The 263,487-nt window shown below is 42.2% G+C and overlaps 3 protein-coding genes, 1 long non-coding RNA gene, 2 other non-coding genes and 1 pseudogene across 14 annotated transcripts; 5 read left to right on the top strand and 2 right to left on the bottom strand.

Annotated features, from left to right (window-relative positions):
- Nucleotides 1–19,055: 19,055 nt before the first annotated feature.
- Nucleotides 19,056–24,590, top strand: RBMX (RNA binding motif protein X-linked). The gene is made up of 9 exons (XM_041741447.1): nucleotides 19,056–19,207; nucleotides 20,282–20,409; nucleotides 20,617–20,723; nucleotides 21,269–21,440; nucleotides 21,955–22,107; nucleotides 22,447–22,561; nucleotides 22,648–22,773; nucleotides 22,866–22,948; nucleotides 23,576–24,590. Exons 2-9 carry the CDS (start codon nucleotides 20,301–20,303, stop codon nucleotides 23,884–23,886), a joined length of 1,176 nt encoding a protein of 391 aa, XP_041597381.1. The 5' UTR covers nucleotides 19,056–19,207; nucleotides 20,282–20,300; the 3' UTR covers nucleotides 23,887–24,590.
- LOC121483712 lies at nucleotides 20,458–20,529 on the top strand. Its single transcript, XR_005985822.1, has one exon. It is a non-coding gene; the product is annotated as a small nucleolar RNA SNORD61 (small nucleolar RNA).
- A 43,643-nt stretch (nucleotides 24,591–68,233) lies between the features above and the next one.
- ARHGEF6 (Rac/Cdc42 guanine nucleotide exchange factor 6) lies at nucleotides 68,234–169,583 on the top strand. 8 transcript variants are annotated; one of them, XM_041741011.1, is made up of 22 exons: nucleotides 68,235–68,764; nucleotides 69,971–70,054; nucleotides 98,184–98,268; nucleotides 100,617–100,738; nucleotides 102,052–102,253; nucleotides 114,145–114,215; nucleotides 128,286–128,380; nucleotides 131,270–131,365; nucleotides 132,829–132,951; nucleotides 147,102–147,240; nucleotides 149,867–149,926; nucleotides 151,799–151,945; nucleotides 154,964–155,050; nucleotides 155,861–155,939; nucleotides 156,769–156,914; nucleotides 157,974–158,111; nucleotides 159,687–159,707; nucleotides 160,811–160,904; nucleotides 161,957–162,046; nucleotides 163,892–163,991; nucleotides 165,621–165,675; nucleotides 166,765–169,583. In XM_041741011.1, exons 1-22 carry the CDS (start codon nucleotides 68,600–68,602, stop codon nucleotides 166,903–166,905), a joined length of 2,340 nt encoding a protein of 779 aa, XP_041596945.1. In that variant the 5' UTR covers nucleotides 68,235–68,599; the 3' UTR covers nucleotides 166,906–169,583. The 8 variants fall into 8 exon arrangements, with proteins under 8 accessions (XP_041596947.1, XP_041596945.1, XP_041596949.1 ...); XM_041741012.1 differs by having other exon boundaries at nucleotides 68,238–68,764; nucleotides 157,986–158,111; XM_041741013.1 differs by lacking the exon at nucleotides 159,687–159,707 and having other exon boundaries at nucleotides 68,234–68,764.
- A 7,893-nt stretch (nucleotides 169,584–177,476) lies between these two features.
- CD40LG (CD40 ligand) lies at nucleotides 177,477–189,584 on the bottom strand. Its single transcript, XM_041741517.1, has 5 exons — nucleotides 189,401–189,584; nucleotides 187,111–187,242; nucleotides 183,627–183,681; nucleotides 181,675–181,737; nucleotides 177,477–178,623 (listed from the first exon to the last, which is right to left on the bottom strand). The coding sequence occupies exons 1-5, from the start codon at nucleotides 189,554–189,556 to the stop codon at nucleotides 178,247–178,249; spliced, it is 783 nt and encodes a 260-aa protein (XP_041597451.1). The 5' UTR covers nucleotides 189,557–189,584; the 3' UTR covers nucleotides 177,477–178,246.
- A 5,721-nt stretch (nucleotides 189,585–195,305) lies between these two features.
- LOC121483215 lies at nucleotides 195,306–198,777 on the bottom strand. 2 transcript variants are annotated; one of them, XR_005985702.1, is made up of 3 exons: nucleotides 198,653–198,777; nucleotides 196,922–197,124; nucleotides 195,306–195,666 (listed from the first exon to the last, which is right to left on the bottom strand). It is a non-coding gene; the product is annotated as an uncharacterized LOC121483215 (long non-coding RNA). The 2 variants fall into 2 exon arrangements; XR_005985701.1 differs by having other exon boundaries at nucleotides 196,922–197,217; nucleotides 198,653–198,769.
- Nucleotides 198,778–199,894: 1,117 nt separating this feature from the next.
- Nucleotides 199,895–200,255, top strand: LOC121482816 (annotated as a pseudogene).
- A 35,771-nt stretch (nucleotides 200,256–236,026) lies between these two features.
- Nucleotides 236,027–236,133, top strand: LOC121483626. The gene has a single exon (XR_005985757.1). It is a non-coding gene; the product is annotated as a U6 spliceosomal RNA (small nuclear RNA).
- The last annotated feature ends 27,354 nt before the right edge of the window (nucleotides 236,134–263,487 follow it).

The following is a 263,487-nucleotide window of genomic DNA, read 5'->3' as shown; positions in this document are numbered from 1 at the left end:
CTTTTAAGCACCAGATATGTGTCCGGATCTCCCCAGAGTTCTCAAAACAAACTTTAGGAACCTTTTGACTAGAGCATTAACCTAGTGTTAACCATGGACATAATGAAATATTTAGGAGTTAAAACTGATAGGATTTGATGATTGATGGATTATATCAGGGATTAGAGGGAGAGGGAAGTGTCATGCTGATTCATAGGCTGCTGACTTGCACAAGTGACTGTATGGTGGAGCCATTCACTGAGGCATGGCATTGGAAGAGCACCAGGTTTTGGGGTAACAGAGAGAGATCAGGAGGGTTCTTTTTGTAACTGTTATATTCTGAGGAGACCCTGAGAGATACAAATGGAGATTTTTTTTTAATTTAAATTCAATTTAGTTAACATAGTGTATGATTAGTTTCAGAGGTAAAATTTAGTGATTCATCAGTTGCATATAACACCCGGTGCTCATTACATCAAGTGCCCTCCTTAATATCCATTCACCCAGTTACCCCACCTCCCCTCTAGCAATTCCCAGTCTGTTCTCTATAGTTGAATCTCTTATGGTTTGCCTTCCTCTCTGTTTTTATCTCATTTTATTTTTCCTTCCCTTCCCCTATGTTCATCTGTTTTGTTTCTTAAATTTCACATCTGAGTGAAATCCTATGGTATTTGTCTTTCTCTGACTGACTTATTTCGCTTAGCATAATACCCTCTAGCTCCATCACATCTTTGCAAATGACAAGATTTCACAAAAGGAGACTTCAAGCATGCATATATAGCTCTGGAATGGAAATTTCCAGCCACAAATTTGGAAATTGATGGCTTATGGATGATAGAAAGAAATCACATAATAGGAGAGTAGAGAATGAGAGCAGAAGAGGATCTAGAGCCAGTCTTTGAAAAATATCAACAATTTGTGATCTAGTAGAAAGTGATAAGCTGCAGAGTTGCTAGAGAAGGAGCAGACAGAGAGGTAGGTGGAAACCAGAACTGTGGATGTTAAATATAAAAGGGCTTGGAAGCCAAGGAAAGAGAGTGTTTCAAGGAGAAAGTGGTCAAGAACAAAAAAGGCCAAATAAAATAGCAGGCAACATCTTATCTTTTTGATTTGGTGACACAGATATGAGAGAGAGCTATCTGAGGGAAAATTACCAGGACATAAGCCAGATTGGAGCAGATTGAGCATTGAGTAACAGGTGATGAAATGAAGGTAGTTGCTAGAGACAACTCTTTCTTTAATTTGATTAACTTTTAATTGCATAAGTGATACAGAAATATATTTCTCCTGTATCAAAATTAGAACATTACAGAGAAGACTAAAATCCTCTGACCACTACCACCAATCCTGGTATTCCCCACCTTCCAGAGGCAATCATTGTTAATTGTTTGGTCTGGCCTTTCTATGTATTAACATGTTATTGTTATCTGTAGTATAATTTTACATATGTACAAGCATATACATACACGCATATACTTATGCATATTTTACATGTACCTATATTACATATAGTATAACACGATGTATAGAATGGTGTACTTCAGTGTTTCTTTAAAAAGATTTTTATTTCTTTATTCATGAGAGACACAGAGAGGCAGAGACCTAGGCAGGGAGAGAAGCAGGCTCCATGCAGGGAGCCCCATGCCGGACTCGATCCCCGGACTCCAGAATCACACCCCCGGCCAAAGGCAGGTGCTCAACCGCAGAGCCACCCAGGCATCCCAACTTCAATGTTTTAACAGATGTGCTACCGATATCACATACTACAAGTATATCATTATTTATTCAGCATTCCTCTGTTGATAGTCATTTAAGTTGTTTCCACCTTTTTCCCCAGTCACTAACAATTCTGCACAAAAAAACTCCATATATGCAATGGCCTGGGGAGAGAAGGCAACAAGGAGGATATGTTCATTTAAATTTTCATAGAGGGGCGCCTGGGTGGCTCAGTGCAACCTTGAGCATCTGCCTTCCGCTCAGGACATGATCCCCGGGTCCTGGGATTGAGTCCTGCATCAAGCTCCCCATAGGGAGCCTGCTTCTACTTTTTTTTTTAAGATTTATTTTTATTTATTTATGATAGACAGAGAGAGAGAGAGAGAGAGAGGCAGAGACACAGGAGGAGGGAGAAGCAGGCTCCATGCCAGGAGCCGGATGCGGGACTGGATCCCAGGACTCCAGGACCACGACCCCTCCCCCCCGCCCCCCCCCCCGGCTCCCCCCCCCCCCCCCCCCCCGCCAAAGGCAGGCGCAAAACCGCTGAGCCACCCAGGGGTTCCCGGGAGCCTGCTTCTCCCTCTGCCTGTGTCTATGCCTTTCTCTGTGCCTCTCATGAATAAATAAATAATTTTTTAAAATAAATTTTCATAGACACTGCTTGCCCTTTCAATATTTTCATAGATACTACCAAACTCCCTCCCCAAATGACTGTACCAAGTTTTCTTCCCACCAGCAATGGGAGTCTCACACGGCTACTGATGACCCACTGTCCCAGCCGCTCAATTCTTTCAAGATGTTTGGCTGTGGAGAGGAGGAAAATTATCAAGTGGTAGCCAGAACAGAATGAAAGACTGAGTGGAGGGGGGGGGGTCTTTTCTTTTTTTTTAAAAGCGACCTCTATGCTCAATGTGGGGCTTGAACTCACAACTCTGAGATCAAGAGTAAACATTCTCCACTAACTGAGCCAGCCACACACCCCAGAGGGGGGTTTCTATATGAGAAAGGCTGGTGCATGTTTTAATGTGCACATTAAAAGGTCCAGTTGAGGAATGGATGAATGTACACAAGAAAAGAAGAAGAATTAATGACATAAAATCCCCAAGAAAGCAGGGGAGGACATTGTCCAAAACACAGGCAGAAGAACTGGCCTTATTAAATGAGAAGAGCCACTATTCTTTCATTACATTGGTTCCCCAACTTGGTTGTGCAGCAGAGTTCCCTGGAGAGCTTGTCAAAACGCTGATTGCTGCCCCTTCCTCCACCAGTTTGGGATTCTGCAAGTCTGGAGGTGGAGTCTGCAAATTTGCATTTCTAACAAGTTCCCAGCCATTGTCAATGGGGCTATTGGGGGTGGAGGCTAACTACTCCGTGGGAGCTTCTATCCTATTTAGCAGGAGGGAGGGAAGGTAGGATGGGTCGAGATGTAGAGATATGCATGATTGGTAACCAAAAGATGAGGGGTTTCTCATTTACTGCCTTCTAGTTTGTCTACAAAAGAAGAATTGAGGTCAGATATTGGGGCACCTGGGTGGCTCAGTTGGCTGAGCCATCAGCTCTCAGTCATGATCTCAGGGTCATGGGATCAATCCCTGCATGCGGCTGCATGCTGGGTTGGGAGTCAGCATGAAATTCTTTCCCTATGCCCCTCCCCCCACTCGTTAGCAAACACATGCATACTCTCTCTCTCAAATAAATAAATCTTCAAAAAATCAACAAAAAATTGTTGAGGTCAAATAATGTTTTGTTTTTAAAAAATATTTTATATATTAATTTGAGAGAGAGAACATATGCGGGTGGGGGCAGAGAGAGAGGGAGAAGCAGGCAGGCCCCCCTGCCAAACAAAGAGCCTGGGACCACCACCAGAGCAAAAGACAGACACCTAACCAATTGAGCCATCCAGGCACCCCGAGGTCAAATATTGTTCAGGTTGGGACAGGAGGGAAGTAGTGCTGGGTTAGGAGGTTAGATAAGAGTGAAGAATGTTCTAAAAAATGATCAGTAGGTAGGATAGTTAATTGGCTAAAGATATGTAGTAAAATTACTGGGCAATACTGAAGTATCACTTGAGGTCTGTAATCAGGAATTTTATAACAGACCGGATTGTGTCACTTTTCCCGGTAGATATGGGGAAAGTAAATTATTGGTTTCACCCAAGATGGGTTTTGCAACCTTAGTGTCTCAAAAAGAAATCCAGTATCTCATGCTAGAAACATGGCATCACCATGGATTCCTTCCTCCCAAAGCCAATCATCACAATGTCAATAGTTAACACTTAATATAATGCTTACCATTCCCTAGGAAATGTTATAAATATATTGTATATATTAAATTCATTTTAAAAAAATAAATAAATAAATTCATTTAATCCTGACACTTCTTATAAGTGCATTTTTTTTAACAGATTTTATTTATTTATTCATGAGAGACACAGAGAGAAAGGCAGAGACACAGGCAGAGGGAGAATCAGGCCCTATGCAGGGAGCCTGATGTGGGACTCGATTCCGGGTCTCCAGGATCACGCCCTAGGCTGAAGGCGGCGCTAAATCGCTGAGCCACCCAGGCTGCCCTATATTCATTTTGTAAATGAAGACACCGAGAGGTACAGAGAAATTAGTAATTGGTACAAATTCACACAGTTTGGACACGGCAAAGCCTGGCTTCAAACCAGGCGTTTTAGCATCAGGGTCTAGTACTTAGGTAGGCTATTCTGCATTGTTTCAGCTTCCTAACCATCTTTCTGATCTATCCACGTTTCTCTATCTCCTCAACCACTACCCCAGCGTACACTGTGTCCTATGCCGCTCTGAATACTGCCTTAAACTCCCAAGTGGTTTTCCAGCCTGTGTGCTCGCCCCTTTATAATTCATTCTCTCCTCAGCTGCTAGAGTGATCTTTCAAAACTACAAATCAGCTCAAGTTTTTCTTCTGGACTGAAGTCCTCTGGTGGCTTCCTATTGTACTTAACATAAACCCCCCCAAATCTTAGGCATGACTTGCAAGGTCCTGGATGATCTGACACTTTCCCAATCTTCCAAGTACATCACTTGTCATCATTTTCCTTAACCTCTATTTTCCAAAGGGGCTTCATTTAAGTTCTTCAAACACATCAAATTCTTTTCCTCCATAGGGCCTTTGCACATGCTGTTGCTATCTAGAATGTTCTTCCAACAGTTCTTCCGATGGGTGATTATTTCTCACCGTTAAGAACACTCAGCTTCCATGTCATTTCCTCAGAGAGATCTCCCCTGGCTATAGTAAGTAGGTTTCCTCCCCTTGCACACATGTACTTTTCAAAAAATTCACTCTCACTACAACTGTTTTCTTCATAGTGGTTTTCACTATTTTGTCTATTTTATCTCTCTCATTCTCTCTCTCTCTCTCTCTCTCTCTCTCTTTCACACACACACACACACACACACACACATACACACTGCAACTAAAATATAAGTTTCATGAGGGCAGGGACAAAGTCCATTTTATTCACCACTGTATACTGTAGGGAAGCAAAATGTGCCACTCCAAAATGTGTCTCTCTGGCATATGGGTTACTTTAGGCTGATGATTTTTATTTTTTAAGTAAAAAAGTATGCCTGACATGGGGCTTGAACTCACGACCCTAAGATCAAGAGTCGCATGGTCTACTGACTGAGCCAGCCAGGTGCTGATTATTAAAAAACAAAAACAGAAGACTCAGGGTGCCTAGTGGCTCAGTCACTTAAGCATCTGCCTTCAGCTCAGGTTATGATCTCAGGGTCCTAGAATGGAGCCCCATGTCAGGCTTCCTGCTCAGCAGAGAGTCTGCTTCTCCTTCTCCCTCTGTCCATCCTCCCTCCTTGTTCTCCCTCTCTCATATCAAATGAATAAACAAAATCTTTTTTAAAAAATAATTTTTATTTTTATGTTTTTATTTTATTTTTTTAAAAGATTCTACCCATTTATTCATGAAAGACACAGAGAGAGAGAGGTAGAGACACAGGCAGAGGGAGAAGCAGGCTCCTGCAGGGAACCCAACATGGCACTCGATCCCAGGACTCCAGAATCATGCCCTAGGCTGAAGGCAAGCACTAAACCACTGAGCCACCCAGGGATCCTAAATAATTTTTAAAAACCAGAGGACTTAGGAAGTTTTTTTCTATTGGCCCCTTAACTGCTTAAAAGAATCTAAATAGGGGGATCCCTGGGTGGCTCAGTGGTTTAGCGCCTGCCTTTGGCCCAGGGCGTGATCCTGGGGTCCTGGGATCGAGTCCGGCGTCGGGCTCCTGGCATTAAGCCTGCTTCTCCCTCCTCCTGTGTCTCTGCCTCTCTCTCTCTGTCTATCATAAATAAATAAATAAATCTTTAAAAAAAAGAATCTAAATAGAGGACCTGCTCCAGGAAGGGAGCTATCACCATAGGTGACTAGAGTAGAACTCAGAACTAGGTGGAGACAGAGAGGAACTTAGTGAAGCCTGTTAGAATTCTGTGCCCCATCATTTCTGTACAGCCTGGTAAACACTTGTTTACCAAACATTTGCTCTTTTTCATCTCCTTGTGAACTGCCTGCCTTCCCTTTGAAATCCCAGACTCCTATAGCCTTCTCCTTAGTCTAGAATGACATACCTACTTCCCTTTTCCTGTCTTTGGAATCTCTCTCTCTCTCTCTCTTTTTTTCTTTTAGTGGATTCCTTGTAGGGACATAATTAAATTAGATTTTCTCCTGTTAATATGTCTCGTGTCAATTTAATTCTTAAACCATCCAGAAAAACCTTGAAGAACAGAGATTTTTCCTCCCCAACAATGCAAGTCCCAATCTTGGTGACTAATGCATAGTAGGTATCTGATAAATATTCAGCCAGGGAATGAAGTAATGAACCTGAGGCAGCCAAGTGGTAATGTGTGACAGGAAGTTGGATGTGCAGGTTGAGGAGCTCAAGTGAGAGATCTGGCATGGAAATATAAATACAGAGTCATAAGGATATTTATTGTAGTGGACACTCTGGTAATGGATACCATTGCCTAAGGAGAGAGGACAGAATGAAAAGGTGAGAGGATCGTGCAATAAAAGGGAAAAAAACTCTAATATTTAAAGACCTACTGGAAAAGAATGAGCCTGTCAAAGACATTTGAGAATGAATGAATGCCCTTATACTCAGATAAATCAGTCTTTTTATTCATGCCACCCGGATTTTGTGTCAGAAAGTCCTTTTGCTTCAACCTTCAAAGTATATCCAGAACATAACAACTTCTCACCACCTCCACTGCTGTCACCTCCATCCCAGGCATTATCACAATAGTCTTCTCACTGGTCCCTGTTCTCACTCTTGTTCCCTACAGTGTATTCTGGACAGAGTGACCAATGTGATACTGTTATGAGGCAAGACAGGTAAGTCACTCCTCTGCTCAAGCCTGTTGATTTCAGTCCAAGTAGAAGGTGAGGGAGCAGGGACACCTGGATAGCTCAGCGGTTGAGCGTCTGTCTTCAGCTTACAGCATGATCCTGATGTACTGGGATTGAGTTCCACACAGCTTCCTGCATGGAGCCTGCTTCTCTCTCTTCCTATGTCTCTGCTCTCTCTCTCTTTCTCTCTCTCTCTCTCTCATGAATTAATAAATAAAATCATTAAAAAAAAGAAAGAAAAAGAAGGCGAAGGAGCAGAATTTGCCACCTCAAAATAGGCCTCTTTGGCAAAAGGGTTATTTTAAGATGATTATTTTTTAAGAACTGCAAAGTCAAGAGAAGTTCTAAAAACCCAAGTAGGAGATGCCTGGGTGGCTCAGAGGTTGAGCATCTGCCTTTGGCTCAGGGCGTGATTCTAGGATCCAGGATCAAGTTCCGCATCGGGCTCCCTGTAAGTTCCGCATCGGGAGAAGCCTGCTTCTCCCTCTGCCTGTGTCTCTGACTCTCTCTCTCTCTCTCTCTGTCTCTCACGAATAAACAAATAAATCTTTAAAATAAAAAAATAAAATAAAAACCCAAGTAGAAGTTGCCTTTTTGTGAGACACATTAACATTTATTTTTACTTATTTTAAAAATCTTTTGTTTACTTATTGTAGAGATAGAGAGAGCAGGGGTGGGATGGGGGGAGGAGCAGAGGGAGAGGGACAAGCAGACTCCAGACTGAGCACAGAGCCCGATGTGAGGCTCCATCTCAGGATCCTTAAGATCATGACCTGAACCCAAATCATGAGTCAGACAGTTAACGGGCTGAGCCACCCAGGGGCCCAGACATATTAACATTTATAAGGGAATCTCCATTTGTTAGGGTGTCTCCCACTGCGTACCAGGAAGAAAAGGATGTCTCTAAATTGCTAGAAATTCTTATTAATGGAGAAGGTAATGACTTAAATCTGCATAAGAACCTTACCCTTGGGGCACCTGGGTGGCTCAGTGGTTGGTTGAGTCTCTGCCTTTGGCTCAGGTCATAATCCCAGGGTCCTGGGATCAAGTCTGTGCTTATCTAGGGGCCAGGGGTGGGGGACATTTTCTGAATTTCTTGGGTCCCACATTCCCCCCTTTTTCAGAGGAACCCAATGCAGGACCCAATCATGGGTCCTGAAAGTTCAGTGATTGGTATTGCTGCCTTCAGAAGGAGGAGGAGGAGGAGGAGGGGGCCAGCTAGGGAGGACAACAAGGTAATTAGCCAGGGGGAATGATTGAACCAGGATCCGAACCACCCCTGTTGCTGCTCTTGCTCTCGTTTTTGCCTGGCCAGTCCTTCCCTGACCTTTGCAGTGGGAAGCTTGGGTGGCCAGTGAAGCAATACCTGTTCCTGTGCCAGCCAAACCAATTCCTAGTAGGGTGGTGATGGTGACAACAGAGATGGGATTTCACCCGTGGGTACCCGGGTCCATCCATTGAGATGATTCTAGGGAGTAGTTGAACCAGCACACAGAAGCCCCCAGTTCTGTTTATAACCTTTCCATGAGCGCAGGGATTTAATCCCTCAGAACAGGCCCACCAACTGTTTTGGGGCGGTAGATGATACCCAGTACTGTTTACAGGCTGTGTAACGCACAGAATCTGGTAACCCGGTCCCTGACAAAAGCCACTAGTAGTGGCGTGGAGGAGTGCCTATGCAGAGCCTCTGGCCTGACACAGATTGTCCTTGTTGGGCTGACTCTTCCATTCTGGAACAAAGTCCTTGAGCATGGCGTGTGGATCAGCTAGCCGGATGTGGGTGTAGTGGACCTAGGGAGTTATTCTGTCGACCTTGAGAGCGGTGGGCATAGTCAGGATCACAATGTAGGGTCCTTTCCAGCGAAGTTGGAGCATCTGCTGTTGGTGTCTCCACATGTACACCCAACTGCATGGTTGATATCGATGGGGGTCCGGGAGCAGCCCAGTCTCGTAGAGGGCCCTCAGCTTAGGCCATACCTGCTCATGGGCTCTTTGTAACATTTGGAGGGAGAAAATAAGTTGTTGGTCATTGAACTCAGCAAGCACCTCGGGTTTCAGGGTAGGAATGATAGGTGGGGGTATACCAAACATGATTTTGTAGGGAGTCAGTCCCATCTTATATGGTGAATTCCTCACCCTATATAGGGCAAAGGGGAGGAAAGTCACCCCGTCCCTGCCAGTCTCCAAGGCTAATTTAGTTAAGGTCTCTTTTAATGTCCTATTCAACCTTTCTACTTGACCTGAGCTCTGGGGTCTGTAAGCACAATGTAATTTCCAATCTGCCCCCCCACCCCCAGTATTTGTGCTATTCCCTGTGTTACCTTAGAAATGAACCCTGGTCCATTGTCAGATACGATCCTGGAAGAAAATCCATACCTTGGCAGAATGTCCTCCAGCAGCTTTTTGGTCACAATTTGCGCTGTTTTGTGCTTGGTGGGGAACACCTCTGTACTCCGATACATTTTGGATAGGACTCGCCGTCCTAGTTCCTCTGGCAGGATGATGCTGGAGTCTGCAGCTCTCCACCAGCCACGCAAGCATTGGGTCATAGGCAAGCGTTTGATCCAGTGTAAGTCAGCATCAGTATAGCTGGGGGTGTCCAGCAGGGTCGGTGCCCCCAGATCGGGTAGTGTGGTTGTTAAGATCTGGGTCATTGAAAGGGCTGCCTCCTTTGCTTTTGAATTGGCTAGCCAGTTTCCCCTAGCTACTAGTGTATCTGCTTTTTGGTGTCCCAGACAATGGATGATAGCTAGTGCCTTGGGCAGCCAGAGGGCCCTCAGGAGTTCAAGGATCTCTTGTTTTGTTTTTAATAGTCTTTCCTTCTGCTGTCAGAAGCCCTTTCTGTAAAGGGCTCCGTGGATGTGAGCGGTGGCAAAGGCGTACCTGCTGTCGGTGTAAATGTTTATTCATTTACCTTCTCCCATGGTTAGCACCTTGGCCAGTGCGATCAGTTCTGCCCATTGAGCCAATGTTCCGGCTGCCAATGGCTCTGCCCAGATGGTCTCCGTTTCCATGGTTACGGCTGCCCCCACGTATCTGATTCCTTCTTGGACAAAACTGCTGCCATCCATATACCAGGTGGCATCCACGTTCGGCAGTGGCTGGTCCTGGAGATCAGCTCTGATTCCATGCACCTGTGCCAAAATTTCTTGACAGTCATGCAGAGCGGGGTCTCAGACTGGGTTAGGGAGTAGCGTTGCCGGATTCAGGGTTGTCGGTGGCTTGAATAAAATTCTGGTGGGGTTTAGCAGTAGGCTCTGATAATGGGTCAGATGAGCATTGCTGATCCAGCGGTCTGGGGGCTGTTTGAGTACCCCTTCAATAGCATGTGGGGTGGTAACATACAGTTCTTGCCCCATGGTCAGCTTGTCTGCGTCCTTGACCATAGTGGCCACCACAGCAATAATTTTTAAGCATGGGGGCCACCCAGCAGCCACCATGTCCAGCTTTTTGGAAAGATAGGCTATGGGTCTCTTCCACTCTGAGAGTTACCCTGGGCTCAGGGAGGGGTGCCAAACTCCGACTCCCCTAGTTGTCCAGGTCCTCCATTTTCAAGATCTTGGTAGGGGCCTTAGGTCTTTTGTTAGGGCAGTCTTTCACCCAGTGGCCCTCTTCTTTGCAATAAGCACATCGGTTTTTGTTCAGTTTAGGGCGCTCCCAATGGGGACCAGGGCCATCCTCCTTACCTGTCCCTGAAGCCAGCCTCTTGAGGTGCCTCTGTTTTTCCTGTGGGTCATCCATGGTTGTGGCCAGCAGGATCTTGGCCAGGTTTCGGGTCTGCTGGTCGCTTAGTTTAGTTTGTTGTTCTTCTGGACTTTCTCTATTATAAAGTCTTTCTGCTACTATTACTAAGTCCTGCAAGCTCTTCTCTCCTAGTCTCTCTACTCTTTGCAATTTTCTTTTGATGTCTGGAGCAGCCTGGTTAACAAAAGCCATGATAATTGCAGCCTTTGTTTCTGGGGCTTCTGGGTTCATAGGGGTGTACTGACTAAAAGCCTCTATGACTCTCTCTAAGAAGGCTGCTGGACTCTTATCCTTACCTTCTCACATCATATACCTTGGCCAGATTGGTAGGCTTGTGTGCGGTAGCCTTGAAACCTGCCATTAGAGTCTAGCGGTAGACCCGGAGTCTCTCCTTACCTTCAGCGGAGTTGTAGTCCCAGGTAGGGTGGGATAAGGGGAAGGCAGCGTTTCTGAGGTCTGGGTTTTGAGTCGGCTGTCTGTCCTCTCCCAGGACAGACTTCCGGGCTTCCACCTGAATTCGTTCTCTCTCTTCGGTGGTGAAGAGAACCTGCAAGAGCTGTTGGCAGTCATCTCAAGTAGGCTGGTGGGTAAAGAGAACAGTATCTAAAAAGCCTGATTAGATCTTTTGGGTTATCAGAGAACTTTGCATTATGGGTTCTCCAATTATATAAATCACTGGTGGAGAACGGCCAATATAACATTGGTTGTTCTCTGTTCTCCACGGGAGGCCCCATGGCGGAAGGGGAAGGGCAGTGGAGTCAGCTGGCCCCACATTTGGAGGTGGGGCCACCCAGTGGCTCTGTTGGTGTGTCTCTGCCAGTGGCCAGCGCACAGGAACTCCCTCATCAGGGAGGGGTGGAGCCCCTTCTGCAGCCCCTGGTGCCTCCAATGGAGGGCGGAAGGGGGATGGGGTGCCTGGAGGGCAGCGAGGGAATCAGGTCCTCTGGAGAGGAATCCTGCAAGACCAGATAAAGGGGCGTTTTGGTCTTAGAGTCAGTCTCCTTCTCGGCCTTGCCTTTTGCCGGGCTAGAATCTTGGTAGGTCCTGCTTTGGGGGGTAAAAATGGTTTTAGCCAAGGAGGGGGATTCTCGATCATGTCCTGCCAGACCAGGATGTAGGGCACCTGGTCAGGGTGGCTGTCCGGTTTATTCCTGAAGATCACAGCCTTAACCTGTAGGTGGAAAGTTCCTTCTCGGGGCCATCCCACATCAAAGGTTGGCCATTCTGACATGCAGTAAGTTTGAAATTTCCCTCTCCGTATGTCTGTGTTCAGATTATGACCTCTTTCCCTAATGTCCGAGAAGTGGGAGAGCATAAGAGACAGGGGGGTGGTTTGTGTCTGTCCCCTTATGTCCCCAGTCCACACCAAGGCACAGACAGTTATGACGATTAACAAGGACACAGTAACACAGACAAACGTTCCAATGCGGCCACGGAGACAAAACAGAAAGTAAACTGAAGGGCTGTCTGTCCGTAATGGCAGTCAGCCCTCCTCACAGATGAGGACTTCGTCCTCCTGGCGGGGGCAAGGGATGTCTCCCAAGACCCCTGGTCGACAGCTTGCCAGCGCGTCCACCTAAGCCAATGTTGACCTAAAACAGTTTGGAATTCCTACAGGTAGAAATACAGCATGGAACTCTCAGAAAATATGTGCGCAAAAGGTAGAAAAAGTTGAGTGCACTCACCAGGCATGGGACCCTCCGGGTGGGGTCCTGGGGGTCTTTCAGATCCCCGACGAGCCCCCAAATGTTGTGCCCAAGATTGCGAATCCGAGAAACCACCAAGGAGCCAACACCAATGCAAGCACATGAGGGTTTATTAGCAAGCTCGAGCTTGGGTCCAAGTATACCCGTCACAGCGGAGCAGGGACTTGGACCCCGAGGTGGGTTATAGCTGGGTTTTTAGGGGCTGGTCTAGGGGATTTCCAGTAAGGGTGGGGGAGATTCTCAAGCTCTTAGTTCCTCATTCCAATATAGGACGCGCTCTGCGGTTTTTCTTGGAACTGACTTGGGCTACAGGCCTCAGGGCGTGCTTATCTAGGGGCCCGGGGTGGGGGACATTATCTGAATTTCTTGGGTCCCACAAAAACAACATGGCTGGTAGGCTTCCATCTTTCTAGCATACTTTCCCTCAGATATCCACACGGTTTACTCCCTTCTTTATCTTTGCTTCAAATATTACTTTAATGGAGCCCATTGTGATCCACCGTTTCAACGTTGCACCCTTTCATTCCATACTCCAGACCTTCCTTCCTCACTCTATTTCTTACGTAGCATTTTTCAACTTCAAACACACTGATGGATTGATTGATTTAGATTGTTTACTGTCTTTCCCTGTAACTGAAATGTTAGCTCCAGATCGGCAGGCACTCTTACTTAGCCTTTTGTTCAGTGATGCTGTCCTAGCACCTAAGACAGTGCTGGCACAGAATAGACACTGTGTTTGAATGAGTATTTGCGAAGCGTATAAATGAATAGACGGATGGTCTTTCTGACCAGATGATAAAAGCACCTACCCATTTTTCTTCTACTACTTCTATGGTTCTACCTTTTACACTTAAATCTTTGAGCTAGGGGCACAAGGGTGGCTCAGTGGTTGAGCATTTGCCTTTGGCTCAGGTCATGATCTTGGGGTACTGGGATGGAGTCCTGCATCCGGCTCCCCACAGGTAGCCTGTTTCTTACTCTGCCTGTGTTTTTGCCTCTTTCTGTGTGTCTCTCATGGATAAATAATTTTTTTTAAAAAAACCTTTAAGCTGGAATTTATTCCGGAGCAAAAAATATGGTGGGAATTCAGATTTCCCCCCCTTCAAATGGGTAAGTGCCTCAATACAATTTATTGCAAAAGCCATCGTTTTCCATCCCATCATTTGAAATGTTTCCTCAGACATACTTCAGTTCCTTTTAATCGAGTATTAAATTTGGTTAAAACTCATTATCTCCGGCGCCGAGGGGGCCGCATCCCCACAATGGGCTGCCTGGACCCCAGCGGAGAGGATGTAAGGAAGACATGGAGGAGATTTGATGTCCCAACACCCAAGTAATCTAACTCAGATGATGACCTCCCTGAAGACTATCCAGTGGTCAAAAACATGCTCCACAGACTGGCAGTGGATTTGACCCTGGACCCGGGCACTGCACACCGCCCCCTACTTGTCTCCGCGGACCACCGCAGTGTCCAACTAGCCCCCCCCCACCCCCGCGCCGCCCCCCCAATGGTCCTGCGCGCTTTGATCAGCTCCCGGCCCGTACTGGGCACACAGGGATTTGGGGCTGGCGGGCACTGCTGGGAGGTGGAGACCGCGGATGCCGCCTGCGGCCCAGACTCCTCTGGGGAGGACAAGAGGACAAGGATGAAGCCAAGGGCTCTGCACCCGCCACGCCTATGCCACGCCACCCCACCACCCCACCACCCCACCACGGGGAGGCTTCCTCCTGTGCCAGGGATCCTCCCTCCCTCCCAGGAGCACATCCACCTGTCCCCTCCCTTCTTCCCACCTGATCCCTACCCAGCACACCAGCCCTGGCCACCAGGTAGACAGGATGGGTCCTCGCACAGATGCACAAAATAATAACCCAACATCACAAAACGTGTTAATATGGGCCCATTTATACATATGTGGAAAGATGTGAAGCTATATACAAGTATATACAAGTATGAGTGTCCAGAGGACACTGGAGCCAGGCCAGAAGCCAGAGCCGGGCCCATCTGGAGAGGTAGCACCATTTGTTCCTTACTGTGAGCTGGGGTCCAGGCAGCCCATTGTGGGGATGTGGCCCCCTCGGCGCCGGAGATAATGAGTTTTAACCAAATTTAATACTCGATTAAAAGGAACTGAAGTAAAAGTCCCGCATTGGGCTCCCTACATGGAACCTGCTTCTCTCTCTGCCCACACGTGTGCAGAGGGAGCCCTAACAAGGTCCCAAAGGGGAACAGGCTATGAGCTTAGGAAGCAGTCACCATGGAGTAGGGCTGGCCTGTCCCCTCCTAGAGGTGGAGGAAAGGAGAGGAGGAGGCGAGGTGGGGGCCCACAGGTGGCCATGGCGGTCTCTCTGCCTATGTCTCTCTCTCTCTGTGACTACCATAAATAAATAAAGCTACAGAATAGACCTTGACTGGGAGCGGGGCACGTAGCCTTCTCTGATTTTTAATAAAGATTATTTATTTATTCTTGAGAGATAGAAGGAGAGACAGAGCCAAAGACACAGGCAGAGACAGAGACACAGGCAGAGGGAGAAGCAGGCTCCATGCACCGGGAGCCCGATGTGGGATTCGATCCCGGGTCTCCAGGATCGCGCCCTGGGCCAAAGGCAGGCGCCAAACCGCTGCGCCGCCCAGGGATCCCCCAATTGAGTTATTTCTTAATCATTCAATTGCTTGAAGATTTTAAAACTATGGAGTGCTTTTTAAAAAAAGATTTTATCTATTTATTCATGAGACACAGAGAGAGAGAGAGAGAGAGAGAGAGAGGCAAAGACACAGGCAGAGAGAGAAGCAGGCTCCATGCAGGGAGCCCAACGTGGGACTCGATCCTGGGACTCCAGGACCATGCCCTGGGTAGAAGGCAGGCACCAAATCGCTGAGCCATCCAGGGATCCCTATGGAGGGCTTTTTGTTGTTGGTTGTTGTAGTAAAAAAAAAAAATGTGAGCCCTTCACGGGGAGGTTGAAATTTAAGACAAGACCATAGTATTCATTAAATACTTGTTACGCACCCATCTCATACTAGGTGCCATGGAGAATAAAAAGAGCCTGCAGGGATCCCTGGGTGGCGCAGCGGTTTGGCGCCTGCCTTTGGCCCAGGGCGCGATCCTGGAGACCCGGGATCGAATCCCACGTCAGGCTCCCGGTGCATGGAGCCTGCTTCTCCCTCTGCCTGTGTCTCTGCCTCTCTCTCTCTCTCTGTGACTATCATAAATAAATAAAAATTAAAAAAAAAAAAAAAAAAAAAAAAAAAAAAAGCCTGCAAGTCATTCAGCCAACATTTATTTGGCACTGATCATATTCAAGGATACCTAATGGTGAAGTAATATTGCTTGACTGTCTATCAGTCCATCATTGAGATGGCATCTGGAGAGAAACAACCAGACCAAGGGAAAAATAATAGTACAGAGAACATTCAACTATATTTAATGATAATCCAAAGGAGGAAGTAGAAATAAAGAAACAAAGGGAAAAATCTAGAGGATCCATGAGGGGAAGGGGTGGGTTTCAGAGATTATTTTTGGGCCTTGTGAGACCTGCTTCTCTGAGGACTGTCCCTTGGCCAGATTTGCTCACACTCAGCTGGCCCATCTCTCCTCGCCAGAATTACATCAGTAATACCTTGCTTCCTGCTCCTCCCTCCCCTAATATAGTCTCCAGGTAGCAGCCACAGTGATCTCTTTAAGATGAAATCTGATTATCTCCTTCCTCCTCTTAAAAAGGCTCCCCTTTTCATTGCTACCTGGATCTAGTCAGTAGGCCCTGCATCTCCCTCTCCAGTTTCTTCTTTTGTCCTCTCCGTCCTAAGATGCACTACAGCCATATCGATGCCCTCCTGCCATTCTCTCAACTAACCCTCCCACTGTTCCCACTCTGGCTTCTTGCCCTTGGAAGTCCTGTCTCTACCCCCATACTCCTGGGCACTAATTGCAACGACCAGACTGATATGGTCCACATAGATGCACATTTCCCTCTTTGAAACCCAGGGAGAAAGGCACATTTATTGTAGAGTTGGCCCCGTTCTGCCCTAGACTGGCGGAGGCCTGGCTGAGAATTAGAGCCTAGGGGAAGGTCCTAAGGTCCACTGGATTTGAGACAGAGATTGCCTGTCAATCCAGGGGGAGGGATTTCTCCTGACTCCTCCTGGGGGTGCAGACTGCTTGCTGAGCCTGGCATTTAAGTGTTTTTTGCCAGACTAGCCAATTCCCAACTATCGCCACAGACAGCAATTTACATAACTCATCCTGAAGACAAATGGACAGGACTTTTGCTTTATTTGTCATTATTTGACTAGGAAATAAAGGAACAAATATTCTTGCCCTACTGAGTACTATTCCCTTCAGTAATGTCAATAATTCAGAGCTGGTTCCAAAAACTCCTTGGGGTTTTTTACCCGTGACCTGAACATTTTTTTTTAATTTTTTATTTATTTATGATAGTCACAGAGAGAGAGAAGCAGAGACACAGGCAGAGGGAGAAGCAGGCTCCATGCACCGGGAGCCCGATGTGGGATTCAATCCTGGGTCTCCAGGATCGCGCCCTGAGCCAAAGGCAGGCGCCAAACCGCTGCACCACCCAGAGAGCCCTGACCTGAACATTATTAACTACCACCTGCCTGATATACACGGTAATACACCATGGGCAGAGTAATTATAACTGTGAAGAAGAAAAGTAACAGTTGTCAAAAGATCCTACTCCCGCCAAGATAAACTGGTAACATTTTAGTAGATTTCTTTCTGGTTGCTTCTCTCACTCTACCTGTTTTATAGTTAATAATGTGTGATCTTGGGGCGTCTTTGTGGCTCAATTGGCTGGGCATCTGCCTTCAGCTTAGGTCATAATCCCAGTGTCCTGGGATCCAGCTCCACCTGGGGTTCTCTGCTCAGCTGGGAACCTGCTTCTCCCTCTCCTTCTGCCCCTCCCCCCTGCTCGTGCACGCGCCCAGGCTCTCTCAAATAAATAAATAAATAAAATCTTTAAAAAAATAATGTGTGATCTTAAGCTTTCTTTCCCCAGTGTTCTCTTTTCTGGTGGTTTCATTGTTGCATTATCATTTGTAAGCGACAATTTAGCCCTGATCTCTAAGCATCAAATTTCTCCAGTCCCCATCCCAAACTTGCTCCACTGCAAACATTTTGGTAAGTAGCCACCACACCATTTATGCCAGATGCTTACTTAGTCATCCATACTGACTTCTGATGCCTTAATTCCATCCCAGCCCTTTCCCATCTGATCCATTAGCAAATTCTGTCTACACTATCTGCCACATACGCCTAACAATTGTTCCTTCCTCCCTATCTCCACTGCCACCACCGCAATTCAAGTCCCTCTCCTCTCCAGGTCTGTTGGCACAGCCCCAGGGGTACCCCTGCTTTCACACTTAACCCTTTGCAGTCTTTTAATGGGTTCGAAGATTCTATCTACCTCCTTGGCTCCCTCTCTTTATTCTCCTGAAATTCCTGTCACCCTGGATCTCTTTCTGTCTCTTGATATGTGCACACTCTTTTCTCCACTTTCTGCTTAATGCTCTCTCTCTCCTTGAAAAGCTTTCCCATGGCTAGTTTTTCTCCATTCAGATCTGATGTGACGTCTAAAATCAAACTAAGTCTCCCATACATTGTCCACCCAAGCACCTAGTTTACTTCCTCTGTAGCACTAATTACAACACATATTGTTTTGTTATTTGTATTAAAATATTTTCGTAAGTTTTTAAATTAGAAAAATTTTAAATTTTTGTAATCCCTCCAACACGAGTAGATTGGCACAGATAAAATACACAATGCCCAGTTAAATCTGAATTAAACGAGAACTTTTTTTGTATATCATTTTGGGGCATAGAGTGAAACAATTTATCTGAAATTCAAACGTAACCGGGCGTTCTATATTTTATTTGCCAAATTTGGTAGTTTTACCTTCGAAGTGCGTGCCTTGTCCTTGTCTCACTTGTTCTGCGTTGCATCCTTACAGCCAAGCCCAGATCCTGCCTTTGATTTGTAGGTGTTCAGTAATTGTTCTATATGAAGTAACTATCTGTACTCCCCCCCCCCAAGTCATATTCACTCACCAGAATTTTCCCCATTCAGTAAAAATTCTTGTTGAGGATATTTGGGAAGATGTATTTTATTATCGAAACTTCTTTGTTTCCCCTTTATGCAAAATTAGCATAGTTAGGACTCTGTACCTTCATCACATTGTTTTGAGCATTAAATGAGTTCATGAGTGTAAAGTTCAGCACCGTGTCTGGCCCCCTAGACTGTGCAATAAATTTCAGTTCGGTATTAAATGCAGCCCGTGAACCATTCTAGCGGAAAGCAAAAACGCGGGTTTGTGGAGCACGGGTGGGGGCTGGGGAATCGGTTAGAAACGGGCGCCGGCCAGAACGCGGAGGGCCTGGGGAAAGGGGAGGAGCAAGGAGTGAGTGACAGAGAGGACGGCCAATGGGAGGCTGGGAACCGCTCCCCCTCCCTTTGCGTTTCAAATTCTAAGCTCGGTTTCCATCCGGGTCCTTCAGCCTCGTTCCCGGGCAGTATAAAGTTTGCTGTCTCCTTTGTTCGCCCTCGTTGCGCAGTAGTGCTAGCGGCTTCCCTCTTCCGCTCTCAGAGCCGGAGGCTCTCACTCGTGCTGAGCTGCTGCGAAGCCCCTGCCGGCGAGCTCATAGGAGCTTGGAACGGTCGTCACCCCTCCGGTACGTGTTACTCTTTCCTTCACCCGTTTCTCGTACCTTCTTGCCACGTTACAACTTGGGATTATCTCCCTGGAGATGGGGGTGGCGGGCGCCATTTTAAGAGCCTAAAGGTGCCGACCTATTTCGTTAAAGCCGAGCATGTCCGGGAAAAACAGACGTGGGAGCGCCGTTCCGTTCGGTGCCTCTCGAGAAAGTTTGGCTGTCCGCCTGCGGGGTTGGTGCCGGAGGTCGGGGCTGGAACAGGGCGAGGGCAGACCGCCGCGGTACCTGCATTGGGATGGCGCTGGCGCTACGGATGGGCACGTGCGCTTTTACGCGGGTCCTTGTTCATTGGCGGCCTGGAAAGGAAGCCCTTTGAATTTTCCCAGCCACTGCTGATGGCAAAAGTTACTCCCCTGACCGGTGTGGGTTTTTCTGGGTTCAATCCAAGTGTCGCCATTTTGTGTTTTCCACGCGGTTTTTAATGACGGGTTTTAATTGGATTCTGCTGCAGTCATGGAGTGTTGAGTGATACGATGCGCGCTTCCACCTTCCGTTATTATGAAACGAGACTGAGACCTTTTTTTTTTTTTTTCTTTTCTTTTAAACCTTTTCGGCGGGGCAGGGGCTGGTAAAGAAAAGGAGGTATAACTTGGCGCAAACTTTAAATTTCTCTTACTAGGGAATCCTATTGAGAAAAGGCAAAGGTCTTGGAAGAGGACTTGCCTCTGGTCTGTGACCTTGAATGAGGCGATACACTTTTTAAAAACCATTAGGGTAATTGGAATGTGATAATTGAATCTTTAAAAGGAAACACACCTAGGATTAAACTAAAATGGCTTTTTCAAATGCTGAGTGGCTGTTGCTTTATTAAAATTGCCGAGGTGGATTAAGGATGAAGGCATTAGCCAAGTTGGCCCTTTTTAACTAGTTTAGTGTAAACTGCTGTATCCGTAAACTACTTAAATTGGTTTCCTGCTGAGGCTTAGAAAACGAATGATGATTTTAGTAAAACAAGAAAGATGTACCAGTAAATAGGTGTGTCCTGTGAACTTGAACTTTTTATAGGGAGGTAATACTATTCTTTTTCAACAGACTCTCACCAGGGGGAAAAATGGTTGAAGCAGATCGCCCAGGAAAGCTTTTCATTGGTGGCCTCAATACGGAAACAAATGAAAAAGCCCTTGAAGCAGTATTTGGCAAATATGGACGAATAGTGGAAGGTGAGTTATCTGAAACTATATAGGGAGCTGTTAGAATTAAAAATGTAAGCTGTGATGTATTTAATTGCGTTGATTGTCTGAAATGATACATTATTTTGTCCTCTAAGAAGTTCTGAGCTTACGTTTTGTAGGTGCACTTGTCTTACCTAATTCGAACTACAGTAACACCTAGTTTAAAAAAAAAAAACCTGTTTTTTTTTTTTTTAGTTCTATTGATGAAAGATCGTGAAACCAACAAATCAAGAGGATTTGCTTTTGTCACCTTTGAGAGCCCAGCAGACGCTAAGGATGCAGCCAGAGACATGAATGGAAAGGTGAGATTGCACTATGAAAGTTTCTTAATGAATTAACTTAATACTGTTATTGAAGTTTGGTCTAGGGTAGGTCTTGAGTTGTGTTTGAATGTATGCCTTTCCAGAACCCTCTAATTTTCGCCTTTTGTAGTTTCAAATTTTGGGAAGTTGTGGATTATACTCTTTTAAGTGTTTTCAAATCAGAAAATTATCTGATTGTTATCTGGAATCCATAAAATGAGTTGACAACTTGGCTTTTCGTCGGTTATCACATTTGGTAACAAGTTGACTGTCTGGCTGTTTAAACTTTATTGACCAGCAGTGTGATAGTCACCTTATGTTGGGGTTCAACTGACCAGTATTGTTCTAAGATACTTGCCCCCCCCCAAAAAAAAACTTTCAATGGAAAAGTGACCATATATTTTTATCACTTTTTTCAGATTAGTTGATGAGCTAAATTTACCTAAAAACTTGAATTTGGAGGGCACATTGGTGGCACAATGCATAGTGAATATATCTGCGAGATTTCTTTAAATACTAATGCAATTAACCAATTTTATGTTTAGTCCTTAGATGGAAAAGCCATCAAGGTAGAACAAGCCACAAAACCATCATTTGAAAGTGGTAGACGTGGACCACCTCCACCTCCAAGAAGCAGAGGCCCTCCAAGAGGTCTTAGAGGCGGAAGAGGAGGAAGTGGAGGAACCAGGGGACCTCCTTCACGTGGAGGGCACATGGGTAATGACTTGGGTCTACTTCAGGCTTGTAGAATTTATGAATTGCAAACCACACCGATCTGCATTGGTTATGTCCTGGTACAAATTCTCCAGCTTTTGATATTGAGCACACCTACTCCTTTATCATTTACCTAAGTCAAATTAGTGTTTAAAAAAAATGGACCAGAGCCTGGCTGACAACTTAATCACAGGTCATGAGTTTGAGTCCCACACTGGGATTACTTAAATATTAAAAACTAAAACCATAGAAAACCAACTTATATGGGTAGTTTGTGAAAGAAGTTTGCAGAAAACTTCTCAGAACACATATTTTAAGTGTATAAGAATTAAACCATTTTTTTGAAGGAGCTTAGACTACTCTTAGTTTTGTTAGTCTATATAGACTCCCTTGGACAAGTGCAAATTAAAGCAAGATTTCCCAACTAAACAAAATGGTCATTGATACAGCAAAGGAAACTTTTATGACTTTCATTGATGTGAGAATTAACATGTTTTTCTTTTCTTTTTCAATGCAGATGATGGTGGCTATTCCATGAATTTTAACATGAGTTCTTCCAGGGGACCACTTCCAGTAAAAAGAGGACCACCACCACGAAGTGGTGGTCCTCCTCCTAAAAGATCTGCCCCTTCAGGACCAGTTCGCAGCAGCAGTGGAATGGGAGGAAGAGGTAAGTGCTAGATTTATTGAATAATATGTTCTACCACCATAACAGAAAAGATTGATTAGTGAATTTTAAAAAATGATGCTTTAAAATTAAAAACCTAATTAAATATTAAGTATAAAAATGTTAATGAAACGGACTCATGGACTTGAGGTGTGATTTAGGTACATAAAGTTACAAGCACTGAAAAGAATTGAGTTGTGAATAGGAAATTTTAAAGAAACTTCCTGATTTAGTTGTGCTGTCCTATTTGAATCTTTGCCCTCAGTGCCTGAATGTAAATTCATATTTTAGCTTTCCATTTTTGGATATATTTTTTAAATGGTTAATTTTTTTTACCTTAAGCTCCTGTGTCACGTGGAAGAGATAGTTATGGAGGCCCACCTCGAAGGGAACCCCTGCCCTCTCGTAGAGATGTGTATTTGTCCCCAAGAGATGATGGATATTCTACTAAAGACAGGTAACAGACAAGTGTAGTAGTAGATAATTGAGGTTGAAAGGAGAACTTGTCAAAAGCGTGAACCAAGTTATTTTTTGTTTTTGTAGCTATTCAAGCAGAGATTACCCAAGTTCTCGTGATACAAGAGATTATGCACCACCACCAAGAGATTATACTTACCGTGATTATGGTCATTCCAGTTCACGTGATGACTACCCATCAAGAGGCTATAGGTAAAGTAATAATTGTTGCCTGCCACAGCTGGCTGTAAAAGATAAAATTGCTCTGAAAATTGCCCTGTGACTTAACAAGTTTTTCTCTTTAGTGATAGAGATGGCTATGGTCGTGATCGTGACTATTCAGATCATCCAAGTGGAGGTTCCTACAGAGATTCATATGAGAGTTATGGTAAGATACTGATTGAGGGTCTTTGAATATCACCAGCTTGAGTTTTTAGGTTCATGAGCCACTTTATTAGGCTGTGTGGTGCTTGCTTTTTAAGGGATATTTGCTTGCTTTTAAGGGGTAACGTTATCAGCTGGGCTTTTCCTAGTTTCGTGAGGGGCTTTTGTTTTTTTCTAAGTTTTTTTTTTGAGGCTGTTTGCTTGCTTTGGAGGGGATTTTGCTTGCTTAAATTGGCAGCCTTATGTGTTTTCCCCCAACAGTGAAAATACAATTTAAAAATTTTATTAACAAGATCAAATGTTTACCATTGCAATATGAAGGAAAGTCTACAGTTCAAAATTGCAACTTATCACTGGAAAGTGTCTGAGTGTCTACTATAAAATAACAAGCTGTCTGGAATATCCTCTTGAAATACACACCGTCTTCAATCTTTTCAAACAAACATTAAAACCCATCCAATTTCCGTATCTCAGCAGATGAGCAAATCCCTGTTAATGGCCAGCAATGGCAGAGTTTAAAACCTCCCAGTTAAAGTAAACGTTTAATACAAGAATTCTGTAAATTCAGATTTAAATGTTGTATATATACAATTTATAGTGTTGCCATATTACCTGACCATTGACCCTGCAGGTAACTCACGTAGTGCTCCACCTACACGAGGGCCCCCGCCATCTTATGGTGGAAGCAGTCGCTATGATGATTACAGCAGCTCACGTGACGGATATGGTGGAAGTCGAGACAGTTACTCAAGCAGCCGAAGTGATCTCTACTCAAGTGGTCGTGATCGGGTTGGCAGACAAGAAAGAGGGCTTCCCCCTTCTATGGAAAGGGGGTACCCTCCTCCACGTGATTCCTACAGCAGTTCAAGCCGCGGAGCACCAAGAGGTGGTGGCCGTGGAGGAAGCCGATCTGATAGAGGGGGAGGCAGAAGCAGATATTAAAAACAAAACAAAACTTTGGACCAAAATCCCCGTTCAAAGAAAACAAACAAAAAAGTGGAACCTTTTCTGTCATAACTACCCAAGGACTACTAAAAGGAAAAATTGTGTTATCTTTTTTAAATTTCTTGTTAAGTTCCCCTTCCATAATTTTTATGTTCTTGTGAGGGAAAAAAGTAAAACCTGTTTAATCTTATTTGACTTTATGACATTGCTTTCAATAAGCAAATGTTAAATGTGTTAAGACTTGACTTGTGTACTAGTGTTGTAATTTTTCAAGTTAAAAGTGTCCCTAAAGGCCACTTCCTATATCTGATTTTTCCCAGTAAATGAGGCAAAGCAATTCTAAGACCTTCCACAAACATCTAGCCTTCTAAAATGGAGAGGTGAATCCTTCTGCCTATACAAACAAGCTAGCTATTAGAGGGTGGTCGGGGTATGCTACTCTTAGGATTTCAGAGTGTCTTCAAACTGAAATCTCAATGTTCTCAGTAATGAAAAACCTGAGATCAGATGCTTATGTAAGGAAAGTGCTATTCACCCAGTAAATCCAAAAAAAGCAAATGGATAATGCTGGCCATATTTTGCCTTTCTGACATTTCCTTGGGAATCTACAAGAACCTCCCCTATCCCCTCCCCCAATAAGACCATTTAAGTGTGTGTTAAGCAACTACAGAATACTAAATAAAAAGTTTGGCCAAAACCAACCATGAAGCTGCAAACGGTGCTTGCTCTTACTGTTTCAAATTTTTGCAACTCTGTAGTGTCTCACTTTTAAGGAACAGCTTGATTGCAAAGGAGAAAATAGATAAGCAATGAAGTTATCTCCAACTTCTCAAAGGCTTATGACTTCTAAAAAGTGAATCTATCAGCATTCCACATCAGATTTAAAGCATCAAATGCCTGTGAAACAGCAAAGATGGTAAGCAAAGCAAACTAGTTTTTCCGTCTAAGTCGAGATTGAACACTTACCTTCCTCATAGTACAGTGAGACATACTGTACCTCATGGCAATGGAAATGCTTTCTAGATTAAAAAAAACTTTGGAAAAGCAAAGTGTTCGATAGCATATTAGAAGTCCTCCAAATTCAACACATGGATTTTTTTTTTTAAAGCATGTATGACACTTAAAGGCCTTAATAATAACAGCTGTTGTTTACCAATAGCGATCTGGGGCTTGGGAGGGGGTGTCTTTTTTTTTTTTTTAAGTATTTTTGATGAAGACCTTTAAACATGCTTCATATGTTTTAACATTTTTCAAAATAGCCTTTTAGTCAATTTAGGAAATGGCTTAAGTTTGGGGTCCCACTCTGCCCCTGTAAGCCATTGCAAACTTGACATTTAGTTGGATGCCTGACTTGTTTTTAGTTCTATGAAACTACACTGTATGGAGAAAATCTATTGCAAGTGGTCTTTAAAAAGCAAAACCTGAGGCAGCATGACCCAGGTCCAGCCATGAAGTTGAAAAAGATGCTCTTGAATATAGTAAACTTGAAGACCTCCAACTAAAATCCTTACACTGCACTTATTCCTTCAAATAAGTTTTGTCCGTTCAACTTATGGATTTAACATGGCAGTGCACCATTGGAACAGAATGAGAATCCATAAGCCATGCGACTTAAACCATTTTAAGCCATTCCAGTCCATCCCAAGCCAGTGAATCTTCCACCACTTTGAGAATTAGTAGAACATGAAATAACGTTAAGCTGCAAGTCTGAACTTGCCTTTTCTTTCTGGAAAAGAGCAGTTGTAGGCAAGTTTTGAAGAATTTCCTTTAAGGGAGATAACTAGTTACCTATTTAATTTTTACAGGTTGAGGATTTTGGTCATTATGGTTGGAGTGCTGATTTATTCACACTAGATAAAGCTGGCAGCAAGAGAAATCAAATGCTAAGGTAAGTTTCAAAAGCGGTGGCCTTTATAGGTGTAAGTAATAATAGCTTTAATAGCTTTTCCATTTTGCATATCTGATACTTGTAAATTTCTCTGAAGGGGTATAGTCTTGTGGATTAGGATAAAATTAGGTGCTCTAATGTGTAACACTTGGTGGTTAACTTATCCATTAGAATGTAGGGCAAGGTTATCTTAAACAGGTATGTTTCTATTAGCGGCTCAGTCAGAATATTAGCATTTTTTTCTATATTAAGGTGTACTTTCCAACTGAGTTATTTATCCTGTAACTGGAAGTTTGTACCTCTTAATCCCCTTTATTAGCTATTTTTGAATGTATAAAGCTTGTTTAATACAGTCCCCATAAGCAGAGATTGATTGGAGCTGTACAGTTTGTTTTGGTATGTGAACAAACTGCACTTGCATGAGGTTTCAACTTCGTGCATTTTATAAGAGGATACCCTTCTTATTAACGGTGCCTCTTCAGCCGCAGTACAAATTGACTAATGGGATAACAGATGCCACTGTTCTCAATTCCCACTTGGAGTAACGTCGTTGGCATGATGTAGTTACTCAGTATTACCCAAAGTGATGCAGGAATTGTAATGAGTGTTTTTGGTTGCATTTTAGAGCTTGTAATTTAAAGCGAATGTTTTGTTGCCGGTTAAAGCAACAAAAAAGTATATATTTAAAGAATGGGTGGGGAGGGGGAGTGATTTCCAGTATAAAACAATGTCTTGTGACCTGATCACATGCTTTTCATTTTACAGAGTTGTTGAAGCAGAAGAATGCTGATTGTCGATAAGGCACAACAGTTGCATAAGCAGTACTCATCAGAATTGGTTTGGTGCAGGCAATAGATTTTTGCCTTCGAGGGTTCCTGTGGATCTAAGGAGGGAAGGCATCAGTATTGGTTAGCACTTAACTAGGGAGTGGTAGTTACTTCAAAAAAGTAATTGACCAGATAAAGGGGAGCAGTTAAGGAAATTGGTAAGTGGAGGTAGTAAGTTCTTGTGATTCTTTATGTGGATTTTACAGCTTTGGCTTTCATTTTGTTAAAGTCCTAGGGGACAACTCTGCAATTCCTAATTATCACTGACTGTCAGAAAGTTGAAGTAGAAAAATGAAAGGCATGAGTGGTAACTCTTTATCCAGTAAACGGATTTTTCAGCAAGTGGAATATTTGTAGTTTACCCAGAAGTGGGGTTCAGTCATAAAAGAAGGGGAGGAGTAGTGTCTGGAACCTAAAGTAACTGGAAACATAGCTAAAATGACTGGAAACAAAATTGGGCCACTTGGCTTTTAAGTATTGTTTTATAAGCCTGCTATAACCCCACCACCTGTCTTGGAAGCAAACCAGTCATGTTGAAGACCGAGTTGAGTATATATAAAAAGCTAATGTTCTCAGAGGAACTGGATTTGAGTTGTTGCGTTAGAACGAAGTACGAAAACTTCTGAGATTTTTGTTTTCATAGTAAAATCCGTGCTTATCATGTTTAATCTTGGCAATTGTAGGAAATAGTCCAAAAACTGTAATAACCCTCATTGGACAGGCTCTTGTAATTGCAGATCATGATGAGGGTATTGACCAAATTTAAGTAGCTATTGCACTTACATAGCTGTCTTCCTCAATCCTCCAATAATGTAAACTAATTGGGATTGTGCTTCTGATGACTTTGGCTTTGGAGATTTTTAGATATCTTGAAAATAGTGTAGAACATAGAAATTAATCATAGTAAACATAAAATACTAAATTCGAATTAAGCATACCTAAACGACTATTCAGCTATTTGGCAAAGTTTACTGACCTAGCAGACTTACTCTCCCATTGGAAAAAGAAAGAATCCGTCTTCATTCTTCTGGCTTTATACTGGTTGTAAGACAGAATGATAAAATGTTTTGTTTAACTGGTAGTTGATTATAGAACGTAGATATTATAGATCACTTTTCTCTTTTTGGAATGTTTTGTATTTGAAACTTAATAAAACTTAACCTGCATTTTTTTGTGACCCCTGGGTTCTTTTTCTTTTTAGTTTTTGTAATAAGGACTTCAGACTTTTCAGTATGGTCTCCATATGTCCTCCTCCCCAAACTCTACTTCTCATGCAGTGAGGGCACTTTTGAGCAGTTGCCATAGAACAGTCATCGAGGTGGCCTGTTTTGTGACTAGGCCCCCTTTATTAGGGGAGAGAGCTTCAGGTGTAGATCTTGAGGTGATTGCCTTTAAGATCTTTATCCCTGCATAGGTGAATGGGAGCAAGGACCTCAAAGAACTAGAAATTGAAAGACCAAAGATGTACTCTGGTGCTTCTGCTTAACTCTTGGGGAAAAAAACAGTCCATTTTAGCTCAGTTTGGTAGGAAATCCCAATTTGGGCCTTTAGCAATTCTGTTTAAACCCAGCACCATATGATTAATTAATGTACTTTGTGTTGACAACTCTGCTTTTATTGACTGTTCTATGTACATCTGACTCCTGGTGTACTTGTTAAAACTAAAAATGTAGTGACTTGTCCTTTTTTCAAAGGAAGACACCCCATGGATTGGAGTGCAGGGCCTCAAAACAGTGGAGGCTCTGTTTCTGGGGGGTTTGAAGCGTGACTGAGTTTCATAGAATTGGAAGATGTGCAGAAAGGTGTATATTGTTGGCTATAAGGTCTTATTTTCCTAGGGTATGGGAGGTAAAGCTGAATTGGATTGTTTGGTGTATTAGGTTTGCTCTAAGTGCATCTAAACATCTGACAGGTTTAGATTAGTGACATGGGCCCAGATCGCTGGAGCAACCTCCATTTTTATGGGTCCTTGTTAGATGCATTAAATTCATCTGCACCTAAAACTTGTATTTGGCTTATTAAAAGCCAGTTGAAGAGAAGTCCTCACGTGGGAAAGTAAGGTCTGTTGAGCATTAGGATGAGAATAAAGCCCTGAGTATCGTCCTGTAAATAAACTTCTTAGCTCTGTACCAATTATTCTAGGAAAACCTGTGCTTCCCTAAAAACCTGCATCAATAATAAGCTCAATATTTACAGGTTTTGAAGATTAATGTGTTAATAAACCTTTGAAGTGTTCAAATAGGCATACCATGAAATTTGGCAAAACACAGAACATTGCTATCACCTAACCAGTTACCCTGTGACTCTTCCTAGACCGTTCTTGCCCTCCTTTCTCAAAGATTTAGACTAGTTTTGCCTAAATGCAATCAAAAGTGAAGCCTTGTATAAGGCTTTTTATTTTATCAGCAAAATGCTTCTGAGATTTTGCTGTGTGTGTATCTGTAGTTCCTTATTGCCAAGTGTCAGCTTGGTGCAGTTTACCTTTTGATGGAGACCTAGGCCTTTTCCAGTTGGCTATTGTTAAAGTTGCTAATTGAATGTTCTTATACACAAGTCTGTATACATATCAGATGAAAACACTTAGTGGAATTGCTGGATGTACAGGATCCTATGATAGATGCTTAGTTTCTTAGGGAGTTGCCTTTCCAAAGTTGTACCATTTTACTCCATGCCCATATCAGTATGTGGTACTTTTAAATGTAGCCATTCTGGTGGGTACGTTGTATCTCCTTGTGGTTTAAATTTGTGTCTCTGATAGGTGAGAAGCATTTGTATTTTAAAAAGATAAAACTTATTTTCAACGTAACGCATATAGATCTTGTTTGAGGAGTTAGGAAAGAGTTGTATAACCTATTCAAGAGGCATAATATTTCCCTCCAAAAAGTGCCTGCGTGCCCCTTACTAGTGTCTCTTCTCCCAGGCCCAGAGAAACATTGACCACAGGTTTCTGTTGTTGCAGGGTAGATTTGCATATTTTAGGACTTTATGAATTCAGTCTCACACCAACATACTTTTTGTGTTTAGCTACTGTCCGCATGATTTTGAGATTTAGCCATGTAGTTGTATTAGTTTCTTTTTGGTGCAGAGAATTCCAGTGTGTAGCTTACAGTATATATAGTTTATCTGTTCTGATAGCCACCTAGGCTTCTACTTTTGGGCTATTATGAATGTTAGGAATATTATACAAGTTTTGGGCATATAGTTCCATTTCTTTTGGATAAAATTTGGAGTAAAATTGATGAGGTACCTGAGTGGACTCTAATTTTTAAAGTGCTGAATAGTGTTACAAGAGTACCATTTTTATGCCCTCTTAGCAGGCAATTTATGGGTTTTCTGGTTGCTTTCCAACATTGGCTGCTGTTCTGTTTCATTTTACCCATTTTTGGTGGGTGGGTGGGGTGGTATCACATTGAGATTTTAATTTGTATTTCCCTGGTGACTAATGTTAAGCACTTTTTTAAAAATGAACTTCATTTTGGGGTGATTTTAAATTTATAGAAAAGCACAGATAGCATAGAGTTCCTATATATCTACACCTAGTTCACTCGAATTTTAATGTCTTACATAATTATGGTGTATTTGTCAAAACTAAGATTATCATTGGTATGTGTTTTATGAGTCTGGTAGTTATAACTTTGTTAGGTCTATAATCATTTGAATTTTTTTTGGTAAGAGTTGGAATTTTTTAAAAATAAGGATCTGTTCTAGTCTGTTGAAAAGATTGCTCTTCGTTGAATTACTATCTCCATGTCTTTGTAGGAACCAGGTATACCTACGTCCATTACTTTTTTTTTTTAATGTGTCTGATCTTGGTTATTGTAGCTCCATATTATGTTGTCTAAAAATACTAATTTTTAAAAGTTATTTTTTGTAGAGTTATTTTTTATTTAAAGATTTTATTTGTGAGAGAGACAGGCACAGGGAGGAGAAGCAAGCTCCATGCAAGGAGCCTAATGCGGAACCCGATCTTGGAACTCCAGAATCATGCCCTGAGCCAAAGGCATTACGCTCAACCCCTGAGGCGCCCACACCTCCCTCTGTGAAATGTTTTTACCTCAAAGTTATTGTTGATGAGTTTTTGTTTTACTTCAGACTCCATCTTCTATGTTTAGAGACTTTTTTAAGTGGAAATTGTGAGTTTATGCTCATGATTTTAAGAGTAGGAGATGAGCTCTGAGGGTTTTTCAACTCTGAAAAAGTTGGGGCTGTTTGGGGAACCCCTGGTGCCAGTGACTATGTTTTTCCTCTTGGGATAGTCCCATTTCCTCAAGGAAATCTTGGCCACATTCCTATCTTGAGGGTCTAGGGTGTATTTATTGGTTCAAGATGTCAGGCTGGGGTGTGTGTGTGTGTTTTGGGAGCTGATGGACCCGTGTGCTCTTACTACACGTATGCTGTCAACCCCAGTGGCTTCAGTGCTACCATCATGTAATCCACTTCCAGCTGGCTTGGCCTCGCTGTTTTTTTAAGAGTTTTATTTATTTATTCATGAGAGACAGAAGCAGAGACAGGCAGAGAGAGAGAGGGAGGCTCTATGCAGGGAGCCTGATGGGGGGGGGAGGGACTCAATCAGGACTCTAGGATCATGCCCTGGGCCGAAGGTAGATGCTGAGCCACCCAGGCATCCCAGCACCGCTGTTCTTAACATGGTAATGAGGTGAAGGATCTTTTCAGAGTAATGTTGGGGGAGGGGAAAGGAGACAAATTTCTTATCTAGCCTTTCATGGTGCTGTTCCTCTTCCATTTTAGTTTTAGATCGCTGTCTCCTGACCTCCATCTCTGCTCTAGACTCCCCTTCTCCAGTCTTTAGGTATTCTTCAGTTATATCTAGACTACCTTGAGTTTGAATTCAAGCTCCAGCATTACCAGTTGTGTAACCCTAGGCAGTTTACTTAACCTCACTTAACCTCTCCATATTCTCTCACCTGTCAAATGGGGAGAAGAGGATCTATTTCTTAGCATAGGATATCTCAGAACATGAGGATTAAATTGAGTTAATAGTGCCTGACACATGGTGAATGCTGTACAAGTAGTAGATTTCATCATCTGTCATCTTCAGGGCTGGAATTGGGGGAAGGAGCCCAATACCTTATGTTAGAATCTTGGGGAAGAATTAGAAATCCCTATTATAAGCCAAGGTTCTTTTTTTTTTTCCTGAGTCATAGTCCTTAGTTTTTTGGTACATTATGATTAATCTATACAGTGCCCTTCTCGTTTCACTTTCACATTTTATTCCCACTCCCATTTACCCCTCTCCAGTGGCAACCATTCTAGTGTATTTTATGTATATTGATGTTTTATATGCATGTATTTTTAATTTACTGAAATGCTGTGGTATTATGTTAAATGTCTTTGTTGTGACTTCTCATCAGCATCTTTTGAAGACTACAAGTATATAGGCCATTGTTTCTAAGTATAGTATTTAATGGTCAGCATTCCCGTATTTTGTCTATCCACTTCAGTTTGGTGTGGAAGCGATTTCTTTGTGGGTTGTAGTGTATACCTGGCCGGCTGCCTGGAGCATGCTGAGATTCGTCCCTAGTTATAGAACTCTCATGGCAGTCGGAGGTGGTTGTGCTGGATATTGAGGAGAATGGCATCCCCTTTCAAGGAGTGTGCCCCACATGAGGTTATCATAGGGTTTTTAAGCAGAGGAAGGCCTATTTGTAGACCTTGCAGGGTAGTCTGCATCAACTGGTATGGGAGGAGATTCAGAATGACTTGGACATTAAAGATTGTCAGTTTTATCTGGGTCCACAGAGGAGGTTCCACAGGGTCTCATTCCTTACCAATCCGTGCACTTTAATGTGAGCCTGAATTTGACTGTAATTCAGCACCCTGTACAGTGATTTTCAGGAATATCGGCTCTGTGACTACAAGACATAGGTTTTTTTTTTAAAGGTTTTATTCATTTATTCATGAGAGACCCAGAGAATCAGAGGGAGAAAGTCTCCCTGCAAGGAGCCCATTGTGGGACTTGATTGCAGACCCCAGGATCATGCCCTGAGCCAAAGGCTGACCCTCAACTGCTGAGCCACCCAGGCATCCCTACAAGACCTAAGTTTTTTTTTTTTTTTTGCCATGGAAGTTCTTTGATTCTCAGACTATGACTGGGAGCTGTCAGTTAATGGACTTGAGCTTGTAATTTTTTTCTTTGCAAGCATTCAGGTGAACTAAAAAAAAAAAAATCCACCCAACACCACAGTCTTTATGGTCATCTTACTAGTATAAGGGTTAAGTGTAGTAGGTATTTGGGCTCGTGAAGCATGCGTTTAAGTTAGCACTTCTTGATTCATTGTGATGCTCCTACATGCCATGGATTACTACCATTTGCAAGGAACTCAAGCACAAAGGCATGAACAAACTAATCCTCAAATTCTGTTTTTGTGGGGTCTATCTCCAGTTGTTACTCCAGGGTCTATTTCTAGGTCAATCTGGTGTTTGGGTCCAGTCAGAAGAGAAACCACCGTCATCAAACAGGGAAGGTTCGATAACAAAGTTTTAACATGGGTGGGGGAAATGAGGGATTACCGAGAGAACTCTGAAGAATAAAAGAATACCAGATATAATAGAATGACCGAAATCACTAAGGCAGAGATGGAGTACTCAGGAAGACACCCCTCCCCCCTACCAAGGACAGTGATAGACACACACCCCCCACCCCCCGCCACCGCCCCAGGGCTGAAACCTAGACCTGGTTGGAGAGCCACGGTTAGAGAAGTCACTGGTCCCCCTTCCCAACCTGCAGAATTTACTAGAACTATATTCTGGGGTACATGGAGAAGGTTGTTCTTTGGGAGGGTGGTCTCAGGTACTGGGCTAGAAAACAGCAGGAGGCCTTCTGGGGAAGATGCAGCACATTGCACCCTGTAGGAGCCAGGCACTAGACAGCCTCAGCACAGTAAGGGCCCAAGGCTGCAGGAGCCAGACCTGGAGGAGTTGCCCATGCCAGAGAAGCAGTCTGTAAAAAGCCTGCAAACGAGCCTACCTGAACCAGGAAGCAAAACCCTTTTGCTTCCTGTAGTGTTTAATGCCTTTTACTGACAAAACCTAATGTATTATGATACATTAAGAAATCTTTTGGTTTTCATCCCCAGCTCTTGAAACCCGCTCTGGAGTGATAAAGGTTAAAGGCATATCTTTTGGATTTTGTCCTCAGTTCCTGAAATAGCTCTAGGTTGATAAGGGTGAAAAGAACGCCTTTCCTTTATTCCTAATAAACCCCTTTCAGCCACACCCAAGTTTGATATTAAAATTTTGGAAAGTCTCTAAGGATGGGAGCTGATTGCCAGAGGAACTGACCATGTGATTAGAAAGGATTAAAATTCAGCCCCACCTCCTTGACCTTAGGGGAGGGAGGAGAAGGGATGATGAGCCAAGCACCAGTGGCCAGAAGTTTAGTCAGTCATACCTAAATAGTAAAACCTTCACGAAAAAATGCAATGGGGAGGGGATTTGGAGAACCTCTTGGTTGTTGAACACATAGTTGCTGGGGTGGGGGTGTGCCCTGCCAGAGGGGGCACGGATACCCCATACCCCGTGGCCCTTTCCCATACCTTGCCCTAGGCAGCTCTTCAGTTTGGCTGTTCCTAAGTTCTATCCTTTATAATAAATGGTTCATCACGAATAGTTTTTTTCCCTGAATTCTGTGAGCTGCTCTGGATAATTTCCAAACCCAAGGAGGGAGTAGCAGGAACCTGATTGGTGTATAGGAGGCCCAGATTTAGGATTGGCATCCTAAGTGGGGCAGCTGTGTGGGACTGAGCCCTTGTAGATGCTAACTCCAGATGGAATTGAATTGCCAGCCACCCAGCTGTTGCCAGAGAATGGATCAATGTGGGGGGAAAAAAACCCACATTTGGTGGCCTGAGATATTGAAAGTGGTACAGAGGAAACAAGTTTTCCTTTTACATACTGTTAACACACCAACTGGCAAAGGGAAAATATTTAAGGGGTTCAGATTTATTTTCCTTTTTTAAAAGGTTAATTTATTTGAGAGACCAAGAAAGAGTGGGGGATAGAGGGAGAATCCTGAAGCTGATGACCCGCTGAGCATGGAGCCCAACATAGGGCTTGATCTCACAACCCCAAGATCATGGCCTGATCCAAAATGGAGTCAGATTTAACCAACTGAGCCACACCCAGGCTCCCTAGATTCATTTTTTTTAAAGATTTATTTATTCATGAGAGACCCAGAGCTAAAGGCAGAGGGAGAAGGAGGCTCCTTGCAGGGAGCCCAATGTGGGACTGGATCCAGCATCCTGGGATCATGCCCTGGCAGATGCTCAACTGCTAAGCCACCCAGGCGTCCCCCCAGATTCATTTTCATAGAGCAAGCAAAAGGTGAATTTGGAGATGAGAGGCAATAAATCGGTAATTGGTATGAAGGGTAATGTTGGCCTCATAAAATGAATTAGAAAATGTTTCCTCTTTTCCAAAAGGGTGTGTTTAGGATTGGTATTGTCTTTAAATGTCTGATAGAAGTCACTAAAATCTGGGACTGGAATTCTCTGTGAAAAGATTTTGTATTGCAAATTTATTTTAAAATTTTAAAAATTATGTTTTAGTTGACACACAGTGTTTCAGGTGTTCAACTTAGTGATTGGACAAGTTTATACATTATACTGTCTTTCCCACAAGCATAGCTCTTGCTATTACAATGTCATTGACTATGTTCCCCATGCTGTGCCTTTTAATCCTGTGACATTCATTCCATACTGCAAGGCTGTCCCTCCCACGCCCCTTCACCCAATTTGCTCAGCCTCCCATCCTTCCTTCTGGCAACCATCAGTTTGTTTTCTGTATTTAAATCTGATTCTGCTTTTTGTTAATTTGGGGTTTTTTTGGTGGTGGTTTTAATTTCCTGAGTAGATCTAGGTCTCTTCAGGTTTTCTACTTTTTGTGTCTCTGGTAAGCAGGATTCTAGCGTGGCTCCCCAGATTTCTCTCCCTAATCCCCAGTTCTGTGAATGCGATACAGTCATGATTGTGTTCTGTTACAGGGTAAAAAAGAGAGAGGGGCAAGGGGCATCAGGCTGGCTCAGTCACATGCTCTTCTCTTTAGAAGATCTCTTCTCTCTTGATCTTGGGGTTGCGAATTCAAACCCCACCATTGGGTGTGGAGATTACTAAAATAAAGGTAAAAAGGATTTTGCATTTATAATTAAGGTTACTAATCTGTTGACTTTGAGTTAATCAAAAGGGAGATTACCTGGGTAGGTTCACTATAATCGCATGAGCTCTTTAAAAGCAAAGATTGAGAAAAAAAAAAAAAAGATTGTCTCTGGTAGCAAAAGAGGAAATCAGAGGTTAGAGCATGAGAAGGATTTCACGTGTTCTTTTTTGCAAGTGGAAGGGTGGCTGCACGTCAGGAATAAAGGTAGCCTCTAGAAGCTGAGACAGCCCCAGGCTGATAGCCAACAATGAAAAGGAACTCCATTCTGCCATCAGTCCAAATGATCTTGAAAGCAGATTCTTCACCAGAAGCTCTGGAGACTAGCCTGGCCCAGCCAACACCTTGATTTTAGTTTTTCATGTTATCCAAAGCAAAGAATGTAGTAGAGCCTGCTTAGACTTTTGACCCACTATTTGCCCCAGATACTCATTTGACTCCTTCATCTCAGGTCTGCTCAAATCTTGCCCATCCCCTCAATGAGGGTTACCCTGACTATCTTGCATCTGTCCATTCCATCTTCCCCCCCATTCCCAGCATGCCTGAACTTCATTACCCTGCTCTAGGTTTTTAAAAAATAGTTTAAATTCAATTTGCCAATATATAGTATAACACCCAGTTACCCCATCCTCCACCTTAGCCTTGCTCTAGTTTTTCCCCTATAAAAAAGATTTTATTTATTCATGAGAGACACACACAAAGAGGAAGAGACACAGGCAGAGGGAGGAGCAGGCTCCATGCAGGGAGCCCGATGTGGGACTCTATCCCGGGACTCCAGGATCACACCCGGGCTGCCTGCTTATTACTTTCTTACATACCATATAGTTTATCTGTTTATTATGCCCATTGTTTATTTTATCTTCCTTTATTAGAACTATCTTTATAAGATCAGGGAACTTTGCCTGTTTTATTAATGTATCCCAAAAGCCTGAGTGAGTGCCTGGGACAGTAGGAGTTGAACAAATTTGTGTTGAATGAATGAATACACTTTTCTCATATTTATTCTTCCAGAAATGTGTCTGCCTAACACACTTTATTTTGCATATATCTCCAAATTTATTGCTTCATGGCCACCCCAAAGAAAGATACCTCAGAGTTTCATGAATAATTTACTCCACTCCCAAGTGCAAAATCCCTGGGAATTTCATATTCTAATATATGGACTAAAGATGTTGAATTTATCTCCAAACATTCTTTTTTTTAAAGATTTTATTTATTTGATAGCTCAAGCAGTGGGAGCAGCAGGCAGTGGGAGAGGGAGAAGCAGGCTCTTGGCTGAGCAGGGAGGCCGATGCGGGGCTCAATCCCACAACCCAGGGATCATGGGCTGAGTCAAGGCAGATGCTTAACCAACTGAACCACCCAGGTGTCCCTGAAGTTTTCCTTTTTAAGTAATCTCTACACCCAGTGTGGAGCTCAAATGCACAATCTGGAGATCCAGAGTCACATGCTCCATCGACTGCCAGCCCGACACCCCTATCTCCAAATATTCTATATAAAATAGTGGGAGGAAACGGGAATATGATAGGCTAAGGGACAAAAATCGAATGGAATCTACAACACTTGCTTTGCAAACTGGTCATGAGACCATGTTGGTATTTATTCCCTTTTTTTCCCAATAAAAGTTAGAGGGATTTTTAATTTCCAAGTCTTTGAGAAAGCAAAGTTAATGCAATCCAAAGTGGATGATCTGGGACACCTGGGTGTTCAGTGCTCAAGTCCTGGGATCAAGTCCCACATCGGGCTCCCTGCATGGAGCCTACTTCTCCCTCTGCCTATGTCTTTGCCTCTTTCTGTGTGTGTGTCTCATGAAAAATAAAATCTTTAAAGAAATTGGAAGATCTAATTAATAAATTAACAAGCCAAAGTAATTTTGTTATAAATTAACCCATTTATTATAGGCTAGCAGTGTTTCAAATGGACCTTCTACTGGTCTTTAACTCCTTCAGTCTTCTGATGACAGGCTTTTGTGACAGCAGAAGTAGTGTTGCAAGTCCAGATGGCACTGGCTGTAGTTTTTATGCAGGAGCCACAATGCCAGATCCCCATAGCTCATCTTTTCATCTTGGTTTTGCCACAGAAGGAGCAAATGTACTTGGTGTGCTGGCTTATTTCGGTCTTCACCATTTTTCTGAGGGAGGCACCACAACAGGTCCCATATTTACCCATGATTCTGATCTTGGTGCATTTAGCCACATTGTTGCAAACTAGGACTCCCATTTTATTTTTACTTTTTAATTAGAAAAAAAAGTGACAGCCAGAGAGTACAAGCAGGGGAATGGTAGAGGGAGGAGCAGGCTCCCTGCTGAGCAAGGAGCCTGATGCAGGGCTAGATCCCAGGATCCCGGGATCATGACCTGAGCTGAAGGCAGATGCTTGACCCACTGAGCCATCCGGGCACCCCAGATCGCCATTTTATATTCCCTTTAGATCTCCATTTTATATTCCCTTTACCTCAGTTAATAGTGGTATTTACTTGGTGGTATGACCTAAACCTTTATTTCTGAGCACTAAGCCCTTAGTGATTCTACCTGTGGGTTGTAATTTTTAACTTTTTAAAACATTAAACAGAATAGTAAACCAAGCAACTTGCATGGAGTAATTGGTATGAAACCTACTTTCCCACCATAAACAATTTGTAAAACTGGACCAACTAACGAAAACAACCAGGAGGATCCATTTCCGTGCTCATTTGGGTTGTTGACAGATTTCATTTCCTTATAGGTTATAGAATTAACGTCCATGTTATTTGTAGGCTGTAAACTGGGGGATGTTCCCAGCTTCTAGAGGCCACCAATCTTTTAAATTTCTATCCCCTTTTCTACATATGTCAAAGTCAGAAATGGCAGACTCAGTCCTTGTAACGTTGTATCTCTGGCCTTTCTGCTCCCATCTTCTATTTTTAAGGACTCATGTAGTTCAGTTGGGCCTATTTGGATGATCTAGAATGATCTCCCTATTTTATGTAAACTGTTTGGAACCTCAATTCCCCCTACAACCTTAACTCTTTTTTTCCATGTAACATAACATTCACAGGGTCTGAGGATCAAGAAGTGGACGGACATCTTTGGGGAGGGGGCATTGTTCAGCCTCCCACACCGAGTATGTTCTCTGACTATAATGGAACCAAACTAGAGATCAGTAACAGAAATAAAACTATAGCACTGTTAGTAATCCATGGGCCAAAGAGAAAATCAAAGAAATTTTTAAGATACAGAGAATTGAATGAAAATGAAAATGCAACATACCAAAATATGTGGGATTCATCTAAGGCAGTGCTGGAAAGGAAATGTTTTTTATATAGTAGCTTCATTGAGGTATAATTTACCCTTTTAAAGTGTGCAATTCAGTGGTTTTTAGTATATTCACATAGTTGAGCAACCATCACCACTAATTTATTTTCATCACCCCGAAAACAAACCCCGTTAACTATTTGTAGTTACTTACCATCCCCTCTATTCCTCTCTGCCCATAGGCCCTAGAAATAACTAATCTACTTTCTGTTTCCATGGATTTGCCTATTCTTCTTGCATGTAGATGAAACCTTATAATATGTGGCTTTTTGTGACAGGCTTTTTTCACTTAACATGTTTTCAAGGTTCATCCGTGTTGCAGCATCTACCAGTGCTTCATTCCTTTTATTAATTATCTATTGTTTAGACATAACACATTTTGTTTACCCATTCAACAACTGCTGGACAGTGAATAGTTTACACTTTTATTGGTTATTGTGAATAATGCTGCTGTGAATATTCATGTGCAGATTTTTGTGTGAACGTTTTTAATTCTCCTGGGTATATACACCCACGGTCATATAGTAACTCATTTGTACCATTTTGAGTTAATACAAAATTCTTTTCCAAAGTGACTACACTGTTCTACAGTCCCATGGAATAAAAATTTTAAAACTAGAAGAAAGTTCTCAAATCAATAGCACAAGTTTCCTTGATTAAGCAACTAGAAAACAAAAAAGCAAAATGAGACCAAAGGAAGTAGAGGAAGGAAATAAAAATAAGAACACGAATAGGGCAGCCCTGGTGGCCCAGGGGTTTAGCGCCGCCTTCAGCCCAGGGTGTGATCCTGGTGTCCCGGGATCCAGTCCTGCGTTGGGCTCCCTGCATGGAGCCTGCTTCTCCCTCAGCCTTCTCCCTCAGGCTCCCACAGAGCCTGTGTCTCTGTCTCTGTGTCTCTCATGAATAAATAAATAAATAAAATATTTAAAAAACCCAAATCACTGAAATTGAGGAGTGTCTGGGTGCTTAGTTGGGTGTCTGACTCTTTTATTTTTTTTAAGATTCATTTATTCACGAGAGACCCCCCACACACACACACACAGGCAGAGACACGGGCAGAGGGAGAAGCAGGCTTACAGGGAGCTCGATGTGGGACTCGATCCCGGACTCCAAGGTCATGCCCTTAGCCACAGGCAGACACTCAACCACTGAGCCACCCAGGTGTCCTGAGTGTCTGACTCTTGATTTCAGCTTAGGTCATGATCTCAGGGATTCATCGAACTCTGCTGGGCGTGGAGCCTGCTTGAGATTCTCTCTCTCACAGTCTCTCTTCCCCTCCCCCATCTGCTCGCTCTCTAAAAATAAAATTACTGAAATCGAAAACAGGAAAACAATAGAGAAATCAGTGAAACAAGAAGTGATCCATGTAAAATAATAAAATTGATAAACATCTAGCAAGTTTGTCAAAGATAAAAAGACATAAATCAAAAGGGATATAACTAGATCGTATAGACATTGAAATGATAAAAGGGAGTATCAGGAACAACTTGTCACTCATAAATCTGAAAACTTAAGGTAAAAGTACCAATTCTCCAAATCACAAGGTACTTGAGATTGTTAATTTTACGTGTCAACTTGACTGGGCTATGGGATGCCCAGATAAATAATCAGACATCTGTGGGAGTGTTTGTGAGTGTTAATGGAGCTGCTTTGCTTGCACATGCAGACAGCTGGCAATGCCTATGGATCTACATTCACTGTGACACAATCTTGTTCCTACTCACCTGCAGGCCATGGACAGTCTTTACCTGGTGACTGACCGATGTGGGAGTATGAAGCCTTGGTTCCTTTGGCTCAAGTAGAGACAAACTGAGGCAAAAATTACACTCGAGTCCGCCTGGTGGATCATGCTGAAGCAATCCTCCACAGGGATGTTAACAGACATTAGACATTTGTGTAGCTTCTTCCCCCTTTCCTGCTCTGCTTTCTCCAGTCTCTTACCAGGTTCTCCTGGGAACACTTCTTTGAAGTTCATTGCACATACATGGGGGCGCCTGGGGGCACTCAGTTTATTTAGCGTCTCACTTCAGCTCAAGTCATGATGTCAGGGTTGTGAGATCCAGCCCCACATTGGGCTCCCTGCCCACTGGGGAGTTTGCTTAAGATTCTCTCTCCCTCTCCCTCTGCCCCTTTTCCCCGTGTTCATTCTTTCTAAAATAAAAAAATAAATTTCTAAAAAAATAATTGCATGCACATGAGTTTTCATCTCAGCATCTGCTTTTGGGGAACCCACCCTGAGACAAGGGGAGTTACTTACTCCTTATTCCCCAGTTTTCAGGTAGAGGGACATTTATTAAAGTAAAACTCCAGGCTTCTCGGTGTCCTTCACTTACTTTCCTCCATGAGAGGAGGAGTGACATGCTGAATTGTGAGTTTGGGACTAGGAATTTGGCATATGTTGATAGAGCAGATGTTCTGTGAACCTGTAGATAGTGGTGCTGGCTGACCCCTTCCTTGTGGGCACTTAAGGCAATACCATACTTGGCACATGTGTCAGTCTCTGTCAGGATGAACCACTGACCTTTCCAAAGGGAAGGGTTCAAATATAATTAACACCAAGTCAATGGTTGCTAACACCAAGTCCATGGTTGCTATCATCAAGGAATGGTGCCATATTGGGGATTTCGCGTTGGTCTCTCTTGCTGGAAGGTCAGATATTTGGCCATTACAATATATGGATCAGCCTTGGTAAGAGGAAGACCGTGCTATTTGGCCCATGCGTAGCCTCCATCTCTGGCACTGTGGCTGAGATCAACTGGCCAGGTCATCCTGTCTCCTTGGTCATTTAGTGCTTCTGCTCTCTGGTGGATGTTAATGTGAAAACACAGAAACCTTCATGTTGTGCCTATTGTCCTAAGTCCACCCACATAACATCTTCCTTAGACCTCCTTGACCCCAATCTTTTCATCTTTCCAAGCCCCTGACCAGCCAACCTCAAACCATTCACTGTACTCATAAACCAATATATATTATGACCCCAGGACACTTCTACACAAAGTGGATGATCAGGTGTACCACCAAAAGCTCAGCCCATGGCTTTTCTAGAACTCCTCGAGTGTGGGTTTCAAGCTGCCCATTTTCAGCTTGAACCCAAACAGCCTACCCAACCATGAACCAAGTTTGAACTCTTTCCTTTTACATCAGATGGTCATGAGGGATACTCCATGTTCCCTATGCCCATAGGTACGAGTTGAAGGAAAGGTACCAGTGCAATGGTGGGTGACTCACGTGTCTGGACTACCTGTTCCTGCAGCTTACTTGTGCCCCCCTGGGCCTGCTTGAACCTAATCCTGCTGCATGTATCACTTTATCTCACAATGGATTGCTGCTGGGCCTGTCCAAACTTATGACTGGGTAGATCTAACAGAACCCAGCTCATGATAAGCAGTTCTGGGAACATGATGTCTCTTGATGTCCCAAGGTCAGTGCTCAATCTCTACCAGGTCCCATAGCATGTCAGGAGCTCCTTTTCAAATGATACATAGTTCTCTGCTTCCAGATGGCCTGGCCTTGCTCCAGAGCCCTAAGGATCTGCACTGCACTGCTCCTTTTTGGCTTGGTCAGCACTTTTTAAAAAAAGATTGATTTATTTTAGAGAGAGAGTGAGCAGGGGGAGGGGCAGAGAGGGAGAGGGAATCCCAAGCAGATTCTGTGCTGAACATGGAGCCAGACTTGGGGCTTGATCCCATGACACTGAGCTAAGATCATGACCCAAGCTGAAACCAAGAGTCGGTCGCCCAACCAACTATGCCACCCAGGTGTCCCACACACTTTCTTAAACCTCAGGTACATTTTGGTGCACCTGGCTGGCTCAGTTGGAAGAGCATGTGACTTTTGAGTTCAAGCTCCACGTTGAGTGTGGAGCTTACAAAAAACAAAAACGGGGATCCCTGGGTGGCGCAGCGGTTTGGCGCCTGTCTTTGGCCCAGGGCGCGATCCTGGAGAGTCGGGATCGAATCCCACATCAGGCTCCCGGTGCATGGAGCCTGCTTGTCCCTCTGCCTGTGTCTCTGCATCTCTCTCTCTCTCTGTGTGACTATCATAGATAAATAAAAATTAAAAAAAAAAGACTTCCCTTTTAAAAACAAAAACAAAAACAAAAAACAAAAAACAAAAAAAACAAAAAACAGGGACGCCTGGGTGGCTCAGTGGCTGAGCATCTGCCTTCGGCCCAGGGCATGATCCTGGGGTCCCGGGATCGAGTCCCATGTTGGGCTCCCTGCATGGAGCCTGCTTCTCCCTCTGCCTATGTCTCTCTCTCTCTCTCTCTCTCTCTCTGTGTGTGTGTGTTTCTCGTGAATAAATAAATAAAATCTTAAAAAAAAAAACAAGCAAGCTAGAACAAAAAAAAAAAAAAAAAAAAAACCCTCACAGATACTACTTCTGGATCATCTGACCCAAGTGGCAGATTTGCATTTACTACAGTTTGAACTTGCTACAGAGCCCTTTCTTGCTCTGGGCTTCATTCAAAACTAGTGGCCTTGTAGATCATCCAATAAATGGACCAGTGTGGTATTCCCAAGAATAGAACAAGTTGCTTCCAGACCTGAAGAAGTCCGCTTTTTTACTCTTTCTTGGAGGAGGTTCAAAGTTCAAAATCAGGGCAGCCCGGTTGGCTCAGCGGTTTAGCGCCGACTTCAGCCCAGGGCCTGATCCTGGAGACCCAGGATTGAGTCCCGCGTTGGGCTCCCTGCATGGAACCTGCTTCTCCCTCTGTCTCTCTGTCTCTGTCTCTCTCTCTCTCTCACACATGAATAAATAAAGTCTTAAAAAAAGTTCAAAATCACTTTGGAGCAAATGTCTCAGCCTTCCCTAGACACTAGATCTCTAAGAACTTCGCTCATGTGGCTTATCATTGCATCTTTGTAAGGTTTATCTCTGCCTCTCTAGAGTGCATATGTCTTAAGGCATCCAAAGAACTTTTGCTTTTCACTCACCAGATCTAATGAACATACCATCAATATGATGGACCAATACAATGTTCTATGAAATATCTAGATAGTGTAGGTATCTTGGTGCTATATTATGAGAGAGGACAGGAGAAATAACATAGGCCTGGGATATAACTGTGAGTCTATATTGGTGTCTGTTCCATGATAATGGAAACTTTTCGATTTTTCTTCCAGTTGGGCATGAAAGAGTAAATCTTCCCAAATCCATAGCCACCTACCACCTGGCAGAGGCTATGTTAATCTGCTCTAGTAAAGGTACTGCATCCAGCTCAGTAAATATAATTGGGACTATTATTGGGCAGGTGCCAGACTGGATAAATGGGGATATGATGGGGGACCATGACTCTTGCATCATTTAATGTTTTGAGAGTGACACTACTTTTTTTGTCATCACCACCACCACTGCCCAGGGATGCGTTGTTGTTTTTTATTTACTGTCTTGATCATTGGAGGATTTTTGTGGGGGAGGAGGGCTTCAGGGGCTTCTAGGGCCTTTCCTATTACAGTAGCTCTTACTCTGTACATCAAGAACTGATATAAGGATTCTGATAACTGCTAATATATTCATTCCAACTCTTCATCTGGGAGCTATGTAGTTGACTGCTGGACCCATTATGAAATCTGAGTTTATATTCCTTATTATTCGCCTGAACCCCCAAAAAGCCCTCTCTAACAGGGTAGTGCAATAGTACTGTGGGCTTGGTATCAATGAATACTTAACTTCCTGGTTGCCATACACCTCAAAAGTTCTGTGTATTCCCCTTTCCCTGGCTATCTGAATAAAAAGCTAGACAGGTTTTGGAGAAAGGCTTGGGGAAGTCATTACCAATATATCTGTCATGTTGTAGGGTGCTTCCTCATGGCAACCTGGCCTGGCATCTCACTTCCTCCTTCCCTCCTTCCCTTCCTCCCTTCCTCCCTTCCTCCCTCTATTCCTCCCTCCCTCCGTCTTTCCCTCCCTTCCCCCTTCCTCCTTCCCTTCCTCCTTTCCTCCCTTCCTTTCTTCTTCTTTCTGTTCCAGTAGCAGAAGAATCCAAAATCTTGTCTGTTTTTGCTTATGAGAGAGTCTGGTATTTATGACAAAGAATTCCTCAAGGGTTTTGAAACTCCCCTGCTGTTTTTCTAATCATTTACAGAAAAAGTTAGAGAAATTTGTTCCACTAGAGGGATCTATAATTTTCAAAATGTAGATGGTTGGCTGGCAGCCTCAGAAACCAAAGAGCAATGTAAAACTGATTGATGCTTGGGCTTTGTCATACTTTTTTGCTTTATGAGGGCATAAGGCCTCACTAGACAAATTGCAGTATTGCTCATCCAAGGTAGAAGATTTAGTGTATTTTTTGTCAGCTGTTGGCCACAGAATGTGACAATCTAGGAGTCAACCCATTTTGCAGATAAAACAGCCTACTAAAATAAACTCAGACAATTTTGAGGCCAGTACAATACTGTAGACAGTGGATTCCAGTTTTTGCAGAGTAGATAAAATCTCTGATGAAACAATTGCATGATAATCCTCCAGACCTTCTGGTTTGTTTTCTAGAATCTGAAGAGGCTTTTGAACAACTGAAATTGATAATACCCTCTCTCCCAGCATCAAAGAGTCCAAAAATTGAAAACTCTGACCTGATTTATATGTTCTTGTCAAAATGCAGGTGTAATAATATTTACCAATGAGTAATGTGCTGTGCCTAAAAGTGGCCTGCATGAGGCCTCCTATGTTGTGATGACTTATGAGACAGCTTTGGAAGCTCACATTTTGCCTGGAGTTAAACCTACGCAGACAGATGGGTTAATATCAGTTGCTACAGCTTTAATTCTTAGTTCTGGACTTAAAATCAACAAATAAAATCTACCACTAATTAATCTGTATTGATGAATCTGATATCCCATTTGGTGCCGGTCATGCAACAGCACAACTTAGAAAAAAAGTAGAGGACTTTTCCTTTATTAGGCTAAAAAAAAATCTCATGGAATAAAACTATCTCTGGAAAAAAAATATCTCCTGGAAAACTGATAGCTGATTTGTTAGGGGCTTTACAATTGAATGTGCAAATCCTAATAGTTCATTTTGCTGACTGCAGCTGCAAAAGTGCTATAGAAACATGGCAAATTCCAAGTTTAGAAGCTCTGTTCTTCCTACAATAAGAAACTTTTGTTAAGTCACAAAATGTGAGAAATAAATAATGTTTTTCAGAAAAAGGAAATGGGCAAATGCATTGAAAGAGAAGCTGAATTTGACCGGGCTATGGGAATTACCTGACAATACTTTTTATGCCCCAGTGAGTGTGGTGTCATCAACAAAACTATCTGAATAAAAGGCCATTTTAAAGGCACTTGACTCTTACTATGTCTACCAAAAAGATGAAATTATTTAAAATCTATTAAAGAGATGTGCTATTTATCTGTAGAATTCTTTACAGACAACTCCCAAGGTAAGCACAGGAGGATCTCCCTAACCAATTTTACCAGGAGCCTAGTGGCAGTTGGATTTCATAGAACTAATGTTTGCAGAAAGTAAGAGATGTTGTCTCATTATGATATGTATGATGTTTAGATGGCCTGAAATTTATCCCATTTCAAAAGCTGATGTACAGACAGTGGCAAAGGCTCACCTCATGCACATAATTCCCACTTTTGGGATATTGGAGCATATGGACTAAGACAGAGGAAGTCATCTTATTTCTTTCTACTGTTGTCCAGGAATTATGCCAATGTTGGCAGGTTCCTGTAAGCCTCAGTCCTCTGGATATGCAGAGCAAATGAATCAAACTCTTTGGAAGGCTCAGCAATCTACCAGGTTAAAATGGCCTAGAACCTAATTAAAAATTAAAGAGACCTCTGTGAGCAAGCAAGGACTCTCTCCCTTTGAACTTAGTTTGGCAGGTCTATGAATTTGGGTCTGAGGCCAGGTCCTGTGCCTGACTTAACTGAAGCTTTTCATAATCATGTTCAATACTTAAAAGGGCTCCTCTCTTTCTTAGAAACCTCAAGACTTGAGGTCATAGAACCTGGAAGGGCCTGCCTGAAGATGTCTTATTTCTATCAATCAGGAAACTTTATCTTTGTAAAGGTATTCTAAAAGAAAGATGGGCTGTCACCTAGCTGAAAGGTACACTTTCAAGTGCTGCTGATCACCCATATGGCTTTCAAAGTAAAGGAGAAATGTAGCTGTCTTCATGCTTTTCTTTTTTTTTTTTCTTTTTTTTTTAAATATATTTTTTTTAATTTTTATTTATTTATGATAGTCAGAGAGAGAGAGAGAGAGAGGCAGAGACACAGGCAGATGGAGAAGCAGGCTCCATGCACCAGGAGCCCGACGTGGGACTCGATCCCGGGTCTCCAGGATCACGCCCCGGGCCAAAGGCAGGCGCCAAACCGCTGCGCCACCCAGGGATCCCTCTTCATGCTTTTCTAACAAGAAGTCAGCAACACAGAAGGCTGCATTGTGGTTCCCACAAAGGACCTTTCTAGAGTAAGGGATATTGATACTGAACTCAACTGAAAAGGGATAGTCTAGAAAATTGATTAGTATTCTCAGAGGCTAAATAGGTCTCCTACTCATGGCAGTGGTTATTCCACTCACTTTAGGAATCACACTTAATAAGAAGACAGGAATCGTTACACTACTTTTTCTTTCTGCACTCCCAAGTAATGATTCGCTCTACATCATGCTCTTGGTATGGCCATGATCTGGATTTACAAATCCAACATTAAAAAAAAAAACAAAACAAAAAAACAAATCCAACATTTTTTTAAAAGATTGTATTTATTTATTCATGAGAGACAGACACACACACACAGAGGCAGAGACATAGGCAGAGGGAGAAGCAGGCTCCATGCAGGGAGCCCAATGTGGGACTCGATCCCAGGACTCCAGGATCATGCCCTGAGCAGAAGGCAGATGCCAAACCACTGAGCCACCCAGGAATCCCCAAATCCAACATTCTGATTATTGGCGTGGTACAAGTGGCACCATCTTTATTAGTAATTTTTTATTATAACAAAGTAAAAGTGATTAGTATGCATCTATGTACTCAAGCTCTAAATTTAACACAGAAATGTTTTGTTAACTGGTTGATTGGAAAGTTGATATAGAAAATAGAAAAGCAAAACATTTAATTAATAGACAAACAGAAAGCTGGCATCTAGAGGTAGAAATTGCAGAAGTCAGATATGATATCACTAGATGAACATTGGGAGGGAAGTTCTCTCCAGTCCCAGTATAGATGGATAAACAAAGATGAATGCCTGTTATGTATAGATTCAGTTGACTGTTATAATAATACAAGTACTGACTTAGACCAATGTGAAAAATGATCCATAGGATTAGTGTGTCCTCAAGACTTAAGACATCAGAGACATGTACAGTAAACACTAGAAGTTCCATCCATGCTCTTGAACTGGTGCCTCATAATAAGACTTCAAGAGGTGCCTGGGTGGCTCATTTGGTTAAGCATCCGATTCTTGGTTTCTGCTCAGGTCATGATCTCATGGGTTGTGGGATCCAGCCCCACATTGGACTCCATGCTCAGTGGGGGAAAGGCTGCTTGAAGATTCGCTCTCTCTGTCCCTCCCCCCATTTCTCTAAAATAAATAAAGTAAATAAATCTTTAAAAAATAATAAGACTGATAGTAGATGATGGACATGGGAATCTTTGCATTTCATATTTGAAAAAGATTATTTGGAAAGATGGAACATTTACCAAAGGGCCTAAATTATCATGTAAGTGTGATGTTGCATATGTAATTGATGTACCTCAGGAGAAATTTATTGGTCTTAAAAGGAAAACTCTTTCTCTTTTAAAGATTTTATTTATTTATTTGAGAGAGAGAGAGAGTGAGTGACCATGAGTGGAGGTCGGGAGGGAGAGGGGGAGAGAGAAAAGCAGGAGCAGGGAGCCTGAGGCAGATCTCCATCCCAGGACCCTGGGATCATGACCTGAGCTGAAGGTGCATGCTAAACCAACTGAGCCACACAGGTGCTCCAAAAAGGAAAAATCTTAATTAAAATTTTAAATGATCAGGCTCCTGAGTTAAGCAACCTCTTAGTCTTGGATTGGGAAAGATTTCATAAGGAACTACAAAATAATAGTAGTTAATCATTTGAAAGCACAAGCAGGGGCACCTGGGGGGCTCAGTGGTTGAGTGTCTGCCTTTGGCTTAGGTTGTGATCCTGGGGTCCTGGGATTGAATGACACATCAGGCTCCCCGCAGGGAGTCTGCTTCTCCCTCTGCATGTCTCTGCCTCTCTCTGTGTCTCTCATGAATAAATAAATAAAATCTTAAAAAATGTGAAAGCACAAGCAATAAAAGCATCATAATAGTTTATAAAATTAACGTATGACAAAAAAGTTTTTTTGTTGTTGCCGATCAAGAATCTGATTTAACCGTTTACCATAGTATGAGATACTCATTTTTTAAAAGATATTTAATTTAATTATTTATGAGAGACACAGAGAGAGAGAGAGAGAAAAGAAGAAGGAGGAGGAGGAGGCGGCTCCATTCGGGGAGCTCGATGTGGGACTTGATCTCCGGACTCCGGACTCACACCCTGGGCCGAAGGCAGGTACTAAACCGCTGAGCCACCCAGGGATCCCAGTATGAGATATTCAAAGTATTCTCTTAAGGTGGATAATATCCTGACTTTCCAAAAATTTAGTAATTCCGTTATTCTATCACACTTTAAATGATTGCTTTGCTTTGTATTTTTCTGTGCATATGCTTGATTTCAATGGCTACAACCAGAGAATGGCTTCCCCAGAGAAAGGAAAAAAACTAATGGAGATGATTAAAAAACTTTTAATGTGATTATAGTAAACACAGGGAGGATATTATAGGGACAAATACACATTTTGTAAAAAAAAGGGCTTAAATTTTCCCTGTTGAAAATAAAGTATGAGATTTCACTCCCCTCTCTTTTCTCAAAGCATTTACTTTAGAAACTTGTAATTTTAAGCATTTCTCATCTCTTTGAAATGTATGTAAATCCTTTTGAAGACTACGTAGACCTTTTGTCAGCTTTGTGACTCAGGAGTGTCTTTCTCAAGGAACTGGGAATATCTCTTTGATGTGAACAGTTAGAGATAACACCCCTGGGACTCCTGGGTGGCTCAGTCAGTTAAGCATCTGACTCTTGGTTTCTGCTCAGGTCATGATCTCAGGGTTGTGAGACTGAACCCCGAGAGGAGACATGCAGCTCTGTGCTCAGCAGGGAGTCAGCTTCTCTCCTTCTCCTTCTGCCCCTACCTCCCCTGCTTATGTGTGCACATGCACACACTCTCTCTCAAGTAAATAAATACATATTTTGAAAATATTTAGAGAGATAGCTATGTCCTAGCTTCTGTGGGTGGGTAGAAGCCTAACTTTAGTGGGCACCTTGCTCCAAGTTACAAAACCACTTCCTGTCATAAAGATATGACAAGTTGGCTTTTTGTTTATTGGTTTTTGTGTTTTTCTTTTTTTTTATTAGAGATGGGGGAGGGGAAGAGGGAGAGAGAGAATCTTAAGCAGATTCTAGGCCCAGCGCAGAGCCCTACATGGGGCTCCACCCCACAATCCTGAGATCATGACCTGAGCTACAATCAAGGGTCGGATGCTTAACTGACTGAGCTACTCAGGCACCCCTGATTCCTTTTTAAGGATTTTATTTATTTATTCATGAGAGATACATAGAGAGAGAGGCAGAGACATAGGCAGAGGGAGAAGCAGGCTCCCTGTGGGGAGCCCAGTGCGGCGCTTGATCCCGGAACCCTGGGATCACGTCCTGAGCAAAAGGCAGACACTCAACCACTGAGCCACCCAGGCATCCCATTTTTTGTTTTTTAAAAAATTTTTAAGTAATTTTTACACCCAGCATGGGCTCAGATTCACAACCCCAAGATCAAGAGTCACATGTTCCACCAACTAAGACAGCCAGGTACCCCTGAAAAGTTCATTTCTTATCTTGATAAAGCCATTTAGCTAACACAGATATTCATACCAATTACAAAGTAAAGTTAGGATTAGCTGTGTGTGTGACAAATGGTGCTGTCAGGCACTCTTCCTTAAGAAGTAGTCCATCATTAATCTTGAGAACATGTATGTAATAGGTTGTATCTGCTTGGCTATATAAAATGGGGATATTTCTTTTCTGTCTTTGCAGTCTTTTAGTAGATTACCTATGATGCACATCACATTCTGGTTTAATGTTTGTTCAATAATAAAAATGTTCTCTTTCTCTACTACCATTACGGGAAAGATTTCTGGGTTTGGAGAATACTTCACTTTTGTTTTTTTTAATTGTATTTCTTCAGCTTAAGCAAAATAATGACCCCTCCCCAAGATGTCCATGTCCTAATCTCTGGGACTTGTGAATTTTTACCTTACATGGCAAAAGGGATTTTGCAGATATTATTAAGGAATATGGGGAAATGATCCTTGATTGTCTAGGTGGTTCCAATCTAGCCACATAAGTTCTCAAAAATGGAAGAAGAGGGCAGAAGAGTGGGTTAGAGATATGATATGAGGACTCAACTTGCTGTTGCTAGCTTTGATGATGGAGAAAGAGAGCTGAAAGCCAGGGAATGCAGGTGTCTTAGTTTGTTCAGGCTGCTATAATAAAATACCCCAGATTGGGTAGTAATTTATTTCTCACAACAGAAATTTATTTCTCACAGTTCTGGAGGCTGCAAAGTCCAAGATCAAGATGCCAGCATGGTTGGGTGAAGGCCCTCCTTCTGGTTCATCACCAGTGCCTTCACACTATGTCCTCACTTGGTGGAAGGGATTATTAGAGAGCTCTCCGAGGCCTCTTTTATTTTCATTTTTTCAAGTAATCTCTATACCCAACATGGGGCTTGAAGTCACAACCCCAAGATCAATATTTGCATGCTCCACCAACTGAGCCAGCCAGGCACCCCTCTCTGGGGTCTCTTTTATAAGACACTTGTTACATTCATGAGGGCTCCACCCTCATGATCTCTTCACTTCCCGAAGGACCCACCTCCTACTACCATCATGTTTGAGGGTTAGGATTTCAATAGGTGAACCATTGGGGAGGGGGCAGGCACAAACATTCAGACCATAGCAGCAGGTGGCCTCTAAGGGCTGGAAAAGACCAAAAAATGGATGCTCTCTTACAGTCTCTAGAAAGGAGCATAGTTCTTTTTTAAAAAAAAACTTTATTTATTCATGAAAGACACACACACACAGAGGCAGAGACACAGGCAGAGGGAGAAGCAGGCTCCATGCAGGGAGCCCGATGTGGGACTCGATCCCAGGACTCCAGGGTCACACCCTGGGCTGAAGGCAGGCACTTAACCACTGAGCCACCCAGGGATCCCAGAAAGGAGCATAGTTCTACTGACACCTTGATTTTTAGCCCACTGAGACCTATGTTGGACTTCTGACCTATAGAGCTAGAAGATAGTCTGTAAAATTGTAGCTATTTTGGTACTGCCATAACAAAAAGTTACAAAGCAAGGGAGTCCCCAGCAGCTAGAGCAGGTCTAAGGAGAAGGCTGCAGATGTAAGCTGTTAGCTGTAGCTCTCCTCACAACTGGATGATAGGATGTGCTGGCCAGGAGATGGGAAAACAGCTTTGGCTATGCCAGTGAGTCTGCCTGATTCTGGGATGCAGTATAAAGGAACCCTGTATTTATGGTTTGGATTTCTTTTTTGGGGGAGAGGTCCTTTTTGGGAATACCTTATCCCAAGGGCACAAACATATCCTCTTACATTTTCTTCTGTTTTTATTTCAGTTTTATACATATAAGGATTTAATCCATCTCTTCTGAATCTTATTTTTGTTTGTGGTATGAGTTGCTGATCTACCTCTTTTCTCAATGGATAGCCAGTTGTCTCAACATCATTTATGGAGGAGGCAATCTTTCCCTATTCATCTAAAATACCATGGCTATCATATACCAAATTCCCACATGGGCAGGAATTAGCTTCTGGGTGGCCCTCAATTTTTTCCTACTGATTTGTTTTCACCTAATCTTGAGTCAGTACCACACTTATTTACTTATTGTAGCCTTAGAGTATGTCTTGGTATCATGTGGGTAACATCCCTTCTTTTTAAAAATAAAAATAATCTCAGCTATTTGAGGGTGGTGAGATGGGTTGAATTTATCTCCTCCTTCTTTTTAAAATACACAACAAATTTATTGAGATCTAATTCATATACCACACATTTAACCCGTGTTAAGTGTACAATTCATGGTTTTTAGTATATTCACAGATATGTGCCACAATCAGGTGGAAATGACAAGTAAGCAGTTGAATATATGAGTCTGAAGTTTAAGGGAGAGGTGTAAAGTAGTAAAGTTGAAATGAATCCAGTCTATTGTTTTTCTCTGGTCACATTCAGCTAGAATAAAGTTGAATTTAGCCAGAGTTGGGATTTTGGCAGATTATGGCAGAGGGAGAGTGGCAGAAGAAAGGTGAGGGAATTTGCAAGGAAATTATTCTAACAATGGACCATGGGATCTAGGCTGGTTAACAAGGAGAGTGGTAGGACTCCTGGGTGACCGAATTAGTTAAACATCCCACTCTTGGTTTCAGCTCAGGTGATGATCTCATGGTTTGTGGGATCGAGCCCCTCAGCAAGCCTTGTGGTGGGCTCCTCACTCAGCAGGGAATATACTTGAAAGATTCTCTCCCTCTGCCCCTCTGCCCACTCATGCTCTCTCTCTTTCAAAATAAATAAATCTTAAAAAAGAAAACAAGGAGAGTGGTGACATGAGGGCAGTGGTGGACCATAAAGAGGTGTTGGGTTAAGTGGATAACAAGATGGTTGGGGGGATGCCTGGGTGGCTCAGCGGTTGGGCGTCTGCCTTCGGCTCAGGGTGTAATCCTGGGGTCTCAGGATCGAGTTCCACATCAGGCTCCCTGCATGGAGCCTGCTTCTCCCTCTGCCTATGTCTCTGCCTCTCTCTCTCTCTCTCTCTCTCATGAATAAATAAATAAAATCTTAAAAAAAAAAAAGAATCTTAAAAAAAACAAGATGGTTGGGATGGGGTACGAAATGAATGATCTGGAAAGCTATAAGATTTGTTTAGAGTGCTGAATATTTGATCTTGAGATTTCAGAGGTAGTGCAGTTTTGGTAATGATATGTATTCGAATATGCTTATGAGAGTGGGTGGGGAGAGTGAAAACCAAGATCATTGGAAATGAAAAGTCAAGGCAATCAGAAGCCAGTGTTGGACTGATCATCCATATACATATGGAAGTTACCAAGAACTGTGGCAGTCGTAGTGGTGGAAAGACAGCAAAGCAAGCCGGATGCTAAAGACTATTATGTTAAATGAAAAAAAAAGAATAAGAAAGAGAACAAGATTTATGGCATGATATCACTCATATAAAGCACACTACAAACTTTATGAGAGAACATGGATATTTAATGAGATTTATCACACACATTGGAATGGGTGTCTGTGAGGAGAGTTTGTGAATGAAGGAAAAATATGAGGAGAGTCCTCATGTAGGATTACATGCGTGGTAAAGTGAGGAGTATGATTAACTGTACATTCTGCATCTGAAGATGAAGAAATATCTAATGAGTGTTTAGTGATAATAGCTGTGGTATAGTATTCAATTTTTTTAAAAGGTTTATTTATTTATTTATTTATTTATTTATTTGTTTATTTTAGACATAGGGAGAGAGAGAGAGAGAGAGGCAGAGACACAGGAGGAGGGAGAAGCAGGCTCCATGCCGAGAGCCCAATGTGGGACTCGATCCCGGGACTCCAGGATCACACCCTGGGCCAAAGGCAGGCGCTAAACTTCACTGAGCCACCCAGGGATCCCCCAGTATTCAATTTTTTAAAAAAGATTTTATTTGAGGTAGAGAGCCTGCACATGTGCATAAGTGGAGGGGTGGGACAGAGGGGCAGAGGGAGAGGAAGAAACAGGTTCTCCACTGAGCAGGGAGCCTGACATGGGGCTCAATCCCAGGACGCTGGGATCATGACCTGAGTGGAAGGCAGATGCTTAACTCGATGAACCACCCTGGTGCAGCATAGTCTTCAATTTTATGCATATTTAAGCATTTATTTTTAAAAAGGAGGGTCATATCATATATGCTATTTTGTATTTTGCTTTTTGTGTTTTTTTTTCAAGTAATCTCTATACCCAGTGTGGGGCTCAAACTCAACCTCAAGATCAAGAGTCAGATATTCTACTGACTGAGCTAGCCAGGCACCCCTGGACCATATACTTTTGCTAAAAGTTTTTCCACATTCATCTCTGAAAATCTTCTGCCCATTATATATGAAAGTCCCATCATATATGATGTCAATTCTTTGTGACCAGACTGCATCATCACCTACTACTTTACAGTATGGGATGGGGAGACCATACTGACCATCCAATTTGGTGATTTTCATAAGACAGTCTTCTAGGCCTCTGAGTTTTCTTTTTTTAAAAACAAAAGTTCTCACTAGTTATTGCTGAAACAACCTACTAGTGAGTGCAGAAGCATAGAAACAAAGAGAATAATCATTTCCCCAATAAAACATGTCCAGCTGTCCAGATAGTACTGATGTTTCCAGCTTGATACAGTAAGACACTAGTGACCTTGATGCAGCATAGATATGTGGACCATCTCATGTGCAACTCCTTATAGACCCAGCTGGGTTCTTGTCCAATGTCTCCCTTTTGAGTTGTACCTGATTTTTTTGTTTACCAGTTTTATCCAAATCCAATGGGGAATAGAACGATTCTGCTTTTGTTTCTTGGCCAGGAATTGCTTGATCTCAAAAGTCTTGCAAGGAAACATGGCAAGGAACATAGTCAACCACACACACCATGATGGTGGAGAAAGGGAGAGAGAGCAGAGTTTTCCTTCCTTGACAGATTTCCCAATATTGGCTGCCAAGTGGGTTCTGGTAAAATCTAAGTAGAAACAGCTGAAAGATGTGACTCCCAAAGTACCACAGGATGCCAGATTGTCAGCAAAATATCTCCAAAACTTTGTGCTTGTGCATTCATCTTAAGAGTACCTGCTGAAATTTGACCTTAAAGGCAAAGTTAATGACTCAATTGGGGATCAATATGATGAGTTTTCTCAAGTTGTTCCTCCAGAAGGAGAAAAAACACTTCTTGGAGAAGCAGACTATATAATACTATGTGTCTTTGTATTGTTTGTCAACGTCAAGCTTTTCCCGTGTGTATTTTACCTCTGGTGTTGTGAGACCCCTGGGCACCTCTCATTTCAAGAATGTTATATAAAGGAAATAATACAGTATGTAACTTTTTAGGATTGGCTTCTTTTTCACTCAGAATATTTTCCTTGAGATCCATCCAGGTTGTCATGTGTATCAATAATTTGTCCTTTTCATTGCTGAGTAGGATTCTGTGATCTGGATATACCATAGTTTATCCACTTGTTGGAGGAAGAACCTTTGAGTTGTTTTAGTTTGGGGCTGCTACAAATAAAGTTTTTAAGAAGGTTCATGTATAGGTTTTTATTTTTTTTTCTGTGATAAATGCCCAAGCGTGTAATTGCTGAGTTGTATGGCAAGTACAAACTACTGCAAACTACTTTCCAGAGTGGTTGCAACATTTTACCTTCCCGCCAACCAATTATGAGTGATCCAGTATCTCTGCATCCTCAGCACCATTTGGTGTTGTCAGTGTTTTTTATTCCAGTTCTTCTGATATGTGTGTAGTGATATCTTACTATGGTTTTTTTTTAATTTTTTTTATTTATTTACGATAGTCACAGAGAGAGAGAGAGAGAGGCAGAGACATAGGCAGAGGGAGAAGCAGGCTCCATGCACCGGGAGCCCAACGTGGGATTCGATCCTGGGTCTCCAGGATCGCGCCCTGGGCCAAAGACAGGCGCCAAACCGCTGTGCCACCCAGGGATCCCAGTTTTTTTTTTTTTTCTTACTATGGTTTTTAATTTGCATTTCCCTAGTGGCTAATGATATTGATCATCTTTTCATGTGTTTATTTACCATCTACCTATTCTAGATCATGAAATATCTGTTCATGTCTTTTGCCCATTTTCTGTTGGATTCCGTTTTTTTTAACTGTTGAGTTTTTAAAAATATTTTATTTATTTATTCATGAGAGACACACATGAGAGAGAGAGAGAGAGAGAGGCAAAGAGGGAGAAACAGGCTCCATGCAGGGAGCCCGACGTGGGACTCAATCCCGGGCCTCCAGGATCACCTCCTGGGCGGAAGGCAGCGCTAAAACAATGAGCCACCCAGGCTGCCCCTTAACTATGGAGTTTCGAGAGTTTTAAAATGTACTTTAGATAGTAGGCCTTCGTCAGATATGTGGTTTGCGATGTTTTCGTCCTGTTTATAGCCTGTTTTTTCACCCTCTTCAAATGGGTTTTCACAGAAGAAATGTTTTTATTTTGATGAGGCTAGATTAATTCATTTTCCCCCCCAAAGATTTATCTATTTATTCATGAGAGACACAGACTGAGAGAGAGAGGCAGAGACAAGCAGAGAGAGAAGCAGGCTCCTCACAGGGAGCCAGATGCGGGACTTGATCCTGGATCCTGGGATCAGGACCTGAACTGAAGGCAGGCACCCAACCCCTGAACCACCCAGGTGTCCCTAATTATTTTTTTGTTGTTGTTCGTAATAAAATTACGGATTGTAATTTTATTTATTTTTAAAGATTTAATTTATTTATCTGAGAGAGAGAAAGAGCATGAGTGGGGGGCAGGGTGAGAGGGAGGAGAAGCAGACTTCCCACTGATCAGGGAGCCTGAGGCAGCGTTGACCCTGGGATCCTGACCTGAGTTGAAGGCAGATGCTTTTTTTTTTTTTTTTAATTTTTATTATTTTTTTTGCTTTAAAAAAATATTTTATTTATTCCTGAGAGACACAGAAAGAGAGAGAGAGAGAGAGGCAGAGACACAGGCAGAGGGAGAAGCAGACTCCATGCAGGAAGGCCGACATGGGACTCGATCCTGGGTCTCCAGGATCACACCCTGGGCTGAAGGCAACGCTAAACTGCTAAGCCACTGGGCTGCCCCGAAGGCAGATGCTTAACTAACTGAGCCACCTAGATTCCCCAGATTTTGATTTTATTGTCATCAACATATATCTTCTGAACTTGCCATAATTTCCCTAGGATAAGTTTCTAAAGTGACTTTGAGGTAGGATTTTAAGCATATAAAAGGTATATATATTAAAGGGAAAGATTGGTATATTTCATTACCTATAAAATTTTAAGCTTTTGTATAGTAGTTGTTAAGAAATATATAAAAGGCAAGTAACAACTAGGAAAAAAATTTTTTTTTTAAAGATTTTATTTATTTTTCATGAGAGACACACAAAGAGAGAGGCAGAGACATAGGCAGAGGGAGAAGCAGGCTCCATGCAGGGAGCCCAATGTGGGACTCGATCCTAGGACTCCAGGATCACACCCTGGGCTGAGGGCAGACACTTAACCACCGAGCCACCCAGGCATCCCCTCTAGGAAAAAAAATTAAAACATATATACCAAAAGGTCAATATCTTGAATTATCTAAAGAGCCCTTATAACAACAATGAATTGTATTAGGTCTCACTTGTTGCATGATATAGAAGAATAATTAAAAGTAGATTAAGCCAATTTCTGCTTCTGCCCATGAAAGATTATGTAGTATAGACTTTTTCCCCTAATGTAAACAACTAGAAAACTTTATAAAATATATGGAACAACTCTTTCCAGACATTGAGACAACAAGCAGTGCAGGATGTTGATCCCCAAGAGAAGGGAAACAAATGGAGAACCTTACGGTCACTCAGATTTTTTTTGCCTCAAAACAGATTCAGTATTACAGTCTCAAGGAAGGGCAACTTGATTGGATGCTGCTTTGAAAAAAAATCTCTAAAACACATTTTTAGGGATGATTGAAAAGTCTTGACACGGACTGAGAATTAGATGGTATTAGTGAATTATTGTTAATTTTCTTGGTTGTGATATAGATTTTTGGTTATGTTGAAAAGGTCCTTAATTTTAGGAGAGGCATGCTGAAGTATTTTGGGTGAAGTGATAAGATGTGTGAGTTACACACAGTTTATTTATTTCATTTTTTAAAAAGTAATCTCTACACCCAACATGAAGTTTGAACTCATGGCTCTGAGACTGAGTCAGATGTTCCACTGACTGAGCCACCTCATTTTATTTTTAAAAATACAGCCACTGTACGAATGTAGGCAAGTGAAATATGGCAGAATGTTACTAATTATTTAATCTGGATGATGGGTATGAAGGAGATCATCATACTATTCTTTCAATTTTTTTAGTATGTTACAAATATTTCCTAATAAACTGTGTGTGTGTGTGTGTGTGTGTGTGTGGACTGTTGTTTTATTTCCCCTTCCTTTTTCCTGATGGCTGGAATGCAGACATGATGGCTGGTGTGATCCTGGAGTTCCAGGGTCGAGTCACATTTCGGGCTTTCTGCATGGAGCCTGCTTCTCCCACTGCCTGTGTCTCTGCCTCTCTGTGTCTCTCCATGAATAAATAAATAAAATCTTAAAAAAAAAAACAACTTTGCTGAGACATAATTCAGATGTCATACAACTTACCTACTTAAAATGTACAGTTCAGTAACTTCTAGTATATTCAGATTTGTGCAACCATCACCAAATCATTTTTAGAACATTTTCTTCACTTCCCTCTAAAAGAAATCTTCATAGCCATCAGCAGTCACTCCCAGTTTCCCCTCAACCCCCACCCCAGTCCTGGGCAACTGCCGTTCTACTACTGTGTCTGTATGGATTTGCCTGTTCTGAACATGTCATATAAATAGAATCATATAATATATGATCTTTTGTATCTGGCTTCTTTCAGTTAGTATGTTTTCAAGGTTTGTCCATGATATGGCATGTATCAGGACTTCATTCATGTTTACGACTGAGTAATATTTGACTGTAACATTTTATCTATCCATTCATCAAGTGATAAACATTGTATTGTTTGAACTTTTTGGCTGTTATGACTAATACTGATATTAATATTTGTATACAAGTTTTCACGTATACATATGTTTTTATTCCTCTTGGAGAGGAATTTCTGGGCAATATTGTGACTCTTAACATTTTGAGGCACTGTAAAACTGTTTTCTTATAGCAACTACACTATTTGACATTCACACCAACAATGTATGAGGGTTACAGTTTCTCCACATCCTTACCAACATTAGTTATTATCTTTTTGTTTTTTTTTAGTTAAAAAAATTTTAGTGACTTCTAAACCCAGTGTGGGGCTTGATTTATGACCCTGAGATCAGGAATCTCATGCTCTTGGGGTACCTGGGTGGGTCAGTTGGTTAGGTGTCTGATTCTTGGTTTTAGCACAGGTCAAGATCTGGTGGTCATGAGACTGAGCCCTCTGTCAGGCTCTGTGCTCATCATGGAATATGCTTCAGATTCTCTCTCCTTCCCTCTCTGCTTTTCCCCCTAGTTGTGCTCCTACTCTCTCTCTAAAATAAATAGATAAATAAAATCTGGAAAAAAAGGAATTGTATGCTCTTCTGACTGAGCCAGCCAGGTGCCCCGATATCTGTCTTTTTGATTATGGCCATCCTAGTGGGTGTAAAGTGGAATCTCATTGTGGTTTTGATTTGCATTTGCCTGAACACCAATAATGTTGAGGATCTTTTTTTGAGCTTATTAGCTATTTGTATATCTTTTTTGAAATTTTGTTTGTTTGTTATTTATTTATTTGAGAGAGAGAGAGAAAGAGAAAGAAATACTGAGTAGGGAGAGGGGGAGGAAGAAGCAGACTCCCTGCTGAGCAGATTTGACATGGGGCTCCATCCTAGGACCCTGGGATCATGACCTGAGTTGAAAGCGAACACTTAACTGACTGAGTCACACAGGTGCCCCTGTATATCTTTTTTTGGAGAATTGTCTATTCATAATTTGTCCATTTTTAGTTATTCATCCTTTTGTTATTGAATTATAAGAGTTCTTTATATATTCTGGATACAAGTCCCTAATTGGACATATGACTTGCGAATATTTTCTCTCATTCTGGAGTTGTCTTTTCACTTTCTTGATGATGTCCTTTGAAGAACAAAGTATTTGATTTTGATGAAGACCAATTTGTTTCTATTCTTTCGTTGCTTGTGGCTTCAGTCTGATATTTAAGAAACCATTATTGCCTAGTCCAAGTTCACACAAACAGTCATTTTGAACTATGAGGTGGGAAGCTAAAGATGGTGAAGTAACAGGAGAGTGGAATCCCGGGTCTCTAATGACTGTGAAGCTTCATGGTAGCCTTGGGCTGCCAAATTCTGGACTTATTTTACATGAGAGTGAGATAAAATATTTTACTTTTAAAGATCAAGAACTGCTATTTCCTAAAATGCACCACATTTTACACCATGATGAAAAACAAAAGTACAGGGATCCCTGGGTGGCTCAGCGGTTTGGTGTCTGCCTTTGGCCCAGGGCGTGATCCTGGAGTCCCGGGATCGAGTCCCACATCAGGCTCCCTGCTTGGAGCCTGCTTCTCACTCTGCCTGTGGCTCTGCCTCTCTCTCTGTGTCTCCCATGAATAAATAAATAAATAAAAATCTTTAAAAAAAAAGTACAAGGGGATATTCATGAATGTATATAGCTAACATTGGTTTAGTATCCATCGTGTATTATAGACTTTTACAAATCAATAGCAAAAAGACAACCCAGTGGAAAAGTAGACAATGGAAATGAGCAAGTATTTCACAGAAGAGGAAATATGCATGGACAATCGATATATGAAAACATGCTTTAGGGGCACCTGGGTAGCTCAGTTAATTAAGCATCTGACTCTTGATTTCAGCTCAGATCATAATCTCAGGGTTGTATAATGGAGTGCTGGTTGGGCTCTATGCGGGGCGTAGAGCCTGCTTAAGATTCTTCTCTCCCTTTAACCCCCCCCACCCTCTCTCTTTCCCTCTTTAAATTTTTTTTCAATGTTTTAACCTTATTAGGAATCATAGAAAAGTAAATTCTACACCCACGAAAATAAAAATTAAAAGTCTGAAATATGTAATAGCTATGATATGGAGCAATGGGAAAGTAGAACCTGATTGCAAGAATGTAAAATTGTATAATCATTTTGGAAAACAATGCTTTGAAGATCACTGCAAGATTAAGGGATAGTTGTCATGAGGGAAACTGAACAAGCAGGCAGCCTGGGTGGCTCAGTGGTTTAGTGCCACCTTCAGCCCAGGGCCTGATCCTGGAGACCTGGGATTGAGTCCCATGTCGGGCTCCCTGCATGCTCAGGGGGAAGTCTGCTTCTCCTTCTCCCTCTGCCTCCTCCTCTCTGTCTCTCTCTCTCTTAAATAAAGAAATAAAATCTTTAAAAAAAAAGAATGAAGAGTGAAACTTGAGCCAAAATAGGTAACATTTAAAAAATAAAAAGAGGGCAGCCCCGGTGGCGCAGCGGTTTGGCGCCTGCCTTTGGCCCAGGGCGCGATCCTGGAGACCCGGAATCGAATCCCACGTCGGGCTCCCGGTGCATGGAGCCTGCTTCTCCCTCTGCCTGTGTCTCTGCCTCTCTCTGTGACTTTCATGAATAAATAAATAAATAAAATCTTAAAAAAAGAGAAACTGAACAAACAAGCTGGAAAGATGGTAGGTTGTGGTTACAAAATGTAATGATTGAATTCATGATTAGGAAGCAGAGAAATTTGTGTAATGACAGTACATGTTGTGACCTTTCAAGCGATTGGCTAAAGTGAAGGAGTGTTCATTGAAGATAACGAGGCATGTCACTCTGGGTCCAATCAGGACAGAGAAACCACAGAGGAATTTGAAGAGGAAAAGTTTAACATAATTATTAACAGTAACAGGGGAATGGAGTAATAAGGGATTGACTAGTAAGAAGTAAAGAGAATTCTTTTTTCTTTTTTGAGAATTCTGAGTATAGGACTAGCAGATAAAATATATAATAGCAGACAATATGAAATAATACATACTACTCACTCCCCTAGAACTGTGAGAACCTCCCCTCTCCACCTGCAGCTGAGATCCAGGCCTTATTATAGAAGTTGCCATGGGGCTGAGTCAGTGGAAGTAGCTGGATATGTGTCCTCTAGAACTTGCTGAAAATGTGCCCCTGTAGGGTGCTTGTTTCCATTCATGGGGGAGGTGGTTCACCAGAGACACTTTGGTATAGAACGTCCCCCACAAAGGTGGTGCCACGGGAAGCTGCTACCCACTGTGAACTAGAGGAAGCCAGTGTTGCAGAAGGAGAGCACTAAGAAAGCTAGGAGCTCATCAGGAGCCTGCGGAGTGAGCACACAGGAAACAGGAAGTAAAACCCCTTCTTCCTGCAATATCTCTCTACCACCAGCTACCGATAAAACTTCGTATCAACTTCATATGGTGCCAGCTGGCAAAATAAATATGATTTAAAAGCCCAGGTCTGTTTTCACAGAGCAAGCATGAAGAGGAGTTTAAGGTAATCCATCAAACACAAAAAGGAAAAGCAAGGAACTAAGCAGTCTTGACCTGGATGTTGGCAGAAATTGGTGTGGAGTCAGGGTGCTTTGGTGGCTCAGTCCTTTAGCCACTGGCTCAGGTCAAGATCCCAGGTGGAGCCCTATATCCAGCTCCCTGCTCAGTGGGGAGCCTGCTTCTCCCTTTCCCTCTGCCCTTCCTCCTTCTCCTGCTCATGCGCTTTCCCTCTCTTTCTCTCTCTCAAATAAAATCTTAAAGAAATTGGGATGGAGTGGAAGGTTATAACCAACTTGTTTCTCGCAATGTGACTTTGCTCTACCTGCACTGGAATCAAGTGGGATATTTAATAATATAGGTTCTTTTGCTTCATTGAAGATCTTCTGAAGTAAGCTTAGCACTGGGGACTAGGGCTCCCAATGCTTCTTTTGAAGTGTCCCAGTAGATTTAAAATTTAAAAATCAATTATGGACGTTCCAAATATGTAAAGGAAAATGGTATATATAAACAGTTACCAGTGTACCCAGCAACTAGTTTTAGCAAATGTTAACATTGACCTTACTTCCTGCAGATCTTTTTTTTTTAAGTTTAATTGAAGTAATCCCTATACCCAATGTGGGGCTCAAACTCACAGCCCCTGTGGGGAGCCCAGTGTGGGACTCATCCCAGGACCCTGGGATCACGACCTGAGCCAAAGGCAGATGCTCAACCGCTGAGATACCCAGGCATCCCACATATTTTTATTTTTTTATTTTTTAAAAGATTTTATTTATTTATTCATAGAGATGCAGAGAGAGAGAGAGAGAGAGAGAGAGAGGCAGAGGGAGAAGCAGGCTCCATGCAAAGAGCCTGACGTGGGACTCAATCCAGGGTCTCCAGATCATGCCCTGGGCTGCAGGTGGCACTAAACCGCTGCACCACCGGGGCTGCCCTCTTTTTATTTTTATTTTTATATTTTTTCTTTATTTATTTATGATAGTCACACAGAGAGAGAGAGAGAGGCAGAGACACAGGCAGAGGGAGAAGCAGGCTCCATGCACCGGGAGCCCGACGTGGGATTCGATCCCGGGTCTCCAGGATCGCGCCCTGGGCCAAAGGCAGGCGCCAAACCGCTGCGCCACCGGGGCTGCCCTCTTTTTATTTTTAATAAAATGTTACCTATTTTGGCTTAAGTTTCACTCTTCATTCTTTTTTTTAAAGATTTTATTTCTTTATTTAAGAGAGAGAGAGACAGAGAGGAGGAGGCAGAGGGAGAAGGAGAAGCAGACTTCCCCCTGAACAGAGAGCCCGATGCAGGGCTCAATCCCAGGACCCTGAGATCATGACCTGAGCTGAAGACAGACACTTCACCCATGGAGCCCCCCAGGCGCTCCTCCACTTTTCATTCTTTTCTCCACCTTCCCTCACAAGAGATGATTATTTTTGTACATTGTTGTTTATAAGTCATGGCTTTAGGTTACGGAGAGCCTTTGAGAGTTTTTGAGCAGGAGTATTACACTATCAAAGAGGTTTTTCTGGAAGATCAACCAGACCATGCTCTGCCAGAGAATCCATTAGGATGAGAGGATGCAGGTGGGAAAGCCAGTGAGTGGGGAGGCTGGTTCAGTGGCTCAGGGTGCATAGTGCTAAGCTCTGCAGTTGAGTGAGAAACCTGTTCTCTGTTTACTCCTGTTGTTATGTGAAGCCTGTTGCTCTTTGTATCACCATGACCTCTAGTCTCCCAGTGGCCTATCCTATTCCCCCAGTTCCTCAGCTCCTTTCTCTCCTCACTTGCTTCCCTAGTCAACCTGCACTCCATGGTTAGTGATTCAGCCACATGCTTGCTACAGTCCTGGAATTCCTTGCTCTCCTGACATTTGACCATACTGACCCCAACTTCCAATCTTCATACTAATAGAAGTGCTTTGAGGCAGTGGCCTGGCTTTTCTCATTTAACTTTAGTGGCTATAGTAATGTGCTATAGCCATTGTCTAAAATGAGGCAGATTTTCATCTGGGTGACCTCAGTGGGCTGAAGCCTGTTTTGGGCAAGGCTGGGATCCTGAAATGACCTAGGCTTTATTCTGGATCAGGAAATGTAAGTGATACCTCAATAATACTATCAGATTTGTCTGTAAAATACAGTTTTAAAAAAATATTTGAGATAGAGAGAGCATGAGCAGGGGTGAGAGGGAGAAGCAGGCTTCTCACTGAGCAGGGAGCCTGGTGTGAGGCTCGATCCCAGGAGCCTGGGATCATGACCTGAGCTGAAGGCAGACGCTCAACTGACTGAGCCACCCAGATGCCCCTGTAAAGTACAGTTTTGATGAGCAATTGTGAAAATTGTCAAAATGACATTAAAAAATGTATTCAAGTAGGTCTGAATTGGGACTTTAATTTATCAACAAGTGGATTTTATATTTCTTCCTATGACACAGCTTTGGCCAGGGTCAAAAGTCAATGAAAACTTTTTTTTTAAAGATTTTATTTATTTATTCATAGAGACACACACACACACACAGAGAGGCAGAGACACAGGCAGAGGGAGAAGCAGGCACCATACAGAGAGCCTGACGTGGGACTTGATCGTGGGTCTCCAGGATCATGCCCTGGGCTGTAGGCGGCGCTCAACTGCTGCACCACCGGGGCTGCCCTGATTGAGTATATTTATTTTGCTTCTAAGTATAATTATATCAAATCAAACAGTTGGAGGTCAAATCCTTGTTATAGAACTATTGATAGAAAAAACAACATGAATGAATCTCAAAATTATGATGCTGAGTGAAAAAAAAAAAACAAACAGAGAAAAGGAAGTACCACACTGTATGCTTCCATTTATATAGGATTTTAGAAAATGTGAACTAATCTGCAGGGGCCGAAAGCAGATTGGAAGGGAAGGTAGGGAAGAAGGGACATCTTTGGGGGCGATGGAACGTTTTACTTGCATTGTGTATGATTGTATTGCAGGTGTATATGTGAAAATTAATTAAATTGGACATCTTAAATAGGTGCAACTTATTATGCATCAATTATATCTCAGTAAAAGAAATCAGCAAGGAAAAATTTTTGTTTTAATACATAAGAGTTTATTTGTTCATTCATGCATTCCTTCAGCATTTTTTTGATCCTTCAGCATTTTTAATTTTATTTATTTTTAAAGATTCTATTTATTTATTCATGAGAGACACAGAGAGAGAGAGGCAGAGAAACCGGCAGAGGGAGAAGCAGGCTCCATGCAGGGAGCCCGACGTGGGACTCGATCCCGGGACTCTAGGATCACGCCCTGGGCCGAAGGCAGGCGTTAAACTGCTGAGCCACCCAGGGATCCCTCTTTCAGCATTTTTTAAAAAAGATTTTATTTATTTGAGAGAGCAGGAGCAGGGAGAGGGGAGATGGAGAAGGGGGAGGGATGGAGGGAGAAAGAGAAGCAGACTCCTGACTGAGGAGGGAGCCTGACCCTAGGCTCTATCTCAGGACCCCAGGATCATGACCTGAGCCAAAGGCAGACAACCAATTGAGCTGCTCAGGTACCCCTCATTCAGCATTGTATAATATCTACTATGTACCTGGTCCTGCTGGGAACAGTGTTAAATAAGACAAACAAGACGTCTACTCTAGGGAGTTACATTCTGGTGGAGGAGACATATCAACAAGTAAATAGTAACGTGATAAGTGTTAGGAACATGGCAAGAAGAGGAAGCTTTGAAAACATTTAGCAGGATTATCTAAGCTGATTATTTGGTAGTAGATGTCTAAAGCTGTGTTGAGAAGGATTCGGAAGCTTAGCAGGATCCCCTACTTGAGGACTGATGGGGAGGAGCATGCATTTGCCAGTTTAAGGCTATGCTGTTCTCATTGGTCTTCTTACAAGTTTCCCAATAGTATGACTATTTCAACTGGTTGTGAAAAGATCTCTTGTTTTAGACCAGGTTTGTTTTTTTTTTTTTTTTTTCAGAGCAGCATTTTTAAAAAAGGATTTTATTTATTTATTTGAGAAAGAGAGAGAAAGCGAGAGTACAAGTGGGGGGTGGGGGGGGAGAAGAATGGAGAAGCAGACTCCCCACTGAGCAGGGAGCCAGACGTGGGGCTCAATTCCAGGACCCTGGTATCATGACCCCAGCTGAAGGCAAATGCTTAACCAACTGAGCCACCCAGGCGCCCCTAGAGCACCATTTTTAACGCAAAGTGTTTCTTGTTGGGGAAGCATCAACTTTCCAGACTGTAGTATAGACAGAGGACAAGTGCTCTTTTGTTCTCAAAAGTTCTGTTTTCAAGTGTTTTGTACCCGCTCATAGGACTGTGTCAGAGCCTTTGCTAGGGGTACTGCAGCTGGATTGTGTAGTGGAACCAGGTCCAGAAAAAGAATTGCTAAAGAATGCAAGTAAACAGGATGTCAGATGTTATCCTTAGCCTATTTCCCTAAACATAGCTTTTTGGCTGCAAAGTAAAATGCCATTCTTCTAGCTTCTGCTTATACACAGTGATGGCTGACAGCAGGCACCGTCTTCATTTGCTTGGCACGTTATCACCATGCAATTCAACGTGTTTTACAAGGGATGATCATGACACACCATCTCTGTGAGACAGTATGAGGACATCCGGCCATTTCTTGGAAGAATTTTCTCAGCCTACCTTCTCCATGAGCCTCAGATCTATGTGACCTAAGAGCCAGTTGGCATCTTCCTCCTGACAGCAGCCAGATTTTCACTGGGGCTAGACTATTTATTGACAGTGTTTCCTCAGACTGGCCCATGAGTGTCTCATTGCCAAAGTCCCCTGTGTTTTCCAAGAGCACTTGCTTCATTCTCTCTCCTCCCTCCCCAGCATCCTCCTCACTTCCTTCCCTTACAGCTTCTTGCACTGTTGGGTTTCTTTTTTTTTGGGGGGGGGGCTGTGTTTATGTGTGTTTCTTCTTTTTTTTTTTTTTTAACCCTGATAAGTTAGCTTTGCAGGTTTGGAAAAAGAAATCCAGCATTATCCAAGGATTTTTATTCTTTCTATTTCTACATCTTTTAAGTGTGATCTCTGTGGCTTTAAGATCCTGTAATTGGAGTGGGGTCGCGTTATCTAAGAAAGTCGTTGAAACGCTTTGCTCTGCAAGCCCCAGAAGAGAACTTATAAAAACGGAAGGCAGTAGCAGATGCAATTACGGATGTGGCTTAGTCCTTGCAGCTGCCCTGGGGAGCTGTGCAGAGCATACAGTCCTCAGCGATGAATCCAGAAGAGCGAATCGTGACATGGCTTATATCCTTGGGAGTTTTAGATTCCCCCAAAAAGACCATCTGTGATCCAGAGGAGTTCTTGAAGTCCTCGCTGAAAAATGGGGTAGTGCTGTGCAAACTGATCAACAGACTTAGGCCTGGCTCTCTAGAAAAGGTAAGGGAAATGGGCATTCTCTTTAGGATTGCTTACCACCAGAGAGCAGCAATAATGTAACCCTTGAGATGTTCTGTTGCCTGGATCATGGGACTCTGCCACTTGAATCTCTTCCTAGGAGTTTGGCATTCTGTCTTGTTTTTGTAGTTTGAAAAGCTCAGAAAATGAAAGGTTATCCGTTAGCACTTGGCCCCCAAATATAGTAAAATCATGATACAATGTTGGTGCCAGGGGACAAGGAGAAAATACTCGTATCGTTTGCTCTGTCATAGAGATATGTGTTATACCTCTCTGTGTACCAAGGGCATATTTTGAAGTTGGGGTATATATGAATTGGTGTAATAATGGGATGATTTATAATAGATATTGATGGTGTTTATTGACAGTTTGACTAAAATCAATGTTGATTTGCTTCTCAAAGAAATAAAATATCCTTTGAAACAGAGACAACCAGAAGAAATAATCCAAAATGTCAGAAAAGGTTTGTTAAAACAATAGAAACCAGATATATGTTTTGTATGCAACATGTGTTCAAAGTGAAACTAAACTTACTCTCTTTTAAAAAGCCAAAAGTTTTAATGTTGGAAATCCATGATCACAAGGATAGATAATTTCTAAAGTAGGCACTTTAAGTTTAAAAGTTGAATCCTACAGCTACTTTCTTAAGGTTAGCAGGGGATGTGACTATGGGCATAACGTGAGTGCTTTTGCCTTCTTGAACTGGTTGGTGTTTTTATTGAGCAAATTGGTTTACTTATAATTTCTCTGAAACTTGAAAAACAGTGCTGAAGTGGTAGTGCAACATGCAGAACTGTAACCAAATGTAACAAACAGTAAATGGGAGGATAGAGTGTTAATAAATTATCATGGGGAGGAGGGAGCAAGAAAATAACTTAAAAGCAAGAACCAAGGTCAAAACACAGCTTGGATCTAATTTGCTGTCTCCGCACTTTGGCTGAAGGCTAAAAAATAGTTTGTCAGTAGAGATAGGTGGTTTGGGACTGGAAGTTTGGTGACATTTGAAACAGACCGACCGTTTAGACTTTTACATCACTTCCTCCAGTGGTTATTTCTCTTCCTGGATTGACAGCAATGTGGCCCCTGCCTTAAAAAGCTTACCTATCTAGTTATCAGAAAATGAGGACTATGGTGTATGCTTGGCATGCGATAACAGGGTTCAAGTGACATTTGGCTATGTTTTTCTAGTACTGTTTGGAGCCCCAAACCGAAGCTGACTGCCTCAACAACATCAGTGACTTCCTGAAAGGATGTACAGCCCTTCAAGTGGAGGTAAGCCCACCCGGGGTGCCTTGCCTTGCTAGTGAAAATGATGTTGTACTAAAAGTACTGGGTTGTTTCTGACTGTTACACAGGGGTAGCATTTTATGGAGATCATGGTTAAGATTGGTGGTCTCCAGTGATGGCTGGTTAGTTTGTCTTTTCCAGAAACCAGTTCCAAAACAAAATGAAACAAAACAAAATCAAAACTCAGAATATGCTATCTTTTAATACAGCATCCGTGCCCTGAAAGCAGGCTTCCAGTGACAAAGGTTGTGTAGTGTGCCTCCCTCCTGGGAGGAACCAAAAGCAGGCCATTGGCTGCTCTAGGGGGTCACAGTAATCCCCGCCCCCCGAGTTGGAAAGAGATGAAAGTATACTGTCACTTTTTTCCTATTAACACTTTAGAACAGAGGCCATGAAAAGCCAAGAGAGCCTGGCTCTGTGGTAGAAATTGTATATTAACTTACATTGCATTATTTTATATCATATAGATCCTTACAGTATGTTTGGGGGTATTGCTGCAAAGGAGGTGATACTTTTGTCTGAGTATCCAATTATGTAACTTCTTTGTTCCTCAGTGTGTGTGTGTGTGTGTGTGTGTGTGTGTGTATCATCTTTATTTGCAGAAGGAAAATCATGGAAACAACATCCATAACTAGCAATGGGAGAATAGTCAAATAAATTATAGTACATTCAAATGATGCTGAAGTCTTATACATTCATTTAAAAAAGATTGTAGGTTTTTTTTTTTTTAAGATTGTAGGTTTTTAAAATGGAAGTATAGTTATATTGATATTAATATTAGTTGATATTAATATTAACTAATATTATATTAGTTTTAGATGTACAATGTGTGATTCAACATTCTATACATTACACAGTGCCCACCATAGTAAGTGTAGCTACCATTTGTCACCATACAATGTTACTTCAATATTATTCTTTAAAGATTTATTTATTTATTTAGAGAATGTGTGGGGGAGGGGCAGGGGAGAGAGAGAATCCTGAAGCAGACTCTCCTCCAAGCGTGGAGCCCACTGGGGGCTCTGTGTGGGTGGGGTTGGACATGAGGCTTGATGCCAGGACTTGGAGATCATGACCTGAGCCGAAATCAAGGGTCAGCCACCTAACCAACTGAGCCATCCAGGCGACCCTACAATATTATTGACTGTATTCCCTCTGTTTTATTTGTCATCCCCATGACTTACTTATTGTAACATTGGAGGTTTGTGCCTATTAGTCACCTTCATCTATTTCATCCATCCTCTCAGTCCCCTTCTTTCTGGCAACCACCAGTGTGTTCTGTTTCTATGAGTCTGTTTCTATTTTGTTTTGTTTTGTTTTTTAGATTCTACACATGAGTGAAATGGTATGGTAATGGCCTTTCTTTGTCTGACTTACTTCACTTAGCATAATACCCCCTGGGTCCATCCATGTTGTCACAAATGGCAAGATTTCATTCATTTTTTTATATGATTGAGTGCATGTATACCATATTTGTGTCTATTCATCTCTGAATGGATGCTTGGGTGGCTTCCATATCTTAGCTATTGCAAATAATGCTTTAATCACCATACGGGTGCATATTATTTTAAGGATTTTATTTATTTATTCATGAGACACACACACACACAGAGAGAGAGAGAGAGAGAGAGAGAGAGAGAGAGGAGAGAGAGAGAGAGAGAAGCAGAGACACAGGCAGAGGGAGAAGCAGGCTCCATGCAGGGAGCCCGATGCGGGACTCGATCCCGGGACTCCAGGATCATGCCCCCAGCCGAAGGCAGGCTCTAAACCCCTGGGCCACCCAGGCGGCCCTACATATTTTTTTTAATTCATGTTTTTGTTTTCTTTGGCTATTTGCCTCAGTGTTTTGATCTGTAAAATGGACACAATAATAGCTACCTCATGGGGTTGTTTTAAGGTCAAATGAGATACTACATAATAATTTAGAGGAAGGAGCTTCAACCTGAAAAAATTCTATGAGATAATGTATGTACCGTGCTCAGCTAAGAACCAGGGGCATAAGAAGTGTAGACCTGTTTTAGCAGTATAATTTGTGAAAAAGTATTGGTAGTGGGTTGATGATGGACTCCAATGCTAGGTTGCTTGGGTTCAAAGCTCAGTTCTCTCTCATTACTAGCCTTGTGACCTTGGGCATGTTCTTTGACTGCCTCAGTCTCCCCACCTATAAAATGAGAATAATAGCAGCACCTATCTTATAGGACCAGTATGTCAATTAATTCATGTCCCCAGAAGAGTGCCTGGCAGATAGTAAGTATTCTCCAAGTATTAGCTATTATTAGTAGTAGTAATACAAGTCGCTTTGCCCCAGATTAATTTGGCTTGCTTCAGAATTTTTCCTAAAGTTAGCCACAGCATTAGGCTATAGTTGTCTCAGAGTATTTTATTCTAGGTGTCCCTATTGCCCATAGTTAGCTGTGTGCCTGCAAGGGCACATGTGTGTGTGTATTATGGCTTTTGAGGTAGGTGTAGCCCGAGACTTCTCTATATAATATATCTTATAGAATAATGTCTACTGTGGTACAGATCATGGTATTTTCTTCTTTATTTGACAAATAAAAAACATGGTGAGATTGCCAGTGATTTCTGCACTGATAGCTGCCAGAAGATATCCTGAACTTCTTTGCAGTTCTAAGAATACTAGGTGATATAGAAACAACTTCTGGGTCTGGCATTGTGGGATAATGAGTCGTTTCACAAAAGTGGATTTTTCTGATAACTAATAACTAATGCTTACTCCTTTAAGTACCAATGCTTAAAATATTTTCACCCACTTTGGGGCACCTGGGTGGCTCAGTCGGGTAAGTGTCTGCCTTTGGCTCAGGTAATGATCTCAGTGTTCTGGGATTGAGTCCTGAGTCAGGCTTCCTGCTCAGCAGAGAGCCTGCTTCTTCCTCTCCTTCTTAAAAAAAAAAATTCATCCACTTTGGATAAAAATCTTTCTGAAAAGTATATGCTAATTTTCATTCTTTTTTTAAAAAAATATTTTTATTTATTTCTTTGAAAGAAAGCACAATCAGGGGCAGAGGCAGAGGGAGAGGGAAAAGCAGACTCCCTGCAGAACAGGGTGCCCGACTTGGGGCTTGAACCCAGGAGCCTGGGATCATGACCTGAGCCAAAGGCAGACTCCAAACCAACTAAGTCACCCAGGTGCCCCTAATTTTCGTTTCTTAAATGAAAGGCATTGGGCATACTTTTGTCTCTCTTTCATCATTAAGGCTGGCCTGAACATTGTATGGGTATTGGAATAAGGCATATCTGGCACCACAGCTAAGCACATAACTTTCTCTAGTTTGACAGACTTGAGCTAGAGTCTTGGCTTGGTGGGTTACTGACTGTGGACTCTGGGAAAAGTTACTTGGCCCCTCTATTTTCCAGTTTCTTCATCTGCATAATGGAGACAATAATATATACTGCATAGGATTGTTTTAGGGATCAAATGAGATAGTGCTGAGCTGGGGGGCACCTTGTAGCCAGGAATACTGACCATCCAGTCTCATGTTCCCAGGTAGCTAGGCCACAGACCAAGACACGAATATTTACAAAGTTTTTCAAATTCATTTTTTAAATTGAATATATTTGACATATGATGTGGAAGTTTAAGGTGTATACCATGTTACTTTCTATATTTATATGTTGTAATATGATTGCTGTTGCAGTGATATTTATCACATCACATAATACTAGTACAGTATTGTTGTCTATATTCATATTATGCCATGGCATTAGATCACTGTTGCTTACTTAGTACTCATTGCAAGTTTGTGACCTTGAACAATATCAATGTTTATCTCTCCATCTCCGCATCCCGTGGTAATCACCATTTCACTCTGCTTTTTCTCAAGTCTGACTTTTTAAATATTTTATTTATTTATTTGAGACAGACAGAGATAAAGAGAGCAAGAGCACAAGTTGGGTGAGGGATAGAAGGAGAGGGAGAGAGAGAATCCCAAGCAGACTCCCCACTGAGCATGGAGCTCGAGACTCTGAGATCATGACCTGAACCAAAACCAATAGTCAGATGTTTGTGCCACCCCGGTGCCCCCAGAACACACTATTATTTGTCTAAAGAAAGAGTGCCAGCTTGAAAAGGGTCAGTTGGGAAATGTAGAAAAATGAAGCCAGAGATGGGGCAGGCAGCATAGTGACACCTTGAGTACTGGCTATGGGGCACAGTGGTTCCATTAAAGAGCTGCTGCCTTTTGAACCTCTGGGTGGCCTGTGGGCCTCTCCAAGGGACTTTCATCTTTGTGTTTTCATATGACTGTAGTGTCCTAGGGTCCCTAGAAGATCACTTAGCTAGTAACTGGTCGAGGGGGTCTGCTGAGACATCTAAGAAACAAAGCACTCTCTAAAGCACCTCCCCAACTTTGATAATATCTTTTGAAACACACAAGTTTCTTAAATTTGATGAAGTCAAACTGATCTATTTTTGTTGTTGTTGCTTATCTTTTGGGTATCATGTGTAAAAAATCATTGTCTAATGCAAAGTCATGAAGATTTATACTTATGTTTTCTTGTGAGAGTGTTATAGTTTTAGCTCTTACAGTTAGGTCTTTGATTAATTTTGACTTAATTTTTGTATATGGTGTGAGGTAGGATTTCAGGTTCATTTTCTCTTTTTAAAGGATTTTATTTATTTATTTGAGAGAGAGAGAGAGAGAGAGATAACAAGTGGGAGGAAAGGCAGAAGGACAAACAGACTCTCTGCTGAGCAGGGAGCCTGACTCAGGGCTTCATTTCAAGACCCTGAGATCATGACCTGAGCCAAAGTCAGATGCTTAACCAACTGAGCCACCAGGCAACACCCCCCAATTCATTCTCGTAAACATTATTTGTTGAAAAGACTATTCCTTCCCCCAATCAATTAATGTAGCTGTGTAGTAAGTTTTCAAATCAGAAAGCATGAGTCTTCCAAATTTGTTCTTCATTTTCAAAATCATTTTGGCTCAACTGGATCCTTTGTGTACCCATATGGATTTTAGGATCAGCCTGTCCATTTCCACAAAAAACAAAAAACAAAAAACAAAAAAAACCCCCAACCCAGCTGGCATTTTGATAGGGATCGTGTTCAGTTGGTAGATGGCTTAGGGGAATATTTCCATCCTAACAATATTAAGTCTTCTGATCCATGAACACAGGATGTCTTTCTACTTATTTGGGTCTTTTAAAATTTCATTCAACAGGGTACCTAGGTGGCTCAGTCCGTTTAGTGTCTGCCTTCGGCTCAGGTCATAATCCCAGGGTCCTGGGATGGAGCCCCGAGTTAGGCTCCCTGCTCAGTGGAAAGCCTGCTTCTCCCTCTCCCTTTATCCTTCCCCTTGCCTGTGCTTTCTCTCTCTCAAATAAATAAATAAATTGTTTTAAAAAATTTCATTCAACAGTGTTTTGTAGTTTCTGGTGTGTACATCTTATACTTCCTTGATTCAGTCTATTCCAAAGAATTTTATTCCTTTTGATACTATTGTAAATGGAATTGTTTTCTTAATTTCATGTTTGGATTGTTCACTGCAAGTGTATAGAAATATAGCTGATGTTTGCATATTAGTCTTGTGTCCTTCAAGTTTGCTGAACTTATTCACTAATTCTAATAGTTTTTTTTTTTAAATCTTTGTGGTTTTCTTGTACAAGATCATGTCATCTGTGCATATAGTTTTACGTCTTCCTTTCCAATCTAGATGCCTTTTATTTCATTTTCTTGCCTACTTTGCCTGGTTGAAACCTTCAGTACAATGTTGAATAGAAGAGATTAAAGTGGACATCCTAGTGTTGTTCTTAATCTTAGGGGAAAGTTTTTAGTCTTAAGTAGGATGTTAGCTGTGAATTTTTCATAGATAGCCTTTATCAAATTGAAGGAATTCCCTTCTATTCCTAGCTTTTTGAGTTTTTCTATCATGAAAGGAGGCTGGATTTTGTCAAATGCTTTCTCTGTATCTGTTAAGAGAACCATTGGGTTTTTTTGTCTATATCTTGATATGTTGCATTACTTTGATTTTCATATGTTAGCTCAATCTTGCATTGCTGGGGATAAATCCCAGCGGGTCTTACTGTAGTATGAGATGTGTACCTAGAGATAGATTTGTGTACATCTGTGATTATTCTTGAGGCATTTTTCTTCATGGAAATGGAATTTCTGTGTCAAAATTTGATAGATATTCTCAAATCCTCTACAAAAATGCTATATGAAGCTATACTCCCACCAGTAGAGTAGGAAGTGCCTTCTTCCTCATGTCCCTGGCAGCACTGGATATTATGTATCTTTCAGGTTTGCTAAAAGGTTGGGTGAAAATTGGTATTTTGTTTACTGCTGTAATTTGATGTTCATGATTCCAGAGAATTTGGACATCTGCTGACCCCTTTATGGTCCATTTGTATTTCCTCTTCTGTGAAACAACTCTCTTTTTTATTTATTTACAGAATGGAGAAGGCAGGGAGGACACTCAGGCCTCAAGAGAAAATCTTCTAGAACACATGGAAAACCCTTCATGTCTAGGTAGAGTGTCACTAATTTGACCAGGAAGTCCTCTGACAACACTAGCAATGGTAGCAATGGTAGTTTTGTTTTCGTTCTGCCTTTCAACTTGGAAGGAGGAGGGGCAGACACATTTCTTCTGATCAATTGAGAGTGGCTTGGATGAGATACCTCTTTGACTACACTGTTCTGGCTGCAGCCTTCATGCTCTCCCCCTGGCCTCATGACCAGCTGTTACTCCTGTTTTGTCCCGTGCCACCTTTACCACAAACCCACGGCCAGGGATACCTATCTCCTGTTCTACTCCTGGACCAAGCCTACTTTTATAAAAAGATGTTTTGTTCATGAAGGATTTGATTGAATGTATATGAGGCTCAATTAGTGCTTCCCTCTCTCTCTCTTTTTCCTTCCCTCCCTTCTTTCTTCTTTCTCTCCTTTTCTTTCCAGTACCAGCTGGTCTCAGTATGGCTTTTCTTTGCCCCCACCCCCTCACTGCCTCCTGTCTCCCTGAGTCACTCCATCTGCCTTGTCACTGGAACAGTACGAGTGCCATCCCCAAAGTGGGGCCTGTGGGATGGACAATTTGCCATTTCCCAGGGAATGCTCTGCAGGGAAGCAGTTTTGGAAGGAAGGCAGATCTACTAATGACCAAAAGTCAAGACTAAATGTTCCATAAGAGACCCCCAGCTCTAGGAGAACAGAAGTGTCTTGGAGGAGTGAGGCATGAGGTCAGGAAACTAACCAGTACCTGTCATGGGTATCAGACCCTCCTTCAAAGCCAAGTCTGCCACCTGTATTAAGTCAGAGACCCCCTTCCCTGGGCCTGGGTTGACTCATCTGTGAAAGAGGAGACTAGAATAGGGATTGGTAATATCTAACTTTTGGGCACTCTGTTTTTAACTGGCCCAATTCCATGAGTTTCTGCTGGGCAGAGCTTTGTATATTTAGCTGCTCAATTTGTGCTAGTGGGAAGACTAACAAGGATTTCGGTAAGTTTTTTTTTGTTGTGTTTTTTGGTTTTTTTTTGTTGTTGTTGTTTTTCCTGCTGAGCAAATCTGACACTCTTAACAGAATTTCTGTGAGTTACATTAGCTGACACCCAGGGCTCTGGCCATCCTAATCTTTTACCAACTGCACTGTATTTCTGTAAAAAGCAGACTTCAAGTAAGGCGGTAAATATCGAGAACCTTTTTATGCTTATAAAAGGCTCACTTGACTTGGGTCCTGTTGTGAGAACCCAGGAAGGGCATCCAGGATAGTTAGGGAAGGGACGGATGTGGAGGGCCACCGGAGAGCGCTACCTTTCTCACTGTCTCGGCGGCTCAGCACAGAGCTGGGGGGTTCCAAGTTGCGTCGGGGAGTGGCAGGCGGAAGCGGGCCGCTGGGAAGGGCTAGTCCGTGAGGCCGGGATTCCCGCCTGAGGGTCTGGCAGTGGCCCGCGGCAGGCCAGGCGCCAGCGGCCCGGGGCTCGGCTGGAGCCGGCGACAGCAGCATGCGCAGTGTGGCCGCCGCCGCTCCACTACGGTTTCTGCCGCTGCCACGGCTACCCGGACGGCGGCGGCGGTGGCGGCTGCTGCTCTGCCCTGCCGCTGTCACTTCCAGTTCCTACTTCGGCGATCCAGGTCCGGGTCACCGCTTCCCCGCCGCTGGCCCGGTCCCTCCAGGCCGCCCTCCCTGCCGGGCTCTGGCTCCGGGCCGGAGAAGCCAGAGCGCGCTGCAGAGCGGGGTCCGGGGCAGCCGCTCCCGCCCGCCGCCGCCGCCCCGCGCGCCCTGGCCCGGCTCGCCGCCAGCGCACCCGGCGGGCGGGTCTCCCGCACCCGGCTCGGCGCCGCGCTTCTCCGCCTGCCGAGCCGCACGGCCCCGGCAGCAAGAACTTGAGGGCAAGAATCTGGCTTCCCTTTAGATTAAAAACAAACAAACAAACAACAGAAAGGCATAAAGAAAATCCTCAGGCTGGAGAGGTGGCGGGCGCGGCACAGAGTTTGGAGACGGGCGCCCCCTCCTCGCCCGCGTTCAGGAGCAAAGTTGCAGCCGCCCCTCCCCGCCCGGGCGAGCCGAGCCCAGCTCTCCAGTTTCGCTCGGGTGGCGGCCGCGTTCAGGGCAGGGTCCCAGCTCCGGCTGGGGTGCACAGTTCCCGCAGCCTTGGCACGGGCTCGCCCGCCCGCTCGCCGGCCCCGTGACTCGCCAGGGCGAGCCGCTTCCAGGAGGCGGCGGCGGCGGCGGCGGCGGCGCGGCCGGAGCCAGCGAGCAGCGGGAGGAGCAGCGGGCAGCGGCCGAGCCAGGTGACCTGCCTGGGGGCGAGGGGTCAGGGGAAGGGGAGAGCGCGAGTGTCCGGGTGGTGCCGAAGGACCTGGCTTGCAGAGGAGCCGCCCTTCCTCCCCCTGCCGTGGCTTGCAGCCCCAGCCGTGGGGTCAGTGTTCGGCCAGGGCCTGGCGGTGCCCTGGGATCCCGGGGGCCGGGGGGGGGGGGGGCGGGGGCCTAGGGCGCGGAGCGAGGACGCGGCAAACTTAGGGGCGAGTTGTCTGGCTCTGTCCGCTGGCTTTGCAGCGGACAGGATTCCTTCTTTCCCCTGGAACCAGAGCGGGAGTCAACAGTACAATTTTCGATACTAATTTGATGCCTCCCCCCAGCCTCCTCGGTCCCTGGCATCCGCGCATTTGGGGATATTTTCGGCGTCGAGTACACAGGTCTGTCGCAGGAATGGTTTGTAGCTGGGGGAAGACCTGTACTCAGGAAGGTGTACCAAAGTGCCGGTAGTTAATTTAGAGTTTTCATTTTTCAGTCATTTAGGAACCCAACAGGTATTTGAGCTATTTTGTTTCTTAGCTCTAGAGTGCAGAGCCCTTAAGTTTATCTGTCTCTTCAAAAATTTTATTTTTATTTTTGGTTTGTTATTGTCTTGGGTTATAGGGGTGACTCACATGTTTTTTTTTCTTTTCTTAATGTGTAGTGGGAATAAAAATGGAATAAGAGAATATATTTATCTATGCAACTACTTATGTTTTTGTGAATAAAAGCTCCACATAACCCCCCCGCCAAGTCACAGAATAGGATAAATTTAAGTTGATGTTTTATAAAGTATTAACGATTTTAACAGCAAGATACTAAGGTCCAGACTGCTTTTCTAACTTATTTTTGTCTGGAAAGCCCACAATTTGTCCTTGAACTTCCTATCTTAATTTTGACATTGACCATGGTAAGAGGAGCTCGGATGACATCATTTGCTCCAGCCACAGTTCTGGTATTCTGTGACTGAGAGCACCTCTCTCAAAAACATTAAGGCCTGGGCCTGCCCTTGTACTTCAGCTAAGGCATTTCCAAGGATTTCTCTTAAGCAAAGTATTATGCTACATGCCAGGCAATGCTGCAGTCCCGTCTTACATAAGTGAGCTTCAGGCTGTGTGCTTGGAGCGGTTAGTATCAGAGAGTTCTCAGTCTCTGGGGGTGGTGGTGGTTGGTGATTGGAGTTTGGAACAAAGTAAATTTGCAGCTTGTATTGTCCTCTTGCATTTCTTGGCTGCTTAATTTTTTAGAATGCCATCTACATGACTTATTTGAAACTCACTATGCCCTTGTAAAGCATGCAGGAGAGGTAGCATTACTTTCGTTCAGCAGGGAAACTGAAAAGTTAGCTCACCAAAGTCATACAGTTTACCAGTCCAACCTGGATCTTCTCCTCTCAGCTCAGGATTTTGTTTTGTTTGTTTTTACTAAAATGTGGCATTTTATACAAAAGCATTTCATTTGGCACATATAATGGATGGTATGTCTTCCAAGCTACTAATTTTTTCTGTTCTTTTTGCCAACTCACATCTTGGCCTTGTCTTTGCTCGCACAGGGCTGGCACTGTTTTTAAGGATGAGGCCAGGAGTAAAGCTTTCTAGAGGAGGGTCTGTGGTTTCCATTTACGTGTGGTCTGTGTCCTCTCCATTCATATTCAGGGATAGCATGTGCTGAAGACAGTGAGGAAACTACAGCCCAGAAATGTCCGATATTCATTTGACATCATTAGTCCAAGTATAATATTACTTCAGTCTTTACAAAGAGACTCATTGAGGAGGAGAAATTGGAGAGCATGAGTTTTGTGCCTTTATAACGATCTGCTCATCACTGTACTTAAGAACTTAGATGCAAAGGAGGAAAAGGAGTGGAGTACCTAGCACTTCTCAAGCACCTACTATGTTCTAGGTACTGTGCTAGGTACTGTGTACTATGTTAAGTATATATTACCTTGTTTAATCCTCCCAACAATTGTTGTATCCATTGTGCAGTGGAGGAAACTGAGGTTTGGGGATGATCCAGACAAATGCCCCACATTGTCAGTGCAAATCAGAACGTCATTGCTGATGAGCCTTACTCCAGAACTCATTCCATTTGCCATGTGGCAGACTGTCCCCCAAAAGGAGCTATTAATAAATACAGGAACACCAAGCCCCTTGGTGTTTAGATATGGCTGTACATCATAGTTACCTACGGTGCTTCTAAAAAATACAAATGTTGGGGTGTTCCCCCCCCCCCCAGTTGAGCTTAATTGGTCTGTAGTGAGGCCCAGGCCTGAGTATTTCTTTTTCTTTTTCTTTTTCTTTTTCTTTTTCTTCTTTCTTCTTTCTTTCTTTCTTTCTTTCTTTCTTTCTTTCTTTCTTTCTTTCCTTCCTTCCTTTCCTCCTCCTCCTCCCCCTCCTCCTCCTCCTCCTCCTCCTCCTTCTTCTTCTTCTTCTTCTTCTTCTTCTTTTCTTCTTCTTCTCCTGATTTTTAGAGAAGAAGAGGGGTGGACAGAGGGAGAGGGAGAGAAGCTTTTTTTAAAGATTTATTTATTTATTTTAGAGAGAGAGAGAGCATGAGGTGTGGGCAGAGGAAAAGGGAGAGAGAATATGAAGCTGACTCCCTGCTGAGCATGCAGCCCAACATGGGGCTTGACCTCACAACCCAGATATCATGACCTGAGCTGAAATCAAGAGTCAGATGCTTAACCAACTGAGCCATACAGGCACTTTGGTATTTTTTTTAATGTTTAAATAAGCTTCATATTGAAATATAACATGAATTCAGGAAATCGCACAAATCCTAAGTATTTATAAATTGAACACATCCATATAATCAGCACACCAATTAAGAAACATAACATTATCAGCACCCGGAAGCCACCCTCATCCCCTGTCCCAGTCACACCCCTCATCATTGGGTACCACTGCCCTGACTTCTAAGACAATAGATTCATTTTTTTTTCTGTTTTGGTATATTATATGAGTGGAATCATGCAGTATGTACTCATTTGTATAAGGTTTGTTTCACTCAGGGTAACATTTGTACAAGTCACCCATGTTGTGGATACTAAAGGTTCATTCTTTTTATTGCTGGTAGATCCTATCATGTGGATGTACCATCTTTTGTTTATCCATTCACCTGTTGATGGACATCTGGGTTGTTTCCAGTTTTTGGTTGCTATGAACAGTGCTGCTGTGCGTGTCTCATGCATGTCTTCTGGTGGACATTTCTGTTGGGTTTGTACATGGTAACGGAACTGCTGGGACTCAGGGTATGTTCAGCCTGAGTAGGTACCGCCTGACAGTTTCTCAAAGTCACTATGCAATTATTTTGATTTGAAAGGTCCCCCAAGTGCTTCTAATGTGCAGCCAGATTTGAGAACCATTTCCATGTTTTTTTTTAAAAAAGATTTTATTTATTTATTCATGAAAGACACACAGGGAGTGGCAGAGACATAGGTAGAGGGAGAAGGGAGCCTGATGTGGGACTCAGTCCCAGAACCCTAGGATCACGACCTGAGCCAAAGGCAGATGCTCAACCACTGAGCCGCCCAGTGCCCCTCATTTCCATGGTTTATCTAGAGTTCAGTGACCTAGCAACCTCCAATGTCTGCCACTTAGCTGAGAACTGTAAAGAAAGAGATACCAAACTTCCTCCACAGCCTTAGATCTAGAAAGTCTCTGCTGAATTGGGCAACTATTGGCCTCATTCCCATAATCCTTTGTGTCAGGATATCTAATGCTGGCAGGCCACTCTCATTATAGGAACCTGAGTTTGATCATTCTTATAATCCCAGCACTCAATATAACACATGCACAAAGCAGGTACTCAGTAAATGTTTATTAAATGAATGACTGGTAGGATGAATGAATGGTGAGGAAAGATCTGGGCTGCAGAAGAGACATACCGCCCCCATCTTTGCACTAAGGCTTCTGCACTTTATTCCTGGGAGACTGCCTCAGGATCTCACTTGGAGCCTAATGACTTTTACTTATCTAAGCATGTTGGAATTATGGGTAATCTGGTTGCTCATCCCAAAACGAATTAGAAATAGAAAATTAGATTAGATGAGATAAGGTATGTGGAAGCACTTTGTAAATTAGAGAACAGCATCTAGATAGAAGGTCATGATAAAGGGAAAAGGGGGGCTGCCAGGGACTAGACGTGCCAGCAGTGGTAGAAAGAGTGCATATCCACGTATAACGCAGAAGAAATGAAACCAACAGCACACTAGGAAAGGAGACGGGAAAACTCTAAAAAGCAGACCTCCAAATATATAACCATCTGGGGCCTTTTGGTGTGGAATCAGGCCAACTCAGCACATGCTCTGTGGTCTAGTGGCTCAAATTTGTGACTTTTTCTACCTTGGTCTGGGTTTGAATCCTGGTCAGGGAAACCTGTGTTCCTGAACACAGAAGTCGCATAGCAGTGCGGTGGCTAAGAGCCTGAGCTTTGGACTTGAATGGACCTGGATTGGCCACTTACTGGGTGTATGCCAACTTCCTTGGTAGTAGTGGGAGGTAATACTAGGTATGTGCCACTTTATTATTCCGAGGTATACACTACCTCTTAGCCATAAATGAGAGAAGGCAGAGAAAGCACTTGGTACAGTGCCTGGCACTGAGTAGACTCAATGAAAGCTCATTCCTACCTGGAATTTTCATATATCCCAGTAGACTAATGTTCATGAATTATAACATTGCATTATCTAAAATAAAAGTTCACTTAAAGTCTTTGGTTACATCAAGCAAACTCTAAAGTGAGTTATGCTGTACAGAGAGATCTTCTTTTGAAATCTTAACATTAAAAACAGCTTGGGGGTGTCTGGGTGGCTTAGTCAGTTAGACATCTGACTCTTGATCTCAGGGTGGTGAGTTCAGTCCCTGCCTTGGGTTCCATGCTGAGTATGGGGCTTGCTTACACAAACAAAAAACTTGGGTACAGGCAGGGGTAAGCTGCGGCCTCTGTGGGATGATGGTTTCCCACCAGGTTTCTGAACTTATACACCAGTCACTTTGAGAATTTAAACAGGGAGGAACCTTGAAACAGGAAAACAAAATCAGCCATCTTGTTCCTTAGTTCTGTGCTTTATTGGACAGAGACTGCTTGTTTTTGGAAAAAAACATTTTTTTAAAAGTAAAGTTGAAGGTAAGATGCCCACATACTTTCTCATGCTTACCACCCCTCTTCTGAAGGCAAACACAAGTTGAGTGTTTCTGGAAACTTTGGATGAATTGTGGTAGTGGCCTTGGCCTCTGTTGCATTTGCCAGCACGCATCAGGCCTTTCAACATTATTAACGTCTTTCAGTCACTAATTGAAGTGCTTTTTTCCTTTTTTTTTGTACTTGAGATTCTCAGTGTGTCACATCATAGAAAATAATTTGAATTTAGCTTAGAGTGTGTTGAAATGTGTTTAAAATTATTTGTATGTCCTATTTAATTTGTTTACACACTTTATTTGAAGGGCTACGTAAAGACAGTTTAAATTTCAGTGATATCGTGGTTCAGTGATATCCATGGAACAGAGACTGGAATCTTCCACTATAATTTCTGTCAATTTATGTCTAAGCTTAAGAGTTACATGAATCAGTTATAAAAGTTCATGTTAAGCTCTCCGGCTGGCTGTCTTACTGTTGTTCTCAGTGCTTACCCAGGCCAGTTTTTAACTGCTGAAAACAATTTGTAGATGGTTTCCTTTGTAAGAACTGAGGACTAGAGATGTGTGGGTCTCCAGGTTTAAGGAGGACCTGGGGAAGACAAAGCAGGCAAATTCTTCAGAGACTATGAATTATTCAGTTGTTAACCACAGTAACTTCTTTAGCTACCATTTTGTGTGCTAATAATAGAAACAGTTTGGACGGATTCCTCTTGGAATTGAAAAATCAGGAATGCTTTTTTCTCTTTTTTACTCTATGCATAAACTAGAAGGTGATAAAAGAATATTTCTGCTTTCTTACATTGACTACCTGGATGAAGTAGTTTAATTTTTGTGTCTTTTCGTTATTTTCAAATTTTTGTGTCTTTTAAAACAAACATATTTGTTGTATAATGGCAACAATGAAATTTAGAAAGATACCCCCGAGCAAGATGCTTGTTTTAGTTAAATTTAACTGTTCAACAAATGGTTTTCTAGTTTTGGTGATGACTGACAAAAACCATTTCCCCTTGCCCCCAGGAAATACGTAATGAATCTGTCAAATTGGGCATAGTTGAGGGGGATAATCAAAATCAATTGTCTCTATTAAAAAAAGAAACATGGTATGTAATACCTAAAAAGGAAACATGTCATTTCTGAATCGGGTTGAATGTATATTGATAGTACCAAAAGGAATACATTTTGTTGGAAAATTTGATCAACTGAATCTTCCTGATGGGAGATACACAAGTTATCTTGTTTTAAATCTCATTCACTCTAATTCGGTTTTAATGTTGATTCTGATTCAGGCTGTTTCGGGGGGCACCAGAGGAAAATATAGCTCTTTACTAGAACTACAGAATCTTGGCCAGCTATCCCCTACTTCAGCCCCATTCTAATCTGGTCATATGTTATCATTGAGGCAGCCCCCAAGGATCAATCTGAGAAGTGAAGACATTGCTGGCACAGCAAAAGGTATGCCGAACCACTGGCAATGACTCTGGGGTTAGTACCAAAAGGCAGTGTAAGGTCTGGCCTCTGGACTGCCAATGAAGAAGTGTGAGGGCACTTGTCAGTGTTTTAGGGACTTTACTTACCAACTTTGTAGAGGGAATATATGTCCACCCAGTCCAGAAGCTGCTCCATAACTGCATTTCAACAGTGACATTGCCACTTCCTCTGCTGTCGTCTGGAGGATTTAGGACACCAGACATCTCTCTGATTAGCTCTAGCTTTTGTTGTATATTGGCAGACTGGACCCTATGACACAGAGGAGTGTATGGGTGCAGAGAAGTGGCTGATTTGAAAGAGCTTAGAGCCACTCATCATTTGTACTTGACTTCTGGCAGAAGATTTACCTTCCTAATTAAGTTCTGCTTAGACAAATAGAGTAAAATCCCAGCTTTATACTTTCTTGGGGACTTGAATATTATTACAGAGATCAGACATATCAGCTGAGGGATTGAAGTAGGCAAAAGGTAAAAGAAAGGATTAAATTAAGGTGAGATCGAAGTTTGCAGTTTGCAAAGCAGTGAGTGACACTGTTATTAAGGGCTTGTCTCGCTCTAGACAATAGCAGGCAGGATTCTCTATCCTTGGAAGCATGGACATTATTTTAAGAGGCATCTTTAAGGTGTCAAGCTCTTCACATCTGTATGAAGCAGACCTGAGCACTAAGGAACATTCTAACTTATAATTTGTCTGTTCTTCATGGCAAACTGGGGCTATTTACCAATACTTTGTGAGAAACATATGCAAACCAAGAAAATGCATTATTTTTGAAACAAAAGGAATTTAACCACTTCTTTGGGGGCATATATGTTGTGATAGTGTCACTAAGCATTTGTGCTGTAGCACAACCAGTTTTCCTGAAGACGTGCTGGTGTTTTATGAATGTGTTATGAATTGGGGAAAATCTTGATTTGGGATTGAAAAATTACCTTCTAGAAAAGACAACAGAGTGGAAAACAATGGTTTAGTGGCTGGTGAGACTGTAAGTGACTCCTTTATTTGACAGATTTTACATACTATCCTTTTTATGTCTCATCTTACAACAAATTTCTCTCTTAGTCCCTGACATATACCAGGTGCTCAGTAAATATTTGTTAAATGGAGAATGAATGGATGATATCTTTTTTGAGAGACAGAGAGATAGCACAAGTGGAAGGTGGAGGGGAGAGAGAGAATCTCGAGCAGGCTCCATGCTCAGTGCAGAGCCTGACATGAGCCTCAACCCCACGACTGTGAGATTGTGACCTGAGCTGAAACCAAGACTCAGATGCTTAACCAACTGAGCCACCCAGGTGCCCCTGGATGAATTTGTAAAAATGTATTTTAGATAGCTTGTTATCTGAGTCTATATGTAGATTTTCAAGAGTTGACTTTCATTCATAGAAATGACTCTTTAGTGAATGAAAATCAGGATAAAAAGAAAGCTGAGTTTTTCCTAATACAGTATTTACTCTGTTTCTTTGTGTCAAGCTAGAGTACCTGTTACTGGTTTTTCAAGAAGAAAAAGAAAAAATAAAGAAAAAAATAATGGTTTGCAAGTTAAGTCCCATAATGTCACATGGAAGACCTTCTCTGCTTTTCCAGTCCTCAGCTCACTTCTTATTTCTTATGTTACCCAAACTCTCTTGATTTCACTGGGTTTTCAAGGTGTGACACTTTCACATTAGGACTCTGTAACTGTGATTCTCCCAAGTGATCCTAGGCAGTACCTTTGCTTCCTTTTGGTGAGATAAATATTTAGTCAGCATTCTTCATGACTCTCAATCAGAGCCATCCAAAAGAAGAATCTGTTTTACCAAGAGATGAAAAAAGAGATGAGCTCTGATTTATCAAATTCTACCAAAAAAAAAAAAAAAAAACCCAAAAACCCAAACCAAAACAAAACAAAAAAAACAAAACCCAACCTTTTCTCTGTCTTTCCTTCTGAGGAAGGCATGCCAGAAGGACTAGTGTTTCTGGTGGAAGAAATACCTGTTTAACTTTTAGGTGAAAAGGAAAGAATAATAGTCTGCAAGTACTAGTTTGCCATCTGTACGGTGGGTGCTGTACCTGTGGCATTATGGGAAGAGGCAGCAGGTGTACGAGAAATCATGGACTTGAACAACGTGGATTGTGTTGTATGGCAAGGTATCCAAGCTAGTGGGTCCAGGGTCTAGAGCATAACACAGAGTTCAGAAGAAGCCCATTGTATACTGAGGTGTAGTGTTTGGGACAGACCCTATGGAGGGGGAATGATGTCGTCTGGGCCCCAAAGGACAGCTGGGATTCAGATGGTTGAGGGAACCGTTTCATGAGAAGTGTGTGTATCAAAGAGAGGCACAGTGAAGAAAGTGAAGGATTGTGGGGCATACGAGTTGATGATGGTGAGAAATGATGGGCTTGAGAAGAAATCTGAATGCCAGCTTAAAGATTGGGGATTTGATTTTGTAGGCACTTACAGGCTGAGTTCCATTAGGCTGAGAGACCTAATGGATGTTCATGGAAAGCACCGTTCCTGACATGTCTGATAGGTGAGCTCCCAATACCACCTCACCACATTTGGATTGTATCCTATGTCTAAATCTTTGAGATCACATGGAGAAAAATTAATTAATTGATTGATGTCAGGCATTGATGGGCATCTCTGAAAATGGCATACTTTTGAAAAGGTGACTCACACATAGACATAAGCAAGGAGTGCCAAAAGTCTTTGCCAAATATATTGTTGAGGGTGATCTCTAAATAAAGGAAATGGTTGTAACTTTGGCACAAGATCCTTCCTACCCAGATTAGCTGGTGTAAGAAGGACTTTGGGCATGTGGGTTGTAGGCTTTTAATTTGCCTGTCACCCCTTCTTGCTTCTCGTGAGCTCCTTTGGCATATTTTGCCATGTCCCACTGTGTTCTGTCTATGACTCAGAGCCTGTTTTGGAGTAAGGGATGAACAGATGAGTTTGGCTTATAGTGTTTGTCCTTTAAGCTATTTACAATGAAAAATATAGCCAACTCCAGCAAAGCAGTGAAATCTCACAGTTCTTTCCTGCTCTCTTTCTCTGTACTGTGTAAGTCATGGTGCTTTGTGAGGGGAATGAAAGGCACCTATACTATCCAAGACAGGCCAGCAATTGCAGACTTGGCCCGAACTGTCACATAACTCAATGAAATCCACAACCTTGGAGCTTGAAGTACCTTTAGTCGTCTCACAGTTGCAAGGCTTAATTTTGATGACTTGTATGGTTGTAATATTATTTTAGCTAATAGTTGTTTCCTGGAAAGTCACGTGGAAATTGATTGTTTCTCCCTTAATCATAATTTCTTTTGAACTTTACTGTAATTCTGGCAATGCTTTTTCTTCAATTATGATTAATCATCTGTTGGCAAGAGCTTCTAAACTTTCATCAATTCATCAAATATTTATTAAGTGCCTGCTGTGTGACAGGCACTCTTCTAGACACTGAGGATCCAGAAGTGAAAAAGTTTTTTAAAAAATTGGCTTCATGGGGCTTGCATTTGAGGTATAATTTGTGTTTAAGTCTTTCTGCCAGTACATCCTGTTGATCAGCCAATGAATAATTATTTATTGAGTCTCACATATGTTGAACAGTGGGCTGGGTCTGTGGGGGCAATTTGGACTTCTAAGAGTCTGCCTTCTAATTGGAAATCCAGAGCTAATCTTAATACCCACCGAATAAATAGAGAATATTACAGTAGTAGGTGGTTGAGGGCTTAAGTGTGCAGCCTCTATACAGACTGGAAGGCTCCTCCTTCCCTAATCTTTGTGTGGGGTTCATTTAACATCAGTCTCTCTGGTGCATGGAATCTGTAGTGAAGCCCTTGATTCTGCTAGACTCCCAGGCTCCAACCATAGCAGACTCCTGGGAAAGCTGCGGCTGCAGGAGCCCTCTTTTCACATGAGAGTCTCCTCCTTAACTGTCTGGCCCGTTAAACAGGCATGATTTGTCAACTGTTACAATTTCTGAGGATATTCTCATCATCTTCGTATGTATCACTTGATTGTCTCATCATGGACAGTTCTAAAATAAATAGCACTTGGAGTAGTTGTTCATCCTTTATTTATCTGGGGTAGTTGTTCATCCTTTATTTGAAAGGACAAGGAGAAAGTATAACAGATGTGGACATTAATTTGGGACCACATGACCAGGCATTCTTCAATGTAAAATGGATTCTTTTCCAAAAATTCATTTGTGAGTTACTGTTAGGAACACAGAAAACATTTTGCCCCCTAGAAACCAGGTTCTGTGTGCTGATTAAGTTTTCTGGCTGGCCCAAAACAGCCTGCTTAATAAGTATGGCTGAACTATAGAATTCACACACTAAGTGGCAGATGTGACACTATGTCTCTGGGAAAATGTGTTCCACATTCCAATTTGGAACGCTAGGAAATGAGTCCCCTTCTCTGAAGGGATGGGGGTGAGGAGCTTGGGGAGGACACCCCCAGGTCTGGAACCCAGATGCTCTAGCAGCTGAGGAATTACCCGTCCACCCCACCCCTCAAAACTGGCAGCCAATGCAGGTCCTGCAGAGGTTCTAGCGACAGGAGTGCAGGAGGAGGGGGCAGGCCACAGTGGCGTCTTGCTGAGAAGCAGCTGGTTCTAGGTGCCCAGCTTTCTGTCCTGGGCTTGGCAAGCCCTGTTGACAAGAGGGATTTCATCTTTTCATTCTCTTCATGCCCACTTTCTTCTTGGTGAAATTATCCAAAGCCAGTTATTCTGTCTCTTTCTCTTTTTAATCCTGTGACCGTCCTGGCCAAGATACCTATATCATTCCTTGTGTCATTTAGCTCTTTCCTGAACACTTAATACTCAATTGAAGAGAATTCCCTGGGGCACCTGGGTGGCTCAGTGATTGAGCATCTATCTGCCTTTGGCTCAGGTCGTGATCCTGGGGTCTTGGGATCGAGTCCTGCATCAGGTTCCCCGCAGGAAGCCTGCTTCTCCCTCTGCCTATGTCTCTGCCTTTCTGTGTCTCACATGAATAAATAAATAAAATCTTTAAAAAAATAAAAGAATTCCCTATTGTGGAGAATGTGGTTTTTTCCCCTACAGGAGTGTTAACAAGGAAGAATAGAGGCCATAAGGTGTCAATGATTCTGAAATGGCCATCAGGAAGTGGATTTGGTGATGTTCCACTGAGGTGTGAGTCATGTGGCGTTACATGCAGATCTTCACTTCTGTCATAGGAGATTTGTGGAGCTGAACTTCCTGGCTCTGGATTCTATAAGGTCCAGGCAATCTAGAAGTCCACATTAGTTATGTAAAATGATGCTATATAAATCCACAGAGACAAAAGAACATAAATGGTTAAAGGTGTCCACAATCACAGGCCAAGTGCCACTAGGCAGTGGTAGCAAGATAGAGCAAGAATTTATAAAAAGGTCATTATTTATTTTGTATTTTTTTTAGAGAGGGAAAACGGGGGAAGGGCCGAGGGGGGAGAGAATCTTCAGCAGGCTCCACACCCAGGGCAGAGCCTGACCTGGGCCGAAATCAAAAGTTACGTGCTTAACTGACTGAGCCACCCAGGTGCCCCAATAGGTCACTTTAAAAATGACATTTTGAAAAAGTCCACTAACAAACAGGTAGTAATTACATTAGCTTGTGATACCCCAGACTCCTTTTGCTTTGATTGTGTACTATCCAACAGATTTCTAACTTTCTAATTTGGCTTACCATGCAGATTTCTCTCTTGTGAGAGAGTGATATGCTGGCCATAAAATGGGAGTATCCAATCTCCTTAATGGTCTATTTCTTTTAGCGGAAATTAGCAAATTGGCCTTTTGGTTGATGCATTGGCCTTTTGTGAACTTCGTTAGTGTGAGTCCATTCTCAAGAGCCATGAGAATCAAATACTAGATTCTGGACCTTGGGGACACAGCCCAGGTGATGCATTTGAGAGCCCCTATTCAGACGATGTGCCAGTGAGCCTTTCACTGTGCTGGTCTGGGTCAAAGACATCTCTCACTTTCCAGATGGGAAACAGAGCTGCAAAAAAAGTAGTGTGACTTTCCTATGGTCCCCACAACTGCTCAGCAGTGACAAATCTGGGGTTGGAATCAAGGTCTTCAGACCCTCACACCAGTGCTCTTTCCAAATACTGATGTTTTTGCAGCCACACACCCAGGTCAGATCTCATTCCCTGAGTTGCTGAATGGAGATAGAGGAAGGAAACAAGAGAGGAGTGGAGAGCTGGATTTGCTCTCTTAAGTTTGCCCCATATCAAATAGGAAGTAATTATTTAAAACCAGGCACAAGATAATGTGGTTTATGTATACAATGGAATATTACTCAGCCATTAGAAACGACAAATACCCACCATTTGCTTCAATGTGGATGGAACTGGAGGGTATTATGCTGAGTGAAGTAAGTCAATCGGAGAAGGACAAACAGTGTATGTTCTCATTCATTTGGGGAATATAAATAATAGTGAAAGGGAATATAAGGGAAGGGAGAAGAAATGTGTGGGAAGTATCAGAAAGGGAGACAGAACATAAAGACTCCTAACTCTGGGAAACGAACTAGGGGTGGTGGAAGGGGAGGAGGGCGGGGGGTGGGGGTGAGTGGGTGACGGGCACTGAGGGGGACACTTGACGGGATGAGCACTGGGTGTTATTCTGTATGTTGGTAAATTGAGCACCAATAAAAAATTAATTTATTAAAAAAAATCTATGCCATGAGGAAAAATTAAAAAAAAAAATAAAACCAGGCACAGTAAAAATGCCATCTACTGTATTCTAGTAAGTGGTGTGCCAGTGGCTAATTGAGTGCAGTTTCTGAGCTAAGAGCATTATTTGTTGCTGATGTTATGATTGCTTCTAGTAGGAGCTATGTGAAAGCATCCCTGGTTGTGTTCACAGAGCCAGGAGCAATGCTACCCAGTGAAATATGACTAAGCAGCTTAGATTTGCTTGCTCTATTGCACTATGTAATGACATTTCCTCCAAAGTTCAGGGGTTAACAGAGGCAGCATGCTCAGCTGTGAGAATCGGAGAATGTGATTCAAGATGGCCTAAGTTAATTTAAGATTTTATTCAATAGGAACAGGGGAGAGATGGAATGTTCTTAAAATATTTGGAATTTTTTTTTATGGGCCTGAAACAGAGCTATGTCCATGTGGTTCTACTGAATCCCTTGCTTTTCAGCTGATTATGTTTTAACAGATGAGTGACAGAGCCTATTGTGATCACCCCAAACCCTAAATTAGCTTTAACTGGAAGTCGATTGAATGGTACTGAAGCCCCATGACACTAGAGACATCACCGTATTCTGATCGTGTATACGGTGTGGCTTCTTCTCCTAACAAGGATGTGGCCAGGGGTGTCACTGGTTATCTCAGGTGGTTAGAGCAAGGTGCCAGGGAATGGTTCAGCTTGGTCCTGTAACCATGGGCTGGACCCCCACCCAACCGACACTTCACACATATGGATGGCAGCTCACAAGGTGGAACTAGATGAACAAATAAGAGTAGCTCAGCACAGCCCACTTCCGGCAAACATTAGCAGATGCTTACTGGGTCAGGACTTGAAATGAAAAGGCCAGTGCTGGAATCAGCCATGGCCTCTGTGGAGACAGGTTTGTCATATGAGAGATTTTCTCTTTGCCACGATTAGTTGAATTAGTCATTTTAGAGGTTGTAACAAACTTGCTGCCGATGGTACAGATGTGGCTCATATTGACAGCAGCAAGGGATTTCTTTTTGTGTACAAATCCGCAGATTTCTTTTTCTTCTTTTTAATGCCTCATGACAGTAGAAGGTATTCAGACAGGACTAAAATGCCCCTCAGAGCACTTTCTTGTGTATCTGCATTGGTTCCAGCACTCTCTTGCCTTGTGAGTTAACTACTTGGAGTGCAGTTTGCTCATCTATAAAATGGGGGAAATAATTGTACCTACATTACAAGCTTGCTAGGAGAAACACGTGCAATGAATAGAGACAAATGTATGTATCTCCCAGCATGGTGTCAGTGCATAGCAAGGTCTCAGTAAGTCAGTACACTATACCTACAAGATTAGTGAGGAAATGGAGCAGGGGCTTTGGAGATTTTCTTCTCATGTGTTTCCTTATGTTTGTCTGCTTAAGGAAAATGTCATAAAACAGCATACGTATTGCAACTGAAAACTACTCCTAAGGGTCTATTTGTAAAGCCATGAAAATATTAACTGTTGTGTGGATTATACTGCCAGATCCTCAACAGTTTAGAATTAACACCTGGTGTTGAGTGGATGGAAAAGAAGTTTTGTTGTCATTGTGGATATCCAAAATGTTAAAATGTGAGGAAACATTTAAAGATCAAATGTTGGGCAGCCCAGGTGGCTCAGTGGTTTAGCGCCACCTTCAGCCAAGGGCCTGATCCTGGAGACCCGGGATCGAGCCCCACATCGGGATCCCTGCATGGAGCCCACTTCTCCCTCTGCCTGTGTCTCGGCCTCTCTCTCTCTGTGTCTCTCATGAATAAATAAATAAAATCTTTTTAAAAAAATAAAGATCAAATGTTTTGTGGGCGCCTGGGTGGTGGAGTTGGTTAGGTGTCTGATTCTTGGTTTCGGCTGAGGTCTTGATCTCGGGGTTGTGAGATCAAGCCCCGCATTGGGCTCTGCACTCAGCAGGGAGTCTGCTGGAGATTCTCTCTCCCTCTGCCTCTGCCCCTCCCCACAACCCCCCATCCCCGTGAGCAAGCTCTTTCTCTCAAATAAATAAAATCCTTAAAAAAAATTCAATGTCTTGTCTGAACTCAGCTATTGATGTAGTATTGGACCTTATGTAAATTCACCTTATGTTAATTGACCAGAAGTATCAGTGATAACATCAATAGTCAATTAACATATTTAGTATGTTCTATGTATTATATACTATGTTCTTACAATAAAGTAAACTAGAGAAAAGATGTTATTACAAACTCATAAGAAGAGAAAATACATGTATGGTTCTGTACTGTATGTATCAAAAAAAATCCACGTGCGAGTAGACCTGCACACTTCAAACCCATGTTTATCGGGTCAATAGCGCTTTAAAAAAATCTTTCTTTTTTTTAAGATTTTATTTTTTTTATTCATGAGACACACACAGAGAGAGGCAGAGACATAGGCAGAGGGAGAAAGAAGCAAGCTCCCTGCAGGGAGCCTGATGTGGAACTCGATCCTAGAACCCCAGGATCATGACCTGAGCTAAAGGCAGACACTCAACCCCTGAGCTACCCAGGTGCCCCTCCCCACAAAAAATCCTTTAAGTTTAATCTTTGTCTTTCCTGTCACTTACCCAGAGTAGAGTAAATGTTTGTTGTTGTTTTTATCCTTTAACCTCACCTCATCCCACTGCAGGAGTAGAACCTTGAAAGCATCTAGGAGTCCTCTGAGAAGCAATCTTTCTTTCTTGTCCACATCACAGTTGTGGTAAATGGAGGGAGGGGATCTTGTTCATCTGACCTTGGCAGATCCAACTGGAACTAACCAGCTAATTTCTGGACCCAAATGGTACAGAGAAAGTGCAGCTAATCTGTGGCTCAGCTTCATGCCATACTAAACAGGCTAGTGAGGCTCGCACAGAGTAGCAGAAGATGAGTAGCATCATGGCTTCATGTTGGAAAAACACAGGCAGCGTAAATATGCAAATCTGCATTTCTTTTAACAAGCCTCTGTGCTTTGCAGACAGAAGAGGGGAATTGGTTCTCCATTTTGTATATAGAAATGGTTGGGATTAGTTGGAGGCAAATGGCCTGTACTGCAACCGACTTCTTGTTCTCTCCGTACCCCCCTCCGCATTGGGCAATTCTCCTGCCTTTTCCCAGCGGGGCACCAGTGCCTTTAGGTTTTCTGCGTCATCATCTCTAAACTTGGTCTCATGCCTCTCCTTTCCATGAGGGTCTAAAAGACTGCTAACAGCTGAAAGTGTTGTGCTCCCTCCAAATGTTTCCATTTTAGTAGGGGACCAGTCTCAGCACATGGAGGAAAAGTCCCCGGGGTGGAATTTTTACTAGCATTCATTTTGGGGTATGGAAGGGTGTGGTGCAGTGGAGAGTGTTCCTGGTTATATTTAATCTTTCAACTGCTCTGACTTTGTAATTCTTAGGCTTTGCTTTCTGTACTCCTCCCTAGAGACATCTTCTAGCTCTTCCTGTGGAGTTCTTAGTGCTACAAAATGAGAAAAACAGTATCCATGGGTAAACTCTAGTGTATTGGCCTTTTCTAAAAAGGAAACTGTATAGTCCAGGCAACTTCCCTCGCGCAGATGCAGTGACTCTTGCTGATGCAAGTTTCATTTTCTGATTAGGTTATTTGTCCTAATTTCAGCCAAGTACCCATATAAGTGAATCATGGCACTATTGCCACATATAGGCAGTCAGTTACCCTGGATAAGGAGCAACAGAAAAAGGGGGAGGTTTTTATCACAGTTTTTGCTCTCATGCCTTATTCTGCTAATATTGTCTTCTGCTTATCTCACACTCTTCCCGTTTCCACTACACCTACCGAAGACACACATCCACATGCACACACCTTTTCATGCTCCTGTTAGGAATAATGGGCTAAAAACAAGTGAATTTCTTGCTTTGTTACCATTTTGGCATACATGTCATTAACACTTTCCCACTGATGTGCTCTAAGGGAGGTTAAGTGAATCTGGAATCCTCTGGGATACTAGATACTCTCTCCAGGGTCTGCTGCATCTTGTTCAGCCAGACTTTGGCAGACTAAAACAGAATGCCTATCCATTTAATCCTGGACAACTTTGAATCTAATATTGTGGCATTCAGAAACATATTTGGGATGTAATATCATTTGACTCTTTAGTAATATTGAGATTACCTCTTTACTAAAAGTAGATTAGTGTGTAATTTTTATTCTTTCAAAGATCTATTTATTAATTTTAGAGTGAGAGAGCATGCACACGTTCACACGTGTGAGTCGGGGGAAGGGCAGAGGAAGAGAGAAAATCCTGAAGCAGAGTGCCTGAGGAGCACAGAGCCTGGGGCAGGACTTGAACCCAGGACTCTGAGACTGTGACCTAAGCCAAAATTAAGAGATGACAGCTTAAAAAAAAAAAAAGAGAGAGATGACAGCTTAACCAACTGAACCACCCAGGTGCCTCTAACATGTCGTTTTTAGATGTGACCGGGCTCTTCAGTCATATTGTTTGAATGCAAAACATTCATTGATCAAATGAGTAGTACAGTCATGAATCCCAGAATAGGCAGACTTCTGTCGGCTCATATTTGCTTATATTATCTATATTGACACCTCTTCCCAGTGTGAAAAAAATGGCCACTATATATTTTCATTCTAGAGACAGAGTTTAGGTCTTAAAGAATATGTACACAAAGAAGACAGAATTTTGTCTTGACGTGGCTTCCAGAAAACATGCAGATTAGCAAATGACATGGATGGCTCTGAATAATAGGCCCATTACCAATCATGTCCCACATGAAAAGGTATGTTTTATTCCTTTTTTTTTTTTTTTTTTTTTTTTTTTTGGTATGTTTTATTCCTATCGCTGCATCTGGGAAAAGAATATTCAAACTTCTATAATTCCTGGAATGAAATGTTTTTAGAAGGTACATTTCCAGGATCCCTGGGTATCTCAGCAGCTGAGCGTCTGCCTTCGGCTCAGGGCATGATCCCAGAGACCTGGGATGGAGTCCCACATTGGGCTCCCTGCGTGGAGCCTGCTTCTCCCTCTACCTGTGTCTCTGCCTCTCCCTGTGTGTGTTTGTGTGTGTGTGTGTGTGTGTGTGTGTGTGTGTGATAAATAGATGGATAAGGTTTTTTAATAAAAGAAGGTGCATTTTCATCCAGAACCTGGGCATCTGGTTTCCTATAGATAAATATATCTACATCCTTGGCTGGCAAATTAATAGATTGTACCTATGATTCAAAATACTTCTAGTTTCAAATACACATGTATGAGACTAGAAGAATTCTCCATACATTTTAATGCATTGAATACACTGATAGAACAATTAATCTGTACTTAAAACAACAGCTGACTGGTGTTTTCACTAGGGACAGTGGCATATCAGAATGAAGACAAAGTGAAATATAGTATTTATTTCATGTTTTATTGCTGACAGTTGAATAGTATTAGGAAGGCCAGAGGTCACATCTGGAAAAGTCACCTGAGGCCAGGAAGAGCCAGCACAGTTTCAGATTCATGAAGACAAACCAAGAGGGGCAAGGTCAAGCAGAAGAGACCAGGAACAGAGGCTGGGAGCAAAACGCAGGCCTGGAGAACTCTGGGTGGCATGGATTTAGGATCCCAGGCTGTTGGGACCCAGTGGGTGGTAGCAGGGAGGATGAGGAGCACAGGAAAGGCAGTGTGGGTAGTGGCTGTACTGAATCCAGTGATTGAACTATGCCCTTGGCAATGTGTCAGAAAGGCTCCACCACCTTCTTCACGGGCTGTAAGGACTTTATGTAGGTGATGGGCATGAACTGTAACCCATACATTAGGGTTTCCTGGAACTGGGCTGCGTATTGACATGCCTAGGTTTGCTGGGGACCCTGCTTCTCAGCTTGGCTCTCATTTCCCATCACTGCTTCACTCTGACTCACTGATGGCCTGCCACATGTAATTAGGTGGCTCAGCTGCTGCTTTCACTTCTCCCAAAGGTATACATACAGAGATTTGGGTCTTGGCTTTTACATTTTTTTCTCCTGAGAGCCAGAGGAAGTGGCCTTTTGATAGTATAAAGGTTTGCTGAGTTGAATACTTACAGTGTCTGACAGTTTCAATTTCCTTTCTCATAGGTATTTGATCCTGATGACCTTTATTCAGGGGCCAACTTCTCCAAGGTCCTCAGTACTCTTTTAGCTGTCAACAAGGCAACAGAAGGTAAGCAGGGTTTGTGATTTATGAGTCGTACATGACATGTTAGGATCCACAGGCTTCTCATTCCCCTGGGAGCCAACTGTGGCCAGGATTGTTCGATTGGTGCAGATTTCTCCTCTCCTCGAAAATAAATCGCAGTGGGTGTCAACATGCTTTCATTGTTCATAGCTTAGGATTTAAACATGCCTATCACAGATGTTCCTGTAATGCCCCCCATATAATGGCAAGAGCCAAGAAACCATTTCGTTCAAAGCTACGGAATAAGCAACAGAGTGTAACAAGACAGAAAATGAAAAGGAAGAAACCAGTTCTCTTTTTCATGAACTTTACAGAAGATAGCTGTTACTTCCCTGTCCCCACTAGAGCATGTTTTTCTCAGAGATTTTTGTGTGTATCTGTCCATGTAAAGGAAGCCATCAGTAACCTGGCCCTGGAAATGGAATCTCAGGTTCATAGGGACTGGAAAAAAATTTTTTTATTTGAACGTTTAATAGCTACCACATTGGACATATTGAATGTAAAGCCTAGTAAATGTGAAGAAAATGCTGATACCTTGGAGTATAGCTTCACTCCTGTGAGACAGCACCTTACCTACAGCTGGGTGGGAATAACCAGAGTTAAAATGCTTGAAGCCCTCACCATGAGTCTAAGCAATTCTTTTTTTTCTTAAAGATTTTATTTATTCATGAGAGACCCACACAGACATGCAGAGACATAGGCAGAGGGAGAAGCAGGCTCCCTGTGGGGAGCTCGATGCGGAACTCGATCCCAGGACCCTGGGATCATGACCTGAGCCAAAGGCAGATGCTCAACCACTGAGCCACCCAGACATCCTGGGTCTAAGCAATTCTAAGAGCCACCGTTGGTCTCATCTTTGAAACAACTCTGGGGGTAGGTATTATTATTAGGTCCATATTTCGGATAAGAGAAGTGAGGCCCACAGTTGCCCAGTTAGAAAGTAAGTGGCAGAACTGGGATTCAAACCTACATCGGACTGACCCTGGGACCCTTATGGCCGAGCATGGGTCTTGATGTTCACACTGTTGGGAGAGTCCATAGGCTGTGTGCTCAGCACTGCCAGGTGCTACAAAGGAAGTGTCAGCTATGGTCCCCACCCTTGAGAAAATGACTGTCTATTTAGGGACACTCAACTTACCCACATGAAACAATTAGCGAACAAGAGCAGACAATATAGTCAAGTGCCAAATAGAATGGAGCATCTAGGAAGCTATCAAGTAATTATAGTTTTAGTCAAAAGAACTGTATATAATAGCAATAAATGTAAAAATACTTCTCTAGAGTTGTTCTTTTGCTATTTGGGAAAAAAATGCTTTTGAGCTATTGCAAGGCGTATAGCAGAAAGTACAGCTAATTCAAGTAACTATATTTAACACACATGACAACTACCCAGTGCTGGGCAGGGAGGATCGTATAATTCTAACATTATGCCATACAAATTATACGTTCCTTTGCCAAACTCTGCTAGCAAGTTTTACAGTCTCTTCCCTTGCCACAGATATTTATAAAATACAAGGAGGTGAAAGTTAAAATCCACAGCATCAAGGAAATTACTTGGATACTGAGCTTGTCGCCTAGGGAATGTTTGGGCTTTAGACTTTTGCAGTTTATGTCTTTTAAAAATAAATGGAGAGGAAAAGAACCCTCATTTGAATTTGTCAAAGAGCCAGCTCCTCTCTTTAGCACACTGTCAGCGTACAGAAAACATCCAGCTCAGCGCTGGTCTGATCAAATTTCACAAGGTTTCAAGGAAGAGAAGATTCTTGAGTTTGATTTTTTAAAAGAAGAATACTGGTATCAAGATTGCGTCTTTCCCAGATATCTCGGATTATCCTTCTCCACCCCCCCCCCACCCTGAGGCTCTGGGGTAGAGTTTACATTACATCCGCCACACATACTGCTGCCTATGAGGAAGACAAGAACCACCCAGTTAAGGGCCAAAACACAAAGAGAGAAGTTTGAAATATTTCAAAGTAATAAGAGCCACAAACAGCTGTTTGGTACCCAATATAGTTCTGCCTTGGATAACAGGGCGTACTGTTGCAACTGGTTTAAGAGAGGAGAGTTGTAGGGAAATGGGTTAAGAGAAAATGTGGCTCTGTCGCTGTTTTTCATTCTACTGGACAGCAATGGCCAGTAAGGTTACGCAGAAGGAAGTTGGCCACCAAGATGGAGGGAGGGGGAATGAAATACCCTTGGCATGTTCCTAATGGTAACAGTGAGGAGGACGGCCAGGGTGCCTTCGATAATGTCCCATGAAAGATGACGTTATGTTGTAGCAGTGTTTCTGACAGGAGTGGTTCCTTTTATCTTGCCTTTTCCTCTTTTCACAGATCAGCTATCAGAAAGACCATGTGGACGTTCTTCTCTTACTGCAGCTAATAGTTCTCAGACAAACCCACAGGGAGGAGTTGCTAGCACAGCTCCAGGCCTGCAAAGGCAGTCAAAGACAGTGGTAAGTATAGAACTCAATTCCCCTTGCCTGTTTTAAACTCTGTAAAATGAGATCCCTATCCTGGTTTCATCTGCATATGTGGTGAGATAGCCGGGTCTGTGTGTTTGGGGCGTCACCCACAAAACGACTTTGAAACCCAGCTCCAGTTCGGGCTGGCCCACTGGCACCCATCAAAGGTATGTGAGCCAGAGGGTCAGAGTGTTGGGGTTGAAGCCCCAGAGATGTTTTCCTTCCATGAACTGAGTGAGTTGGTTCACAGAGAATGCTATGCAACTGGAAGTCCTTATAACTACTTCCTAATGGCAGTTTGCTGTTGTTTCCTCTACCCCTGGTTTATTAGGAGAACTAAGTTGTGCCTGGCACAAAATAGGCAATTAATATATATTACTTGCTCTCATCATTGTTATTGTCATTTTATTTTTCTCTTTGCATTCCTAGTGAGCCTGTGGGGAGTTTGCGCACTGGCATAGCCCAGTTATCTTTGCTTTTGGTCTTAATGGGAGCTTCTATTTGGGAGGAACCACCTATCTTTTGCTCTTTAGAAACCTTTATTCCTTGTCAGAAGCCACCCACTCCCTTTAAGCCATCAGGAGCTCTTACTTCCAAAGCACTTTAACTACTTCCAAAGTGCTTAACCTTTCGGGATCATGATGCCTTTGAGGAGCTGATGAACTCTATGGTCCCACAGCCCTGGGACCCTCACAGATTGTGTGCAAAATCTCCTGTGTGTGAATTTATGCATGTGTGTCTTGGGTAAAGATCCGTTGTGCTCATTAGCTTCTCTAAGGGACCCATGAGAGGTTAACAACTCCCGATTTAGGTAACTATGGGGTATTTGATGTTTGCATATGACTAAAGCACAGCCAATTTAAGATATTCTTAGCAATTGGGAGGTGGGAGGCTGATTTTATGGGTAGATTAGTACCTAATCTTGGCCGTATAATTATGTAAGACCGTGTCTGCTTGTGGTAGAGGCAGGGTGGAATAGTTTATCACTCTACTCTGTTTCGCAGTTCATTTAAATAAGTATCTTTAGGTAATTGGCGAGGGAGAGGGAAATGAAAGCTATGGCCTCCTTCAAAATATACATTCTCACAAATGCAAAAGGTCGTGCGTGCTTCCGAGTGTCTTATTAGCCTCCCCTCAGCCCCAGTCCCACTCCTCAGCTAAAAACTCAGGACTCAAGATTGAGGTAGACCTGGGGTTTCATCCTTGGTCACTCTACCTTCTTTGCCTCAGTTCATTTAATTCCTGACCCTGCCTCATGTAGATGAGTGCTTAATCTGGTGTGGTTTTTTTTTTTTTCCTCTTAGGAGATGACGGAAAATGGGAGCCATCAGTTGATAGTGAAGGCAAGATTCAACTTTAAGCAGACGAACGAAGACGAATTGTCCGTTTGTAAAGGGGACATCATTTATGTCACCAGAGTTGAAGAAGGAGGCTGGTGGGAAGGCACATTAAATGGCAGAACAGGCTGGTTCCCCAGTAATTATGTCCGAGAAATTAAATCCAGTGGTAAGTGGGTCTTTTAACAGCCTTCTTGAAAGTGACTCTTGTACTTTCTTGTATTTCTACTACAAATCTTGTACTTTTTAAAAAAGATTTTATTTATTTATTCATGACAGACACACACACACACACACACACACACACACACACACACACAGAGAGGCAGAGACACAGGCAGAGGGAGAAGCAGGCTCCATGCAGGGAGCCCGATGTGGTACTCGATCCCGGGACTCTAGGATCACGCCCTGAGCCCAAGACAGGTGCTCAACTGCTGAGCCACCCAGGTATCCCAAATCTTGTACTTTTAATTGGTTCCCAGAAACTATTTGTTTCTGTATCTGTATGCCCACAGTAAGAGTAGGAGAGAAATGTGGGGGTGGGGGGGGCGCATGGAAATCTGTGAGTAGATATTTTGAAACACAGTTGTATTTAGATTATATCAAGGCAGCAGAAACCCCAAAAAGCAAAAGAATTCAAAGCTCAGACAACTAACTGTTCCACCTTAACTATATCCTCTTCTGTCTACTAATTGTAGCTCATGTAATATAGTACATAGTCTTGCCTGCTGCTCCAAGGCTCACCATGGCAGAATACAATAATAAGAGAGGCCATGTGCTAACTTCCTTTTTTTAACCCTACGCTCCTTAAGCAGACCTATGTCTAAATGCTTCAGAGATGTGTTTGAGAAATAATAATTGTCGGACCGCAAGAAGCTGTCTGGCCGCTTTGTTCTGAATAAGATTGTCCTTAACTCATTGCATACTACTAACTACTTGTCCTCTTTCATAATAATATCCAGAGAATAAAATCTAGTAATTCTTCATTAGTCTTTCTAGAACTTTCTTAGGTAACTTCCTTGCCTTTTATTATTATTATTTTTAAAGGTTTTACTTATTTATTCATGAGAGACACACAGAGAGAGAGGCAGAGATGTAGGCAGAGGGAGAGGCAGGCCTCATGCAAGGAGCCCGATGTGGGACTCGATCCTGGATCCTAGGATCACGCCCTGGGCCAAAGGCAGATACTCAACCACTGAGCTACCCAGGTGTCCCACCTTTTATTATTTAAGAAAGTAGATCCTGCCTCTCTATTACCAAAGACCCCTGATACGTAAAAATATGTCACAATCTGGATAAAATAGCGTTCAGTTATTTACATTATTATCCTTCCCCAAATTATTTACCCAAGTGCTCCTTTGAGTGGTTATCTCCTCAGTGCAGTTTTTCTTTTGTAGATGCCTTTATTGCTTTCTTAATGCCTCAAAATTAATACTATTAACTAATATAATTATAGGCTCACTGTAAATAAATTAAAACATTACAGAGATGTATAATGTAAATAATACGAATTCCTCTCTCCTTTGTACCCTCCCCCAGATAGCCACCAACCATTGGGAGCTTTTCCCTAAAACATTTAATAGAAAGTTTAGTTTGCACACTTTCTCTGTTGTGTGTTGGTTTAAGGGCAGGGAATGCATCTTTTTTAATGGAATAAATGTTTACTAACAGATTTACAATTATATATGTATGTGTGGACTTCTTAGCATTTTTTTTAAGATTTTATTTTTAAGTATCTCTACACCCAGTGTGGGGCTTAAATTCACAACCTTGAGATCAAGAGTCACACACTCAACCAACTGAGCTGCTCAGGTGCCCCTTAGCATTTTTCTTTACTGGGAATCAAGATGTTTCTTTTGAGTCCTGAAATATTTTCACAGGCCTTGATTTGAATTTCCTTGGTTTTGATGATCCTCACAGCTGATTTTTACCCCTTGCTACATCTTTCAGTTGCTTTGATCTGGTTATCAGGGTAACTTTCCAGATTCACTCTAGCTTTGTTCCTTGATTCAGTGTCTTCATCTGCAAAATTAAAAGCCCCAGCACTTGCTGCCTTGCCTGGGAATCCCAAGCATTGTTGAGAGGGCACAGGGAGTGGACACACAGCATGCCCTCATTATTGTGTCCCTTACTGAGATGCCTTGTAGCCCAGGCTGGCTGCTGTACTAGGGACTGCCCTGGGCTGTTGTCCTGGGCTTTGGACTCTTTTCTTCAGGTTTCTTCTATACTCTCTTTGGCTTGCAACTCAGTGAAGGACTCACATGGCAAGGTCTGGCTCTGATTTGAGCACTTAGGTAATCCTTAGAAGCATTTCGCCCATCTGTCAAAGATAGATCTGTACAGTGGGGCCCAGGAAGTCTGCTAGTTAAATGAAATGTAATTTAAACTCAGTAGCCAGAGTGATTTTTTTCTAAATGGAACTTGAGTAATGGTTCCCCATCCCAAAAAGAGTAAAAGCCAAGGTCATCTAAGTAGTCTACAAGATCCTCCAGGATTTGGCTTCCCATTGGTCCTCTGACATCCTCTCTGACCTTTTTCCCCCTCACTCCTTCCACTTCAGCCACACAGGCCTCCTGGTTGCCTGTGCCAGACGGGCACCTGCCTCACTTGCTGACCCTCTGCTTGGGACACTGTCCCCAGATATCTGCATGACTGGTCCTCTCACCTCCTCAAGTCTTTGCTTACTTGTCTGCTTTGCAGTAGTGCCTTTCTTGATCACCTGAGAAAACAGCCTTATCCCCATTGCCTCTGTCCCCCTTCCCTGCTCTATTGTTTGGTTTACCACTTCTCCCCATCTAATATAATATACGTGTGCTTATTTATTTCATTTACTGTCTGTATCATACCATTAGAGTGTAAGTGCCATGAGGGCAGAGATGTTTTTGTTTTGTTTAGACTTAGTAAATATCTGTAAGATGAATGAATACTGTGGGGCAGGTCATTACATTCTGTTCAACCCATTCACTAAGCATCAGTTAGATACTGGGTAGTGGTAGAGCTATAATAGTCTGTCCTCACGGACCCAGCCTCTAAGGATGTTACAGTCTAGTGTCAAGATAGGAGTGTATGTAACCAACTGTAACAAGATAGCACAAGGTAAGTAACACAGACAGAGCTCTAAGTCTAGATAAGATGCTGTTGGAGCAGTAAAGAAATGATTCTATTAACAATAACCTCAGCGGGGGGAGAGCACTTAAATTGGGTCTTGGAGGATGAAAAGAAGCTTCTGCAGGTAGAAGATTAGAGGGCGTGCTCGCTTCGGCAGCACATATACTACAAGGTTAGAGGGCATTAGTAAGTTAAAGAATGGAACTTGGAGGGCAAGGCACTGACAGGTGGTAGGGTGATTTGGGTTGGGGGGAAGGCAAGTAAAGAGAAGTGGGGCCTTGCCTGGAGCTGCATGAAGAAGGGTGTCAGTGAGAAGCAAGGGATATAGCATGTGGTTTGGAAAGCTCTTTCTAGTGGTAGTATAGAGGCTGGATGACAGAGAAATGGTGGGGATAACTGACGAGGATGTGGGGAAGCCAGTAGAGACTCTTGCTAAGATCTAGGCAGACCAGATAGTGATAGTGGAGTGAAAGAAGAAGTGGGTGGATGTGGTGGAGACTGTCAACATACAATCAAGAAAATTCGCTGACAATTTGTTATGAGCACAAGGAAAGAGGTGAAGATAACTCCAAGTCTAGGGGTTTAGCTTGAGGGTGAGCTCTTTAAGGGCATGTAGTATCATGTACCTAGCCAGACAGCAAAGGGTAATTTTTTGTCACAACTGGGCCATCAGGCTCTGTCCTGGACTCTGGTGAGGCACAGAAATATAGACATGTTCATAGTCTAGTGGGGGGGGGGCAGATCTCTTACCATGTAGCATGAGAAGTTCAGTGATAGAGTTTTTTTTTAAGATTTATTTTTATTTATTTATGATAGACAGAGAGAGAGAGAGAGAGAGAGAGACAGGCAGAGGGAGAAGCAGGCTCCACACCAGGAGCCCAACGCGGGACTCGATCCCGGGTCTCCAGGATCATGCCCTGGTCCAAAGGCAGGCGCCAAACCGCTGAGCCACCCAGGGATCCTCCAGTGATAGAGTTAAATGCAGGGTGCTATGAAGAGTGGCGAACAGAAGAGGGATGCCTGACTTACTGGACATGCAGGTCAAGGGGGATTTATTCGTCCTTGTCAACTTTCTGTCTCCATAGGACCTCATACAGTGCTTTAGGCACAGGAAATATAGGAATTGATACGCACTGAACTCCATTAATAGAGAAGATGGGATGAGGAGGGTATTTGTGAGTGCGTGTGTTGGGTGGATGGTCAGGACCGAAGATGAGGAGTTGCTTTGGACATGTCGAGTGGAGGTGCCAGAGAGTCATAGTTGTGAAGATCTGCAGCAGGTAGTTATCCTTCCAGATTTGGAGTCTGAGGGAGAGCTAAAAACTGGCGATGAAACTGAGAACTGACAGTATAAGGTGAGAGGCAAGAAAGTATAAACTGCATAGCCGGTCAACAGCGGAAAGAGTGCGCTGTGGGTGGAGAGGTTGTCAGAGGCTCTGTGGAGGAGGTAGGGCTTGAGCCAAGCCCTCAAAGACGGGTAGTCTGTGGATAGGCCCAGATGAGAGGGGAGGGTGATCCAAGTTGTAGCAATGCATGGGGCAGGACAAAAGCCACAGAGATCTGTGGTAGGATTGAGTCGAAGGGAGCCTGGGGGATGGTGGAGGAGATCAGTTTGATGGAATGAGCTGTTGTTGGGAAGGAGGTGTTGAGCCTTTGTTGACCTGAATTCTTTCCCATCCCAACTTGTGCTGCCTTCACAGAGTAGGGAGTAGGCCAAAACCCTTTGAGGAGGCTGCTGAGGGACATTTTAAGTTCTATGCTCTGCTGTTTTGTCTGGTTTAGAAAATGCTTGTCAATTTTTAATGTCTGTCCGTGAAATTCATACTGATATATAAGCTTAGGAAAGGTTTGTCTTTAAGGAGTTAAAAAAAATGACTCAAAGGGGCCCCTGGGTGGCTCAGTCGGTTGGGAGTCTGCCTTTGGCTCAGGTTGTGATCTCAGGGTCCTGGGATCAAGTCCCATATCAGGCTCCCTGCTCAGCAGGGAGTCTGCTTCTCCCTCTCCCTCTGTGCTCTCTCTCTCTCAAATACATAAAATCTTTAAAAAAGTGATCCATAGATGAAATGCATCTCTCATAGAAATGAAATTGGCCACTCAGTTTTAAATCCCATGGCTATACAACCTCTTGGGTCATCTATAGAAGTTAAATCAGGCATCAAACTAAAGGCCTCCTGTCATCTCTTTCTGCTTACTCTTGGGTCACATATGTAACACTGAGGTCACTCAAGTAGTCTGTAATTCTGACAAATTCATTCAAGGTAGCCTGGATACTGTTCATTCAGGCCAACATTACCCATTCTTTTGTATTGTCTTAAAAACAAAACAAGCAACCCTAGCCGGTGCAAACCCTCGCCCTGCAGATTGCTGTGCCGTGGGAGTACTGTGCACAGTTTTCTTCCCTTGAGCCTGTCATCCACAAGAGTACTTTGTGCTCTGGTAAATGCCCTAGGGGAGTGGCATTTTAAGTTTTAGATTCCACTGTAGCTTTTGTCGAGAAGATAATTATGGCCAAAGCCCTGGGGGCAGCTTCTTCCCTCTGTTCAGGCGGAGGCTGGTTTCAGAGGACTTGTGGAACTACCAATCTACTTCTGTAGAAAGTTAAGAAATAGAATATTTGAGGGGTGCCTGGGTGGCTCAAATGGTGAAGCATCTGCCTTGGGTTCAGGTCATGATCTTCAGGTCCTGGGATTGAGCCCCATGTTGGGCTCAGCAGGGAGCCTGCTTCTACCTCTCCCTCTGCCTCTGCCCATGCTGGTGCTCTCTCTCTCTCCCTCTTCCTCTCTTGAATAAATAAATAAATAAATTTGAAAAAATAAATAGAATATTTGAGTATCTGTCACACACACACAGACGTGCACTCGCACCCTCAAACTCCTTTCAACATGAGCTTGAAGCTGAAGGTAGAATAGGTTTTCATGAGTATGATGATAAAAGCCTCTCACCAAGGATGATGGAATCTGGAAAGTGGTGACATTAAGAAGCCATTGTTCTCAGTCCTGCTTTCTTGTTACATAAGAAAAACCCTAATTTGAACAAAAATATTTTTCAAAGATTTTATTTCATGAAAAATGTATGTATGAGGGGTGCCTGGGTGGCTCAATGGTTGAGCGTCTGCCTTTGATTCAGGTCGTTATCCCAGGGTCCTGGGATGGAGTCCCTCATTGGGCTCCCCGCAGGGAGCCTGCTTCTCCTTCTGCCTATGTCTTTTCCTCTCTCTCTGTCTCTCATGAATAAATAAATAAAATCTTAAAAAAGAAAAACACATGTATGAATAAATTAGTCATTATATAAGCTACAGAAGCTACATTAAGGGCATTTGCCCCTCTGTTTGAATCAGATACGTTACAAATAAGAAAATTAGCCATTGTTACAATTTTCAGTCCTTTACTTAAAAATCACTGGTGACCTATAAATTAACGTGTTATTTATACATTAGAGAAATTTCTGCCAATACATCAGGAACATGGTCAATTATGTCTCTTTTTCATTTTTGTCTTTGTTCCTTAGAAAAAAGCTAAGGGTTCTATCAGGACTTGGCGTTAAAATTTTCCTGGCAAAATTTCCATGCCAAGGAAGTATTGAAGCAAGTATGATCAGAACAGATATTTTAAGCAAATTCTGTTTTCTGCCACCAGTTCAGTTAAAGGGTCATTAAATCCTTCTTCTAAAACTTATTAGCAAGAAAATATAGATATCACATGAGGAGATTAGGTAGCATTCTAATTAAATTTGTATTAAGGCAGATTAAGAAATGGCTCATCCTACTGATTGTAAACCAAAACTAGGATTGAGCTTTATATTTAGATTTCCTTTTGTAGTCCCCTGGGTATGTCACATAGATGTTTCCTTTTTTTTTTTTTTTTTTTGGCTTGAGATTTTGTATTCTGCATTTTGGGGCCTCCTTACCCCCACTACATAGATGTTTCCTATCCAAAGAAACTAGTTGTCACTGGATTTCTTTTTGTCCAGTCACCACCACAGGCAATAGGACTCTGTACAGTGGCAAGGGAGGGGAAGGAACCGGAGGTTAATTGGAAAGGGATCAGGGCACCTGGGTGGCTCAGTGGTTGAGCATCTCCCTTCAGCTCAGGGTGTGATCCCAGGGTCCTGGGATTGAGTCCCTCCTCAGGCACCCCACAGGGAGCCTGCTTCTCCCTCTGCCTATGTCTCTGCCTCTCTCTCTCTGTCTCTTATAAATAAAATCTTTTTTAAAAATTGGAAAGGATATTTACATCAGGATTAGGAGGGCTTCTGAGGGCTGCATCTGTGTGATACTGCTATTGTTTGAGTTCTGTTATGCCAGATAACCCATCTGAATTCTTCATGACACTGATTGATGTCAGTGATTGAATTGAATTGAGTAAGAGTGATGAGAGAGGCCACCTTGCCTTGTTCCTGATCTCAGGGGGCGTTGGCTCAGCCTCCCATCTCGCACCATTTATGTAAATGCTAGCTGTGGGGTTTTGGTAGATGCTCTTTATTCAGTTGAAGGAGTTCCACTTCATTCCTGTTTGGGGGGTTGGTGGGGGTGGGAGTTTTTTACCCCTTGAATGAATGTTGAGTTTTGTCAAGTGCTTTTTCTGCACTGATTGATATTATCTTGTGATGTTTCTTTTTAGACTATTAATGTTGTGGGTCACATTGATTGATTTTTGAATATTTAACCAACCTTGCATCCCTGGGATGAATTCCATGGTCTATGGTGCTTTAAAAATATTGCTGAACTTTATTTGCTAATATTTTGTTAAAATTTTGTGCATCTATATTCATGAGGGCTGTTGGTCTGCAGTTTTCTTTTTTAAGACTCTGTTTGTCTGGCTTCAGGGCTGGGGTAATAGTGACTTCATAAAATGAGTTTGACGGCTATCCTTCCTTTCATTTTCTCTAAGGGACTATAAAGAATTGGTATTGCCTCTTCCTGAAATATTTGATAGCATTCTCCAGCAAATATAGGCCTGGAGATTTCTTTTTCACGAGTTTTAAATTTAGAAATTCAATTTCCCTAATAGTTATAAGGCTACTCAAATGGTCCGTTTCCTACTGGGTAAGTTGTGGTAGTTCTTGTTTTCGGGAGAGAGTTGGTTCATTTCACATCTAATTATCAAACTTATATGTGTAGAGTTGTACAGAGTATTGCTTTATCATCTTTTTTTTATAATAAATTTATTTTTTATTGGTGTTCAATTTACCAACATACAGAATAACACCCAGTGCTCATCCCGTCAAGTGCCCCCCTCAGTGCCCGTCACCCATTCACCCCCACCCCCCGCCCTCCTCCCCTTCCACCACCCCTAGTTAGTTTCCCAGAGTTAGGAGTCTTTATGTTCTTTCTCCCTTTCTGATATTTCCTCTTTTTGCTATCTCCAGGGGCTGTTATGATATCCCCTGTTTGGCTCCTGATATTGGTAATTCGTGTCTTCTCTCTTTTTTTTCTGTCAATCTCGCTAGAGGTTTGATAATTTTATTGATCTTACCAAAATGCCATCTGTTTCTTTGCATCACCTTCAGCCACCCAGGAATCTCCAGATCAGCTACTTCCTTTTTTTCAATTCTTGTCTCTCCATTCTACATTGCATAGTTAACATTTTGTTTCATTTGCAATTACCCATTCCAGTGGCCTTTCCTGCTCTCTTCTGTTTCTTGGCAGGCTCTCCATTACTGTTTACCCTCCTTTTCAGCCTGGCTTTTGAAAGGTGACCACATCTTACTGGTATCTCTAGAAAGTTTAATTTTTACCAAGACTGGCTTGTATTTTCATTGCACAAAGCAACTGTGAGTTCTAAGTAGAACCATTAAGGGTACATTGTAGAAAACTTGCCTAATCAAAAATGAAAAGAATTGGGTAACTGTCAACTTAGAAGATATGTGAGTGTACAACACCATGATATACTGGAAAGTATACCACACTTGGCTGTACAGTACTTGGTTCAAGTCCTGGCTCTGCCACTTACAATCTCAAGTATAGGCAAGGTTGCTGTATATTGTTCAGTTTTGCCCAATAAGTAAGGCCTTGTGAAGTCACCAGGTAGATCCAGGAGGATCTTGAAATAGCGCAAAGCTCCCCAAAACTGGCTATGCCCCACTTGTCATCACTTGCAAGTGGCAGAATTGGCCCAGGTTGCTGCCTTTTGGCCTTATTTTCACTCTACCCAGCATGGTCCAGCCAGATGATTCACTGTCACAGGAACAGTCCTCCCTTGAACATTGCCATTTCTGTAGCTGTGCTTCTGGAATCTTCTCTACCTAGAAAATTCTCTACGGTTTTCTCTCTCAGTTTGAATTCTTACCACTCTCCAGGACTAGATCAAGTGCTCCTTGCCCAGCTAAGTCTTCTCTGACCATCCCAGCTCAAACTGATGGTCCCTCTGAACTCCAGTAGGAATCACTACCAGTGCCATCAACTGAACCCTTCAGTAGCTTTATCTCTGGACATCATAAGGGTTAGGAATGCAGGCTCTTCTCAAGGCACATCTGGGCTTCAATCTTGGCTTTGCCATTTCCTAGATACATGCCCTTAGACAACTGGCTTCATCTCCCTGAAACTTAGTGACCTCTTCTGCAAAATGAGATCACCTCTGCCTGACAGGGCTGTTGTGAGGATCAAATAAAATGTCTTAAAAGCTATTAAGTTCCAAATAAACATAAAGGATATTTTTAATGTAATAATAATTAAAAGTCAAGGTTAGATGACAAAATATTCATAAAATAATGTTATGATAGGAGAATTAGAAGCATACCTGGCTGGCTCAGTTGATAGAACATGTGACTCGATCTTGGGATTTTAACATTGAGCCTCTCATTGGGGATAGAGACTACACAAAAACATTAAAAAAAAAAAACATTGTTAGGAGAATTGCAAAACTATAAGTAAAGTAAGAAAGATCCCTGTGTGCATGTGTGTGTGTGTGTGTCTCTTCACAAATACATATGTAAAAAGAGTGGGAAGACATGCTTTATAGAGACGCCTGGGTGGCTCAGCGGTTGAACATCTGCCTTTGGCTCAGGGCGTGATCCCAGGTCTGGGGATTGAGTCTTGCATCGGGCTCCCTGCAGAGGAGCCTGCTTCTCCCTCTGGCTATGTCCCTGCCTCTCTCTCTGTCTTTCATGAATAAATAAATAAAACATTTTTTTAAAAAGGAAGATATGCTTCATAATGTGACTCTGATGATGGTTAGTTCTGAGTGATGGCTAATCATTGGTTTTTATTTTCTTTTCTATAATTTTCATTTTTAGGATAAGAATGTAATATGTTTAGAACTAGAAAACATTTTTAAAAAATATTTTATTTATTTATTCATGATAGGGAGAGAGAGAGAGAGAGAGAGAGAGAGAGAGAGAGAGAGAGGTAGTGACACAGGCAGAGGGAGAAGCAGGCTCCATGCAGGGAGCCCGATGTGGGACTTGATCCCAGGACTCCAGGATCGCGCCCTGGGCCAAAGGCAGGAGCCAAACCACTGAGCCACCCAGGGATCCCTAGAAAACATTTTTTAAAAAAGATTTTTATTTATTTATTCATGAGAGACACACACAGAGAGAGAGAGAGGCACAGACACAGGCAGAGGAAGAAGTAGGCCACATGCAGGGAACCCAATGTGGGACTTGATCCTGGGTCTCCAGGATCACACCCTGGGCTGAAGGCAGGCGCTAAACCGCTGAGCCACCCGGGCTGCCCATAAAACATTTTTTAAAAAGAAAAATCAAGCGTGATGTTATGTTACATTTAGTTATTCATATATACTCTACCATACTTCAGAACAAGTTTAAAGTACCATATAATATAGTAAAGTAAAAATGGAATATAAAACAAAATGAAGCAAAGGAGAAAATGAGAGTAGGAAAGATAGTATTAGTGATGCTGTTAAACATTTATCATCACCATCTTGTATTTATCTTATGTGTTTTTCTTTTTTTTTTTTAAAGAAAGAATGTGGGGCAGCCTGGGTGGCCCAGTGGTTTAGCTCCGCCTTCAGCTCAGGGAGTGATCCTGGAGACCCAGGATCCAGTCCTGCATTGGGCTCCCTGCATGGAGCCTGCTTCTCCTTCTGCCTGTGTCTCTGCCTCTTTCTCTGTCTCTGTGTCTCTCATGAATAAATAAATAAAATCTTTTAAAAAAAGAAAGAATGTGTTAGTCTATCTCTTTTTTTTATTTTTTATTTATTTTTATTTTTTTTTAGTCTATCTCTTAATTGTGAGTTTAATAGCTAAGATTAACTTTGTAAAAGAAAGCATTTTATCACTCAATGTCATGATGTTAAAATGATACATAAAGAAGAATTTTCTGCCAGTTTTTTTTTAAGATTTTATTTATTTATTCATGAGAGTCACAGAGAGAGAGAGAGAGAGAGAGAGAGAGAGAGAGGCAGAGACACAGGCAGAGGGAAAAGCAGGCTCCATGCAGGAAGCCCAATGCAGGACTCAATCCCGAGACTCTGGGATCACGCCCTGAGCCAAAAGTAGACGTTCAACCACTGAGCCACCCAAGTGTCCCTTTCTGCTAGTTTTTAATGTGTTAGAGATTCTGATTATTTTATTTTTGGCACAGTAGAGAGCCCCAAGAAAGGATGGTTGCTATTATCTATATTATACTTGTATAGTAACTTATGAGTTACAAATATATATATATTTGGTTAGTGTTGGCTTTACTTATCTGTTTTGATTAAGTTGAGTGGAGAGACAAGACTGGAGTAAAGAAACAAGCCTGAATGGAGTGAAGTTCTTACCCTGGGCCTGCCATTCATTAGCTAGGCCTTACCTCCTTAGAAATTGAGGGGGCCTGGACAAGAAGATCTATCTAGAGTTTAGCAAAATTATAGTTTCATTTATTGAGGAATGTACATTTCCATTGATCATTCTATTTAACAATATCTACTGTATGTGAGTTGACCTGTGTAATAAAATGTTCCTCTTAGATTTCTATGACATTAACATAATTTACATGTCTTTCATTCACAGAGAGACCTCTCTCCCCCAAGGCTGTCAAAGGATTTGAAACAACTCCACTTACCAAGAACTATTATACTGTGGTGAGTGTTCAGATCATAACCAAAAAGTTTCTTGACTGTATGGAAACTTTTCAGTGGCTGAGCCACTGATGTGTCGAGTAACACTTATGGGAGACTGGGTAAAGTATTGCAAAGGTCTCATGTCAGCTGCGCTACAGTAAAGCTCTTCTGCTTGTAGGCCTCTTACAGATGTCTAGAAGTTTTAGATTCACCATACTGAAAAATTCAAAGATGGTACAGTGATTCTGAGCAAGGCCTATTGAACAGTGCCAAAAGAGAAATTGGTCCATAGGTAGGCATCATGGGGAAATTCAGCAGTAGATATAGCTTTACCAAATATTTAGAAGGTGAATTCCCAGGTTCCTCTAAGCAGTAAGTTTTAAGTGATTGCATACTGTGATTTTATTTTAGAATAAATCAATCCATTATGATGTCCTCTGAAATATGATCAACTTTGTGTTCGAGGAGAGCCTGAAGGGAAGACTGCCCTTTGGCAAAAAGCAAGGAATTAAATGGCTCTGGCTTGAACACAGATATGTCAAAATCTATTAGCTATAAATAGGGCATGTGCAATATTCAAAATAAGTTCTCATTTGAAAAAAATCATATTATTCTCCTCAATCTTCTCTCTGCTTTCTTTCATATCTACTTTCCAGACTTAGCCCAGTCACTAATGAAAAGGTCAAGTCATCATAACCTCTAAGTTTTCCTGTCTGATAGCTTTGTCATCATCCTCCACCTCAGCTGAAATAGTGTCACTTTTCCCCCAATATTGGATATGCATTTGGACTGCATACTGCTTTCATTTTGTGCATGGATAGTTTTTAAACATCTCTATACATTGCGTTTCAGAAAACAGATTTGCACTCTTCAGTGAATCTGCTCCATAATGATGACGTGGGCGGGCGATAGTTGGCATGAAAACTCAGGAAGTAGCTTCATAGGTGACATGGAAAATAATCATAGGGGACAATTTTGTCACTATTTTTCTTCTTACATTTACACTATTTTCCTCTTACATTGGGTTAAAATCTATTACCCAACAGAGCTGGGCTCCCTTCTCCCTTCCTCGTGATCATTTCTTTTAGCCTCCAAGTGACCCCAGTGATTTAATTTTTTAAGACATTATCTATCTATCTATCTATCTATCTATCTATCTATCTATCTATCTATCTATCTATCTATCTATTTGAGAGAGAGAGAGAGAGCATGCACAGGCCTGGGGAGGGGTAGAGGTGGTGGGAGAGGGTGAGGGAGAGAATCTCAAGCAGATTCTGCACTGAGTGCAGGGCCCAACAGGGACTCCATCTCACAACCCTAAGATTATGGCCTGAGCCCAAACCAAGAGTGTGACACTTAGCTGAGCCACCCAGGCACCCTACCTCAGTGATTTAATTTTTTAAAAAGATTTATTCATTATTTTAGAGAGAGAGAGCATGCACACACACACCCATTTGCACAAGTGGGGGGAGGGGCAGAGGGAGAGAGAGAAGTAAACTTCCCAGTAAGCATAGAGCCCGACCCAGGGCTTGATCCCATGACCCTGAGATCATGACTTAGGCCAAAATCAAGAATCGGACCCTTAAACGATGGAGCTACCCAGGTGCCCCTCCACAAGTGACTTAATTTTTAAAGAAAAGATGCAGTCAAATGAGGGATGAAAATGCTACCATAGCTTCTTTTCCCTGTGGATTTGGAGTATACCATCGAGCTGCTTTGGAGTTGTCTCTGCTTCTGTGGATTCTATCAATTTATTTATTTATTTTAGTTTTTATTTAAATTCCAGTGAGTTAACATATGGTGTGCTATTAGTTTCAGGTGTACAATTTAGTGATTCAACACTTCTGTACATCAGCTGGTGCTCATCACAAGTGCCCTCCTTAATCCCCATCATCTGTTTCACCCATCCTCTCCCCGCCCCGCCCCGGGAAGCCTCAGTTTGTTCTCTGTGGTCAAGTCTGTTTCTTGGCTTGCCTCTCTCTCTCTCTTTTTTTACTTTCCTCATTTGTTTTATTTCTTCAATTTCACGTATGAGTGAAATCAGATGGTACTTGTCTTTCTCTGACTGACGTATTTAACTTAGCATAATTACTCTCCAGCTCCGTCCATGATGTTGCAAATGGCAAGATTTCATTCTTTTTTTGTGGCTAATATTCCTGTGTGTGTGTGTGTGTGTGTGTGTGTGTGTGTATCTCAAAAAGTTAAAAATAGAACTACTTTATGATCCAGCAACCACACTACTGGGTATTTACCCAAAGAATACAAAAAACACTAATTCAAAGGGATACATGCACCCCTATTTTTATAGCAGCATTATTTACAATAGCCAGGGTATGGAAGCAGCCCAAGTGTGCACTGATGGATGAATGGATAAAGAAAAGGTGGTATATACATAAATGATTCTGCTGATTTAAAATGTTGTTGGGATTATCCAAGGCACATTAACCTCTGTGATTCTTATGGGCCTATGTAAACCGTATATATACTTATACACAAATTCTGGATGTCCTGCAATTTATATCTCCCAGTTCCTATTGGAGTTCGTGTGCATTACTTCTAGTTCCCTGCTGCTATATAAACAGTTCTGCAGTGAAGATCTTATCATAGGACGTTGGCAAAGTATATGAAGATCTATAGAGTAGATTCCTAGAAATTAAATTTTCCAAAGGCCTGAGAACCAGGAGAGCCAATGGTGTAAGTTCTAGTCTGAGGGTAGGAGAAGACTGATGTTTCAGCTCAAGAAGTCAGGCAGAGAGAATGATTCCCCTTCCCTCTCCCTTTTTGTTCTATTCAGGCCCTCAACAGATTGGGTGATGCCCACTCACATTGGGGGTGGGCAGTCTGCTTTAATCACTACCAATTCAAGGGCTCATGTTACCTGAAAATGACCCTACAGACACACCCAGAAATAACGTTTAAGCCAGGTACCTTGTGACCCAGTGAGGTTGATATGTAAAATGACATGTAAAATTAACCATCACATCCTAAAAACATGGGAAGGAGACCTCTTGGATTTGCAAGTCTGTAGATATTGTGTCCCCCTTTTCAAGTTTCCAAGGGATCATCTTCTGATTCCTGCCCTACTCAGGCTTTGATGCAATTTGGGTAGCACATCTGATTTGAAATGTAACTCGATGTTATGTGCTAGGAAGTATTTATTTTATTTTATTTTTTTTTGGAAGTATTTAAAAATAAAGAACAACAGCAACAATTGGAACAAGAAAGGAAAATGGTAATGTGAGAGGAGGGTTGTTAATGAGCTTGACTGTGGTGATCATTTCGCAAGGTGTACTTCTATCAAAATATCAAGTTATATACCTCCAATATATATACTTCTTATTGGTCAGTTGTACCTCAGTAAAACTGAAAAAATAAAGAACAGAAAAAGGAATCCAAGTGGCTTTGTTATCAGGCTTAATTTGCGTTGTGGCACTTAGCTCTTAGCACCCATGGCCTCACTGGGAAGGCGGGGCAGACGTGATAGTGTAAGGCATGTGGCAGAGATGTCACATTATAAAAGTGTCCTAAGATGGGTTCCTTACACTGTGCTTGAGGTCTTGTGCATCAGAAGCCCCCGGGGAGCTTGTTAAACGTACAGGTTATGGGCCCCACACCTGACTTACTCTTCCTGAGAATCTCTGGCCGCAGAGCTCAGGAAACCTGCAGCCCCTTCCTCACCCCTACCACCCCCCACAGGCGATTCTGAAGCTCACTAAACTGAAGTTGGAGAACCCAGCAAGGGAAAGGTTCAGTGGAAGACGAGACTCAGTCATGTCCAGACCTAGATAAGCAGAGAACAGCTGAAAGGGAATTGGGGCAGCGGGACTATACAGGCACATCCGACCAGGCAGGAATGTGCACGCCTGCAGTCCCTCCCCTCAGGTCACAGAGTGGATAGGACTCTCTTCTTCACCCATCAAAATGCCCCTGGGAAGCTGCAGTGCTTTATTCACTGCAACCAGTGTGGCACACGGGAAGAATGCTGTCCTTTGTGCTGCCATATGCAGTGATCCGAACATTCAATTCTGCATGCTAGCATCCATCTGCAGAGGGAGAGATGGTGTCTCCCTACATCCAAACAGGAAAACTCAATCTGTAATGGCCAGCATTATTTATTTTTTTCTCTAGTTTTCTTCTACTTCACGGTTACTTGTGGCAGATGCCTAAAGGGTATGTCTTAAAGAGCCTACACTCAGTAGGAAAGGTGGGGAGTGTGTGGCATGTGACATCACAAAAATCCCAGGAAACCTCCTGTAATATCTGCCCTTACTGCCTGCTTTCTGCTTACTCTATTTATTCTCTTACTCATCTATCTGCCCACTTTCTCCCACCCTGAATTTTCTCTATCTTTCTAGTGCTTTTCAACTCCTTACCCCCCTCTTTTTAATACTTTATTTTATAGAGCAGTTTGGGGTTTGCAGCAAAATTGAGCGGAAGGTACAGAGAGTTCTCATATACCCCCCACAGCCACGCACATGCACAGCCTCACCCACCACCAGCATCTCCCACCAGAGTAGTGTATTTTTGACAACTGAAGAATCTATACTTTCACATCATGATCATCCAAAGTCCATAGTTTACATTAGGGCTCACTCTTGGTCTTGTATATTCTTTGGGTTCGGGCAAATGTATAATGGCATGTATCATCCATCATTATATTATCATACAGAGTATTTTCACTGTCCTAAAAATCCACTGTGCACCTTCCCTTTTTAATTTTTTTAAAGATTTTTTAAAAGATTTTATTTATTTATTCATAGAGACACACAGAGAGAGAGAGAGAGAGAGAGAGAGAGAGAGAGAGGCAGAGACACAGGCAGAGGGAGAAGCAGGCTCCATGCAGAGAGCCTGACGTGGGACTCGATCCAGGGTCTCCAGGATCACGCCCTGGGCTACAGGCGGCGCTAAACCGCTGCGCCACCAGGGCTGCCCTAGAGATTTTACTTATTCATGAGAGACACAGAGAGAGAGGCAGAGACATAGGCAGAGGGAGAAGGAGGCTCCCCACAGGGAGCCCGATGCGGGACTCAATCCTAGGACCCTGGGATCATGACCTGAGCTAAAGGCAAATGCTCAACCACTGAGCCACCCAGGTACCCGCACCTTCCCTTTTTTAATATACCGACCTAAACTACTTTATCCATCCATCCATTTATTCCTTCTCCGTATCCCTGTACTTTTTTTTTCTTACCTACCCATTTCCTGTCTTACTCATCCATATACAGTTGACCTTTGAACAACTCGGAGGTTAGGGTCGCTGACCCCCTGCATAGTAAAAAAATCCATGTATAACCTTCGACTCCCCAAGAACTTTACTGAGACCCTGCTATTTACTGGAAGCTTCACTGATAACATGAAGAGTCGATGAATACATATTTTGCATGTCATATGTGTCATATGCTGCATTCATACAATAAGGTAAGATGGAGAAAAGGAAATGTTATTAAGAAAATCATAAGGAAGAAAAAATACATTTACAGTCCTGTACTGCACTTATTGAAAAGAATTCACGTATAAGTGGACCTGTGCAGTTCAAACCTGTGTTGTTCAGAGGTCAGCTGTTTATCTTCCATCTGAAGGCTGGAGGTCGAGGTGGTGACATCATTTGCATAGTCTGTCAATAGGGAGATAGTGCTGCTTGTTGCATGAAAGCCAGGGACCTGGAGGTGTGAAATCAGTCACTGCATTTGAATGTAAGCATATAAGTCAAATATTACATAAATACAGGAATAGGTCGCCTTTTTAGGTCCCACAGGACTTTATCAACATGAACTCATTCTTACGGGCATCATAATTATCTCAGAATTCCTATACTATGACGTCTTTGCTTTAAGGTTTCCTGAGGCCATTATAATCTTCTGTGATCATTGGACCTTTCTCTATTTTCAGCCTTTGTGTTTATGCATTTTCACCTCTTAAAATAATTCCTTCATACTCTATGACTCTTTCCCTTTGGAAGAAAGAGTTATAAAAATGAACTCACTCTAAAGCCTTCCCAGGAAATGTGGGAAATACATTTTATTGGAGAATCAATAGCCCAGGATAGAGGTACAAAAGGCCTCCACCTCTTTTTCTATGGCTTCTCCCCATCTGTCTTATTCTGAATTTAGTCAAAGGTTAATGGAGCAAAAGGATACTCAGTTACCCTTGTGGAGACAGTCAGGGAGGCAAAGGCAATGTCTGGATGCAGTCTATTTTAGCAGTTTGAATGGGTTTCATTTCGATCAAACTGTACTGCTCTGAAGTTGGTTGGCTTGCCAAACCCCTTGCCATCTGAGGCCTTCTGTTTGGGAACACATAGCCTTCTCTGTCTGCTTCCCTTTTTATCCTTTTACAGTAGATGCCCTGTGGCCTGCAAAATAAAGAACCAGTATCAGAAGTTCATCAGTTGGTCTTTTGAGATTGAGGAAAGCAATGAAAGTCCAGATGAATTTGGGAAAGAATCCCAAGCATCCACCCAGAAGAGTGTTTCTACTAATCAGACCACAGCAAGGGCAGAACTATCTAATACGTTACCGTTCAATTTTTTTTGCATTATTTAATGAAGGATTCATTGACCACCTTTGTCAATTCAGTTTTGTAAAGTCAGCATTCAGCCACCCTCAAAACTTACAGCGATATGAGTTAAAAAGATTTTTGGTGTAGCTCTCGAGGAGTCATTGAGAAGCAGCAGGAGGTGTCTCCTTGCCTTTGTTACCTTTGTGTTCTGTGTGTCCCAAGCTAGTGGTTCCAACAGGAATGGAACTCCTACAAAGTGTCCTGCCTCACCTCACAAATATACCTACTGGAGCAGGACAGTTAGCACCTTTCTTGCAAAATCTTAGTGATTTCTTCTTCTTTTCTTCTCTCTCTCTCTCTCTCTCTCTCTTTCAAAATCTTAGTGATATCTTTAAAAGAAGCCCCAGATGATAGCATTTGAAAGGAAGTTGAAATAATAAAGCTGTTTCAGTGGTGAGAGGGAGGACAGATTAAAGCAGCATTGTTTTAAAAATCACATTGTATAATGTAAATATGACTGACTTTTCTAATTTAAAAATTCCCTTCAGGCAATGAATGACTGGATCTAGTTTGATTTTTTATTTATTTTTTCTTGTTTTCAGCAGACATTGCAATTTGGGTAGGGTGGCAGTTATAGGCAACAGCGCTTAAGAGGAAGGTGAGGATGTGGGATGGCTCATTTCCAGACGCAGTCTTTTTAGAGAAATGTGAACAAAAGGAGATGATGAGATGACTTCATTCCTTCCTGAACATGAGCAGGAAGGCTTGCTACCATCCTTTTTCCCCTCCCTCAATACAAATTCTATAGAAAAATAAATATTGTTAATAAAGCAGTATGCATATATATGTTTTACCTCTTCCTTAATAAAAGATGATACTGCTGAATTCTGGTGCAGTTCTCTCCATTTCTAAGAATATAAAATGAATATTAGTGCTGAGCATGCATATAGGTGAGGAGCTGGGGTACTGCATGCTTTGAACAGTGGCCCAGCTGGGCAGAGAGCTCTATGATGGACAAATTTGAGTTTGGAAGGACACTCTCTTGGATAAGGACTTGGAGTCCAAGAGGAAAATCAGAAAGAATTTCTATTAGCAGATGCAAAATGTGTGCTTTGACTTTTTAAAATGGCTTCATTGACATATAATTTACATACCACAAAACTCACCATTTTAAGCTGTATAATTTACTGATTTTTAATAAGTTAATAGTTATGTGACAATCACCAGTCTGATTTTACAATATTTTCATCACCTCATCACCCCAGTTATAAACCCTGTACCCATAGCAGCAATGTCCACAATGGCTGAGCTATGGAAAGAGCCCAGGTGTCCATCGACAGATGAGTGGGCAAAGAAGGCATGGTATATATACACAATGGAATATTGCTCAGCCATCAAAAAGAATGAAATAAATATTGCCATTTGCAATGACATGGGTAGAACTAGAGGGCATTATGCTAAGTAAAGTAAGTCAGTCAGAGAAAGACAAATACCAAATGATTTCATTCGTATGTGGGACTTAAGAAACAAAACCAATGAACAATGGAGAAGATGGGGAAAGTAAAATAAGACAAAATCAGTGAGGGAGACAAACTAAGAAATTCTTAACTCTAAGAAAAAAAAGAAATTCTTAACTCTAAGAAAAAAAAGAAATTCTTAACTCTAGGAAACATACTGAGGGTTGACAGAGGGAAGGGGGGGATGGGGTAACTGGGTGATGGGCATTAAGGAGGGCACTTGATGGAATGAGCACTGGGTGTTTTTTTAAGATTTTATTTTATTTATTTATTCATGAAAGACACACACACACACAGAGGCAGAGACATAAGCAAAGGGAGAAGCAGGCTGCCTGTAGGGAGCCCAATACAGGACTCAATCCCGGGACCCTGGGAACACAACCTGAGTCAGAGGTAGACACTCAACCACTTAGCCACCCAGGTGCCCCTGAGCACTGGGTGTTATATACAACTGATGAATCCCTAAATTCTACCTCTGAAGTTATAATACAGTATATGTTAACTAAATTGAATTTAAGTGAAAAATTTTTAAAAAGAAACCCTGTACCTATTAGCAATCACTTCCTCCAGACCTTGAGAAGCACTAATCTACTTTCTGTCTCTATGGATTTTGTCTATTCTGGACATGTATAAACTGAATCATACAATATTTGTTCCTTTGTGTCTGGCTTCTTTCACTTAGCATATTATTTTCATGGTTCGTTCATGTTGTAGAATTTACTAGTACTTCTTTCTTTTTATGGCTAATATTCCATTGTATAGATACACTAGGTTATGTTTATCTATTCATCAGTTTATGGACCTTTGGATTGTATCCACTTTTTGGTTGTTACTAATATAGCTCTGTGAATGGGGCACCTGGGTGGCTCAGTTGAGCACCTGCCTTTGTCTTGAGTCATGATCCTGGGATCCTGGGATCAAGCACTGAGTCCGGCTCCCTACTTAGTGGGGAATCTGCTTCTCCCTCTCTCTCTGCCCCTCTTCCCTGCTTGTGTTTTCTCTCTCACTCTCAAATAAATAAATCCTAAAAATATAATGCTCTATGAAGATTCACTTGCAGATTTTTGTGTGGACATTTGTTTTCATTTCTCTAGGAATTGAACTGCTGGGTCATATCGTAAAACTGTGGCTATTCAAATCCTTAGCCAACTTTCAAGTAATTATTTTTACTATTCAGTTGTTAGAGTTTTTTATATATTCTGGATACTAGACCCTTTTCAGATATATGACTTGTAAATATTTCTCCCATCCTGTGGCTTGTCTTTCACTTTCCTGATAATGTCCTCTGACACACAAAAGTTTTTAATTTTTATGAATTCCAATTTATGTACTTTTTCTCTTGTTGCTTGTGATTTGGTGTCAAATCCAAAGTCATGAAGATTTCCTCCTCAATTCTCTTCTAAAAGTTTGATAGTTTTAAGTCTTGAGTCCATTTTAAGTTAATTTTTGTATATATTATAAAGTTGAGGTGCACATTCTTTTGCATATAGCCATCCAGTGGTCCGTGCACCATGTGTTGAAAAGACTGTTCTTTCTCTACTGAATGGTCTTGGCACATTTGTCAAAAATCAGTTTATAGGTTTATTTTTGGACTCTCAATTCTACTCCACTGATCTATATATCTATCCTATACCAGTACTAAACTATCTTGTTATTGTATCTTTGTAGTATGTTTTGGAATTGGGAAGTGTAGCTTCTACTCTCTTCTTTTCCAATATTTTGAGAATTTGTGAAGGATTTATATGAATTCTTTCAACTTTTGGTAGAATCAACCAGAAAAGCCATCTCATCCTAGGCTTTAATTTATGGGAATTGTTTTGAATGCTTATTCAATGTCTTTATTTGTTATAGCTGTTGAGACTTTCTATTCCTTTTGTGAGTCAGTTTTGGTAGTTTGTATCTTTCTAGAATTTTCTTTTTACTTTTTTCAGTGGTTGACCTAGAGTTTGCAATGTATATTTAGAACTAGTCCAAAGATAGTAGTATACTACTTCACAGGTAGTGTGAGTACCTTATAATAACAGAGTATTTCTAATTCCTCCCTCCCATCCCTCGTATCTTTGCTGTCATTCATTTCAATTATACATAAGCATACTGGGTGTTATAGTATATGTTGGCAAATTGAATTTAAATTTAAAGATAATAAATACAAAATTTTAAAATCATATACGCTTATCTATATGCAAGCATATAAGCATATATCTGTTACATCAATTAATAATACAAAAATTTAGAGTTTTTATTTTATCTTTACTTATTTCTTCTCTCATTCTTTCCTTATGTAGATCTGGGTCTCTGAACTATAGCATTTTCCTCCTCTCTGAAGAACCTTTTTTGAAACATTTCTTCCAAGGCAGGTCTGTTGGAAACAAATTCCCTCAATCTTTGTATGGCTGAGAAAGCCTTTATTTTTTCTTGAGTTTTAAAAGAAAATTTCACAGGGTACAGAATTCTAGGTTGGTGGGATGTTTTTTTCTCAACACTTTAAATATTTCTCTCCACTGCCCTCTTCTTATATGGTTTCTGAGAATACGTTGGATATAATTCTTATCTTAGCCCCTCTATAGGTAAGCTGGATTTTTATTTCCCTCTGGCTTCTTTTAGGATTTTTTTCTTTATCTTTGCCTTTTCTGTACTTTGAATATGATTATGCGTAGGTGGGTTTGTCTTTGGCATTCATCCTGCCAATTTTCTCTGAGCTTCCTGGAACTGTCATTTAGTGTTTGACATTAATTTGGAAAAATTCTATCATTGTTGTTTCAAGTATTCTGTCCTTTTCTCCCCTTCTTCCTCTTTTGGCATTCTGATTAAACATATGTTATCCCACAGTTTGTAGGTATTCTGTTTCTTTTTTTTTTTTGTCTTTTTTTTCTGTTTGCTTTTCAGTTTCAAAATTTTCTATCGACATATCCACAAGCTCAGAGATTCTTTTCTTGGTGGTCCAGTGTACTAATGAGCCCATCAAAGGCATTCTTCATTTCTGTTAGTGTTTTGGATCACTACCATTTCATTTTCATCCTAAGTATTTCTATCTTTCTGCTTACAATACCCATTTGTTCTTGTATGTTGTCTACTTTCTTTTTTTACATTTTTTTATTTATTTATGATAGTCACAGAGAGAGAGAGAGGCAGAGACACAGGCGGAGGGAGAAGCAGGCTCCATGCACCGGGAGCCTGATGTGGGATTCGATCCCGGGTCTCCAGGATCGCGCCCTGGGCCAAAGGCAGGCGCCAAACCGCTGCACCACCCAGGGATCCCCTGTTGTCTACTTTCATTAGAGCTCTTAGCATATTACTCATAGTCATTCTAAAATCCTAGTCTCATGATTCCAACATTCCTGCCATTCCTGACTGTGGTTCCAGTGTTTTCTCTGTTTCTTCAAACTATGTTTTTTGCCTTTTAGTATGCCTTATAACTTTTTGTTGGAAGCCAAATGTGACATACTGTGTAAAAGGAATTGCAGTAGTAGGATGGTGAGGTGTGGGGGCTGGGGAGGTTTTCTGAAGTCCAATGATCAAGTCTAAGTCTTTCGGTATGCTTATGTCTCTAGATTGTAAACTTCACCAGTGCTTCCCAGGTTGTTTTACTCTTTTAGGGGGGGACAGGAAGGCTGGAGGGAGCTGGGGTAGGTATTTCCCTTCTTCTTGTGAGGTTTGGCTCTGGTAAAGACCTAAAAAGTTAGACCCTGGTCAAATAGTTTCTCTCTTGAGGGCAGACCTTGTCAGGGTGGACAGAATGCTCTGGTGTATTTCCAAAATGGCCACCTTTCCTTTCCCACTTCTGAAGCAGGAGGGAGATTTTCTTCCTATCTTTACTGTGACAGCCTGGTAGAGCCACTGGACATATAACAAAAGGTGAGTGTGCTGCTCTGTGACTGGGCTCCCTGGAGGTCTGAACTCTCAGACTTGTCCACCCTGTGCCCCCAGCAGTTCAGTTACAGCTCAAGTTGTCCTGCCCTGCTCCTGATTTCCACATAGGCCTCTGCTCATGGATTTCTGTGCCAGCAAGTTTTGATTTTGTGTATCTTCCTGTTTGTCTCTCCAGTTTGGGAGAGACATTTTCCCCTGTGGCCTCAATTCCTTGACAGATATAAGAAAATTTAAGTGGGTTTTTTTCCCCAGTTAGTTTAGCTATTTACTTATGGTTATGATGGGGTAATGACGTCTACACTGCTTAAATGCTGGACCAGAAACCAGAAGTCCTCTTTCTTCTTTTTCCATATGGACATTTACAGCTATATATTTGTCTGCTTTAACTGCATCCTGTGAGGTTTTTTATGTTGTGTTTTCTTTTTTGTTCATCTCAAGATAGTTGCCAATTTCCTTTGTGGTGCTTCAGCTTTCTATGGGGGGGGAGTCATTTCTATTCAGTCACTGGATTAATTTCAGAGAGTGTCAGTGCCTCCAGGCCCTGGGGTTTATTTACATCTACACCTTTTGAGAGTAGTTTCTGAGGAATAGGGGAACTGAAAGGAGACATGAGTGACTGGAGAGGGGGGAGTATGACTTAAGCTCTCGCTTTTGAAGCCATGCTGTGGCTTGTGGCCTCTACCCCAGAGATTCTCAACCAGGCCATATCGTCCTTCAGGTGGCATTTGGCAACATCTGGACATGTGTTCGGTTGCCATACTGGATGGAGGAGTGGCGTGCAACTGGCATCTAGTGAGTAGAGGCTGGGGATGCTGCTCAACACCCCCATAATGCACAGGGCAGCCCCTCACAGCAGAGTTGTCTGGTCCGAAATGTCAGTAGTGCTGCCACGGAGAAACCTTTTTGTAACACCTTACATTGGCAAGACTGTATCCTGCTCACTAAGCACCCACCTGTGTAGTGTCTCAGTCCCTCTTCACAATGGTCCCTGAGGTAGGTGAAATGTCACAATCTGAGGTGAGGCGAGTGAAACCTTAAAACTGTAGCAACCTGTCAGTTGGTAGCAGAGCCTCGATGACCACCTGCCAGTCTGGTTGTTACCCCAAAGCCCATAGTTATCTGGGTCTCCACTGGCTCTGTCCACTCCATCTTTCAAAAGCAGATCAACATGCATTGTCCTGTGAGTAGATGTCTGGAGCACTGGTTGCCTGAGGGGCCTCTCCTAGCTAAGAATGTTTCACATGGTCTTGTGATCCTCTGCAAACACAGTGGAGACTCCCTGCAGGCCATGTGGTATTTGGCATGGAGTGGGCATACAGTACATTTCTGTTGAGTAAATTAGGAGTAGCTTGGTGAGCTCTAGGAGCTTGTAATGTAGGTAATGTAGGTTGTAGGTATCTCCAGAAGAGGCTGGAAAATGAGACAGGCCCCTAGGACTGACAGGGCAAGAGAAATCACAGACTGTACATGGGTTGTTTTGCCTCAAGGATTTTAATTTGGTTATTATTCATATAAAACCAATTATTATCATTTGGTTATAATTCATTATTCCCCTTGTTAAATTCCTCACACTTCAGCTTCCTCTTCTTACTGAATTGTTCATACTAGTACTTTTTACCTTTCTTAAAAGACCAGTTTTAACTCTACTTAAAAATTCACTGTGGCTTCAGATTTTGTCCCCTAAAGATCTTACTGGAACATGTAAAAATTCACTGTGGCTTCAAATTTTGTCCCCTAAAGATCTTACTGGAACATGACTTGCTGGGCCACCCAGGCATCCCTTTTGTGGTATTTTGACATCAGTTATCATGAAATTATCCTGACATTGAATCCATATGTCTTCAGGTAACTGGTCTCTATATTCGCATCCATAAAATGGGATATGGTCCTTTGTTAGTTAATTGAGGCCTTTCCCGAGGATAAATGATTTAGAGCATGTGAAAGCATTCTCAACAGTGCTGTGTAAATGGCCAGGTCCCTCCAGTTATGAGTAACTGTGAAAAATTGTATTCATATGAATTATGCAGTATAACCAGTTGTCATGCAATTATTAAGGTAGTTTGCTAGAATGAAACAAAATGCATTCAGATTTTGTGCTTCTTACAGTGCTAGCCTAGTAATTTGATGAAAAGATCTCAAGCTATATCTTACCTTCGACTGTCCTGAGAAATACAAGAGCTTGACCTTGACCTTTGTTTCTCCATAGGTGTTACAGAACATTTTGGACACTGAAAAGGATTATGCTAAAGAACTTCAGTCTCTACTTGTCACTTATTTAAGACCCCTGCAGTCCAATAACAAGTAAGATTTACATTTTAAACCCCTTGCTAAATAAAGCAAGATAATGTCAGCATCCAGAGTTATTGCTCTTATGTCACTGAATAATTGATTTTGCCCTTTAGAAGAATTTCCACAGATCACAGGTTGCCAAGAACACGGTCAGGGCAACGGAAATTACACAAGATGTTGCTGTTGGAGAGCTTGGCTTTCTTTCTCTTTTGCCTGTGGAAGGAATGAGCACATCCGCATTTCTGTCTGTCGCAGTTTTTATCTTGTATGTTTTAAAAGTGATATGTGCAGTTTTACCTTGCACACACGGATCCTGCTAGTGTTTTTATGCAGAAAACATATAAACTGGAAAGTTTTGTGCTCCCCCTGACCTTTGCTTGCCGGGGCAGAAACTCTTCCCCATGGTCTGAGAAGGGAAAGCATGTGGCATTTTGTGAATGTTTGTTAAGGGCACCTCGAGGTCGTATTTCATTCAGACCAAAGAGAATGATAGAACTGTTAAAATGTTTGTGTGTTTGTTTTATTTTTTTAAATATTATTTATTTATTTATTCATAGAGACACACAGAGAGAGGCGGAGACACAGGCAGAGGGAGAAGCAGGCTCCATGCGGGGAGCCCGATGTGGGACTCGATCCCAGGTCTCTGGGATCACGCCCTGGGCTGAAACTGCTGAGCCACCCAGGCTGCCCTGTGTGTTTGTTTTAAATAAAATACTCAAACCTTATTCTGGTCTTAGAAATGTCTGGAGCTTGAATTGAAAACTTCATTTTCACAAAAGAAAAACATTGACCATTTTTTTTGTGCTTGTAGGCGTGGCCTATTTAACAAATAGTGGCTAACTGCATTTGTTTGTGTTTTTATTTTAATTGATTACACTTTACTAGAGATTATGATCTATAAGTCAAATAGAAAATTGAGCCACAGGCCCTTAAACTGCAGGACAAAAGCCTCCTCCTTCCCCTCAGTAAGAGTTTACTTTCGCTGGACAGCTGCCTCAGCTATTGGACTTCAGGCTTAAATAAATTTAACATATTTTGTGATTTTTTTCCTCCCTTTTTTTTTTTTCCAAATCATGTTTGCTAAGGCATAAGGTCTTGCTAAATTTCCCAGTTGGTTATTTTCCATGGCACTATGGGAATCTTAACTTCGGTATGAAAGGATTTTGTATTCCTGTGTTTTGTAAGCATTGAAACATGATCAACAACAAAGTGTCTTTTGTTATTATTATGTAAAACATGAAGTTAATCCTGTGAATCATACTTCTTAGAGCTGAATGGAAGGAACCTCAATGAATCATTGAGTCTAGTGCCCTGGAAGAAATGACTATCCCCATTGAACAAATAAGGAAACTGAAGTCCAGAGGCTTATTGCTGTACCCATCACACAGCCAGTAAGTGGCCAGACTCGACCAGCTGCACCTCCTGCCGCTGATTGAAATGTGCCTTCCATTTTGTAGAGGTGACAGACAGGGGCAGGAAACCGAGGTGATGACCCTGAGAGGGGAAATGGGAAGGTTTCAAATGAAGGAGGCAAGAAGCCTGACTCAGAACTGTGCTGTTGCCATGTAAATTCAGAATACACTTGGGGTCTGTTTCTACCAGCTGTCTTTCTAGACAGAGTGACTCGAGCAAACCAGACTGTTTACTGTCTGATCCTGAAGGGACCAAGAAAGCCCCAGTCAGGTTCAGTTCGACTCCCCAGTCACCTTCTTGGGGCCATGAGAGAAGGAAGTCAGGGAAGCTGGCTGGCTGAATGTTTCACTTTTGATACCCATACTAGGGGTTTTCCAGCTTGTGGTTCAGAAGGGCATGATGGCAGAGGAACTGGGCACTTCTTATACTTGAGGGGTTACTGGTAAGGCTTGTGTGGGGCTTCCTTTTCTTTGTCAGCAAAAATACTCTCTTGGAAACACTCCCCTATTATATGAAGAATAAAGAATGTGTGGCTGACACTGGCCTTCTAAATCTTCAGAAAAGTTTTCTCCCAAAAAGTGTTTAAGAACATGGGCTCTGGAGTTAGAATGTTGTGGTTTAAGTTCTGGCTTCACCCTTCATTAGCTTCGTGGCTGGGTGATTTGCTTTAACCTCTGTGTGCCTGGGTTTCCTTACATGTAAGATGGAGACAATAGCAGGCACCTCATGAGGTTGTTGTCAGGTTAAAATGAGTTATTATTTGTGAAACACCTGGAGAAGTGTTAAGTGCTGTGTGAGTGTTGTTGGTGCATGTAATCACCTACCATTTGGTGGGGGAAAATGGAGAAAATTCATAGTACAGAGGCTCTGGATAAAATTGTTCAGTTGGCCTTTATTTGCTCTATTCCATTCCACAAACAAACAAGCAAGAAAACAAGCAAATAAATCAGTACTATTTTCTTCTCCTCTACTTCCTCTCATGAAGATTTCCTTTTATTGATTTATGAGCATTAAATTGGGAGAAAGTGGATTTTGCAATTTTTCCCAGTGCAATCTATGAGAATATATAATATCTTTCAATTAATCTCCCAGCTCCTCTAGAAGAGAATACTCAAAATTTTTTACATTTATTCCCCAGCCATGATGTATTTTGCCTATTTAGATACTTAAATATTACACACTTGTTATTTGTTCACTCATTGCATTGTGAAACACCTAAATGTCTTTTATAAACACTTTTATAAGCACCGAGCCACGATCATTATTCTTATTATAGAAAAAATAAATCAAGGAATGACACTTTTAAAAGTTGTTTAAGACCACAGAGTTGTTGTAAATTAAAAAGTGAAAGTTAAAATCTAGAGATTGCCCTTCCCTCATCCCATTTGCCAATTTTTAGCAAATAATCATCTCACTAGACTAGAGGTAGGTAACTGGAATCATCCTGAAGTTCTATTCACTGAAACCATGTGTGTTTTTTTTTTTCAGTCTGAGTACTGTGGAGTTTACATCTTTATTGGGGAACTTTGAGGAAGTATGCTCATTTCAACAGACACTCTGCCAAGCCTTGGAAGAATGTTCAAAGTAAGTGTTGGGTGTTGCCATTAGGGTAGTCAGCAATACCATTTCTTTGGTGTCTTTTGTTTACCCTTTACCTGTTGTCTTAGATAGGGGTACTTTATATTTACTCATTTGTTACAACGTTGATAAATTGTCCTGTATAGAGAAAAACCCACTAGGTGGTGGTATTTACAGAGCCAAACCACTAATGCATTGTATATCAGGGCTCTACATGCAGTACGTTTTTTCTGATTTTATTTAAAAATTGTTTTGGTTTACTGCTCCTGATCAGTGTAAGAGGCAAATAAGGTCTCAACTGACCATGGATGATGCCTTTGACATTGATTAGATATTTTCTTTTGTATACTGCAAATTACTTGGAAAAATTAGTCAGATGATTCATTCAGTTGCATAAGCTGCTTTTTCTCTTTAAATCACTCCTGCTATCTTGTCTATTATATTAATAGTTGAAATACACAAAAAAGTGGGGAAAGGAAAGTATATCTATGTGACCCACAATACATATTTGATGGCTAGCTCAATAATTGAGGTGTTCAACTTCATATACAGAATGGACTGTAAAGATCATCAGGCAATATATTTTTGTAGCAAGATTAATTTTCCAAGCACTGTATCTCGGAGAAGTTTCATTGTCTACAGGGAAATTGGGGTGATTGCCTGTTTCTTGAGCTTTCTGGGACACAGGTGGTCATCCAGGAAGGAAGATGGTAAGAGCCTATACCAAAGAGACCTGAGAAGCCATCCTAAATACTGATACGATCCAGCTTATTGATGTGGAAAGATAAGTCGCTAAGTGAGAGGAACCAGTTACAAACTAGATTTGTAATCTTTGTTTTCCATTTTATAGAGAAACATGTAGAAGGAAGACAAAGGAACATGCCAAAATTGTTCTAATAGCTGTCTGTGAACGTGGAATGCTGAATAATTTTTTTCTTGCACTTTTCTGATTTGTCTACAAATGAAGACAGGTGGCTTGTAACTTAAAATAATTAGTCTTGAGGCCATCCTGCCTAGCGACCACCGAGCCACGAAGACTGCATAATATTCCTTTGTGATGTGTCATTTTTAGATTTGATTACTTTTGTCTGTCCTTTAACTTCATATAAATTAGCCAAGAGTATTTTTTGTGTGCCTGGCTAAAATTTTGAATATTATAATTTGAACAAATATCTTAAAAAAAAACCCCTACCTAGTAATTTCAAGTAAGCATCTAGCCCCTATTTATTGGTTCTGTGTTTGGCGGCTCAAGTTTAAAGTGGTGGTCAATTATCCCTTCAAAAAACAAAAAATAAGGTGGTGGTCAAGAACTTACATTCCATGGAGAAAGTGGTTAGAACATATTTTCTCTTTTAACTTTCGCAAAATAATTCAAAAGGTTCACATGTAGCCAGGCTTGATTGGTAATCTTCTTCCTTTGTCCCTTGTTTCATATTTTACATTCTGTGTTTCATCTGTCTTACTTACAGGTTTCCAGAAAACCAACACAAAGTAGGAGGTTGTCTGCTGAACCTCATGCCTCATTTTAAATCTATGTATCTGGCTTACTGTGCAAATCACCCCTCAGCTGTCAATGTACTCACACAGCACAGGTAAATTGTTAACTGTTTGCCCAAATAAGCCATTCTGCAGTGAGATCCTTTCCTAGAACCACTTCCTTTAGAAATCCAAGGTGTCCAGTTGAACTTTTGATTATCCCCCTTCACAATTGCAGGAGTTAATCTGTCATTACATGGATTGTTAGTCTGTCTCTTTGGTCTGTCAGATCATTTCCTGAGCATTTGCTATGTGCAGAGACCCATACTAGCTGAGGGGGGATACAGTAGCAAACAAGGAAGAGGAAGTCCCTTCCCTCCTGGAGCATAGAATCTCAAGGGAAATACAGACATGAAATGAAATGTCATAAACATGTGGCATTACAAAAGGGTAATTAAAAGGGTGCTGTGAGACTTTGCAGTGTGGTACCAGCTTAGTGTGGGATGAGGGAAGATCAGGGAAAGATTTCCTGAAGCAAAACTCCATTTAGATCCAGTGTTTTAGCCTTTCCTCATCCCAGTGAATGATTGATCTGAATTGCTGACAGAAGGCTAAAGGGCCTGGGTTCATTCCTTTTTTCTCTTTCCCGTTCTCTGGTGGGGGAAGTTTCAAACAGTGCTATGGCTCAAAGGCAGATACTCATTACTCTGGAAGGGCAGAAGGAAACCAGCAGTGTGAACTATCTGGCAGGCGTTTTAAGCAACGGGCTGTGATAATAATTGTACATGAATATAAATTGTTCACAATTCATGGGGAACAACGAAATGGTATCTCCTTTAAGAGTCCTTGCGAGGGACCCAGATAAGCTCATATCTCTCTTACCCTTCCTCACCATCTCCTTTCCCAGCCCTGAAGCATTCACTGATGCATTCATCTGGACCAGAACCCTGGATGATAGGTTTAAAGATACAGTTTGGACTTTGAAATCATGTGCTAGAAATCTAGTGTGGGGGTCGGGAGGAGGAAGACAATAGCAAGAACACCACACAGAGTCTCTTAGTACTTGACCCTGAAATGAGACTCAGAATGGATATGGATTCCTCAGGACTGGAAACCGGAAAGAATATTCTTCTCTTAATCTGGCTCAGACTTGAACCCCCAGAGCCAGACTGGAACACTAGTTGACACGAACCCTCAGAAGTGGTAGAAATTTGGGTTTTATCCTGGTTGGTTAGGACTTTTATTGAATTTAGAGAGCCAATAAGTAAGGATTCTTAAGGTAGAATTCAGTGGGTCCTGCTTGGAGATCAATTTTCTTCTCCTGATCAAAGTCATAAGTTCTTGTAGAATAGCAAATATGGAAGTTGGAGTTTAAAGACAGAGAGGCCATGATTCTGAGTTATTTAGGCAAGTGGCTGAACTCCTTATAGCTAATACTAGCTAATAATAGCACTGACAGTGCACCAGGCACATAAGAGCCTATGAGGGAATTACTATTACTACCTTCACTGCTTTACAGATAAGACAGTGGAAGGTCAAGTAATCTGCCAGAGAGCTCACAGCTCTTAAGTAGTTGAGCCAGAATTAGCATCCAGGTCTATCACACTTCTAAAAAAATATTTTTATTAAGATATATATGTATTCCCTACAAAGTATAATTTAAATGGAAATTTAAAGAATTACAATAAAATGAACACTCGTATACACACCACCCAGCTTAAAAAATAAAACATTACCAAAAAAGAGAGAATGAAAGCGTTACCATTTCCTTTTTTATCTACCAGCCTTATTGAATTCTAATTCACATACCATGCAATTCACCCATTTGAAGCATACAGTTGAATTATTTTTAGCATATTCAGAGTTGTGCAACCATCACCACAATCAATTGAACAACATTTTCATCACTCCCCAAACAATCCCATGCTCGTTAGCAGGCACCCTCCATTGCCATTCCAAGGCAACCCCTAAAGTACTTTACGTCACTCTGGATTTGCTAATTTTAGACATTTCATTTAAGTGGAGTCACACACTACAAGGCCTTTTATGTTTAGCTTTCTTTACTCGTCATGTTTTCAAGCTTCATCGTGTTGTAGTACTTATTTGTACCTCATTTTTTAAAAGAGATTTTATTTATTTATTAATGAGAAAGAGAAAGAAGCAGACACACAGGCAGAGGGAGAAGCAGACTCCTGGCAGGGAGCCCGACATGGGACTTGATCCCGGGTCTCCAGGATCACACCCTGGACTGAAGGCAGGCACTAAACCGCTGAGCCACCCAGGGATCCCCCAGTACCTCATTTTTAAAATCCCCACAGAAGATTCCATTATTTAGATACCTCATTTTTTAAAACAGATTTTATTTATTTATTAATGAGAGAGAGAGAAGCAGAGGCACGGGCAGAGGGAGAAGCAGGCTCCCTGCTGGGAACCTGATGTGGAACTTGCTCCCAGGACCCCAGGATTATACCCTGAGCCAAAGGCAGATACTCATCCACTAAGCTACCCAGGTGTCTCTATTTATTTTACAGAGAGAGTAAGAGAGAGTGCGTGAACACGCGCACGCGCGCACACACACACGTGAGCTGGGGAGAGGGGCAGAGGGGGAGGGAGAAAAATCCTCAGGCAGACTCCCCACTGAGTACAGAGCCCCACATGGAGCTTGATCCCACAACCCTGAGATCATGAACCAAAATCAAGAGTTGGGTGCTCAACTGACTCAGTCACCCAGGCGTCCCAGAAATGCACCATTTAAAAGTGTATAATTAAGTGGTTGTTAATATATTCACCAGGTTGGGCAACCATCACCACCATTTGGTTTCAAAACATTTTCATCTCCCCCAAAAGAAACCTAATAGCCAGTAGTGGTCACTTTCCTTCTTTCCAATGGCTAATGATGTTGAACATGGTTGCACATGCTTGTTGGCTATTATAAGATCTTCTTTGAAAATATGTTTGTTTAAATCCTTTGCCTGTTGTTTAGTTGGGCTATCTTTTCATTGTGGAGTTGTAACACTTCTTTATATATTCCTCATATCAGATACATGATTTGCAAAAATTTTCTCCCAGTTTGTATGTTGTCTTTTCACTTTCTTGATGGTACCCTATGAAGCACAAAAGTTTTAATTTTAAGTTTAATTTTGATGACATCCATCATTTCTATTTTCCTACTGTTGCTTGTGCTTTTGATGCTTTAGCTAAAAAACTATTGCCTAATCCAGGTCATGAGAATTTATGCCTATTTAAGAATTTTATAGTGTTATCTCTTACATTTAGCTCTTTAATCCATTTTTGAGTTAATTTCTGCATATGGTATGAGGGAGGGGTCCAACTTCATTCTTTTGTGTGTGTAAGTCTAATGTCCCAGCACCCTTTGTTGATTTCTATTCCTATAAATTTGTTACATTGTTTTATGTCTCAGAATTGGATTATCTTGGTGAATGCTCCACTTGAGCTTCAGAACAATGTATATTTTTCTGTGGTTAGATGAAATATTCTATAAATGTAAATGAGATTACTAGGTTGACGGCACTGTCTACTTCAGCTATGTCTTTACTAATTTTCTATCTGCTGGATCTGTTGATTACTGATAGAGGAATGTTGAGGTTTCTAACCACAATAGTGGATTTATCTGTTTCTCCTTTCAGTTCTATTAATGTTTGCCTCATGTATTTTGTTGTACCGTTGTTAGGTGTATTCACATTAAGGATTGTTTTGTCTTGTTGGGGAATTGGCCCTTTTATCTTTATGTAATGCTCCCTCTTTATCCCTTATAATTTTCCTTGTTCTGATGTAGCTTTTTCTGAAATTAATGTAGCTAACCCAGCACATTTTTGACATATATTTTTCATCCTTTCCCTTTTATTCTATTTATATCTCATAGACAATATACAGTTGTGTCTTGTTTTTTAATCCACTCTGACAGCCTTTGTCTTTTAATTGGCATATTGAAACCATTTACATTTAAAGTGATTATTGATATAGTTGGATTCATGTTTACCATGTTTATAACAGTTTTCTTTTTTTAAATATTTTATTTATTCATGAGAGACACACAGAGAGAGGCAGAGACATAGGCAGAGGGAGAAGCAGGCTCCTCGCAGGACTCAATCCCAGGACCCCGGGATCCTGGGACCTGAGTCAAAGTCAGATGCTCAACCACTGAGCCACCCAGGTGTCCCTATAACTGTTTGCTATTTATTGTACTTGTTCTGTTTCTTTACTACCCCACTTTTACTGACTTCTCTGGTTTTAGTTAAATGTTTTATGTGATTTCATTTTATCTTCTCTCCTAGCATATTATACTTCTGAAAAAACGTTAGTGGTTTCCCTAGAGTTTATAATAGCCATTTATAACTAACAGCACTTTCATATAACACTTTGTTTTTTTTTTTTTTTTTTTTTTTTTTTTTTTTTTTTCATATAACACTTTGAATTCATAGGTAGTATTCTCAATTCCCCCTCATCTCTTACAACATTGTTCTCATTCACTTCATTTATCCATAAGGTAAAATCACCTGATATATTGTCACTATTATTACTTTGAACAGTTATCTATTAGATCCATTAAGAATCAGAAAAGGGGGGGATCACTGGGTGGCTCAGCGGTTTGGCGCCTGCCTTTGGCCCGGGGCGTGATCCTGGAGTCCTGGGATCGAGTTCTGCATCGGGCTCCCGGCATGGAGCCTGCTTCTCCCTCTGCCTGTGTCTCTGCCTCTCTCTCTGTGTCTATCATGAATGAATGAATGAATGAATGAATAAATAAAATCTTTAAAAAAAAAGAATCAGAAAAAGGTTTTCTTTCACTTGCATGTATTATTCTCTGGCACTCTTCCCTTTTTATGTAGGTCTAAGTTTATTTCTCTCTGAAGAGCTTCTTTTAACAATCTTTGCGAAGGTGGTCTACTGGTGATAATTTCTCTCAGTTTTTGTTTGCCTGAGGAAGTATTTTTCCTCCACATTTTTTTTAAAGTAGGCTCCACTCCCAGTGTGAAGCCCAATGCAAGGCTTGAACCTATGATTCTGAGATCAAGACCCGAGCAGAGATTGAGTCAGACTCAGAACTGACTGAGCCTCCCAGGTGCTCCTCTCCTCCACTTAAAAAAATTCTTTTCCCTTTTATTTTTATTGTGGCAGAAAATATATATAGCATGAGATATACCCTCAACAGATTTCTAAGTGTAAGAACAATATGCGAGGAGATTTTTCTATAATCTTTGCCTTGAGAACTTGAGTGGACTCTTGGATGCAAAGGGATCCTGAGACTAGGCCCCTGGGACTTTTTAACTGTTCAGCTAGTCCATACGTAGACTCTTAAAATTCATCAAAATTAGCATTTGAGTGTTTCTACCAGTTACTGGCTCCCATGGCTTCTCCTTCAGGGAAGCAGATCTCTGTTTTAATTCTCTGTATTTTCCTGCCTTTCCAGATTTGGGGCGGAGGGGTTTCCCTGTCATCTCATTTCCCAGTGGATCTAAGGAAAGTCATTGATTTTCAATTAGTCCAATGGTTTTTTCCTTGGGAGAATAGTAAGGATGCCTTCCAAACTCTATATGTCAGAGCTGAAACCAGAAGTCCTTCAATGATTTTTTTGAATTCTGTTTTTGGTGGTTGCTCTGAGACTTTCCATATATATCTTAACTTATCAGAATCCCCTTTATATTCACACTAAATTAATTCTAGTGTGATAAACTAATGTTACTCCTCGTATACCCTGTCTCTTCTCATTTGGGGCTACTGTTATACATATTATATCTATATGCTATAAACCCAGAAATACATTGTTGTAAATATTTTATGTAATGCTATGTGTATTAATGAAACAGAGAGGGAAAGGAGAACAAGGATATATTTAGAGCATCTGTTATATTAACATTCACTTTTAGTATGTGTTTATCTTAATTTCTTCCTGTGGATTTGAGTTACTATCTGGTATCATATACTTACTCCAATAGTGCTTTCCTCCCACCCACTGCCACTGTGCTGTGCTTGTAAAATATATTACATTTCAATATGTTACAGGCCCAATGATATTATGATATATTGCTTTACACAATCATTTTTATACTAGTTAAGAGAAAAAGGAGAAATATATAAATATGTCTTTCACAATTGCATGACTACCTTTGCTGGTGCTCTTTTTACATGTAGATTTGAATTTACATCTGGATTTACTTAATTTTCTCATGTAACTTTAATATTTTCTTGTAAGCTGGGTCTTCCAGCAAGTAATTCTTTGGTTTTGTTTATTGGGGAATGTTTCCATTCCACCTAAATTTTGGAAAAATAGTTTGGATGGATATAGAATTCTTGGTGCTCAGTTTCATTTCTTTACCTTGGGTATATGTCATTTCACTGCCTCTGGGCCCATATTAATTCTGATGAGAGATTAGTGGTTAATCTTATTCGGGTTCCCTAGCCTATAATCAGTTTTCTCTTTCTATTTTTAAGATTTTCTCTTTTTTTTTGTCTCTCAGCATTTTTACTACAATTTGTATATGGATCTCTTTGCACCTGTCCTACTTGGAATTCATTGAGTTTCTTGGCTACATAGATCAACATTTTCCTCAAGTTTGGGAAGTTTTCAGTCATTACATCTTCAAATATTTTTTTCTGCTCCATTCTCTCTTTTCTCCTTTGGGACTGTCATGATTCATATGTTGTTGTGCTCAAAGATGCCCCACATTTCTCTGAGGCTGGTTCACTTTTCTTTATTCGTTTCTCCCTGCCCCACCCCTGTTTTCTCAGATTACATTATCTCTCTGAATCTATCATTAAAGTTACTGATTCTTTCTTCTGTCAGTTCACATCTACCACTTAGCATCTCCAGTGAATTTTAAAATCTCAGATATTGTATTTTTTAACCCCAGAATTTCTATTTGGTTCTTTTTAAAAAAACAATTTCTGTCTCTTCACTGATACTTTCTGGTGAGACATTGTCATTATAGCTTCCTTTAGTTCTTTAAGCATGGTTTCCTTCTTTTGTTGTTGTTTATTTTTTTATTGGAGTTCGATTTGCCAACATATAGTATAACACCCAGTGCTCATCCCATCAAGTGCCCCCCTCAGTGCCCGTCACCCAGTCACCCCATCCCCCCACCCACCTCCCCTTCCACTACCCCTTATTCATTTCCCAGATTTAGGACGCTCTCGTGTTCTGTCACCCTCTCTATTTCCCACTCATTTTCTCTTCTTTCCCCTTTAATCAGCATGGTTTCCTTTTGTTCTTAGAGCACATTTATAATGGCTTTGAAGTCTTGTAACTCACACAGACAATTTTTATTATCTCTTTTTATCTCCTGTGTATGGGTCACACATTCCTGTTTCTTTGCATGTTGTTGTTGTAAACTAGACACTATGCAATTTTAGGGTTAGAAACTCTGGATACTGATTCCTTTCTCTCCTCTTGGGTGTGTGTTGTTGTTATTGTTTGCTTATTTGTTTGTTTAGTTACTTGATAGTCTCTCTTAGTGACGCCTGTTTCACCCACAGTGTGCACCTCTGACGTCATCCTTCAGAGGGCATAGCCCTGGTCATGCACACAGTCACCCTGAAAGGATGGTGGTTTTAGCAGGGTTCTCTTTGACCATCTCTCCCTGATTTTCCTGTTAAGCTGTCTCCCCAATTCTGCATCAGATCCAGCTGTTAGGCTCCACTAATTTCCAGTGGATTGCTCTCATGGTTTTGACAATCCCCTGTGGGACATAAATGATCTGTCATCCAATCCAATGAAGTTCAGGCAGGGGTAGTTTTTGAGACAAATCTTTGAAGTGTGTTCTGACCCTTCTTAGCTGTGTCTTTCCTTGGTACTTTCTAGTGACCTAACTGGCCTATGGTTTACATTCTTGCTCTTAATTAAGAAGAGCTGCCAGCATCCTCTTCTTTTCCTCATCACCAAAATCTTCATTGTTTTTGCAAGAACCTTTAAGGTTTGGATTTCCTCACACTTTTTCTTTTTTCCTTTTTTTTAAAAAGTAGGCTCTACACCCAACATGGGGCTCTAGCTCATGACGCTGAGATCAAGAGTCACATGGTCTACCAACTGAACCAGCCAGGCACCCCTCCCCACATTTTTTTTTCTTTTTCCTTTTTTAAAAATTTAAATTCAATTAGCTAACATCTGGTACATCATTTATTTCAGATGTAGTTTTCAGTGATTCATCAGTTGCATATAACACCCAGTGCTCATCATATCACATGCCCTCCTTCATGCCCATCACCCAGTTACCCCATTCCCTCACCCCTCACACTTTTTTTCAACTAAAACCAGTTCCTCTGGGGAGAGCCTCAGAACTCTCTGTTCCTGTAGGCTGCCTTCCTCCCTGGGAAAAATCTTTGTGCCACTGTTTTGGGCACTGGGTAGGGCACTAGCCTCTGGTCTTCTCTGCTTGCCTCTCCCAGCACAGAATCTCTGCCCAGCAAGTGAGTAGGGGTGAAGGTGTTGGGTCCAGTGTTTTCAGCCTGCCACTGCAGGGATAGAGCCTTCTTCCTATGTCTGTGTGTGTGGCTGAATAGAGAAGGAAGCCTCCACCTCTTAGCCATGCTGGCTAGGAATTGGCTTCTTCAGCTTAAAGTTTAAGCAGATGAGAGATGCTAGTGAGGTATTGTGTCCTTGGATTGGGAGCTGAGGGGAGAGGGAGGGAGACCTGAAGTCTTGGCCACACTTGCAAGAGGTAGAGCCTCCATCAAGCTGAGCGGGGAGGGAAGGAGAGAGGAAGATAGCAGGTTCATGGTCAAATGCCAGGTACTCTCCTTGTTCTGAGGATTGGAATGTTTTCTTGAATAAATGTTCTTTCACTTATCATTATGCCATTAGAACAATTTCTGGAGACCTGAAATGGTTGCTTTATAGTTTCCACCAACCTGCAGGTTTGTGTGGGGATTAAATAAGATAATGTCTACAACGTACCCAGTATTTAGCACAAGGCAGTTGTCACCACTCCTTATTTCTACTTTATTCATTTGCTACCAGCCATTAGTTACTTTTTAGAAGAAAGTTGTATGCGGCATTTCCAGCATACAAAAAACAGAAATAAAATAAAGTCCACCCAGGTAGCCACCATTCAGCTTAACAAACAAATTCTAGCTGCAGTCATAGTCCTATATGTACTCTCTCCTATTTCCTGTTCCTCCCTCCGATGCCACAGGGAGCCACAGTCCTGAATTTGGTTTTATCATTTCCAGAAATGTTTTCATACTTTACTATCTATCTTCAATTAAGAAAAAAATACCCAGAAGCATTTTTCCTGTGGTGGATAAACATCTTGTGTGTTTAAGAAAGACAAATTAAGAAAGACAAATTTCTTAATACCAATAAAAAGAGATCCCCCTCATATTAGAATATGAGCACATTTTCTTTTCCTTTTAACCTGAGAAAGTCAATTCCAGAAAGAAATGGTGTACCTCCAGGAGCCGACTTCTCTAGTGTTCAGAGAAGTTTCGGTTGTAACTCTGTGTGCTAGAATGTTATGACTGCATTTACCCACATTAGGATTTTAATTTTGTAAATAACAGTAGAGATTCCTTCAACCATTATGATTTAAAGTTTGTTACAGGGATGCCTGAGTGGCTCAGTGGTTGAGCGCCTGCCTTTGGCTCAGGGTGTGATCCGGATTCCTGGGGTCGAGTCCCACATCGGGCTCCTTGCATGGAGCCTGCTTCTCCCTCTGCCTGTGTCTCTGCCTCTCTCTGTCTCTCATGAATAAATAAACAAAATCTTAAAAAAAAAAGTTTGTTAGAGAGTTAATTTAAAGGTTCTCAACTTTGGGGGGATTATCATATCCTATTTACTTCATTTTGGTTAGTGGTGTTTTTTGAGAATTTTATAATATACCTTGAAATGATGGAAGACTCATTGGAGTCCCATAGAACTGAATTTTTATATTACCTTTTATTTGTATATAAGGGGTGAAAATTAAATTGAAATCCTTGGAGGTTTCCCCAGATGTGTTTCTAATATAATCTCAGCTCTTTTACATGTATCTTGTGGACAATTTATGCTGAAGACTAGAGACAAGGTATAGGTGAATGAAATTTCAGTCTAAAATCCTGTTTTATTGTTTTTTTTTTAAAGCAAGATTTATTTATTTATTTGAGAGAGAGAGAGAGAGAGAGAGATGGGATAGGGGCAGAGAGAGAGGGAGAGAGAGAGAGAACCCCAAGCAGACTCCCCGCTGATCATGGAACCCTGATGTGGGGCTCGATCTCATGACCCTGAGCTGAAACCAAGAGTCGGTGTTTAACTGGCTGTGCCACACAGGCACCCCTAAAATCCTGTTTTAGATGAAAGTGTCAGCCGAAATAAGGATATTGGTGGATTTCTGTTCTTTCCCTACCGAAATCTGTGGATGCTTAGACACTGGAGAACCACTGGAGCCTAAACAGGCCAGTCAGTTGAACTTCTTCCTTTCGGCCTGCAGATGGCAGCATCATACCAGAAATATACCTGACATTTGGCAAAGACCTACAGCTTTGAAATTCATTACATGTTGGCACCTTGTTAAGAATGCAGTGATGTATCATCTGAATATGGATATAGAAGCAGACCCCAACTTTGATGTGTCCCCATATTTACATATATTTGAATGGCTGCCCCAGTCTTTTGTTATCCCCTGGTTGAGGTCTTTTGGGATTTCCCCTCTCTTTCCCTTTCAGGCTTATTACTGTAGCTCTTGTTTCTTCCTGGGAATAAGTGCTCCCTTACAAAAATACCCACTTCTCTCCCGTGCTTTGGTGTGTCTCCCATCCTTTTCACAAGGGAAGGGACTCAGATTGAAAGAGAGAGCAAGGTGGGCAGCCCCGGTGGCTCAGCGGTTTAGTGGTTTAGCCGTCTTCAGTTCAGGGCATGATCCTGGAGACACCGGATCTAGTCCTACCTCGGGCTCCATGTCACCACTGTGCCTGGTCCCTCTTGTTGTCATATTGTTTACCCTGTTGTCAGCAATGAAAACTTGGAGGAAAAACCCAAAGTTGTGTTGTGTATTCGTTCCGGGGACAAGGAGCCTAGGGAACATTCTGAGACTGGGTTCGGTTCTGTCTGTGTCTTTGAGGAGCCGGGGGAGGGAGCGCACGTGGGACAGATCACAAACAAAAAGTGGCGGGGAAGAAAAAGAAGCAGACAGCCTTGGCTCTGGGACTGGATGAATGAATAAAGGGATAATAGGGATCCACCTAACCCATTTGAGTGGCATCCCTGGGATTTCCCACTGGCCAGAGGTCCAGGCCTTCAGCTCCTCAGGCCTCACTTCCCCCTTTCCAGGCCACAGTGATTTCCATGAAAGCAGGGCAGGGGGAGGAAGGAAGTGTGTGTGTGTGGGGGAATATCTGATCCTTTTCCAGCTATTTTAGGTAGACTTCTCATCCTCAAAGTAGAAATCTATGCAAATATTCCACAGAAACACTCTTACATGATATGGTTAACCTCTGTAGAAGTATTAGAAGTTAGGATCATTTTCTGGAGCTTTCTAGCCTAACCCAAAACATCCCAGAACCCCATCCACCATGTATTCTGTGAGATAAAGGTATATTGAGTCTAAAACAGCATTCATACATTGAGAACTGCTTCTCTTGTATCACATCATGTGTACAGAACATGTGAAGCTTGAAAAACAAGTCTTAACCCACTGACATTTCCAACAGGCTATATAAAATTAAAAACCGCATTTTAAAGACAGCTTGTTCTTTGATATAACAATAGATATTTGAATCTTACATTTTTGTATAATGACCTTAATTTGTGGATTACGTTTATTTGGCCAAGTAAAATGTGTCTTGTAGGATCTAGTTATTGTACTGGGCAGTGGCTTTATTAAGACAGTTTTGTTCATTTGTTGCACTAGTAAAAATGCTCATTTCTTCCCAATAGCCGATGATCTCATGTTAAGTGGAAAAAATTTTAAAGACCCTCTTTTATGATATTTAGCAAGCCTAAAAGTTAGAATGTGGCATGGAAAGTAATAACAAAATACACGTTAGCATTTGCTTTTAATTGTTGTAAGCCTTGTATCAATTAGTGTAGAACACTGAGGACAGGGGGCATTTATTTAGTCATGGAGAGAAAAAAAAATAAGACTTGTTTACCTAATTGAAAAGAAATTAGGAAAGTGATTTTCTCTAAATTACATTTCTATTCAAATGCACTCTCCAAATTCAAGTTATTTTCCTAATTATATTTTATATGCAATGAATTTTTAAACCTCTTTGTGCACTTTATGCTCTTGGTTGGAAATTTAACATCAATTGAGTTTCCATTAAGCTGGAAATCACAGCTTAATGGTAGTTTTTAGAGATGTGATTTTAGCAAGGTATTTGTCTTGGCATAGTAATAATAGTAATATAAATGCATTTATAGGCTACTTTAAAGTTTACAAAATACTTTTCTACACAAAGGCATGTGGTGTCATGGAAAGACTTGAGGCTTTGACTTCAGACCTGGGCGTGAACCCCAACTTAGCCATTTACTTCCAATTACTCTTCCTGAGTCTCAGGCTTCTCATCTGTAAAATGAGGATAACACCTGGGTTGAAGTGCCACTGTGCATATTAAATAGGAATGAATGTTTGTGAAGATCTTAGCATGAAACAAGTCACCTTCTGAACCCCAGTAGTGAATCTTCAGAATTTAGTAGGAAGTAGATATAATCCCTGTCTTACAAATGAGTCAGCTGAGTCCAGGTAACTGATCCAGAGGCACCAGCCCTAATTCATGACTCCAGGTCCAGAGTTCTTCCCTCCTCCCAGGGGCTTCTGGGGCAAGACGGCAAACATAGATACAATACTCAGCATGGATTGTCAGGTGTGGCCACTCAGATACCATCCAGCTTCCATCAAAGCAGTGATTCCTAGTCCATTTTCCATCTGACATACATGTGACCCTGCATGGCTCCAGGTTGCTGGGGTGTTAGCTGAAACCCCATCCCTTTCTCTCCCACTCACAAAAGTCCAAGAAAAGAGTGTGTCTATTAATAGGATAACCTACAATCCATCCCATCCCCACCCCACCACCCAGTATTTTACTGCCAATAGCAAGTTTCTCTGAAAACGTTTCACCACTGATTGCAACATGCCATGGTTAGGAACTGCCTGCCTGAGCTGTCTTCTAGGGAGAATAAGTCATTTTGAAGTAGATAGTTCATGATCGAGAGTGATGAGAAAGATTGGTGGGACCAGTGGGAGGTAAAAAGTGTGGGCTTGAGTTTGTAGGCAATCAGAGGTTCTTGAGTAGAAAGCAACAGGATTAGAGTGGTAGTCTGCAGGCCAGCTTGGAAGCCAAAAAGGCTGGAAGCCAGGAGACCAGTTGGACTCTTGGAGTGAACCAGATGGTATGAGGTAAAGGTCTGAACCGCGGCAGTGGCAGCGGGAATGGAAAGGCATCAACTTGAGACTGATTGGCTATGCACAAGCAAGCAAGGAGGCAGAGGGGGCCCAGTCAGAAGCAGAAGTTTCAGAATATGCTGTCAGGTAGGCAGTGGGTGTCCTTCTTTAATTTTATTTTGCACAAATGAATATTAAAATGATCTTGCAGCCCCAGGACTCAGGATCACGTTGCTAGAAAGGAGACAATTAGGACGGTGCAAAAAAGCAGAAAAGAAAAGCCCAAGCTTATAGGGCATGGTTCATAACATATTAGTGGTCTTTTTCTTTTAACCCAATTGCTGCCTTATGGAACTGTCTGTGTAGCCTGCTGTGCTGGTTTCAGATCCTAGGCTAAGTGACTTTGTGGCTAGTCATAGGAACATGCAGCTATCTGAATTTTGAACTTGATTCTGAACATTACAAGTGGGTGCCCGATGATAGGGAGTATGCGGTGAGTTGCTACGCTTGGCATTTTATCAGTCAATAACCAGAAAGTTTGAAATGACTCAAGTTGTATGTGGAGGCTGTCTGATAGACTGTATGTTCCATGTTGGTGGGGGCAGTCTCCTTAATTGAGGGCAGGGATTTTTATTTCATCCACTGCTGTGTCCCCTGCAGAGAACAGAGCCCATTTATTTGTAGATGTCAATCAATGATTGTTGTATGCACAGATGAAGCAGGGGATCACAGTGACTCTGGTTTGCCACAGTAGCCCCAGTGCTGGGCACAAGGCTGATTGCATAGCAAGAGCTGAATAAAGGTTTATCAAATGGAACTGACATGAGTTGGACAGCATTTGGTTTAGCAAAACTGATTTATGTCTGGTTTTATATTGTGGAAAATACAGGAAAATAATGTTGGGTTTTTACTTGGAACATTAAGCAGTAACAAAACCATGTTCATTCTTTTGCTAGTGATGATCTGGAACAATTCATGGAAAGTCAAGGTGCGTCCAGCCCAGGGATCCTCATTCTAACAACCAGCCTCAGCAAACCATTCATGCGACTGGAAAAGTATGTCACTCTCTTGCAAGAGTTGGAACGGCATATGGAGGTAAGAAGGCAGTGTGTGGGCCTCTGCTCTAGAGGAAGCAGCCAGTCTCCCTTCAGACTAACCCTGCTGAGGAATTCAGGAAAAGCCTTGGTTTCACATTTTACTTGATCCAGTCTTCCCTCTTCCTGGGCTTCTAGTGTCCCTCTTTATGCAGCAAAATAGAAAGGGGGCATTCTTTTTTCCCCCCTCTTAAGATTGTTTTATTTTTACTTAATTTATTTTTCCCATTTTTATTGACAAATAAAAACCATATATGTTTAGGTTGTACAATGTGATTTTTTTAAGTGTACCATGTGATGGTTTAATATCTGTAGATATTGTGAAATGATTCCCACAAGCTAGTTAATTCACACCTCCATCACCTCACACAGTTACAAGTAATTTTTTTATAACACTTACAATATACTCTCAGTGAATTGCAAGTATACAATACAGTGCTAGAAACTATAACCACCATGCCGTACAGTAGATCCCCGGAATTCATTCATCTTGCAACCACGAGGTCCCTCCTTTACTACAAAATATTCGTGATCATTTGTCCTCCCAGCCTCAAACCCGGTGCTTCTCTCAAGTTGACTTAGGTTCTCCTCCTCTGTCGATGGTGGTTCAGTCAAAATTGGCCAAGATTTTCTGTTGTTCTGGTATATGAACCAGCCTGATTGTGGGATACAAACAAAGCAAAGCATCGGAAAATACAAACACCATTTTCACTTATAGACAGGGATAAATACCTTGAGATCACTGCGATCATTCAGCTTTCTGACTCTGGGTTACACTGGAACATTCTGGAATCTCCTTAAAGACTCATAAACAGGATAACCAATATTAGTTGATCTATGTACCCATAGACCTACATCAAAGCCCCCTCACATTTGTGTTTATAAACTTAGAGTTGATTGGCAATCGCTGCAGCATAGCTATAATCTTTCCTAAATATTAAGATTGGCAACGATGCCTGACCATTGAATACTGTTTCAGCAAGAGGCCAGATCCTTTTATTAAAAACCAATCAACAGGGATTGCTTCTAGAGTCATCCTTGCGCCATCGAGCATGGGTGTTTGAGGTGTGGGTGGGAGAGGAGGGCCCTCTGAGGGAGGCTGCGTTTACCCTAGTTGCTCTTCCTGTGTCTGGGGAAAGGTTTTGAGGTTTTAAAGGGTTTGATTATCTTTAAAGAAAAAGGTTGCACACCGCCGTTCTCATCAGCATTTGTAAGGATTGAAAGCGTGTACTCTGAGCAAAACCACATTCTCAGGTTGTTTGGCCTGCCGGAAAGCTGGAGGCAGCAGGGAGCTAGTGAGCAAAGCCTGCTGGGATGAAATTTCAGTTAGGCCTTGGGAAGGTGTTGACCTCTGGATGCCTTCCCAAAAGCTAAACCAGTTTGCTGAACCATTTGAGGTTTGCCCCTCCTTGCTTATTGCAGAAATCCAGAAACCAGCGGCCTCAGTTTCTATTCCTGCTCAATGCAGGAGTGGTAACATATACTCAGTTTGAGGAGAAGAATCCCCAGCCGCCCCCGCTGTCTGGATCCCCTCCGATGGGCTTCTGTGTGTTGGAGCCTGTCTGCACTCCTGCCTCCGTTGGTTGTTGCTCACCTGCCTTAGGCTGCCTTCCGTTTCCCACCATCAGATAACCCACACCATCAGCACTAGTTAGCCATCCAGTGAGCCACTTTCTCCAGCTTTCTGATCAAATAGCATGGCCGCTGGCTAAGGGGAGCCTGGAATCAAATTAGCTATTGGTTAATTTGGCAAAGGATACATTTGACCATAAAAGAATAGAAACCTTCTTCACAGAAGCAATAATGTTCTTGGCTTGGGGCAGAACCCTGGTCTGTCCAGCTGTGTGTTTTCTTACCTATGGCTGGTGGAGCTTCCGTTAGGCCAGCTGAATCCCAAAGGTTAGGTAGACATATATTCCCATGGTGGGTATACAGCCTCCCCAAGAATCTCCCCTCTCCCTTCATGAGTCGTCATGGAGATATGCATTCCTTAGAGCCGTTCTGGAACCTGTCCGCTTTTCGGGGTTGTAAGTAGCACAGAACTGCAGACCATACATGTGGCTTACAAAGAAGCACATGGTATGAAACTTGGAATTTTGTTCCCATCTGCCCCATTGAGCCTCCTGGAGGAAAATTAAGGCATTTTAAGAAGTAAGATGGGATTGATTTTTCTGTAACCACGGTTCCCTACCTCTTGTCACTTATTAACAACGTGGCCTGATGATGCCCCCTCCTGACTGCTGATTATTTATTATCTAGAGACTCAGTAACCACACCTAGCATGTTGTTGCCAAATCCATGATGCGCTACCTACCGCCTGTCTGCGTTTCTTGGTCACCTGATCTTGGGAGGCGCTGAGACGCCAAATGCTCAGGTGCTGTCTTATTTTGTGATCTTTAAATTAGCATACAGTGAAATTGACTTTTTTCTTTTGACGTATAGTGCTGTGGCTTTCAGCACGTTTGTGGATTCATGTGACCACTGCCACGATGGAGATACAAGACAGGTCCATCATCCCCTCAGATTTCCTCTGAGTCCTTGCGGCTGCCACACCCTCCCCCCTCAACCCCTGGCAATGGCTGATCTGTTCTCCTTTAATATTATTTTGCAATGTATTCCTTTAATAGGATACGCATCCGGATCATCAGGATATTCTGAAAGCAATCATAGCATTCAAAACTCTCATGGTAGGTGATGCTCTCCAATTATAATTCTGTTTTGTATGCTTTGTTCCTAAAAGAGTGACATGTGTGTAACGTTTCTTTCCTTATGCAAAGGTCTTTAGAGTGGAAACAATAAGCTTTAGTGACAGTACCGCAGTGATTGTCTCATTTAATTTTGTCTTCCAAAAAATCATGCTCACCTATGAAAGGTTGCCAGGCTGAGGGTATAAAGCACTCACATCTGAAGTTTCTGCCACATTAAGCATTGCTGTGTAGGTGGGGGGTTTCCTTTTGTCTCTTTGTCTTTCCCCCCGTGTCGTTCACCTTATGTCTGTGCAACTTGTCGTTCACTGATTGGCATCGATAATGGATTCATCTATATATGCCAAAAGGTGTGAGTTTGTTCTTTGCATATGAAAAAGAAATCCTTCATCAAATCTAAAAGGAGAAAACCTACTCAAATACAGTTGCTTTATACAGATTGCTATCAAAGCTATCTGTAATCTTGTATCTTGAGCATGATGGTTAATGTCTTCTGGAACCCACTGATGGCACTTGGTAGCATTTTAGGAGAAAAGATAGTGTTACTTTGAGTGATTGATTAAGTTCAAATTCACTTTTAAAAAATATTTATTTATTTATTTGAGAGAGAGGAGCACAAGGGGAGAGGGAGAGAGAATCTCAAGCAGACTCCACGCTGAGCATGGAGCTGGGCGCAGGGATTTCTCACAACCCCGAGATCACAACCCAAGCTGAAACCAAGAGTCAGACACTTAAGTGACCGTGCCACCCAGGAACCCCAAGTTTAGCTTCATTTTAGACATTTTTGTGGCATTCCAAGTGATTGGGTTCCATGGTCAGTTACTGATCCTTGCTATAACGTTGTGAGGCAGCATTCACCATCACCTCATTTTTATTGTTGTTAAAAGATCAGTACCTGGTGTGTCCACAGGAAACAGCAAATTGAAGAGCAGAGTAAGGTATTAGGTTAAAATTGCTGTTGTCATAGGTCAAAAACGGTTGAATATTGGCAATTTTCTATGGCTCAACCTAACAGAACAGCTCACCGAAATATGGCATTTATTACTACTTGTGTCCCTTGATTTGTCCTATGTAAATTGAATATAGAATTCTTTTTTATAAAAATAATATTTCTTTCTGACCATTGTACATGTTGTGAAGCTTGCTTTGATGGCCATAGTATGTTTATTCCCAGTGTAGATGCTTCAAAAATGTGTGTACAGTGAACTGCTGTCTTTAAGTTTACATGTAGCTGAAAGGGGCAGCAGAGATTTTATAGAAAACACACCCCAAAAAACTATGACATTTATTTGGAAACAGTAGCATAGCTAACCATATGTTCATTTTCATATTCAGCTTGGAATGAGTACTGTTAAATCACTCTAAGAAATAACTTCACACTTTCTGAAGCAGTGATATTTATATATAGCGTATTCATATGCCACATATTGTTTCCTGGCTTGTATTTTCAGTTTGTATTAGTAAAATTCAGTTGTATCTCTTTTTCACGGTTCTCTTAGGAATGAAAATTAATTTCGTATTTTTTTTCCATATCGATCTACTACTAGTGCCTAAAGTATAGGGCCATGCCACAGTGAATCAAATTGATCTTATAACGAAACAAATACAGGGCCCCTTCTACCGCTTTATCTTGTTGTTTTGGCAAAAGTGGCCCTTCTTCACAAAACCTTTGGCTAGAGATTTAAGATAGTGGATCTCTTTATGTGTCAGGAGCACATCTGGTGATGGGATTCGTGATGAGGAATAGGGACTCCGTGGCAATCTGAAAGTGCAAAGCCCCATCTCACTTTGGTCTTGTTTTGGGTCTGTGTAACAAGAATTCCTATTCTATTATGTTCTGCTTTGGTTCTATAGGGCCAGTGCCAAGATCTAAGAAAGAGAAAACAGCTGGAGTTGCAGATACTTTCAGAACCTATTCAGGCATGGGAAGGAGAGAATATTAAAACCTTGGGAAACGTGCTGTTTATGTCACAAGTAATGATGCAATACGGAACGTCTGAGGTAAGATGTTTCAAATCTCAACGCCATTGCTTCCATCTTTCCTGTTTCTCTTCTTTGACTTGTCCTTTCGTCAAGGTCAAGTGCTTGAACATTCAAAGAAACTGAGCACCTCTTCTTTGCCCGGCACTCTGCTAGGTGCTGTGGGAGATAGGAGAGAATACGTGATAATCCCGGCCTTCGAGGAATGCCTTACAAAACAGATGGAAACTCAAGCTGCAACTAGCAAACAAACCCAAATAGTCAGCGTAGGTTGTGTGGTCTCCACAGTGGATTCCACGGAAAGCCTTATGGAGGTAGGACCTGAGGAGGAGGGCCAGGAAGAGAGATGGCAAGGATTTTGTAAGTTAGAGGCTGTTCTTACCTCTGGAAAGAACAGGAGCGTGGCCTTTTGAGATGGAGAGAAACATCAGGTTTTGAGAACCCTGGGCATCAGGCAAGAGCTGTTCAGATCCACAAGGTAGGCAGCAGAGTCATAGAGAAACACGACGACAGGGGTGATAACAATATTCACTCTGCCAACCATGTGTGTCAGTAAACTGGGGGGATGGGGCTAGGCACAGAAGGGACCAGCTGGGTTGCACAGTGAGAAGCACCCCCCACGAAGGTGGTAGGGGAGAAAATGAAAGTGCAGGGGCAAATGAGCCCCGTTTAGGAGGGCAGGTTGAGAGGAAGCAGTGACCTGGGGGCCAGAGGAGACGATGGATGTTCTCTTAGACCTGTTAACTTGCCTGTAACCATAGGTCTCCAGGTGGAAAGGTCTTGTAGGCAGCTGTTAAAACAGTAGAGAAATGTGAGTGGGAGTGAGAGGCAGAGATTCAGATGTCCCTGACAGATGTGCCCTCCTAGGAAGTAAATATCCGGAGAGAAGCACGGAGGGCTGAAGATGGATTATGTCTTTTAGGAAGGGGGCAGAGTAGGGGAGGAAGGTTGCTTATGTCACCTGGTATGATTTATCGAGTGTTAGAACTGCCTTCCCTGTCCCAAAACATCTTCCTATAGTCCCTGACAGGTCTCTGTCAGAGATTCATTACTTAGGATTAATAAGCAATCTCATTTAAGATGCAGATACCCTGGGGAGGGTTAATGCGGTGGCCAGTCTAACTATTAGTCTTTCACACCTTTGGGATAAACCTCTGGGGTGAAGGGAGGAGGAGCCAGGGCCTGAAAGAGCTGACAAAGAGAATTGGGGAAGTGTGTTGTCATGGAAACTCCAGGAGGGGCTGTGGAAAGTGGTCAGCCTGCTGAGTGCCACTGAAGGTTCGAAGGTTCGGAGGTCAAGGAGTCTGGAGACCCAGAAGAAACCATTGGATTTCGCTAGAAGGCAGTTATTGATGACTTCGGGAGAGCAGTGGGGCTGCAGTTAGGGAGGAATCAATGGGGAGAAAAATGAAGACAGCAAGTAATTTGGCAATATAGTGTCAAGGACCAGGAGGTACTGGCAGACCTGGGAGATGTTGGACGTTGGGTTCCAGACACCTGCCATAAAGCAAACAGTGCAGTGAAGCGAGTCAAATGAAGTTTTTGGTCTCTCGGTGCATATAAAAGTAGTCTTTATGCTATACCATAGTTTATTAAGCGTACAATAGTGTTATGTCTAAAAACAGTTACGGACCTTAATCAAAAATACTTTATTGCTAAAAAATGCTAACCAGCATCACGGCTTTCAGTGAGTCATAATCACTGATCACCATAACAAAAACAGTAATAGTGAAAAAGCTTGAAATGCGGCAAGAATTACCAAAACATGACAGAGACATGAAGTGAGCAAATACTGTTGGAAAAATGGCGCCTGCAGACTCACTCCACACCGGGGCCCTATGATCACTCAATGCGTAAAAACCCCCGTGAAACCCGATACGGGGCGGCGCAGTAAGGTGAGGCAGGCCCGTGTTACACAGAAGGAGCCACGGGATCCATGAAGGCCTGTTAGGACAGAAGCTGGCCATATGTTAACAAGCAGAAGAGAAGAAATTAGGTAAGTGGGCGAGGCTGCTGGAAGGACAGGGAAGAGACAGAGTGTCTGCAGAAGGAAGCCAAGCAAGAGAAAGACGTGAGAGGGTGCAAAGAACTTGCTAGAAGAGTGAGCCTCAAAGGATTGATTGCCTTTCTCAAGTGCAAGGAAGGAGATGGAGATAGGCATAAGGATCATTGTAGCTAACATGGCTGGATGTGTCAGCCAAACAGAAGTTTTTGCACCTACTAATCACACATCTGTGTAAGGAGTTCAGAGAAGCCCTCTTGTGTGAAATTTCCTTTAGTGCCATTTTCAAAAACTATTTACTTCTTCGTGTTATGTGGGAACAATAGCTACCTTGTTCTAAAATTTTAGTGATTGGGCAACCTGGGTGGCTCAGTGCTTTAGCGCTGCCTTCAGTCCAGGGCATGATCCTGGGGACCCAGGATCGAGTCTCATGTCAGGCTCCCTGCATGGAGCCTGCTTCTCCCTCCACCTGTGTCTCTGTCTCTCTCTCTCTGTCTCTCATGAATAAATAAATAACATCTTTAAAAATTAAAAATAAATTAAAAATAAAATTTTAGTGATTAAGTGATCTTATAATTAAGATAAAAATTAATTTTATGAATAGGATTTTAATATACATGCTAGAGCATAGTAAACTTCCTATTGCCCCAAAGACCCTTCTGCTTTGCTCCTTTTCAAAGGAAAAATCATTTTCATTTTGTAAACCCGGAGACTTGTGCCTTGCCATTAACTGTGTGATGTCTCAGGTGTGCATACCTGGGGAACCAGCATGGTTAATTTGTATCTAACTTATGTATATGAAGAAAAGGGATAAACCAGGGGTTTGTACTCATATCAAAGCAAAATTCAACCAGTTTTGTGCTTTTAGGTTGGGTATCTGTTTTAAACGGTCACTTTTTGTGCTCTGTTGCCTTATACAAGCTCTGTGTTATACAACAGTGACTCCAGAAATTCTTTTTTTTTTTTTTTCAGAAATTCTTAACAAATAAAATGTCCAATTTCTGTTCTCCACTTAACATTTTTTCATTTCACTTTAGGAGAAAGAGGAGCGGTACCTCATGCTGTTTTCAAGTGTCTTGATAATGTTATCTGCAAGTCCTCGGATGAGTGGCTTTATCTATCAGGTTAGTAGATTTCATATAAAGCAAATAGCAGGATCCAGAATGAAAACAGGTTTCCATCCAGATGCAATATTTCCACTCTGGCATTAAAAGCTCCAGCCAGAAAAGACAGAATGTTCTGACCCTTTGTTGTAATTAAACAGCTTATAAGAGCAGATGTTCCTTAGATCAGAAACCTTTATATCGCTGTAATGAGTTTATATTGAATATCCACTGCTCTGGTTATGAGCTAGGTTATGGATGTTCAAATAGAATTCTGAGTCTACAACCAGATAAATTAGCAGCCATATTTCACAGGCTCATATCATATCATTATTGCTGAGAAACTATAAAGCTGGGGCCTGCTCCTGTGACTGCAGTCATATCACATGATTTGGGGTTCTGAGGTGCAAGTCATGAAACTCCTTAGGAAATTAAACTTCCTCTGTCTGCTCCCAAAATATGGAAGGCTAGTGAGTTACTGTCATCTGTTATAACTGGCCTAGTGATTACTAATTTTCATAAAATTGGAATTTTTTTGAATATTTACTTTGTTTACTGATTCTCCCCCAAATGTGTTAGAAAAAAGTAAGCTGTTTGTAAATCCCCACCGTATGGTTTAGGGCGTGTTAGCAAAACACAACCCACATTTCCCCCTTGCTTTTTTGTCTAATTAAAATTGAAAGCAGGAAAACATATTATCTATTGACAGGCCAGAGAGATATGTCTGGCCATAATTCAGCAGTGATTCCTGAGAGGGTCAGAAAAATCTGATAGACATAAGCAGGGATGCATATAACCACAGAATTAATGGAAATGTTCTTTTTCCAATAGGGAAAAATACCAGTGGCGGGAATGGTGGTGACCAGATTAGATGAAATTGAAGGGAATGACAATACATTTGAAATCACAGGTAGGTAATTTTATTTTTTTCAAGTAGCTACTTGAAATTCTTTTTGGAGCAAAGTGGGATTTAAATAAATAAATGCTATTATTTTCTGCCCTAAGTCTATGAGCAACAAGCTTTACCTGGGCACGGCAAGGTTTGTTCTCTTTCCCGGGTTAATTAGCATCCAGTGAAAGAACAAAGTCTCTCAGTCATTCAAAAGCCTCAGCTTTGCCATTAGTTTCAATCTTTTCTTGCACAGGAGCCACTTGTTAGAACTAAAAAATAACAAAACAGGCTGATGTAAATGAACAAATTGAGCAAAATACCAGGCCTGACCTTTGTGGCCTGTGGTCCCTTTTGCCAGGCCTGTGTAATTTCCATGTGGCAGTTTTCCTTTTCTTACTGACATGGCACAGTGGCTAGTACTGGGACTATGGCCCCAGGCCTCCCCCCTTCTTCCCCAGTAGGGAGCCCGGCTTGGATGTTGGCCTTGTTTCAACTTGAATATTGGGTAAAGCAGGACAGCATTCTCATTGTAGGCTGTGATCTAGATGGGCTCTGTGCTTACACTTTTGCACTGTGAGTTTGTTTAAAGTGAAGTTTTAGACTACTTTCCTCAGATTCTGTAAGCAGTAGAAGTCAAGGACAGTTTTAAAAATCAGACACAGATATTTCTTTCCTTGCTTCATTACCTGTTCCTGACATAGAAGTTTCCATAGGGTCACCCCATAGGTGTGACCCCTCCTGATAACAGGCACCCAACTCTTAGTTGCGTCAGGTCTGTTTATGAATGAGGTGCGTTCAAGCTTCTCCTTGCCTCTTATTTCCAAATGCTCACCATCGGGCGATGCAGGTAACATGGTCGACAGAATTGTGATCCACTGCAACAATAGCCAGGACTTCCAGGAGTGGCTGGAGCAGCTGTGCAGACTCATCAGGGGCCCTGCCTCTTGCAGTTCTTTATCCAAAACATCATCGTCATCTTGCAGCACTCATTCTGTAAGTAGTCCACTTGTGCGGCTTGGGGACTGATGAGTCTCTCATCAGACCTGCCTGCAGAGAACTTTCAAGAAGCAGTTAGCATGCCCTCAGTCTTTGGGTCTTCTATATTTGTAGGTTTTGAAGTACAGTAAAACCTCATTAATTCTGATTTCTTGCTGTGGAGGGAGGCCCATCCAAATTAATAAAACATTTTACCAAGGGATGTGCACTTTTGTTTGACAATTCTAAGCAACTCCCCCTGACTGCCAGCAAAGTTTTTCTCATCACGAGTCCTGCTAAGACATTTCAGTGATAAACAAGATTCATGTGAATTGTCAACCATTAGTCTCATGTGAATTGTGTGCTGAGTCAAAACACAGAGTTTACCTTCGTAAATCCTTAAGTGCCCTCATGGAATCTCATTTATGCTACTGCATTCACTAGGTCAGCTTTAAGGGTAAACTCTCAGCGTTGCCTTCTTCCAGGTTATCATGAATCTGGAATTCCTAGATTCGGAATCGTTGAGATTTTACTGTATGTGCTGAGTGAGAGCGCAGATTGTTGTGTTGTCTGTTAACACTCAAATGGGCAATGCCAAAACCCCAGTCTTAAGTACTGTGCATTGTGGTGGGAAGAACAAGGGCTTTGGCATCAGATCTGAGTTCAAATCTTGGCTTGTTCAATTGCCAGCTAGCTGCTTTGCTTTGCTAAGGTTCGTCTTAAGTCATTCTGCCAAAATAACCTATTTCGGCACCTAGTAGAGTGCCCGACGCATGACTGAACGCAGTCAATGTTGACTCAGCTTTCCTGCTTCCTAAAGGAAAGCCACCCCTGACTTGAGTGACATTCCCAAAGAGAGAGGGAAGACAGGATCATAGGATGTTGAGTCAATTTTGTGCTGTTCCTTAGAGACCCCATAATCTGAACTGGAAAGTGCCAGTTCCCAAACTGGAGAATTTTGTTTTCCCACCTCTCCTTTTCTATGGCTGGCTTTGCTGATCCAATGACACTGTCGCTGTTCTCTCGCCGTGTGGCACAAGGTCGGGTTCAGACGGCAGATTGCCAACATCTCATCAGACATTTTCCCAGTCTTTTAGCTCTACTGGACAGCCCCGAGGACCCCTGGAACCTCCTCAGATTATAAAACCGTGGAGTTTAAGTTGTCTACGACCCGCACCTCCACTTAGACCATCAGCAGCACTAGGTTATAAAGAGGTAATTTTGCTACATGTGGTATAAAATGCTTCTGACAAGCTAATTTCATAGCTCGTTACAAAGAGTTCTGTGGGAATGTGCTAGAACTTATGCTAGGTGATACATGTCAATCAATTATGAATTGTTAGACTCAGGGGTTTTGTTTGTTGCTTAATTTCCCTTTTTCCCATGGTCCCCGCACAAATATTTAGCAAACATCCACAGAGTTTCTGTGCACTGCCTGAGTTCCCTGGCCCCCTCCTGAAGTGCCTCTGGCTCACCTGATTGTATACTTTGGTAATAATGTCCACACATCTCAAACAAGAGCCACTTCATTTGACTTGAATTTCCGGCCAAGAAGACCCAATTCTGCATTTTGGACCATTTTGATCTATTAAGCCAAACCAGGAAAGTCTTATGGGACCAAGCCGTGAGTCTGAATTTTGAGGGTCTAGACTTTTTGCTGCAGTTGAGAAGGGAAAAGAATTTAATGAAAAGAACATCTTTTCCACAGAGGCTTCTAAGCGACAACCCTAGAAGACATAGGATAAATTTGGGTAGTGGGGAGACTTTGAGGTTCTTTCTATTTTTTCCTGAAAGTCGCAGTCAGGAAATGTCAGTCACTAGCTTCTAGGACTGTATGGACAGTTACTTTTTCCATCCAGTGTTTTTTGGGTTGGTTTTTTTTCCCCTAAGCTGTTTCTCATCATTTCAGCTTTCAGTAAAGAGCCTCATTTATTTGGAACTGTTCTTTACCCAGATCTTACCAAGTGAAAGTTTAAGTCCATGACGGTTATGAGGTACATCTTAGAATTAGAGGTAAAGACAGCATATCAAACGTGTGCTTTGACATGTGATACAGATTTAGCTCCATTTCAAGTTGATCTTGATTTCAAACACCATGCTGCTGTTTCCATTAATTGTTGCCTTCGACTCCACATGCAGTAAAAAATAGAACAAACTTTGGGCACTGGAGGATTTTTTTGATCATTTCAAAAAAAATGATACGGGCACAACAGGAGAAATAATGCTTGAGCTGAATCCTTATCATGTACCTCTGTTCAGAATTGGGCCAGGAAACAGTCCCACAGGTTTGCTTTGGAAATCGACCAGTGATACCCGCAAGCATCCAGTTTTCTTCTCTGATTACGTAAAGCAGGAGTGCCACTGCATAGTTATCTGGGTCCCCTTTTTAACGATGGATATTTTAGAATTGTCAGTTACTAAGTTCAAATGAAGGTGAGCCTTGAAGGGTAAAGTTTACTTAATCCTTCACAGAACTAATCCATTAAAACTAAGGCATGATCATGTTGTTTCTGCTGGGAGAAGAGAGTTATTAATATATTCTTACTGCATAGTGTGTATTTCGGTTATTTTCAGTATTTGTTATTCTGCATAGAACTGTATTTCTTGGGCTTTTGCATGATGCTATTGCATCTGAGACTAATGTGGGAAACATAATGATATTCCTTCTGTGTAATTGAAGATAACACTAACATTTCAAATGTTGTTTTAGAATTATTGATAAATGGATTTGATCATTATAACCATCGACCTCTCATGCTCATCTTCTCTTTCTTTACATATTCACTTTAGAGGATGTCTTATATCTTGAAGGTAAGGGTAGAACAATATCTTTGGCTTATGGTGACATCATAATGCTGTGCTGTAACCTTTGATGAATGAAGCTTTCCTTTATGCTTGTTGTGTCCCTTGTTCTAATTGGTGGCTAGAGTATGAAGATGCAATTCTGACATGTAAGTATTTGCTTCAAAAAATCAGGCTCTTATGAAACACATGTGAAAATGTAGTCTTAGATGCCTTAAAAATGCCTGTTTTCCTTGTGTTCTTTTAAATTGCTCCTTTTCCTGTTATTTTTGTCCCTCGTGAGTTTTCCATGTCTGTCTGTTCTCAAGCCTAAGTGGGTCACTGTGGTTAAGTGGAAGAAATTAAATTCTTTGTTCCATATATTTTAAGGTACTAGTTATTATCCATACATCACTTATATACACATGGGAGATTGGGATAAGAATGGTCACTAGGGTCTAAGATTCTAATCTGTTTACTTGGGTACCTGTTCACGGGCTCTGGTTATTCATACAGCAAAAGCAAATTCAAGAATCCATGGCTCTTTTATCTACTAATTTAAAATACACTTTATATATGTATTTTTAAGCTTGGAGCTACACCCATTACTCCTAACCCCAAGTTATTTATTCAGAGATCCCTCATTTTGCTCTTCTCTCTGACTTCAGGGAAATTATTTAGTCCCTCTGCCTTAATTTTTCCATCTGAAAAATGGAAATTAATATTCTTTCCGGGACTGTTGCTAAGGAAAATGTATTTAAACCGCTTTGAAACTCTTTGAAAAGCAGCATATACTACAATTGTTGTTTAATTCCCTTAACACTGTATCAGTGAAGACCATCAACTAAGTTAGGAATTTTTTCATTTTTTATTTCCCTAGGATCGACACCCACTACTTTCTTTGCAGATGGCACCCATCCCTATGGCAATTGAAGAGACAATGTCATTGCCTCTGTTTTATGTGATCTTTTAGAATTTACTGGAGCCATTTTTATTGTGTACATTATTACATTTTGATGCATTCTTGAGACTGTTAAAGTAAGGGAGAGTCACGCAGTTTAAGTTCGTTTGCTCTTTTTAATTTGTTTTTTTGGGGATAATTCTAATTCATAAAGAAACCTCTATCCTTACAGGAGTCTAGTAAAAGCCCCAAAACAATGAAGAAGTTTCTTCATAAAAGAAAGACGGAAAGAAAGCCATCTGAGGAGGAATATGTGATTCGGAAAAGTATGTGTCTTGCACTTTTTTGACAGTTGGTTATGGATGAGCTATCAGAAGAATTTTGTTGAAAGCAGATGATTAGAGCCATTTGTCCCCCGTTATCACCTGTTACCCAAAGAAAAATGCCATTCTAGGGCTGGTCACTTCTAAGCTTCTTGAATGAGCTGCCTGCTTCTGCACTTCATGTGATCTGAGGCAGACACCATTGTATGATCTTGGCATAGAATATTTTACCCCACCTGGGTGAGAACCACTAAAGGGCCTCATTTGCTACAGATTCATTTCTTTCCCTCAGTTTCTCATACACAAGATGTTTTCCCTACTGAGATAGACGAAACAGACCTGAAGGCTGAAATCCTTCTGGACGTTTAACGCTCAGTGACATTTCCAGTTAGCTAAGCAGTCACCCTGCTGCCATGTAGAAATGGCTTGATTCTGAGGCAGGCTACAGAGTCCTTTGGCCAGTCCATATGTCCGTATTTGCCTCTACGACTGGGACCAAGGTACTCTGGGAGACACATGAAGGAGTGAGTGGTACATCCCAAAAGGGTCGCAGAATTGTGTGTCTCAGGCAAAAGTAATCTGTAGAAGTCTTTACTGGACTCCAGCTTCTGCATCGCCCAGCCCACCCCTGGGTGCATGCATCATCCCTCGAGCGGGGTTCCGCCTCCCAGTCATTTCAAGAAAGAGTTGGAGGGGAAGGGAGAATCAATGACTGCTGGCTGATTGGGAAAAACCGGGTGAGGTCTATGGGGGAAAGCTTCCTAGAGAAGGGATGCCTTGCAATTTGGAGGGGAGGCAGGCTGTGGTGTATGTTGGGTGAGAACTGAGGCTAGCGCCAAGCCTGGTGCTGTCATCGTGGCCCCTAGGAGTCTAGTAAAAGCCTCCAAATGATGTAGAAGTTTCTTCAGAAAAGAAAAATTGAAAGAAAGCTGCCGCTGCTGGCAAAGGCTTTCCGGTCAGGGAAACCAGTCCCCAGCAACTGAGTACATGGCATCATTTTGAGGGTCCAGAGGTGGATCTCTATCTGCAAAGTCATTATTAATTAAATCCAATAGGTACGGCTGCTCTGGAAGAGGATGCTCAGATCCTTAAAGTGATTGAAGCCTACTGCACCAGCGCGAATTTTCAACAAGGCCATGGCTCAAGTAGGTTCCCCCCCAAACCACTTTCTCTAATGAATGTTGTTTCTTTTTGACTGCTCAGCACCTCTTTGAAAAAGAGCAAAGCAACCCAGATGGGTTGCAGGGTGTGGAAAGCAGGTGACCTGGTGCAGAACTGCATCTTTCCGATAAGGTGCTTTTAGCTGCCAGGCGGTTTGTTTACCCACTCTTTCTTTTCACTCAGAGAGAAAGAGAGACGCAAGAGTAAAAAAGTTGGAGGTGATAGAAATGAAAAAAAGAAGTCTTTTTTTTTTTTTTTTAAAGTCCTTCTCCTTTGAAGTATACAGATACCTTTGCCAGCACTAGTTAGGAATTAAAGAGCCCAGAAGAGTTCCTGTGTCTGTGAACTGATGGTAATCTCTTCTCATAGGCAGATTTGGAAAGGAAGTTACAATACTATCTTTGATCAGCTGCATTTTTAAGTGAACAGTGCTCCACCCAGCTTGAGTTTCAAAGTTGCTCTGAAAATCTGGAAATGTAGCTGCTTAGCAGGGGCTGTTTGGAATGTCTGCAGTTTTCAGGGAGTGATCAGGAAGGGTGTTCCCCACTCACTCCAACACCTTTCAGGCTACAGAACTGAAAGCGAGATGAGGTTTTCTGATTGATCCTTGAGCTTCTCAAAAAACTGGGTCGCATCAGTCCTGTCTTGTCTTGCATGATTATAGACATTCAGGAGACCTCTGTGAGGTGTTTGCATCCACACAAGAAGTGAGTTCTCCATAATGCTCCATTTTGGACAGCTGCTGTCCCATCACTCGAGTTGGAGGTGGGGATCACTTGGGTGCCTCCAAAGGAACTTGTCCCTAACTAAGGCTGGCATGAGGAAAACATTTGATGTCAAACTTGACACATTTGGCCGTGAAGAGAGGTCTGTCACACCCTCTGCTTCACAGATAGATCCTGGTGGTGGCTTTGGACATGCCCAGCTCTGTGAACAAGTTTCAAGGAGGCAGGAAAGGACAGCGAGAGCAGTTTGGGGCATGAAAGCTAGGAAAGAGAGGGGGACAGGGAGACACCAGAAGAAGCCTCTCTCGTACAAAACGTGACCTCATCTGCTCCCCGACCCTGCTCTCTTCACATTCACGGCATCCGCAGATCTGTAGGAGGCACAGGCAGGTGTTCTGGCCTAAAGAGCCACGTTTCCGCCCCTCCTACCTAGCCTGTCCCCGACACGTGGCAGGTTGTCTAGCATCGTGGCGACCTTCCATCCTCTGTCCCTCTTCAGCTGGAAGTCCTGTTTCCTAGGACCTCACTGCTGTTATTTCCTGCTGCATTTAACCAGTGAGTCAGCCAGTCTGCTAATTATTAAGCACCTACAGAGTACTGGGCCCAGGAAGGCAAAGCCACTGCCACCTGAGCAAAGATGAGACAGGGAGCGCACACAACTTGAAGGCTCAGGGAGACTGAAGATTAAGGCCTTGAGCTCCAGGAGGAAGGATCCAGAAGTGAGGGGGAGGTTAGAGGTGCAGGAGAGCTGTTTGGTCCAGTCCCTTGTCTGTTCTGTCACCTCTTCCATCCCCAGAGCCTGGAGACTGTCTGAGCAGAGCCATGAGGATGTCCACACCTTTGTGCTGGTGTGACGATCCCCAAACCCCTCTCCACCCTTGACCCAAATGAACTTGACTGATAAAGTGCCTCCACCATGGCCAAAATCCAATTGATGTAGTTGTCTGTTTTCTCATGTCAGCAAATGTTGGATGGCTGCTCTCTGGGTGCAAAGCAGCAACATGCCATCAGCAGAGACCCCTCAGTGACGTTAGTAGAAGGGACCAACACCTGTGGTCTCTGCTAACTCTCCTCTCTTGTCCCTCTTGCAACCCTTGTTTGTAGGTGCTCGCAAAGATTCACTTCCACAAGTCTTACTCCCTGAGGAAGAGAAACTCATCATTGAAGAAACCAGGAGCAATGGCCAGACTATCATTGAAGAAAAGTGAGTAGAGTGGGCTACCTTTTCTGATTTGTCTGGGGACTGGAAATAAGGTTCCAGAAAGACAATGCGTCTCTTGCAAAGCCCACGCTGAAGGACAGTCCCTCCTTCTCCAAGAATATAGTTGGGCTGCAGGAGGGCTGCCCCCACAATCAGGGGAAGGCGGCAAGGGAGGCAGAGGGCCTGGAATTCTGTGTGTGGTGGCTGCCCCTGGGGCTAGCTCCCCCATACAGTAAAGTGCTTCAGGGTATGCAAGAATCGCACTCTAGATGGGTCTAGATGGTGCTTGGGAAGGCCACAGCACCAATTTCCTTGCCCAGAGGGATGCTTCTCACATTTACTGAATCAAACACTGGACTTTCACATACTTGGCCTATTTAGCATCCTACAGAAACCCAGTGAATTAAGCATTACTTTCATCAATTCTATTGAAGTTGAGGTTCAGGGAAATGATGTTCCTGGTCTACCTTTGCACACTAATGAGGGTGACCTAATGGGGAAAAATCAGGTTAAGTACCTATGGGCTCATAAAATAAACACAAAGTAGCCAAATAATTCATTTGTTTAAACTTGAGTCATTTCTGAAGTCAGGCCTAAATTTGCATAGTACAGCATATTTCAAAGTGCTTGACATCGTCAATGTATTTTTCCATCTGGTATACGAAGTGATGTGGCAAAATGGTAAAGTGCTTGGGCTCAAGAGAACAGTCCTGGTTCAAGCCCAAATTCAGCATCGTGTTAGCCGTGTGACCTGGGGCCAGCCTCTTTACCGTTCTGTGCCTCCATTTCCCCATCTGTAAATAAGTATGATAGTAATACTTTAAGGTTTGTTGTGAAGTTAAATGGAATAATAAGTATAAAGGCTGGCACATAGTAATCACTCAATAAATGATAACAGTTGTAATAAGGATTGTTATTATAGAGAGCTATATTAATCCCCACAACAACTTTGTGAAGTTTGTGGGGAATGTGGTATTATCCCCATTTTGTATGCGAAGAAAGTAAGGCAAGGAGAGGAGAAAGAACCTGGTTACCCAAGGCTGGAGGATGGTAAGTGGTAGGGTCAGACCTGGAACCCAGATCTCTAGAATTCTTGTCCAGGGAGAGAGCCATCTGGGAACTAACTGTTCCATGACTCAGGCAGGGCATTTTATCCTCTTTTGGAACAGATGAGACCTTCCAGAAAGAATGCCCCTGACTTTGTGTCATATAGGGTCACGTAGGGTCACAGAGGTGAGAGCAGCAATGCCATAGCACAGGATAAGCAGGGCCTCATGACACCCCTCATTATATGTTATGTGATGTTCACTCCTGCTCTTAAGAAAGTCAAAAACTTGCGATGAGCTCTAGTCTCTATTTTTGTAAATCCCCCAAGCTGGGAAGTAAGTGGCCAAGGAGGAGGGCACTATAGTAAAGGTGTAATGACATGGCATTTGAATGAGCATGTGGGCTGGTGGTGGTTTGCCCATAAAAATAGAGACCACAGGGGCCATTCGTAGCAGTATCTCTCCCAACCAGCTAGAAAGGCCACTGTTTTTCAGGATCTGTATTTCTTGAAAGCGGCTTTTATGGTTAAGTTTTATGTGACAGTGTTTCAGTGCCAGCTATGAATCTCTGAACTTCATGTTCTAGGAGTCTGGTTGATACTGTGTATGCCTTGAAGGATGAGGTCAAAGAACTGAAACAGGTAATGAAATATATAACTGATTTTCTTGGGTCATATAATAGGAACAAGGTGGTGAGGTGGGGATTTTTCTTATTTCTACAGGGTGAGTTCTGTTGATTTTGCCATGTAGTGTTGGGTTTAAATTTCTTAGGCTTGCTCCTATACCTATTTAGCAGTTTACAATAAGTTCCCAATACTTAGTTAAACTTTCATGTTCTCTGACATTTGTAAACAGAATTTTAGAAAAGATAAGTCATCCACGAGTGTGTAAGTATAAAGAGAACCATAAATCTTGATTTGCGGGCTCCTCTGAAGATGTGATCCAGTGCTCCATGGTGCACACTATTCCTGGTGTTTGGGGACTGGCTGCACCTGGTGACGGGGTAAAGGATGGACTGGAGGGGGAGAACAGAGGCTAGAAGACCTCTTGGGAGGTTATTTATCACAAAACTTAGGGTGAGACACAATGGAGTTCTGAACTGAGGCAGTGCCATTGAGGCTGCAGAGAAGGAAAACAAATGTAAAGGAAGGCACATCGTAGAGTTAGAGCCTATGAAAAATTGATGCCGTGATGTTGGGATTGAGAGGGAGAGCCAGAGATTGAAGATGAGGCTTCTTACATGGATATCTACTTGGATAGGGCAGTGCCCTTCACGAACTCAGGAACCACAGGAGGAAAAGAAGTTTGGGGTGACAGAGGAGAGACTGAATTCACTCTAGGATATGAGTCTGAAGTGCTTGTAAATATCAACTCGACACTAGGGACTGTGGACCTGGTGTTCATGAGATGAGATGAGGTCAAGTGTCAGAGGGATTAGGGAGGCCCCTGAGTTGAGCTGAAGAAGAGACACTAGGTGAAAAGAGAGCTGAGTTGGAAGAGGGCCCGGGCCAATACTGTACAGGACGCTTAGACTGCAAGCAAGAAGACTGCAAAGGCTCGGCCAGAGAAAGGTAGGAGAATCAGGGGGCTGCTTTGTCCTAAAAGCTGAAGGAGAGGAGTCTGAGGAAGGAAAGTGTAGTCAGTGGTGAAAGCTGCGAAGAGGAGGAACAGGAGGAGCCCTGGGAAGGGGCCACGTAGTTTGGGAATTAATGAGTCTTTTCTCATCATAGGAAAATAAAAGAATGAAGCAATGCCTGGAAGAAGAATTGAAATCAAGAAGGGACCTAGAAAAGCTGGTCCGGAGGCTGTTGAAGCAAACTGATGAGTGTATTCGGGCTGAATCCAGTAGCAAGACCTCCATTCTTCCATAACTATCACTGTGCAGCTGGGCAGACGTGCCTTCGGGGCATCTCGAAATGTCCAGCTGAATGATTTGTTTGCTCACTTCCTTGGCTTTTATTTTGTATCTGAGTCAGTCCTCTCTCCCCCCTTCCATTCCCCCGCTCTCGCTCTTGCTTTCTTTCTCTGTCTCTGTTTGCTTTCTGTTTGCTTGAGTGTTTGTTGTTGTTTGGTTATTGGTTGGTTGTTTTCTTTCTGACAGGGGTAAAAGTGAAAGTGGTGGTGGAAGTCTCTCCAGAGTCTTTTCCATTCAATAAGAAAAGGAAAACTAGTATAGGCAAATGACTTAAATGGTCTTCAGATGGCCTTCAATTCATAGTGCCTCTTCAACCAGCCATTTCCCCGCCCCGCCCCGCCCCGCCCCATCACTCTTTTGGGCTGGATGCCATGTCAAAGTGGCTTGCCATGGCTTAGTAAATGTGAACTTGACTTTTTCTCTCATGCTTTCTTGAATCTGGAAGCCCCTCTGTACCCAATTTAAGGAAGACAAAGCTCCTTGAGCTATGACTAGGGTAGGGTGATTGGAAGACTAGCACATTTGCCCAGTGACCCAGCCACCCTCCCTGGACTATCATGTGCCACCCCTCAATGCACACTTTTTTAAAAAAATTACTGCCCTGTGCTGTCTATAAGGCCAAGAAAACAGTAGCACCCTTATTCCTTTTGTGTGCGTTTACATTTTAACTCTATGGGGCAGAAGCTCCGGTCATCCATGCCAATACCAGATCCATTAGCAAATTGCACTAGACAATCTTCCCCTTCAGCAGCAGAGTTGATCATCTCTCCCCAGTGCATGATAGATTCCCCTCCAACCTTCTGCCTCGTATGTAAGTTTTATATTTCCCCAGTGCTTTTAGCCAACCATATGAAGCGATGTGTAAACTAGTATGTGTGTGCTTCGCTTCCTTTTTGAAAATATAGACTGTGAGCAGTTGCTTCACCTACACTGCATATTCAACTTGTGACTTCTCATCCTTCAAAACAATCTGCATTGAGGAGCTATCATGCCCTAGTAGACTGCTTTAATTCACTTTATTGCTCTACCAGGTATGCAGTGAGAAGCTGTAATATTCCTCAGCCTTGAAGCATTATTTGCAGAAATGTTCTCTTGGTCCAGTTTGTATATCCAGAAAGAATGGACACCTCTAGTGGTTGTGTGCTGGTTGCTAGTGAAGCTCAGGATTTGGAACTGGTTTACTAAAGTGGCTCATTAAATCCAACGATCACCTTTGTAAGTGTCTCAACAATTAAAACTGTGGTAAACCAGGTTTAGAAGGAGGGTCACAGAAGAGCAGAACTCATGCAAATTCAGCACAACTGAAAGTTAGCACAGTGCGACCCACCCCTCTCTCTCCCCAAGACAGGTGCAACTGGGCAGGTGGGGAAGATCACTGGAAAGAGAGGCAGAGGGCCAATGGTCTGGTCAAGGTAGTCTTCCAGATACATTTGGCGGGTGCCTATAAATGTGGGTTTTGCAAATGTTATTAAGAAAGCACACTTGAAGCTCGAATCCCCCAGCTTGCTAAGCTCTTTTTCTTTCTCATACTGGGGGGGTGGGCGTCTCAAGTTCCCATAGCTACACGGTACAGGGCTGTTGACTACTTGCTGCACAGCAGAAATGACACCATCCACAGGAAAGGGACTCTACCTGCAGTCCGCCATCAGCCAACCACATGCAGCCATCTTTGGAAGCTGAAGAGTGAAGATTTCTAGAAATGGCCGTCATTCTGTTTTTAAGCCCAGAAGCTTAGCTGTGCCATCCTTCACCTAAAAATTAACAACAACCACAAAGATCTGAGCATCTGCCCCATCTGTGGTTAATCAATGGCTTACAGTAAATGCGCACACTATATCCATAGGGAACATTTTTGTGATTATAAAATACTTTAGTAGATAAGGTACAAGATTGCTTATAATACTGAAAGGTCTTTATTTTAAAGTAAAGTGTACATATGCATGTTTTTGGAACTTGACCTTCTGAGGAGAGGCCCTCGGTACTCTGGGTAGTGAAGCTTGTGCAGAGTGTGGTGTCTGCGCTCACACAGTAAGCAGTAATATAAAGGAAATGAAGCCATGTTAACCCGAGAGCAGTGTCTTCATAGTTGTGTTGTTTACATACTCTATAAGTGGGTTCCTCTTACTCTGTAATTAAACTGCTGCCCTTAGAGGCTTTTAAGTTCCTCTTCCATCATGTTTCTTCTTACACAAGCTCAAATTTTCTAACTTGTTTTTATTTTGAAGACTTTTAAAATGGACGTTTTCAATAAATAAGAATAACAGTGCTTTATAAACTAAGTCCTGTGTTTTCTTTTCTTTTTCTTTCTTTTTCTTCCTTTTTTTCCTCTAACCAGTGTGCAGAAGGATTTTTCATGCTATGGCGGCTTCCCCCCCCATTTACTTATTAGGCGTCCGCTCTCCAGCTGTCTTCCACCTGTTTCAGTCTGGGCAGGTGAGATCTGCTCCCTGCTTTACAGAGATAATACGGGCCTTCCTTAACTTCTCCACCCCTCTCCTTCCATCCTCAACCTATGAACTGTACACTATTTTCCATCCTGTATCAGGATTTTGTCAACCACTTGAAGCCTACATTTTGACTGCAGTTGGAATGCTGGTGTCAGCAGTCAAAATAAAAATATTTGCTCCACCTCGAGACAGGTGTGCTGTAGGTATCTGTTGCTACTCAGCTTCCCTTCCTACCCCTTTTGTGTTTCTCCCTGGAAGCCTAAAAAACAAAACAAAAGACCTATCTCAGACTCCGTTGCAGTAGGGTTCTCTATACAATGTGGGTTCTGACGTATTTTCAGTTCTGCCAATGAGATGCCTTTGCATGATGTTTGGAAGGTTTACATGAGGCAGAGGCCATCTTCCTGGGGCTTGGCAGCTGGTGGGCAGTTCCACAGATGTGTTTGTGGCTTCTGAACTGTAGCTTCCAGTGTGTCCACTCATGGCTTTGTGCTTGGGAGATTGTTGTGACAGTGGTGGGGGTGGAACAGGAGTAGAAGCTTCCTGGACCAAATTTGGATCACAACTACAGTACGATGACCTTGAAGCCATTAGTCCAACAGAAGCCCCTGACTTCCACTCCTGTAGCCAATGATTTTTTAGGCACCAAGTATTACCTTTCTGCTTAGGATGCCTTTGGAGGCTATGTCTCCTACTCTGAAGCAGTAGATCCAATATCACACCTCCCATGTTCTGGGCTCTATCCTAAGTGTTTTATATGGTTGAGCTCACAAAACATTTGCACCCACTGTATGAAGTACTGGTTATCCCCATCTTAAAAAGGAACAGAGGCACAGGTGTTGAACAAGATGCTAGTATGTGTGGAGCTGGGATTCGAAACCTTGGTCCGTCTGCCTCTGGGATCCATGCTCTTTCTACCATGCTTTCACTTCTATACTTGGAGCCTACTAAATAGGCTTCTACCTCAGTGACCTACTCTCATGAAATCACTAATGAGCTCTTAATTGAAAAATCCAGGGAACACTTTTCAATTCCTATCCTGACATCTCCACATTATTTGACCCTCACCTCCTTGATAAATCTCTCCTTCCTTGGCTTTCATGATCCCAACTTTTCTGGCATTCATTCAATCTTTCTGACCACCCCTGTCTTCTTTGCTGGCTTTGCCTCCTTTACCTGTCCCTTGAACATTTGATATCCTCGACACTTCTTCTTCTCTTCCTTTTTATAGCCTCTTTCTGGACAACCTCATCTATTCCTAAAACCTCATTGATGAAAATGCAAGTGACCCCCATGTCCGTGTTTTTCCATCCCAATCTTTCTCCTGAGCGCCAGACCCATGGATACAGCTACTTCCTGCAGTCTCAACTTGGTTGTCCTACAGAACCTTGAACTCAACATGTCCGAAATAGGACTCCTCATTTTTATTCCCAGATCAGCTCCTCCAATGTTTCCCATCCCGGTGAACAGCACCCCTGGCCACTTAGTTGCCTATCAGGAAAATGGGCATTATCATCTGCTCCATCCTCTCTCTCAACCCTATATAAATTTATACATTAACCCTTTATAAGTCTAGCTATCCACTCTTACCATTTTTAACTCTGTTGTATCATCTGAATTCCTCTCCATCCTCCTGACCATCACCTGTTTTTGGCGCTTATCATCTCTCCCTTAGACTAATGCATCTCCTTGCCTCTTGTGTCACCTTCTCTAGTCAATCCTCTTTGGTTCCCATGGCATGGTTACCTAAGAGATCGATGTCATTCATCTGTTTAAAAAATTAGTCTCTTGCTACTCCTCACCACACAGTAAAATTTAATTTCCATGAGTTTCTCTTAAGTCCTATAATATGCCTTTTGCCCTGCCGAATACACCTATCCCTTTCCCATTCCTGTCCATCAAGCAAATTCTTTCCTTTCCATTTAGAATCAGCTTACATATCTATGTGAACTCATGATCTCTAAAACACGTATATATATGTGTGTCTCTGCATGTGTATGTGTACATTTATATGTATGTACTTTATATGTTTGTATGTATTAGGATTGCCAGATAAAATACAAGATGCTCAGTTAAGTTTGAATTTCAGCTGGGGCACCTGCCTGGCTTAGTCGGTAGAACAAGCAACTCTTGATCTTGGGGTCTTAAGTTCAAACCCCATGTTGAGTATAGAGCTTACTTTTAAAAACTGAATTTCAGCTGTGCAACAAATAATGTTTTGGTACAGATCATGTCTCATATATTGCATGGGATATATTTCTACTAAGTTTTTCAATGTTTACCTGAAATTCAAATATAACTGGGTATCCAGAATTTTTATTTGCTAACTCTGATAGCTTTTGTGTGTATAAATATATTTATAGTTATTAGTATATATTTATATATGTTATACTCCATATATACATATAATATGAAGTATAATATGTTATAATCCATATATATATGTGTATATATATAATATATATATGTATATATATTTACACTTCCTAGGAGCAGTGACACCCTCATAGCAAGAAATACAATTAGTACCCAGAACTTGGTTTCTAAACACTTAAACTCTGTGCTGAAAGGAACCAGAGCTCCTTGGCAAAATGGCTGATTCTATAGCTGAAGCAGGGAAGGTACAAGATGAGGCCGGAACATCTTCTTGTCCCAGAAAGGAAAATAATGCTAAAAAAGGAACCTGATAGATACCATTTCAAGGACACAGGGGCTAACCCAAAGAGGCTCCTACTAGCCAAAAAAGGGTAAGTTTGAGCACCAAAATAAGGACAGTGATGAGTTTGAAAACAGTGAACAACGTAGGAATCTATGAGTCCATACTGATAAGTAAGTGGGCAGAAAGGGAAAAGCTCTTGCTCACAGGACCACATTGAATGTTGATGGTAAATGTGGAAGGAAGGCCAGAGTTGGAAAAAATCATTTTGCAAGCATCGTACTATAGACTGATTCAGGCAAAAATGACTATCAGATGCTAAATAAAGGGGGAAATGTTAACAAGATACTTGCGTCGTCTTGAAGTGTTTCCCCTAAGACTGCTCACTTAGTTACAAAGGGGAAAATGGTAACTATGGAGTACAGAGACTGGACGACATCTTCCTTCACTGAGTGATCAAAATTCACATCAGTGACGAGAGACAGATGGCCAGCATGTGCTTCCAGATGGGATCCACTGAGAACACAACATCACGAATGTGGTTTGCCATCTAGGAAAGCATAACTGGGATTTAACCCTGAGGAAACTTCAGACAAATTCAGAAAAGGGACATTCTTTTTTTTTCTTTTTAAAGGGGAGAGACTGTTAGTATTTTAGGCAAAAATGTCAAAGTCATTAAATACAAAGAAAGGCTGTGGCAATGTTCCAGATTAAAAGCAACTAAAGAGACATGACAGCTGAGTTTAATACCTGACCCCAGACTGGTTCCTGTACTGGAAGGGCAAAGTGATAGCAAAAATATTATTGTATAACTTAACTGAATTAGAAGACAAATGGCAAATCAGTATCAATGTTAAATTTATGGAAGTTGATAAATGTACAGTTGGCCTTTGAATAATCTAAGGGTAAGAGTGCCGACCCCCCCCCCCACACACAGTCAAAAATCCACGTAAAGTTTTGACCTCCCCCACACTAAACTAATGGCCTACTGTTGACTGGAAGCCTTACTAATAACATATAGTCAACATATATTTTGTATGTTCTATGCATTATATGCTGTATTCTTACAATAAAGTAAGCCAAAGAAAAGAAAACATTTTTAAGAAAATCTTAAGGAAGAGCATTTATAGTACTTTATTTATTGAAAAAAAATCCAAACCTGTGTTATTTGGGGCTCACCTATGCTGTGGTTGTAAAGAAGAACATCTTTATTATCAGCAAATACATATTTAGGGGTGAGACCATGATGCATACAACCTCACGTGGTTCCAAAAAAAGATACACTGTTATTTATACTATTATTTTTCAACTTCTCTGTAACTTTGAAATAATTTCTTAAAAAAAAAAAGTGAGCTCACATCTTGCCTCTTTGGGGAATCCAGACTCCCAACAGCCTTTTTCCTGCCATTTGCACTGCACTTCATCTACTGGGGTCTTCTCCCACACTAAATGTTAAGTACTTGAAGAGGAGAGATTGATTCCTTTAATCTGTGTAAATTCAGGGCCTGGTATAGGGTCAAGCCCACAGTACCTACTCAATAAATATTTGTTGAACAAGCAAACGTTCCAAATAATTTGAATGGGAAAACTGAAAATTTGCCTTAGTGTCTATAGCAGAGGCCAACTGGGGGGTCCAAGTTTTTTGTGTCCTTGTAGCCTGCACGGTCTGCTCTGTGACCAGCCTCCTGGCCACCTTCTTGCAACATGCCCCTCAGGCCACCTGAGCCACACAGGATGCTACGGAGCCGGCCACTTTGGAAAGCATGCCAGAGGGAAGTTTCTGCCAAATGAGCACTGGGCCTCTTCCTAAACTGGGCTTCCACATGAGCTCTGCGGCCGTACACCAAGACTGTTACCCACATGAGGCCCTCTGTGAGCAGACACCTGCCCCCTGCTGTGCTTCTGCGTGTTCTGCTCTCTTCCTCCGGGGCTCCTTCCCTCCCCGAAACACCCTTTAAGACTCAGTCTGTGCCACCACTCCCAGAAAGCCTTTCCTGACTCCTACTTTCCCCTGCGTGTCTAAGTTGTAAGTCCTTTGCATGTATCACCTGTAACACTGGTCCCTAACTCCTGCTGCAGCATTAACTCCAGGCCTTAAATGTTTGTACACCTGTTATGTAGAAGGCTGTAAGCTACTTGAGGGCAGGCACGGGATCACATTTATTTCATGTTTAGCACAGGATGTTTAACGTCAATCAGTGTTGGATGGGTGGGTGAATGGATTAAAAAAACCTTGTAACAAGAATTGTGAATCAAATCTGAGTTCAAGGTTGCATGTTGGACTTCACAGAGGTTTACAGCAGAGAAGTAGAACAGATCGTAGAGTTTGTGACAAAAAAAATCATTGGACTTTAAGTGGGGTTACATTAGCAGGGAAATGGGAAAGATAATTCAGCGTAACTCCAGTAGTGGGCAGTGGGAAACCTCCTCCTGGAGCCTGGGAGTCTATATGTTGTTTTCCTTTAACTGGGGTGCCCTATAGCGACGGCTTACTAGGGCACACTGTTTGCCTTTTTCAGACATTTGCTTCCTACCAAGTAACAGAGTAATATTTTGTACTTTCTTCATTTTCTCTTTATCTGGAAATCAGAATTATTGGTCATTTCAAGCATTCATTTCCCCTAACCCTTAGATGGAATGTAAAAGTAACATGTTTATAAAAATGGGATGAACTTAGATAATTTATGATCAAAATATTATAGGTAGATCAGAAATACACTCAAGTTCCCATCACTGATTAGAACAACTTTGAAAGTGTTCAAATGAAGTTGGGGCAACTTCACTTACTATTTTGCAAACTATTATGAACCATATGATGAAAATAGATGATTTAATTTTTAAAGATTTTATTTTGAAGTTATCTCCACACGCAATGTGGAGCTCGAACTCATGACCTCGAGCTCAAGTGTCACACACTCCACTGACAGAGCCGACCAGGCATCCCAGGAAAAGAGATTATTTATTTTTATCTACAGTATAATTCCCATTCTCTACTCCCTGAGTACAGTTTTATCATATACATGTTGATATAAAATATTTTTACAGCATAGCAAATTTATGCTTTAATCAACACACAATTATTTCATGAACTAGTTAACCAAGTTACAAGCAGGGGCATTTACTCATTTGCTATTTTATTCATGCAATAAATCAAGGGCCAATTCTATGTCAGGTCCTGTAGAAGGCACTGGAGGCACCATGAGCAGGTGAATGGGACAAAATCTTGGTCCTCAAAAAGCTCACAGCACAGTAAGGGAAGGGAATGGATGTTCCAAGAAGATCAAACAACATGCCCAGGTCTCAAGGCGGGAGAGCATGTGTAGCCTTGCTTAGCAGAACTGAGGGTTGGAACGTAAGCCATTGAGAGGGATGTTGGCAGGAGATGATGAAGCAGGGGAGTGGAGAAATCAGACTTATTTTAGAATTCACTTTGGCTTTGCGTGGAGAATGAATGAGAGGGAGAGAGATGACGGTAGTGTGGACTAGGATAGCACCAGTAGAGATAGAAAGAAGTAGATTCATTTAAGGACTATTTAAGGAATAGGGGTGATGTGTTTATGCTGGTACAGTTGGACACAGGAGTGAGGACAGTGAGAAGTCAAGCCAGGCTTGGGAAGCAGGGTAGATGAGGCTGCCATTCACTGGAATGGGAAATACTGAAAGTAGAGGGGGAATGATCAAGAGTTCCATTTCGTTGCATTGGGTTTGATGGCCTGAGCTCAGCGTCAGGAGAGGCAGGCAGCTGGGGACAAACTCCAGGGAGCAGGTCAGGACTAAAGTTTGGCATGAAGGTGGTGGTTGAACCCAGGGGCTGGTGGGGCAGGGGAGACAGCCCGCTGTGGGCATGTAGGACTGGAAGAGAAGAGGGTGAAGGATGGGACTGGAGTTCTCAGGAAGGACAAGGGGACTTCATGAGGAAGTAGTCTGATTGGTTGAAGGCAGTTGGCTAGGTGAGGCTGATGCTCAGGGGAAAGTTCTGTACGGGACCTATAGGAGGTGTCTTTTAGTGAGCAGTAGGAAGCATGAGAGCAGAAGAAATACACTAGAAAATGGAGTTTTTGTATCTCTAGCATTCCTTCTGATAGAAGATATTGTTAGCAACTTGGTTGCCAGAGGCAGACATAATTGGGAGATATGATAACCAAAGAAGAAGGTAGGGCCAAGTGCAGGGGCAATGTTTAGATTAGAGGGTGCAAGTATATGAAGACTATAAAAGTTTTGTCCAGGCTGGATGTGGATTCCCTTTGCAGGAACCCTTAAAGGGCTGATGCCGCTTGGCCACCGCTGCCCCCACATCTCACCCGGGCAAGCTGGGCAAGTACGGCTGTCCCTCAGAGTGGGCCCTCAGCTACTGCGAGGGAGGGGAAGTTATGACCTGTGGATTCTCTTCTCTCTGGACTGGGTCAGGCCCTCTTCTCAGGTGGACCTGGGGTCCTGACCTTCCTTGGGGAGCCCCCTACCTATGAGGATGCCGTGACACTGTCTCCTTGCGGCCATGGCTGCTGTCCCGCTTCCTTCAAACGTCCTGTGCAGAGGACAAGGCCGTAGAAGGATCTTTCTCCGGAGGACAAGACAGCAGTGTAGACATATCTGTGAGTCCCTGAATCAACAAATGTCTCCTCTGCCCAGACCAAAGTTCTCTCATTGAAGACAGTATGCAGCCAGGTGAGTTCAAGCAGCACGATTTCAGCCCTGTGTTGGAAGTTCATGCTGAAACATCTTCAAAGTCTCTCAGCCCAGAAGGGGCTGTGTGGTCCACAGGAAGGGCAGGGCCAGTGGGCAGAGCAGACTCCTCCCCGCGCCCCCATTCCCCCCTTCCTATTTCTACAGTAATATATTTCTGCTTGAACCTATGGTGTTTGCCTTAAGCAACACTCTACCAGTATAGACGAACCAGCCATTCTGAGTTTCTTCCGTTTCCTGGTCCCTCTATTGGAGGTGACCAAGGATAGGTCTGCTGGTTTTGGTGGAAGAACAGAGGACCAATACTTCTCCCCAGTTCGTTCCAGCTCCATTTCTTCTCACCTCGAGGTAGAACCACCCAGACAGCTACTAAAAAGGGAAGCAGGTGCTTCTCATTGAAGGCCCTCCCTCCAGCCCCACCTAGCTGCGATGAATCAAGAAGGAAGAGGAGCTATTTAATCCCCTGCAGCCTTTCCAGAGCAGGAAAGAAAGACCCAGATTGCTCTTCCCCAAGGAGCTTCACGTCATCCATCAAATCCTAACACAGGCTGTCAGGGAGGGTGCTGTCACCAAGATACTTGGTGGTGCAAGGAGCTTGAGAACCAAGTTTAGGAACACATCACAAAAGTTGGGAAGAATCCCTCCAAACAATCCCTCCTCCTCCATCCCCCCTCAATCTGCCCCGGGGGCTTTAGGTGCTAGATAACAACAATAATGTTAAGGGCGCTTTATTATTCAAAAAATAAATAACAAGATAATCACAAGTTCACTCTGGAAACAATGGAGACTGCAGGTAGGTAGGAGAGATTTCCTTTAAATACAGTCATTTCAGGAGGAGGAGTGGGCAGCCTCTGCTCTCTCCTCCCGCCTACACTGGTGGAGACACGACAGGGTTGAAATAAGATAACCGATTAGCAACAGCCTGACTGTGTGTGTGTGGGGTGGGGGTGGGGGGCGGAGGAGGGAGAGAATGAGTGTCAGGGTGGCTGGTGGGGGCAGGGTTTTCCAGTTCTCCGCGCCATCAGACTTTCTGGAGCCTGTCCCCTCCATCGGGGCCCCGGGGACCCCGGGTCAACCGTAACTGACTGTGAGCTGAGGCTCCCTGTTGCCCTTCAGCATCTTCGCGGGGAAATCGAGTACATTCTCCAGTGAAAGACGCTGCATGCAAAGAAACAAAACGAAACTGGACTAATTATCTGCCGTTTACTCAGGATTCAATCTGCGCATAATAGTCTCGTCTTTTTCATGGGACTCTCTGGATGCCTGCATCAGTGGGGCGGCTGCTTCCAGAATATCAACTCTTACGGACCGGGGCCTGTTGGGGCTGCCCCCGCCCTGTCATTCCCTTCTTGCAGCCCTCCACGCCTGGGGGTGTATAATAAATAGTTCTCCACGAGGAGGATCCTAGGGTTATAAATAGGCAGTTCAACAGGGGTGGTGGTCTTAACTGCTCGGCCGTATTACGAAGACCACCAACAGGAGCTCCGCCGCAGCCTGTGAGGTGCCAGCGCTCAGAGTTTGAGTAAGCCAAAAGACGTGAAGCCGGTCCCGTGGCTCACTTGGCTCGGATCAGTCACGTTGACGAACACCGAAGCACCTGGATGCAATTCAAATACTCCTCCCAAGTGGATGGACTGTTGGCCGCAAGGTTTGGACGAGCCGCGGGAGCTCGCGGCGCGGAGTAAGACTCTCTCCGTTCCACTCGGGGAATGGAGGCATAGGCTGGCGACGAACGGAGCTTGACTCGAAGCTTCCCGATTGGAGCAGAAGGTGACTTGGGCATAGACGTAATAGAGTCCTTGTCTTTTCACGGCCAACTGTTTCCCATTCTCGAGGCTCACCAGGTTGCTGCTTATGGTGTAGTACCCTTTTGGCGCCCACCGCAGAACTGCAAGGAGAGGGGGAAATGCGTGGTGAGGTGAAGCGTGCATGGCTCCCATCCCAGCACGACACAGGCCTTTTTTTTTTTTAATTTATTTATGATAGTCTCAGAGAGAGAGAGAGAGGCAGAGACACAGGCGGAGGGAGAAGCAGACTCCATGCACCGGGAGCCTGATATGGGATTCGATCCCGGGTCTCCAGGATCGCGCCCTGGGCCAAAGGCAGGCGCCAAGCCGCTGCGCCACCCAGGGATCCCACGACACAGGCCTTAATGGTGGATACTGGCTTCACGTACACAGGAAAGTTTGGGGTGCCAGGCATTCTCAAGGGCCCCTCCACCCCTCTGTCTGGCAAATCAGTAGGGGCTGCGCAGTCGGTGAGAGCTGGGTTCCAATCCAGACTTCAGTCACTTAATCTCCCTGGGCTGTTTATCCCCGTCTGTTACCCTCGTCTGTAACACGGGGATAGTATTATTACAGCGTCTTACAGACTCATTTTGAAGGTTAAACACAGCCGCCAGGCACAGTGAGTTTCCTTCCTCCTTTGGAGCCTTTAAAGCCAATTGGCTCTCGAACTTCAAGTGTGAGTGATTTCGAAGTGCCACATCCTACGCTATGCACCGTCAAGCATTCTGACAAAACCCTTGCTGATGTGAACACTGCTGTCTTGCCTTCCTTGAATTCCAGAGTCGAAGAGTTGCCAGTTCATCTAGCTCAGCCTCCGCTGCCGAAAGACCCCATCTCTTCCTACCTGCTCATGCTGTCACAAACCCAGCTGGCCTCCCACAGCAAGGACTAAAATTAGGCAAGGAAGTATGAAAATGAACCTGTCATTTCACAGTGTTTTGATCTTCCATTGTAGTGGGCGCCACCAACTTGAAAGTACCTGTGTTCTTGTGGCTAAACCTGAGTACCCACCAACGGTGTGCCATTTTCTCGGCGGAGATGTTGAGTGGGTTCAAAGTAGGGTGTGCGCCCGATTTCAAATCTCAGCTCCCACAGCGAAGTAGACTGCTGGGCGTGGGGGCTGGGGAGAAGTCAAAGTATGGATCCTGAGCTTCATTGAGCCCTCTTTTTAAATTCCTACTTAGCCATCTATCAAGGTATCAGATTCAAGCTGTTAAGACTCCTCCTTTAGTAATAGGAAAGGCATCCTGAGATGTCTGACATTTCTTGGCCCTCCTGGCCACTCCAGAAATGATACTTCCTTATGATGCTTTCACTTTCAGGCCATTTGAGAAGCCAAGAGCAGTTTCTCTCTCTTTTAGTCCACTAAGATGATCTGTCCTAATCTTTTGCTGTGGGGTGCAGGTCAAGCCTGTGGCAGTGTGCCTGGGCAGGGGCAGGGGGTTTGGGACTGGGGTGCAGTGAGGAATGTTGCTGTCCTCACACCTGCAGACCTCCTGTGAGGTAGACTAGGAAATATGCTGGGACCAATATCGATCCTGGGCCCTTTGGTAGAATCTGAGTGCTGTGAAATATATCCAAGGGCAAGGATTTCTGTACAGGTGGCAAAGACCAGTGGGAAGCTACTCTTCTAGGTGGTGTCTCTGTCGCTGTTATGCAATCCAGGTGTGCAAGTGTCATGTGGATGGCCACCCTGGACATGCCAATACGGCTGTGATATTCTCCCATACAGTATTTTCTGAGAATGGCTACCCAGCAGGGTTATTATATATGATAGGAATAACTGGAATTAATGAAGGCTTTATGCTACTCTTCTGACATCTAGACTACAGTAAAGGAAGCTAAGTAATGGCACCTTACATTTATCTAGCACATGACAGTAAAACCTTCTTCCACATCAGCTGATTTAACACTGAAAGTCACCCTGTGAAGTCAGTGAGGCAGGAAACAGCAGTAAATGGACTTGCCCAAGATCACCTAGCAAGTGGTAGTCACCGTTCTGGAATCTCGTTTCAAAAACTTCCTATCCAGGGACACCTGAATGGCTCAATGGTTGAGTGTCTGTCTTCGGCTCAGGTCGTGATCCGGGTGTCCTGGGATTGAATCCCGCATTGCCCCCCCCCCCACAGGGAGCCTGCCTCTCCCTCTGCCTGTATCTCTGCCTCTCTCTGTGTGTCTCTCAGGATTAAATACATAAAATCTTAAAAAAAAAAAAACTTCCTCTCCAGTGCTCTTCCTTCTGTATCATGATCCATGATAACCATTTATGTGTTCCACTCACTGAGAAGCCCATGCCACCTCAGAGATGAGGTGGTATCTCCTCTTCTCTCTCTTTGTCTGTCTCTATCTCTCTCTTGTTGTGTGTCTTGCTCTCATACAGACACACTGTTTAGAACTTCTTTCTGGAGCCCTGTGCTAAATTTTTCCAAGACTGCTCTGATGCCCTCAGACTGCATTTATATCTCAAGGGGGTTTCATGCTCACAGGCATGTTTCCATCCATTTATCAAATGCAACACATTCTCAGGCACCAGCTCTCTGAAGGTATAGGTTTGGGAAAAAAATATCTAAGAGCTAGAATGATGGCAGAATGTATATGGAAATAAACTCATTCAGAGTTGAAAAGATTATAGTATGTCGTCTATTGTTACTTCATTGGAAAATCTAACGTCCTGGCACCTATTGATCTTTGCAGAATGATTTTACCTTTAATTTCCCTGAGGTTGGTCCCTGTGAGGCTGGGGTTAATCATACAGGGATTGACAGATGGGAGGAAGTACCCCCTGAGGCCCATTTACACACAGCGAAGAGGGGTTAGCGTGAGGGATGCTCCTAGCCAGGAGGTCACTACCTGCCATCTCGTCTATGTTCTCAGACTAATGGTCCCTCCATCCAGTAATTCATCATTTAGAATCGGCCATTGAACAAGAACATAATGAGAACATCAGGATTGCTTCCCACCTCCTTTTGTCCCTTCAAGTCCCATCTGTGCTCCTGAGCTCACTTTGAAGACAAAGGAGAGCATAGGAGAGAGGTATGGGTGGATTGGTAAATTGGGCCCCAGAGGAAGAGAGGAGCCTAATCATTAGGCTTCATTGCTTCCACATCCCAGCTTTCCCACCTGGGTGACTGACCCAGATGTTTTGGACTTACCGGACGCTGGGTTACTACTGGCCTCACTTATGACATGGGCTGCAATTCGAGGATCCTGATCACCTGAAATGAAACCAAAAGCCAACTGTCAGGCCAAAGCAATACAAAACTTCCCACAGAACTATTTGGTCCAGTTCTATGGCTTGCCTTCCTTGCACTTCCTAAATCAGTGTAATAGAGACTGGGCTTAAGTAGGCTATGCAAAAGGAAGAGCACAGCGGCCTGAAATCCCTATCACAGGGAAAAGCTGGCTTCTAGAATCTGAACACCGAATTAACTATTTTCACTGATCCCATTCTTCTAATGGTTGCTCAGTACTTGACGCCCCTTTACCGGATTGACGCAGGCTAAAACTCTGGTGTTCGTGAAACATATTTTGAATCTTGCTGTTAGAAATAGCTCCCATCCATTGGGAACCTCACTGGGCCCCAATGTGGCATTTGCATACCTAGCTGGCATGGTGCCAATTGTGTCTGACATCATCAAGCAACTGGCCAAACTATTGTACCTAGCTCAAGTTGCTTCTCATGTAAAAATCTTGCTCTTTAATTAGATGTGTTCATATCCCATGTGAGGAGACTGTGTGCAAGTTTCTTTTTTTTTTTTCCCTCCAGGAATGAGCCTGGTGTCAGACACTTGTAGGTGTCCTATAAATATTGAATCAAATTGCATGACCAGAATAACCAGTTTTGTTCAGTTGATCCTTTTCCTGAAGACTGCTGGGCAACATCTACATGCACCCATTTCCTCAAATTTCACTGTAAGTCACAGACAACACGGTACCACTCAACACATTTTAAAATCATTCTGAAGACACAACCTTCATGGAGATCAGATGACCCATGGCATCCAGAGCAATAGTTAAAGCAAGCTCTGAGTACTCTCTTTGCCTCAGAAAATACTATCTGTATCTCTGTATGCATATATTTCTTTGTGTGTATTAATTTGCACAAGCCACAGCATCATTTTTTCACTGGCATTCTGAATAATACCGATCTCCCAATGCCCCATCTCTCCCATGCTCAGCTGTTTGGCTCACTCCCGGCATTATTCTTGTGTTTGGGGTGCTAAATTCTAAGAGGAACAGGGAGAAGAAAAGCCTTGGAAGGAGTCATGGGAGGAACAGTGGAAGACACGGGGAGGTTTAGCCTAGAGAAAGGGCCATGATTGCTGCTTTCAACATCTGGACAGCTGCTGTGTAGAAGCATTCTACTTTGCTTAGTATGACCCCAAAGAGCAGGACTGGGTCCAATGAGTGGAGATTAAAGGAACAAATTTCAACTCCAGAGGAGAAAAAACTTCCGAGTAGTATAGTAATCTTTTTATAATTATTAGAGCCATTCCAAGATGGACCAGGATGAATAATGAGCTAGAAGGTGCCTAGGCATGTTAGACCAGAGGCCAGATGGTCAGTGCTGTTAAGGAGATTCGTGCTCTGTGGGTGGCGCTGCATTGGAGAACCCTGCCTTCCAGTCAAGATCCCTTCAAACCCTGAGATGTTCGAGATGTTCTGACATTAAGAACAGGGCAGAGAATAGAACGTTGTCACACAGAATCATTCCTTGATTGCAGACACTCAACTGGTCATGGTTCCCCACAAAAAACAATTATCACTGAGCGATGAATGCCAGTGATGACTTTCTTGTCATCTTATCCTCTGTAGGCGGCACCAGGCTTTGGGGTCGCTTTGAGGAAGATACTGAAAATAGTGGCATTTCTTCATAGTTGGTATTGTCAGCATTAAAGGAACACAGCCTGTCTCGTAAATGTGTACATACAAGGCCCTTCCAAATCACAGACATTAGAGAAGGTGTCGATTTAGCCATTGTGGTCCTGTTTTATTCCCAAGGCTAAAAGTTCCCTAATTCAACAGCTTGTTTGTTCAGTGTAATCAGCCTAAAGCTTCCCTTTAGGTTTTAAGTATTCAAAAAAATTGATAAATAGCAACCTACCTTTTTGCATTGCAATGTTTTCTTCTTTCTTCATTTCGTTGTTTAGCATTATCTCCTAAAATAAGAATCATTGCAAAAGGTCATTTTGACAGGAAACCTGGTGTGGGGTTTTAGAGGCATCATTCATTTGGCATCTGTCATGACTCTATCGCCTGTTCCTGGTGGGGATTATCACATGGACTTAGATCCTGTTATTAATTCCATCATAGCAATTGGGAGCCTGTGGCTCTGACAGATGAGCTGACAACCCAGAAAGCCCAGGGGTGAACCTGGAAGCAGAACCTGGGCCCTATTATTTCCACTGCAGTGCTCTCTCCAGACCAGGGGCTGTGATGTTGACCCTTCCTGTGACCCCGGCCTCCTTGCCTTTGACAGGTATTGACAAATAATGTTGAATGAGGAGATGTTTCTACCCTGGTTACCAGCATATAGAATATTACTAAACATAAAGCATGGCATGTATCTATTAAAATAAAACTGGTCTGAAATCTCTTAGGAAATGGTAAGAGTGAGTTTGACCTTGGGAAGAAATTCCAGACTATGAAAAGACCCTCAGACATGTTTTACTGTCAGTGGGATGAGGAGATTCTCTCAATGCTGATCGCCTTATGTGGCCTGTATGTATAGGATATCAGCATATAGGAAACACAGGTAATCTCTCAATGATGCTGGTGTTCAAAGGCAAATGCAACACTTTTTAAGTGGTTTCTTTTCACTTAGCAATGGGGGAAGGCTAGAGGTGCTCAAAGAAATTTACAGGCATGGCCATCAACACAAGTAGGAAGGGAATCATGGGTACAGCTGCCATTTTAAAGATACTGAATACAAGGCCTTGATGGCTTAACTGGCTGGCACGAGGTCAACCAAGGAGTCTGAGGCTGAAGCCAAGAGCAGAAACTCTGAGATCACATGCAGAGGCTGGCTTAGCTCACACCATCACTCTGGGCTCTAAGTACGAGGGCAGAGCACAGGAGCATTTTCACATCTGATAATCAGTCTTGGGCACCTTTCCATTACTGGACTCAATTTTCTACAGGGCCTTCCCTTTCATCCTTCCCCAGGAGGAATCAGTGTTGGGACTGTTGAGCGTCCTGTTGTAGGCTCAGCTCAATTGCCAGATGGGAAGATGTAAGTCACGGAGCCCTAACGAGGAGCCTGTGCCTCAAAATGCTCACAGGGGCCACAGGGCTTCAACTTTCCACTTGAGCTAAAGTGTGGCACTGAGAAAGTGCAGGGACAGGAAAATGTTTGTGAGACAGCCAGTAAACAAATGAGTATTTAGTGTCTTTTAAAAAATGGAGTGTGATGATCAAGGTTGAGATACTTTTAGGCTACGTGGTTTGCGCTGGTGTCAGGGCTTGGCCAAGATGAAAACGTGAAGTCAGCAAAGTCTTTTATGCACCCAGCCTTGCCTTTCTGTGAACTTTCCCTCAGCCACACTCCCCAGAGGCTTTTTTCTCCCCCTTGCTTCACTCTCCACCTTGACTAGAAGACTTCTTAAAGTTTACTTTCAGAAAATCTCAGATTAGTTATTTCTCTCTTACTGGGAAGTCTATGTGAAAGGTATGGACAGGTAGACATTGACCTTGGAAAGGAAATGCTTTGACACCCCCCCCCCATCAAAGACCGCTCAGGCCTTGGTGGGCAGACAACCCTGGAACTGACCAGTCTAGCGGGGTAGGGAGAGTAGTATGTTTTACTATGAAATTACACTATTTAAGATGCTGCCTGAAGTTACCCAAGCATAAGTCCACCTTCCCCTCCAAGTGACAGCTTGGTGTTACCTGCCTCTGGAGCTAATGAGTTACTCCTCACCAGAGCAGTCCAAACAGAGCTTGGTAACCACTTGGTAGGGATTTTGGGAAGTTCTGGGTTGATCATTGGATCTGGTGACTTCTAAGACCCCTTCAAGTCCTATGATTTGGAACCCCCAAATTCCAACCTTTGGTTGCCCTGGACCAGTCAGACCACGAAGCCAAGAAAGAAAGCCTGCTAACACTCACTAGGAATATTAACATCCAATTTGGGGTTACTCGGTAGGTGGCCAGTTTGATTTTTTTTTAAAGTCCAAAATATTGTTTAGAATGAGAAATTTGGGAGAATGGCATTGGAAAGGGAATCAGTGTTTGGGAGAGGACTGGGTGGCCAGAAGACATTTTGTCTAACTACCATGTATGTCATAGGGCCACATGGCACCAACTAGGATCCCGCCCCTGTGGCAGTAGAGGCCAGGGGCTTCCTCTGCCATTCATGAGGAGCCCTGCTTCACATGCCTGAGAAGGTCTGCCTTTCTAGAATAGGAAACTTTGGAGCTGTTTTCCTTGCTCCTACCCTGGGTCGCTGATTTGGGAAATTCTACATGTCTTCCCTGAAATAAAACCATTAGAAATGGGCCGTTGAACTGTAAAACTCTCGGAAAGAAAGGGAGAGGAGGGGAAAGAGCAAAGGTGCTCTCACTGCCTTGGAGGGAACGCAAGGCTGGTCACATAATTACAGAATGTCAGAGTGGGTCATCTCAGCCCTCTCATTTGTAGATGACAAAACAGGCCAAGGGAGGTGAAGCCATTTGCCCAAGGTCGCACAGCCAAGCCTATTAAATATCCAATAAATATCTGGATTATGAACTGCTGTTCTGAAAGTGGCTGTCTTCACATTTAAATTTGCAACACCTCCCAACACCCTATAGTACCAGCCAGAATCCTCAGAGAACCAGAGAAACTCAAACCATTTCTAAGCCTAGCCAATAAAGAGGGAGTCTTCATCTAAAAACCTAGATTAGCTTAAAGAACGCAAAAGGCAGCCATAGATTGGGGCTGCATTCTGATTCCTGGAGATGATGCAGGAATAGGCTCAGAAAAAAAGATCTTAAGCCCTTTACTCCTGGGTTAAATATCATACATTATTTATATGCAAGAACTAACTGCCCTTGGTTTATCCAGATACCTGCTTCTACCCCCCCCCCCCCCCCACCACCAGCTTGGCACAGAGCTGCCTTCTCTTCGGGACCCCAAAGTGAGCTGAGGGCCGAGGGGATTCTACTCAGCATCTGAGAGGGGAAACAAACAGGAAGACTTTTTGATGTTCTGCTTCAGGAGAAAGCTTCTAGACTCCCTGTCTGTGATGATGGAATTCATGTGGTAAGGGCATCCTCAGTAAACATTCTAAGACTTCTTGTTGTCAGGACCTATGACAGGCCCCAGCGACAGCAGTGACTGCACTGGGTCCTCTGTCCACCTCTGGTCTTAACAGACCCTAGAGTGGACTGGCTTCCTGTGGGGTCTGGTCTGAGTGGTACCGAGAAAGTCCACTCCCCCAATCCCCCACAACCTCTTCTCACAATTAAAGGAAGAGATCTCACTTTCATATGTACGCACATATGTATGTATGTCTATACAACTTCTACACTTTCAAGTTGCCATTTCCCGACCTAGCAAAAGCAGTAAAAGTTTTCAATGACCCTTTAATTAACAGCTGAGCTCCTTACCTTGAGAAAGGCTTCAAACCGGCTTTTAATTTCCTCACAGTTCAGTAAGGACAAGGACCCCTCCCCTTTGTTGCATTTCTGTAACGTTTTCATGAACACAAAATCTTCATAAAGATTCCTTTCATCTTCTATCTATTTGAGAAATAACAGGGACATGAGAAACATAATTCTGGAGAATGTGGCTAATGATGTCTGCCTCTACAATCACTTCCACAGCATCAGTAATAAGAGGAGGGTTTTGCAGATATAAATGGGGAATAAAAGTCATTATACCAGATTACTGTTATTTGGTATTAGCTGTTAAAAAATCGACAAAAGCCAGCAACTATAACGTCATATTACCCGAAACTCTAGGTAGAAATCACAGCTATTCTAATAAAATTCCATTACACAGTGTACATTTTGTCCATGTATTATAGCAGCAATATTCTAGAATGATCATATTCCTCATTGCTCTAGTAATGATCGGTCATTGCGAACCCAGTGTATCAAATCATTTTCTGCTGAGCTCGTTTGCCCACCTCATCTTACTTTGTGCTGCAGTGCTTTATAAAAAGAAGTGAATTTGCAATGTGTGTCAATTACCTTGAGTTTCTAATTACATCACTCTCTTTTTAACTTTAGTATTTGTGGAAAACATTTGCATTTTTAAGGAAATCATCTTTCTTTCCCAGAGTTAACAAGATATTTTAGTTGCCAATGTCTTAGAATAATTAAATGTATGGAATTCACTTGTATAATCAACTGATTCTGTGCCACTTTCTTGTTTTAAAATTCAATTTTTAGATTCAAAACAAGATCCAATTAGCCCGCGGCTTCCATTGTTATCAAGAATGGGGCACATGGGTGGCTCAGGGGCACATGGGTGGCTCAGCAGTTGAGTATCTGCCTTTGGCTCGGGTCGAAATCCCCAGGATCTGGGATGGAGTCCCGAATTGGGCTCCCCACAGGGAGGCTTCTTCTCCCTCTGCCTATGTCTCTGCTCTCTCTCTTATGAAGAAATAAATAAAATCTTTTAAAAAAATAAAAGAGCACACCTCAATGCTTTGGTAAATTTGGTCAGTGCCTTCCCCCATAGAGGCCAGGCTTGGGTCCAGGCATTTGATTGACAGAGCCCACCAGGCCAAACACAAAGAAACAACCAGGTCCAGAACCCCTCTCTTTACTCAACTAAAATGTGAGTTACCCAGTGAGTTGCCTCAACCATCACTGTCTCTCCTTATCCTGATGAAAAACTTCCTGGCCTTCATTCTAGGATGGGATCTCAATAGAGGGCATTCAAACATCCCTGAGAAAATGTGGTCTCCAGATGCTGTACATCCACAATTCCCACATCCAGACTTAGGGGAACAGCCAGATAATTCATCAAATTTCTCCTTTTCATCTGTGCTTGGGGTTCTGTCAGTACAGCCAATGATGCCCCTCAGTGGAAGTGGGTTAAGGCATTGAAACAGGACAAATCCGAAGTTACTTTTTCCTAAGAATGCAAAAGTACTGAATAAGCTACTCTACTGTTTTGTTCCCCTAGGTCCCACCACTTAAGAATGTAAAACATCTCAGAAGGCAACTGAGCAGCTTGCAACTAAAATCAGTGTTTGAAGAATTATAGAGAGAATGCCCCCTTTTACTCTAAGACAGCAAATTCCAGACTTATTTATCCATGTCTGTGCTAATCTAAAATGCTATGAAGTTTCAGATCAAAGTCATACTCTCCTTCTCTAGTTAGCAATTAAAAAAAGAGGTTGTCTCCATCAGAAAAAAACAAATTTTTAAGCAAAACTTTAGCAAATAATTATAGAAAGAATGCCCCTTTTACTCTAAGATGGCAAATTCCAGACTTATCTGCATCTGTGCTAATCTAAAACACTATAAAGCTTCAGATCAAAGTCATATTCTCCTTCTCTAGTATTTACTTTGTGCCGGGCTCTGTTCTAAGCTTGCTACAAGGCTAAAGTAATGTCATCTACCAGGTGGGTACTATTACCTTCCCCGTTTCTCAAATGTGGAAACTGAGGCACAGAAATATAAAATAACTTGCCCAGGATCGCAGAGCTGATAGGGGCCAGGGTCAAGATTTGAACCTAGGCAGTCTGACTCCAGAGCCCAAGCTCTCCACCAGAGACAAGAATAGGACATCTTACCAACTAGATGGCAAACATAATGCCACAAGACCTTTTTAGCCATTTGGGTTCCTACCATCGTCCATCATCTGGGTAGAACTAAAACCAGTCAACCTGCAAATCAATGAAGACCCCAACTTTCATTAATAAGGGCTCTTGGTTCGTCTTACCTTGTCCAATCTTCTGTGAAGATATACAGCAAAGAGTGCCGACCCAATCATCTGGGTGATGAGAAAAACAGTAAGCAAATACATAAAAATTTTCATACTGACGGGTGGTCCAGCGGCCACAGATCGGGGAGCAGTTTGGCTATATGTTTCGATCATGCTGTGTTAGAGTTGAAATGATATCTTCAGACCGAGAAGGTGGCAGAGGCAGCATGAAAACACTGTCAAAGTGGCCACCTTACTCAGGATTAGTTAAGAGCGCACAATCGTTGCAGCCCACACTTCCTGGAAAATGTGCTTCGTAGTCTTCTCTCCCAGCAAAAAAAGTTACGTAAAGGTTTTTTTTTTTTTTTTAATTATACCCATATCATTCACTTCCAGGCTTTCCCTTTTGTTAGTAAAGAAGAAACAAGTTTCTTCTTCCATACATTCATTCTTGCCTTGAAATGTCATAGACTTAACAGACAATGGCAGTATTTTCCTATCGCTAGCTTTCTGGGTTCACCAGTTTCAAGGAAAGTGACAAATTCGTCCACTAGCAACAGACTTATTTCAATTTCAATCTTACTAATACAAACCGGGAACCTGGCATATGGGGAAAGAAACATGTCAACAAAAGTTTGGATTGATTTGATGACTGATATACCCCTGGCTAATGGCTTCTCAACACTTCTTTAATCTGAAAATCCAACGAAATCCCAGCAGCTTTTCAAGTCTACATGGCATGAAGCAAAAAGGAGTGCTGACAGTTATTTTTTTTTTTTACTTTAGTTGGAAAAGGTAATTCAAGAAAAAGAAATTTCTCAAAGGCCGAGAGGAGTGGGGTCTTAAAGGAAATTGGTCCAAAACTCTGGGATCAGGAGGTTAAAGTTGGAATCTTCACTTGACTTAGCCCAATTGCTTGTCTACACTGTTCCAGTCTGTCAGATAATTGCTGATGCTGATGTAATGGATCAGAATAGAAAACATATGCTCCCGTTAAGAGACCTGAATTCTAGTCCTTGCTCTACCAACAAATCACTATGGACCTCAGGTGAATCACTTTACCTCTCTGGGTCTTGGTTTCCCCATATCCAAAGGGGGTAGTTGCACCTGCCTTGCCTATCTTATAGGCTGCTGCAAAGATCAAATAAAAATGTGTACGAAAGATCTTTGAGACGTGTTAAGTGACAGACAGACAACTCATTCTGAATTTGGGGGAATTTGTTTAGCTGAAGATAATGAGTTTTCCAAATAATCACCACCTCCTTACATACTAGTAAAAAACAAAAGAACAATAACAACATCAAAAACACCTAAAGTTCTGACAATGAATTGAATCACTGAGGTATGTGGATTATGCATTTCTCAATGGCTTTGTGTCATTTTATCAGATTGTCTTTGAAACAAAAGCAACTGTGGAAATCCCTACCCCACATCCCAACCTGGTCTAGAAACCATGATAAGATCACTTTGGTGATTCCTATAAAATTGTTTTGAGAGACAAATAGGAAATGTAACAAAGTGCTCTGGTAGGCACACTATCTGTATTGTTAGCACCTGCTCTCTTCCCCTCCCACGCGCCAGCATCCTGTCCTGGGCTCAGAGCTCTGTAGCTTTTCACTACATCTGCCAAGTAGGTGGCTTCCACGCACGTGATAAACTTTCATCAGTCAGGTCAGAGGCTTCGGTTCCTAGACAAGTAACCGGAGTTGAACTGAAGGAAAATAATCATGAGAGCCAGAATGGGCTTTAGGACTTCTCCAAAGCCCCTGTTTCATACAATTACAGAATGCCAGACGCGCAAGGGCCCTGCCAAGATCAGCTTGGCCAAATGCCGAGAGGGAGGACGCTCAAGGCACTGCCATAGAGATGTGAGCAATGTCAGGATTTGTTCACATGACTGCCTTCCAGAAAGAGTTGCTGTCCAATCTCCCTGCCTCCCACTTCCCCAGCTTCAGCCTTCTGCAATATGACTTCTGCCCCAGTATTCCCCCGGAACTGTTACCACCATTATTAGCACAATAGTTTTGGCTGAATACTTTTTATGGTTCATTTTTAATGACCTTTCTATCCGTCCATTAACCTATGATTCTGTTGTCACCCTTCTGAAAGCTTGTCCCCCTGGCCTCTCAGAATACTTCTTTGTGTGATTCCCTTTTTCCTCTGTTTCCCTTAAAACTTTGGTATTCCTCATCCTCATCCTCCCCTCCTCTTTTCTCTTCCCCTGCCCCTCCCCTCTCCCCGATCCTCATTCTACACGTTTTCCTTGGGTGATTCCCATCCACTGTCATGGTTTTCACTATCACCTTCATTGTGATAAATCCAAAATCTATAACTATAACCTTGAAATTTAGTTTTGTAAGTATAGCTACCTCTGAACATTTCCACTTGGTTCTCCCAAAGCCACCTCTTATTTGCATGTCCTATACTTAACTCCACTTCCAACCCAGACCGGTTCTCCCTCAGGGTGCTTCCTATCTCAGGATATAGTGCTACTATATACACCTAATTGCCCAGGTCAGAGACCAGGGAGCTGTCCATGATTCCTCCCTCTCTCTTGCCCAGATTCCTCCCCAATTCCAGTGGCTTCTTCTTCCCCAAAGCTTCTTGACTGCCACCACTTTTTTTCTGCCAACATCAGAGCAGGCCCATGTCCCCTCTCTCCTAGATTACTGATCTGTACTCTTCTAATTTATCTCCTTGCTTACCTTGCTGCCCTACCCTATCCATCCTTCATACTGCTGGAAGAATGTTAATTCTAAATCTTATAAGTGACCGTATTATCTAATCTGACTTGACCTCCTAAGATTCTGCATCAGATTCAGGCAAACAGAATGATGGAGTGCCCTGGTGTGTTCAACATGAATGGGATTAACTCCAGAAGAGCCCACTTGCACTTCAATCCTTGAAGCCTCCTCTTTCTTCCATCCTTCTTGTGCCTGGTCCTCTACAACAATTGGCTACCTTTCCAACTTCCAAACTTAAACTCTATTTTCTGATATCTGATTCTTGATCAAACATCCTTTGTGTTGGGATGTCCCGTACCTGTCTCTCCTCCAAGAAGGAGTGGCCTTGGCCCTGGTGTTTGGTCCCCTTTAAAAATCCTCAGCTGCTTAATGCATCCAAAAGTGATTCTTAACCTTAGTTTCCAAGAAATCTATGGGTCTATGGAGTGCACAAAAGTGCCTGTAGCCAAAGTCAAATATTGACCATCTTTCTCTTAGTTCACAGAAAGAATAAAGTTAATGCATTGAATTGTTTCATTTTTCAGTTTTTCTTATGCAAAATTTTCTTAAATCTCTGTTATCCTTTTTTACTACCACTTTCCTGCTAGCCAGTGACTGAATTGCAGCAAATAAGTATGAAGGGAAAAGTTCAAAAACCAATGGATCATACTTCAACAGTTTGTTTTTGGTGTGACTATGCTTGTGGTTGTGATTTTATATTGATAACCTAGAACACAGTCATAGTTTCTGCTAGGAAAATTATTTCCAGTACATACGAAAGAGTTAAATATATCAGCATTTTGTTTGTTCTACAAACGGCCTCACAGACTCTTTTCCCTGAACATGTCTGGAAAACCCTAGCCTAGAGCACAGCATCTCAATTCTTAGCACAGAACGTGATCTGCCCCTTGCCCACCTTTCTGTCTTCATCTCTTGTAACTTGCTCCCACTCAACCCTGAGCATCAGCCATATCAAGCTAGGTTTATTCCTAAATGTGCTGTGCTTAGTCAGACTGTTCCCCATGATCATGCTGACTCCCTCCACCCTTAGCCATTAAGGTTGATGAAGAGATCCCCCTCTGAAACATCCCCTCCCAGCAGACAAGGTGGGAGGCTTAATCCACATGAATCCATCTTCTGTACTTCATCTACCCTAGCATTTGCCACATTATCTCATAATTGACTTGTTTGATTTTCCTACCATTAGCTTGTAGAGGAAAGGGACAATAAAAAAAAAATACCTCAGAATCCTTGCTTCCTGACACTTTGTAAGGAATTAATAAATCTCGGTCAATTTAGTAAATTTTAAGAGGATGGAAAGGAGAGCTATACAACATTCTAATCTGATGGCACTGGCCGGGCTCTCTGGTGATACAAATGAGAATATATTTGTTTTGAGTTTGCTTCTATTCCTCTAATTATCTTTGTCTCCTCTGGGGTCAGTTCCATTTGTTTATGTTGGTCCTTTTCTTTCATGTTGATAGTTTTCCTCAAATATCTGATGACCCTTTATTGTCTGGTCATATTTATGAATGAAAAACTATGTGCGTTTTTATGGGTAGATAGCATGGATTTCCTCTGCAATTGCACTGATCTGTTTCCCCCCACAAACACTTCTCCGGAATGGGAGGGCTGACTGCGGGTTCTGTTTCAGTGGGTAGAGCCTGTCAACAGGCAGGCTTCCCTTTAGGTTATGTGGGTGGAGAGGCAGGAAGGCCAGGGACCCCCACAACTGATAAAGCAAGGAGGGCTTTTCTCTGGGGGTGAAGACCTTGAGAAGGTTTCACTCTCAACTGAGCTGGTTTTCCTTTTGTTTTCTTTTTTCTGTCTTTTGCAGAGGTCTTAGCACTCTCCTAGAGCCCTACTCTGGCAACTTAGCCTGAGGGCCAAGGCCTTATGCTGCTGACAAAGGGCTCTTGGGAGAGGGGAGAAGAGAGCCCACCTGTCCCAGCTGCTTTACTGCAGCTCTTCAATAAGTTATCATAATGATTCCCTCTCAGCCTACCCCTGATCTCTGCATTCATTGTCTCTGAGATTGGTGTCCCCTTGGGAAAACCCACTCTTACCTCTTGAGTACCTGAATTGCAATGCTTTCTACTTGGATTTCTCTTCTAGTCCAAATTCATTGTCTTCCTTACTTGAGGGTATCACTCAAAATTTATTTCACACTGATGTTACCTTTTTCTGTTTCCCATAGTTGTTGTGATTTCACTCTTTTTGCGTTTATTCTTGGCCAAATAATACATTCACGTGGTTAAAAAGGTAAATGATGGGGTACCTGGGTGGCTCAGTGGTTGAGCATCTGCCTTTGGCTCAGGTTATGATCCTGGGGTCCTGGGATCGAGTCCCAGTTTAGGCTCCCCACAGGGAGCCTGCTTCTCCCTCTGCTTATGTCTCTGCCTCTCTCTCTGTGTCTCTCATGAACAAATAAATAAAATCTTTTTTAAAAGGTAAGTGATATAAAATACTGTGCAGTGTAAAGTCATCTTTCCACCTCTTTCTCCCAGTTCTCCATTGTCAACCAATGTTGTTAGTTTCTCACATATCTTCCAGAGTTGCTTCTCTATGCATTCAAGCAAGTACATAGATATTCTCTTTCACCTTTATTTACACACAGTAGTATTTAATACTCTATTCTGAAACTTTGTTTTTTCATTTAACAATATATTTTGGAGATTATCCCATGTCAGCAAAGTGCTTCTTTATTCTTTTTTTTACAATTGCATAATATTCCATTGTATAATGACATACCACAATTTATTTAACTAGTTCCCTATTGATAAACATTTAGGTTGTCTCCAGTCCTATGATATTGAACAATGCTGCCACAGGGGTGCCTGGATGGCTCAGTCAGTTGAGAACCTGACTCTTGGTTTCCACTCAGGTCATGATCTCATGGGTCAGGAGGTTGAGCTCCCAGTCCGGGTCCAAGCTCAGTGGGAAGTCTGCTTGAAGTTCTCCCCCCTGCCCCTCCCTCAACTTGCACACACAGACTCTCTCTCTCTGTCTCTCAAACAAATAAATAAATCTTTTAAAAAAGTAATAAACAATGCTGCAACATAAAACCCTGTACTGATTCATTTTTTAAAGTTTCTTTTCAGACATTTCTGTGAGATTTGGAGGCAAAAAAATCACATTTTTTAAAAACATTGAACAATAAACATGTTAACCTAAACAAGCACATCACACTCAAAGGAAGATAATTTAAAAGTTATTGTTTATTTTCTATTAGTCAACAGACAATGAAAATCTCCATTATCAATGCATAATAAATTATTTGTGTTATACACCCTCTTCAAAGCCAGATATTGCATTTTAAAGCTTCCAATGCAAAATTTCTATCCAGCCTTGAGAATTTTTTTGGCCCCATGAATGATTCTCCACGTAGATCTGCAGCAAAAAGCCAAATATGAGATGCTCTCTGGTGCCTCCATCCACAATACTGCCCTTGTTAGCTAGATTGGTAAGAAGCAATTACAGGAGACATTTCTCTCAATCAGTTCATTTGCTCAGATCAACATTCACTGAGTTCCTACTGTGGCCTGGGTGCTGAGCTGGATGCTGGGGATACAAAGATAAAGACAATAGTCCCTTCCTTGCCAGGAGCTCCCAGTTCAGAGCAAACAACTAATATACAAGCAAACAAACATAAAACAATGTGACAAATGCCCCAGTAGAGATGAATACAGACTGCTGTGGGAACAGTAAGGAGGAGTACCTATGCAGCAGGTGGCTGGGATAGAAAGAGTATCAGGGAAGGCTCCCTAGAAGAAGAGATACTCGTCATAACTTTGAATCCTGGCTTCTAGCACTCCACTGACAAATCCCACATTCAGTGTCCATCTACTGTCCTTGGCTTTTCTAGTCCAGAATCTTCCAAACCTTTTCATTCTGTAGTAATCTTCTAGTTGACTGTATTGATTCTAACACGGAGGAGTAAGGTAGGAGGGGGTTGGGGATAATCATCTCCAGCATAAACGAATGACATCGAGGACAAAGATTTTTGGAATGTTGGCCTGGTTTTAGGTATTAGTTTTGCTAGTTTTGTGTGACCAGAATCCTCAATCTCTGTTACTACCAGCTGCCTTCCTCCATCCTAGATGCCCAAAGTGAATTTTGTTGGCAAATATACACTCATTGTTTCTGACTTTTGGGCATTCGGCCTCCATTCCCCATTAGTGTAAGAAAAATAGAGCTGTATTTATCTATATGCTTAGATTAACACTGATTACCACTGGGAAGTAGAACTGGGGGATGGGGAGGCAAGTTTTGCTTTTTGCTCTGTACCCTCTCTACTTTTTGCACTATTTTTAACAGTGAACATATTTTACTTTTATCATGATTTATTCTTTAATAAACTTTTATTGACATAAACGTTTACAAAAAGAAACATGCACAAATCATAAGCTTAATGAATATTCATAAAGAAAACATATCCATTGTAATCATCACCCAGATGGAGACAATCACAGTGCCCCTGAAGCCCCCCTCTTGTCTTCTCCCAGTCATCTCTACTCACAAAGGTAACCACTATTCTGCCTTCTATCACCAAAGATCATTCTGACTGGGAGTTCCAGTTGCTACTTATCCTCACTAGCTCTTGGTATCATCTGTATTGTTTATCTCAGCCATTCTAATAGATTTATAATATAACCTCATTATAATTTTGATCTGTATTTCCCTAATGGTTAATGATGTTGAACATCTTTGCATATATTCATTTGCTACCAATATGTGCTCTTTGTTGCTACCATTTTTCAAAAATATAGAATACGATCATTTAAAACAATTGCTTGAAAATTATAATGCCACTTACCTGACCAGGGAAGAGTCTTTGGGTGTAACAAACCTTCTGAGAGGCAGATTAGGGTGGTGGAAATAGCCAGAATTTGGTAGCCGACATTCCAGACTATTCTACTTGCTGTGGGATCTTAGGTGAACTATTTAACCATTTTTTGTGCCATAGTTGCCTTGTCTATAAAGTAGAGATAAGAATAGTTCCTGCTGCATTGGGTTGTCCTGAGAATCAATGAGAAAATTATGTAAGGCAATCTGCTCCATGCCTGAGAGGGGAAATGTTCATCAGTGTTCTCTCTACCTGTGTAGCCAAACCTGGAAAGAGACCAGGGGAGGGAAGTTCATCCTTGAGGCAGTCAGCAGCTTAGTATATGAGGGAGACTGGGTGAGTGATTCCTCTATTTCTGGCTCTAAAGATTAAAAACTCCAAAGTTGTTTTCCGGATGCAGAATTCTGTCCCCTCACTCACTGCTGTGCTCCCCACCCCCCAAGCAGCTGGAACATACTACTTTGAGGAAAGCTCTAGGATAAATTTCTGGTCACAAACAACTGGGTTCTTAGATGCTGCTGGACCCCTTTTATGTGTGTCCTAACACCTCCTGCTGTGTGTCTAGCAGAAAGACACGAATCCCACAGCATCTTTCTGTATAATTCCCAAAGGTTTTCCCATTGATGCCTTCTATGGCAGGATGGCTTGAGATGCCTTGTGGCTAACAGCATCTAGTCAACATCTATGTAGCAAATATTTGCCCAGCGCTTAGCAAGCACTAGTCTCTCTGATAGGTCTGAGGAACCAAAATGAAGAATAAAGGACTGCTAGTTAAGGAGACAGGAAAGTGTCACAGTAGGGCAAGTAGACAGGGTTGGCAGAGCATGGAGGTAGAGTGAGAGTGGAGTATGAGAGGGTCTGAGAGGGCTCCTGGAGGAGGGAAGGTTAGAGCCCTGAGATAATTGTCTGGGTGAGAGAAGAATGCACTCCAGGTACAGGAAATAGCACATGCAAAGACCCAGAGAGTGAGATGCTTTCTCCTCTTGAGGCTGCATGTTTGGGACCAAAGCCTTGCTCTGGGCTCTGCACAGCACCCAACTTCTTCCAATGGGCTCTTAAGGTGGAACACAGAATACTGAGTCTTTATAGTACAAAAATCCCCTTTGTTCCAGACTGAGCATCTCAGGGATCAGGTGCTCTACAGGGAGGTATTATTATTATTGGCACCCATCTTCCTTCAGAAATCAGATTGATATGAGTGAACATCTGTGTGGTTGTAGCCCATTTTCAACCTCCCTCGTTCCAGTCTTAACCTGCCTTCTGCACCTCTTCTAGAGCTCCAGAACTCTGGTAGCCTGGCCCCTAGCTCTTATGCACCAAGACCCCAACACACAGCCTTTCCTTGGGCCCTTCTTATCTACCCTTAACCAATCCTTCTTGACTTCAAGTTCAGAGTTCCTTCCTATCTCTTTCACTCTGTCTCTCCCCAACTTCTAACTATAATTGTTCAGACTGCCCTCTTTAGTTCTGACCCTAGGATTGAGCAGTCTTGTCTCTATCCTTCCTGTGTTTCACTCCTGGGACTGTTTCGGGAATAGCACTTCTGCTCCTAAACCAGTTCCTCCATAACCTCACAGGAGACTGTCTTCTTAGCAGAGACCTTACTCAGAGGATCTCTAGTTCTCCCACGGGGTTTCCTGGGGCCAGCCCCCTGTTTTCATAAGTGGGGAAATTGAGGCTCGGGGAAAGGGGATGACTTACCAAAGTCATGTCTGTAGCAAGTTAGTGGTAGAGACTAGCCCAGGCCACCAAACTTCCAGCCAATGCTCTTTCCTGGGGAATCAGACTGCTCCTCGCAAGGCTCAGATCTTCTAGCCGGCATCGGCTCCCACCCACTGAGTGCACAGTGCACCATCTCTGTTAGTACTTCCTTCCTGAGTCAGTTCATTAAGACTGCAGCTGGCCCGTCCAGGCTTCTGACTCAGCAGCCTAGCAATGAACATCCAACCATGTCTGCATACAATTAAGGAAATGCCAGGGGCAGGAAGCATTTTTTTTTTTCTGTCAGAGTGGGGGTACAAAAGGAGGTGAAGAGATTCAATTAAATGATAAGATGTCAGGGACCACAGTGGGGGTAAGGTAAGGAGTGGAAGGGTTGTATCAAAGGGTTTAGGATTAGTAGTTTGATACATTTTGGTACAGAAGTATATTTACTGGCTTAGAAGGAACAGTGCAGTACAAATATCATGGCAAAGATAGAATGTTTCCATAGCTTCCATGGTGTAAAAGTAAGTTGAGAGTGTCCCCAAAATGCCTATGAGTACTAATTAGAAATTAGCTGTATGTTCCCTTCCATTCTCTACACCCATGTCAATTTTTGCCCACAGGTTAATAGTTGGAAATGATTACCACACCTTTGAAAGCTGTTGTGGCTCAAGTGCTCACCTGCAAATAGAGTTGAGAACTTTTCTCCTTCACAATGTCCCACAGTGAATGGTGCCATCTGGCTAAGTGTAGACTTAGAATAGCTCCCACCAGAGCACATCTACATCTCATCCAGCATCCAGTCCAATCAAAGATTTTTAAAAAGTAATATCTATGCCCAATATGGGGCTTGAACTCACAGCCCTGAGGTCGAGTCGCATGCTCTACCGACTGAGCTAGCCAGGTGCCACCCCCACAATTGAGGATTTTGACATCAAGAGGTTTTCTGACTCGGAGGAGCAGAAAGCCCTGGCCCCCTGTATTGTGACAGGGTCGTGGATGCCTAGACACTGCCTTCCCAACATGGAAGAACCAACCACATCTGAAGCATGTTCAAATAAACAATGGGGTTGACACTTGTGCTGGGTTGAATTGCATCCCCCTAAAGTTCTTGTTTACCTGGAATCTGTGGATGTGACCTTATTTGGAAATAGAATCCTTGCAGATATTAGTTAAAATCAGATGAGGCTGACTGTTCGCGGGCCATTGCCTGTGAGCGCCCGAGGCCCAGCCACTACCATGAGCCGGGCCAGCAGGCTGCAGAGGCAAGTTTTGAGCTTATACCGCGGGCTGCTGGCTGCCCGTTGAGCGCAGGAAACCAGGTGCTAAGTCGCGAGCGCGGGCCGGGTTCCGGCAGCACGCCTCATTGCCACGCTCCGACGTGCTGCGTATTGAGTACCTGTACCGCCATGGGCGGCGTCAGCTGCAGCTGCTACGCTCAGGTCACACCAAGGCCATGGGTGCCTTCGTGCGCCTGCAGGGGTCAACCAAGGAGTCCAGCGGCGCGGGGGCCTCAGGAGCCCAGCCTGATGATGGTGGTGGTCCGAGGAACCCCCTTGACAGCATGGGGTCACCAGAGACCCCTCCCAATGGGCGGTGATAGGCCAAGGAGTTCACCCGGTAGCACAGGGGAAGCAGGGGCCCTCCTGACTGCGTGGGGAGACCAGGGAACCTACTTGATGGAAGGGGAGATGTCTTGAAAAGACCAGCTCGATAGATTGGGTGAATTGGAGAGCCCTCCTCGGGACATGAGGTCCTAGAGACCCCAATGATGGATGCTGAGAGGTACCTGACCTTCCCTCATCCATGATAACGGGTCGAATTCTCCCCATGAGGGTTTGGGGCGGCTTGGTTGCTGGCTGGCTGAACTGTGTCAAGCTGAGAGCTACTTACCCTAAAGCATGGGGAGCCAGGACGCCCCCCATGGGACAGAAAGGAGATGCCCTTCTCCTGACCCTGGGCTCCCCTCTCTTGTATTTAACTCTGAAAAGAGCAGACTTTTTGCCAAGAACTTTGAGAAGATACCCTGATGGATGGTTAGAAGCCCTGAATCCCCCTTTGGAAAACTTTCTTCCCATTAATTGAGGCAGACTAGGACTTGGGAGGAAGGGGCTGGGGTATCTTAGCCCTTCTGATCAACTAAAGACCCCTCAAGACCTATACTTGATGGTTCTAAGGGGGGAACCCTGACTCCTCCACCCTTCTCCCAGGACTACTGAACAAAAGGAATAAAATCGGGGATGTGATCTCAAAAATAAATAAATAAATAAATAAATAAATAAATAAATAAATAAATAAATTCAGATGAGGTCATACTGAATTAGGATGGGCCTTAGCCAATGTTTGGTGTCCTTTTAAGAAGAGGAAAATTTGGTCACCAACACACAACAAAAGAAGATGCCAACGTGACAGGTAGAGATTGAAGTGATTACTACCACAAGCCAAGTAACAACAAGGATTATTGGCAACCACCAGAGGCCGAAAGAGCCAAGAAAGGATTCTTCCTTAGAGTCTTCAGAGGGTGCATGGCCCTGCTGACACCTTCATCTTGAACTTCTGGCCTGTGGGACTGTGAGAGAATAAATTTCCATTATTTTAAGCTATCTAATTTGTGGTAGCTTATGTGTGGAGTGTGCAAGCTTGCTGTAGGGTTATGGAAGGCATTGGAACTGAACACAACACTTGTATGGAAAAAGTTGGCCCCATTTTGTGAAATGCTGTGCTGGTCATAACATGAAGAGAAAGATGTTCATCAACAGAGGACATACTCTCAAGGATAAGAGCTGTGTGCCCTTCTGATTATGCTCTACACTGATCTACACATGCATAGAGCGACAATCCTGGAAGGTACTACAAGACTCATCTATGAGTGATAAATTCTGGAAAGTTATGATCTGCTTGCTTTAAATTGTCTATCTTTTCTAAGTTTCCCACAGTGAATATGTATTACCTGTGTAAAAATTATGTGTCTCTGGCTACCTGTCATCTATTTATCCACCTACCTATCTTTGATTGCTAGTACTCTCATGTACTCACAGAATCCTTCTAAGTGAAATATTCCCAGGGTACCTTCATTTCTTATAGGTCTGCAGTTAGGAACTACTCTCTATAAGCCTTGGCAGGGGTAAGGGTAGACAAAAATAAAGCCATATATTTACATGGTATTTGATACTCTTCAAAGAGCATACACCAACCCATTCAACCTCATACCCCTCTGATAAGAATTCTCAGGTTCAGGGAGTTGTTAAAGAACTTGTGCCAGGTCTCATAGCTAATAACTCATGGGGCTGTGACTAGCGCTCATGGTCCTGACACCTGGTCCAGTAGCAGTTTCTAGAATGTAAGATTCATAAGGACAGCGCTTTTTGTCTGTCATGTTCCCCAAGCACTTATCTCTCCAGCACTTAGAATGGTGCTTGGCGTATAGGAGGTGATCAGCACATTCTCCTTGAATGAATATGACAAATGCAAGTTCCTCTCTAGAAGCATTTTCTGCTGCTAGGAACAGTTTTGTTCTAGCCAAGCTGCTGTGCTCTGCCAAAGACAGCAGTGTTGCTGGAGGGATCCCACTTTCTTCTCATTCTCTGTCCTTCCATAGCCTGCTCCTCCACTCCCACCCCCCACCCCCAGGCAAAGAACAGCTCACTTCTAGGGATGACCTCTCATATCATTACAAGGAGGCACTTATGTGGTATGATTCAAGGTGAGTCTAAAAAGAGCTCCTTGGGGCACCTGGCTGGCTCAGTCAGTGGAGTGTGTTAACTCTTGATCTCAGGGTTGTGGCTTTAAGCCCAATCTCTATTTTTAGAGATTACTTAAAAATAAAACCTTTAAAATAGATAGGTATATAGACAGACATACAGATAGATAAAGAATAAAAAGAGCCTGTTGCCCAAAAATAGCATCACCCAGAGCCCAGGGGAGGGCAGGCTCTGAGGATGGGTGGGCTTCTCAGTTGCAGAATGATTCATTTGGTCCTGTCATAAGGAGCACCTCAAGAAACAGAGGCAGAGGGAGAAAATGGAAGCCAAATGGTTACAGAAGGGTCTCAGTTCAGGAACAGAACAAAAGAAATGCAGAAATTCTCCAAAAGTAAGTCAAAAAGGAAAATTTGTTGAAACAAATAGGAAAAAGGAAGTTGGGAAGAACAGGCAGAAGACATCTCCATCCCTGGCTGTACTGTACCCCTAGCCCAACCTCCAGTTCTCCTGCCTTCTAAGGATATCCCCCTCATCCTCCACACAGGTGACACCTTCCCATCATTCCCACCAGGGCCTGCGGGGGTGGGGGGTGCTCCCCAAAGGCAGGCTTTGTACCCATGTTTTCTTTTCAAGGGCAAATTCCCAGGAAGCTTTAAAGCTACTCGCTGCTCTGCCTGGGGAGGGTTTTGGAGGAGGGGTAATGTGGCTAGTTTCAATGCCAAGAATAGGGTCTCTGGAAGCTGGGAAGCCAGCCAAGAAATTGGAGAAGGGGAGGGAGGGTCAGGGGCCTCCAACCACTGGGGTCAGGAGCAGAGTTCTGGGGACCCTGTAGGATTTCACAATTCTTCTCTTTCCTGGCCTCTTTCACACACTCCAGGACAGGAAAGGGAAGCTAAAAGAGGATTATGAGCCAATTAATTGTAGGAAAGGAAATTGCCTTAAAAAAGAAAGCTCACACCTCTATCTTAATTAAGGATCATTCCTGACTAATTTTCTAGACAAGGAGAAGGTGCAGCTTTGAGCTGCAGGTTTTGAGAGATCACACATTTCTGTGTCCAGATGGAGCCACATGTATTCTGGAAAAGGAAGCCTTCCAGGTCTTTGAGCACTATGGGAGGGGAGTTGTGAGAGGGTTTTCCTTCTTTTCCAACACTGCATTCTTCTGCCTGGGCATTCTGGGGTTTACAGCATTAGGAGCCTCTAGATACAAAATGCCAACCCAGAATATCACTCATGTGGGAAAGTCCAGGAATTAATGCACTATATCAATTACCAACGTTCTAATTTTCATAATTCTTAACAAAGACCTATCTCAAAATCTACTCCCATCTGAAAAGCACAATGTTCATTTGCAGCTTTAGGACTCAACAGAATTTTCTTTCAGTGGGGTGGGTTTGGGGAGTATCCTTCACAAAGTTGGTGAACAATGAAAATTACTGCATCTTCAGAGTTAGCTCCTCTGAAACCGGAAATATGAACAGAGCTGACTTAGTACTAATACTTTCTCTTACTCCTGTAAGAAAGAGGAAAGACTGTGCTCAAGGTAGCAGCGATGTGCGAAAACCACAGTAGAGGTTTTGTAAAGAAGAGCAATTGTGGCTTTTGCACAAGTTATTCCTAAACCGAGGCTGGGGACAGCATATGACACGTTTCAAAGTAGCTTCTGGACTGGTATTTCACTGAAATGAAGACGATCTTTGAGCAAGACCGGAAAGCCAAAAATCTACATTTCATGACCTCTGCAGGAAAGTAATAATTGCATTATGGAACATTCTAGAATGGCAGGCTCAAACCATGGCCCGGAAGAAATGTACACCTTTTTGGGTAGGAGGGGGGAGGCAGGAAAAATCTAATTCCCAGTGAAGGTTTCTGATAGTTTTCCACTCTCTCCCCACCCCCTCACCTAGTTCTGTGGCTCTTCTTTAGCCGCCTCCTCTAGCACAGGAGATTTGATTCAATAGATGGGGAAAAGGAAGTAGAGGAAACAGAGAAGAAAAATTAATGTCAGCCTCAGGAAGTCCAGAACATTGTTAGCTTAAAAGTTGCCTGCAAATGTTAGCAGAAAAGAGGAAATAACAAAGATCGGAGAAGAAATACATGAAATAGAAAATCAATAGAAAAAAATCAACAAAACTAAGTTAGTTTTTAAAAAAGATAAACAAAATTGATGAATGCTTAGTTAAAACAACTAAAAAGAGAGAGAAGACTCAAATAAGTAAAACCAGAAATGAAAGAAGGGACATTACAACTGATGCCAAGGAAATAAAAAGGATCAAAAGAGTCTAAAACAAAGAATTACAAACCAACAAATTGGATAAATCAAAAGAAATGGATAAATTCCTAGAAACCTACAACCTACTAAGAATAAGTTGTGAAAAAATAGAAAATCTGAACAGACCAATATGAGTTAGGAGATTGAATCAATAATCACAAATCTCCTAAGACAGAAAAGCCCAGAACCAGATGGCTTTACAGGTAAATTCTACCAAACATTAAAGAAGAATCAATACCATTCATTCTCCAACTTTTCCAAAAAATTGAAGAGAAGGAAACACTTCCAAACTCATTCTATGATGCCAGCACAATGATACCCGATACCACAAACAAACTATAGGTCAATATCCCTAATGATTATAGAAGCAAAAATCCTCAACAAAATACTAGCAAATTCAACAACTCATTAAAAAGCTCAAATACCACAAGCAAGTGAAATTCATCCCTAGGCTACAAGGATGGTTGAATATGCACAATCAACCAACATGATATTCCACGTGAATAGAATAAAAGATAAAAATCACATGATCATCTCAATGCATGCAGAAAAAGCATTTGACAAAATCCAACACCTTTTCATGATAAAAACTCTAAACAAACTAGGAATAGAAGGAAAGCACCTCAACATAATAAAGACCAAATACAACAAGCCCACAGTTACCATCATACTTAACAGTGGAAAGCTGAAAGCCTTTCCTCTAAGATCAGGAAATAGGCAGCAGGATAGCCCGGGGGGCTCAGCGGTTTACCGCCGCCTTCAGCCCAGGGCCTAATCCTGGAGACTCAGGATCAACTCCCATGTCAGGCTCCCTGCATGGAGCGTGCTTCTCCCTCTGCCTCTCTCTCTCTCTCTCTCTCTCTCCCCCCACCTCTCTCCTTCTCTGTGTCTCTCATGAATAAATAAACTCTTTAAAAAAAAAAAGGAACAAGGCAGCAATGCCCACTCTTGCCACTTCTATTTACCATAGAACTGGATGTTCTAGCTGGAGTGATCAGGCAAGGAAAAGAAATAAAAGCATCTGAATCAGAAAAGAAATAAAATTATCTCTGTTTGCAGATGACATGATCTTATATATAGAAAACCCTAAAGATTCCTTTCATTTTATTTTTTGAAGATTCCTTTTTAAAAACTGTTAGACACCGGGACACTTGCACCCCGATGTTTATAGCAGCAATGTCCACAATAGCCAAACTGTGGAAGAAGCCTCGGTGTCCATCGAAAGATGAATGGATAAAGAAGATGTGGTTTATGTATACAATGGAATATTCCTCAGCCATTAGAAACGACAAATACCCACCATTTGCTTCGATGTGGATGGAACTGGAGGGTATTATGCTGAGTGAAGTAAGTCAATCGGAGAAGGACAAACATTATATGGTCTCATTCATTTGGGGAATATAAAAAATAGTGAAAGGGAATAAAGGGGAGAGGAGAAAAAATGAGAGGGAAATATCAGAAAGGGAGACAGAACATGAGAGACTCCTAACTCTGGGAAATGAACTAGGGGTGGTGGAAGGGGAGGTGGGTGGGGAGTGGGGGTGACTGGGTGACGGGCACTGAGGTGGGCACTTGACGGGATGAGCACTGGGTGTTATTGTATATGTTGGCAAATTGAACACCAATAAAAAATAAATTTATAATAAATAAATAAATAAATAAATAAAATAAAAACTGTTAGAACTAATAAGCAAATACAGTAAAGTTATAGGACACAAAATCAATACGCAAAAATCAGTTGCATTTCTATATACTAACAACGAACTCTCTGAAAAGGAAATCAGGAAAATGATTCCATTTATAAATAGTACCAAAAAGAATAAAATGCTGAGGAATAAATTTAAGTAAGGAGGTATAAGACTTGTCTACTGAAAACTACAAAACATTGATTTAAAAAATTAAGCAGATACAAACAAATAAAAAGACAACATTGCATGTACAAGGATTGAAAGACTTAATAATGTGAAAATGTCTATACTACCCAAAGCAATTTACAGATTTAATGCTACTCTAACAAAATTACGATGGAATTATTTACAGAAATAGAAAAAAATCCTAAATATCATGTAGAACAATGAAAGACCCTGAATAGCCAAAGCAATCTTGAGAAAGAAGAACAAAGCTGAAAGCCTCATACTTCCTGATTTGAAAATATATTACAAAGCTACAGTAATCAAAACAGCAAGACACTGGCCTGAAGCCAGTCATATAGACCACTGGAAGTGAATAGAGATCCCAGAAGTGAATCCACATTTATACTGTCAACTGATATTTAACAAGGATGCCAAGAATTCACAATAGGAAAGGGATAGTCTCTTTAACAAATGATGTTAGGAAAACTGGATATCTACCTGCAAAAGAATGAAATTGGACCCTTAACTTACACCATACATAAAAATCAACTTAAAATGAATTTAAGGCTTAAACATAAGACCCCAAACCACAAAACTCCTAGAAGAACACATGGGGGGCAGAGAAACACATCATGGTATTGATATTGGTAAGGACTTCATAGATTTGACGCCAAAAGCACAAGTAACAAAGCCAAAACTAAGCGAGATGACATCAAACTAAAAAGCTGCACAGCAAAGGAAACAATCAAACAGAGTGAAAAGGCAACCTCAGAAAGGGGGAAAATATTTACAAACCATATATCTGACAAGGGGTTAGTCTCTGAAATGTATAAGGAACTTTTACAACTCATAGTTTTTTTAAAAAAAAACTAACAACCCAATTTAAAAATAGGCTAAGAACTCAAATAGACACTTCTCCAAAGAAGACATATAAATGGCTAACAGGCATATAAAAAAATACTCAATGTCGCTCATCATCAGGGAAATGCAAATCAAAACCACAATGAGACATCACCTCACACCTGTCATGATTGCTACTATTTTTAAAAAAGGTGACAAGTGTTGATGAGAACATAGAGATTGGAACCCTTCCACATGTTGATGCAAAATGGTGCAGCACTATGGAACACAGTATGGAAATTCCTCAAAAAATTAAAAATAGGACCACTTTGTATCCAGCAATCCCACTTCTGGGTATTTATGCAAAATAATTTAAATCAGTATCTTGGAGAAATATTAGCACTTCAATGTTCTTTGCAGCAATAGCCAAGATATGGGAACAAGTTAAATATCTGATGACAGATGATAGGATAAAGAAAATGTAGTATATACATACAGTAGAATATATTCTTCAGTCTTAAAAAAGAAGGATGGCTGAGGAAGTTATGCTAAATGAAATAAGTCGGTCGGAGAAAGACACACAAACACAGCATGATTCCATTTATATAAGGTACCTAACATAGTCCAATTCAGAGGCGCCCAGGTGGCACAGTCAGTTAAGCATCTGATTCTTGGTTTCAGCTCAGGTCATGATCTCAGGGTGGTGAGGTTGAGCCCAGCTTTGGGCTCTGCACTGCTTACTGCTGAAGACTTCCTTTCTCTTTGTCCTTTGGGAGGACCTCACCCCACCTCACCCACTCTCTCTCTCTCTCTCTCTCTCTCTCTCTCACTCTCTAAAAAAATAAATAAATAAATCTTAAAAAAATAATGAGAGTACCTGCATGGCCCAGTCAGTTAAGTGTTTGCCTTCGGCTCAGGTCATGATCCCAGAGTCCTGGGATTGAGCCCCATATCAGACTCCCTGCTCAGCGAGGAGCCTGCATCTCTTGCTCTCTTTTGTGCCCTCTCTCTCTCTCTATCTCTAATAAAAATAAAACCTTTAAAAAAATAAAAAAATAATAATTCATAGAATCAAAGACTGGAATGGTGTTTGCCAGGGGCTGGGTTGGAGGAAATGGGGAGTTACTAATCAACGGGCATAAATTTTCAGGTTGAGATGAGTAAGCTCAAGAGATCTACTGTACAGCATTGTGCCTATATTCATAATAATGTATTGTACAGTTAAAAATTTGTTAAGAGGTGGGGATCCCTGGGTGGTTCAGCGGTTTGGTGCCTGCCTTCAGCTCAGGGCATGATCCTGGAGTCCTGGAGTCCCGGAATCGAGTCCCACATTGGGATCCCTACATGGAGACTGCTTCTCCCTCTGCCTGTGTCTCTGCCTCTCTCTCTCTGTGTGTTGCTCATGAATAAATAAATAAAATCTTTAAAAAATAATAATAAAATTTGTTAAGAGGCTGAATCACAGGTGTTCTTACAACAATAAAATAAAATTTTAAAACCTGAAAAAAAGCATAAAAAATTAAACTGCCTATCATCAGTCTCACACATAAATATTTACTGAAACTATGTCAAGTAAAATATTAGTAAAGGAAATCGAACAGTGTGTCAATATACCTTCACCAAGAGGGACCCATTCAAGTCATGCAAGAATGGTTTAATAGTGGAAAATCTATTAGTCAAATTTATTTTAATAGCAGAACAAAGAAAAAACACTATTGTAATCCATGGTGGAAAAGCAAAAAATTCACCATCAATCCCTGAGAATGATTTTAGAAAAAGAGTATTGACATTCATAAGGTACATGTATCTTTCAGTCCTATTATCTCTACAACCTTGGCCATATCCATCCTGTTTGTGCCTCAGTTTCCAAATATTTTTTAAAGATTTTATTTATTTATTTATTCATGAGAGAGATAGAGAGGCAGAGACACAGGCAGAGGGAGAAGCAGGCTCCATGCAGCGAGCCTGGCGTGGGACTCGATCCCAGATCTCCAGGATCACGCCCTGGGCCGAAGCAGGCGCTAAACCACTGAGCCACCCAGGGATTCCCTGAGCCACCCAGGGATTGTCAGTTTCCAAATATTTTAAACAGGGATAATAATATATGTTTCTAATGCCATGAAGATTCAACAAGATATAGAAAGTCCGATCACTCAACACCAATTCCTCCCACCCTCTTATGGCCTTTTTTTCCTTGTTTGTAACAGTCATTAACGCCGTGTGACATGCACTAAGGAAAGTGATATACTCTCATTTTTCTGTTGTCTGGGTGTTTTTCATCTGCACCAGTGGATGTAGGATGCTTTCACTGCTGCTCTAGCTTGTGTTTGCTCCTGCATGGCCTTGACAACAAAGTAACACTCTTCGTATCTGCCCCTCCATGCTAACTCCTAGACCCCCTTAAAGGAAGGTTGTACTGATTGGCTTTACTGGTATTAAGCCAATGGTTCGCAGCCCTGGTGGGAACTTTAAATTCTCCACCTGAGCAGCTTTCTCAAGCGATCCTCCTGGGTAGCTAGAATTGCAAGCTGGTGCAGCCGTCATTCCTCTCCAAGTTCCAGGTGCGTTTACTATCTTTACACAAATTGTCATATATGCTATTTGATTTTGAAATTAGTTTTGATTCATTACTCAAAATTGACCACCTGACTCCATAAGATCCTAAAAGACCATTCATTAGAGTAAGTGTGTTTGCAGAAAGGAAGAGGACATTAAAAAGAGGGCAGAGAGGAAGTAATCAAACCTTAGGAGAATCTCAAATTTAGGTCAAAGAAGAAAAAAAACCAAGGAGGGGGTTGAAAGAGAATCAGGACTGGGTGGTACCGTAGAAACGCAAGAGGGGAAAAGATGCAAGATGAACTAAGCTCCTCTTTCGTGTCTCCCCCGAAGCTCCGCCCACCTCCCCACTCAGGGAAGGCTTTTCCTGGCCTTATTGGCTTGGACTGACCCTCAGCACTAGAAGGACGCCACCTAGCTTCCCAATTCCACCCTTTTCCAAGCACGCGGCATCAGACAAGTTAGTAAATTCTTTGTGTCTTCATCTCATCATCTTCAAAACGGGGACTATAGTCTCGGCTCCTAGGGCTATTGCAAGTCCTAAACAAGAACAGCAATATACTATGTGGAGAGTTAGCTATCGTTTTATATATAGAGAGTTAAATAAATATATAGAGAGTTAAATATAAATATATGTAGTTGAGTAACCCCCATTGTAGATCTTCTTAGTGCCCTACATTCCCCTTCTGTAATGTTTGTCCCAATTGTCATCTGACAATTTCTCTTGCTGATTAAACCAGCTCCACCAGAAGAATCTCCCTTTCGAGTAACTCAAAGCCAACTGATTTGAGACCCTAATTACATCTGCAGAATCCCTTCACCTTTGCCATACAACATAACATAATCACAGGAGTAATCACCCATCATACTCCTAGGTCCTGCCCATATGCCAGTGGAGGGGGTTATACAAAGCATGTAACACAGGGTGTAGGAATCTCCAGGACTGTCTTAGAATTCTGCCTACCACAGTGATGATTTGATCACTCTCTCTCCCACTAGATCATAAAGTCCACAAGGGCAGGGGCGATTTCTGTTTTGTAGAATGAATCAAAGAAGAATGCAAGACAACTAAGGGAAAATAGTTGTATATGTATGTGTTTTGATTCATAGAAAGCCTTGCTACCGTGTTCAAGAAGTTGAGGTACCCTTTACAACTTCACAAAAGCTTTTGGAAAACTGTAGAGTATATAAACCAGGTAGGCATCAAAGCTGAACCCCTCTTTGGTGCTCGTCCTGGTATCAAAGGCAATGGCGGTGCTACCTGGGGCCTCTGCTGACCTGAGCAGTTCCTCAACCACAGGGTCTCCACACACCCAGCTAGCTCTTGGCCAGCACACAGAACTTAACACCTGGCACTCCTAACACAGGGGCACCATCTTATCTCAACTGTTTATGAAGAGATCAAGGGCATTCTGAGGGAGGGAAGGAGGGGGAGAGATGGCATCTAAGGCCAAACCGAAGCACTTCAGAGAATGAATTAGACCTCACCTCAAAGGCACCCAGGTGTTTTTGCTTGGTGTGTTTGAAGTTTTGCAGTTGATAAATGGTACTTACTGTACAGCATTCTATTGCCCTGCTATTCACTTGTCCCATTCCTCTCCTGGCAACTGGGCCCTGTTCTGGGCCAGGACCCAGGATGGGCTCAGGGGCTTCAGTACTTTTTAAAAAGATTTTATTTGTTTGTTTGTTTGTTTAAGAGAGAGGGAAAGGTGGTGGGGAGGGACAGAGGGAGAGGCAGAGAATCTCAAGCAGACTCCAGGCGGAGTGCAGAGCCTGACATGGTGCTCAATCCCAGGACTCTGAGATCATGACCTGAACCAAAATCAGCCACCCAGGTCCCCCACTTCAATACTTTTTATAACACCTTTATCAAGATATAAATCCCATACCATATAATGCCCCCATTTAAGGTGAGCAGTTCAGGGGCACCTGGGTGGCTTGGTCAATTGGGCAGCCAACTCTTGATTTTGGCTCAGGTTATGATCTCAGGGTCCTGGGATTGAGCCCCGTGTTGGGCTCCACACTCAGGGAGGAGTCTGCTTGAGGATTCTCTCTCCCTCTCCCTCTGCCCCTCCTCCCAATCTTTCTCTCTTAAATAAAAAATAAAAATTTACAAAAAAATCTTTAAAAAATAGCATAGATGGATATCTGAGTGGCTCAGCAGTTGAATATCTGCCTTCAGTTCAGGATGTGATCCCGGGTTCCTGGGATAGAGTCCAGCATTGGGCTCCCCACAGGGAGCCTGCTTCTCTCTCTGCCTGTGTCTCTGCCTCTCTCTGTGTGTTTCTAATGAATAAATAAATAAAATCTTTAAAATAAATAAAATTTTAAAATAGCATAGAACTCAATTTTTTTTTTAGTATATTCACAGAGTTCTACAACCATTGCCACTACCCAATTCTAGAACATCCTCTTTTGCAGTCATGCCCCATTCCCTGCTCTGATCCCCACTCAATTTTGACAAAGGCAGAATCCCTGCCCCCAAGGCTATCCCTATCTTGTGCCTTGTGTCTGGGCAGGGCAGAAGACCAAGGTTCTAGTCCTGGCTGTGCTGTTGACCAGCTGTGTGACTGTGTGGCCTTCCCCATTTGAGTCTCAGGGTTTTTTTAGATGTAAAATGAGGGGATTGGATTACAAAATGTTCCCTGAGGGACTCTACTATTTTTATATTCTACCCACAAACTACTGCTGTAAGGAAGGTATGAGTTTAGGCCAACAGCCCATCCTCCTTTATGCCTTCACTTCGTTCACCCCATGCATTATCTTCCTCTCCTTTTATTTTTATTTTTTTATTTATTTATGATAGTCACAGAGAGAGAGAGGCAGAGACACAGGCGGAGGAAGAAGCAGGCCCCATGCACCGGGAGCCCAATGTGGGACTCGATCCGGGGTCTCCAGGATCGCGCCCTGGGCCAAAGGCAGGCGCCAAACCGCTGCGCCACCCAGGGATCCCTCTTCCTCTCCTTTTACACCTCCCCACACTCCTCTCTCCAAGATTCAACCCCAGCTGTACCTTCTCCAGGAAGCCCTGTAGAATTCCTCTTTTTTATCTAAGCTCCTATGATAACTAAATAATCTACCACCCAAGTTGGCCCTTCCTTATATAAAGAGAGTCTGTGCTTCTTATGGATGGCTAGGAATGGTATCAAGTATTTGGACTGCATCTCACATTACCATCCCCCTTTTCCCCACCAATGCCTTGTATTGCTGTTTCTGTTATTCTTTCCTGTTTGACACCTGGCAAGATATTGCAGTACTTAGAACTTGGGAGTGTCAATGGGAAGGAAACAGGGTGAGACTAGCATAGTTGGGGTACTTATGATATGCCCAGTCCATGTCAAGGATTTCACATACTTTATCTCACTGAGGCTCCCAACAGCAACTCATGAGGTAGAAGTGAAGCTGAGAAGGGTCAATTTACTTGGCCAAGCTAATAAGCAGTACCAAACAGAAGAAAATCCAAATCTGATTCCTGTGTTTGTGCTTTTTAATTTGCTGTTACGATAGCTCTCCCTATAGTAGAAAATGCTGGAGGAGGCATGGTCAGATAAAATCCAAATTCCTCCCATAGCTATGGGGACTGAGCTCACTCTCAACAGAGAGGAGAGATCTCTGCTGCCCAATCACACCCAGTGCAATGCTGGCTATGCCGTATGTCCCCAGATCCTGCTTGCTCAGGACCTTGGTGATTGGTCAAGGTACTGAAATATTAGGGCAAGATTTGGAGGAGAGGTGTGTGGCTGCCCCACTAGCTCTCAGCAGTAAAATATTTACCTCAAAGAGAATTTCTGTGAAGAATTCATTTTCAATTAGCCAGAAATTTCTTTAAAATTGTTCTTAAACCCATTTTATTATTTTCACATAAGGCCCTTCATTTTAGAATGCTTCACCCACCAATGCCTGATGGAGCTCTGGTTTTCTGATGAGAAAACTGATAAGTGCTCATTGTGGGAAACTTTAAAATGCAGAAAAATATAAAGAAGGAAGCAAAAAGCACCCACAACCCAAAGATAACCACTGATAACATGTTGGAGTATTTCCTTCTAGGCTCACTGGTTTGCATGCACTGTCTCTTAATAAAAAAATAAATATACATAGCTTTTGCATCAGTGGATTCAACTGGGCATACAACTTCATACTCACTTTTCCCTGAACACTGGATGGGGTGAGCATTTTTCTGCTTGTTTCCAAATTTGTCCCTATTAGGAACTGATTTTGTAAACGAATAAGATGATTTTAACACTGGCTCTCAGAAGCACGTTCCATAACTATTAAATACCAAATCTTAATAAATGAAAACAGCTCTGGAGCCCAGAGGGTGGCAGAGCACTTAGGACGTTGTTCTGATAGACTCGGAGTGCTCTTCCATTCACATGGCACTTAATTATATCGCACCAAGCACTGGCACCTGTTTTTTGTCTCCTCAACAAACACTAGGTATTAAGCATGTATGGCTGACCCTTAAGTCTCCACATTTTCCAAAAAGAAAAAAATTGCAGGATCGATTCAAATGTGGTTTTGAGATTTTGTGTGTGTGTGTGTGTGTGTGTGTGTGTGAAGGTAGTAAGCAGCCTTTCCAAAAAGATAAAGATTTTGATGAAGCTGGTGATTCACTTGATGATCTGTGGTGACAGGGAAAGTTCTAAATGGCAAACTTGGCCACAAAGGTCATCTTCCTTCCCAGAAAGAGGAGACACCATCTTTTACCCAACATGCTCCATTTCCCTTTCCCTATTTCCGGCCCAGCCATGATGAGCCAAAATCAGGGGCTTCTAGCTGCTCTTTATCCTCCTTGAGACTCAGCTTTCTGAAACCATGCTGGCAGGCACACAGAAGAATAGGTTGCACCATGGCCTTGATTTAAAAGGACAGACGGGAATGAGGCTGCTGGCTCTTATTTCTGGGAGGACTCAGGGTTTCTCTGGGCCTACTCACTGAAGCCAAGAGCCTAGCTGAGCCCCTCTCCTGGGCAACCTCTTTAGGATGAAGAACTCACCTCATTGAGAATCTCAGTTTCTGGAAGATGGCGTTAAGCAATGGGGAAAAAAATCAACTCATGCTTTCAACTTGGAAACTTAACTTTATAATAACTATACAGAAGCCCCTCTTTTAAATAAAATGCTGAAAAAGTACTATTTCATGATATTTCTCAAAAGAGAGAAAAGGAACAAAAATACTCATAAGCCTACCTTCCTAGCATAACTGTTGTTATCATACTTCCTTCCAGTCTTTCCTTCACATAAAATTTTTCATAATTGTGATTATGGAATCTATATAATGACTACATGGTGCTTTCTTCACATAGCTTTTCTTCAGCCTTATTGAGGTATAATTGACAAATAAAATCATAAGATATTGAAAGTGTGCATTTTGACGATTTGATGTACATACACATGGTGGAAGGGTGCCTCCGTCGAGTTAATTTACCACACCCATCACCTCACACAGTTGTCTTAGCCTTTTCTACCGAGCCTCTGATGTTGTTCCACATTCTAATAACCACCATTCTATTTTTTTAGAGATCTATTTATTTATTTTAGAGGAAGGAGGGGCAGAGAGGGAGAGAGGGATAGAGGGAGAGAGAGAGACAGACAGACAATCTCAAGCAGACTTCCTGCAGAGTGCAGAGTGGGATGCAGGGCTCAATCCTACGACCCTGAACTCATGACCCTGAGTTTATGACCTGAACTGAAACCAAGAGCTGGATGCCTAACCAACTGAGCCACCCAAATGCCCCTAACCACTGTTTTAAAAGCCAACATAACAATGCTTTCTTTTTTTATAACATCGCATCGCTGTGAGATTATGGTTTTTCTCCTACTTACTTGCAAAAGGCACAGGATTAAGAGATTGGAGACATGGCTGCTACTGTCAAAGAGCTTTTATTCCATCTGGTAAAGGCAGTTATTTCTCCAAATACTCTTAGTTTGCAGCCCCCAAGCATAAGTACCATCAAGCTCAGGATGGTCTCAACAGATAGCCCTCTATGAACAATGGAGTATATATGAGAGCAATTGGATGAGCCATTTGCAGTGCTCAGGTTTACAGCCCTCAGACTCGGATTCTGTATTGGCACCTATATCACCTACTCCTAGCTAAAGAAAGAGATGTTTCAGTGGCCTTGATGTGGAGGCTGTGTATGTGGAGGCCTCTCCCACACCCTTTTAATCTGGTTGGTTGGTTTGATGGAGAGTTTACCCTGGTGGGTTTACACCTTACCTCCGTGGTAACCTAGTGAGAAGATTCTAGCATCTTGGAGGGCATCAAATGAAACCTTAATGAGAGCAGTGGAATCTTTTTGACTCTAAGTGGCTCAGCTGATGGAAGTGTTACCCAGACTCTGTAGTCCTGAGAAGGGTTACTGCATTTTGTCATATTGCTGAAAACTTCGAACCCTAATTTCACTTAGAGCCTGGTAAATGTTTGGAAATGTTTGCAATTTGTAACTTGTCTTTGTTGATTTGCACAAGCATCATCATTCCAAATCATTTGCACTGTGAGCTTCTTTTATAAGCATAGACCCTCTTTATTATCCTGGATTCTATGAAAGAAAGTTTGATCGTGATACAAGAAAATCTTCATCATTGGCTGCCGATGGTCAAGAAACAACAAAGCTACCATCACCAGTATATTCTCAACTGAAAAGAGCCATTTGAACATTTGGTGGCATTACTTATTCTGACTTCTACACAGGGTATCACTCCTTTAGCCAACACTCAGCTTTGCTAAAAACGACTTTTCTAACTTTTCTGTGGTATGTGTTTATACTGAGCCCAAGGTCATGTGTGTTGTGAACTTACTATTGATACTATTAATAGTATCTGGGACTAGTTGAAATAAGCCTTTCCTGAGGCACCGACCCAGTACACTGGGGCATGTAGACCATGCAAGATCATCTGGAAATGAAGGTTTAAACATGGAGTTATAGAGGGCAGCCCCAGTGGCACAGCGGTTTAGCGCCGCCTGCAGCCCGGGGTTTGATCCTGGGGACCCTGGATCGAGTCCCACGTCGGGCTCCCTGCATGGAGCTTGCTTCTCCCTCTGCCTGTGCCTCTGTGTGTGTGTGTGTGTGTGTGTCTATGAATAAATAAATAAAATCATAAAAAACATTGAGTTATAGAAAGATTGTGAAAACAGAAGCTACAGAAGGGCCCAGGAAGTCATCCTTCAATGCCATTCCCTACAGCCTGTGAGAGTCTTAAATATTCATATTTTTCCCTCTTTAAGATTTCCCTGCTAAAAGGTGGTAGATTGTACCCTACTATTGTAAAAAGACATTTTCCCATTTCAATTACCTATCTGGCTTCCTCAATAAAATATTTTACTACTTTTGTCCATAGCCATTAGTGTTCCTCTAATCATTCTGACTCAAACGGAGGTTGACTTTGTGGTTGGAAATTTTGTGACATTACTAAGAAAGCTCAGTCAGTACCAGGACTCTTCTCAAACTCCTGTTTGCAAACCCAAGGAAAGACCTTTAGCAGGAAAGGCCAAAATACTGATATGCAAAACAATTATGCGATGTTTGGTAGAACTTAAATGATTAGTGAACCCTTCTCTCCATTGTGTGTGTGGGGGGGGGTGTTTTTTTTTTTCTTTGGTCAAAGTTTTTTTTTGTTTTGTTTTGTTTTGTTTTTGGTCAAAGGAACCAGTTCAAGGAAATTTTTAGTGAGGTTACCTACTGATTATTTGTGTCCATGAGGGACAAACAAGTTCTGGAGAATTGAAAGCCAGACAATATCAAAAGTTTATGTTAAGCTAGTAGTTTCGAACTTATTTCCCACCAATTCTTTATTTTTGCTTTTCTCCTTGCTTAAAAGTACAAATATGGCTTTTATAGCTAAAAGCACTTGAGGACCTCATCAGCTGCACTAAGGATCAAACCAGCAGCTAAGAGTAGCAAGGGGTCCAAGCAAGAAAATGATCCTTAGTTCTAAGCAGATAAGGGGGCTAGGCAGAGTGGATAATAGGTCATAGACTCGTGAGATATTGAGTTTAAAGAGACCTTGGGGGCACCCGAGTGGCTCAGTTAAGCGACTGACTCTTAGTTTCGGCTCAGGTTGTGATCTCATGACTTATGGGACTGAGCCCAATGCCAGGCTCCATGCTCAGTGGGGAGTCTGCTTGAAGATTCTCTCCTTCTGCACCACCCCCAAATAAATGAATAAATCTTTAAAAAGATAGAGACTTTGGAGCAACACAGTTTGTTAAGATGCAAAGCCCCCAAATAGGAGATTCTGAATCAGTGGGTCTGGGATAAGGCCCAGGATTTTACTGGAAACAAATGCCCCAGTTGATTGTGCTACAACTGGTTCATGTTGATCCCACCCTGAGAACCTCTGCCTTAGCAGGAAGAGGATACAACTCATTCATTTTAAATATATGAGCAAAGAGGCCCTGAGAGGTTAAGTAATTTATTCAAGGTCTTGAGAATAAGATTAAGAAGACAGGTTTCTCAATCTGGTAACTCTCTCTTTCTGCTATGGTTCTAGAGCAAGTTCTTTTTCCTTCTTCCGTGCTCATCACCTGAGTTTATGCCAGTGGCCAAGGCAGTCAGGCCTATTGTTTCAAGTTAGGGCTGGTACTTCTTCACTATAGGCCTCAGATTATGTGGGCTGTGATCTTAGGAGAGGGGCATCCAGAAAGTGGATCTGGCCCCCTTAGCTTTGTTGTTCTCCATAAACAGAGAGAACCAAGACACAGACTTTCCTCATGCCAGAATGCCAGACCATAAGGACAAAGTGCTGAGATCTATAGTCACTATTGGTTAAGCCAGACAACTATTTCACATGTGTGACCCTGAGTTCTGGAATATATCTGTACTGTTGAGGATTTGCCCTAGGATTCCTGGCCCCTTGACATATATAGGTTATTAAAAATTTGGGTGCTGGGTGTTATACTATATGTTGGCAAATTGAATTTAAATTTGTAAAAATGTAAAAAATAAATAAAAATAAAATAAGAAAGTTAAAATTTTTAAAAATTTTAGGGTGCTTGATCTCCTTACCTATCCAAGAAGGATAATATTAATTGCCCATACATGTAGTGTATTAGTTTGCTAAGACGGATGGAACAAAAGACCACATACCAGGTGGCTTAAACACTAGAAATTTAATGTCTAAGAGTTCTGGAGGCTAGAAGTCCAAGGATTTGTTTCTTCTGAGGCTTCTCTTCTTGGCTTGTAGATCTTCTTTCTGTGTCTCCACATGGTCTTCCCTCCATGTGCATCTGTGTCCTAATCTCCTCGTCTGACAAGGACACCAGCCATATTGAATTAGGACCCACCCTTATGACCTTATTTGACCATAATCACTTCTTTAAAGATCCTATGTCCAAATATAGTCATATTCTGAGGCACTGGGGGTTAGGATTTCAACACTTGAATTTTGAAGGACACAATTCAACTCATAGCATGTTGTCTTTGTTTCTACAATAAATAGGGTTGAGCAACTGATGGTGGAGGTGGGATAGGTAGGGAGGAGGGAGTGGAGAAGAGCAGAAGGGTGGGCAGCCCCGGTGGCTCAGTGGTTTAGCACCGCCTTCAGTCCAGGGTGTGATCCTGGAGTCCCGGGATCGAGTCCTACATTGGGCTTCCTGCATGGAACCTGTTTCTCTCTCTGTCTCTCATGAATAAATAAATAAAATCTTAAAAAAAAAGAAGAGCAGAAGGGTAAACAGAAACCTATGGGTGCCTAGTGAAGGGGAATGTGTTTGTTGAGTAAGAGAAGTCAGATATTGGGGAAGCAATGCCATCAACTCAATACTAAAATCATGCACCATACACTACTACTTGCACAAAATGCAGCATTTCATAAGGACAGATGAATTTTTCATGAAAATGCTCCACATGCATGAATTGATTTTATATTTTACTGATAAAATGTGCTTTTCTGAATAAAAAAAAATGACAACCATGCCTTTAATCTTTTGGAGCTTTCTATACATATGAATTTCCCCAATATCTCTTTTTTTAAAGATTTTAAAGTCATCTCTTAACCAGTGTGGGGCTTGAACTCACAACCCCAAGATCAAGAGTCACATGCTTCACCTACTAAGCCAGCCAGGCACCCCTTTCCCAAATCTCTTAACTTTAAGAGAAAAATAGTTAACAGATTATCTCAGAAATTTTTTTAAAAAATATAAAGGCATCCAACACTTCCCCACTGCGAACATAAGTGGGGATGTTATAGACCTATTCAGATGCTCCGAAGATGTGGTCTAGTATGGCTAACTTTGAAAAAAAAAGAGAGATCATAGTTCTCAAGGGTGGCCTGGCAAGAGGAGGGAGGAGATCCTGAGAACAAAACAAAACAATCTTGGATCAGTCCTGCAAATCACTAATAAAGATTGGGAAGCTATTATAGGCAGAGTTGATTTGTTTTGTGAATGAAGGCTTAGGCGTTTTGAATCCAGCTAGCTACTGGAGAGGTAGGTTTTGCTCCATCAGAATCCCAGACGGGGAAGGCCCATAGTCTAAGTAATGTCTCTGCCAGGAGCCCTGCCCAACCAGGCTCCTACTGAGGGCCCTGAGTGCCTGTGAGATTGGAGAAGGGAGACTCTGAAGGAAGGAGTGAGAGGAGCTGCCTGATACACACTGCCAATGTCACAAACTGCCGATGTCACCCGCTGCTGTGGTTTGGGCTCATCTGGGACTTAAGCACTAAGGGGGAATTAAAGTGAATGCTGAGTCACCCAGCCGAGTTGCTAGAAGACAGAGGTGGGCACTTCTGAGTTTTGGTGGTCACAGAGTGTGGCTTTCGGTGGGCCTCAATCTGACTACACTGGAGCTCACCAACAAACGATGGAAAGAGGAAAGAGAAATAGTTGGTGCTGAAAGTTTTACCTTCCAAGCTTGCCCTTCATCCTGCTGCTTTTACTTTGCCTATTGGGTGGCCTATCTATGAGCCAGTTTGTCATCACAGGGTCATTTCGTACTGGAAGCCGCGTGATAACTTATACAGTGTTTACTACATGATAGGTTCTGTGTTAAGTGGTTTATGAAGAATAACTCATTTAATCTATGTGACAGGTGAGGAAACAAAGATGCCACAAAGATGAAGGAATGTGCCTAAGATTATAGTGCTAACAAGGGGTAGAGCCAATATTACAACCCCCAGCAGTCTGACTTCAAACCCTATGCTCACGAATCCCTGCAACTGACTACTGCCTCATCCCTGCCTACGAAGGGAGGACAGTGGAGGTAAGCAAGCCCAGCTGTCCAGAATTGACAGGGCACGGTGGGGGTAGAGAGCCACTCTTCTGGAGAAGCTCATTTTCCATATAACTGAAGGCCCACCCTTTATGTGTGGGAACTTACAAATTACAGTGTTGTTGGATAGAGATCATTCTAAAATATTACTTCCCAACAGAAGATTCTAAACATGTGGTCACCCATTCTGAAAGATTAAATGGCTTCATTACCAACATTATTCACACATTCATTGCACACTTACTGAGTGGTTGTGCTGTTGATACCAGTGGTGATTGTGTGGGGTTTTCTCTGGCTGAATGAGCTTTTAACTCTGTGTAAGACGACAGATCCCCAGTGCTCTCCCCAGATGCTATAGTATGCTGGTGGGTATGTCTTCAGCTGGAAACAAATGCCTTAAGGTTCCCTCCAGAATGAGGTAGACCCAGGTGATTCACATTTAAGTGGCTCTGCCTCTTATTAGGTTTGTGACCTTGGGCAAGTCAGTGACCTTTAGTTTCGTCATCTGTAAAAGGAGGTTAAAGAGACTTCCTACCTCAAAGGTTATGAGAACCCAGTGAGATAACACAAGGGAGGCGCAGTGCCTGGCCCCAGAATGAGCCTTGTGATCACAAACCAATCAGAGGGTCCCTTTGATTCTGTACAGGAAACCCACCACTCTTCAGCCCTGGGTGTCATCACAGGGGCTCTGGCCTTCCCAACTCTGTTTATTTGTGGCTGTGTGCTCAAGTGCAACCTCCAGGCTATCAGAGAAGCCTTTCCCAGTCCTGAGCTAAGCACACCCAGGCCTATCTGAATGAGAAAAATAACATGGGCTATTTGTTGATACAGCTTGAGAGTTGTGCCCATACAAAGTAGGCACTCAGTGAGTGGCAACTTGAATGGAATACACAGTAGGCCACCTCGTTAGCTCACCTCACCTACTTGGCTATGTCTCACTCTCTCCATCTGCACATAGGCCTAATAATACCTGCCACCTACACGCCTTACTATTGTCGTTGGGGAGCAAAAAGTCTTAGCCCCTTTAAGGGTCCTTCTAGTTGGACTAAGAAGCCACAGACTTGAGACAGGTTGACAGGAGAAAATCTAATTTAATACTATACCTACAGGGAATCCACACAGACATGTAAATTCCAAAAACAGTCAAGCAAACTGAGGTCTATATGTCATCCTGAACTAAAGAGAAGAGGATAGGGGTCTGGGACTTCAGAGGAAAGGAAAATACTTCACAGGGTGATAAGAAGAGCAGATAATTAGATGTTTGCTCTGCCATCCAGATGGGTCACTCAGATAAAATGGATCTCTGCTAATAACCCTTATTCTGGAAAGACTTTCCAATTTAGATTCTTCTATGTAGTTAAGGGAAGGGCAAAAGTTTCTCTTGAGCCCGCAGGGTCTCGATTGCCATTGGCTCAAAATAATCCACATGCCAGAGTGGCACATTCGGTCCGGGGGAGGGGGGACGCTGTCCCAAACCCCCTCACTGTTGTGAGGGTTATCGTAGGCAAATGCCATGGAGAGCGGGGAGTCATTAGAAGATGTACATCTAACAAAGTAGAAACCTTTGAACCTTCAGAGCTATGGGGTTGTCATGTGGAGACCTGCTCTCTTCATCTTTCAAACTCCTCTTCAGCATTTCAATTATGTTAGAAGTGAAGTACTCCCATCTGGCCCCAAGCTGATGTGTACATATCCAGGAGAGCATTCTGGCCCCTGAAAGCCCAAATTCCAGCTTACTTCCTGCCAAAAGTCCTTTGAGTGATAAAATAGCTTCTTTTTTTAAAATTTTTATTTATTTATGATAGTCACACACACACACAGAGAGAGAGAGAGAGAGAGAGAGAGAGAGAGAGGCAGAGACACAGGCAGAGGGAGAAGCAGGCTCCATGCACCGGGAGCCCGACATGGGATTTGATCCCGGGTCTCCAGGATCGCGTCCTGGGCCAAAGGCAGGCGCTAAACCGCTGCGCCACCCAAGGATCCCTAAAATAGCTTCTTAATACCACCACAGCCCTATGCTATTTAATGTACAGAAAGGACAGTCTTATTTGTTCCATAAAAAAATTTATGGAGTCTGAATTGTCAAAGGCTATGTGGAGATGAACAATTTACTTTTAGGAAAACTTGCTTAAAAAATCACTTCAGTTCATTATTCCTTCATTCACTTCACTTCATTTATTGAGCACCTATTATATGGTAGACCCTGTTCTGGGTCCTAAAGGATATAGGGGTGAACGAACTAGACGAAGTCCCTGTCCTAATGTATAGTATGTTCTTAAGAGGGTAGATAGACAATAATCAAATAAATAGATCAATTAACAAGATGTTTTCAGATGGTGATAATGGTTATGAAGAAAACCAAAGGGGTTAATTGGTTAGAGATTGACCAAGATGGGAGAAATGGTTTAATTGGGATACTTGAGAAAAGTCTCATCCAAACCAGCTCATGTTATTTGGGGGCTTGGGTACTAGAAGTCCCAGGGCTTGGGTGTCCTCTGCTAGAGATTTCAGAACCTACCTGGGATTCCCTTCAAATTGTAGATCCTACTAAAGGGGTCACACTCACGACTGCTAACACCTTGATGTGAATTTGGTGTCAAACCCTTTCCTCCCCATCCTGAGCAAGGAAGCCCTGTGGGTTGTGGGATGGAGCAGAGCATAGGATGAGGCAGGGTAGAGGGGGAGCCCTTTGCAGTTTCTGTGTCATCATTTCCGCCTTCTCATCAAGGTGCTTTACCCCTCAGGAAAAATCTTTAGATGACGAGTGACTATAAATTGGTTTGAGAGGTTTCCAAAGCTGTAGATCTTGTGATCACTGTTGCCATACCTGCATTCTTCCCTTCCTATCAACAAACACTGGAAAAGCTCTGATTCATGGCGTCGGGCTTGCCATGCAGGCTTCTTGTTCTGAGTCAGAGTGGAAGGGCTCAGGGGCCTTCGGTTGGTAGGGCTTAGTAATGAGGAAGGAAACGGTTACTAGGAAATGAAGAGTTGCACTCATCAAAGTGATTGGTAACCAAAGAACGGTGACTTGGTTCTTTGTTACATGGTGGAATAGAAAAGAGTAGGTGTGTGACAGAACCAGACCCAGATGACCCCACACTGCTCAAAGAACCAATGCCAACTTCCCATGAAGCTGCCTAGGAAGTAGGTGGGGACGGCCCCAATTGAATCTCCATGTTGTTTGTTTTTGCTTTTCCCGAAATAAGAAATTTTAATCTTTCATTTCCATGTGGAAACACTCCCACTTTCCCCTGTCCCCCAAATGTGTAGAAAAGTTAGATTTTGTGAGTGGTAATCAACAACCTGAATTTGGAAGTCTTCCTCATAGCAGCTCTCCTCGCACCTACCCATGAATTGCCCTTAATGGCTGCTCACTAAACTGGCATAGCAGCTGAGGTCAGTAGAACATTCTAGAAACATTTAGAACTCAGAAACAATAATATATAGCACTTACCACATGCTTAGCTGTACTGTTATAATTTTCTTTTTTAGAAACAATGATATATTGTATTTAGCAGGTGCTTAGTTGTGTTATTATAATTTTCTTTTTAAAAAAAGATTTATTTTAGAGAGAGAGAGAGTGAGCATGCAAGAGCATGAGTAGGTGGAGGGGAACAGGGAGAATCCTTGAGCAGATTCCCTGCTAAGTATGGAGACCTTGGGGCTTGATCCCAGGACACTGAGATCATGACCTGAGTTGAAATCAGGAGTCGGCCGCTTAACCGATTAAGCCATCCAGATGCCCCTATAATTTTCTATGTAATAACACTCACTCTTGCAGTAACGCCATGAGGTTTTCCTGTTATTATATCCTTTTTACAGATTAGGAGACTGAGGCCTGAGGAGATTAATGAACTTGCCCAGCTGTGGAATGGCATGGCAGGATCTAAGTCTAGGCAGCCCACTTCCTCTGCTTGTCTCTTGATTGTTATGCTATTCCTGTTTCTTCCACTATCTGCAACAAGTGGTACCCAGCTCTCCCAGTGTTCCTGACTGTTCTGTGTGTTTGTGTAAACTCTGTCTCTGCTGCTCATTCCATGTACTATCTCCTCCCCAACTACTTCCAGAAAAGATCAGAGGTGGTGACTTAGCTCCTCAAGATTCAACCCACTTAGAATAGTTCACCAAATGTTTACCAGCTGGCTTATAATTATTTGTTACACACCCACACATTTCCCTCCAAGTGTTTTTCATACTTGCTCCTTCCTCAGAGAATCAGGGCTGTGAACTTCTGAAGCCCAAATGAGCACCATAGCATTATCTGGAAACTATGAGTTGGGGGGCCCCATGCCCAGAGATGGCCCTGGCAGATATTCTACTTTCAGAAATGACTGATTTCATTTTCAGACACTAAGCCAAGGCAAAATTTGGCTGAATACTCAGATAAGAGACCAGAGTTTGGTTATTATATACAGCAAGAAATCCTGTTGGGGGCCCTTGGGGAGAGCAGTTGTACTGAAGACTTGGTTGGCTTAGTTGTACCTGGTTAGCTGGTCCAAGCAGTGTGTTTATAATGAGAGGACCATGAGTTTGCTATGATGGTTGGTTGTGGTTTGTGTCTTGCCCCTCAGGACACATTCTGAGGAGGAAAATCTGAAATCTTCAAACCAAAGATACATGTACATTCCCAGAGGAATGGGACAAAATGGTCTCAGGAAGCTAGGTGCCAAACTTGTACTCACTGACCATGATCCACGGGTCAATTTCAAGATGTCTCCTAGAAAAGACGATAAACAGGATTCTCCCACCCTCAGGTGATCTGGCAGTTTTCTCTCCCTTCTCAACCACTTTTCTTCTCAAACCCCTTCTTAAAATTCACTGATTCCATGCTAATAACCCATTAAAAGGGTTTTTACCTAGGGGAGGATTAAAAACTTGACTTCTTTTCCACTGGGAGAATAAGGCGGCAGAAGCTTATAGTTAGAAAAGGGGATTTGTCTGATTACCACAGACTCACACCCAACATCTTCTCCACTCATCAATTAGGTATCACTTCAGCACTTGAATCATTAATTTCCAGTTTATTACTTGGCATGTGACCATTCATTGCTTCATGATGGCAGTGTCTGATTTTTGTTTGCTTGAATGTTTGCTGTCCTGACAATATCTTTAGGAGCTTCTTGCAAACCTAGGTCAAGTTTGAAATACTCAAAAATGTTGAATGACATGAAGCAAAAACCTAGAGGCATTGTTTTCCAGTTTAAATGAGCAAATGTTACACGTTCTCCTGTGGGACAGTCGTGCCTGGCTTGTGGTAGTGGTGGTTCCCCAGGCACATGGCAGCCTTGTAATGAGCCCTTTATACTACTGTGTGCTCTGAAGCACTGAGAAGAGTCTAGAAAGCTTGAGCCGACTATTTAAAGATGCTAGTGTTCACTGCATAAGAACCACCCCCTTCACTGAACACTGGAGGGGAAGGCCCTTCATCTGAGCACTCCAGGAAGTCAAATGAGAGATGAAAATGGTCTCCATTTATTGAGCACTTGCTGTGTTCAAGGAAGTTCACATGCATCATCTCCTTTTATTGCCACAGCAGCTCTGTGAGGTAGAAAATGTTATAACCGGGGTGCCTGGGTGGCTCAGTCGATTAAGTGTCCAACTCTTCATTTCCCCCTCCAGTCATGATCTTAGTGTCTTGGGATCAAGCCCCGCGTCAGCATCAGGCTCCCTGCTCAGCAGGGAGTCTGCTTTTCCCTCTCCCTCTGCCTGCTGCTCTGCCTATTTGTGCTCTCCCTCTGTCAAATAAATAAGATATTTTTAAAAATAAAAAATAAGAAAGAAAATGTTGTGATCATCCTCATTTCATAGGAAACGGAGGATCAGAAGAATTTAAAAACTCTCCTGGGCAGCGCGGGTAGCTCAGCGGTTTAGCGCCGCCTTCATCCCAGGGCCTGATCCTGGAGACCTGGGATCGAGTCCCACATCAGGCTTCCTGCATGGAGCCTGCTTCTCCCTCTGCCTGTGCCTTTGCCTCTCTCTCTCTCTCTCTCTCTCTCATGAATAAATAAATAAAATATTTTTTAAAAACCTCTCCTGAGTTCACCCAGCTTGTAAGTGGTACAGCTGGGACTCAACAAGTCATGTAGTGAGAGGCCACTGCCTATGCATTTTGCCACTGCCCTATCCTGTCCCTCACAGGGCCCAGTACATGAATATGGGACTGAAATTGAACTCTAGGGACTGTTTAACCACCACTTGGATTTCCTCAATTCTAAGATACCGGGTATCTAAGAGGCAGGTACCATTGGTTTGGAGATAGCCTTGGTAAAGAATACAAGTGCCACTATTTTGGTAAATTGGATGCCAATGTCATAGTTAGGGTAACGGCTCTGCACACCTCTGCCTCTTAATAGATGCACGCGTGTGACACCTTGGAAAATGTACCTCTCCTTTTTATGTTTCAGTCTCCTCAACTGTCAAAGAGGGGATGATAACGTAGCTAACTCACAGGGTCATAAATAAGTTCATGCAGATAAGGTACTTAGAAGAACACCTGGCGCACATTGAGTTGTATATAAGCATTAACTGTTATTATATTATTATCATATTCATCCTCATCACCATCATCATAATTATACATCCTGATTTCAGAAATAATCAAACGTGGAAAATGTGCTTTTTAAAAGTGAAAAAATACAGTAAAGATACCGATTCAATTCAATGACTGCTGGCATGGATTACATGGATTTTCTTACATACAATATCATCATCAATGTGACCTAAGCCTTAGCCACTTCTGCCACCCAATAGGTCTCTCTTTTTCTAAAATCTTGGGAAAGAAAGCTTTACAGCCTCACATTTACTTCTCAGTTAAACATTCATTGGGGAGCCACTTTTGTGGAGGTGGATCCCTCCAAGCCACTCAGCAATTCTTCCATATAGGCCACGGCTCACCCCCAAACTTGTCACCATGCAGAGATCCTGGACAATGGCCCTTCCTGGGGTGCTGCTGCTCCTCTGTCTGGCCATCAGCTCCAAGCTGAACATGAAACAGGCTCTTCTCCCCCTTGTAGTCCTCTCAAAACTCCACCACACAGAGTTCTGTCGGACTTTAGTGGAGGGTTGGGGGTAAGGGTAACTGGAGAGAATTTCACCAAGGGACAGTGAATGTGAACCATACATTAAATATGGCTTTTGCCTTGGTGTTGTGCAACAACAATAACAATAACAACAACAGGAAAGAATTAACTCCCACACAAGAGTCCTTTGTGAACACATTGAGTTCCTAGCCTTACTCTTTCTTGTTGTAGGTTGTGCACTTCTCTTCTCAATAAGGCTTCCATATTCAAGCTGGGAATGACTACTTTGCTTTTGGGAAATGCCACTCCCAAATAGCAAACGTTAAGCACTCACTATATGTAGGCATTGCTGCAAGTGCCTTATCAATATTAACTACTGTATTTCATTGATCAGGAAATGTGCACATTTCATATTTTAACATTTCTGAAACCAGGGTGTCTCAAAATCAAGGTGTTCAAGGTGTATACAGTTTAAAGGGTAACCTGTCTTTTTCTTTTGAGTGGTCCATAAAATAATGGTCTATCCTACAATCGATGATGTCTTAGATTCAATGACATATGACAATTTAATCCTTATGACTCCATCATGGAGGGACTATTGTTTTTTAAGATTTAATTTTTAATCCTTTTAAACTAGGCTCCACCCCCAGTGTAGAGCCCAATGTGGGGCTAGAACTCATAACTCTGAAATCAAGACCTGAGCTGAGGGACGCCTGGGTGGCTCAGCAGTTGGGCATCTGCCTTCAACTCGGGATGTGGTCCTGGGGTCCCAGGATCGAGTCCCACATCGGGCTCCCTGTGTGGAGCCTGCTTCTCCCTCTGTCTGTGTCTCTGTCTCTCACTCTCTGTATCTCTCATGAATAAATAAATGAATAAATCTTTTTAAAAAAAAAGAAAAAAAAACCTGAGCTGAGATCAGGAGTCAGCTTGACCTACTGAGTCACCCAGGTACCCTATTGAAGATCTTATTTTTAAGTAATCTCTCCAGTCAAAGTGGGGCTCGAACTTACAACCCTGAGATCAAGAGCAGCATGATCCACCCACTCAGCAAGCTTAGTGTCTGCCCATGGAGAGACTATTTTTATCAACATTTGACAGATGATGTATTTGAGAGAGGTTACATGGTAAATGCGAACATAGGCTGACTTACTCGAGAGCCTATATATACCCTTATATATATCAGATGATCTGATCCTCTGGGATCAACATGTCTCCTATTGGGCCCATTAATTATTAAGGATGGTCCAGTCCAACTCAAAGTGAGAAATGGAAACAATTTCCAAAGGGTCATAAACAAACATTATATGGTCTCATTCATTTGGGGAACATAAAAAATAGTGAAAGGGAATACAGGGGAAAGGAGAAAAAATGAGTGGGAAATATCAGAAAGGGAGACAGAACATGAGAAACTCCTAACTCTGGGAAACGAAAATGGGGTGGTAGAAAGGGAGGTGGGCAGGGGGTGAGGGTGACTGGGTGACGGGCACTGAGGGGGGCACTTGATGGGATGAGCACTGGGTGTTATTCTATATGTTGGCAAATTGAACACCAATAAAAAATTTAAAAATAAATTAAAAAAAAAACCTGCCAGGCTGGCCCTGCCAAGTTATATTGTTACGCAAAGCAAGTGCCAGGGTTTTGTTTCTCCTGCTTTCAGACTGTGCTCCAGAGGCAAAGAAGTAAATGGGCCACAGAGCCACCTACCCCAAAAGTTGGCAGAAGCTTTGAAGTGGAAAATTTCTTGCTTTATTTTGGAGGCTAGGTCAACTTCTAGGGCAACGCTACCTCCTGCAATCTCTGCAAAGGAGGGCTGGGTGAGGATTTACTAATTCTGTGCTAACACCATCTCTGGAATGAAGAGGTGAAGAAATGGGCAGTGGTTGTCTCTCTAGTTCCACAGATTTATGATATTATTATTTATCATATCTTGTCTATTCAATGTGTATATTTTGGCCACTGATTTCTCATGAGCTTGTGACAGAAAGGAAGAAGTTTGACAGCAGAAACAGAGATTTATGTCTTCAAACTGTGTCTGCAACAAGCAAGCAAGAAGCCAGAATACTTCAAAGTGAGGATGGCCTAGCCCTGTTCCATTTCTAAAAATTGGAGGAAAACAGCTGTAGAATATCAAATAATTAATGAGTTTTAGAGTAGTCTATTCTAAGGGTTTTCCAATGCTGCCAACTGCGCCGTGTGTGTTCTTCCTTCTGCAACACTGACCTTTGTAAAAGAGGATTTTCATCTCACTAGGTAAGCAACATCTAGTTAAGAAATAAATTTAATACAAAAGAAAGTAGAAAACAAGAAAGCAAGAAGAAAGAAAGAAAGGAAGAAAGAAAGAAAGAAGGAAGGAAGGAAGGAAGGAAGGAAGGAAGGAAGGAAGGAAGGAAGGAAGAAACTTAATTCTACACCTGACATGGAGATCAGGAACCTTCATTCCTCATTATAAAGTGTATGTCGTGGGGAAGTTTTTTAAAAAGAGTACCTTATGGTTTTCATTTTTACATGTTTTATGATATTTATCATATTTTATGCAAAAACATAAATATGAATTGCTTTACCTTATTCCATGTTGTACTTTTCAGTGTAGATTAAAGTAATTTAGTTTCTGTATTTTAAAATACCGTGATAAAGGCTAAATAAGCATATGAATCTCATCTTGGTGTTGTTGTTGTAGGATTTTTGGGGATTTTTTGTTTTGTTTTGCTTTGTTTAGCACCAACTAATTGTAGAATCCAAGTTTTGCTCTTTGCTATTTCCATGAGCTCTCTGTGAGCCCAGGTTGGTGTGCTGGCAATAGGCTCTAATTTTAAAGATATTTAATAGATACATTTTAAAACTTTTTTTTTTTCATTTAAAAACTTCTGGGCACCTAGGTGGCTCAGCAGTTGAGCATCTGACTTCGGCTCAAGTCATGATCCCGGGGTCTTGGAATCGAGTCCCACATCAGGCCCCCCACGGGGAGTCTGCTTCTCCCTTTGCCTGTGTCTCTGCCTCTCTCTGTGTCTCTCATGAATAAATAAATAAAAAATAAATTAAATAAATAAAAATTTCTAATGGGGGCATCGAACTTCTAAACTTAGAGCTAAGTAATATAAACTAGCCTTTCTGAAGGTCAGGCATGGGAAAGTTTGCCTCACAGTTGGTTCTGTCCTACATGACGTACCCCGTCTGCACTGCTCTTTCCCCTATATTTCCTTTCTGCTGTTAGTCTTGGAAACATGGCACTGCTCTGCTTACCTTTAAAAATACTTGGAGATAATATCCTGAAGCGCTACAAGTGCAGCTGTGACATGGAAAATCACTTGTTGGTCAAACGAGTTGGGCCATTTTCCACTTTCCAAAAGAAATTCTGCCCTCCTGGCCACCACCTGTCCCACATCTAAATGCAACACCTCCCACAAGCATAAACAATTGCTCTGTTCACTGTAACAATTCCTTGGAAAACTCTAATGCTATCACCCACACACCTACCCCTTATGCTTTTAATCTTAAAACTAGCAGAGGATGGCTGACACTCTGGGATGGAATCTCACCACCACACTTGACTACCTTTGTTGGGATTTGCGCCTCCATGTATGTCATGACTCATCTCCCGAGGAGGCAAAATTCATCGGAAGGTAGAGTGTCTAATATTTTTCCTTCACTTGAACAATTTCTCACTAGTCTGAGAAAGGATTTCTGAAGTTCTGCCATTTAGAGGTTTTTGAGAGATGTGACTTTTAGCGTGTTCTCAGATATATGCAACTATCACCAGAGTTGATTTTAGCAATTTAGAATTTTCTTAACCTCAAAAAGAAACTCCATACCATTTAACTATCACTTCCCTGCCCCCACCCTCCACCTCTCTTTTCAGCAACCACAGAATCTTCTTTCTGTTTCTATAGATGTCTCTATTCTGGACTTCCATAGGAATGGAATCCTATCGTATGTGTTCTTTAGTGACTGGTTTCTTTACCTTAGCAGGTCCTCTGTGTTATAGCACCTTCTGCTACTTCATTCCTTTGCATGGCTGAATGATATTCCATATTATGAATTTACCACATTTTGTCTCAATGAAGGGACTTAAATACCAGTGAGCAGGGGGCAAGGCCAGGCATCAGTAGGCTGACTGAACCTTAGGACCTAACAGTTCTGGGAGTCTCTGAGACTACACGGAACACACGGGTATCATGTAGGATTTGTAAGTCCTTGTAGGTGGACAGAGCCCTTTGGTCTGGGTTTGTATCAGGCCACAGTTTCCAGGCTTGCTGTACTAGACATGCTAATAATGTGCCTGCCTTTCCACAGGAAATCTGAATGCTATTTCTGTAGCCCTAAATCTTCACAAGACCCCACCCTTCCCAGTGTTGTTTGACTGCAACAAGATTGTGGCTCAGTCAGTTAAGCGTCTGCCTTTGGCTCAGGTCATGATCCCAGGGTCCTGGGATTGAGCCCCACATAGGGCTTCCTGCTCAGCAACCAGCCTGCTTCTTCCTCTACTCCTCTCCCTGTGCTCTCTTTCTGCCTGTTTCAAATAAATAAATAAAACATTTTTAAAAAGAAGATAAACTTGAGCAATCAGATTCCTTTCTTGGAACAATGGTATACGGAAGTTGAGAGTCTGAGCCACGGATCAGAGACTGAAAGGCTATAAGACAGATTTGGAGTTGGGTCACATGTGAGGGACCATTTGTGAGCAAAAGTTAGGAGGAAACCAGTCAACAGAAAGATGAAGATGGAGCAGATATGCAGAATGGACCAGAGACACTGGGAGAGGTCCTGGCCCTCTGGAGGGAACACCAGAAATTGTAGCTGTCATGCTTCCCGTTCCAAGTCCTACTGTGGTGGCTCTCTTGGGAGTGTCATAGGGTCTCAGTCTCCTTACGATAGCTGGTGCCCCACCCGCCTGCCCCCTTGCACACTTTGTTGTTGAACCAGCTTGAGTGGGTCTCTGTTCCTTGCATAACGGAGCTCTGAATGAAACAGAAACAGTCACAGAAATGGGTGTAGAGTCAGGAGCTGGGGGCGGAGATTCAGGGAGTGCCGGGAAGGCAGATGTTCAGCAGGATGATGGACATTGGCCAGGCAGCACTGGCCAAAGGGTGGAGTGTGGTGTTGGAGGGGTGAAGGAGAGCCACCTGACAACAGGGCCAGAGGCGTCTTGTGAGCTTCCTGTCCAGGGCAGAATGTGCATGCATATGCACACACGTGTGTGTACACACATGTGTGTCTGTGTGTGGTACGTGTGTGTGTGGGAGCACTAACATCCAATCTTCACCCAAACGTGAGATGCGTGTAGATCCTGAGGGCCCACGGGAGCATGGGATGGTCCCACTCAGCTGGCAGCGTGAGCACCTCCTGGCCCTTCCACCTCCTGCCTCAGCCATGTAGAGCTGTACTTTTCGTTAATAATTGCTTTATGCTGGCAAGAACCAAATTAAATAATCCTGCTTCAAAAGGCCTCTGGTGAGAGCAGCTGTTGCAGAGCAGAGAGAAGCTTGGGAAGATGGATAAGAGGTGTCTGATGAAAATATTTTTTCTAGATTTTCTTTTTGAAACATGTGTCTAGGGGATCCCTGGGTGGCTCAGCGGTTTAGTGCCCTTCCTCCCAGGGCGTTATCCTGGAGTCCCAGGTTCGAGTCCCACATCAGGCTCCCTGCATGGAGCCTGCTTCAACCTCTGCCTGTGTCTCTGCCTCTCTCTTTGTGTGTGTCTTTCATGAATGAATGAATGAATAAATAAATAAATAAAATATTTTTAAAAATAAACATGTATCTATAGAGATGTATACAGATGGTAGTTTTGAACCTATTAAAGCTTCAAAACAGTAACTCTAAACTCCTAGGCTAAAACCCAGGAAATTCTTAGTAAATTGAAGCAGAGATGATCCCACAACCTACTGACATTGGCAAGTATGAATGCCCAGTTTATTTTCCCAGAGTTAGCTGAAGGCATCTCCTTGGGGCTCGCATGGGCAGGGCAATGCTGTAGAAGCCTTCTAAAGTATGGACCCAGGGCAGCCTCCTTCGTGGGGAGACAAAGATTTGACACCTCTTAATGTTTTCTTTTCAAAAGATGAAGTGCTTTTCTTTTCCTTATTCCACACGTTCTACATGTTCATCTGGAAAAAATTAAAATATACACAAAAGCGCATAGAAGATAAAAAAAGAATATCCACAGGAACCCCACACCCAGATATAGCCACTGGTCACATCACGCTGTGTGTTAATTGCAGCCTTTTTTGCTCAATTCACACCACTCTCCCTGGCATTCCGCCAACGCCAGCCAGCATGCCTGTGGGCTCCGATGCACACCAGCCTGGCAGAAAAGCACAAGTTGAAACAACCCTGCCACCTGCTGCCCAACCTAATCTCTTAAGCAGCTTTTTGGCCCTTTTAAAGCTCATATTCTTTTTAAAAATCCCTATTATTTCTATTTTTCTAATTACAAAGATAATGCATGCTTGCTCTAAAAACTCACACAACAGGGAAGCTGAAGTCCAAAGTGAAAGTCCCCCCCCCAAAAAAAGTGAAAGTCCCCTTTCCATAATCACACTCCCCAGAGGCACCACTATGACCAGTTTAGTGTGTATCCATCTTGATCTACAGGTCTACATGCCTATATGTGGTTCATTCATTCAGTCATTCAAAAAATGTTTCCCATGTGCCAGGCTAGACACTAGGGCTGGAGCTGTGAAAAAACAAAATCTCTTCCTTTTTGGAGCTTACCTTTTAGTCCAGGGAGACAGGCAGTAAGTAGACAGACTAACAGTGGATCCATAATATGCTAGGTGATGAAATGGAGAAAATAAGACAGCAAGAGAACTGGGGAGCGCCCCCACAGAACGTAGAGGGGCTTGCTACTTTACAGAAAAGAAAGGACTCCCAGGGAAGGTGGCATTTGGGCAGGGCCCTTAAAAAAGGGAGGGAAGAAACAATGTGGTTACCTGAGCCAAAAACCAAGGGCTGAGGCAGAAACAGACCGGAGAAACATCAAAGACGTTCGCTGGCTGGAACAGAGTGACCCAAGGGGGAGGGCGGTAAGAGACAAGGTCACAGAGATCACAAGGATGAAGTAAGGGCAAGAGACTCCTCTGCCTGAAGGTACAATGAGAGAGAACAACATTCCAGGAGCCCCACGAGAACGGAACTCTGGAGGAAGGACTTGTGACTGCAGCTGCTGGAGAGTTTTGAGGAGAGAAGAGAGGCATGATCTAACTTACAGGTCTTAAAGGATCGTTCTGGCTGCTGGGTTGAGAGTGGACTGTAAAAAAGTTCGAACAATAACAGGAAAGGTAGAAAGCAGAGGTTGGGGCTGGGGCACTTCACTGCAGAAAAAGAGAAAGGGAGCTGAGGGAGCCAAGAAATCTGTACTTTTTAAAGAAATATCACAAGTAATTCTGATGCAGGTGCCTATTCCTGACACTTGTATTCGACATAGTGCCCATTGTCCTAGCCAGAGCAATTAAGCAAGAAAAAGAGATAAGAGGCATCCGAAGAAGTAGTAAGAGGTAAAATCGTAAGTAAAGAAGTAAAATTGTCTCTATTTGAAGATGACATGATATTATACATAGAAAACCCTAAAGACTACAGCCAAAAAACTGTTAGAACTAATAAAGAAATTTAGTAAAGTAGCAGGATACAAAATCAACATACACAAATCAGTTGTGGTTTTTTAAGATTTATTAATTTATTTTAGAGAGAAGGTGCACAAGCAAGGGGAGGGGCAGAGGGAGGGAAAGAGAGAAACTTCAGCAGACACCACTGAGTGCAGAACCCAATGATGTGGACCTTGATTTTACAACCCTGAGATCATGACCTGAGCAGAAACCAAGAGTCAGACACCTAACCAACTATACCACTCAGGTTGCCCCTCAGTTGGGTTTCTATGCACCAATAACAAACTATCAAAAAGAGAAATTAAAAAAAATACTATTGTGCTCGCTTCAGCAGCACACATAGTAAAATTGGAACATTACAGAGAAGATAAGCATGGCCCCTGTGCAAGGATGACATGCAAATTCGTGAAGCATTCCATATTTTTTAAGAAATAAAAAAGTAATAAAACACTCTAAAACGCCAAAAAATAAGACAATACCATTTATAATAGCATCAAGAATAAAATACATAGGAATGAATTTAACCAAGGAGGTGAAAGATCTGAACACTGAAAACTCTAAGGTGCTGATGAAAGAAATTGAAGAAGATGCAAATAAATGTAAAGACGTTCCATGCTCATGGATTGGAAGAATTAATATTCTTACAATGCTCACACTATCCAAAGCAACTTACAGAGTCAGAGTAATTCCTGTCAAAATTTCAAAGGTATTTTTCACAGAACTGGAACAAATAATCCTCAAATTTGTATGAAACCACAAAAGACCCTGAATAGCTAAAGCAATTTTTATTTATTTATTTTCTTTTTTTTTATAAATTTATTTTTTATTGGTGTTCAATTTGCCAACATATAGAATAACACCCAATGCTCATCCCATCAAGTGCAATTTTCAGAAAAAAAGAAGAAAGCTGGAAGAATCACACTTTCTGATTTCCAACTGTATTACAAAGCTCTCTTAGTCAAAACTGTATGATACTGGCATAAAAACAGACACATAGATCAATGGAACAGACTACAGAGCCCAGAAATAAACCCATGCATCTACAGTCAATTATTTTTTGACAAAGGAGTTAAGACTACGCAATGGGGAAAGGACAGATTCCTCAGTAAATGGTGTTGGGAAAACTAGACAGCTACATGTGAAAGGATGAAACCGGACCTTGTTCTTACACCACACACAAAAACCAACTCAAAATGGATTAAAGACTTGAACATAAGACCTGAAACCATAAAACACCTAGAGGAAAACGTAGGAGAATAAACTCCTTGACATTGGTCTTGGAAATGATGTTTTTGGATTTGATAGAAAAAGAAAAAATAAACAAATGGTTCTACATCAAACTAAAAAGCTTTTGTACAGCAAAGGAAACATTCAACAGAATTAAAAGGCAGCCTACAGAATGGGAGATAATGTTTGCAAGCCACATACATGATAAAGGATTAGTATCCAAAATATACAAGGAACTTATACAACCCAATTGCAAAAAAACCCCCAAATAACCCAATTTAAAAATTGGCAAAGGACCTGAATAGACATTTTTCCAAAGACATACAAATGGCCAACAGACACGTGAAAAGATGCTCAACATCACTCATCATCAGGGAAATGTAAATCCAGATCACAGTGAGATACCACCTCACACCTGTTAAGGTGGCTATTATCAAAGAGACAAAAAAATAAAAAGTGCTGGAGAGTTATAGAGAAAAAAGGACCCTTGTGCTCTGTTTAGTGGGAATGCGAACTGGTACAACCACTATGGGAAACAGTATGGAGACTCCTCAAAAAATTAAAAAAATAGAACTACTATGTGATCCAGTAATCCTACTTATCAAGTATATACCCAAAGGAAATGAAACCATTATCTAGAAGCGATATCTGTATTCCCATATTCATTTCAGCATTACTTACAGTAGATAAAGTATGGAAACAAGTACCTGTTGATGGATGAAGGGATAAGAAAATGTGACATGTGTAGAGATACAATGGAATATTACTCAGTCCTTTTTTTCTCTCCCCCTACTCAGTCTTTAAAAAGAAGGAAAACTGTCATTTACAAATCCTATTATTTATAATCCTGTCATTTAAAACTGGAGGGCTTTTGCACAGCAAAGGATACAGTCAACAAAACTAAAAGACAACCTACAGAATGGGAGAAGATATTTGCAAATGACCTATCAGATAAAGGGCTAGTATCCAAGATCTATAGAGAACTTATTAAACTCAACAGCAAAGAAACAAACAATCCAATCATGAAATGGGCAAAAACATGAAGAGAAATCTCACAGAGGAAGACATAGACATGGCCAACAAGCACGTGAGAAAATGCTCCGCATCACTTGCCATCAGGGAAATACAAATCAAAACCACAATGAGATACCACCTCACACCAGTGAGAATGGGGAAAATTAACAAGGCAGGAAACCACAAATGTTGGAGAGGATGCGGAGAAAGGGGAACCCTCTTGCACTGTTGGTGGGAATGTGAACTGGTGCAGCCACTCTGGAAAATTGTGTGGAGGTTCCTCAAAGTGTTAAAAATAGACCTGCCCTACGACCCAGCAATTGCACTGCCCGGGATTTACCCCAAAGATACAGATGCAGTGAAACGCCGGGACACCTGCACCCCGATGTTTCTAGCAGCAATGTCCACAATAGCCAAACTGTGGAAGGAGCCTCGGTGTCCATCGAAAGATGAATGGATAAAGAAGCTGTGGTCTATGTATATAATGGAATATTACTCAGCCATTAGAAACGACAAATACCCACCATTTGCTTCGACGTGGATGGAACTGGAGGGTATTATGCTGAGTGAAGTAAGTCAGTCGGAGAAGGACAAACATTATATGTTCTCATTCATTTGGGGAATATAAATAATAGTGACAGGGAATAAAGGGGAAAGGAGAAAAAATGAGTGGGATATATCAGAAAGGGAGACAGAACATGAGAGACTCCTAACTCTGGGAAACGAACTAAGGGTGGTGGAAGGGGAGGTGGGCGGGGGGGTGGGGGTGACTGGGTGGCGGGAACTGAGGTGGGCACTTGACAGGATGAGCACTGGGTGTTATTCTGTATGTTGGCAAAATGAACACCAATAAAAATAAATTTATTATTAAAAAATAAATAAATAAAACTGGAGGGCATTATGCTAAGTGAAATAAACCAGAGAGAGAAAGATAAATACTACATGGTATCACTCATGTGTGAGACCTTTAAAAAAAAGAAAGAAAAAGTTTTAAAAAGTCAAATTCATAGAAACAGAGAGTAGAATTGGTGGTTGCCAGGAGCTGGGAAGGGGGGAAATTGGAAGTGGCTGCAAAGGGGTACAAATTTCCAGTTATAAAATGATAAGTTCTAAGGATCTAATGTATCACATGATGATTGTAGCTGATAAAACTGTATTGTAACATTGAAATTCGCTAAAAGTAAAGCTTTGTCATTCTTGCAAAAAAAAATCACTATGTGAGGTGATTGTTGAATGCGTTAATTTTATTGAGATTCCATTCACAAAGTATATGTATATCAAATCAATATGTTGTGCACTTTAAATATGCTACAATTTAATTGTCAATTATACCTCCATAAAGATGAAAAAAAAAACAGCAAGTAAACACGCACACATACATCATTGGACATTTGTGTTGTTCTGCAAGCTCACACTTTGTAGGAAAAAGTGCTTCACGCAGCTACATTTCCCCCATACAGCAAATGACAGGGAAAAAATTGTCCAAAGTGGAAGGATAGTAAACACATATATGTTTATTTAAAGACCAATGAAAAGGGATGAAATAGGCCACATCCTCTCCCTTGACTTCCATCATTACGTTTATTAAGTATACTTGTACTTTAGGGACAAGTAGGTCAATCTGAGTGTTGCTTGGGTATTATCTTTGATTTTTCTAGTTGTCTGAAGGTATACAGGTGAGGTAGGGGGGTTCAGAGTGGGGATATTCAGATTTTTGTCACTGCAAAAGAAAAAAGTCTTTTCATTCAATGAAATAAACAATTACAAACTATCAACATCAAATGATCTTGCGGAGTTCTTTTTGACTGGCTTATTTCTGCACAAACTCCTATCCAATAACTTGTCTGGTGACAGAAATGAAACTGATTGTTAGTAAGTAGTAGAATTATCCCTCCACACCAGAAGTTGAGAAAACATAGGGATTTCAACAGTTGCTTGCATGTCATTCAGCCTTTCCTTGGGATATGATCAGAGGCTTTTATGTTATCATGAAACAACCAGAACAGGGGTGCCTGAGTGGTTCAGCCATTGAGCATCTGCCTTCAGCTCAGGTCCTGATCCTGGGATCCCGGATCGAGTCCAACATTGGGCTCTCTACATGGAGCCTGCTTCTCCCTCTGCCTATGTCTCTGCCTCTGTGTGTGTGTGTCTCTCAGAAATAAATAAAATCTTTTTTTTTTAAAGATTTTATTTATTTATTCATAGAGACAGAGAGAGAGGCAGAGACACAGGCAGAGGGAGAAGCAAGCTCCATGCAGGGAGCCTGACATGGGACTCGATCCAGGGTCTCCAGGATCATGCCCTGGGCTGCAGGCGGCGCTAAACCGCTGCGTCACCGGGGCTGCCCAATAAAATCTTAAAAAAAAAAAAAAAAAAAAAAACAGAACAGACCATCCTGAATAAAAAGAAGAAAGTTCTCCAGATGATCTAAGGGACCCGCATCATCATGATATAGTTTTGAACTCTCATCACCCCTACTTTGCCCAAGACAAGAGCCTTTGCTATATTTCTCATCAAAAACAGCTGTCTCTTTCTTGAGATCTCCATTTCAAAGATGAAAGCAAGGGTAAGAAGGCTTTGCTTCTTTGGTAGCAGAGCTGTGCAATCTTCTTCAACTCTCTCGTTGGCAAGCTTCACTGTGAATAACTTTTCCAGCAGGCCACTTCACTTAGCTTCAGGGGATTCAGGGGAGTCACAGAATGGGGTAGCCCTGGGATTTGTAGCCTATTCAGAGAATCCAACATTGGCAGGTTCCAATCTGTAGGATTCATAACAGTCCTAATCAATGGCCATACGAATAAGATGGTCACGAATTGTGTCCATAACTGGTAATGTTATGATTATTTTATTTAATAATTGAATTCTGTCATGGTATTTGCTTCCAAGAGTGTTTGCCCAAGTTGATGAGATTAGCTATGTTTTCCTTGAAATTACAATGATTACCCAGCTGATGTTGCTGGAAGCTGGTTGGTATGTTAATATGTGGTTTGGTAGAAAAGCAAAAGCAGGGGTGGGGGGTGGGGTGCAGAACTGAGATGTTTTAAGAATGGACTAGTTGACTCCAGTAAGAATCAGAGGCCAATCTTTAACACCATCTACTAATGGGAAGCTGTGAACACATTCCCCACTTCTGTGTTTTCCAATAAAGTGGGAGCTTACAGGGCAGCCTGGGTGGCTCAGCGATTTAGCGCCGTCTTTGGCCCAGGGCATGATCCTGGGGAACCGGGATCAAGTCCCACATCAGGCTCCCTGCATGGAGCCTGCTTCTCCCTCTGCCTGTGTCTCTGCCTCTCCCTCTCTCTCTCTCTCTTTCTCATGAATAAATAAATAAAATCTTAAAAAAAAAGTGGGAGCATACAAAATAGCAACCAGAAATATTCCATTCAGATTCTGCCGTTGCATACATTCCCTTCAAACCTTCAAAACTGGAGTTTTGTTTTTGTTTGTTTTCCCCTAGGAAAAAAAGGTCAAAGAAGAGTCTATGCATTATATCACGCACCCACTGTAATTTTGCTGGTACTAAATCCTAATATAAGGTGGATTGGGTTCAATAGTGTCCCCCTCAAAACTCATGTCTTCTCAGAACGTGGCCTTATTTGGAACTAGGGTATTAGTTAAAATAAGATGAGGTCGGGATGCCTGGGTGGCTCAGCAGTTGAGCATCTGACTTCAGCTCAGGGCATGATCATGGGTCCAGGGATCGAATCCCACATTGGGCTCCCTGTGGGGAGTTTGCCTTTCCCTCTGCTATGTCCCTGCCTCTCTCTGTGTCTCTCGTGAATATATAAATAAAATATTTTTTTAAAAAATAAAAGAAGATGAAATCATACTGGATCACGGTGGGCCCTATGTCCCATGAATGGGGTCCTTATAAGAAGGTCATGTGAAGACACAGACACACAGGGAAGATGGACATGTGATAATAGAGGCGAAAATGGGGTGCTACAGGTACAATCCAAGGAAAGCCAAGAATTGCCAGCCAGCACTAGAAGCTGACAGGCATGGACCTAATTTCTACCTCAGCACCTCCAAAAGGAGCCTGACTGCTGACACCAGCAGTGTCAGACCCGAACTCTAAGAGAATCCATTTCTGTTGTTTCAAGCCAGCAAATGTGTGGTAATTTATTATGACAATCCTAGGAAGCTAACACATATGATTGGGGGAGATTTTGGGGGGGGAATACTGATGCCTAGGGGAAGTAAGTCACTTCAGCCTTACCCTGATCTCCTTTGTGCACTCCTCTGATGTTTGACCTTTAATGATACCTCCATGGAGCACCAGGCATCCATCCTTCACTTGGAGCCTCCAATTTAAGCAACTTTATTTTTGAATTTCTATTGAGCTTAGAGGTTTTCAGGTTTTATTTTTTTTTATTTTTTATTTTTTTGGATTCTACTGTTCCGATCATCACATAGACACAGGGCAAACAAGTAGAATAATGTCAGGAAACCCTGCATTCTTGGGGCACCTGGGTGGTTCAGTCAGCTGAGGGTCCAGCTCTTGATTTCAGCTCACATCATAATCTCAGGGCCATGGGATTGAGCCCCATGTTGTGCTCCATGCTCAGTGCAGAGCCTGCTTGAGATTTTTTCTCCCTCTCCCTCTGCCCTTCCCCCTCCTCAGATAAATAACTAAATCTTTTTTTTTTTTTAAGAAACCCTGCATTTTTGTTGTGCATGCATCTGGGTGAACAAAAACATCTGTGCAGCTGGACCTTCAGGATCATCTTCTGCTCTACCTTCATACTGCCACAACTGGAGCCAGCCCTCACATGCTGTACAATGTGCCTCCTCAAGAAGTAAAGCAAAACCACAGGCATCCTGGAGGAGGGGGGCTACTCAATTGTTGTTGTGTTTTTCTTCTACTTTATTACATTTTGAAAAAGGCATGATGAGGGACTGAACTTAAGAAGTAGCAATGGGGAGAGGGGCACGTGGGTGGCTCAGTACATTACTGGCTGCCTTCAGTTCAGGTCATGATCCCAGGGCTTTGGGATTGAGTTCTGCATCTGGGTCCCTGCTCAGCGGGGAGTCTGCTTCTCTCTCTCCCTCTTCCACTGCTCGTCCTGCTTGTGCGCTCTCCCTGTCAAGTAAATAAATAAAATATATTTTTTTAAAGTAACAATGGGGGATGTGATGTTGGATTTAAGAGATGAGCTCTAGGGCACCTGGGTGGCTCAGTTGGTTGAGTGTCTGCCTTCAGCTCAGGTCATGATCTCAGGGTCCTGGGTCAAGCCCCACATTGGGCTCTCTGCTCAGCAGGAAGTCTGCTTCTCTCTCTCTCTCTCTTTCTCTCTCTCTCTCTCTCTCTCTCTCTCTCCCCTCCTCCCTGCTCATGCTCTCTCTCTCTTTCTCTCTCTCTCTCAAATAAATATATTTTTCAAAAAAGGAGCAATGGGGGAGATATGATGTTGGATTTAAGAGATGAGCTGTAGGGCACCTGGGTGGCTCAGTCGGTTGAGCATATGCTTTTGGTTCAGGTCATGATCTCAGGGCCCTAAGATAACAATCCCACTTCGAGGACAGTCCAGGTGGCTCAGCGGTTTAGCGCCACCTTCAGCCCAGGGTTTGATCCTGGAGACCCAGGATTGAGTCCCATATCAGGATCCCTACATGGAGCCTGCTTCTCCCTCTGCCTGTGTCTCTGCCTCTCTCTCTCTCTCTGTGTGTGTGTGTGTGTGTGTGTGTCTTTCATGAATAAATAAATAAAATCTTAAAAAAAAGAATCCCACCTCAGGCTTTCTCCCTCTACCCCTACCCTCCCTGCTCAGGCTTTCTCTCTCTCTCTCTCTCTCTCTCTCTCTCTCTCTCATGTGCTCTGTCTCTCAAATAAATAATAATAAAATCTTAAAAAGAGAGAGAGAGAGATGACCTATACCACTACCAGGCTTTGTTGATTAATTGGTTAGTTGATACTGTGAAAAGATGAAGGAGGAAGAGTTAAAAATTTTAAAAAAAAAAGACCTTGAGATGCCTTAGCCAGGGGCCTGAAAATATAGTAATATATCATCAGACATAAGCTGTACAAGAGGGACAACAAGTTGTAGGGAAGAACCAGGTATGTGATTCCAATATCCTTTTAGATTAAGCTCGTATTTTACAACAGTCTTCATTCTTCCCATCATTTTATTTCAAACATCCAATGAGACCATTTTCAAAATAACTTTTCATATAAGAAATTTCACAGGAATTATTTTGACACTTCAGATCGAGGCAACACAATGAGTATAATCGATTTCATTAGAACTGCTGAATTTGTGAAGTCCACATTTCTGCTTTTAAGTGAATATATCAGCAATTGACGAAGTGGTCCCTGGGGCAACCAATAGCAGGGTGGGAGGTAGTGACACTAACTTAGGAGGGCAGCATAGTGTAGAGGGGAAAAGCTCTGGCTCCTGAATCAAACAGATCCAATGTCAAGGCCTGGCTGTGCCAAGTGGCTACATTATTGACCTTCTCTCAGTTTCCTTTCCCCATCTGTAAAGTGGACATGATGTATTACTGACTTTATAGAATTGTTAGGAGAATTTCATGTGATAATAGTAGATCGAACCTTCTGAAATACTCATTTTTGTAGGTAAAAAAAAATCAAATACTAGCATTTTGAATGTTTTAACTTCTACACATAAAGCATAGTGCACTTAATAAACACTAGGAATAATTATTCCAGGGGCACCTCAGTGGCTCAGTTGGTTGAGCGTCTTTCTTAGGCTCTGGTCATGATCCCTGGGTCCTAGGATCCAGCCTCGGGCTGGACTCCCTGCTCAGGGAGGGAGTCCACTTCTCCCTCTCCCTCTGCTGTTCCTCCTGCTTGTGTGCTTGCTCATGCACTGTCAGATAAGAAAATAAAATATATTTTTTAAAAATGAATGATTATTTCAGAGATATGGATTCCAATTTGAACTCCCCGGGCAAGCTGTGTGACTTCAGATACAATGTGTCCCTCCTCTGGGTGCAAGATTTCCTTGTGCTTTCTCTTTCTGTGTTTTAACTGGAGGATATTAATCTTTCCCAACACAGGGTGAGTGTGTATAAACTTCTTGAGGGCAGAGAACTTGGTCTTGTTCGTTGCTGTTTCCTCAGTGCTTAGAAGAGTCAGTGCCTGGCACACAAGAAGGGTACAACTAGTGATTGGGAGTGAGTGAATGAAAGCACAGTCAAGGCCAGATAAGGGGGTAACTGATCCTAACTCAGGTACTTTTTGCCTTTTCTCCTCCCAAGGCTGTTGAGACCACAGTGAGGTAAGTGTTCTAGATTGACTATTCAGAGAGAGGACAGATTAGATTCACAAGATAATTACTCTCTCTTCATTTTGCTCAAGGAAATAGTTGGGGATGCTTGCACAAAAGAGTCAGATACTTGGGATACCTGGGTGGCTCAGTGGTTGAGCGTCTGCCTTTGCTTCAGGTCATGATCCTGGGGTCCTGAGATTGAGTCCTGCATCAGGCTCCCCACAGGGAGTCTGCTTCTCCCTCTGCCTATGTCTCTGCCTCTTTCTGAATCTCTCATGAATAAAAAAAGAAGAGTCACCAATGCTCCTTCCACAGTTTGGCTATTGTGGAGCATCGGTGTCCATCGAAAGACGAATGGGCAAAGAAGATGTGGCCTATGTATACAATGGAATATTCCTCAGCCGTTAGAAACGACTAATACCCACCATTTGGTTCAATGCAGATGGAACTGAAGGGTATTATGCTGAGTTAAGTAAGTCAATCGGAGAAGGACAAACATTATATGGTCTCATTCATTTGGGGAATATAAAAAATAGTGAAAGGGAATAAAGAGGTAAAGGAGAGAAAATGAGTGGGAAAAATCAGAGAGGCTGACAGAACATGAGAGACTCCTAACTCTGGGAAACGAACAAGGGGTGGTGGAAAGGGAGGTGGGCGGGGGATTGGGGTGACTGGATGACAGGCACTGAGGGGGGCACTTGATGGGATGAGCACTGGGCGTTATGCTATATGTTGGCAAATTGAATTCCAATAAAAAATATACAAAAAAAAGAAGAGTCAGATACTCAATTTTTTCCAGTCTAAGAAGTAATTAAAAGAAATAGAAAAAAAAAGGTTGAAATGATGATCGAATCTTTATCATTGGAGAGTTAAAATGGTCTGCTGTAAGTCTTTTTGAAAAAACAAGAACATTTCCCATAAGAAAAGGAAAGGAAAATTTCTACATTAAGGGGGAAAATGGTGTTATCAAGAATCTGAGTTACAGTGCAAAGACAATTTTCACAGTACTGTAATTTTAGAAAGGCTATGTAGTATTTTGACAAGTATTCAGTTTCTACATTTCCCTGGGGTAAGATGCTGATGGTAAAATATTGAATACAAAATAATAAATGAGAATTCTTACCATGGCACACATCCCTAAACCATGCTGGGGAGGTGTTTTAAGTCACTAAGCTGTTTTGAAATTAAATCTGATGGTCACAGGGATCCCTGGGTGGCTCAGCAGTTTAGAGCCTGCCTTCACACCCATGGCGTGATCCTGGAGTCGCAGGATCGAGTCCCATGTCAGGCTTCCTGCATGGAGCCTGCTTCTCCCTCTGCCTGTGTCTCTGCCTCTCTCTCTCTCTCTCTCTCTCTCTCTCTCTCTGTGTGTGTGTGTGTGTGTCTCCTGTGAAAAAATGAATGAAATCTTAAAAAAATAAATCTGACAGTCACTTTTAAAGAAAATATGACAACTCTTGATTTTTTTTAACACAATACAAAATGTGGTAGAAAATTTTCTGATTGGGATAGACTTGTGGTCAAATATAATTCACTTAGAAATCAAAGAGAAAACAGATCTGTTCTGGATCTATCATGCTACTGCAGTGGACTATTTCACTGTGGGTTTTTTTCTTTCTTTTCTCTCTCTCTTTCTCTCTTTTCGTTGTTTTTTTTTTTTCTAAAGATTTTATTTTTTTATTCATGAGATACACAGCGAGAGAAGCAGAGACATAGGCAGAGAGAGAAGCAGGTTGCCTGCAGGGAGCCCGATGTGGGGCTTGATCCCAGGACCCCAGGATCATGTCGTGAGCTGAAGGGAAATGCTCAACCACTGAGTCACCCAGGTGCCCTAGATTTTTTTTTTTTTTTTAACTGCAACTAGAGCCTTCTCCTCCGTCTCATTGAGAGGTGGCCCAGAACAACTTGCTCACTGGTCAACAAAGAAATGGAGACCCAAGTCAGATCCTGTTAAATACTGCTCATTGGCCTTCCTACCTCTATGTCTTTCTTGACAGCAGAACCCTGTGTCAGGCCTTCAAGCCAAGAGCTCTTGGCCTCAAGGAAGGTGTCCCCATCCACTGTCATTACTGATCCAAGCCAAGCATAATAATCCTATTTCTCTTGCCTCTAGGTCATGTGGCCTAGTTTGGTCAATGGGACAGAGAAGAAGTCCACTGAGAGTGGGGTGGGGGCTTCTGGGAAATGTTTTCCTCTCTGATCAAATAGACAGACATATAGAGAACAAGTCTCCTCCTTATATCACTTCCTGCTTCTAGAAGGTGTCCGGTGATTGTGTGCTGCTTGGATCTGCTCCTGAGTGGGAGACTGCTTTCCCACCCAAGGTAGCAGAATGGAAAGAGAGAACTGGGGGCTCAAGCTACAGTCCCTTCTCTAGAACTACCTATTTCCAAAGTTTATATTATAGGAGAATATTAAATTTATTGTTTAAACTGGTGTTACTCTACTACATGAAGCCAAAGGCAACCTAAACAGCAAGACACAGAAAAGTGACATGTCTAAGAGCACTTGGGTCATAAGTAGCAGTGCAAGAGTCAGATCTGGAGTGAATATGCAGTTTGAAATGAAATAGCCCCATGTTTGAATCATTGCTGCACTGTGTGTTCTAGAACAAGCTACTTCATGGGGATAACATCTCATGGGGCTACTGTGGGGATTAAGTGAGGCCATGTAATGTGGCCGACAGTCAGAGTATTTTTCCTCTTCTGCTTCCTCCCTGACACTGCTTCAGTACAATTTTTTTTTAAATTTCAAAAATGGATTTATTTTAAGAAAATTAACTTTAAGAATTTTAATGCAGGGGGACACCTGGGTGGCTCAGGTGCCTGCCTTCGGCCCAGGGCATGATCCTGGGGTCCCAGGATTGAGTCCTGCATTGGGCTCCCTGCATGGAGCCTGCTTCTCCCTCTGCCTATGTCTCTGCCTCTCTGTGTGTGTGTGTGTCTCTCATGAATAAATAAATAATAGTGAAAGGGAATAGAAGGGAAGGGAGAAGAAATGGGTAGGAAATATCAGAAAGGGAGACAGAACATGAAGACTCTTAACTCTGGGAAACGAACTAGGGGTGGTGGAAGGGGAGGCAGAGTGGGGGTGAATAGGTGACAGGCACTGAGGGGGGCACTTGATGGGATGAGCACTGGGTGTTGTTCTGTATGTTGGCAAATTGAACACCAATAAAAAATAAATTTATTATTAAAAAATAAAATAAAATAAAAAATGAATAAGTAAATAATTTTTTTAAAAAAATAACTAATGTAGTAAAATTTTTTTAATTGATCTTATTTTTTTTACAAAATGGATTTGAAACAGTGCAATCTTTTGATTGTCTTTTCTTTCCTTTAGCACTATATTAGCAGTTGGATTTTCAAGATGAATATTAATTGTACACAACCTCAGACTACCTAAAGGAGTAATTTCACTTCATTGTAAACATTTTTCTATATTTACAGTGTGCCTCTTCTCTCAAAGTCCCACAAACAGTAGATTTCTTAGCTACATTAGAATCTAGAAGAGTTGCTGCTGAAGATCTAGATCTCACTCTGAGAATTCTGAAAATGCAATGCATCATCTTGAAAATCTTTAAGTGCTTTTTAAAAAGTATCCTTAAGGGATCCCTGGGTGGCTCAGCAGTTTAGCTCTGCCTTTGGCCCAGGGCATTATCCTGGAGTCCCAGAATCGAGTCCCGCGTCGGGGTCCCTGCATGGAGCCTGCTTCTCCCTCTGCCTGTGTCTTTGCTGCTGTCTCTCTGTGTGTCTCTCATGGATAAATAAATAAAATCTTTTTTAAAAAATAAAAAAGTATCCTTAAATCTGTTTTTTTTATGGTATTTTCAGGCCCTTATGACAAAAGCAGATAAAAATGAGTGACTCACTTGTTCCTACTTGTGAATATTGGAAAAGAAATGGTATCTAAATATCAGTGACTTGTAAAGTGGCTACAGTGTCTCTACAGCACAGATGCTGACAACCTCACCCTTGAGTGAAGGCACTGCATTCGATTCTCTCTGGTTGGTATCTCATTAAACTGTGCCAAAAAATAAAAATAAAAAATAAACTGTGCCAACAACCCTATGTGGTAAATTCTGCTATCCTCATTGGAAAGACAAGAACACAGATATGACAAGTTTAATGGTCTGTCCAAGGTCACACAGCTAGTTAAAGTGGTACGGCTGGGACTGAAACCCAATTCTATCAGATTTGGGAGCCCATGCTTTTGATTGCTGTGCTGTACTGCCTGCTTTCCTGAGTTGTCACACTTTTGTGAACAATTGGACATAATCATATAATAGTCATTCTTCATAATACTAGTTAGCATTTATTGAGCACCTTCTATATACCAGGTAAGTGATACCATTTCATTATCAGAACAACTCTGAAGGATAGGTATAATTGCTATAATAATAAATTATTTCTTATAACAAATATCAATATAAATTAATGTTAATATTAATTATTGTTAATAATATTTATGAACAATATTGATTAATAATATTAACATGAATTAGTGATGTTGAATACTAATTAACTGTGTGAATTATTAACTATTAATTAAAATGCTGACATTATTGGTCAATAGTGTTATTAATACACATATTGTTTATTTATTTTTTTTTCACATATTGTTTATTATAATAACTTTACAGATGAAGAGAGTGAGGGGCAGGGGTGGGCTATAACGTCTCCAGGTTTGCACAATTAGTAAAGTTCATTCAATTCCACCATGGCCTGATTCCAAAGCCTGGGTTCTTTCCAGTCTGCCATGTAGCTTCCTATTGTAAGAAGAGTAAATTTCCATGGGGAAGCTATTGCATGTTTACACTGGAAAACAATTGGGGTGCCTGGGTGGCAGAGTGCCTTAAGCGATCAATCGGCCCTTGGTTTTCCCTCAGGTCATGATCTCAGGGTCATGAGATTAAGCCCTGTGTGGAGCGGAGTCTACTTGAGATTCTCCCTCTCCCTCTGCCCCTCCTCCCCTGTCAACATGAATAAATAAATCTTTAAAAAAAATAAAATGGAAAACATATATATATATATATTTTAAGGATCTCAGGGGCCTTACTTGTTTTGTTCCCCGACTAGAGCAGTGCTAGGTAGCTATTGGGCACTCAATGATTGGTCAATGAACTGATTGATAACGAGCAATATCTTATTTGTGCACATTTCCCTCTGAAGAAATTTTTTAAAATATTTTATTCATTTATTCATAAGAAACATGAAGAGAGAGAGGCAAAGACACAGGCAGAGGGAGAAGCAGGCTCCACGCAGGGAACCCAAAGTGGGACTCAATCCTGGGACTCGAGGATCACACTCCGGGCCAAAGGCAGCACTAAACTGCTGAGCCACCTGGGCTGCCCCCTCTGAAGAAATATTTAAGGGCCTGACAATGATGTGAATCTCATCATCATTTCCAAAATATCTATTATACTTTCTAAGTAGCTGCAGGAGACTTCCATAGCAATGACAGTTTCATCAGTTTGTGGAAGTCTTGAGGATACAATTATCAAAATGAAAGCTGGTCACATCATTCTTTTATTTATTTATTTATTTATTTATTTATTTTTCACATCATTCTTTTAAAGGCCAAATAGAGCAGTAGTTTTATTGGAGGAAAAATAAAAAGACTAAGGATGTGATCCTTCATTAAACTTTCATACCAAAACTGAGAATTGGACATGAATCAAAGCAGTTTGCAGAACTCAAATTTTAAGTGTCATGGCCATAACTCTTCAGCAGCTATATAACTCAAAATTCTTGAGTTAATGACTATGTGCATTTTACATAGTCATTAACTTGAAGGGATAGAATGATTGGGAGCAGAGGTTGATGTGTATTCCAGGAAGAAAATAAAGTTTGATGTTTAAAAAAAATGCATTGCAATTTCCTTTATATAATTTCAGATTGAGAGGCCAATGGAAAACTAGTGAGTTAGAAGAAATGAGGAAGACTGGAATCTAGTTCTGGCTATATTGCTGATTGTGTGACTTTGGGAGCATCGTCTCTTCTTCTCTCTGGAGCCCCATTTCCCCATATGTACAATGAAAGCTTGACCATATGGTTTGTAAAGCCCTTTTCATGTGCAAGTTAGCTCCTTCTCTTTCCTTTTACCAACCCCTCCTCCCACCCCAGGTTCTTGCCATTAGAGGAGGAGTGGACAGTCTTAAGTCTCGAGAAAAGTCCCTTGTATAGTAAATAACTTATCTCATGAGCCTGGAAGATATTATGTAAAGTGAAAAACGCCAAACACACAAAAGGCCAAATACTATATGATCCCACTTAAATGAGGAATCTAAAATAGTCAAACTCATAGAAGCAGAGAGTAGAATGTTGGTTGCCAGGGACTGGGGGATGGTGAAACAGGGAGATATTAGTCAAAGGGTACTAAGTTTCAGTTGTAAGATGAATAAGTCCTAGAAATCTATGGTACAGTACAGTGCTTATAGTTAACAATGCTGTATTGTATACTGAAATTTGGGGTAAGAGGGGAGATCTTATATTTAAGTGTTCTTATCCCAACTAATGATGATAATGATAATCATAATGATAATAAAGAGGGTAAGAGGAAATTTTGGAGGTGATGGAAATGTTTATGGCAAAGATTATGAAGGGTGCCTGACTGGCTCAGTTGGAAGAGCATGTGACTCTTGATTTCAGGATCATGAGTTTGAGCCCCACATTGGGTATAGATATTTACTTAAATAAACTTTTTAAAAAAGATTATGAAAGTACTTGGAGGCCATAAAGCTCCTCACTCATTTGCAGAGCTAATGGCATATTCCATGTGTACATTACTCAGGATTCTTAGGGTTGCCAGTGACTTATCCCCAGCTGGAGTTTTGCTTATACATAAAAGAGAGACCTACTGGTTCATGTAACCAAGCCATGGGAAAGGCAGGGACAACTGGAATGAAGGACTTGAATAACTGGAAGGATTCTCTTTCTCTTTTCCTCTCCCTTTTTCTGACTCCCATCTCTGCCTCTCTGAATGTCAGCTTCATTCTCTCAGACTAATTTCTTCCACAGACCTGGATGCATGGCAGCTGGCCAGTTCTGTGCTCATACCTCCCAGAGTTTCTGCCAGAGAGGAATTTCTACTTGCTCTTTCTAATGCCAAGTATTAAAAGATCCCAGAAAGGATTGGCTTACCTTGGATCAGGTGCCCGTGTCTATACTAATCACTGTGTCCAGATAACAGAGTTCTCTAAGAACATAGCTGTAGTCCTTCCAGTGCATGGCTGGAGTGCAGAAGGGAGCATTTCCCAAAAGGGGGAGTGCTGCTCTGAGAAGACAGAGCTCTGGATAGCCTTGGCAGTGAGGCTCCATTGTCTGTGATAAAAGCTTGCTAATCACAGCCTACAATGACACCAAATGGTTCTATGGCATTTTCATAATCAGGAGATGCTACAGTCTGAATGTGTGTGTCACTCTCAAAATTCATATGTTGACATCCTAACCCTCAATGTTATGGTATTAGAAGGTGTGCCTTTGGGAGGAGAGTAGGTCATGAGCATGCAACCCTCAAATGGGATCAGTGCCCTTATCAGAGACCCCAGAGAGCTCCTTCACCCTTTAGCCATGAGAGGACACAGCAAGAAAATGGCCATTTATGAACCAAGAAGTGGGGTCTCACCAGATACCAAATCTTCCAGTGCCTTAATCTTGGACTTCCCAGTCTCCAAAACTGTGAGGAATAAGTTTCTGTTGTTTATAAGCCACTCAGTCTGTGGTAATTTGTTATGGCAGCTGGAATGGACTAAGACAGGAGAGTCTTGGAAAAGCAAATACATTGCTCCATTAAATTCAAAGGATTAAGGAATTGAATGTCCTTTACCAGTCTCTTTTCTCCAATGCAGACATGACCTGTAATTTTGCAAGAGACATCCACTTTTTATAGTGTCACTCAAGGAGTGAGCAATAGAAACTTCATCCATTTGTTATTATTCATAACACTACTTGATACTTACATATATGACATTTTCATCAAAGGATTTTAGAACATACAATTAGCAAGTATTAGTCAGTTGTCAGATGGGAAGTCAGAGGTGCTGAGAAGGCAAAGCCAGGCACTGTGAGTCTGCCTGGGATGGTGAACTTCTGGAAAGTACCTTTTCTAACCCTGGCCTAGTAAGCCAGTACAAAGGTGACATGCCATCCAATTCATAAGCCCCATTCCAGTTAGAAGGAAATTAAAGATGAAGATCAAGCTTTCACGGAATCAGAAACTCTCAGATTTGGAAGAGAACTGGGTGGCCAATTGCAGGCCAACTTCCCACCTGTGCATATTCTCTTTCTAGAATATCGTCCATCATGAGTGGTCATACAATGTGTAGAGGCTAAACACTATTTGGTTTACTAAATAACATGTTTTATTGTTAGAGTGAGAAACTTACTTTTTAAGTTGGAACTTGACTTCCTCAGGGCAGTCATTCTTTTTTAAAATTCATTCCTAAAGTCTTGTTCTGTGAATGACACTCAGCTAGTGTAGGGATTCAGAGGTAGGAGATGGTTTTCGTTCTCCAGGATATCAGTGTCCAGTGAAAGACACAGATGTATTTGTCTATGGTATATTCTTTACTGAAGGTGTAAACATGGGAACACAAAAGGATAAATGCTTACCTCTCTCCAGAGATGTCAAAAAAAGTTCTCCTAGAGGGACTAACCCCATAGCTAATTTTTTATTTATTTATTTTTACGATTTTATTTATTCATTCATGACAGACAGACAGAGAGAGGGAGAAGCAGGCTCCAGGCAGGGAGCCCGATGTGGGACTCGATCCTGGGACCCCAGGATCGTGCCCTGGGCCAAAGGCAGGCACTAAACCGCTGAGTCACCCAGGGATCCCCCAGAGCTGATTTTTTAAAAGATGAGTAAGATTCTGCCAGGTGGGGACACCTAGGTGGCTCAGTGTTTAAGCGTCTGCCTTTGGTTCAGGTGGTGATCCCGGGGTCCTGGGATCAAGTCCCGCATTGGTCTCCCTGCAGAAAGGTCTGCTTCTCCCTCTACCTGTGTCTCTGCCTCTCTCTGTGAGGGTCTCTCATGAATAAATAAATAAAATATTTTTTTAAAAAAAGAATCTACCAGGTGAATTAGGATGGATTCTGGATACCAGCATATACAAAGGATCAGAGATAAACAAGAGAATGGCTCATGAAGGGAAACACAGAGCGTTCAGTGTGACTGGAGACAGGGTGTTGGAGGTGTAAAAGGTCAGGCTGCAGAGCTAGGTGGAGCCATATGATGAAAGGCTCGTATATCATAACAAAACTGTGTTTCCCTTATAAACTAATGGATCTTTGCACAGACAGGGCCACAAATCACTGAGTATCTGACAGGAGGCTAGGGACTGGCCTCCAGAGAAACACATGAACACAGATGCACATATGTGTGCACGCACACACACCATATTTCTTATCATTGTACAGATACTTTAAAATCCATTCATGGAGGGGCTCCTGGCTGGCTCAGTTGGCAGAGCATGTGACTCTTGATCTTGGGGTTGTGAGTTCAAGCCCCACATTGGGTGTAGAGATTACTTAGAAATAAAATCTTAAAAAAAAAATAAAATCCATCCATGGATTCATTCTTTTGTTCATTCAGTATTCATTGGGGGAATTGGAGGCCTGGAGCCAAGGACTGTGTTAGTGTTAGAGAGAGCAGTATTTTGTGTTGAATTGTGTCTCCCTTGCAAAAGATATATTGACCATACTCGTACTATTCCTACTACCTCAAAATGTGACCTTATTCGGAAATGGGGTCTTTAAAGAGATGATAGTTAAGATTAAGTCATTAGCGTGGGTCCTAATCAAACATGACGAGTGTCCTTATAAAAAAGAGAAATTTGGACAGAGACATGCACACAGGGAAAACAGTCCTGTGAACACGAAGGCAGAGATCTATATGATGCATCTACAAGTTAAAAAACACCGAAGATGGCCAGCAAACCACCAGAAGCTAAGCAAGAGGCCTGGAACAGATTCTCCCTCACAGCCCTCAGAAGGAAGCAACACTGTCCACACATATCTCTGACTTCCAGTCTCCAGAACTGTGAGACAATAAACATCCGTTGTTTAAACCACCCAGTCTATAGTACATCGTAACGGTAGGCTTAGCAAAGTAATACAAGCAGTGAACAATGAAAACCTGCATTCTGCCCTCATGGGGCTTGTACTTTAGCAATGGGGAGAGATAATCAAACAGATACAAAATGTATGCCACACACTGTGAGAGCAAGAGCTCAGGGGTTTATGGGAATACATATAGAAGGACCTAATTTAATATAGGTGGTCAGAAAAGGCAACCTAGAAAAAAATGTGCTAAAGGATGAGTAAAATTAGGGCATGCTACTAGGGTGATGAGGTAAAAAGTGAGTTGTGAGAAGAGAGAATATACATGTGCAAAGGTTCAGAGGCAATAAAAAACATGAGGATGAATTCCAGGAATGGAAGCAAGATCACTATGGCTGCAACCTAATGTGTAAAGGAGAGAAAGGTCAGAGATGAGGATATAGACTTAGGATCAGATCTTGGAGAGTCTTATAGGCCAAGTTAAGGAGCTCAGACTATATTGTAAGAGCAATGGGGAAATCACTGAAGGGTTTTAAGTAGGGAAATTGAGATCAGATTAATAGTTTAGGAAGATCACTCCCACTGCATGGTAGAGAATGGATTTAAGAACACTAAGGGTGGCCTCAGAGAGACCAGGTTAGGAGGCTTTTACAAGAGTCCAGTGAGTGATGATGATGGCTTGGGCCACGGGCAGTAGCAAATGGAGGTGGAGAAAACTGAATGGATTTGGGTTAAATTTTTGAGTTACAGGGACGCCTGGGTGGCTCAGCGGTTGAGTATCTGCCTTTGGCCCAGGGCGTGATCCTGGGATCCAGGATCGGGATCTCCCTGCATGAGACCTGCTTCTCTCTCTGCCTATGTCTCTGCCTCTGTGTGTGTGTGTCTCTTATGAATAAATAAAATCTTTAAAACAATTTTTTTTTTAGTTACAGCCAATGGAACCTCCAGGTGGAGCTATCCTGCAGATAGTTAGAAATATCTATGGGAATCCCTTCTTGAATGCACCACCAATTTCTCTCTTTCTACTGCATTGAAGCCATGAACATACAGACATACTCTAATAATTCCCATCTTTAAAAAATACCCTTTTGGGATCCCTGGGTGACGCAGCGGTTTGGCGCCTGCCTTTGGCCCAGGGCGCGATCCTGGAGACCCGGGATCGAATCCCACATCAGGCTCCCGGTGCATGGAGCCTGCTTCTCCTTCCGCCTGTGTCTCTGCCTCTCTCTCTCTCTCTCTGTGACTATCAAAAATGAATAAAAAATTTAAAAAAAAATAAAAAATAAAAAATACCCTTTTTATTTTATATGCCCCTCCAGCAGTTCCCTCTCAAAACAAAAATTTTGCAAAGAATTTTTGCAAAAAAAATGTATTCTTCTTTTCATTTTCCATTCACTCTTTTTTAAAAAAACAGCTTTATTAAAGACATAATTCACATCATACAATTTACTCATTCTAAGGGCACAGTTCAGTGATTTTTAGTATACTAATAGAGCTGGAGCATTTTCATCCTCAAAAATATTGGGACGCCTAGGTGGCTCAGCGGTTGAGTGTTTGCTTTTGGCCCAGGGTGTGATCCTGGAGTCCCAGGATTGGGTCCCACACCGGGTTCCCTGCATGGAGCCTGCCTCTCTCTTTGCCTATGTCTCTGCTGCCTCTTTCTGAGTCTCTCATGAATAAATAAATAAAATCTTTTAAAAAATATATTCCTATATCCTTTGCTATCATCCTCTCCACCCCTCCCATCCTATCAAGCACTAAGCAACCACTACTTCACTTTCTGTCTCTGTAGAATGGCCTATTCTGGAATTTTCACATAAATGGAATCATTGGTGTCTTGTGACTGACTTCTTTCACTTTGCATAATGTTTCACAATTCCTCCATGTTGTAGCACAGATCAATATTTCATAGAAAAATAATACTCTGTTTTACAGATATGCCACATTTTGTTTATCTATTCATCAGTTGATCCATTCATCCTTCCATATTGCCCAATTGGGCTTTCATCTCCACTACTCCACTGCAGATTTATCAACGTCACTAATAACGTCTACATTGCTTAATTCAATAGTCCCTTTGCTAGTCTCATATTATTCAAACTCTTAAGCATTCAACATGATTGAACACTCTTTTTTGAAATAATTACTTCTCCTGATTTCAGTGGCACCATAATTTCCTACCCAAATTGCTTGCTTCCTTCAATTTTGTTGCTGCTTTTTCTCTTTAATCCCATCTATAAATGTTGGAATGTCCTAGAGTTTGACCTTGAACTCCTTGGTCTATCTACACTTTCTAAATTATTTCATCCAATCTCATGGCTTTATATATTCTCTATGTATGTTGATGACTCCAAAGTCAGCCCAGACCTCTTCTCTGACTCCACACTCATATATACTTATCTCCTACTTAACTACTTCTTTAGATGTATAATAGATATTTCAAATTTAACATGGCCAAAGAAGAACACTTGATTCCCTATCTTCTAACCCATCCTCACAAATCTCATCATCTCACATTCTTCCTCATCTCGGTGGGGAACTATTGGCACCACAGTCCAATAGTCATTCAAGCAAAAACCTGAAGTCATTCTTGATTCTCCACTTTCTTTTCATTGCTTATATCCAAACCCTCAAAAGTTCCAATGGGCTATATCTAAAAAGTATATTAAAATTTGACCACCTCTCATCATCTCCACCATTACAGCCCTCCTCAGCTTAAGTATGGTTCAGAGAAACTGGCCATCTTTGCTTGGACCACTGTAATGCCATCCTCATTGGTCTCCCTGATTCTATTCTTGGCTCCATTCCAATTCATTCTCTACATCACAGCCAGAATGATATCATTCTAAAACATAACTAAGATCACATCTTTCAAAATCTCTTTAAAGTCCTCCAATGCCTTGCTACCCATCTAAGTGGAATCTCTTAGAATTAAATCTGAAGTCCTGATGATGGTCTATAAGGCCTTCTAGGACTGACTCCTATTATTCTCTCTGATCTCATCTCTTATTACTTGCCATCTTGCCCATGCTGCTGCAGCCAAACTGATTTTTTTGTTGTTCCTCAAACCCACTTAGCATGTTGCCATCTAAGGAAAGATGCAAAGGAAGAGCCTTTGTACTTCCATTTCCTTTACCTTGGAGGCTATTCCTCCAAATGTTTGTATAGCTGCCTTCTCATTGTGTCATCTCAGTTCAGTTGCTACCTTCTTTAGATACAGCATTCCTTGACTACTCTACCTAAAATTGCACCCACCATTTTGTTTATGATGGAGAGCAAAGTAATTTTTTAAAATGAGAATATGGAAAAGCAATATAATATTACTCTTCTTAGGGACACCTGGGTGGCTCAGTGGTTGAGCGTCTGCCTTCGGCTCAGGGCATGGTCCCGGCATCCCCAGATCGAGTCCCATGTCGGGCTTCCCTCAAGGAGTCTGCTTCTCCCTCTGCCTATGTCTTTGCCTCTCTTTCTGTGTCTCTCATGAATAAATAAATAAATAAAATCTTTTTAAAAATATTACTCTTCTTAGTTCATCAGAAAGAATATCCTTGAAAATTATTGGTTGAAGTTAAAATGTATTTGTTTACAATAAATATTCAAGATGAACTACCATCATTTCATGAAGCTGACAGAGGGAAAACTGTTTCAGAGCAAATTCTGTAAGAAAATCTGTTATTAAGGGAAAAGGTACACGCATGACATTTAAGAAGGTATAATTTTCACCATAGACCAACTTTAAATAGAATGGACAAAAATATCACGATTATTGTGAGAAAATCCTCTGCAGTTAACATAATTTACTAAAATACTGGCAGCTATATTAACAAAACAGTGAGTTTTGAGCTATATCTATATGGTCTTAGAAAATTCTAGTTGAATAGAAACCCCTTGGAATTTATACATAGAAGCTTAGTACACTACAATCAATTTTATTTGGAAGTTTATAAAATTTTGAGAAATGGCCTACACCCAGAATAGATGCCTACAGGTTGATGGCTTCCAATGGTTCAGAAAACTAACTTTTCATTGGCACAAGAGACCACACATGTAGACCAGGACCTAAACTCAGCAAAGCAACTATATGATAAAATACAAGATTAAGTAAAACTAAGAGTGTCCTAACTTAATACTCAAAATGTGCAGGTAACAATAAAAAATCACCTAAAAAAATCACCTGTCATACCAAATCCAAGAAAACTAAAATCTGAGTGAGGAAAAAAAACACAATCAACTGATATCAATACTGAGATGAATCATATATTGGAATTATCTGACAAGGATTTTAAAGGAGATGTCATAAAAAAGCTTCAACAATCTATTCAAAATTTTCTTGAATTTACAAATTATCTTGAAACACATAAAAACATTCATATTATAAGAGTCCCAAGAAGAGAAGACAGAGAGAGTGCAACTGAAAAAACAAAGTATTTTTTTAAGATTGTGTCTATTTATTCATGAGAGACACACAGAGAGAGGCAGAGATATAGGCAGAGGGAGAAGCAGACTCCTTGTGGGGAGCCTGATGTAGGACTTGATCCAAGACCCCAGGATTACGATCTGAGCCAAAGACAGATGCTCAACCACTGAGCCACCCAAGTGCCCCACTTTCAAAGTATTAATAGATGAAAACTCCCCTTAATTGACAAAAGATATAAACTTACAGATTCAAGGAGCTGAGCAAACTTCAGTTAGGATAAACCCCTTCACACCCCCACATTCAAACCAGGACACAGCATCATGAAACTTCTGAAAAGTGAAGACAAAGAAAAAGTCTTGAAAGCAGCCAAAGAGAATCACAAAATTGTAGGTAATCCTATAGGGAACATCCCATTTGAATTATCGTGGGTTTCTCATATGACATCATGGAGGCCAAAAGGAAGTGACATAGCAGTTCTCTAGTACTAAAAGAAAAGACCTGTGAACCCCAAATTCTGTATCCATTGAAACTATCCTTCCTGAATGAAGGGGAAATTAAGACATTCTCAGATTATGGAGAACTAAGAGAATTTATCACTAGCAAACCTACCCTGACAGAATAGCTAAAGAAAGTTCTCTAAAGAGGAAAAGAAATGACAAAAGAAGAAGCCTGCAAACTTTAGAAAGGAAAAAAGAATACGGAATGGGTAAAAGTAGAAGTAAATGTTATAGACTATCTTTCACCTCATGAGTTTCTATAATAACATTTTATGGCTTCTGTAATATATATTTTATTTATATCATATGCTGAAGCAAATGATATAATATTATCTGATACAGAGCTCAATGTGTGTAGAGAAAATGGTTAAGACTATTATATTTGAAAAGTAGGGAGGGTAAAAGGACCTAAATGAATTCAGGCATCCATACTTCATCAAAGTAGTAAAATCTCAACATTAGTAATCTGTGATAATATGTATGTGTGTGGCAATGCTCAGAGCAACCACTAAGAAAACTATACAAAGCAAATTACCCAAAAGCATTATAAATAAATAAAATGGAACTCTAAAAATGTTAAGCAACCGACAGGAAAGAAAGAAAAAGAGAAACAAGAAATAGGGATCAAACATAAAACAAATATTAAAATGATAGACTTAAACCCTAGCAATTTATTTTTTTTAAACCCTAGCAATTTAATAATTACTTACTTTTCCAAAAATTTGTTTATCGGGCAGCCCCAGTGGCTCAGCCCTTTAGTGCCTGCCTTGAGCTTGGGGCGTGATCCTGGGGTCCCGGGATTGAGTCCTACATCGGGCTCCCTGCATGGAGCCTGCTTCTCCCTCTGCCTGTGTCTCTGCCTGTGTGTGTGTGTGTGTGTGTGTGTGTGTGTGATGAATAAATAAATAAAATATTTTTTTAATTTTTTATTTATTTTAGAGAGAACAGGGAAGAGAGAGCACACATGAGGGGTGGGGGTAGAAGGAAAGGGAGAGAATCTCAAGCAGACTCCCTGCTAAGCACAGAGCCCAATTCAGGGCTCAGTATCCCAACCATGAGATTATGACCTGAGCCAAAATCAAAAGTCAAACACTTAACTGACTGAGCCACCCAGATGCCCCTTAATAATCACTTTAAACGTAAATGGTCTAAATTCACCAACTAAAAGACAGAGATTGGCAGAATAGTATTTTTTAAATGACCTAACTATATACTGTTTTTAAGCAATGAACTTCAAATATAACAAGATAATAAGTCTGAAAGTAAAAGGGTGGAAAAAGATATATGATGCAAACATTAATCAAAAGAAAGAGGGAAGTGATATTAATATCAGATAAAGTAAACTTCAGAGCAGAGAAAATCACTAGAGACAAAAAGGGATATTATATAATGATAAAAGGGTCAATTCATTGAGAAGACCACCAAACAACACAATTTCAAAATGTATGGGCAAAACCCATAGACATGAAGAAGAACGAGACGAATCCACAATCAAAATTGAAGACTTTAATACCCCCCTCTTAGCAACTGATAGACCTTTTAGATGATCAGCAAGGGTATAGAAGATTTTTTAAAGGTTTTTATTTATCTATTTGAGGCACACACAGAGAGAGAGAACAAGTGGGGGGAATGGCAGAGGGAGAGGGAGAAGTAGACTCCCCACTAAGCAGGGAGCCTGATGTGGGGCTTGATCCCAGGACCCTGAGATCATGACCTGAGCTGAAGGCAGATGCTCAACTGACTGAGCCACCCAGGTGTCCTTCAAGGCTTTTAACACAATCAACAAACATCACACCTATCCATGACAGAATATACATTCTTTTTCAAGCACTCATGGGACATTCACCAAGATAACTATATCCGAGTCATTAAAAAAACCTTAACAAATTTAATCATAAATCATACCAAAATCAAACTAGAAAGCAATAACAGAAAGATAAAGAGAAATCTCCACTTTGAAACTAAGCAACATACTTAAAATCCATGAGTCAAAGAGGCAGCCTCAAAAGAAATTTGAAAATACACAGAACTGAATTAAAATGAAAGTATAACATATCAACATGTATGAGATATATCTAGGTCAGTGCAAAAAAAGGAAACTTATAACACTAAATATTTATATTAAAAAAGGAAAAAAGTCTCAAATCAATAACCTAGCCTTCTGTGCAGCCCTGGTGGCCCAGCGGTTTAGCACCACCTTCAGCCCAGGGTGTGATCCTGGAGACCCAGAAATCGAGTCCCATGTCAGGTTCCCTGCATGGATCCTGCTTCTCCCTCTGCCTATGTCTCTGCTTCTCCCTCCCTCTCTCTCTCTCTCTGTCATGAATAAATAAATAAATAAAAATCTTAAAAAAAAAACTAGCCTTCTTAAGAACCTGGGAAAGGAGAGCAAGATAAATACAAAGAAAGCAGGAAGGAAATAATAGTGATAAGAACAGAAATTAATAGCATTGAAAACAGGGAATCAATAGAGAAAATTAATGAAACAAAGAGCTGGTTCTTCAAAAAAACTCAGTAAAATTGATAAGCTGCTAGCAAGTTTGAAAAAGTAAAAATAGAGAAGATGCAAATCACCAACATCAGGAATGAAATAAGGATATCACAGCAGATGCTGCATCCCTTAGAAGGATCATAAAGGAATACTACAAACAACCTCATGGTTCTAAATTCTCATGCAAGAACTTGTACACAAATTCTGATAGCATCTTTTTTTGTAGTGGCCCAAACTGGAAACTACCCAAATGTCCTTCAATGGGTGATTGGTTAAACAAATTGTGGGGCATCCACCCTATGGGATACTATTCAGCAGTATAAAGGAATGCACTCCTGATAAATGTAACAACTTAAGTGAGTTTCAAGGGAATCATGCTGCAGAAAAAAAACCAATCTCAAGAGAGTACCTGTTGTGTAAGTCCATTTATATAACATTCTCAGAATGGCAAAACTATAATGAAGGAGAACAGACTGGTGGTTGCCAGAAATGAGGGGAAGGGATAGGTGTGGCTATGGGGTAAAACAAGAGCTTTTGTGGTGATATTATAATTGAGTGTCTTGATTGTGGTGGTAGTTATACAAAGCTTCACACATGATAAAATTGCATAGAGCTACACACACACACACATTCATGTGTGCATGTGCACACACACTCAAGTGCATGTGTATGTGTATAACGGGTAGAATTTGAATAAGTTCTGTGGGTTTTATTAATGTCAATTTCTTGGCTTTGATATTGTACTATAGTTGTATCAGATGTCAACATTAGAGGAAGCTAGGGGAAGGCTGCTTCAGACTTCCCAGTGTCTTTCTTTGCAACCTCCTGTGAATTTATAAT

This window comes from Vulpes lagopus, chromosome X (assembly GCF_018345385.1).
Source record: "Vulpes lagopus strain Blue_001 chromosome X, ASM1834538v1, whole genome shotgun sequence".
In the NCBI taxonomy this organism is placed as follows: Eukaryota; Metazoa; Chordata; class Mammalia; order Carnivora; family Canidae; genus Vulpes; species Vulpes lagopus.
Note: the sequence above shows the minus strand (reverse complement) of the source record. Positions and strands in the feature narration are given on the sequence as shown.

Coding starts and splice junctions, on each gene's coding strand:
- RBMX (XM_041741447.1), top strand. CDS start 20,301: ATGGTTGAAGCAGATCGCCCAGGAAAGCTTTTCATTGGTGGCCTCAAT. Junction 20,724..21,268: donor CCAGAGACATGAATGGAAAG/GTGAGATTGCAC, acceptor TTTTATGTTTAG/TCCTTAGATGGAAAAGCCAT. Junction 22,949..23,575: donor AGATTCATATGAGAGTTATG/GTAAGATACTGA, acceptor TTGACCCTGCAG/GTAACTCACGTAGTGCTCCA.
- ARHGEF6 (XM_041741011.1), top strand. CDS start 68,600: ATGAATCCAGAAGAGCGAATCGTGACATGGCTTATATCCTTGGGAGTT. Junction 114,216..128,285: donor CCAAGAACTATTATACTGTG/GTGAGTGTTCAG, acceptor GTTTCTCCATAG/GTGTTACAGAACATTTTGGA. Junction 163,992..165,620: donor CAGACTATCATTGAAGAAAA/GTGAGTAGAGTG, acceptor TTCATGTTCTAG/GAGTCTGGTTGATACTGTGT.
- CD40LG (XM_041741517.1), bottom strand. CDS start 189,556: ATGATCGAAACATATAGCCAAACTGCTCCCCGATCTGTGGCCGCTGGA. Junction 183,682..187,110: donor GGTTTGAAGCCTTTCTCAAG/GTAAGGAGCTCA, acceptor TTCTTATTTTAG/GAGATAATGCTAAACAACGA. Junction 181,738..183,626: donor AAACATTGCAATGCAAAAAG/GTAGGTTGCTAT, acceptor GTTTCATTTCAG/GTGATCAGGATCCTCGAATT.